Source organism: Plecotus auritus (assembly GCF_963455305.1).
Source record: "Plecotus auritus genome assembly, chromosome: 9".
In the NCBI taxonomy this organism is placed as follows: domain Eukaryota; kingdom Metazoa; phylum Chordata; class Mammalia; order Chiroptera; family Vespertilionidae; genus Plecotus; species Plecotus auritus.
In genome coordinates, this window is record NC_137783.1 from 8,336,358 (window position 1) to 8,574,342 (window position 237,985).

The 237,985-nt window shown below is 47.7% G+C and overlaps 3 protein-coding genes across 11 annotated transcripts; 2 read left to right on the forward strand and 1 right to left on the reverse strand.

Moving 5' to 3' along the window:
- Positions 1 to 5,951: 5,951 nt before the first annotated feature.
- SHTN1 (shootin 1) lies at positions 5,952 to 102,716 on the forward strand. 6 transcript variants are annotated; one of them, XM_080641024.1, is made up of 17 exons: positions 5,952 to 6,646; positions 22,051 to 22,103; positions 31,900 to 31,960; positions 39,011 to 39,105; positions 43,735 to 43,903; positions 46,071 to 46,168; positions 48,301 to 48,382; positions 51,783 to 51,877; positions 54,938 to 55,084; positions 57,431 to 57,584; positions 60,454 to 60,553; positions 64,796 to 64,878; positions 69,109 to 69,218; positions 73,646 to 73,699; positions 78,752 to 78,872; positions 83,127 to 83,310; positions 102,474 to 102,716. In XM_080641024.1, the coding sequence occupies exons 1-17, from the start codon at positions 6,589 to 6,591 to the stop codon at positions 102,598 to 102,600; spliced, it is 1,791 nt and encodes a 596-aa protein (XP_080497150.1). In that variant the 5' UTR covers positions 5,952 to 6,588; the 3' UTR covers positions 102,601 to 102,716. The 6 variants fall into 6 exon arrangements, with proteins under 6 accessions (XP_080497150.1, XP_080497149.1, XP_080497151.1 ...); XM_080641023.1 differs by lacking the exon at positions 102,474 to 102,716 and adding an exon at positions 94,503 to 96,259; XM_080641025.1 differs by lacking the exon at positions 102,474 to 102,716 and adding an exon at positions 94,503 to 96,259 and having other exon boundaries at positions 5,952 to 6,484.
- Positions 99,902 to 123,221, reverse strand: ENO4 (enolase 4; the record flags this gene model as incomplete). Its single annotated transcript, XM_080641029.1, has 14 exons — positions 99,902 to 100,222; positions 101,961 to 102,078; positions 102,842 to 102,909; positions 104,527 to 104,722; positions 106,030 to 106,155; positions 108,484 to 108,651; positions 110,572 to 110,628; positions 112,705 to 112,758; positions 114,193 to 114,324; positions 114,419 to 114,588; positions 116,249 to 116,406; positions 118,359 to 118,549; positions 119,572 to 119,700; positions 123,057 to 123,221. 14 exons carry the CDS (start codon positions 123,219 to 123,221, stop codon positions 100,074 to 100,076), a joined length of 1,881 nt encoding a protein of 626 aa, XP_080497155.1. The 3' UTR covers positions 99,902 to 100,073.
- HSPA12A (heat shock protein family A (Hsp70) member 12A) lies at positions 123,062 to 236,640 on the forward strand. 4 transcript variants are annotated; one of them, XM_080641019.1, is made up of 13 exons: positions 123,062 to 123,222; positions 137,826 to 137,913; positions 208,863 to 208,948; positions 209,641 to 209,768; positions 212,106 to 212,292; positions 214,333 to 214,437; positions 216,457 to 216,573; positions 223,452 to 223,623; positions 227,521 to 227,607; positions 228,196 to 228,300; positions 229,449 to 229,707; positions 231,438 to 231,541; positions 232,557 to 236,640. In XM_080641019.1, the coding sequence occupies exons 1-13, from the start codon at positions 123,220 to 123,222 to the stop codon at positions 233,192 to 233,194; spliced, it is 2,079 nt and encodes a 692-aa protein (XP_080497145.1). In that variant the 5' UTR covers positions 123,062 to 123,219; the 3' UTR covers positions 233,195 to 236,640. The 4 variants fall into 4 exon arrangements, with proteins under 4 accessions (XP_080497145.1, XP_080497146.1, XP_080497147.1 ...); XM_080641020.1 differs by lacking the exon at positions 123,062 to 123,222 and adding an exon at positions 123,346 to 123,463; XM_080641021.1 differs by lacking the exons at positions 123,062 to 123,222; positions 137,826 to 137,913 and adding an exon at positions 184,376 to 184,567.
- Positions 236,641 to 237,985: the final 1,345 nt, after the last annotated feature.

Below are 237,985 nucleotides of genomic sequence, written 5' to 3' on the forward strand. Positions count from 1 at the left end.
GAGGTCTTTTATAACTGCAGTCTTGAATTCTCTGTTATTTAAATCACATATTTCCATGTCTTTAAATTGATTTTCTGGAGATTGTTAATTTTCTTTCTGAGCTGCCTCATCGCCTTAGTTATTTGATGGACTACTTGTCTATCTAGGCATCTATGGAAATGAAATCTGCTTTTGTAAAAGAATAGCACTTGTCTATTTAGTAGGTTAAGAAGAAATCTGTCTCTCATTTTTCCAGTAGGTGGCACTGAGGCACAAGTTTTTAAGTTTTTCTTGCACTGCTCTGGCTTCTAGGAACTCTGAGGGGTGGTGGGAAATGCCCTGTATTCCCTGGGGAGGTGGGTGTGTCCTCTGAGACCAGGTCACCTCAGTCTGAGAGTACCACCTCCATAGGGGAATGAGGTGGGCAATGAAGTAAGCCCATGGAATCCCATCACTGCCCCCTGCAACCAGACACTGCCTGCAGTTTAGCTGCTATGTGTTGGGGTGGGGTGAGCTGGGAGAAGCTGGCTAGTGCCTTTGTGGCTTTGTTCTCCTCTCTCTAATAGTAACTCCCAGACCTCAGTTGCCTTACCTCTGTATCTCCCTGCTGTCACTGGGATTAGCTGCAGCATGCACTTGACACTTAGGGAAATATGCTTCTGTCTCTCTAGCCCTCAGGGCTGCAGATAATGTGCTCTGTAGCCCAACACTCACTGCTACAGCTTCTTCAGGGGCCTGCTGCTAGCTGTGGGAGGGTGAGGGAAGGCAAACTCTAGAAGGGTGAGGGGAGGCAGCCAGCCTCTGTGGCTTATTTTTCTGCTTGGCAATAGTGACCCCCAGGTAACCGTGGCCACATCTCTGCATTCCATTTCTGCCCTGGTCACCTGGTTTGGCCACAGCATGTATGTATATATCATATTTTGTTTATCTAATTACTAATTGATGGAGATTGGGTTGTTTTTACTCTTTGACGATATGAATAATGCTACTCTGAACATCCATGTAAAAGTTTTGTGTGAACATATGTTTTCAATTATCTTGGGTATATATGTATGAATGTGCAATTTCTGAGTCATATGTTTAAATTTTAAGGAGCTGCCAGATTGTTTTCCCAAATGATTATATTATTTTACATTTCCACTGCCAATGTGTGAGGGTTCCAATTTCTCTACATTCCCCCCGCATTTGTTATGTCTGTCTTATTGATGATAGCCATCTCAGTGGGTATGAAATGATATCGCATAGTGGTTTTGATTTGCATTTACCTAATGACGAATGACTAATTAGGGAAGATTGTCAAGAGCAAAGATATGTCATAGAGACCAAGGCTAAGATCATCTGTTCCCTGGCATTCCCAATGACTATGTACTGACTTTTATATTTGCCCTTTATGAGAAATGTTAATTTCTTCATATAGGTTTGAGATACTGTCTAGTGCCTTTTGATTTAAACCTAAAGGACTCCATTTAACATTTCTTGCAGGGCAGGTCTAGTGGTAACAACTTTCTTCAATTTTTGTTTGTTTGGAAATGTCTTAATATCTGTATCATCTTTAAAGGACAGTTTTGCTGGATATAGAATTCTTGGTTGACAATTTTTTAATTTTCAGGACTTTAAATATTTCATCCTACTGCCTTATGTTTTCTGCAGTTTCTGATGAGAAACTTGCTGTTAATCTTATTGAGGATCCTTGTAAGAAATAAATCACTGAATTTGAAAATTTATTTTTAACCAAATTTGAGATCTTTTTAGTCATTATTTTGTCATTTAATTTTTTAAATTTACTGTTTCTTTGTCTCTTTCTGGGTCATCAATTTCATGTGTGTTAAACTGGTTGGTATTGTATTTCAGGTCTGTGAGGGTTGCTTAATTTTTCAAAAAATATTTTTTTCTCTGTGTTTTATTTTGGATTATTTCTATGGCTGTGCTTCAAGATCACTGATTTTTCTTCTACATTTCTAATTTGCTGTAAATCCTATAGGTATGGACAGGGATTTTTTCTTTTCTCATTTCTGATACGGTATTATCTCTTTTAGTCCCATTGGAATGTTTTTTTATAATTCCTCTTTCCTCATCTTGTTTATATTAACTTTCAGATCTTTTATATATACTTTGATCATAGTTATAAGCCTTACAATGTTGCTTATAAAGTCCTAGTCTGCTAATTTCATTATTGCTTTCATTTCTTGTTTCTATTGACTGATTTATCTCCTCATTTCAGGTCATATTTTTCTGCTTCTTTGCTTATTTGAATATTATTTGTAATATTTGAATGCTGGATATTATGAATTTTACATTGTTGAATGTTGAATTGAGTTGTAATAATTTAATGATTATGTTAAATAATAAATCCGTCATAACTTTTATTGTTGTTCTTCTGTAAGTAATGCGTATTTTTCTTTGGCTGCTTTTAAGACCTGAATGTTATGTTTAGTTTTTTAACAGTTTAACTGTGATATGCCTATGCCTGGTCCTTGTATTCTTGCTGCATTACTTATAAAGAGACAAATATTAGTAACAACTCAGATATCTAAGAATTTGAGAATAGATAAGTATCCATCAATATAATGGAATGGCATTGAATAGCTATGTAGATTATGTTGGTACAAGATAAAGTGTATATGAAATAATGTTTAATAAAAGAACAAACTATTAACTACACAAACATTTGAAACATGAAAATATTTTTTATTAGAAACTTATACATTTAAGAGTTATGTAAGTAGTGTATTAAGGTAAAAGTTTTCTTTTTCTGAAAATCTGTTTTTCAACACAAGCTTTATTGAAATAGAATTAACATACCATACAATTCTCCCATGCAAAGCATACATTTAAAATGTACAATTCTAGCCCAGGCTGGGTGGCTTGGCTGGAGCATCATCCCATACACCAGAAGGTTGCAGGTTTGATTCCTGGTTAGGGCACATACCTAGGTCATGGGTTTGATCCCCAGTCAGGGCACGTATGGGAGTCAACCAGTCTCTCTCTCTCTCTCTTCCTCTCTCTCTCTCCCTTTCTCTCTCTCTCTAAAATAAATAAAAAAATATATCCTTGGTGAGGATTAAAAAAAATCTGTACAATTCTATGGCTTTGAATATATTCATAGAGTTGTGCAACCATCACTCAATCAATTTTAGAATAATCTTATCACCTCAACAAGAAACCCCATATCTATTAGCAGCCACTTCCTGTTTTCCCCAATGTCCTTAGTCCTAGAAAATCACCCACTAATTAACTTCCTTTCTTGACGGATTTGCCTATTCTGGGCATTCTATTGAAATGAAGTCACACAATATCTGGTGTTTTCTTACTTGCTTTTTTTCCCACTTAGCATAATGTTTCAAAGTTCATCCATGTTGTTATCATGTATTTGTACTTTATTTCTCCTTACTGTTAAATAATATCCCAATGTTATCATTTTATACATAATTAACATAATAATAAATAGCTCTGTATAAAGCCTTTTAGGGTAGATTCCCTAATATGAAATTAATATTATGGGATCAAAGGAAATACATATTTTTCCTGTTATATTCTGATCTTATTAATCTATTTACCTCAAAAGATTACATAAATAATGTGATTTTACTTTAAATTCCTGAAAACACAAACAAATATGAAAGAGAAAATCTTTCTGATCACTGCTTTTTCCCACTCCAGTCCTTACCCATTGGGCTCGTTCATTTACTTTCTACCCCACAGAGGCAGTCATTATCCTGAGTTTGGTACAGAGCCTTCCAATTCATTTTTTAAAAGTCTCTCCTTGCCCTCTCTCTGTCTGTATATGTATATGAGTAGATACATACATCTTTAATGGTTTTTAATTACATGTTATTGGAGGTTTATAAATTAATGTGATGCCTGCAACATAGATCCCTATGTGCATTATTAAACAGAACAAAAACTAATTCTATCACTACTACCCTTTCCATCAATATTCATATCATATAAATAAACCATAGTGTAATGGGAGATCTGAATCCCAATAATTGACTCTAATAGCCATCCTAATAATTCATTCCATGCCCCCAAGATAATGCCATATTGTATTTCAGGAGGCTATTTTAATTTCAAGGAAGGTAAACAGGATTAATTTCAAGGAGCTGCAGATTCAATGTAGGACCAAAGCACTCAGTTTGATTGTAGATTTGATGGTTAACTCATTCTTAAACTCCAAAACTGCTACCTAATTTGTTATATAATTGAAGCAGACAATTAAATCAGCCATTTAAAAATGGAACTTTGTGAACTAACCCAAATATTTAACGGATACTCTGCTCATATTTATTTCAGTATGAGAAAGTATTCTGATTTTTTAAATTTAGGTTTGGAGGATGTTTGGTCATTGCCCAACGTTCAGGGGGACTGGTCAGGTTTAACACGTTTCCCGGCTGCAGGGCAAAACCTAGGTAGACATGGATTGTTACCCCAATCTCTTAAATTTTTTCTCTGGAAAGAAATTATTTCTCTTTATACAAAATACCTGATGGTAATACATATCATTCATATTTTCCTGTAGTTGAGTCTGAATTGTCTCATGTTTCCTGGGCCTTTTTTATTTTTTTTAAATATATTTTTATTGATTTCAGAGAGAAAGGGAGAGGGAGAGATAGAAACATCAATGATGAGAGAGAATCATGGATGGGTTGCCTCCTGCACACCCCCTACTGGGGATCAACACCGAAACCTGGGCATGTGCCCTGGATGGGAATCAACCTAGGACCCTTCAGTCTGCAGGCTGACGCTCTATCCACTGAGCCAAACCAGCTGGGGCTCCTGGGCCCTTTTTAAACTTTGAGGATTAAAAAGTAATTTCAAGGCAAAGCCCATTTGGTCACCTGGGGATCTTATGAAAAACTAGGGAAAGACTTGAATAATTAAGACCCTATACTAAATTTATATTTAAAGTTTCAAAATGTTAGTTCACTCTAAAAATACTGTGCAGCCCTTTTAGATCACTCTACCCCTGAATCACCTATGCTAAACTATTATACCACCATTTTAGGCGAACGAAGTGCTACTGCTTTTTCAAGCTTGTTTGAGTTACAATTTAGTAGGAGTATCAGACAGATAGTTACAGCATTTACCTGTATTTCAGCCCCCTCCCACCCCCTCTATCATGGAGGGACCCCCTCAGCAAATGAAGTTGGTCGTTTGCATAAAATAGCAAGTGAGAAATGAGCAGACACGCTTTGCTGGTGTAGTACCCACACTAAGAGTTTTGGGTCTGAGAAAAATCAAGATGTTCAGTAAATCTAACTTAATTGGATGCTTAATGATCAGTGTAGAAGGACTGTGCCTGTTTTAGCTCATAATTAGCATCTACAACCCCCTTTTCGCAGACCCATAACCTTAAAAAACACACCCACCTATTGTATGTCAAATTCTGGATTTGATGTTTTGTATATCTTCCTCTCCCTGTTCAACCCTTACAACTCTCTGTGGGGAGTAGGTATTAGTATTATTCCCATTCTTTAAAGTTCCAAGAGGTCAGTAGACTGACCAGAGACTAACCACCACCAATTGGGGGTTGGGAGAGCCATTTTGCAGTGGCAGGCCTGCCTCCCCTCTTCAGCTCAGGGTCTAAGCCAGAGCTGGGTTTTCAGTGCCGAGGGCAGTGAAGGGGGACATATGCTGGGCTTCCCGCCGCCAGGCGATGCTGCCAGGCCGCTGTGTGACGTTGGGCATTTGGACCGCAGTGGCAGCCTCGCTAAAGAGGAGGTTCTCCCATTAGGACCAGGGGACCCGCGAGGACCTGCGCCCCACGTGCTGCAGGGCCCACGTTCTGACCGCCGCCCAACCCCAAGGAGGTTGGAGAAAGCCAGCCCTGGCCCTGGGAACTGTTCACTGACGACCACGCCCTCCCGGCTCACTGTGTCTACTTAATGGACCGGATTGGTTCAGTCCCTGACTGCTTTTCCAGGTGCAGACCGTGCACCCCTGCGCCTGCCCCTGCCGCCCCGCCCCGCCCCGGAGTCCACCGTGAGAGAACTGGGAAGGCGCCCGTTATGTCCCGCTCTACAGGGGAGGCTCGCGGAGACCCGCCCTTGCGCAGTGTTTAGAGTGGGGTTCCCCGTCTAGATCCAGGGCCGGTTTTGTTCAGAATCCACCTCTTGGGGTCCCGGAAGGGCGGGTAGGCGGAGAAAGGTGTGCAAAAGCGAGCCAGGGCGAACCCCAACGCTGGCCCGCTGGCCCGCAGGCCCGCAGGCCCGCACGCCCTCCCGCCAGCGCAACCTGCGGCGCCGGCCTCCGCGGAGAAAGCCGAGCCGCAGCTGTGATCGCGGGCCGAGGTGGGGGCTGCAGTCCCGGCCACCGCGGGGCCCTCTCCGCCCCACCCCCTGCGCTCGCCTGCGGGGCTTCCCGCCCCCGCCCCCGCTCCCGCCCCGCCCCGCCCCGCCCGCCGGCAGGTGAAGCGGCTCGGGCGGCCCACTAGGTGCGCGGGGATGATCTCACCCGTGCGCTCCGCGCCAGGAGGAGGAGGAGCGGGAACCAATCCAACTTCCGGGTAGGGGAGCCGCACGCTGCCGGCGTCTTGCTTTTCCTTCCCCCTCCCCCGCCGTATCCCTCGCCTCTCCCTCCTGTCCTCTTCTCCCGACCCCACCTGTCAAAATGAACAGCTCGGACGAGGAGAAGCAGTTGCAGCTCATCACCAACCTAAAGGAGCAAGGTAGGCGGGCGCGCGGCCGCCAGGTGCGGGCAGCGCGGCCCATGGGCGGGGCGGCTCCCGGGCGTGGGGTTTAGGCTCGTGGGAGCTGGGCGGTCGGTGGCGCGGCCGCGTGGGCACCCGCGGAGCTCCGTTACCCGTGCAGGAGCATCCTTCGCGCCCCGCGCGCCTCGGAGAGCCCAGGGCCGAGGGTAGCGCGCGGGTGCGGGGAGTGTCGGCGCGGCAGTGCGGGAAATGCTTGCCGCCGGCTGCTTTAGCTGGCGATCTGGGGTGTGGGGGGAAGGGACGAGGATTCGGCTCCACGGTACCACCTTCCACGCGGGGTTAGCGCGTGGGGCTGGATATCTTGGGGGGGGGGCGGTGGTGCGGGCAGCTCAGCTGGCCCTGCTCCCCAGCGTGGCCCCACCCTTGCCCTTTGGCGCTGGGAGGCCTGCAGCTTGCGCTCCAGCCTTCCCAGCTTTTCAGCCTGGTTGGCTCTAGTTCCTCTTTCTTTACCCAGCTAGGATTTTCAGGCCACGATACGTTTGATCACTTCTCGTTTTTAGCCATTTATTAGTCAGGGAGATAATACCTTGCCTGTGTGCGGCTTCCTGAATTAACACTAGGCTCTCCTCCACTGGAAAGTCAGGCATGCCCATGCCATTCCACGCTGCCTGAAGGGAGATGGCCCCTTCATGAAGAATTGGTTGAATCAATCCTTTTCATCTCTTACCACACTTCTGAACAAAAACAAATGAATGTGAACCCAACACTTTTAAAATGTGAAAGTATTATTACCCTGACCAAAGGTGGCCTGAGGGTAGGGGTCAAGAAAGAGAGGAACCACACAAATGTAGGAAGTAGGAACATCTAGGGAAATGCGCTTTTTTGACCAACTTGCTGACATGGCCACTCTGTAGAAGAGCCCCATGGGGCCCCTTCTCTGAGGCTGATCCTTGGTGGTTAGTCCCAGCTGTTTCACTTCTCTTTGCCCAACTCACCAACTCCATGAACTTGGAGGAGGCGGTTTTTTCTTTTCCAGGCGCCTTAGGGTTAATTCTTACCTGACCAAAGGCGAGAGCTAAAGCAGGTGATTTCATGAGGTTCTGCCCAGTGCTGTGACTTTGCGGGGATATGTAAGTCCTTCTGGAGCACACACTCCTGGAAACACGTCTGTTTACTGTGTGAGCTTGGGGATGTTCTTGAACCTGACTGAAATGGTCAGAACGCATTCCTCTGTGGTATCTAGGAAATGTTGGGAAAATGCGCGTGAATTTTGCCTTCCCAGTACCTTCAACTCCTATTGTAGGTTAGCCCAAGGTCATAAAGTCACAGGCATCAGTGAATCTGGTGGGTGGGCAAAATTCCTGAAGTGTTTTAGTGAAGGGTTGGATTCTATGAGTATTTTTATTTTTTAAATATATTTTATTGATTTTTTTTACAGAGAGGAAGGGAGAGGGATAGATAGTTAGAAACATCGATGAGCTGCCTCCTGCACACCCCCTACTGGGGATGTGCGCAACCAAGGTACATGCCCTTGACCGGAATCGAACCTGGGACCCTTCAGTCTGCAGGCTGACGCTCTATCCACTGAGCCAAACCGGTTAGGGCTCTATGCGTATTTTTAAATTTTCTAATAACAACCCCCAATAACATAAAGCCTTTTTAAAATTCAAATATAGTTGACATATAATATATTAGTTTCAGATGTACAATGTAGTGATTCAACCTTTATGTATATCTTATGATAGAATCACAGCGAAAAATCTGGTAGCCATTTGCTATTTGACAAAGTTATTATATTATTGACTATATTCTCTGTGCTATATATATACATTGTATTCCCACGACTTATTTATTTTATAAGTGGAAGTTTGAACCTCTTGTTCCCCCTTCACTTTCACCCTCCCCTAAAGACTCTTACGTCAGATTCTAGAGATTTCATTATTGGTAATATTGGCCATTGGATACCAGATCTTTTGATGGATGGTCAGTTTCAAATAAGAAGATAAAAATTCCACTTTTTTCCCCATTCTGTATATAATTTCAAGGGTAGAGTAACAGTGCAGATAACCCACAAATTGTTTATATTTGATTTTTGGATACATTCTCTGTCTGTATGTTGGATATGAGAGCTGAGAAAAAGGGTGGAGTCTTAAGTTTCTGGTTCTTTCTCATACTGGAAAACAAATACATGTCATTGGCATTTTTAGAGGATGCATTTCCTTGGTTATAGACATATCAAAGGCAATAGACCAGTGGGAGTTTGAAATTTGTGTTTCTTAAAAGGTACACTCTTATGTTTTTTAGGATATGGAGTCTGGTTACCCAGGTGTTGGAACTTTTTGCAGCCCACAGTGTGATTTTTATACATCTCAGAACCAGGGCATGTGTCTGTCATTGGATCATAGACCGTGCTTACAAGTTTGAGAGTATTTACTAGTAATTGCTGTTTGACCGATGGAACTCACTGAGAAAATAGGGGCTTGAGGTGGAAAAACAGGCACCTAGATGTTTGGGCTCTTACTAATATTATAATCAATTTTGTAAGCTGATGGTGTGTATAATTTACTTTTGAAAATAGAGAGTACTTTGTACTACCTGTTAATAACATTGTGAATAACTCCACTAACCCCTATTTAATGTGAACAAAAACTAATATCCATCAAATACTCTATTTTCCTTTTTTAATGCTGAGAAAACATGTTTTTTCTTTAACCCATACTTACGAGGTACCTACCATATATAAGGCCCATGCGCTAGGTATTGGGGGGTGGGCTGGTGAACCAGTCTTTGCTCTCACCGAGTTTATTGTCTGGTAGACAGTCATTCATAAAATAATCATATAAATACATTGGTACAATTACAAATATTTTTTCTAGGATAGATTCTTAGAAATGGACTTGTTGGATTAGAAGGTATGAACACATAAGGTTTTGCCGGACATTGCATAATGCCCCCCACAATGGCTACACCAGTTCACATCCCACTACCCCCAGCAGTACCCATGACACCACACACTGGCCAACAGCGCTCTTTATTAATTTTGACAGCCTGACAAGTTTCTTCATTTCTCCAATCTAATGAACACAAATGGTACCTTTAAAGAGATCTGTATTATCTGGTTATTAGTGAGGTTTGAAATCTTTCCACATGTTTATCCACCATTGAGGTTTCATCGTATTGTTCCTTCCTCAGTGAGTTTTAAGTCTGAAATTTGAACCCATTCCCCAGGAGGGAGCTCAGAGGGAAGGATGCTATCTACTCTGAATGGCAGAGCTGACAGCAGCCTTCCCTAATGTGAAGCCTTCAGTGGTGTGGTGAATAAGGTTGCTTTTGACAAAAGTTGTGAAATGTAATGACAGAGTCTGTCATAATATGAACAATCTCTAATTTATACTTACCATTTCCTAAGCTCATGTCTTATAAATCACACCCACTTCTGAATTACTTCAAAACATTGTATGTTCCCTTCTAGTGAATGGTATAATTAGCTATATTATGTCTTTCCAGAAAGTTATATTATGTCCTTTAAAAAAAATTAGCCAGTGTGCGATTGCTTATGTGCAAGCAGATGTTGAGGTAATGAGGTAATTCTCCTTTTGTCTTTTTGGGGGCTTTATTTTATTGGACTGATTGACATCTCTAATGTACTGAGAAATGGCAACTTGGGACACTATTTCCAATGCATATTTCCTAGCTACTAAAGTGGACATTTCCCTTACAAAACATCATACAATTTGCTCCCCTTCCAGAATTCTGTTGGGAAATGACAGCTTAGCATTTGTTTAAGGTATATGATTTTCTTTGTAATTTATTCCACTCACATGCATTGAATATTCATAGCCAGGCACTGTGCTAGGCATCAGAGATGCAGAGATGAATAAAACCTTGTCCCTCCTGGTGAGGATTTCCTACTCTAGAGATGGTGATAGGCCTGTAAATTACAGGAAGAATGTCTAATCCACATAGTTTGGGTCATGTGTTTAAGTCCTTCGGCCGGGGGGAAGTAGGGCACTTTGATTGGCAGCCCCCACAAAGACCAAGGGATTGGAGGTGTCCCAAAAAGAACGGTGTGCCACTACCAGAAGCGGGGATGCAGGCTGGGCCAACCCCAACGATGGCCGTCCACTAAACGGGTCAGCACAGTAATGTGTCATTTGGAACTTGTGGAGGACGTTGTGAAGAGAGTGGTTGTCACTTAACCATAAGGATGTTCTAACATAATACCAAAATGACAACCAGCCACCCAAAAGTCCTGGGCTAACACTATTTAAAATGGATTACGATAATTGGTTTTAAAACAGAGTAACCTCCTCTCACCTTTACTGACTATTATAGTCCTCAAGATTATTGACAGAGTGCTTAAGGTGCAGATGGAAATTTAGTCAAGCTTATTCTTAGAGCTGAGCTAGGCATGGGTTAGGACAGTGGTCGGCAAACCGCGGCCCGCCAGCCACATGCGGCTCTTTGGCCCCTTGAGTGTGGCTCTTCCACAAAATACCACGTGCGGGCGCGCACGTACAGTGCGATCGAAACTTCGTGGTCCATGCGCAGAAGTCAGTTTTCGGCCTGGGCGAGTCTATTTTGAAGAAGTGGCATTGGAACACTCAAGGGGCCAAAGAGTGGCATGTGGCTCGCGAGCCGCGGTTTGCCGACCACTGGGTTAGGATGTATACATCTATTTCCTTGCTCTGTCAGCTGAGAGCTTAGAACACTTCTAGCTCCAGAACGTGGCTTCTTACACCATTCTCCGACGAAAGGAACAAGAGTCCTGGGAGAAATGGCTGATTCCAGGACAGGGGTGGCTGGGGCAGGAAATATACAAGATGAGCCGGGAGCATCTTGTACCAGAAACCCAGGAAGTGCTCAAACAAATGAGCCCACAGTCATGGGGGTATGTCAAGAGATACAAAGAACTTCCTCATTGATAGTTCTCTCTCTCTCTCCCTCTTCCTTCAAATGGGCCAAACGTGGGACAATTTGAATATTGGATTATAACCCAAAGGATAAAATAGATAGTCCTGATCCATACTGATAAAAGTAAATGATTGAATAAACAGGGAATAACACAAGTCTTCTATACACACAATTCCAAATAATGGGTGTAGAGACTCCTGCTCAGAGAGGGTAGTATAGCGCCTTATTCCTTCAGTGTGGGCTGCCCCCCGTGAGTTCCTTCCGAAGAGCACAGATGGGAAGGGGAGGAAGAGGGATGTTACAGTGGAGACATTACCTCAGCGAGGTGACCGAGGTCCACTTCAATGGCGATTTAAGTCATGTGGATAGTATGTACCTTTTTGGGTTTTTTCCCAGGAAGTTTGATATTATTTTATTTTGTTTCCACCTCGTTGAGGATAATGTGTACTTTTGATAAAGGATGATGAAAATGGCACTTTACCTCTGGATCTTCCCCTAAAAACCCACAGTCCCAGTCTCTTCATGAGGAAAACATCGGACAAATCCCAACTGAAGCACATTTTGCCAAGTACCTGCCCAGTACTCCTCAACACTGTCGAAAGTCATCAAGAACAAGGCAGGTCTGGGAAACTACCACAGCCAAGAGGTGTCTAAGGAGACATGACATCTAAACATAATGTGGTGTCTGGGTGAGATCCTGGAGCAAAAGGATCCTAGGACTTGAAGGAAAAATTAAGGGTGTATGAGTAAAGTGTGAACTTCATTCATAATAATACGGAGGTATGGTCGGCTCTTTGTAATAAACGTACCGTCCTGATGGAGGATGGTGATGATCGTAGAAACTGGGTGTAGGGTGTCTGGGAACTCTGTACTATCTTTGCAATTTTGCTATAAATCGAAAGCTTATAAAATTCAAGTTTATTGAAACTAGTAGTGCTGCTTACATTCTTAGACACATATATCTCTAAGTGCAGCCGTAGGAAAACTTCTCCAAAGTGCAATTATCGGATCCAAAAAGTATGTGTATTTTGAACTTCGCAGTGCTGTAGGTTTTATTTTATCAAGTTGCAACACAGCCAAACTTTGCTTTGAAATGGAGAAGGAACATGGCTTTTGTTTCTCTCTGCTTACCATGCTGGCTAAGCATTTTAAACGTTAAAGCATGAGTTCTGAAATTTGTGTATGGTACAATGAGCAGGAATGTATTAGGACCCTTTTAGTTAAAATCCTCTGCAGCACGAATCAGATCAGTGTATGGTTTTGATATAGAGGTTTGTTGTAAATAAGGGTTTTGGGGAGCAGTTTTAGGCTTACAGAAGAATTGAGCAGAAAGTACAGAGAATTACTACATAGTTCCTCCCTCCCCCTCCTCCCCATGTTCCCTATTATCATCATTAGTGTGCTACATTTCTTAGAATTGATGAGCCAATATTGATACAAGATTATTAACTTCCGAAGTACATAGTTTACAATAGGGTTCATTCCTTTTTTTTTTTTTTTTTTAAATATTTTGTTGATTTCAGAGAAGAAGGAAGAGGGAGAGAGAGATAGAAACATCAATGAGGAGAGAGAATCATTGATTGGCTGCCTCCTGCACACCCCACACTGGGGACCAACGCGGGCATGTGCCCCAACCGGGCATGTGTCCACAACGCGGGCATGTGCCCCAACCGGGAATTAAACCGGGAATTGAACCGTGGCCTCCTGGTTCATAGGTCGATGCTCAACCACTGAACCAAGCTGGCTGGGAAGGGTTCATTCTTTACATTGTATTTTCTATGCTTTTGACAAATGTATAACCTGTACCTACTATGACATTATTATGCCAAAAAAAAATTTCCTCTGCTCTGCCTGTTCATCCTCCCTTCTTACGCCTGACCTCCTGGCCACCACTGATCCTTTTACCAGCTCCATCGTTTTTCCTTTTCCAGAACGTCGTACAGTTGGAATTGACAGTGTGTAGCCTTTTTAGGTGGGCTCTTTCTAGTCATATGCATTTAAGGTTCCTCCATGTCTTTTTTCCTGGCTTGATAGCTCAGTTATTTCTCTTTATCACTGGATAATACCCCATTGTGTGGATGTACCGGAGTTTGTCTACTCACCTGTTGGTGAACATAGTGGTTGCTTTCAAGTTTTGACAATCATGAGTAAAGCTGCTGCAAACATTCGTACGGTGGTAAGGGAAGTGTTGTGGTCCTATGACAAGGTCTTAGTCTTTAAGAAGCCTGGGCCCCTGAGCTGTGACTTTCACAAGGGCTTCTCAGCGTTGTTTTTTTCCTCCTTCGTGGAGACAGGAATGCTGGAGGGGGCTGGAGTGGGGTTATAACTTCCCCCAAGTCCGGAAGGCTCTGGGAGGACAATTTCTCTTGAGAGCAGGCCTGTTAAGAAGAACAGAATGCTCTAAGCATATCTGGTACTGGCTACTTCCCCCTCCCTGGCCGGGTGTTCACTGTGAAGCCCTGCTAGCAGTCTTGGAGGTAGAACTCACAGCAGTGTGGGGCCCTCCTAAGACTGATCTGTTCCCTGAGATGTTTTTTTTTTTTTTCAGTAGTTAATAATCTTGTATCAATATTGGTTCATCAATTCTATGAAAATTGATTTCAGAGAGGAAGGGAGAGGGAGAGAGAGATAGAAAGAACGATGAGAATCATCAATCGGCTACCTCCCCCACATCCCCTACTGGGGATCAAGCCCACACCCAGGTATGTGCCCTGACTAGGAAGCAAACCATGACCTCCTGGTTCATAGGTTGACACTCACCAGGCTCACCTGAGGCTTTGAAATCTCAGACTTGTTAGAGCTGAGCTCCTGGCTGTTGTCATGTTTGGGTTTCCTGTGTTGGTGCGTGAGCAGCGTCTGCACCTCGGCTTCTGCTCTAATTAAAGTTATGATCCTCTCTATCTGCTCGATTGTCTCTCCAGTTTTTGGAGTAGCGATTTGCCCTGTGACCTCAGTTCTCGGATAGATCTAAGAAGAGTTGTTGATTTTTGGGTTGTTCAGCATTTTTGTTGTTGTGAGGAAAGGAGCGTCAATTTATAAGTTTGTTACATACCAGACCAGAAAGCAGACTTACATATGTATTTTTAAGGTTATTCAGTTTCTTTCCTTTCTGTTGGTTACTTTTTAAAAATTTATCTTTTTTGTTGAGAGCTTTACAGATGTTCCCCCCCATTACTTTTTCCCTATTGACCCCCCTCCTTCCCACTCCCACCCCCTCCTCAGGCCTTCACCAAACCATTGTCTGTGTTCATAGGTTATGCATATCCTAATATATAAAAACCCAGGGTCCGTAACATCCAAAACGACTGAAGGCTTGACCAACTGGAAGTCAGTCCTGGGTTGCTGTGGTGACCCAGCACTGACTGCCATCACTGCGGGCGCCCCAACCCAGCACTGACTGCCGAGGGGGCTACGGATCAGGCCCCAAGAGAGGCCTGGAGAGAGAAGCAGGATCTGATTCATAGCCTTTGTGGCAGCTGTTGATAAGCACTTGCCTCTCTTTCACTCCAGGCCTGGCCAGCAGCCCCGCCTCTCTGATCAGGCCCGTTGATAGGCCCGGAGATGCTGACTGGCATAGAAACCGACCAATCAGAACCAAATCTGGATGAAGTGCAAGGAGCCAATGGCTGCCTAGGAGGCGCAGCTTTTGACGCTGACTGGCATAGAAACCCACCAGTCAGAACCAAATCTGGGTCAAGTGCGAGGAGCCAATGGCTGCCTAGGAGGTGGAGCTTTTGACATGACTGGCATAGAAACTGACCAATCAGAACCTAATCTGGGTGAACTGCGAAGGCAGAACCTAAGGTTGGAGCTGAGAAGGGGTTTTAAGGGCAACAGCTGTTTGGTGTAAGGTGTAAGAAAGTGGTTCAATTTTTTAATGACCGGTTTGGCAGTATAGTGCATATGGCTGGCTATCAGTTCAGATATAGGGATTATGTATTTTTGTCTGCCAAGAGCATCTTCTTCTGATGAAAAAGGCTCTCCCCTCCCATTTAAGCAATCCTATCCTATATAATCTATCTATGCCACTAAAAGGGTAATATGCTAATTAAACTGGGTTTACTGGCCATCTTCTGGATGTCTGACTTCCTTCCAGACAAAGCCATAGTGGTGGGGACCGAGGCAGAGGCCATTAGGGGTGATCAGGCCGGCAGGGGAGGGCAGTTGGGGGCGAGATCAGGCCGGCAGGGGAGGGCAGTTGGGGGTGAGATCAGGCCAACAGGGGAGGGCAGTTGGGGGGTGAGATCAGGCCGATAGGGGAGGGCAGTTAGGGGCAATCAGGCAGGCAGGCAGGCAGGCAGAGAAGTTAGGGGAGATCAGGCAGGCAGGCAGGCAGAGAAGTTAGGGGAGATCAGGCAGGCAGGCAGAGGGGTTAGGGGTAATCAGGCAGACAGGCAGAGGCAGTTAGGGGCGATTAGGCAGGCAGGCAGGTGAGCGGTTAGGAGCCAGCAGTTCCAGATTGTGAGAGGGATGTCTGACTGCCTGTGGGATCAGGCCTAAACTGGAGGTCGGACATCCCCCAAGGGGTCCCCAATTGGAGAGGGTGCAGGCTCAGCTGAGGGAACCCCCTCCACGCCCCCCGTGCACAAATTTTGTGCACCGGGCCACTAGTATGCATATAAGATCTTTGGTTAATATCTTCTGTTGATTAATTTGAAATATCATTAATTCATTAACACTGAACTGTGTGTCCTCCCAAGTAGTGAGTAAATTTCAGGCTTGGCATAATTTCTTTTCAGATGTGAAATCTGTCACCTTTGTTTTTTTTAATCAGTTTTTCCAGCAGTGGTTTCCCTGATGTTTCTAATGCTTTAATTAACAAGTGAGGTAGAAATGACTTCTCTTTCTACTCTGGCTTTAAGAGCAGGACCCATTGGGATGTGTGCAGAAGGGAGTACTGTCCTAATGGCACATTATCTGTATGACTCATGTCCTCACTCCCCATTAGTAAGAAGCGTTTCAAGGCTCCATGAGCCTGAAAGATGCAGACTCAGTGGGTGAGAATCCACATGAGAAGAGCTCATGAGGCAGTGTTTCCTGGTTATATTTGATGGCTACTTAAAGCTTCGTTTTCTTTAAGTGTCCTGTTGTAACATCTGATGTAAGAGAGCCTCTGGATATGGGAGGAGAGTGTGTGTTCCTGTGGAGACTTAAATCCATTCTTCCTTAACGTAGCACACATGTGTGAGGTGCCTCCTGCATGCCAGGCATTGTGCCAGACGTGGGCCTCCGGGTGCATGAAGACAGGCCTCCCCCTCGAGGATTCTTTTGGGCCTAGCGCTTTAGCACGTTGTTCAGAGTAACGCTCAGTAATGTTTTTCACATGAGTGACCGGGAATCCGTAGACTGGTTCTGCCTCCATCGTTTCTTACTGTGGGATTTGACTTCCCAATCTTTGAAACGGCAATGTTAATCTTTGGCTTAATTGCTCCACGTCATACATTGATATGAACCAGCCACTCATCAACATAGCCATCGACTCCATGCTTGGTCTCCTGCCGGGTGTAAGCCGTGCATCCAGTGGGAGAAAGACGAGAAAACGGACCTCTGCTCAGATAATTCATAACATTGTATGTCGATGCTCTATAGAGACATATGAACAGTGTACATTGGTAATCCATTAGAAATATAGAAATGTAAGTGCTGATTTTTGCCTGCAGTATATGGGGAGGGTTTCTTAGAAGAAATGACAGGTTGAATTGCATTGAAGATGAGGAGGTAGGGGAGAAGGGGAGGGGAAGACCTTGCAGGCAGAGGGAAAAATATTTTAAAGGCATCTGGGTACTAAAGGTCTGAGAGGGTTCAGGGAAGCTTTGGGACTTTGGGTGTCATGGACTGAGTTGTGATCTTTGACTGAACAGTGTGGGGGTAGGGAGGGAGAGTGGGGTCCTAACATCTTGGGGGCCTTTAAATAAGAGAGCAAAATGGCCAGGTTGCTTTGTTACTATCCTATCTACCCCGTAAAGAATGAACTTGGGATAGAGGGTGGCTAGAGGCTCGATAAGAAGTGTTTGCTCTTATTAAGGGTCGGAATCAGGGCAGAGGTACTGGCTGTAGAGGAAGGGTAGATTGGAGAGTCGTTTTAAGAGATCTGAGCAGTTTGATCCTTTGGAGGTGGGACAGAGTGGGGCTTCGGGGTGATCCCGAGGTGCTCACTGTATAACTCGGTGGGTGATGGCATCAGGGGAAGGAGATCCTACGCAGGAAGTAGGAGGTTTCCGTGAATGGGAATCCAACGTGCTGAATTAGAGGACCGAGATGTCCGGAATAGTATTGTCCAGTAGAACTGTCTTCTTCTGTGATAGGGATGTTCTGTGTCCACCTGCACTATGGTAGCCACTGGCCACTTGTAGCTATTGCGCACTTGAAGTGTGGCTGATGCTACTGAAGGACTGAAATTTTTCATGTTATTTAATTTTAAATAAATTAGATGTGAGTAGCCAGCCACACTTGGTCTGGCATATTTGACAGTACAGGTCTAGAAAGTAGTGGTTGGAAATACTGGCCTGGAGCCAATGCTAGAGATGGGATGATTAACCTACCTGGACGGAGCGCTCGCAGGCACACGGGGTGCTTCAGGCTGAACTGGGAAGGTCCCAGGAGAACGGATGGTTTTCACCCTCGCCAGAGGTGTTACCTTCCATAGTTATCGACTTCAATTGTGATGTTCCTGAAACAGCTAAGTACACTCCGCTGCTTCCTGGGCTGGCTAGATCATGATTTGCAGCTTGGAAATTTAGGGAGTTAGAAAATAGAAAACCAGCATGATCCTTGAAGCACTTGCTCTGCTTGATACTCTCCTCGTTTTCTCCACATCCTCCTTTTTTCCACTCTAGACTCTTAGGTGGTGATTCCCCTCCTTGGCTGCACATTGCAATCACCTGGGGTGCTCACTTCTAAAAAAAAAAAAATAGATGTCAAGGTCTAGTTAAACCAGAAGCTTGGGTTGGGGGTGGGTAGAGAGGGGGCCAGACATCTGTATGACTGAAAAGCTTCCCGGGTGATGCTGATTGAAATGTGCAGCTCGTGGCCGTGCTTCCACTTCTTTGCCCAGCTACGGTTGACCTTTAGCCCCCGTTTTCCTCTTACTTGATGGCGGATAGTAGGCCTTTGGGTTGCAGACACTTTCCTACTGTGCCATCTTTCTTTCTTTCTTTCTTTTTTTAAAATACATTTTATTGATATTTTACAGAGAGGAAGGGAGAGGGAGAGTCAGAAACATCGATGAGAGAGAAACATCCATCAGCTGCCTCCTGCACACCTCCTACTGGGGATGTGCCCGCAACCAAGGTACATGCCCTTGACCGGAATCGAACCTGGGACCTTGCAGTTCACAGGCCGATGCTCTATCCACTGAGCCAAACCGGTTAGGGTTCCTGCTGTGCCATCTTTCACACCAGGTGGGACAAAAGTACGCCCCAGACTGAGCGCGTTAGAGACCAGCCTCCTCTGTTGTCGTGCACACAAGATTTGATGTGCTTCGCTGTGTCAGTAATAATAATACCCCCGGCTTACATGTATGGAGCACTTCACATGCCCAAGCACTCTTCTATCATACGTGTTCAGTCACTCACTCTTAGTAACAGCACCGTGAGACGTGTGTAGTTATTATTCCTGTTTTCCAGATGAGGAGTAGGAGACTCAGATCAACCCATTTGCCCAAGGTCCCCGGGCTACCCTGTGCTTGGGCTGGGGTCAGGCTGCACGTGTTCATTCCTGGGCGGTGGGACCGGAGGGCACAGTGGATTGAACTGCCCCTGTGGACTGTGGACTGAGAGACGGCGTCTGCCCAAGCTGTGGGCATTTTTTCCCATGGCAGAGTTGGTCAGATCCATCTTTTCTCTGGCATCAGTTAGTGCAAGATTCGGAGGATCCCTCTCATCAAATCACTGAGCTGTGCAGCTGACTTAATTTGTCCAACTGTGAGCCCGTTCTGGAACAATAAGAAGGCTTTTTCTGTGACCCTTCACTCTTGCCAAAAAAGAAGTAACTGAATAATGTAGGTCACTTCCTGTTTGGCCAGTTTTGCTGAGGATGGTTACATATGTATTCACTATGGTGTGTGTGTGTGTGTGTGTGTGTGTGTGTGTGTGTGTAAATGTTATTTAGAACAATGAGCTTGGTTTTCGAACTTCAAAGAAATAAAAAATATTAGTAACTTTTCCTTTCTCTTCTGCCTGGTCCCTCTTCCCTCTACCAAGTGGTTGAATTCTCGTCACACCTTTCTTCTCCTTTCCCTGTACCCGACTTTAGTATCATTTTTAACTCACACATAATCACAGTAAAGCATGTTTTCTGTGATTTCCATTAAGATACAATAGGTGAAGGGTTCTTAATGAACCCTTTTCATAAAGACCCAGTCATTGGGAGTCTATAATGTTTCATCTGAATTCTATTGGCAATATAATGGAAGAATAGTATCGGTATTTTTCAAAAGCCTTCAAAGCCATTATCTGATGTTTTAAATACAAAAAACATTTTCTTCATATCACTATGAGATCATGGTTTTAGAAGCCTTTATTGTCTGTTTTGTACGTCTGTAAAGTAGGTCAATAAGAATAGAGTGGTAAATCAATTGTGATTTTTCAGTTTCATCTGCAGATACTTTTAAATGTCAAGTAAACTAATGCAAAGTCTCTCAGTAAAGTCTATATTTATTTTTTTCCAAGCAATATTACATATAGTAATAAGATCTGGAATTATGAGCATAGATTACCCAATGGCATAAGTGCATATGTTTAGCATCCCTTAATTCCTTTGGCTTGTAAAAAAAAAAAAAAGTGTGGGGGGAGGGGAGGGCTTGCAGTGATTTTTTTCAGAACCAAGAACAGTTCAGTTCGTACTCATCGGTTTGGGTTTGTGTGGTGGAGGCTGATGAGGAGCTGGTGTGGGAGAGCTGCATCCTGTGGTTAATCAAATCTTTTCTGTTGGAAATGTAGTTCTTTTTAAAATGGCCGTGTCTTTACCTGTATTCCTTCAGCTGTTTTGTGGGCTCGTTTTCCAGGATTCTTTTTGGCGTGTGGCTTTAATTCTTATTTAGATGGTCATGGGCGGCTAATAAAACTTCTGGACCTTGGTGGTATGATCCCATAAATCTCTGTTCATTTGGATTGGATTGTCAGATGTTGGTCCTACCACCGCGGCAGCTCTTCTAAACCCTAGACGATTGGAGGAAATAAAACATGCACTTTACCCTGTGAGTTGTCTGTCTCAGTGGTTAGAATCAGACACTTCCAGAATTAATGAGCAGATAGGTATCTGAGATGTTCTTGAAGCCCTGGTTTCAGATTTTTAATTTTTATCTTTAGGTGATTCATAGAAATAGAAAGTTCTGTTTGTCTTTTTTTTTTTTTTTTTTTAAGAAAAACTTTTTGTATATAAATCCAATTACATTTTCAGAAAGTGAAAGTATAAAATTCCAATCTGATGATTTCCTGGCGTGTGTTAGCCGTCAAGGTGATGGGCTGGGAGTGGGCAGCGGTTCTGTGAGCCCCCCCCCCCCTCCCCCCCCCGAGGCACTGTGCTCCGTCATCAGCCCCAAGTCCTTCTCTTTCTTCCCGTCACACGCGCTGAATGTAGCATCCTCAACTGTGAGTGTATCTAAAAATGGTGCTTTGGCCCAGCCTGTGTGGCTCAGTGGGTGAGCATGGACCCATGAACCAAGAGGTCACTGGTTCGACTCCCAGTCAGGGCACATGCCTGAGTTGTAGGCTCAGTCCCCAGTAGGTGGCGTGCAAGAGGCAGCAGGTCGATGTTTCTCTCATTCATGTTTCTATCTTAATCTCTCTCCCTCTATCTCTAAAAATCAATAAAAACATATTTTGAAAAATAAAAATGGTGCTTTGACTAAAAGATGAGTGTGGGGGATTCAGATTACTTTATTTTTCTGGTAATAGAAGGTTATAAATTGAAAACTGCTGTTTTTCTCCTCCATATAGTTGGGAATATTTCTAAGTAATCCACACGTTTTTCCAACCCAGTGAAATGACTCTGGCTGGCGTGTGGTGCCTGGTGCATGAGGATCTTGCAGTGCCTGGAAGCGGCTGTTCTTAGCTGACTGCTCAGAGCAGGGACTGTGTTGCTCTGTGGAGGCTAAAGCAGATGTGTGACAGGGCGTGGGACGCGTAAGCCGACTGTATTTCCTGGCGGCTGATTAAAAACCAAACCTGATTCCAGCACCACAAACGAATGGTGCTGGAAGGAACGTCAGGAATGCCCACCGGCCAGGACCAAGTCTGGGTATCAGGGAGAAGTGCCTTGTCATGGGCCACGTAGGGCTCGCAGGTCTCCCTGATGACTGGGGAGAACCGGAATGGGCTTGGTGGGTCTCCTCCGCTGCCGCCTCTTTTCCTTCCTTACTCGTAGAAGCAGAAGCCCTTCTGTGGCCTCTTCTGCACCCCACCTCGCAAACAGACAAGAGCGGGTAGTTAGGGGTCCCAGGTTTTCCTGCAGTAAACTTTGGGCAGGTTATATAATGTTGCTTTCCTTTTTTTTCTTTTTTCTTTTAGCAATAGGCGAATATGAAGACCTCAGAGCAGAGAACCAGAAAACAAAGGAGAAGGTTTGTACCTCACCCTTTCTTTCCTCTCTTCCATGTGTAAAAAGCCTAGATGGCATGGCGCATTGTTCTGCCACCAATTTCAGTTAAATGCGAATGAGAGTGGGCTTTTTTTTTTCTTTTTTTTTTTTTTTCTTTTCTCCTGCATGTGTGGTTCAAGCTTATATCAACTCCAGGCTCCAGATGGTGAAGAATAGCAGGCATGCCACAGTGGGCGCTGCTCTGGGAGATTAACTACACAGCTAAATGCAGCCAGGCACCAGGCCAAGCAGCTCGAGCCCCCAAGAATTGTACTTTTCCCCAGCAGTCAGATTTGGGATTCTGGCGATGGAATGGAAGGCCTCACACATGTCCTTTCGGGTTTTAGACATACTAGATTCTGGAGGAAACTGTTTGGAATGAATCCTGGGTGGTTAGCCCAAATGCCTCCATAAACTTTTCATCTGCTTAACTTCCTCTAAGTATGTAAAGAATACACCGGAAGTTGGGAAATAACCAATGTGAAGATGGGGAATCCTGGTGATGATTTTCAGGGACCCTGGAAGTTTGATTTTTAAACTGTTAAATAATTGAACTCACATTTACAAACTTCTTGCCATTTTGACTCTGAACGTGTTTATTGAAAATTTGTGAACGTGTGTGTGTGTGTGTGTGTGTGTGTGTGTGTGTGTGTATTCCCTGTAAATTCAGGGAGGGGACAAATGGAAGGGAAGGCTAATTTTAAAAAAAAGTAGAAGGACTGAATAGAAAATGGAAAGTAGGAGAGAACAGAACCGCCCATTACTGTTTGTAGGCATAAATGAAATTTACTTTTCCTTGGAGGTCTCCTCCATGGATGTTCCCGGCCCCAAGAGGGGAGAAGCCAAACCAGCTGGAGGGGTTAATTCAGGAGAACTCTTTGACTTAACCTAGAAGCTGTGAGGAGGGGAAGCAAACAAGTGTCTTCAGAGGATGGAAAAGGAAGGGCATAGAAGAAAATGAATAGCGTAAGAGGAAGAATAAACTTCTTTAATTCTTGCTTCCTTGTAGCCCTAGCATTGCCCTAAAAAATAGTCGTTCTGTAAACTCCTGTGTTGGTGGTGATGGTGGCTGCTGAACTGAGAGCCACTTTCTGCAGTGAGGGTTTAAGTGAACCAACTGTTATGAGAGTGGAATCACAGGTAAAATGCATTTGGTAAAAGAAAGGTTATAAATGATCTTAGCCCATCAACTGTTGACACGTTTCTCTACACAGAGAAGGGCCTAATACTTTTGTCACATCTGTATGCATTATTGACCTGCTTCTGTTCTAATTCTTTAAAAATAACTATTAACAGAAACGGGAAGAAGGGAAGTGAAAGCAGCGTGGAATGCTGTGTGCTTGGGTAGAACAAAATAGAGTGGTTTTAAGTTCGCCGCACACTGTTTATCTTCTGTTAAAAGACTAGCAGGCTTATTACTGAAGATTTTCCCCCCAAAAGGGGGGCTGTATTACAAAGGAGGGCAACATATAATAAAAGCCTTTTCTGCAGAACAGAATGAGTAAAAGCAGCTGTAGTTCTGGACGTGGTAAACGGAGAACACCATTTTCTCTGGCCACGCACTTGCTTGTGCCTGGCTGGGTGATCTTTGTCTCCGCATCAGCAGGTAGACGTGGCCATTCTGGCCTCATGGCCCCACCCAGAGTTCCGTGAAATCAATCAAGGACGGGAATCTAAAGTAAGACTCCACTTGCTTAATAGTTAATTTGAGGTGGGGAAATTTTGCACAAGTGGAAGGGACCCAAAAAATAAATGGCAAGTTATTTCTCCCTTCCACATGTCCACGTTAAGTCTGCCTATCTTTGTTGCCAGATCATTAGCCTTATCCGTGGGAAGAGACAGTGGGTGTGATTCTTTTGGGTGATATATAGATATAGATATAGATATATAGATATGTGTATATATATTTTAAAGAGAGTGAAAGGGAGGGGAAGAAACAGAGAGAGAAACATTGATGTGAGAGAGACACATCAATTGGTTGCCTCCCGCATGAGCCCCGACCAGGGTCAGGTATCAACCCTGCAATCGAGGTATGTGCCTCTGACTGGAATTGAACCCGGGACTCTTCAGTCCACAGGCCAGTGCTCTATCCACTGAGCCAAACTGGCTAGGGCGGGTAAGATCTTTTTAGGCCTTGTTTGGAATCTCCTCTGTCCGGAGGAGTGGTAGGACATGAATCTCCTTAAAAGGCTGTGTTTATTACTAAGTCACCAAGGGTCATGTACTCTCCTCTATCTCCCTTATCTGATGCTTCAAACAGCCCTGGGCCAGCTCCACTTCAGGGAGAACAGGACCTCAGGGTCCAATAGGCTCTAGGCCAGGGGTGGGCAAATTTTTTGACTCGAGGGCCACAATGGGTTCTTAAACTGGACCGGAGGGCCAGAACAAAAGCATGGATGGAGGGTTTGTGTGAACTAATATAAATTCAAAGTAAAGGAGCGGAGGGGAGAGCAAGAGAACCCTCCGCTCTTTCAGCTCCGCGGGCCGGATAGAACAGCCGAACGGGCCGGATCCAGACCGTGGGCTGTAGTTTGCCCACGGCTGCTCTAGGCTCAAACATGGGTCTTCAAACCACCACTGTTCTCTTTGAAGCAGGTGAAGTGACGGGAGCTAATTAACTTTCCCACAAAGGGCGCGGTCTTATTCACAATTCCTTATTGTTAGCTCGTGAACTTTGCACACATGATCAGACTCAGTGCTTTCCTGGATCCTTTGTCTATACGTTTGTATTTAGAAACTGAAAGTTGAGTATCTGATCACTCTATGTCAGTAAAATCCACGTGTGTGGGTGTGTGCATACATACTGCATTCCTGACATTCCTGCGTTCCAAGGATAAGAGTTGGAGATTTTGGGAGGGTGGGCCACAGTTTTCATGATCTTTTCCTTTGCAGTTTTCCCTTTTTAAGAAGAATGCAATGATGCTCATTTTGTGGTTTTTATCAATGTCTTTGAAGGTGGGATCAGAATCTTTTTGAGTTGATAAGGAAAGCTTTGTCAAGGGAAAACTTTTTGTTGAATGGCTTCTGAGTACTGGGGTAACAAAATGCCCATGAAAGTCCCAGTCTTGCGTAAAAACCACTCTACTGAGGGGCACAGGCCAGTTGACAAATAACTGTAAGAAACTGCGATGATACAGTGAATACCTGGGGTTTGAGGGTGGATGGGAAAAGGACAAAAACATGGGTTCCTACTCAGTGCCATGTGACATACTCTTCGTAGCTCATAATGCTTGGCTTAAATGCCACTTACTGTTTTTAAAGTCTTCTCTAATTCTCTTAGGAGCAGAATTAATTGTTTGCTTCTTTGTAATAAAACATCTGAGTATTTCTTATGCACTTATCACATTTGATCAACACAAGTTCATTATTATCAAAATATCTCAGGTATACGTGGTATGGGTTGGATTAAAATCTGAAAACTTCAGTTTTTTTGTTTTTTATTTCTAACATCAAAATATGTGGAGATTTTGGAAAGGGTGCTACTTCTGTTTTTTGGTGTTTTTTTTTTTGCCTAGTTTCTAAAGAACGTTATCAACAGTATGTTAAAAAGCAAGAAAGCCTATCATATTGAAGTCAGCAACCCTTCCAAAACTGTTTTTTTGGGGGTATGGGAAAATAGAGGACTAGTTATTTTGGGATCAACCAAATCAAATGTTTTACTTTGCATGTGAAGCAATCTCCATAGTCAAATGTTCGTCACGCTTCTACAATGGAAGGGCATTCTCTAATGACTCACTCAGGATCCTTGTCATAACTGTTTGGGGGTTTTCCGACATGGGGGCGGCAAAGGCTCACGAGCGATGAGTGGAATAGCTTTCAGCTTTCTGAGGCTGGAGGGGGTGTGCGTGGAGCGGGCATATAAAGAAGGAAATCTGTGTAGCAGAAGAATGCCTTCAAACAGTACGTATTGGTGTTGAATATCATGAACCGCGATGGAGTTTTGAAAGGAACACGTTTCAGTGGCTGATTGGACGTCGTTGGACTGGGCTCCTGTCACAGTGCATCGGGCCCTGCTGTCACCTCGCCAGGAACAGGCATGAAAAGGGAAGGAGGCAGACCCGGCCCAAGATCTGCGTTTGGAGCAGCAGAGAAGACGATCCTGTTGGGCCCTTTGCTTGGTTGTCGTCAAAGTTCCTTCCTGTGGTGTAAATTTCAGAGGCGAAGGTCCCAAAGGGTTTTATTTTTTTAAAAAAAAAATCAATCAAGAAGCCACTTTTCAAGAGCAAGATACGCACCCATTATGCTAACTGTTCATGCATAATACATCCACATACATGCAGTTTCTTTAGAGCCGAGTGGCAAGTGGTTGTGCCAGAGAGAAAGTAATTACTTAGCAGTTTGAAAGTGAAAATGAGTCTCTTATTAACAGCAATCTACACAGAAACAAAGAGCAGGGATCTCGGGGCGGATGACATGTGCTCCCCTCGGACACACAATACCTAGAATGTGGAGAGTGCTCCTAAGACAGCTCTCGGGGCAGCCACTACTTCATTGCCTCTGGAAATTGGAGGGAAAAACGTTGAATTGGAAGAAAGAACAGGAGCAAAAGAGAGAGAGACTGAAAGGAATTCCATCCGGGTGGGAGCGATTTAACTGATTGTGTTCTTTGAGGATAAGGGCAGTCGAGTTCTGGCCAGACTTTTCCCCAGGTGGAACAATAGAAGGGTCGGTGATTATTGAAAAGGACTTGATGGTCCTCTGAGGCCATCGCCCAAGATTCTAAATCAGGTAAATGTGCACAGTTCCGATGCTTTTAGATATTGTAACTGGACATAAAAAGAGTGGACTTCCAGAAAAATGAGTAAGAATGGGTTGGGTCGCGACCTCTTTGCACTGAGTGGGACAGCCTCTGCTGAATGTTCTCTCATGATAGGAGGTATTCTTATAAACTGCTTGTTCCATGGTTGATCTTTCTTGGTAGATGCTATGTTTTGTGGGAGCACATTGTCTATTATGTTTCCCACTGTATCCCGCCCGCCCCCCCCATGCTTACACAGGGCCTGGCACGTGTGGGTGCCACAGACGTAATTTGCTCAATGCTTGAGGAAGGAAATAGGGTGGCGTTCATGGATGATAGTCCATATGTGCTTAGAAGTCTAAGTCAGCCCACGGTAAGGTACTTACCCGCGTGGAGCGTGTCCGCCCTGTTGGTGTAGTGTGTGTGCCCTTCTAGGCTGGAACCCTCCACTGCATCTGTGCAGCACGGAGCTCAACAGGAACGTTGATGTTGGCGGAAGTGAGACACAAATCAGAACCCTGGGGTTTTTCCTGCACAGAATAGACACACAGGAAAATGTAAAGGGTCTTAATGCCTACAAAATTATCTGCATTTCTGTTGAGCCCTGGAAAGCAGGCATCTAGGATAGACAGTGAGCTGGCTGATGCGCGTGGGAGAAAGGTCAGAGCTGCTCATTTTGGTGGGAAGGGCAGTGCCCGTGCTCAGTGGACAGACTCCTCTGAAAATCAGTCGGCCAAGGTGCCAGAAAGCTGGTTTCGTTTCAGAAGCCAGGTAGCTGCCTGCGTGAGGCTGGAGGAAGAGATCTGCAATACTCTTCATATGAGAAGCTGCTGCCAGGACTTCTAATACGAAGAGCTTTCAGGACCGGCAGGGCCAACCTCTGGTCCATTCACCGCTGCAGAAAGGGCTGGAATAGGCATAACATTACCCAGTTTGCTCAAAGCCACCGGTGCTGGTGCTGCTGGTTCTCCCCCAGCCCTGGGCTACAGAGAATCACGGGACACCGTAATTAAGCGACGTGGGCCCACGAACATCTGTTGCTATTGCAAAGTCTTCATGAGCAATTCTCAGACAAAAAAAGAAGCCATTTCTACAAATAGTGCAGCTGCAGGAGCAGGGTAGGGGAAGGGGCAGGGTGGGTGAGGGGTTCTGTGGGACATAAAGATGAAACATTTGTCCCCAAAGGCCCACAACCCTTGCTGGCTTCTCTCTGTGGGGAGCATGAGAGCAAGGTTACAGGATATTTTTGTGGGTTCACCTGAAAAGACGAAATAAGCGGATGTTTGGATTTCTGCTTAGTGAATGGTTCTGTCGCTCCTGGTTTGTTCAGCCCTGGGTGAGAATAAGCTGCATTTGCAGCATATGTAGATCCCTCCCCCTCCCCCCGCCCGCCCCCGGCACACACCCCTTTCAGTAATCATAGCAGATGGTGAATTCTGTGGCTGCCAGTTCTGTCCTAATGTGGTTGTAGAAAATAGAAAGCCAGGCCACATGAAGACCCCTGAGAGAACACAGCTGGGGTTGGGGGACAGCTTCTGAATCTGCCGGGGAGGACCCTGGGGTTCGTGCACAGGCAAGGTGCCTCGCTAGACTACAGAAATGGGTCACTCACAAGTCGGAATATGACTGTGAGGTTGAGACCTGTTACTAAGCAAAGCCCGTCTCCCTGCACCTTACGAGCAGAGAGCACGGGCATAAAGCCTTCCTTGTGGGGCATCGCTATAAGCCTATCTGGAGTTGCCATGTGTTGCTAAGGACCAGTAAATGGTAGCTGCACTGGTGGTTTGTGTGTGATGTCAGTTGGTGACTTTTTTTAAAAAAATATATTTTTATTGATTTCAGAGAGGAAGGGAGGAGTGAGAGAAACATCAATGATGAGAGTGAATCATTGATTGGCTGCCTCCTGCACGCCCCCCATTGGGGATCGAGCCCACAACCTAGGTATGTGCCCTGACTGGGAATCGAACCGTGACCTCCTGGTTCATAGGTCGACACTCAACCCATGAGCTGGGCAGTGTTTAGAATTTTAAACATAAACAGACACACACACACACACACACACACACACACATAACAACAACAACAATAAATGTAGTAAATTTGTTAGGTTGGAACTAGAAACTATATTAGACCAATTTTTTTTCACAAGAAAACCTAATGAAAGGTAGTGCCCCCTTGTCTGTGGTTTCACTTTCTTAGGTCTCAGTTACCCGCGGTCAACCAAGGTCTGAGAATATTAAATGGGAAAGTTCAGAGATAAACGGTTCGTAAGTTCTAAATTGTGTGCCATTCTGAGTAGGACAATAAACTCTTCCGATGTCCCGCTCCATCCCATCTGGGATGTGAGTCATCCCTTTGTCCAGCGTATCCATGCTGGGCGTGCTACCCACACGTGAGTTGTTTAGTGGTCCTTTCATTTATCAGATCGGTTATCAGTGATTTTGAGAGATTGAGAAAGAGAGAGGGGGTAGGGGGAGATACACCACATTAATATAACTTTTACTATATATATATATATATATATATATATATATGTTTATAATTATTCTATTTTATTATTAGTTATTGTTGTTAATCTCTTACTGTGCCTAATTTATTAATTAAACATTCTCATAGGTATCTATGTATAGGAAAAAACATAGTATATATAGGGTACGCTACTATCCGCAGTTTGAGGCATCTACTGGAGGGTCTTGGTATGTGTCCCCCACGGATAAGGGGGGACCACTGTATGCCTTCTCCTTTAAGATAAGCATGTAGTAAACAGCTTTGCTAATCTAGCACTGTGTACTTGTTTCATGTACTCTAGTCAGAGTGGATTTACCCAGTGGGTTTTTTTTAAGTTTGTGTTCTTGAGAGACTAAAGAGGAAACCTGAATTGTTTGCTTCTCAACTTTATATTTATTTTAAAAATATTTTAAAAGCACCGAAAAGGGCAGAGAATAACACAACAGATATGCAAATACAAAATTAATTTTTTTTTGAAATTAAAAAATAAAGAATGCTGCAGAAACAATTTTTGAATAGCACCTCTGTTGCCCAACCAGAGTCTCCTTCCCCTCCCTATCTTTTCATAAATTTTGTCTATGTCTTCTATTTTATGTTTTTGTATTTTTATATATGCCATATGTATCATGAAATATATATGTACATATATATATACACATATATATACACACACACACAGTGTAAAAATATCAAGTGTTTGTGTGTGTTAAGATATCATTTGATATATATTCCACAATTCCTTTTACTCAACGTTATGGCTTTTGATGTTTACCTATGTTGATACACAGAGCTTTAGGTCATTCATCTTCACTGCGTGTATATGCGTATACCATGATTTATTGTTGTTATAAATGCTCGGCATGTTTGTATATATCATCTTGTACACATTACTAGAGATTCCATGAATAGAATCCTGGAGTAGAACTGCTGAGTCATACATAGGGTGTGTGCATTTTCAATTTAGTTTATTTCCAAAGTAGTTATGCCTGGTGACACTTCCACTAGCAGTATGTGAGTTTCCAACTCCTGGCATTAGACTTTTTCAGTTTTTGCCCGTCTGTTAGATGAGAATATCTCACGATTTTCATTTGGGTTTTTTACATTATCAGTGGCATCATTATTTTTTTGCCATAGAAATTTGAAATATCCAAAGGCATGAAATCCCAATATACACTGTGTGGCCAGATTATTATGATCTCTGAACGCATAATCATCTGGCCACTCAGAGTGTGTGTGTGTGTGTGTGTGTGTGTGTGTGTGTGTGTGTGTTTGTGTGTGTATATATATATATATATATATATATATATATATATATATATATGGGGCCCGGTGCATGAATTTGTGCATGGGTGGGATCTGGCCAGCTTGGCCAGGGGGAGGGGACATGGGCGGTTGGCCAGTATGCATGCTGGTCTAACTCCTGGTCGAAGGGACAATTTGCATATTAGCCTTTTATTATATAGGATATACACTGAGTGGCCAGATTATTATGCATTCAGAGATCATCATCATCTGGCCACTCAGTGTATTTATCTGGCATAGTAGGATTAAAATATAATATAAAGTTGTGTTTATTCAAAGGGTCCTCTTATTAAAGTATTCCACAAAATTAAAATGTTAATGGTCACTCTAATAGCTAAACTCACGTTTTAAAGTTGTAGACATTTTGGATAAAAATCTTCCTAAAAGCATTATACTTGCCCGTTTTGTGAAATTCAGGGTAAAGTGAATTTAGTCCTCATAATGAATATTAGGCTTTTAAAAAAATTCATTAATACCTTCAGGGCCTGTTAAAGTACTAACTACTTGTTTCTGTACCAGGTATCCTGAGAGGTCCTCATGCTTTAGTAGTTTTTGGGGTGTGTTGTTGTTGTTGTTTTTTTCCCTTTTATGGTCTTACCTCCCAAAGATTTTTCGATGAGTCCTCCCACCTTTTAAAAAGAAAAATTTGTTTATGTAAATGACACATGCTTATTGTGGAATATTTTACCTTCTTTCCTTTTACATGCTACCTTCTATTTAGAACTCTAAGGACACAAGGATGGTTTTTCTCTTGAACGAGAGAGTGCACAGGGCAGCGGTGTATCTTCATGTGCTGGTCACTTCACGTAGTGGTCACTTCCCGTTGTGTGCCGCTGTTCTGGATATTTGAAACCATCCAGTTTCAGGGAATCTGACCTGCGGGTGAGTGGGGTGTCCCCGGATTTGCAAAATACCTACTTAAGAGGCACAACTATTCTCTTAGAGAATGAATGTATTTCCCCTTGAGGATGTTAAATTGGTCTGCTACTCAGGTGATCAGGAGCAGTAAGGTGAGTCATTATCTTAGAAGGTCCGAGCAAGTAGGCCAGATACCAGGTACAAACATCAGGCTGCTTGAGCAGTTCAAATACTGTGAGACCATTCATGCTTTTTAAAAGGTTTTTAATTTTTGTTTTCTTTTCCCAAAGTTGCTATTGTTTATAAGTTTGCTCTTTCTTGTCTTTCCAGACTTATGATCCAAATTCACTCTTACCATCTTTTCTCATTTCAGTGTGACAAAATCAGGCAAGAACGAGATGAAGCTGTTAGGAAACTGGAGGAATTTGAGAAAAGTACGTAAGCATTTCATTGGAGTTGTTACAACACATTGAACTGTGTTTGGGGGTTACGTGGGTAGACATGTCCCCTATGTTTAGTTACTGATGCCTTGGGCATCCAAGAAAGCAAGAATTGTCTTCCCATTTGCCCCCTTGATGCCCTGGCATTACTGTGATTCTTAAAGAAATGCAATGAATATTAATATTTTATGAGTGTGTTATCATAAAAGACAGTTTGTGCTTATTATAAAAAATTTTACTGCGTGCGCGGAACAGTTAAAGGAGAACAAAAATTCCTTGTCATCTAGACTTTTTGAGAAAAGCCAATGTTAGTATTTCGAAGCCTCTCTTTCCTGGCCTCTTATCTGTGTAATATGTGTCTCTACCAGGAATATAGTCATACTTTGCCTTTAGCTTTGCAGCTTGCTTGCTTCGGTCAACAATATATTAGGGTCATCTCTGCACATCAGTGGAAATGTATTATTAGTTTTAATTGTTGCCCGTAGTGTTCTGTTGTATGATAGTACCATAATTTATTTAAATGTTTCTTCCGTGGTAGATGGATTATATCTGGTTTTTAGCTGTTATAAATAATGCAGTATTCTTACACATACATCTTTACATGATTAGTTCCTTAGGGTATACAGAAGCAATCCTAGACTCACAGAACGTGCACATTTTTAAGAGTTTGAATGTTAGAAATAGGCCTCTCCCCAAGGAAGGTTCTATTCCCATGGAGGTTGTAATACTTATTTCTAAGTGTTTGCTATGTTAATTTTTATGGGATCTAAATGTGTTATAGTACTTTATCCCCTAAGACAGTGGTGGGCAAACCGCAGCTCGCGAGCCACATGCGGCTCTTTGGCCCCTTGAGTGTGGCTCTTCCACAAAATACCACGGCCTGGGCTATTTTGAAGAATTGGCGTTAGAAGAAGTTTAAATTTAAAAAATTGGGCTCTCCAAAGAAATTTCAATCGTACTGTTGATATTTGGCTCTGTTGACTAATGAGTTTGCCGACCACTGCCCTAAGATAAAACATGTGAGGACGCTCAGAAGGATCAGAAGGGAATGTGTTATGGGAACAGGGTCAGACCTTAGCAGGGAACGTGACCCCATGTCACCCCCGGAAGCAGGGCCTTTCTCCACTGTTCTGCAGATGCTGCATCCGTCGGGCCCTTCGATTATATCACCTCGTTCACTCGGTAACTTATGTAAGAAAACACTGCATTCTCGTTGAAGGTAACACGGCTAGGAAAGTTCAGCCAGTTACATTGTGATAGCCCGTTTATTTCAAGTGTCTGCTGGAACGAAGAAAACCCACGGGGCGTGGTGATGTTACCTGTCTGTGGAGGCCAGTGTGCTGTGACAGAAATAACGCCTGTGTGTGAATGTATGAATTCCAATTGCGTGGCATTTTCTCTCCCCTCCCCCCATGCAGGAGAAACGAGATGTCCTTACACTTGTGCTGATACCCAGTCACATCCGGACTATGCCATTGACCTTGTGGCCAGTTAAGGCGCTGCATTAATTATGGACCGTAGATGGGCGCATTGTGTGCAATGGGAAGTTCTAGTGGGACTTTTTAGGGGGACCAAGAAAGCTTTTAATATTTTTTAGAAAATGGAGTCTGAAGTTCATTACTTAAAAAAAAAAAAAGACTTTTTAAAAAAATTTTATTGAGTTTTACAGAGAGAGGAAGGGAGAGGGGAAACATTGATCAGCTGTCTCCTATGTGCCCCCACCAGGGATTGAGCCTGCAACCCAGGCATGTGCCCTGACCAGGAATCAAACAGGCAACCTCTTGGTGCATGTGTCAATGCTCAACCACTGAGCAACACTGGCCGGGCTGAATTTTTTTTTTTTTTTAAATTGTGTCTATGGTTCATGACTTTTGAACACGGGGTAGAATTTTATTTTATTTATTATTTATTTATTTATTTAAAATATATTTTATTGGTTTATTACAGAGAGGAAGGGAGAGGGATAGAGAGTTAGAAACATCAATGAGAGAGAAACATCGATCAGCCACCTCCTGCACACCCCCTACTGGGGATGTGCCCGCAACCAAGGTACATGCCCTGGACTGGAATCGAACCCGGGACCCTTCAGTTCACAGGCCGATGCTCTATCCACTGAGCCAAACCGGTCAGGGCCGGGGTAGAATTTTCTATTTGGAGGGCCGTGAGGCAGTTATCACCAGTGAAAAGCTCCATTCGCTGTGAATCGTGTAGCCCTGAGCAGTAGCTGCCTTAGTACAGGTGAGGTAAGTGACCCTGTTTCCTAGGCTGTTCAGGACGAAATGCGATAATCCATGTGCTGAGCGCGTTGCCTGGCTCTCTGGTCAGGGCTCCACACGTGTCAGTTGCTGCTACCCCCGTCTCACTGTCTGCGCCACCCAGTGCTTGGCTGCCCTTCAGAACTGAGCTCACGTCAGTCATTTGCCCTCCGTGAGTTAGTTTCCGGACACGTCAGGTCTCCCCATCTGCACAGCTCTCGGGGAAAGGGTCTTCTGGGGCTGAGTGGAAATTGGCCTCCCTGTGATGTTTACCTACCAGGCCTAGATCTTCAAGTAGAGGAAGAGCAGCAGACTGAGGCTCAGAAAAAGCTTTGTTAGGCCGGGGAGCGGGAGGGGGATGGGGGGCTCTACTCTCCCCGGCTTAGCCTGCTTTTCCCAGCTGGTTTGGGCCATACAGGGGTAGGCAAAAGTAGCTTTACAGTTGTTCGTATGGAGAATGACATGCAGGTCATGATCATTACAATAGCTTTATTAACTCAAAAGAATGTTCTTCGCAACTATAATCCTACTTTTGCCCACCCCGCCTTTCCATGCCATTCTGGGCTCTCCACCAGCTCTTCCCGTACATTTTCCCTGTATTTCTGCACAACAATACCACTGCATAGCAAAGCCGTGTTTCCTAGAAAGACAGGCTCCTGAGAAAGTAGAAGTAAAGACAGCCCGTTCATGAACTCAGGCCACAACCATAGACCCTTTGCCCAGGTGTAGGGCACACCAGTGTTTCCATACCGGGCGGTTTCCATGGCTGTTGTCTTACTACAACGAAAACCTTCCCATGTAATCCGATGTTGCAGACGGACTTCCGGTACGTTCACCACGCGCACCTCACAGACATCCTGGCGTCTAAATATTGCTGAGAGGTGGCTGGATAGAGACAGGTTTAGCTCAGGAAGCAACCTCCTTGGTGGTGTCACCTTTAAATATGACAAATTAGAAGGGAACATAGAAAATCGGAGTCACCTGGAAATAGGTTTGGTTGGGTTTTAGCAGTTGGACCTCTGTCATTTGCGATTTGTTACTTCACTTCTCTGGGCCTCAGTGCTCTCAGATATAAAATTGCTGTGAAAATGCCTACCTCCCAGGGTGGTCATGAGGATTTATGGGAGAATCCATGTAAAGGGTTAGCACAAGGCTGGATACAGAGTTGGTTCAATACATGGTGATGGTGGTTGTTTCCCAAGCAATTCTCCATGGCAGAGAACATTTCTGTAAAAGGGTGTTCACAGGTGAACTTAGGCCTGACATATTTTCCCAATCCTAGAAACACGCACAAACATGATAACTGCCTTGAATATAGCAGCGCGCTAAGTGCAAGAGAATCAGACAGGAGCGAAACAGAAATCTCTGCTCTAATGCTCACGGTTAGTAAAAGACAAACACAAGTTTTTAAAAGACCCAGTTCCCCTACACTGTGATGTATTCTGTAATGCCAAGAGTGCAGGCGTGTTTTGGGGTCATGGAAGAGGAGAGACAAACTTTGATAATTCAACTCAACTTGATAGAAGCAATAAATGATGTATTTTTTAGGTCACACTTCTGAGTTCTCAGAGTTATTAAAAAACTTTTATTTTGGAAAATTTCAAGCTTATACAAAAGTGAGAAAATAGTATAATGAACCACCATGTACCCAACATGTTACCAATTCATGGCCAATCTTCTTTCTTCTGTACATTCACTCACCCACGCTCATTGACCTCCGATTATTTTGAAACTAAGTCCAGTCACCATATCATTTTATCTGTAAACATTTCAGTAAGCATTTCCAAAATACTAGGATTTTTGAAACATAGCTGCAGTAATAGGGTCATTTTATTTTAAAGCTCATTCTTTTTGTTTTGTTAAACCTTCATGTCATTCAAATTATAGGTGGTTTAGGTGCAGTGGTCATGGATTGTGGATATTGTGAGACAAGCCTGAATTTAGGATCATAGGCAAATCATTAAATGAATAATTAAAGGCTTTTAAAATGTTTATCTTCCAAAAGGTGCAAATACATTTGTATATTAAAAAATGTTTTTGTGTCCTGTGACGTGACTTGTGGTTTTGGAAATAGCGTCATACTTCTTAAAGGTATAAATGCTCTTTGAAATATTTTCCTCCCTTTTGAATCTAGGAAATTGCTAAGAAGGGTTCTCTGATACCAGTTTAGCACTGGGATAATTTTTTAGACTAAAAATTAAAGCACAATTTTTTTATTTGTGTTGTTCCCTCTTAAAGGAAGAAGTGAAAACCCTACATGATGGAGTATTTTATAGCAGAATAGGAGAAAATGTGGGCTAGTGCTACCTCGCTAAGTTTATCAAGTTAAATTACAGGGAAGCTTTTTACAAAATGTTTAGAAAATACGTGTTATTTATTTTTTTATTTATTTATTTATTTTTGCGAGGCCTAAACCTTATGACTGTGGAATAATTTTTTCTTACTCTTCCCAGGAGCAAGAATGTTATTGAATAAAAAGCCAAATTCCTATGAAACATGCAGAGTGTTTATGTTTTTGTTATGATAGTGGAAATACCAGATTGTGGCAAAAGATGTCAAGTAGTTAAGGCTAAAAATTCAAAGTAATATTTGATGTTGTAAAAAAAAAATTGTATAGGTTTCTTTTCTCTTTCCTCTACATTTTTTGAAGAACCTACCTTGTAAATATAGTGATAAAGTGCCAGGAATATTAGGGTTTTAAGGAAATAATAGAGCCCATTATTTAAACTACAATATAAAAGGCAATTATATTGATGAAGAGCTACATGGGTTTTGTGTGTGTGAATAAACTTGGTCTGTGTTCAGCTTCTATTTGTTCTTCTGGCATAAACACATATTGTGTGTGATTCCAGTTTAATGGGGACCCGTTTGTATGCCAAGCAGCTGCATTTTAGGACCTATTGCGTGATTTCATAGCTCTCTGAAAATTGGTTCTATTCAGAACAAGAGATAGAAGAGGAGGAGGGGGTGGTGTAGAGGGGGGAGTGTGGCGGGGGGAGCTTCAACACACAATCATTTCTTTTCAATTGGAGCCAGAAAGGTTGATGACAACATGACCATTGTGTTATAATGATAAGACCACTAAGGCATCTGTACCTCTCATCAAGGCTTTCACACAACAGCAGATACAATTTAATTCACTGCTCTGTCAGCAGTGCTGATACCATTATGCCGTCTGTCTCCACAGTTATAATCACTGTCGCCGGAGAAATGCAGTTGAAATGATCTTGAGCAGTCAAAGAAACTCTCAATTAAGGCTGCCACTTCCAATGTGTCAGATTGTGTCTTATGCACTCGGTACAATTTTCACTTCCAATCCTGTTTATTTACAATGTCTACCAGTAATTACGCTTAACGTGTCATTTAGTGAGGGGGGCCCCTGCCATGCCGATTGTTGGGTGCTGCTGTACCATGGAGTGGGAGTTTCTCGAAGTCAATGCCATCAGCAGCTTTTAGGCCCTGATGGGATGCAGTAGTAATGTTGATAATGCAAGTATCGTGCTCATCAAGTCATAATTAGATGCCACTCAAATGTGCCACTTGTAATAACAGTGTTGATTCATGTTTTTCTCGCTGACTGCAACTACTAATTAGTTAAGTGGTTTTTGGTTGGCCTGCATTTGCCGCAGATTATTATTACCCCGGAAAAAAATGTCAAGGTTAGAGATGTTTCTGGCCATTTAGTGCTGCTTTATGAATTTGAATATTAACATAATAAGAACTTTGGACAGACTTAGGGAGTAATACATTTTTTTTTAATTCGGAGAGAAATTTTTTCCCCCCTGAGTTTAATCATAATTACAGGTTAATGAAGCTTAAATGAAGCAAAAGTAATCTCTCTTTGTGTTACGTGAGCCCAGTGCTTTACGCCTAACTTTGTTGGGTTTCACGTTTGGGTATCCTTCATTTTCTTTTGTTAAGCCAAACAAATGTGACTAAGTTTACATGTCTGTGTGGTTAAGTAAGTTTGAGATTCTGAGCATTTTCTTTTAACTAGAAATATGGGTGAAAGGAACGGGCATTATTCTTACTTGTTCTTCAAAGTATAATTCAAGTTCTAGGTTACTTTGTACCTTTAAATCTCAAAGTAAACAAACCAGCTACCAAAAAATACCTGAAAAGGACTATTTTTCAAGCAGTGGTAAAATAACAAGTGAAATTTATTTTTCCTAATTTTTCTGACAGTCTGGGATGCAACTCATTAGCATCTGTTTTCATCATTAGATAGTACAAAAATCTTGTTGCTATATACTTCTCTGCCCTGGAGTTTATGAAACAATAGTGAATCCCACTGGGTCACTAATAAAGACTATAGCAAAACTCACGTTAGCTAAACTGCCACATTATTATTACAGGTATGGGATCAACTCAAGATGTAAGTTTTAAAATTTTCTCTTTTAGCTAATTTTCCTATAGGTCCAACTGTATATCCTGCTAAGAAAAAGAAATCATGTTTGTCACTATTTATGTGTGAAAGGACCTTTTGCTTAAATTAGCGGTTACATATACAGCTACAGAGAAAATAGACACTTAAAAAATTATCCCAACTAGTTTTCTTAAAATGTGTCTGTAGCAATAAAAGTTCTTTGTTGTGTTCTTTTTTCTTTCTGCATTCAAATACCAGCTCCGATTTAACCAGGGCAGCATCTTAAACACTTTTCCTCACCAACCCTAAAGGTCTGGCCAGTGAAAGAATTGAAGTATTCTTAATCATGGGGCAAGATGCGTGGGCTTCTGGAATAGCTGACTAATCTCTGAATGCTGAGACTTTTTTTCCCCTCATTCCTAGTTTCTCACATGGTTATAGAGGAAGTTAATTTTATGCAGAACCATCTTGAAATAGAGAAGACTTGTCGAGAAAGCGCTGAAGCCTTGGCAACAAAGGTGAGACCTCTAATGAAAGAAATACGACCTGAGCCTTTACATTTCTGCTTGCTTTTCTACACAGCGGGTTCTGTTTTTTTGGTGTTTTTTATTATTTTTTTAGTTTTTAGTTTTTCAGTCTGTCATCTCCACTGTTGATGAGGAAAGTGTTGTAAGGTCTCAGAATCCTGGAATATGATTATGTAAATATCTGTCTTCATTACCTTCTCCCCCCCCCCCCCCCCCGCTTCCCCCATCACCTTCTTCTAAAGTATTTCTTTTCATGTGACTGAAATTCTACAAACCTATGTATCTATCTAATTTGTATGCATTAAATAGTATGCTTGCTAGAGGTATTTGCTGAGGTTCTTTTTATTGTAAAAGGGGCGCGTGCGTGTGTGTGTGTGTGTGTGTGTGTGTGTGTGTGTGTGTGTGTATTTCAGCATTTGTACTTTTTTGCTTATGAAAAGTAGTCCCGGAGTAATCTGTTGAACTGGACTTTCCGAATATCTATGCATTTGGTTAAAATGCTCACCAAATTTCAAACTAAGCCGGTGTGACATAAAAGAGCAGTGAGTGTTTCGTGTTGGAACCAGATGAAAAAGTCAGCCTCCAGCCTGGCATTCCAGGTGATTATTTGTGAAAGCAAAGCGAGGGCATGGGGAAGGTGACCCCCAGTGCTCTGCTGATTGCTTCTAGCTGATGAATTTACCAAGTGTGTAATTTTCTATATTCTGCCTCATCAGAAGTACATTATTATTAAAGAATGTTTTCATCTCCGTCTTATGTGTTTTGGGTTGCGTAAAAGGCATCTGAACCATTTCATCAGAAAATGGACTACAGCAATTTTCACCCAAATTTCATTAGTAATGCCGGCTGCGATTCTTCCCTTTTCCCCCCGTCACCTTCCTCTAAAGTATGTCTTTTCATGTGACTGAAATTGTACAGATCTATGTATCTATGTATCTATGTAACGTGTATGCATTAACAGTATGCTTGCTAGAGGTATTTGCTTAATTGTTTGCATAATGACACTACATTAGAATTCATAAGATATGCAATCAGAACCTAACTAAGAATAGAAATATGTGTATGTAGCTTCTCTTCTGCTATTTGTCTGAAGAACACACCGCATTATAGGCCATCACTTTAAAAACAGAGATAACATGGGTGCTCTCAACGTCTTCTCCACTCTCCTGCCCATCACTGGGGTGCACTGGTCCATAATACTGAGTGGACTCTCTCTTCATTTTCTGTATTTGTTCTTTGAATACAACTTGAAAGCATACTAAATGCTCTAAGGATGGTCTCTGTATTTTCTCTTGTTATTAACAAGTGTCCCTGTCGCAGTAGATCACCCAAAGGGAGAACAGTGACTACCTCTCAGGACTGGCGGAGTTTATGGAAATCAGTATTTTGGGAGGCGGTAGACATAGGTGTTATTCCTGGTTATGTCATTTTAGGCATATGTGACTCTGGGCCAGTTAATTGTGTTTCCCATACTGCTGTCTCGTCTTAAATGACAGGATGGACTAGAGTTAGTATTGGAATGAGAATGGGGTAGACTATTCTTTTTTTCACTATGCACTTGATCCATATAATAATTTTAAAAATTATTTTATCTCTTCCCCCCGCCTTTTTAAGTTGACAGGTGACTTTGAACAAGAGAATTCACCTCCCTGAGCTACAGTTACCTTGTCCTAAGTGTCAGGATAGAACAGGGTGGATTTCTTTAAGAGTCCCCAGAAACACTGACTCTAGGGATGTGGCACAGGCATGGTGGTTTTGGGTGCCTGGTTTGATAGAGGTATTAACCCTTTTTTCACTTTTTAAAATGTTTTTATTGATTTTTAGAGAGGAAGGGAGAGGAATAGAGAGCTAGAAACATCGATGAGAGAGAAACATCAATGATTGGCTGCCTCCTGCATGCTCCCTACTGGGGATTGAACCCACAGCCTGGGCATGTGCCCTGACCAGGAACTGAACTGGTGACCTCTTGGTTCATGGGTCAAGGCTCAACCACTGAACCACTCTGGCTGGGCCATTAAACTCTTTTAAGGGCAGAACGTTTATCAGGCTATTAAATAGTATTGTGATGGTGGCCTGGGAAGTAATGTATTGAGACCAATTGGCAAAACTTAGTATTTTCTTTTATTTATTTTTTTCATGACAATCCTGGAGGAAGAAAAAAAATGTATAGATAAATACCTTGGTTGAAGAAAACTAGCTGATAAAAGGTTTCCAAAGGAAAATTAGCACAAGCTAAACCTCTCTTATTACTAGTAGCTAACACTTGCTGAATTTGTACTATGTCAGCCGCTGCATTAAATACTTTATATGTAACATCTCACATTTAATCTTCATATTATGAGATAGAGACTGTTTTTATCCTTCGTTTGCTGATGAGAAAACTGACACTGAACTATTAGGTTATTCTGGAAGCAGAGGCGATTTGATTGTAGAGCTGGCTCTTCCCTCTGCTGTGCTGATTTATAGAAATGCATGGTAAAGCATTGCATTGCTCTGCATCCATGATTCTCCGTATTGATGTGCATGGAGCCACCTGGGAAGCTCTGTGCTGGGCCACACCAGAGAGTTTGGTCTGGCGAGGGCCTGTGCATTGGGACTTTTAAAAAGCTCTGTAGAGATTCTGGTGTGCAGAGTTTGGGACCATTTGTTTAAATGTTAGGATGCAGAATTACAAATTAAGTTTTGAGAGTTTTTCCCCCCACTTTTTCCTTCAATTGTTTTTTGAGGGTTTTTTTTCCCCTAACATTCAGAAAAAAAAAATGCCTTGCTAGAGAATTGACCTTTGAGCCTCTAGAGTTAGGTATGCTGTAGCGTTCATGGTTCAAAGACCACCCCCACCCCAAACAGTGTCAAGTTGAATTTTCCATTTTAAGGAAGAGGGGTTGGGAAATTATGAGCCTCCTGATCCTCTGATGTAATCTGGGGAGCCAGAAGCCCGAGCTGTGGGCTGGGGATGGGGAATAAAGGCTGCGTCTGATTCCCTGAATAGAGCTCTCCAGGCTTCCCAGGAAGAATCCATGGAAGCTTTCAAAGCCATTTCTAGGAGATTCTCCCTGATTCCCCAGAGAGGAAGCACCTCGTGTGCTCCAGAGCAGCGACTTGAGATATATTCAGATTTAATATTATTGCGGAGGAATTAGATCTCCCAGATTGGAATGCGCTGGGCTTTCCTGGGAGGTTCCCTGAGGGATTCAAATTATGATCATAAATGAAGGGCCAAAGCTAGCCAAGTACCGGACTAAACATCTTATTCTGGTGTAAGGTACATAGTAGGGAAGGGCGGTATGCTTTCCAACGAATGGTGTTTCTGTTTGTATATCTTTTCAGTGTCAGTTATTCAGAACACGTCTTGATGATTAATAGCTCTTACTAAAGGAAATATGTTTGCATTTCTGTCTTACATTTTAACTAGAAAAATCAGTCTTGTCGATACTTTCATGTACTCAAGTAAGAGAAGACTTTTTAGTCTTAAGAAGAGAAAACATCAGCAACACCATGTTGTCCTCCTGTGGACTTTGGACCACGGCTACTCTTTGTGTGTGCCTTGTACTAACATTTTATATGCACATAAACACATGAGCTAAAAAAGGTAATGATAGTTGCGTAAGTAACACTAAAAAACAACTCATTTCTACATTGACGAATAACATATCTCAGTGAATTAGGATTCCTTTTCTCTGCTATGAATTCGAACTCTCTATAGAGATAATGGAAATCTATCTTGAACTTCCTTATATTGTGTATCGTTAGAACTCTGTACAGATAGAAACACATCTTGAACTGGCTTAAATAAGCAAGAGAAGAAAAAATGCAGGGATTTGTTACAGAGGGATTGGAAAATCCCATCCATTCTGTGTGCTGGATGTAGTTCAGGAATGGGCTGCAGCCATGTGGGAAACCCTATCTCCATTGCTTTTCTCTGCCTCTCTCTACACATCAGCTCCGTTTTTGGCTTTGCTACATTCAGACCGCCTTCCTCTCTTCCTCGAGCCAGTAGTGGGATGTGGTCACGAATAGCTTCTGTACATCCAGACCTGTGGAAAGAAGCTCATCTCTCTGACCCAGCCTCCAGCTTTCTAGAGAAGGGGTCCAGCTGGCCAAGCTTGGGTCCTGAGCCTAATCCCTGGTCTAAGTAGCTGTGGCCAAAGAGATAGGATGTGTTTTGGGGACTGAGGCTGTTCCCATAGGAATCACGTGGAACAGTGAAGAGTAGTGGCAGAAAAGGGGAATGCTGGGCAACCAGACCTTTAAAAAGTGTTCATAGCACAGCAACAAAGAAAACATTTGCTTGAAATTAAGTGCCTTAAGACAATCAAACTGATATTGGGCTTAATCTGTGCTGGTGTTTGATCTTAATTCCTCTTACATTTCTTGTCAATGATAACTAGCATTCTCACATGCTGCTGGCTGTAACCCAGGCATCAGGTCTTACTTAAAGTAATAACTTTATTATTAAAAGTGTAAATAAAAGCCTTATTTCATGAGTCTTCTAGTTGTTATTTCCTGCTGTGAATGTTGATGAGTATGTAAGACAGAAGTGCCCTTCACTTGTCTGTTGTTTAGAAACCCAAGATACTCATTTGACTGCTGTTAAAATAACTGTTTTTAATTTTGCCTTAGCTAAATAAAGAAAACAAGACATTGAAAAGAATCAGCATGTTATACATGGCCAAGCTGGGACCAGATGTAATAACTGAAGAGATCAACATTGATGATGAAGAACCAACTACGGATCCAGAGGCTACTGCTGAGCCGTGTGTCTCAGTGCAGTGCCAGAAGCAAATCAAAGGTGGGACCCGTGGCTTAATTATTGAGGTTGTTTTTGATAATGTTTCTCACCCCTGGTTGCACATTGGAATCACATGAGAACTTTAAGAATTACCGATGTCTGGGATTTACCTTGAGAAAATTCTGATTAAAGTGTGCTAAAGTGGAGCGTGGGTGAAAGTCAAGGTAGGCTATCACCTTTGTGTTTCATGAGTTGCTTTCTTGTTTGGGACTCGGCACTTTTAAAAACACTGTCTTGACAAGCAGCCCAGTTAGTCTATAAACTTCTTAAGAGTAGGGACTATATGTTAAGATATTTTTAGTGAAATTATAATGAAGTTAAAGAGTGAATAAAAATATCTTTAGTCAACAGCTCCTGGTTGTGGTTCTCTGTTGGACTCTTCGGGGAAGATTCCTGCCCAATTGCTTAGTCTCTGCCCTCAAAAAACGTGTCATTGGATTCAGGCAATGAGCTGTACGCAATATGCAGTAGGAAAAAACTGTGTTGATTAGCAAGAAGGACTGTTAGGCAAGGTCACATGATACATCTATTAGATACACATTTATTTTGTTCATATATACATTGTGTATGTGAAAGACGTCGAAAAACAGATTTTGGTTCCATAACTAGTGGGGTACTTGAAGTTAGTGCACACCTCAGAAGCAATACTTGTTAGCTTGGTAGGCAACACTTCAGTTGGAAGTTTAAGGAGAAAGTACAGTCAGCTCTCCATATCAGTGGGTTCTTGCATCCGTGGATTTAACCAATGGCAGATAGAAAATATTTAGGGGGGGGGGACGTTATGTTGTTGCTGACAGGTACAGTGTAGTTCGACCTAAGATGGTTGCATTTGTACTGACTATGTACAGAGCTTTTTTCTTAAACAATACAGCATAAGAACTATTTACATAGCATTTACATTGTATGAGATATTATATCTAGAGATTATTTAAAGTGTACAGGAGGATGTGCTTAGGGTGTGTGCAAATACGATGCCATTTTATACAAAGGAGTTGAGCGTTTGCAGATTTTGCTATCTGAAGGGGTCCTGGAGCCAGTTTTTGTGGATACCCAGGGATGGCTGTCTAGAGAAAGTCATCTTTAACTGACTCTCCACTCCCTTAACCGGGGACAAAATAATGTTTACGTTGGTGAGGAGAGAGAGAGGAAGGTTAAAGGATTTTCTTTTGTCCACAATCCTCCCTTCTGTTGGGTTTTGAACAGTGTGATCTCTTGTTCTTCCTTCAGGAGTGGCCAGCCAGTAGAGAGAGTGATTTTGAAATAAGTCTCTGAGAACTCCTTCAAGCTGGGTTCGTGCAAAAAGTTTGATTTAACTTATAAATAACCACATGGCGGGTTTCTTACTGTCCTGGCAGGAGGGTAAGAAATTAAGAGCAGTTCAGAACTCAGTGGCAAAACCAGAAGCCTGGGTATAAATTTGAGGACCCTGTGCTAATCCGTGTATATGCTTTTTTAACATTTGAGTGGCGGAAGTAACTTTAATCTCCCACCAGAAGCTTTTGCACTTACAGTCACTAATATTTTCATTCCAGTAACACAGTTTTCATTAAATCCCAGTACTAGCAAATATGAAATAAATTAAGAAACAAAACACCCACAACTCTGGAGAGAAAATTACTAGAATTAACCCTTTTTCAAATAGGTTATATTTTGAGTCAGTTCAAATAATGTTTAAGGGCTATAAATTGGCAGAAAATCAGGATTTTTCTTCAAATCAAAATCTCCAAATTATTAACTGCCCAGTTGTTTATATTGTATTGTGACAAGAGCTCATGGCCGTTATAAAATAAAAAAGGAATTACTGCAATGCCTTAATTTATTTTGTTGAAAGCTTAAACAATTTTGCTTCTGAAATGCCAGATCATTTTCTTGAATGTGGGTTTGCCGGAATGCAAAGAAAACATGATCTGGTACGTTTAACACAGTGAGTTTGCCTGATATAAAGTTATTAATAACCATGGCTGTGTTGGGGTGGGGGGGGGCTTGAAAGTGAGATTTCCATCATCCTTTGCTTCTTCATTTTCCTTTTAATTGTTAAATGTCCTTGATCATGCACTGCCCGTGCGCTGGCATTTTCAATTCTTCGGACAAGATTGATTTCCTCTTTTAAAAATACGTTTATTTGTTTACTTGTCCCCTCATTTTTTTTTTCTCTTTAAAAATGCAGAACTTCGGGATCAAATTGTAACCGTTCAGGAGGAAAAGAAGGTATTAGCCATCGAACTAGAAAATCTCAAGAGCAAACTTGCGGAAGTAATTGAAGAAGTATGTATCTTGGGCCTGAAAGGCCAGACCTTTGGTGTTTTCGAGGTGTTTGGGGACTAGCCATGTTAAAAATTGCCATTGGAAGCCGATGTCTGACACGTGAACCAAGTACCAGTTCTGATCTGCTCCCCACATACCAAAAGGTGTAGAAAGTAAGATCATGAGCATTCATATGCCCACTACCTAGCTCCATAAATAAAACACGAAAGTAGCATTAAGGGTTCTCTATTGCCCCTCAGACTTCACTACAGGAGGCAGATTTCTGAGAGTGGTGTCTTGAGTTTAAGTCAGACACTTGATCACCGCGGGTGAAGAAGTGTGCCGCTTCTCCAGAGAATGGCTGGCTCCGTTGGGAAAGGCTGTCCCCATGTACCTCCAACACAGGCCCATATGCTAGCTGGTAGAATGGTTCAAGTAGGTATTTGGAGAAACTTCTTTTTCCTTGTCACTTGTCTTTAAGAGGAGTACACAATTGCCTTCCTTTGCATGAGGCTTCAAGGATCTGCCTTTGCAATCTCTACTTGACGTCTGTCAATGGTTCTCAGGTCCTGTAGCCCAGAGCTTCCCAATCGATGTGCTGTAGCTCCTGGATATCCTTCCGAGGGCTGGTGTTGATCCCCTTCAGCGAGCAGCCCCCTCCAGTTACCTCAGTTCCCAGACACGTACTATCACTTTCTTAAGGGCCATCATGGGAAAGAGGCTGGGAAGCAGTGCCCACCCACCGGTTGCTTTCATGGACTGTGGCAACACATCCGAATAAATGGGGAGAAGGACGATGGCATTTTGGAAATAGCATTCCCAGTGGCCCTGTTACACCAGTTACTAATTGAAACCAAAATAAAAAACATAGCTTACGCTCAAAGAACTCGGTTCAGAGACGCTCTGAAGTACTGCTGGGCTCGGAGGCCCCTTCAGGACCATGGTCTTGGTTTGTTTCGTGAGCGTGACCGTGGGAGAGAGACAGGAAACGCATTCTGATGCACACCATTCCTCAGTTACGATTATCGGGGATTCTCTCCCTGCCACCGAGAGGTGGGGTTGGAAGCCATTTCAGACACTTGAAAAATATTAAAAACGAAATAATGAACATCTATGTGCCTGCAACCTAGCTCAGTGGTCGGCAAACTGCGGCTCGCGAGCCACATGCAGCTCTTTGGCCCTTTGAGTGTGGCTCTTCCACAAAATACCACAGCCTGAGCGAGTCTGTTTTGAAGAAGTGGCGTTAGAAGAAGTTTAAGTTTAAAAAATTTGGCTCTCAAAAGAAATTTCAATCGTTGTACTGTTGATATTTGGCTCTGTTGACTAACGAGTTTGCCGACCACTGACCTAGCTTAATACATAAAACATGAAAGTAGTGTTGAAACCGTGGTGTCTCTCTCTCTCCTCAGTTGCATTTCCCCAAACAGCCACTCTTCTGAACTCTGGTTGTATGTTGGCAATGCATGCACTGACATTTGTACTACAACCCGTAGCACTTCGAGTGTTTTAAAACTATATTCACACCCCTGCATTTTTAATTCCACAAAATGGAATTTGAGATTTATCCGCTTTGATACATGTAGCTTTACTTTTTTTTTTTTTTAAACTGTCTATGATATTCTCTTCTCTATTGATTGATGCCAACAGTTATTTCAGAAGTTTTGGGGGACTATTATCATATGTATTCTATTTAAGCCAATAGTCATCCAAGTTGAAAATATTTTTTATTTCAAAAATTCATGGGTGTTTTACTTAAGCCAAATAGCATCAGCATTTAAAGTAAATACCAACATTGAGTATTGGCTCTCTAAATGACTCATGTATTTTCCAAGTGCTCTCTAGTTGGATTTTTGCATTAAAACTATGAACCATTCACACTGGCCACTTAGAACACTACCATGTCTGGGGCCCAATGCCAAGGCCATTTGAAATATGCGAATACAGCCTCTGCAGTTGTCCACCCTAACTGAAGCAGCTACCTCCGAGGCTCTGCGAAGAGCTGCAATAAAAGCCTACGCAGTGAGGCCAATCACTGCTTTACAGTGTTAGTTTCTAGTTGAAAGTCCAACAGCAACTTGAGTATCACACACATCGCCCTATGTCCTGCCTTACAGCTGTGGGTGCTTTCTCCCCTCACAACCTCACGTTTCTAGGTAAATAAAGTGAAGCAAGAAAAAGATGCTCTAAATTCCGAAGTCCTGGAGCAGAGAAAAGTCTTAGAAAAATGCAATAGAGGTATGTGTTTCCACGCTGTGTTTCTCAAGTGCATGTGTAATTTATTTTGTAAACATAGATTTCGGGTTGTTTTATCACTGTGCCTAAAGGTTCTTGCAGCAAGAATCTTCTCCTGTTCTCCTGCACTGTGTTCTCCTAACTTAGAGCAAGGAGTCTCTCTCATTTCGATTTTACCACCCCCCGCCCCCGCCCTTTTGAGTCTTGGGACATTTACAAGTGCTTTTACTTAAGAAGCACAAGGCCCGCTCATTTTGAAACTCAAAACCCAAGAGAGTGGGCTTACTCTGGTTTTGTCCTCTTTTTTCCCTTCTTTCTGAGTTCAGAAGCTGCAACACTAAAAGCAAATCTTTCAGACCCAGGGTCGCCCCCCTGTTGTTCATGCGAGTTCTCCATCTTTGCATTATTCATGACTTGAGATTTTTGAATAAAGAACCTTGTAGTTAAGTGTGGGGGGGGGATGCACGCCATTGTGACATTGCCTCAGCTCTTTCTACCTTTCAGAAGTCTGGATGCACCGTGCTAGAAAGAGGGTTCCACCATGGTTAGCATGTGGATCTTGCCTTCAGAGAGAGCCCCCCACCCCCACCTTCCAGGGAGAGACAGAGAGATTATATAATAAATACATGACTAGAACCAAACTCATTGCTTTCAGCACCCAGGGAAGAAGGAGCAGGTGAACTTCACTTCTTATTATAGTGTTCTGGACGCCGAAAAGCGAGTCAATTATCCTGTCCCGGGCTTCAGATAGTTGTAGTAGAATCTTCTTTGTTCTCCTCATGAAATTTCTCTTTTAAATCGGTTTGAAAATAACCCAGGGGCCTGTAATTCACATCCCAAACCACCTCTTTTATTGCTTTCCTCGAGTAAGACTATTCGTCTTTCCCCTGAGTAGGTAGTAGATTCACCGAGTACAGAGTCTGAAATTCTATGTCATTACACAGCAAACCGGTCCTTAGTCAGTTAGGACTGAGTGCCCCGGCGGAACGTTGTTTGAAAGCAGCCATTAGGGGAGCCTTTGAAAAGATTGTGTGGATCGGACTGGGCTCAGGATCAAAAGAGCTTCACCACAAGCAGGTGGGGAGACCGGAGCGATATCTGTCTACGTCGTGCAGTGGCTTCGTCCCTCCCCCGTCTTGTCTCTATCATCGTTTCACAAGATAGAGCACAGAAGATCATAAAGTGTCATCGCTTTGCTCGTCTTTCACACGATCTTCCCTTGGGAGATGTCTGTCCTATCGTAACTTTAATGCCAGGCTCTGCCTCCGGGCCCGGATGGACCCCAGGCATTCTCTCTCTCTTCTTTGTGAACATGGAGAACACTTGATCATAACTTATGTCTATTTTTCTTTTTATTTAGCTTGTGTACTTTTCTTTTGGTGGAAAGTTATAGATTCAGACAGAAAAAGGGGAAAGGAAAAAAAAAACCACAACTCTCAATCTTTCCAGTGCAGAGAAAAACACTGTTAACATCTTAGTGTATATTCTTCCCATCTTCAAAAGCCTGGCTACCCATTAAATTGTTAAATATGTTTACAACATCTGTGGAAGACAAAATACCAGCAAAAGGAGTTTCTGTTTACCCATTAGTACCTTACGAGCCCCCGAACAGCCTTCTCTACTCAGTCTCCTCCCTTGGGTTTTTAGCATTTCTTTTACTTACAGTTTTGCCAAATAGGTATGTGTCCCCAGACAGCATATTGTTTAATCTTGCGTGTTTTGAACTTTATAAAGTGGCATATTGTTGCCCATGTACCTCTTCAACTTTGTGTTTGTGGGGTTCGTCCATGGTTAGGGGCTCTGCCCTGGTGTTTATTTTCACGGGTGTATCATATTTCATTCAAATTCTGCACCAGGATTCATTTATCCAATATCCTACTGGTAGATATTTGAGGGTTGTTTTTTTCTTTTTTTAAAGTATTTTACTATTCCAAGTCATGCTGTTATGACAATTCTTATACATGTCCCCTGGTGAGTTTTAGCAAGATATATGACAAATGTAAAATTTTATCTTTATTTCACCACCTAAGGCCAAATTACTTTTTAAGTAGATCTATAGGTTTACACCCCTGCTAGCCATGTATTTGTTCCCTATCATCTCCAGACTCCATGTGTACTTTTAATTTTTGCCAGTTGCCTCTTTGGTGAGTCTAAAAAGGTATCTGTGTTTTTACTTCATGTTTCCCTGGTTACTAATAAATATGAGTATTTTCCACATGTTTATGGGCTTTTATATGTGTCCTCTTCTGTGAAATGCCTTGTGGATGTGTTTAGAATGTGGCTTTTAAAAACCAAAAATGAACTCTTTAAAATGTCATGAATGTCTTTCTCTATCCAATAAACATGCTTCTGCAATACTAGAGGCCCGGTGCACGAAGTTCGTGTGGGGGCGGGGGTTTCCCTCAGCCCAGCCTGCACCCTCTCCAATCTGGGACATCCCTCTCACAATTCAGGACTGCTGGCTCCCAACCGCTCGCCTGCCTGCCTGCCTGCCTGCCTGCCTGATTGCCCCTAACTGCTTCTGCCTGCCAGCCTGATCACCCCCTAACCACTCCCCTGCCAGCCTGATCAACGCTTAACTGCTCCCCTGCTCGATTGCCCCTAACTGCCCTCCCCTGCCGGCCTGGTCACCCCTAACTGCTCTCCCCTGCTGGCCTGGTTGTCCCAACTGCCTTCCCCTGCAGGCCTGGTCCCCCGCAACTGCCCTCCCCTGCAGGCCTGGTCCCTCCCAACTGCCCTCCCCTGCTGGCCTGATCACCCACAACTGCCCTCCCCTGCAGGCCTGGTTGCCCCCAACTGCCTTCCCCTGCAGGCCTGGTCCCCCGCAACTGCCCTCCCCTGCAGGCCTGGTCCCTCCCAACTGCCCTCCCCTGCTGGCCTGATTACCCACAACTGCCCTCCCCTGCCAGCCATCTTGTGGTGGCCATCTTGTGTCCACATGGGGGTGGCCATCTTTGACCACATGGGGGCAGCCATCTTGTGTGTTGGAGTGATGGTCAATTTGCATATTACTTGTTTATTATATAGGATAATTTTGATGGCAGAATAATATTTCTTGTACATATCAGACTTCACTGATCCTTCCATTCTAGGCCATCTAGATTATTTTACTTTTTTCAGCAACAATGCAGAGAGCAGCCCTGCCACTAAATCTCCGTATATGTTCATGAGTTATTCTCTTAGGAGAATAAATACATTCCTAAAAGTGGAATTGTTGAGTCAAAGGGTATGAATAATTTTAGATTTCAATTCACATTGTCCCCCAAAAGGCTTTATCATGTTATATTCCAACCAGCAATGGTTGAGAGTGCTGTAGAAAGAATCTTTTAAACACTATTTTTCACCCATATTCCTGATGATCTGGGTGGTATATTGTCTGTTTTCCTTTCCTTGTCTTCTTAAGTGTCCATGCTAGCAGTAGAAGAGTATGAGGAAATGCAGGTGAACTTGGAACTGGAGAAGGACCTTCGGAAGAAAGCAGAGTCGTTTGCACAAGAGGTAAGTATCTTGTAGAGTCCTCATTTTTAAATGTTTATTTCCTTAAGAACTTTGTAGATGACACATCAGAATAATTTTTTTTAGGTTGAGTAAGAACTTACAGCTTTGAATGAAGGATCAGCTGATTTAGGGAGGCAGCTACGGAATCGTCTCAAGTTCACTGAACTTGGTATCTGAAGATCTGGGTTCAGATTTTGGCATGTTAGACAGTTACCAGTTTACATGACCTTAAAGCAACCCTTTAGCCTCTTGGGGCTTCACTTTCACCACAGATAACCAAGTGGATTATCTGATGATACCCAGATAACCAAGTGGATTTTTGGCATGTTTTTTCAAAGGTATTTTGTAAACTCTAAAATGCTACATAGAGGGCTCTGGCTGGTTTGGCTTAGTGGATAGAGCCTGTGGACCAAAGGGTCTCAGGTTCGATTCCAGTCAAGGGTACTTACCTCGGTTGCAGGTTCTTCCCCAGCCCAGGCCCTGGTGAGGGCTCCTGCAGGAGGCAACCAATCGATGTGTTTCTCTCACATTGATGTTTCTCTCTCTTTTCCACTCTCCCCAAAAATCAATGGAAAAATATCCTCGGGTGAGGATTAAGCAAAAAAATAAAATAAAATGCTACATAGAGGAAAGAAATTATATTTAGGGACACTTGTAACGTGTGATGGAAGGTCCAGCTTGAGGACTTCTGTACGTTTCAAATAGCCATACGCATCTAGGTTACCTCTCCGTATACCATCTCAGGTAGCAGTACCATGGCTGCTCTCCAGCGCTCTCATTGTGTGAGTTGATGCCTCTACTTGCTGTGGAACGTTGCCATGTTGTACATCCATTGTCTCAGCCTTTCACCAGAGCAATGATGTTCCTCTCGTGGTAGAGATAAGCTTCGAGCTTCTCGTGTTCCGCTTACCTTGGTTACCAGGTAGCCCTTTGGTATCCTGTGGCTCTGGGACTGGTTTCCAGGGAAATGATGAGGTACCAGTTGGCTGAACCCTAACAACTCAGGATGGAGAGCTGATCTGCATGAGAGGTCCATCCTGGAGAAACCTTTCTGAATCGGTGTACGTACTGTAGGTTGAAGGAAAGTAGCCACGGAAATGTAAAACACTCTTAGGTGTAAGTGCCTGTAGCGGAGAAAGAAGACAGAGCATGGGGTTATGCGGATGACATTTGAAAATCGGATTATGGTTTTGTGCGGGAGTCGTGCTGTGCTTGAATGTAGCTGGGCTAGCAATGAACTCTAGCAAGAAGATTAGCCCAAGAAGATTTGATTTGAAATATTATGATTCATTTTATTCAGAGAGTTTAATGAAAGGTGAGTAAATAATGTTCTCTCGTTACTTGGAAGAAAGGGAAAGGAATTGGAGTGTGTCAGAGCCCTTTGGAAAAAGCTGCAGCCATAGAAATAATGGAACTAAATAAACAGTCGAGGGGGAGGGAGTGTAGAGATCACAGGAAGATGCCTCCATTGTGACACTGAAAATGTTGGCTGATTTTGACCTGAATTCCAGGGTCTTACTTTGAGAGACATTTTCAGTTTTCCATCTGTTGTTCGTAGAGTGATGTTCAAAGAAAACATGAAGGCCATGCAGTAGCAGAGAGTATAGATGAGAGAAGCAAGATTTCACCAAGGATATGAAAACCAATGGTGTTCTGCCATCCCAGAGTGAGGAGACGCACGTTCGAGGAGGGATATGAAGAGCCGTGGCACTTACGTCACCCTAGCATAAGCACTTGCAGTGGTGCTCAGTGATTTCCCAGCATCTAGTTTGATCTGCACAATAGTGAGAAGAGCACTGTTTTTTAAGATAAAGCTAGATTAGAACCAGTATATCTTCCCTTTTAATGGTGTACAAATTCTCAGGTTTTTTTTTAACAGATAACTGCTGCTGAAAGGTTACGTGACTTAGTTTAATGCGGTGGTCGGCAAACCGCGGCTCGCGAGCCACATGCGGCTCTTTGGCCCCTTGAGTGTGGCTCTTCCACAAAATACCACGGCCTGGGCGAGTCTATTTTGAAGAAGTGGCGTTAGAAGAAGTTTAAGTTTAAAAAATTGGGCTCTCAAAAGAAATTTCAATCGTTGTACTGTTGATATTTGGCTCTGTTGACTAATGAGTTTGCCGACCACTGGTTTAACGAGACATACTGCTGTCTTGCATTTTGTGCTTCGCGCAGTCAGCAAACATTTTTTTAAACCAGACACTGCCGATCGTGGGAATATAATGGTGAAGAAGGCAAATAGGCTCTCTGCCCTTGGGAGCCTACTGTCTAGAGACTTAGAAATGAAATTTTAAAGTTCATTTACTTTATATATTTAATTACAAAAGGAATAGATACATATATGCCTTGTAAAAAATACAAACAATTCTCAAATGCGAAAAGTGAAAAATGAAAGTTTCTTCCCCATTCCTACTCCTACTTGTCTATTTAAAAAAAAAACAAAAACGTGCCCTAGCTGGTTTGGCTCAGTGGATAGAGCGTCGGCCTGCGGACTGAAGGGTCCTAGGTTCAGTTCTGGTCAAGGGCACAAGCCTGGGTTGCAGACTCCATCCCCAGTAGGGGGCGTGCAGGAGGCAGCCGATCAATGATTCTCTCTCATTATTGAAGTTTCTATCTCTCCCTCCCTCCCTGAATTCAATAAAAATATATTTTAAAATGATGATAAATAAAAAACAAAAATGTGACCATCCATTTGGATATAACAATTCCATGTCAAGATGGTAACACATCAGGGATTCGAGCCTCCCTAGTCTAGAAGAATCAGCTAACAGCCTCTGTTCCAGTAATACTAATACTACTGCTAGTATTAATGGATTTTAAAGCCATAATACAATATTCAAAATGGCTCAGTTATTGTACTTTGTTGGGGCAAGGGTAAAGGTTCTGAAGATTGTATAAACGTTATGAATGAAATCATGGCAACCATTACCTCTAAAACCATTATAATGTGTAGCATTCAGAAAATTTCGATAAAAACTCCATAACTTTCCTTTTGCTCAAGTTTCTATTGAAATATGTGAGATTGACTGGTATATACATGTTTGTAATTAACTTCTGCAGATGTTCATTGAACAAAACAAGCTAAAGAGACAAAGCCACCTGCTGCTACAGAGCTCTGCTCCTGACCAACAGCTTTTGAAAGCATTAGATGAAAATGCAAAACTCACCCAGCTCCTTGAGGAAGAGAGGATTCAGCATCAACAAAAGGTAACAGATTTTCTTCTGGAGTCTCTACACGCGCGCGCACACACATACACTCTCACTTAAAATGAGAAGAGTTGGTCTGGTCACTTCGAGTTCCACATTTTGCCTTACTAAGTTACCAAGTCTGTCCTTTTTATCTTTTAGAAAAACAACAACCACCAAAGGAACTTAATTTAGTGGCCAATAAAAGTGTATAGTGCATTGTTGTAGACTTTAAACTGTCCCAAAGAACAGAAGAAGGGAGGAAAAGAGATACAACTTGAGAAGAGCTTGGATTACGCAGCCAACGCACCCCTTTGTTTGATTGCATTTTGGAGAGACCGTGTGCACCTGGAGAGTATTAGTCTCCGAGAGCCTGTGGGAGGGCAAATAGGTTTTACTCAAAGAGGGAGGAAAAGTCCTTGTTGGTAGTAATCGCTTGCTTGGAGAAAATTTCTGATTTTGTAAACTTGCACAAATGTGTCTGTTTAAAGACTTCCTAAGTGGTTGTTTTCGTGGAGCCGTTCCAGCTAGTACTGCCTACCTGTGTACTGGGCAGAAAGGTTAGTCAGCGTGGCAGGTGAGGGGGGTGGAGGAGGGGGAGAGGCCAAGAGCTGGAACAATGGCTTTTAAGTGAAAGAAACCACTTCAGAAAAATTACGTCAATATTTGGACTGCTTACAGTGTACCTAGTTTGTGAAGGAAAGGCTGTTAGCTGCTATTCATAATCATTTGTCAAAGTGTCTTTAAGGAACAATACTGACATTTATCCTTGAAAATTTCTGAAAATATTAAAAGGTTGGACATGAGGTAGAGTTTATTCTCCCTGCCCTCCCCCCCCCCCCCCCCCCCCCGCAATAAGAGATGCTGGGCCCTAGCTGGTTTGGCTCAGTGGCTCTGCAGACTAAAGGCTCCCATGTTCCATTCCGGCCAAGGGCACATGCCCGGACTGTGGGCTTGATCCCCACTAGGGGGCATGCAGGAGGCAGCGATCAATGATTCTCTCTTCTCATTGATGTTTCTCTCTCTCTCTCTCTCTCTCCCCCCCCTTCCTCTCTGAAATCAATAAAAATGAATATATTAAAAAAATAAGAGATGCTGGTATATGCATAGAGAATGGGAGGGAAATAATATTTTTTGTCTCCATATGCAGGATTACCATTTTAAATAAAGAGAGAATAAAAGAATGCTATTTTTATTTAGCTCATCCTAGAATTTTTTTTTGTTCTGAAAAAGTCCTGCTACTTGCAGTTAAATCATTCAGTAAATGATGCATACCTAGAATCAATTGAATTGAACTGAGGTGTGGGACTAAATTGTTATATATGTACCTTGTTGGGGTAAAGGGGGAGGTGCTGAAGATCAGATAAAAGTTATGAATGAAATGATAGCAGTCATTACTTCTAAAACTTAATACTACACCATACAGATATTCTGGATAATATTTCATATATATGGTTTATAAAGTATATCTTACCTGTCTGTTAGTCCACTTGGAGATCCAGCAATTTTTAAACCCAGCTGTATTGTTTTTACAATTATAAAGATAACATGTTCCTTCAAATAAACAAATTTTTAAAATACAGAAAAAGTTAAAGAAAATTAAGATTACCAAAGAATCTCATATTTTGGTGCTTATCTATACTTTATGTAAATATATACTTTTATGAATACCGTTTAAATGGAATCATACCATGCATACTGTCCTGTAACCTTACTTTTAAAATTATTAATATGTCTTCCCATGTCAGTGTATAGTGAGCTATGTGATTTTAAATGGTTGCATAGTATTTCATTTAATGAACACTCCAGAATTTACTAAATCAATAATATTGGCAGACATTTAGGTTATTTCCAATTATTTCCTGTTATAAAGAATACTTTAGAGAATACATTCGGACACTTGTCTTATTATTTTTTAAAAAACAAATTCTAAAAGTAGCATTACTGAATCAGAGAGCCCTTCTGCCTCCTCCTCTTCCCCATCCTCCTCCTCCTCCTTCACCTTCTCCTTCTTCTTTTAAGGATTTTGATGCTTGTTACCAAATTGTGCCTCTAGGGCTCTTTGAAATGGGTATGAATGTATTCATCTGTTTTAAATAAAATTTTTAGGTATGGTTTTACTTTTTTGACTCAAACGTTAAAAATTAAATTCTCTGGGATATAGGTGTCCAGTAAACTCATATTAAATCAAATAGTCGATAATGATTTTAAGTATTACCTGTGTCCCAGAATTTTTATAGTTTTTAAAATGGATTGGAATCTCTTTGCTATGAATTTGCAAAGTAAATGGGAAACATTTTTTTCCTCTATTTTCCTGGACACAGGAGAAACTTTATCCCTCCATAAAAGTCTGTTTATAACTTATAGGTCAAAGAATTAGAAGAACAACTAGAAAATGAAGCACTCCACAAAGAGATACACAACCTCAAACAGCAACTGGAGCTGCTAGAAGAAGATAAAAAAGAACTGGAACTGAAGTATCAGAATTCGGAGGAGAAAGCCAGAAATTTAAAGCATTCCGGTAAAAGTGTGCAGTAGGCTACTATGTCTTATTGTTAATCTGTGAATCTCTCAGGCCCGGTACAAAACCTGTCATATAGTTAGTCCACAATGTTTACTGAATGCTATGAAAACACTAAGACTCACTTTTATTTTATTTATTTATTTTTTAAATATATTTTATTGATATTTTACAGAGAGGAAGGGAGAGGGATAGAGAGCTAGAAACATCGGTGAGAGAGAAACATCGATCAGCTGCCTCCTGCACACCTCCCACTGGGGATGTGCCCGCAACCAAGGTACATGCCCTTGACCGGAATCGAACCCGGGACCCTTCAGTCCGCAGGCCGACGCTCTATCCACTGAGCCAAACCGGTTTTGGCTCTAAGACTCACTTTTAAATTCCTTTCTTTCTAAGTATTGCTATTCAGCAGTAGAATGGCCTTTGTAATTAAATGATTCACAAATATTTAGACTTCTTTTTGGACTCAGAGCTGTTGTGAGCATCACACAGAATTAAGAACAAAGATACCATTAATATGGAAGGCCCAAATTCCAGCATTTCTCGGCTTCAGCTACGAGTGTTCATTAAGTACTTATTTTGTTCACTTTATGAATACATTTTCAGGGTACATTTTTAAAAAGAATTAAACTTTTAGATTCATACCACCTTCATCTTTGGTGTCTAATTATACCCTTGAAATAATACTTACAATATCACACCTAACAATAAAATGGGCAACAATATATGTATTAAGTGGAAAACTTTTAAAACACCAGGGGATACTGAAATCAAAAGGATTTATTCATTCAGTTCTCGAAAGCTGAACAGGAATGTGTGAGTTGAATTACCGCACAGGGATAAGTAGTAAGTTTGGATCGGAAGGTCGGTAATTTAAGGAGGCAGGTCGTTCCCTTTATAACAGCTTCAATATTCACTTCAGGTATTTTGGGTTAATTTTATACTAGAATTTTGCAATCTGTCCAGAAGAACTAAGTTGACTTTCTTCCTTTAAAACAATATTCAGTGCTTTGTAATCCATGATGAAAATGACAGTTTATTTATTTACTTTTTATATTTCTTTATTGATTTCAGAGAGGAAGGGAGGAGAGAGAGAGAGAAACATCAATGATGAGAGAGAATCATGGAGCGGCTGCCTCCTGCACACCCCCTATTGGGGATCGAGCCCCCAACCCAGGCATGTGCCCTTGGCCAGAATTGAACCTGGGACCCTTCAGTCCGCAGGCTGACACTCTGTCCACTGAGCCAAGCTGGGTAGGGCTGCAGTTTATTTTTTAAAATTGATCTAACATTAAGAACTATTCCATTCTTTTTGGTGAATATCAGAGCAGCCAGTAGTAGAAAGCCATCTGTCTTTATTATAAGAAGAGGGGCAGACAGAGAGATTTGACATTCAGTTTTGAACATGTTCTAGTTTCTACTGTGTGTACCCAGGCATACCCTAGGGCAGGGGTCCTCAAACTTTTTAAACGGGGGGCCAGTTCACTGTCCCTCAGACCGTTGGAGGGCCAGACTATAGTTTAAAAAGAAAACTATGAACAAATTCCTATGCACACTGCGGGCCCGGGACGAGTCGGCTGCTAAGCAGGACAGGCAGCGGCACCTGGTGGGCCGGATAAATGTCCTCCGTGGGCCGCATGCGGCCCGCGGGCCGTAGTTTGAGGACCCCTGCCTAGGGCACTGTTAGAAATATAGAAGAGCCTGGCTGGTGGCTCAGTGGTTGAGCGTGGACCTATGAACCAGGAGGTCACAGTTCCATTCCCGGTCAGGGCACATGCCCGGGTTGTGGGCTCAATCCCTAGTGGGGGGCGTGCAGGAGGCAACCGATCCACGATTCCCTCTCATCATTGATGTTTCTATCTCTGTTTCCCTCTCCCTTCCTCTCTGAATCACTAAAAATATATTTTAAAAAAGAAAGAAATCTAGAAGAGAAGAAACCATGCCCTTTCCTGAGGAACTCAGACTCCCTTTGGAGAGACAGTCACACGAATATGGAACAGGGAGAGGAGTCGTGGTGTGGGACAGCTTGGCCCACGCTGCTTCCTTAAGCGTTGCGAGTAAAAAGAGGTGGACACACCATCGGGGGTCCCGTCAGTGCGGCAGGTGCAATGGCTGTGGACACAGCTCTTCCTGAGAGCGCACAGTACTCGGCACCTGGAGCCCTTAGAGCCCCCGTTAGAGGTGTTGGCATCCGGGATGGAACTGTCAGTTCTCTCCTTGAAGTCAGGAAGCGTGTCTGGAGCAACACCAGTAGGCCCTTCCACATGGCTGATGCTTAGTAAACGCCTCTTTCGCTAATGACTTGCGTGAACTGAATGAACACGTGATATTCCCAGAATGCTCTTCAGAAGAGCAGCCAGTTTCTGAGCCACAGACACTGGAGAGTGTGAGTCTGGTTAACACCAAGAACACAAAGACTTGCACTTCTTGAAGGAAACTGAGTGGAGGAGGAAAGCATGCTATTAAAATTCAGTACTAAATGTCACCTTTAAAATTAACCCGGGGCCTATGCATTTTAAAAGTCAAGTATTAACAGTTTCCCAGTGTTGGAGTGGCGTGTTTCGTCATTAACAAATACTTGTCAGCCTACTCAGTCCTTCCCGCCCGCCCAGCCGCTGCCTTGAACTTTGTCTTTTCCCTGGTTGTGTGAGCAGCAAATAGAAGGTAACGCTTTCTTGCACCCCATGGAAGGCCTTTGGATTAGTGAGAGCAGGCTGGGTGGTGAAAAGTTGTAAAAGATTCTGCAGTTTCATGTTGAACGTTCTCACTTGGCTTCATGAGAAAGAACTCGATTTTGAGAGCGGTTTTGCTTGTTTTGGTGCTAAGTTGCTTATTTCTGCACTTTTCTGACCGTGTGCTCTCTGTGCAGTGGATGAGCTCCAGAAGCGGGTGAACCAGTCTGAGAATTCAGTGCCCCCACCGCCTCCGCCTCCACCGCCGCTCCCCCCTCCTCCGCCCAACCCCATCCGGTGAGTGCATGGGGAAGACTGCTCTGCGTCAAATGTCATTCCTTGTCAGAGAACCTGAAGTTTCTGTTAATGGGTTTTTAAAAAATACTGGCTCAGGTTGCATCATTAGAGGGATGGTGAGAAATATGAGTGAGCCCTAGCCGCTTTGGCTCGGTGGACAGAGCGTGCGCCTGTGGACTGAAGGGTCCCGGGTTCGATTCCGGTAGAGGGCACATGCCCAGGTTGTGGGCTCGATCCCCAGTCCAGGGCGTGCAGGAGGCAGCTGATTAATGATTCACTCTCATCATTGATGTTTCTTTCTCCCTCTCTTTCTGAAATCAATCAAAATATATTTTTAAAAAAGAAGTTTTAATGATGTCAGCTGGTGTGAATCCCAGAGAATTCTCTAAAGACCCATGTATTATTCCTTTCTTGTAATATATGCAGAAAGGGCCTTACAAATACCAGAAACATTCTTGAGGCCAACAGTGTTCTGTTGTAGATGCTCAGATCCCCCGTGGATGTTCCAAACCGCCAGCATTTAGACATTTATACCAATTGTTTTGACACTTCGGTTTTATAATGTCGGCCCATGACGTTCGGATTTCCTTTAAACTGCAAGACTGAGCATTTTTCAGTTTCTCCAGAGCGTTTTCATCTTTTCTCTCTCGCTAATTTGAATTTGGAGAGTGCTGGTCTGTTCAATTATTTTAAAAAGTACTAAATGAAAACTTAACAGGACTAAACTAATAAACTAAAAGTACTAATTTGTTTTTATTCCTCACCTCATTTTTAAAGCTTTAATAACGCTGAGAAAGGAACCTTCCAATAATAGAAGAAATTATGTTTAAATTCTTGTGACAGGAAACCATGTATGCAGACAAGAATTCACTTTTCCTGAAGCCCAAGGTGACTTAATGGTATTGAGTGCCTGAACTCAGCACATTCACCCTAGGAGGGCTAGGGTCAGATTTTTGCCTTTATGGGTCTTCCTTTCACTATGTAGAATGACATAAGACAATCTACCTGCTCCTCATGTCATGATGTGAGCTGCTCCTGTATAATTTATTCTTGAACAAACAGAATTTAAAAATTTGCTAGACTTTTAGCTTTCATTAACTCATGTGATTTGTTTAATCCTTTCACACAGAGAAGCCATTTATTCCAACTTGGTACCTTTGCCGATCCCTCTGAATAGAATGTGTAGCATGTTCCTCCCACACGGCTCTAAAAATGGGACTTGGCATTTTAATAAAAATTCTCATTAGTTTTCCTTACTGAGTGGGGTATGACAATTTACTTTAAGCCATTGAAGTCGTTAAAGCAAAATAATTTTTACACGTGATCGATCCAGGAGTCAATTGAAAGAATTTCAGGTATTTTAAATTCTTCCTCTCCTGGGTTGCTAAGTCTGTAGGAGATGGAGATATTCTGAATTTGACATTTAAAACAGGAAATTCATCACTTTGATCTTTCTCTAAGGTCTGGAGTTTTGAGCTGATAAGAAGGTCACTTTTGACTATGAGGAGGGAGAACTATTAAAAAGCGATTATAGTCTTGCTGTTGGCCTTTAATTTTGAGTCTCAGAAATCATGAGAGCCCTTCAGATTCAAAGTAAAGTATAACCTAAATAGGATATTTTTCCCAAAGAGTACTCTACAGCTAAATTGAGAAATGCATGTAGGATTCAGACCATGTGCTCTAAAGCATGAATTCTTCGATAAGGCCCTTTAGAGAACATTCATTGAATAACATGAATAATTTTTATTTTAAGATGAATTTAAATAGTATAAGACATAGTTTCTCAGTAGAAAGAGATTTTTTTTGGTAAGGATAACCTTCTTGTCAGAGAAATATATTTGCATTCAGATCGAGTTTCAGTGGACTTTGAATCCGCTAGTCAAGGTTTTCCAACTTTGTTCCTGAGCCATTTGCTTTATCCTGATGATGAAGGTCCTGGGTAGCAATGAAAATGGGGGGGAAAGACCAGGGCCTGTGACTACTTTAAGTACCTTTCTTGCTTTTCCCTCATCTTCCTGCTCATTTAACTGAGGGGACAGGTGGCAGAGAGGGAAGAGAGGAAGAAGGCATACATACTTCGGTCATTTTAGACAGGTCCTGGGAAGGTGTGGCTCATGGGAAAGGGGTAGGTTGTCTTAGTGTATTCGTCAGAGTTCTCCAGAGAAACAGAACCAATAGGGTGTGTGTGCCTGTGTATACATATATACATATAGAAATGTACATAAAAAGAGATTTATTCTAAAGAATTGGCTCACATTATTATGGGCATGGACCCAGGATCTGTAGGGTGAGGCAGCAAGCTGGTGACCAAGGAGAGCCTACGGTCTAGTTTCAGTCTGCAGGTCAGCAGGCTCAAGACTCAGGAAGAGGCAGTGCTTTCAGTTTGAGCCTAAAAGCAGGAGAAAACATGTTTTACTTCCAAGGCAGTCAGGAAGGAGGGATTCTCTCTTACTTGGGGGAGGGTCACCCTTTGGTTCTCTTCAGGCCTTCAACTGATGGGGTGAGGACCACCCATATGAGAGAGGGCAATCTGCTTTACAGAGACTACCAATTTAAACGTGAATCTCATTCAGAATCCTCACAGAAACACCCAGAATAATGTTTGACCATATATCCGAGTGCCCTCTGGTCCAGTCAAGTTGACTCATAAAATTACACTTCACAATGGGCATGAGGAACCCTTCTTAAAGAATTTCAAGGTAGCCCTAGCCGGTTTGGCTCAGTGGATAGAACGTTGGCCTGCAGACTGAAGGGTCCTGGGTTCGATTCTGATCAAGGGCACGTGCCCGGGTTGCGGGCTCGATCCCTGGTAGGAAGTGTGCAGAAGGCAGCTGATCAATGATTGCCTCTCATCATTGATGTTTCCATCTCTCTCTCCCTCTCCTTTCTTCTCTGAAATCAATAAAAAATACATAAAAAAAAAAAGAATTTCAAGGTGAATATGTTCCATTGAACTGTTCCATCTTTGGAGGGCACTTGGCTTGAAGCTTTTATCCATTCATTTGAAATGGGGAGATTTTAGACAGTGGTTTGGATTATTTGTCTCAGGGGTCTTGTCCTGGTCTTCTCACATGTCCTGTGAGACCCACCCAACCTATTTTCTGTGTGGTCTAAGCCAACCTTGACAGATGGTTCTTTTCTGATATTACATGCGATTTTCCTCTGGGTACCATACCAGTCTCCAACTTATGCTTCAGTGCAGAGCACTTATAGCTAGTACTTTCTCCACTTAGGTGGTTTACAGTGATGACCATATATTCTTACTTCCTTTGTGTAAATATATACAAATAGTCTGAGCATTGCAAAGACTTCCTGCTTTGTACAGTAATACTCTCCAAAGTGCCTCTCGGAACCAGAGGTGTGATCATTGTAGGGCGTCGTGAGAGGCTAAGGGGCGGCCAGTGATTAGTCAGAGCCTTCCTCCTGCTATTGTCAGATTTAAAGCTTCTGACCTACTTGATGAATGTGTCGCAATATGTCAGTGAGGGTTTCATTTGTATTTTCTAAAAACTCATGAAGTCAAGTACCTTTTTGGTACGTGTATTGGAAATTTGGACATTGTCCTTTATTGAGTTTCAAGAGTTTTGTCCGTTTTTCTGGTGTGTTATCTGTCCCCCAACCCCCCATTGATTTATAGAATTTTTTTTTATTCTTTATGGTGTCTTCTAATACATGGAGGTTTTAAAATTTTAACGTGGTCAAATTTATCATGATTTGCATTTTAGGCAGATTTTTTAAAATGTAGACCAAAGGAACAATGCTCTAAATATATTTTATCCTTAAGTATCTGGTCCATGTCACACAGATTCAGGTTATTTTATGCCTCTATTTCCCAAATGGATATTTACTGAAAACAACCCCTAATTCTTTCATCCTTTCCTCTCCCTCACATGCGTGACATAGAGAGTATTTTGGAATTTTAGATAAGAATATCAAATTTTTTTTTCTGTATCTGTTTTACTTAGTAAATGTGCATGCATCGTATTGGTAATTATAGCAGTCCCCATCTTTCAGTAATTGATTTCACACAGAAAGGGATGAGACACCTTTCTCTTCCCCGAAGTGATGAAAAGTTTGCTAATTTATTAAAAGTGGAAAGTAAGCTGCTTAAATTCTCCTGGTACATTCATATACCTAAGAGAAGAGTTGGATATTTACTGATTCTTTAGAATCTATACATGTCATCTCTTGGATCATAAGGCATCCAGTAATCTCCTGTCAATCTTTTTCTTTCTCCGAAAGATCCCTCATGTCCATGATCCGGAAGCGATCCCACCCCAGCGGCAGCGGTGCTAAGAAAGAAAAGGCAGCGCAACCGGAAACAAGTAATTCTCCCCCTCCCCCCACCCTTTGCTTTACTTCCAGTGGTGGTTTTTAACAATACACACACATGTTGTATTTCATGTGTGCGAATCGACTTTCTGCACCTGATTCCCACAGCCCTTTGTAGTCTGTTCCTCTGCACAGTAATGCAGCTGGAAGGCAAATTCTGCGTGGCACAGGGCGTGGCAGGATCCAGAGAAAGCCCTGCCTTTGGCCATCTGCAGGACAGCCCTGCTCCTGGGTTCCTGGCTCTGCACCTTCTCTGACACCGGAATTACCATTTTGTTTGTTTCCATCTTGTTTTGGGACAGTTGATCAGTCTGGGAGGGTCAGGAGGGCACTCAGAACAAAATGATTTCCTTTCCTCAGTAAATGACATGGTTAGCTTTTTAACCTGCTCAGCACCCTTACATTGAAAGTATTCTAGAGCTTATTAGCCCCCAATGTTAGAAACCACACTTTTCCTTATGAAAATGATGTTCCAGTTACAATTCATGAGACGTGTTGGTATTCCCTCCCTTATCCTTGAGCTATTGCATTGTACTCTGGGAATCTAAGTAGAGCTACTGGCACAGAAGTTGCTCATGAGATTTTACATGGAAACCTCCCTAAAATCATCCTGCCTTAAACGATATGTGCCATAGCCACACGTGGCTGGAGCCTCTCTCTGTCAGGCACGGCAGCTATTTAGCGTGTCTTGTGAATAGTTCATACTCAAAAATGGTTGTTGAATGAATAATCACATCATCAGTGATTAAGTGCATGATGAATGAATGTAGAGCATCAAACACTGGGCTCCTCTGTGACGCTTTGGAATTTACACGTGAAATGGAGGGGCCCGCCTGGCTGTGATGGCACTTTTTAATGTGAGCATCTCATGGTGGCTTTTACTGTTCAGTTGGCTTGCCTCTCAGAGCTGATGAACGGAGAAACGTTTGTTGGTAGGTTATGGCTCTTAACGGTAGGGAAGGTTTGTGGAATGTTATACTGGTTTTAAGGTTTAAATGTAAGAAATCATTACAGACTTTGAAGTTAGTAACTTGCTTTGATAAGAATGCAGTTATTGGACACATTCTGAGATTTCATATATTTAGGTCATTAATTTGTTGATATTTTCTGGCCTCAGTTTACTAATCCATAGAGTGGGGAGAATAGTGGTTCCTATTTCATAGAGTTGTGAGAATTAATGAGTAACATGTAAAGCATTTAGAATAGTATTTAGCATATAGAAAATACCCAAAAATGTCAGCTAAAAGGAAACAAACAAAAACTGGTACAACGTCCTAACCACCCTTTTGCGGGGCAGGAGTCCTGATTCGGCAGGCTCTTGTGATCATGGTAGTTAAGGAAATTGCCTTAACTTTATAACCTTGGGTCAAATTCAGACTCGTTCAACCATGATGTGTGCTATAGAAATTTTGTGCGTCATGGTGGCATTGATTTTTTTTTTAATGCCTTTTAAAAAAATGTTTCTGAAAGAGAAAAGTAATCCTTTGGCATTAAACATTCATTTTAGTTTCTTCAAGGTAATAATAAAAGATTTTATTGAGCAATAAGGTGATGGTTTTGTCTGTGGGTCTTTTTCTTCCTTTCTTTTTCCTTTTTTTTTTTTTTAAGGAATTAACTTATTTTTCAAGTGGGTCTTAAGATTTAAGCCTCTATTAATTACACGTAGCTTTCTGATCCAAGACTGACCTTGAAGCACTAACTCAAAGAACATTTGATTTTATTTCCCTGTGGCAGTTCAATAACATTAGACCTGTTGTCTTCATTTGTCCCCTTTCTGTAATCTCCAGTACCCTGCATATTTCTATTGTCCCCCTGATTACATGCTTTTGTGAGACAATTACCAACTGCATGATTGCAGAGAGAATTACAAAACAGACCGCGAGCTCTCCGTGGGCGATTCTTGCAGATTTATTAGAACAGCTTCACAGTTTAGAAGTTCGTATAGATTGCTTTTTGCTGGTTCAAAAACAGGGTCGGGGAGGAAGAAAGCTTGTGTAGCTAACCCAGCGTTGCCCTCGTGTTGTGCCCGAGCAGGGACTCTGATAAGAGTGATTTCTTTTTCCTTAAGACCAATTAAGCCTTTACATTTTGAAAAAGACAGAGAAATCAAAGCCTGGTTTGGAATCAGTACACAGTCCAGATAGTGGCACTTCTCTCAATTATCACTATGATCCTGGCAAGCAGAAATAAGAAACTACTTTAAATTCCTGCTATGTTAGATGCCGCAGCAGATTTGAATGGTGTTGACCATAATTCTCCATCTGTCTGCCTTAAGTAGTGTTGTGTGGTGCATTTAATTGGATTTCAGCCTTTCCTTACAGAGCGCTAATCTGTTTGTAGGCACTGTTCCTGTTGCCATGAGCTCTTCCCAAGTCTCACTCCAAATGGCAGTCTTTTTGAACATCAAATGTGTCTTTTGATTTTTTTTTTTTTAATTCCCAGGAAGAAATTCCATATCCATACTACGTGCTTGAACGACAGATCTGGATTTTATCGCCTTTGGTTTTGAACAGGGTCAGCAAAAGCACTGCGTAGTGCATTATTTTAGGTATTCAGGTTTGAATGGGTGAGTGAGTGAGTGAATGAATGAATGAATTTCTGTCCATAATAATTTTCTTGTCTGTCCCCTTGTTGGTGTTTGTGAGCCATCAGCAGAAGCTGCCCAGGAAAGTGCTGCTTAAGGGGCTCATAGTGGATCAACCCAGAGTTTTGTCCTTTTCATTTTCTGGTGGATGAGTTCTGACTTTGGTGCCATTTTTCCCACTTTATTTTTTTATTTCTGCATATGAAAGATGCTGTTTGGATATGTTAATTCCCAGCATTCCAGTGGCTTGTGAGGATGACTGTACTATTGGAAATAAGGACTGTGTCAGGAAACCTAGGTTATGCAATGATCCCATCACTACCGCGCTCACAGAGTGAGGAGAATGGAACCTTCTGGACTCTGAAAAAACCCAACTTTGTAACGAAGCCCAAATAATCGTGTATGGAACCTTCTGCTAGTGAATTTCGGTCGGATAGCAGAAAAAGAAGCCATGGTTTAGGCCTTCTTAGGGCAAAGCCTGCCCCTACTGCCAGTTAGCTTGGGGATCGTCTCCATTTAGAAACCATCCTTTTGGGGCGTAGCTTTTCCTGTTCAAATAACAAAAATATTAATAGCCATTTACAGCCCAAACTTTACAAAGTCAGTCAGTACGTAGATTCTTGTTGAATGCCCGCTAGATGCCCCACCCTGTGGAGTCAATTTAAAGATACTAATTGGAAGGTCTTTATGAGATATTTAAACTTAACTATATTGGCTGCAGTGCCTTCGATGGAGGTAAACAGGAGATCTAGAACCGCATTAATAGTGATAAATATTCCAAAAATGATTTTTGGTCAAGCTATTCTGCGAAAGAGACACATTTCTGTATTCTGATCAACAGGTTGAAGCTCCCCACAGTTGCATTCATCTAATTGACACATATTTCAACAGCTTTATTGTTTTTGCAGCAAAACGGTGCAAAGGTTGGACAATAGACCATTGAAATTTTGAAATCAAACTTAATTACTCAATTACAGTCATTTCTAGGTGTGTGTGTTCTTTTAACAGTGACCATTTTAAAAGACTTGAAAAAGGTTTGCTTACATGTTTCCTTCCCATGTGACTCCTACACAAAAGATGGCAATTGAAAAAAGAGATTTTTATCTCTTTGCCGCTCATCTTTTGACTTAATTTCTTTCGAGAAGTAAAAGAATCATTTTGGTCATTTATTTTCAAATGGGCTTTTTGATAGCTATTTCTCCTTCGGGCTGATTTCTTTGACATAGGATGTACTATGACTTACAAAAATATCTTTGAGGCAAAGACAAATAATTATTTTGCGTTAGTTACAAAGTTGGGTTTTTAAAGACCTGTAGAAATTCAGGTCTCACGTTTTGCTGACAAAAGGAACAAAATCCACTTTAATTGCCTAACACAGATGAGGCGCTATTGATTTCCAGGTTGCAAATTAGACCTCACAATTTGTAACTCTTATTTTTCAAAGCAGGTCTTTTCTTAAAAGACTTTTATGAAAAATATGTTGCTATCCGGTAACTCTTAACCTGAAATTGTTGGTGTTTTGTGACTTTGTCTGAAAAATGACTGCGGTTCATTACACAGTACAATCTAAGCCACCACAAATAGGACGTGGCGGTTTTCCTGTAATCTAAGATGATTTCTGTGTGTGTTCTCTGAATAGCTGAAGAAGTCACGGATCTGAAGAGGCAAGCCGTTGAAGAGATGATGGACAGGATTAAAAAGGGAGTTCATCTTAGACCCGTTAACCAGACAGCGAGGCCGAAGGCACAGGTATAGAATGACTAAATGCTTTCTCTCCCCCGGATGTTTCTTTCTTTGAATGTGAAATTTCGAAATGTGATGCAAGCTGTATCAGGACTGACTGTCTCATCGTAGGATAAGGCTAATGTGTCATAAAAGCCTTCATTTCCATAAGCATGTTTCAGGAGGACTCTGTTTGACCCAGGGTAGCCCTATATCTCCATGGAAACCAAGTCCTCTTCTTGTAGGATGCTGCCATCAACTTGAGAGAGACACTGAGAGGAACTGTTATATCAGATAACAGTTATGACACTACTGTTTCTTTTCTTTAATTCCTGGTTGTTTAGTGTAATTTAACAAGTATTTATCGAGGATCTGATGTATGCCAGGTACCGCTTTAGGCACAGAGGATAAAGCAATAAACAGGAGGGACAAAAATGCTTGCCTTCCTGAGGCTTCTACCTGTGTCTGTGTCGGGGTGTGGCGGGGGACAGGAGCTATGGGTAGGGGTCACATACTGATGCCAGAACAGACCTAGGACAGCTTTTGAGAAACAGTGAGATTTATAGGATTGTTTTCACTGATTTCACAGACCAATTCCCGGTCACTTCAAGGAGAAATTTTGTGTGTCTATGTCATCAGCTTCTACCCTTGCAGACCACATGGAGTGCCGGGATCTAACGAAGCCCTAAGAGTCTCTAGTTCAGTGCTTCCCCTTGTACACCTGTCCCATTTCCGTAGGCCCAATAATGGGGTTTTTGACATTTTTTCTTTCTTTTTTTAAAAAAAATCCTTACCCGAGGACATGTTTTTATTGATTTTAGCGAGAGGGGGAGGGGGAGAGAGAAACATCGATGTGAAACAGCCATCAGTTGCCTCCTGTATGCACCCCAACCAGGGATCGAATCCACAACTTAGATATGTGCCCTGACCGGGGAACGAACCTGCAACCTTTTGGCGTAGGTGACGATGCTCCAGCTAGCTGAGCCACCCGGCCAGGGCTTGACCTTTTTTTTCTTGGGGGGGGGGGAAACTATTTTTTCACTTGAGTAAGATATCAGTGGGTTGGTTCTCTTTCTTCTCCTTTCAAAACAAACCGTAAGGTTCTTTCTTACTCCAGAGATGCCTTTCTTCAGCTGCTTCGATGTCCCCAAGTAGCGAAACTGTTCCACACAAATTCTGCTGGGCCGTGACAGCTGCCACTTGGCCACAGGCAGGCAAGGTGGCCAGGCCAGGCCAGAATGGCCACGGTGTGGCCTGTCCGCGGAAAGGGGGTTGGAAAGACGACGCAACTCCAAGAGTAGACACGTGCAGTGACGTGGAAGCTCCCCGACCACGGGGAGTGAGTCCGTCTTGTGCTGCTGCTCTGAAGAAAGCCAGTTTCAAAGTCAGGGGCAGGATGTAGAGCAGGAGGAGCCACCGAGCACAGCTGTTTCAGCGCTGGTGCCTGGCAACCAACCGAGGACAGAGCGCTGTTGTGGGAGGTGGGGCCTCACACACCCCTGCCCCCAGGCCTGGTCCTCCCAGAGGGAGAACAGCGCCTGCCCTACCCGACTCCCGGGGTTGTGTCCCGATCAAATGGAATCAGGGGTCCTCAAACTACGGCCCGCAGGCCCCATGCGGCCCGCCGAGGACATTTATCCGGCCCGCCGGGTGCCGCTGCCTGTCCTGCTTAGCAGCCGACTCGTCCCGGGTCCGCAATGCACATAGGAATTTGTTCATAGTTTTTTTTTTAAACTACAGTCCAGCCCTCCAACGGTCTGAGGGACAGGGAACTGGGCCCCTGTTTAAAAAGTTTGAGGACCCCTGGAATAAAGTGTGAAAACACTCCAAAACGCAGGGTCCAAGCGGAACTTTGGAAAGAATACATTCTTAGGACTTACATGGCACAGCTATTTTGGCAAGAACAAGCAAAACCAAGCTATTGCTATAGGAAAAAAAATCTGTGTTATAAAGAAGCCAGATTACTGTAGAAAGAAACAACATTGAAGGCTTCTTAAATGATAAGTAATCCATGTTCTGTGTGTACTCTTCCAACAGTTACACAATATTCAATGTCAATTCCAAATCTGGAAGACAGCTGACCAAGGATCAGTGGACAAGTGGGTTTTTCGCTGGTAATCGTGACACTATGTAGCTGTAGTGCTGAATGGCCTGGTCAGTCCCCTTTAAAACAGGTGGTCACTGCCCACCTGGGCACGCCCCAAGTGTGAGAGCATGCGGCCCAGGCTCCGAGGCTTACGCAGCCGGCGTTGGAGTGTGCCTTTAGCCAGGGCATTCGTTCGGAAGTCACAGCTTGTCACCTGCAGAACTCAAGCCTGCCCTGAGAAGACTAAATTCTCTGCATATTTCCCAAATTCCTGGATGGCGTTGGCGGTGCCGGTGTGGTGGAAATGATGTTTGAGAGCTTTCGCCTGACACGGATGGCTGGCATGATGGCATGCATGTTTCACAGAAGTCTTAGGCTAGGGAAGGAGAATGCCTTCGTCTAATGTGCACAAGCGCAGCAAACCTCTCTCCTTCCTTCTCCCTCTCTCCCTTTTCTGTGACTGTCCATTTTTAAACATTGGCATAGGGCAGCCGTGGGCAAACTACGGCCCGCGGGCCGGATCCGGCTATTCTATCCGGTTCTCTTGCTCTCCCCTCCGCTCCTTTACTTTGAATTTATATTAGTTCACACAAACACTCCATCCATGCTTTTGTTCCGGCCCTCCGGTCCAGTTTAAGAACCCATTGTGGCCCTCGAGTCAAAAAGTTTGCCCACCCCTGGCATAGGGTCTTCTTCTTACTGTGTCCTGAGAGAAGAGGATTATAGGTTGCTAAGAATCACCTCCCATTTCCTGATGAGAGGAGTGAGCCTTCGCATCTTTCCAGGACTGGGAGGCTGAGGGGTCCTTGCACTGTCTGGCGGGCGGGCTTTCTCTGCATCTCTCGCCTTTGGGAAGGGGGAGGTCAGAGGTCTTCTTTGATCTTCTCCCTGAGGTCCTCATGCTAAATTTTCCCTCCAGTAAATGAGGTGAGGGATCCACAGAGACTGGTAGGTATGATGGGGCCGGTACATATAATACCCAGAACTTGCTCAAATTGTTTTGTTCATGCTATAGCCAGGAGAGACCTGGGTTTGTAATGGAGACACTGATTCAAATACAACCTTCCTCAAGGTGCAACTTCCCTCATAAGTAAGACGAAGTGGTTGGACTACACACTCTCTGAGGTCTTTTATTGATTTTTTTAAAATTTTTTTAAAATTCTAATTGTCATTTTATTTTCATTTCAAGGGTATATTTCACACTGCAGGCCAAGTCTCTACAATAAGTCCAACTAGAGTTTAGGAAACTAGATATATGATAGAGAATTCTTTTTTTTTTTTTAAATTAAGGTATTATATGTGTACATATCTTACCATTGCCCCCCCACCCCACTCCCATACATGCCCTCACCCCCCAATGTTTTGCATCCGTTGGTTACTCTTATATGCATGCATATGAGTCCTTCAGTTGATCTCTTATTTCCCCCACCTCTCCCTAAACTTCCCGCTGTACTTTGACAGTCTGTTTGATGCTTTACTGCCTCTGTATCTATCTTTTTGTTCATCAGTTTATAATGTTTTTTATTATCCACAAATGAGTGGTATTTTTCTTCCATTGACTGGCTTATTTCACTTAGCATAATGTTCTCTAATTCCATCCAGGTTGCTACAAATGGTAAGAATTCCTTTTTTTTTTTTTTTTTTATTGATTTCAAAGAGGAAGGGAGAGGGAGAGAGAGCATCATCCTTCAGTTGCCTCCTGCAAGCCCCCTACTGGGATCGAGCCTGAACCCCTGGCCTGTGCCCTGACCGGGAATCGAACCGTGACCTCCTGGTTCATAGGTTGACACTCAAATATGGAGCCACGCCAGCCGGGCTCTTTTCCTGTTTCATGGCCAGGGCTGCTCACGCTCTCCTGGAAGCCGGCTCTTTGCTGGTCCCTGCTCCCGACTCAGTCCCGTTACGAAATTCACGGAACAACGCGTGCGGGTCTCTGTCCCTGGCTTCTGCCCGGGGCCCCTGGAGCTGAGAGCTTCCCTGCCCTGTCGCTTGCTTTCCGCTCTGCAGCCTCCCTGGGCCTCACTTGCTGGTGGAGAAGCTGCTGTAAAACGTGCGGAATAATGTGAAATTAAGTCTTGGAAGGCTGGTGTTTACCAAGTTTTTTCCTCTGTCTGATGACAAGTAACACAATGATGTTTAGAACAAGGTGGCTCGAGTTTTTTTGCTTTGAATATTCTCATTTTCTACTCAACTGCCATCTGGGAGCACTAACCTGTCTAATGTTTTTTCCTAACAGTAAGACATGGACCTCATTTTAAAAAACAGTGACTATAAGCTGCCAACACTTTGTCATGAAAACTGTTTTGTTTAGTATTTTTTAAATGAATTACTCAGTAACTTTTCTTTTTCTTTTTTTTTTTCATTGTAGCCAGAATCTTCCAAAGGCTCTGAAAGTGCAGTGAATGAATTAAAAGGAATACTGGTAAGAACAGATCTCGGCGTATTACTCAGCTAATGGGAAAATGAAAGGAAAATGTTTTTGAAATCGATTTTCATGAATAATTGGTTTGATATGTTTCATTTCCATCGGCAGTAGCCTCATTTCTTTTGATGGTTTACTTGATTGTGTTATGGGCTCCTCCATTGGGTGGCTTATTAATGTATCAATACTCAGCTGTTTGTATTCTGAAAGAGCGGTCCCACGTTCGCCGAAAGTCATTGTTTCTTGCCCTCCAATCCTTGCATCACAGCTCGAAGATGAAATGTCTGGCCAGATGTGAGCATGGGTACTTGCTTATTAATAACAGAAGCATAGCAGAGTCTCTTAACTTTGGGGCATGAAAGTGGAATTATTGGTATCTCACTGTAAATCTGAGCTTCTACCCAAATATGTTGGTATCAGGGTCACGGTCTGCTTTTTTCACAGTTTAAAAAAAAAATTATTTGATGGTAAGCTGGAGACTAAAAGTCCCTTTTCTTTATGTTACTAATTTTATTTTCTAAAAGTCATTCATAGCCTTTGGAGAACACACTCGAGCCAGTCTCTAGCTACATTTCTCCTTTCCAGAGCATGAGCTTTTGCCAGCAGAATAAATGAGGATGGCCTTCTCCAGCGGTTGCTCTCAGAGACAAATGCCTCACTTAGGGAATGTTTCAGATGCTAAGAGCTCTGTTCTCAGATCCTGTTACAGGCTCAATACCAGTCATTATGCACAGTAAGTCAACAAACATGGGGGCGGAGGTACGAATTAATATTCCCATGTTTGTTGTTACTGTGCTAATTATGCATTGCATGTAGACATCCCCTAATTGTGGTAAACAAAATTATTTTCATCAAGCACGAAACAAAGACTTAACTCAGAGTGGCTTAATTAGTTAGCTTTAGTTTTAGGTGAGTGGGATTGGCACTAGAGAGAGGTGTAGTGGTGGCTAACATGCTGGTCTGCCTACAGAGTGAAGTATTTAAAACCATTGATAAAGTATGTGGCTGTGAGCTAAGGGATTCTTTGATGAGAAAATCTTGTGATCCAGTGTTCTGTTAAGGAGAACTATGACAGTCCCTGTTTAAAAAAAAAAAAAAAATGTTTTTATTGATTGTAGAGAGAGGGGGAGGGAGAGGGAGAGAGAGAAACAGAGAGAGAAACATCGGCTGCCTCCTGCACACCCCTCACTGGGGATCAAGCCCTGCCACCCAGGCACGTGCCCTGACCGGGAATCGAACCGGTGACCCCTCAGTGCACAGGATGATGGTCAACCAACTGAGCCACACAGGCCAGGGCAATGACAGTCTCTCTTTTTTTTTTTTGTCTCGACATTGTAATGCTAATTCCTGTTCAAGAAAATGTCCCTCAAGCACGGTGAGATTCTAGAGTATGGTTTTGACCATCAGTGAAAGAACCATACTGAGTGTGACTTCTAAAAGATTAGGTTTATTTGGAAAATCAGACATCCACTTGGGATCCATATGACATTTGAGTGCCCAGGGTGTGCCGCTCCCTGATCATGCCGGAGGGTAGCAGGTTTGCTGATTGCAGCATTGCCCTTTAAGACCACGTGCGCTATACAATCCCGCTCACTGTAATTTCGTGCCACTTCAAGGAGAGAAATTCCTGAAATAAATTTTCGTGAAATAACTTACAAGTTATAAAAATTGTCAAAACATCTTTTTTCCCCCCTCTGCAAACTGCCCCTCTCCTCCTCGTCCGGGATTTAGCATTAGGTTTCTCCCTCTCATCTGGCACTGACGTATCATCATAGCTGTTATTCTGACAATATTACTTCTTTGCAGTAAATTGTTTTGGTTTATTTAAAAGTGAAACTCACAGTGTCCTCCCCTGCTCTTCGTTGCCCACTGGCAACTCTCCGCGACCCCCATAGAAGTCCCTTTGAGGGGTGATGGATCACTTGCCACGCCCAGCCACCTGGTGCCAAGAAACTGTACAGCTTCCTGTAAGAGAGAGAAAAAAGAAGCCCCTATTTGAGGGGCTATATTCGTGCTTTTTGCTGGAGTTCAGACTATTCGGAGGATCACATTCAGTACCCCGCAAAGCACATGACATCAGCCTCACAGTGTGACATGTGCTAAACAGGAAAAGAATAGGAAAAGCCTACAGATTGTACCCTGAGGTGGGCAGTGACTGAGAGATGCCAGGAAACCGGGAAGCAGCCTGCTTGGTACTGTGGTGGGACAGAGCCCAGGAGTAAAATCAGTGGTGTGTGTGCTGCAGGGAAGGAGACGGGACCTGAGTGGTAAGAGACACCCATGACTTAGAGGTGTGGCCTATTGCTCCACGTTAGCACCTGCAGAGGAAAGAAATCTCGGGTTTGGGAAACCTCACTCTGTTTTGGGTTGTCCAGTTTTCAAGCTAATTTGTAAAGTCTCCGTGTGGACGGGACTCATATTTCCAAGCCTATTTATACTTCATTTTTAAAAATGGTGTACATCGCACAGATTAAACAAAGATACGTTCGTTTCTTATAGTCACACAGGGTTATCTTGAGTCTCCCCAGTCATTTCAAAGTCAAAGTGGAAATGGCAGTTTCTGAAGTTTAAATCCAGACAAATGAATCTGAACGTCTCTCTTCCAAAGCAGTTGCCTCCGAATCAAAGAAACAGAAACAGCATTTGAAAAAATTCTCTTACACGTCTTTCTCGAACATCTTCAGTTTTTCAAAATACGCAGAAATTGTTGAATAGTTAATTTTTCCACCTGACAACTAGATTCCTTGGTATTAGGAACATTTCACCAACGTGGGGGACTAAGATTGGTCCATGATCAAAGTGGTTCAGAGTAGGGATAGAAAAGTGATTTGGGAATTAGAAGACCCCGCCCTGTCACTGCCTTGTCTTGGGATTGGGCCCAAACCCCGAGGCTCTCTCCTCTGTAAGGTGAAGGGATTGTATGTACCGCATGGCTCCCAAGTTAATTTCTGTTCTCACAATCTATGATTATAGTGTAAATGGATAATTAAGATAATCTTTGTACTTTATTAGCTGAGCTCCTTTATCATTTCAGTTGAGAGTCATGCAGAAACCTTTCTTTCTCCCATAATTGCCTCCGTATCTAAAATGTACTTATGTATTAGCTGAACCAACCCTATCAGTCAGTGAATGCAGGAAAAGTGTGGGATTCTAGGATTCAAACTTGAAAATGGGTTCCTTCAGTATCAGGTGAAGAGAGGGTCATTCATCATAGTCAGGAATTTGGGGAAATAATGCTGTCATCTAAATGAAACATAAAGAATATTGTGAAAGATAAATTCTTCAATAAAAGGTAGCCATTAACTCCAGCCATTAGGAAAATCACACAGGATGTCCTTGACATTCAAACAGTGTGGTTTTATGAGTTGTCTTAATAATAATGGCCATTCCGTTAAGTAATATCTGCTTACATACAATACAGCTGGTACGTTTTTTAAAATTATAAACACAAGTGAGTTGGAAATGGTTTTTCTAGTACACGTTTAAAAATCTATCAAAATTGGCTTCAGTTCTGTTTTCCTCACCTTCTCAGTGTTTCCCCTACCTTACGATAAGTAGATACAGACCTGTTTGTTAACTGTTAAGTAAACCAAATGATTTTTAAATTATAAACTGAGCTGTTACCGTGTTACATGTAATGTGGTGTTCCTTTGAAAGTGTTTTATGAATATTCGCAATAAACGAAAAGCAGAAAGATGTAGTTTTGGGTGGGGTGGGGGGAAGAGTGCGATTTATGCTTGGCTAACATGTGAGCCTTATCTCAGGACTCTACACATCAGTCTGGTGAGGCATCTGACTGCAGGAGCATGTAATCTCCTGATCTTGTTAGCCAAGGTCCTCCCTGACCACACGCTGCTTTCCTGTAACTGTATGCTGTTCGGGAGGAAAAAAACCTTCCTACGGAAAACAGCGTAATAGCCTGTGTCAGATGAGATTTGTCATTACCTGGTTTTACAGATTCTTTTTGTTTTATAGCCTAAAGGGTTATCATTTTTAACGAGCAGAATTCTTAGGATCCTCAGGAAGTTATTAGCAGGGGACAAAGAGCAAGCCCACGGTGAGCTCAGAAATGACAAGGGCCGGCCTGGTGGTCAGCCTCGGTGGACAAAAGCTGCCTTCTGACTCGGGCACGAAGGCAGGCGAGTTGTCCCAAACTTGAGGTTCTGATTTGCTCTGATCAAACCATCAGTTAGGGTTCTGTTCCAACACTTGACTGGTAATGGAGATGGGAAGCCATAGCTCTCCCTCCATAACACACACTTCCCAGAGCAGCCAGGGCAGGGGACCACTGCCTGGGGTGTTCTCTGTCGTCTTAAAGGTCACTACCGATTTCAGCCGGAGCATAGCTCGATGGCATCTCTTGTTTCCTCCAGTATCTCTGGGCCGGAAGGACACCCAGCCCCTGCCTCCTCTGTTAGGATTATGGGGTCACGATGCCAGTGCCGGGCCCTTCCTGGCCTCCCTGCGGGAGTCTAACCCTTCTTCTTTCACAGTGAAGCCACGGTGCATCCCGTCTTTGGGTCAGGCCACTGGAGAGCATTGCGTACCTCCTTTGGCAGCTGAGGCACCATTGTGTAGTCCAGGTCATTCTCTGAAGAACCAGCCACACGTTTTTTAGGGCCACCAGGGTTTTGATTCTGTAGCGTGTGGCTACCATAGCAAGATACGCTTCTCAGGTGAGTTCATTATGTCCATCCTCTTCTCCACGCAACGGATCAACACACACCAGCATCTTAATCATCGTTGTGCAGGTACCTTCCCGCCACTGAATTTCGTGTAGTTAGCACATCAAGGGGTGTTCTGTCCTGTTCTTTTGGTATGAGAGCTAACATCTTACATCCTCAGGAGCGTCTTCTTAAATGATCCAACACTGTGTGTTGTTGAAGATACGCCCATGAAAAAAAAAAGATATATGTAAAGTTCATTTTATTTTCTAATTCCATTCAAATTCTGGTAATGTTTTGGTGGTTTTATTTTTATATTCTTTTGTATGTTGTATTAAGCCTTTATTAACCTTTTTGTTTTTGTTTTTGTTTGTTTTTTTCACTTTAGGGGACACTTAACAAATCCACTAGTTCCAGAAGCTTAAAATCCCTTGACACTGAGAGCAGTGAGAGTGAGTTAGAGAGGATTCTGCGTCGCAGGAAGGTGACGGCAGAAGCAGAGAGCAGTAGTAAGCTGGTTTCATTTCTCCACAGCGCTCTTCCTCTCTGCAGCGTCTTCCTCTAAGTTCCCTTCTAACGCGAAATTATCTTCTTAAAATTATTATTAAATATTTTTAATGTGAGTGAGAAGTATTGGCTGGTGAAAGGTACTTACGGATCCCTCATAAGAATGCTTATGTTATTTTTATTTATTGGCATGTTACTTATGTAGTTGTAGGTGTTAGGTCTGATCAAATAATTGAATTGATACCCCCTTCCCTAAGAACTGACCTTTAGACCACTTCACAACCAACATTCCCTTCAGCGTGACCACAATGTACAGTAGTTGCCCCAAAGTCCACACACCATTCCGGGTTTCGGCACTAAATGTTAGGGTCACTGAAGGAGGAATGCATGAGGCCAAAAGGGGTGAAGCATTATAAACGTATTGTTACATCTGCTAGCAGCAGGGCTGAGACCAGGATGGCATCAGCTCTGAGGAATGGGAGTCAGAGATTTTAAAGGACTCTAGGTGGGTTTTTTTCTGGGCGGGGAATTCTCTGGGCGGGTCCTGATCCTGGGAAGGTCCTGAGGGGAAGGATACTGGTCTTAGCATGTGGAATGTGGTCTAAGCGAAAGGGAATGTTGGTTGTAAAGTGGTCTAAAGGTCAGTTCCTAGGGGAGGGGGTATTGTATTGATTAAATTATTTGATCAGACCTAACAGTAGGCAATCAGGCTTTTATAGATCTGGTTTACTTAATGCATGATGACCTTGTGCAGAGACATTCAGGATGGGCTTTGGCAACAATGTAGCATTGAGTACAGGCTCTGGAACCAGACAGTGTGAGTTCAAATCCTAGCTCTGCCATTTACTAGCTGCTTGCTCGTACCCAAATGACCCAACCTCCCTGTGCCTCAGTCTCTTCATCTATAAAGGAAGATGAATAAAAGCACTGTCTCACAGGATTATTCTAAGGATCAAGTCAGTCAGTATATGAAAAGTGCCTGGCAGAGTCAGCTCACGATAATTTTACGCATCAGTTACAATTGTGGAGAAATCGTCTTTGTTCTTCACATCCATTTAGTTTAGTGTCTCTGCCTGTGAGCCAAGTGATGAGAAATTCCAGCTCTGTCACCAGCTATGACCATCTGAGCCGGTCTTGAGCTCACAATTTGCATTTGTGTCATGATACCCATGTATTGGACATCAAAATCTATTCCCTAACTAACTTGGTGTGTCTTTATTTTTATTTTTTTTTTGTCAACTGATCATGGGAATTAGCAGAAACCTTTATGAGTTTTTTTTTTTTCTTGAAGCCAGGAGGCTGGCTTTGAAAAACTAAAGTAAAATTAACCAACTCGAGCTAATAGTCTGAGTCATTTAGACTTAGTCCTGTGAACTCCCATTAGCTTAGCCCGTTGTAACAGTTTAATTTGCATTTCCGTCAAGTTTATGTCCAGTTTAAGTTGCTGGAGTATTAAGGATTTGGGTTTTCGATAAGCAGGCTCTGGTTCTCACATAGGGACTTACTCAAACAATTGAGTAAATTGGTTTCTTAAACTGGAAGCAGCATACCACCAGCCAAACCCTTACCATAAAAAGATGAAGCCTTTGTTTCCTTCTTAAAAAAAAAAAAATCAGTTTTTTGTTTGGTCTGGAAATTTTGCTGTTACTGTCCCATAAGAACCCCCTCTATCCCGCCCCCAAACAGCCACCTCTCAGAAAAGTTAAAGGCTGCCATAAGAGTGGGGTATTTCCCCCCCCCCCCTCCTTAAGATTGGTTTACAAGCATTTAGCAGCCTCCATATGAATCATTCATTTTCTGGCTTAATCCGTGCTGTGACTTTTCCAGCATTTCATCCTTAGAGCACTCAGGTAGCCACCGTTGATTGGTGGGACTTGGCGGTTGACATTTTCGTGCTCTGCCATTTACGTTTTGTATTTTGCCACTGACCTTTTTGGTCCTCCAGAAACATTCTTAACCTCGCTCATGAACTTGGTCAAACATGAAGCACTCACTATTTCAGAGTTAGTTTTCAGTGGGAGGCGCCAGGAAATATTTTTATTTTAGTCACTTCGGAAATTTGAATATTTGAAAATGTGGAGGAAGGTAGGAACATGTTTTATAGGCATGGCGAGACTCTTATTTAATGGGTTATTTCCACCCATATACAAATATTCAGTGTATAATTTGAGGGAAGGTAGAATAAGATATGTACACCTACTGAGGGGAGTGACTTGTAATTGAGCAGAAATCTTCTTTTGAACTCCCTAGTAGCCAAAGGAGCGGGGGAGGGGAAAGAAACAGCCTGCGAACTCTATAATCTAGTAAAAGAAATACCTTTTCTAAAAAGATGGTACAGATGTTGTCCTAGCATCAAGCTGGCAGAAGTATTTACCCTGTAAATCTTTTCATGAAGATCATGAAACGACAAGGAAATATTCCAGGACTGAGAGGGGTGGGTTAGGTAGCTACGTCAGCCCAGCTGCATGCTGGGAGCAAGTTACAGAGGGTGAGTTTGATAGGTCTGTGCCTCAGGTACCCTTAATCTCTGGGATTTTTTCCTCTCTACACAAAAGCTAAAGGAAAGCTAAATGTGAGGCCACAACGTGGAGAAAGGCATCCTAAGCGAAGCAGAGGTAGCCTGAGGTTTGCAGAACTCAGATCCCCAGGGCCAGTGAAGCAGCTTTTTCTTTAGAATTTTTCTTTGAAAAAAAAAAAAAAAAGGTTTTTGTTTTGTTTATTTGATTTCAGAGAGAGGAAGTGAGAGGAAGAGAGAGATAGAAACATCGAGTAGAGAGAAACATTGACCATCTGCCTCCTGCACACCCCCTACTGGGGATGGAGCCCACAACCCCGGGCATGTGCCTGGACCGGGAATCAAACTGTGACCCCCTGGTTCATAGGTCGATGCTCAACCACCTAGCCATGCTGGCTGGGCCTAGGATTTTTCTTTTGACCCTGATATTCCCTTGTCTTACCTAGACTTATGACCCAACAAACGGACGTTTCAAAGAGCAGTGAGTGCCTCTTGGGAAACATTGGGCAGCTTAAACACAATGCAGTAATAATAATAATAATAATAATAATAATAATAATAATAATCTTACACATTAAGCATTTGTCTTTATTCCTTTTTGTAGGAAAAATAAGAGCTCTGGCTCAGCTCACCCACTCTCCCTCCTTTTTAATTGGCTTCAGCCGCAGAACAAGCCGCAGGCGTTGGTGCATTCAGAAACAGATCTTGCTTTCTGACAAGGACAGATTGTTTAAAGCTATCAGTGCTGCAGCAATTATCCAAGGGCAGAATAGAGCTGCTCGGAAGCGATTCTCGAATTCAGCTTCACATTTATATTTTCAAGAACTTTCTGGATCTTTCTGCCCTTCCCTCTTTGCTCCCACATCCCCATGCAACATGGGGCTTAACACAGGTGGGAGGGAAAGGCCTTTTCAACCAGAATATTCAGTATCTCGAATCTCTTTGTTTACAAAGGATTCCTTTTGCAGTTTCAAGGAAAAAAAAAAAATTACTAGAATCTCGCTTTGAAAAGAAACTGCCTAGGACAGTATCTTTCAAACTAAAGACAGGAAATAAGTCACGATGGAGCGTAGCTTCGGTGCCCAGAATTCTTAGGTTGATATGCCAAAAATTTCCGTAACAAGCCCTGTGAGAGTGTTTTTCATCCTGTCCCAAAGAGCAGAAAAGCCTAAAAGCTAACCAGCCAAACTCTTTGCCACTTAACTTTTATAATCCCGTGTCTGTATAGGGACAGGAAATAAGTCCACTTACTTCTCAATCACATTAAAATGAAAATGTTCATAAAAGCTGTTGGATGCTCGAGAAGCCTTCCATGGGCCTTTGAGAAAGATCCTTTGACATCAGTCCACTTTGTGTTTAAGCAGAGCTGAGTCTGGGGAGGCATTAACTCTGGAGAGGCCACATGGTTCAAGGAGGATCTGCCAGAAAGCCATACTCTGAGAAGAAAAGAGTTTTCCCAGGCCCAGTATTTTTAAGGACTCCGGTCAGTGAGGGAACCATGGCCTGGGGTTCTGTGGTTTCTTAAAGGCCTGTGCACAGTTGCTCAGCGTGGTTGGGGCGTTGAGAAATGCCACCAAAGCAGAGCAGATTTCTCATAGAACCATTTTGGCCTGCTCTGGAAATCTTAACAAAACTTGGCCTTTTCACTTCCTGGGGGCTTTGCAGCTGATCTGTTTAAACGTACCATATTCATCAACATCGCACAGAATGATTAAACTGGAGGTATGTGTTTGGTTTTAAGGTCCAACCGGGATATTAGCCACCTCAGAGTCCAAATCCATGCCGGTGTTGGGTTCTGTATCCAGTGTAGCAAAAACAGCCTTGAACAAGAAAACTCTGGAGGCAGAATTCAACAGCCCAACACCTGAGCCAGGTGAAGGGCCGTGTAAATTGGAAGGAAGCGCAAGTCCCAAGGTTACATTTCAGTAAGTAACGCTGCTCTTTACTACCTAGCGTGCAGAACAGTCTGTGATAACTAACCCGTGTGTTGCTTTGCTTTCTTTCTCTTTAGAGAGCCAGTACCCGCTCTTCTTCCGCTTTTTATGAGCCAAAAGGCTCCTAGTTTAGAGGTCTTATTCTTATCCAAAGCAGACACGTGTGAAGAGAATTCCTGCCCCTAACCTGGTTTGCTAATCAGGTTCCTCACTGAGAGGTGAGCTGGGTGGTCATTATTCAGCGTCCAAAGACCCTGAGTCATTCTTTCAAGGTTGAATGCCTCCATCATCCCTCTTCATGGTTCACGAGGAGCTGAAGAAGATGCTAGATCTTTCCAAAGAACTCGGTCTTCCAACGTCCTTTGAAGGGTACCTTTTCACAGCCTCATTTTCTGGTCCCCACGTAAAGATGTGCCTTAATATTTCTCTACCCCGAGAATGAAAACATACCCTGTAAACAGTTATCTACATAGAGTGGCTTGACAGTGACACTCCCTCGCTGAGTTAAACCTGCCATCGACTGTATTTCCGGCAGATCTGGTGGAGCATCCGTTTGTTTTGTAACAGTGGCAGGCTCCTTTTGAAATTAGTCTAGTTTTGCTTTCCTTCTCCTGCCAGGATGTCAGGGGGTTTGTCACTTGAAGAAAAGGAAGAGGTGAGACAAATCAGATCAGCCGATTGTAATTATAATCACGGTTCATTAAACCTCCGATTTCCTGCTCTATCAGGAGAGAAAAGAGCCCTTTTTGTGCCTCTACCTGTCTTAGTTTAAAAGGTGAAGCCTGGACAAATGAACTTGAAATTCAATTTAGGTCTCTTTTTGCCAATTGGTATTTTCTTCCATTCTTGCATTTCTCATTGGTACTATTAACCTCCCCCCGCCACCAACCCCCACAGCCTCTCTTTTGGAATGAATGGCCTTCTTTGCTGAGTTACAGTTTTATCTAATTTCATTGTGTTTCGGAGCACATTTTCTCCTGCAGTCATGCGTTGCCTTTCTTTTGACTGCAGTCATTTGAACGGCTCTAAGAAAGATGATCTATATGCATTCTTCATCTTTCCTGTTAAATTCGTTTAACACCTAATTTGACATCAGCACTCCGGCTACATTTGAACCAGTATCCAGAGACAAAAGCAGTTTGGCTGAGACAAGTTCGTTTCTGAGAAATGCTTCAGTGTGTGTGTGTGTATAGATTGTTTTTTTTTTCCCTTTACCATTTTACACAGATAATCTTAATCAGAAAATACTGCAACTCCTTCTTCCTTTTGTCTGCCTTTTATTCTCCAAAAGTAAGTGGAAATTACATTCCCAAGAAAGGAAATGAAATAATTGCAGGCCCAAGGTCTGCAAAACGTGTCGAATTGACAGTGAAAAGGATCCGCGTGTTGACAGACACAGTTGTTAGATGCCATAAAGGCCTATGTGACGCTCAATTTATTTCTCATCTTGCTTGTTCAATGACTGCTCAAGAGACACATTTCAATTTAATTTATCTACTTAAAGCGCTAATACAAACACTCTGAGCTGCTGTATTAACTTTTAAACTTCGCACCCGAACGCTTGACTATTCAGTTCTTGACGTTCTTTAGCTGAAATAACTAATGCCATGTATTTCTATAGAAGAAAGTCATTTAGCATAGAAGAGCGCCTTTCTGAAAAATCGGTTTCAGTACAATTAGACTCTCCAAAGGAATCCAAGTATTTTGTGTATGCACTTGGTAATCATTCACTTCCCAGACGGGCATGCTTCATTCATGTTTAAACCCAGCTCTGTAATGAGGACAAGAACTTGGACTTAATGTAGTTACATATCAGCTTTACAAGTGAAAATTCCTGTGATTTGTCAGGATTCCTGGAAACTAGTCTCACTGCCAGGAAGGAGAAGGGTTATTTTCAGGACTCTTCCTGGCTTCCTGTGACTTGGTAACTTCACTCTGATATGCAAACCATAAGGCAGAGGCATACCGCGCTGTCTTACCTCATACCATAGACCTGAATTGTCACAGCACTTTGAGGTCGGATCAGCAGTCAAAAGTGAGAAGTTTCCCTTGCTTTTCAAGACCATCTTGGCACTCCAGTAATTGCATCTTTTTGTTGGTCTGTGGAGAGGCCGCCGCAGTGTTTCAGGTGAGTGGCACTGTCGGCTCTTGACAGGGAATCAAGGTCAAGGGAGGAGATGGATGACAGTAGCCTGGAGCACTCACACACACACCAGTCCCTTCCACTCGCTCCCTCCCCGCCTCCCTCCACTTTGGCCTCTCTGGCCAGGTATCCGTCCTCCCTTGCCCTTTGCTTTTGCTGTCCCCTCTGCCCAGAGCACCCTTTCCCCAGCAGCTGCGTGACCTACTACCTCATCTCCATCATTTCTTTACTCAGGGTCACCTTTTAAATGAGGCCTACCCTGACCAGCCTATTTAAAATTATAACTCATCTTCCTCTAAACTTTGATTCCTCCTTAACCTGCTCCATTTTCCCCACAATAGTTATCTTCTAATCCACTATGTGCTTTATATATGATATTTAATGCTTATTTTCTCTCTTCCCCTGCTCGAACGTAAGCTCCATGAGGGTAGGAAATGTTTTGTCTGTTTTGTTCTCAGGTGTATCTCAAACACCTGGAAAAATTCCTGCCTTGTGGTAGGCTGTCAGGAAATTCTGTTAGTATCAACAAAATAGTAGAGTTTTGATTAAAGTACTCAGTTAACCAGCAGTCCCCCATTATTCAACACTGACACATATTCATAAGCAAATATTAGAGATTTTTGTTGTTTAGTTGGCTTATCTGGTCTTTTAAACATATTTTAAGTGCCCAGGAGTCATTTACCTCCAGCTCAATCTTGCATACCTTCTGCATCTTTGCACTTACACAAGATAAAGTTATCAGTGACCGTCAGTTGTAGAAGATTCAGGTATGCTCACTTGATTAGCCTCGGGTAGACAAGAAAGTTTTCTAATCTAAGAAAGGTTGTAAAGTAAGAGTAGAACCAAAGATATTTTCTGCATAAGATCTTCACTTAACCAGAAAATTGAATAACATCACCTATTCCTGGAAAACGTTTTTATTTTACTAAATTCTTAAAATCAACCAATGTTGTGTATTCCAAATAATTGAGTAACTCCTGCCTGGTAAATTGTAGAGCTAGAGATACATGCAGTATATGGATCTGTTTCCTAGGGACTTGTGAGAAGGCAAGACATACTGTTAGTACTTAATTGCAAGGATTAAAATGAACGTTTTTGTCACCAGCCTAAGCAAGGTGTTTTATTGTTGTGTCCACTTTATGCTGTACCTTTTTGAGATAGCTCCATCTTTATATATATTGATTTCAGAGAGGAAGGGGAAAGGGAGAGAGAGAGAGAAAGATCAGTGATGAGAGAGAATCACCGATTGGCTGCCTCCTGCACATCCCCTCCTGGGGAATGAGCCCGCAACCCTGGCATATGCCCTTGACTGGAATTGAACCCAGGACCCTTAAGTCCATAAGCCAACGCTCTATCCACTGAACCAAACCAGCTAGGGCAAGATAGCTCCATCTTTGATCCAGTTTGTTTGTTTGTTTGTTTGTGTGTTTTTTTTTTGAGCTCAGTGTCCATGGGTCATCATGTTTTGGGACATCTCTGTTATAACAGAAGTAGGACAAGAGGCCTTCAGGGTGGAGAAAGAGAAGAGCAGATCTTAACAGAGCTTTGCCTCACAATCAGGCAGAGGTCCAAGAGTATCTTGTATTCTTGCCACCTTGCTTTTTCATCTCAACACCTAGATGTGGCCCTACTCGTCCATACTGAGCTTCATTCATCCATGTTCTCTTTCTCTACTGATGACTTTCAGGAAGGTGAATATCCTCCTGATAGTTACAACTAAATAAGCAGTCAACCTCAAAGATGGTTTTTTCATTTCATCTAGTTACAGTACCTCCATAAAAGTTTGCTCCAAAGGCGAGAGTCTGTTTGAAAGTGAACTCGGGTTGCACTGTACTTGGTATGATTTGAGTGATTCCATAACTGTGTCCTCATCGCTGGGTCATTCTCAAAGATGCTTTTAAGCCACAATTGCCAGAGACTCTTCTAGTTAACACTTCTCTAGTTCATCATGCTGCTCTTCAATCCCAGATCTCCCCAAAACTCCAAGCTTTATCAAGCTCTTTTAAATTTCCTTTTTAACCACCAGATAGGCAGCCACCTTGCCTTTTTTGTTTGGGAAGTCAAAGCAGGTCGCATTGTGCCCTGGAAGAATTTAAGAAACAAAAACCCATGTAGCAATTACAGGAGTTCAGTAAAAAAAAAAATTTTATTTCCAATGAAACCATTTTAATTGGCATCTAATTTCTAGCTCTGGTATCTCTAAATACATGTGACTTTTGGCCCCACACAGGTTTGTTTTTGTAAGAGTTCATCTTGTTTGAGCCATTAACTGAATACTAAGGGTCGCTGATAAAAGATAAATTTTAGATGTCTCTTGGTTAGTGTGATAGTCAAACATTTCTGTGAAGGAAAAAACGGAATTGCCTTTCAAAGGGTTTTGAATTAAAAGTAAGATTGGTTTGATCGTTGTTGAACCTCTAACTGATCTCTTCAGTTTTGTTTCATTATCTCCAGGGGGAAGTAATGTAGAAAAATGAAATAGAGAAGCCCTGCTCTTTTGGATTGGAGCTAGAGAATCCTAGCCTTTGAAATATGTCACCAAAGAGCAATTGAGACTCTTAACTTGCTTTTACGGAAACTTGGCTTAAAGTCTTCTCTCAAATAGTGATCTCAGCTAGGAATTAATTCGGTTGGCCACGTAACTGTTCCTTAAGAGAAGTTTGGTTCAGTAAATGGAAACTAGAAGGGCTCTTTTAGCCCCTGAGGTGGAAAGGTCACGTTTTCTTCCCTTATTCCCACCTCCACCGGTTCCTCATCTCCGCCCTTCTTCTTCTCTTCCCCGCTTTTGTGCACGTGGGTGCAGGTGGGTGTGCTGAGCACGGTGTCGGGGGAGAATGGAGGGCCCCTTCCCTGTGCTTAGTAGACATTTGTTTTCTGAGAAGAGACTAGGAGCTGGCAGAATGGACAGCATGGAAGTTACTGCTTAATCTGATGCTCTTACACAATTAAAGGATTTTGTCTGCTCTCAACTGTAATCTTAGTACCGCCGAATTGTGGCCAGACGCTGCAGGAAACGGCTCTGCGCGGCAACCCTCAGCCACAAAGCTGCTCCCTGTGCGCCTGCCCACGGGCCATTAAGTTTTAACAACAAAATTAGCAGACAACTGGATGTTCTGGAAGTCGAGATCCCCTCACTTACTCTTTTTTTCCTGCCCGCCCGTCCCCCCGCCCCACACACACACACACACACACACCCAGGCGTTACCCTGTGGATGGGCCGGAAGATCCGCTGCGCAGTTTTTGTCTCACACATGTTCTGAGCTGCTATACAGACAGCAGCTTCTTCCAGGTTAACTGTGGAGACTCTGTTACCCTCATGTGCAAATTCTGCTGAGTAAATCTCACAGTGACTGTTAACAGTGCTGCTGAGTAGTTCTCAATTCTCTCAAAGAATTAATTGCCGTCCAGTTCCTGCAACTACCTGTGATGTTAAGGGACTTAGCATAAAATACATCACTTCTGCATAGAGAACCAGATTTCTTTGGGTGCTTTGTACATTTTTTAAAAAACATCTTTCAGTAGTCTGTAGTGTTTGCGTTTCCTTTCATTTGTGAATAGTTGGGTATTTAATTTCTTCAAATAGAAGCAGCTGACTAAAACGTAAATGCAATTTCATATGTAAGGACCAATTGGCCTAACTTCTCAAACCTGCCAGGCACATTTCAGCTCTGAATTCTGCTTTGTCATACGACTATATGAAAAGAAGCACACAGAATTCTCTGTGACTTCCCATCTTAAAGGAGAACTTAAAGCATATGATACAGTAAATTTAAAGGGGAATCTTTACAGATTTAAAAATATTGTTCTGAAAATCTAGAATTTAAATGGCTGGTGCTTAGGTGCATGGCCCCTCTCTTGAGGGGCCAGTATTATATATGGTAATTTTGTGGGAGACGTTAAGTCTCTTAAAATATTGCTTAAATAACATTCCCTTTTAATAGTCGGGATCTTTCACGGTCACTTCAAATGCTGAAAAATTACAAAAAGCTTTGAAGGTAGCCCCCCAAAAGTGTGAGACATTTCAGAATGTTGGACCTAAAATTAATCTTAGTTCCTGCTTTATCAGTGTTGATTTTGTTGGCGAGAACGATCCAGTTTCCTGAGTCTCCGTGGGCCAGTGTATCTGGGGATGTGTAAGTGTCCACAGTCCGCCTTCCACTAGAGGCGTCAAGAACTGGGGCCAGGCTTCGTGGCGTGCACCGGCCTGCGAGGCCGCCCTGCTAGACACGCCTGCACCCAAGAGCAAAATCAAAGCCAGGAGGCAATACACGAATCCCACCCTATGAAGCCTGATGCCCAAGCACAAGTCGGGTGCCCTTTTAGAAAGCAGCCACATTTTCTCAGCTGCAGGGGGCGTGGGTGGGGTGCTCGGAGGGGGGTGAGGGGACACTTGCTGATAAAAGGGAAGACCTGACTCCAAACCGCACCTGTACCAGAAGAATCAGAACAATCGCGAAGGGTCCTGCCAGGGCTGAACTTCACGAAGGACTCGACTCTCAGAAGCGAGGAAAACGCAGCATTCTAATTTTTCAAAAGCACATCATTGTTTGCATTCAATGAAATTCCTTTCAGAATCAACTTTCCACGTTCCAATTATGTTCAACAAATTCTAGCTAACATTTCGGCTGCAATTCCAATTAACTAATGCCCCAAAGAGCCCTAATCGGCACGGTTCGGAGCTCAATTGAGTGCAATCAAAGCTCATGAAATGAAGGGGGAAATGCTTATTTCATGCAAATTCTACATATCACTCAGGCTTAATTTTACTGATAATATAAAGGTGGGACATTTTGAACATTACAGTGAATGAAACTTTTAAAGCGGCGAGAGTTATTTTATAAAATGCTCCCCCTGAAAAGCTGATTGCCAAACAGTCTAAAAATGGTTTGTGGCATAAATGCCAAGTTCATTTCTATTTCACTTCTGAGGTAACTATCTTTCAAATCGCAACAGCTGGACTATTTAACACAATCTGGTGAATCAAAGTCTAGTTCTTCCCTGGTCTCCCAGTGGGACGTCTGCATTAGTCGGTGGCAGCCATCCAACAAATGACGCACAGCCGGACGGTCTGAACTCTGTTTCATTTACAAGAAAAACGGATAAAGCCGCAATCATATTTACCACCTTCAAGGACAGAAAAACGGCAAGATTTAAATCTGTCTTTATAAAGTAGTTTCCTGGAGAAACTCCAGAGAGGACGTCAGTTTCCTAAGTCCCCCTTGTGTAAAAATAAGAAGTCCGACTTCTCCCCCCCACCCCAAACCCTCCCACGTTAGAGCGGCGGCGAAGGGCTGTGGCATTGCTCTCGTTCCTTCCAGGCACCTGCTTTTCTGGAGATTTTAATACATTTGTCCACAATTTCCCCAAATAGGCTTTTTAAAAAAAATATATTTCATTGATTTCTTACAGAGAGGAAGGGAGAGAGAGAGTTAGAAACATCGATGAGAGAGAAACATCGATCAGCTGCCTCCTGCACACTGCCTACTGGGGATGTGCCCACAACCAAGGTACATGCCCTTGACCGGAATCAAACCTGGGACCCTTGAGTCTGCAGGCCGACGCTCTATCAGATAAAGTCTATCCACTGAGCCAAACCGGTTAGGGCTCCCCAAATAGACTTTTAAACATAAAATGACACTTCCTATATTACTACCAATTCTAATACCTTTAACTGTCACTCAGGTGGAACAGAGCCCGTTTCTTTCAGCTTGGTGTACTTTTTAAAACCCCATTTCAGCTCAAAGGACAAATTAGTTTGTCCATTCGGGTCAGCTTCCGTGTGAGGGAAAAAGAGCTGCAACTTTAAATGATGAAAAGTAAGTGTCAGACGAGAGAACGCTGCCACGCTTCAAAGTCCGACATCAGCTCTGGACGTGCAGCTGCCGCCCCGCTGAACAGGAAGTCCTCGCAGGTGACAGTGGCCACCACAGGCTGTGTCCACACAGCGGTATTTGCCGTTGTGCCTGGCATCCGGCTTTGTAGGGTGGCATAGATTGGTATATTGTCTCCTCGCTTTAGTTTTGCTTTTGGTCTTGAAATAGCCCTTGAGCAAATGATCTAAAATAACTCGTGAAAATATCTATTGGAGTGGATTGATCATAAATGACTTACTGGCATGTTGTGGTGAGAGAAAAAAAAACACCCCGGCTCTTCCCCTCTGCAAATGTCATTTTCCTCATCTGTCAAAGGGCACATGGGACTAGATGACTCCCATAGTCCGTGCTGGTCTCAGCGTTGGGATTCCAGGCAGTGCCCGTTAACCTGGAGAAACTTGTTCCTCTGACTCTCGGTGCATAGATTCAGCGAAATCGCCCACTATGCCTAGCCCAGTGCTAATCAACAAAGGAGTCCTCAAACGGCAGCCTTCAGTGGTTGAATAATAGATTACTCTGCAGCTGAGAAGCCTCCTTCAAGGGAGAGGACCGATTCTGTGGACTGAGACAATTTCAGGACACTTCAGCCTGACAAGACAGGTTTCCGAGTTTTCGGTTCCATCAACATCCGTTTGTTGCTGCTGTTAAGCCCTGGGAGCACTTCCTGGAAGTGTTCGGCCTCCAACCGATGAAGAAGGCTCGTTTAGGACGTGTTCACCGCCCCTTCACCCGCAGGCACACCTGGGCACGGGACCCTCCATACTCGTTCTGCACCAATGGTAAAGGTCAGTATGGGTTGATGCTCACCTGGAATGAGATGGGCACTCCTGTGCATGCCTAGAAGCCAGCTGGCTGGCTTACCTGCAGTGAGCTCAAACCCAGGACGGTGGCGCCAGCCTGGTGATGTGAGCTGCAGGCTTTGTGGCTTTGTAGCAACCTAGCTAGGCTGGAACTTCATTTCCTAGAATGGCCTTGCCCTTTTGCTTCTAGGTCAGGGAGGCCACAAGAGAAACGTGCATGAGATCGTGAAGGCCAAAGTGACATGGGAGTCTTGCTTTTAACGCTCTGACGGTCCACGCTGTTCCAGTTCACGCATGTTGTCACCTTGCTGGCATGTGGCAGCGGCTGGGCCAGGTGCATGTGCGTTTCCCTGAGGAAGGGCCCGGCTTATCCTGCAGGTGGTCTGCATCCTGAGGACTAGAGATTGGGAGAGCCACAGGCAGTGCTGTCTTCGGTCTCTTGCACTTTTCATCCATCTTTCTTTCCAGTGGCCAGAACTGCTGACTTCCTGCCCAGCGTCTGAAGCAGAGGCCGCAAACTGAAAGAGACCACTGCTGGAGGTCTGTCCCCTGCAATAAATCCCTCATATCATCATTGTGGCTGTGATTCTCTGGCCATCTCCCAATAGATACAGTCTTGCAGGTGTCAGCCGGGCTCAGAGAACGTCCACATCTTGGAAAGTGGATCCTGGGCCCAGGTCGATGAGCAGTGTCTTGGTGTTTCTAATGGCAAGGGCGTTGCCAAATGGAGGCAGAAACAAAGGAACTGGTCCTCGTGATAGCCTAGCTTTTCTCTCCTGACCCTCTTTGCTTTGGCCACCTCCGAGGAAGACAGAGTTCCACACGAATCACTTACTCATGATGAGCGTGTCACGCAGTATAACCGGATAGCCAGATGGAGTGGTTTTTCAAGATCTGGATAAATCTCATAGCACTGGTAAGACAGTGATAAAACCGTGGTCATTGGGTTGAGGATTCTTGGACCCGTGGCTGGACCCTGCAGACTCTTTTCTCTCAATAACCGATCATTTGTTCTGTTGTTTTGGTGTGTGACAGAGACCTGCAGACCTACTCACACCGAAGCCTTGGTGTCTGCCCATTCATCATGAGCCTTTCCCACACAGGTAATGGGCATTGGCTCATTCGCTTACCCCACAGATGGGTCTGGGCCAGGTGCTAGCTAGGGTACACCTGTGAACAAAGCCGAAGAGTTCCTGTTTCGGGGGTGCTTACATGGTATTTGAAGAGACAGACATTGAACAACAAATTGCATGGTATTTGATTATAACTGCAGTAAAGTCCACGGGAGGCAGTATTGAGTAGTAATAGAGTAACTGGCAGATCTGACCTGGTTCAGGAGTCGGAAATAGTAGAAATCAACTCCAGGTAAGGGGCTGGTAGAAGAGTGGGCAGAGCCTGGCCAATAGGTAGGGCAGCCATGTCCTGCTCTCCAGAGGTGGGCAGGCATGTGCTGGCTCATGGTTAGCATCCTGGCGTTTGCCAAGAAGACCAGATGAGTCGGAATAGCCCCTGCCCGGCCGACTACACGTCCCTCAACCTTCAGGCACCAGGTCAGCTGCCCAGGACCTTCAAGCAGTGGCTTCTGACCATGACTTCTCAGAGAAGGAGGTGCCGACTCCCTCATTGCCTGACACGTGGCAAGAGCGTTTCAGGACATCCCTTTCCACGGGGAAGTGTCACCCATCAGCTTGAGAAGCCTCGTTTCTTGTGTCAGAAGAGAAGAGGAACGCCTCTGGAAGAGAAACTAACAGCATGTGCCATCAAGAAGAGATTTCTCAAGAAACATGGTTCTCCTTTTTCGAAAAGGTTATGGTAACAGCATTTTAGCGTACTCCCCGGTTCTCGCACCTGCCCGAGTCCCTCCCCTTGCCCCCATTTCTGAGCAGAGCTCTCCCGGTGTCACAGCTGCCTCTCAGTGATGGGGAGATGTACTTCCCTCCTCCACGCCGTCTCCCCAGAGCTAGCTGCAGCCAGATGTGCCAGGGATACAGGCAGGCGGGTAACTGGCTCATTGAAGGCGGGGCAGGTGTCTGGCTCAGGCCGTGGGGGGTCTGCACACGCCCCAGAGCTTGGCACTTCCTGAGGAGAGCGTGTAATTAAGCAGGTAGGTGCGTTTGGCTTTTTAACACCTCCGCCGTTAATTGCTCTGACTTTTTCCCGCCTTCTTTCTTCTGGCTTTGTGCTCCTAAATCCGTAACCTGGCTTCATTTTTGTAAATGGCTGGCACCTCCAAGACCACTTTGCGCATGTTGCTTCACCTTAGAACGTCTTGGGGTTTTGTTGTTCGTCTGAATCCAGGAGTAGGAGAGACAGATATTTTTCTCTCTGCTTTTAATTTTGTTGTTGTTTTAACTCTTCATCCCCTAGGCCTCCCAGTGACCCTGGACGGAGGAGACAATACCTTGGCAGTGAAGACCAAGCCGAACCAGTTGTAGTTTTAGATCCTGTTTCCACACATGAACCCCAAACCAAAGACCAGGGTGCCGAACAAGATCCAACTCCACGCGAGGATGATGACGGCGAAATTAAACCAGAATACAAAGAAGACAGCGCGGAAAAAATGAGAGACACTGACAGCTCCAGCTGCTGATCCTTGAGCCAGAAGGTGACATGCGTAGAAGTCCGTTTCGACGAGCACATGTTTAGTTCTAGAGACATTCTGTTCTTGTCCCTGGATTCAGAACAGAACAGGTTCTTCTCTGATGTCACTTTTGTAAGTAGTTCGCCTATCAATATACTAGTAAGTAAGCTGTTTAGCAAAATGCACATTCTATGTAGTTTTTTATATTCATAGGGATAAGGTTGTTTTTTCCTAATTACTGTATGAAATGTGACTTCTTTTAGAAAGTTACAGAAAATACAGATGTTTCTCTCCTTTTCGTTAACGTACATACCACTATTCAAAGGTAATGCTGAAAGTTTGTAGGGCTGTGGATAATTGGATAAACAATTTAAGGTGATTTAAAAAGCCCTCAAATGAGCTGCTTTTTCGGATCCAATCCTCTTTGATGGAGAAACGGCAGTAGCATGGGAATTGTTAGGCACTGTGGCAGACAAGTTACTTGCTAGGATGTACTGAGATAAACTTAAAATTCAGGAGCTGGTGTCCAACCAGTGGCCCCATAATCAGTGTTAATTATGCACAGTGTTACCTATGGGATGAAAATACATGCTGATAATTGAGTCCAAAACCTCCCAAGGTCTTTGGTGGGAATGCGCTGGTGGCCCGAATGCAGAATGGGGTGCAGCCCAATCCTTGAATGTAACAGAGTCTTATCTTGGTAAGCCCTCTGCTCTGTGCTGTGAGTTCACTGTGTTTCCTCACGTACTCACGGGGCACAAGTACCATATTCCATCACAGTTCTTACGTACAGGGAAGAGGAGCGACAAGCAGACAATTTCCTTTACTGCTGTTCTACATTACACAGGTTTGCTGTTTTTTTGTTGTTGTTGTTTTTGTAAGAAATTAAGTGGTAGTTAGTCTCTACAAATACAATGTTTCGGTCTACCACAGTGAATAAATAGAAATGTAATCAGGGATTAAAACACACACACACACACACGTATGCAGCTTTTCAAAGGTGATTGTTTCAAAATTGGTGTTTATTTAAAATAAGTGGTCATGTACTTGAATGCATATTTTTACGACAGTGATTCAGTAATGGTAATTTTGCTATTAAAGGAAGTGAAAGGTTTCGTTTTGTTAGCAGAGCTCAGCATGTAGCTGTCAGGTGTCGCTCACCTAAGGGCAAGAGAAAATGATAGTAATAGTTGCAGTAGTTGTATTGTAGTTGATTTTTGCACGTGTGCTAAGCATAGGCTTGACGAGGTGGGCAGGCAGGTACGCGTCCTTCCTCGACTTGGGCACAATGATCTTCCTGTAGGTTCGTTATGCTTGACTGTTTCCGTGTTCTTCCAGGGACGACTTTTACAGTTCCTTAGCAGTTTACTCCTGGGAAATGAGAGCGTGATGTTTTCCACTGTAACGCTCTCTCGCTGGATCTGCTGCTGTGTGATATACTCACTGCTAACTGCATTCATTCACCTAACCGAGTTCTGTTCTGCTGTGATTTGAGCTCTCCTCACCCCCACTTATTAAAAAGCACCCACGGGTTCCCACTAAAGGTCATTTGTGGTTATTGACATGTTTGGTTCGGTTCCCCAAATCGGACATTCTTTAAAAGGGAAATTACAGAAGCGCTGATAACGCCCGTAATTTTTAGTAACCCACAAAGTGGTGTATTCCAAGGGCTTCCTTCCCTGTTGCTTCGTGCTGTCCTCCCTCCTGTGTCTGTCATCGGCCCACTGGGGTGCGTCATCCACATTTAGGACCAGGAGGATGTGCGCTCCGTTCCCTGGTTCATCACACACGTGACAGGACGGCACAGTTAGAGCAGCAGCCTCGCTCCCAGGGCCGGAAGTGACTATGTGGTGGGATGCATTAGGCCAGGCAGCTGCCAGTCACTGGTATTTTGACTCTTCTTGCCTTTTTTTTTTTTTCCTATCCTCACCCAAGGACATTTTTCTATTGATTTCCAGAGGGAGTGGAAGAGAGAGGGAAACACATAGATTGCTTGCCTCCTGCACGCGCCCCGACCAGGGCCCAGGCTAGCGAGGAGCCTGCACCTGAAGTATGTGCCCTTGGCTGGAATCGAACCCGGGACCCTTTGGTCCACAAACCAGCTAGGCCAGGAGTGTTCTTGCCTTTTGTAAGCCGCTTACTTTCTTCCACCGTGATCACCATCATTTAAAGTTAGTTTGATAGAAAGATATTTGATGTAGGGTTTTATTCACCTTTCTCTGCCTACAGTTTTTCCCTTTTCACGTCAGATTTTAGGGAGGGTTTGCCCCTGCTGGGGTGCCGTTGTCAGCGAGCAGTTAGGTGGGGCTGGGAGACCTGGGAAGGCTGGTGTCTTCAAGGTACGCTCGTAGCTCTTTGCATATAAAAAGTATAGCTACCCTACATAGGCTATTGTATAATTGGAAGGGGCTGCCGTCTTTGTATTTTTGGTTTTTTTTTTTCTAAAGAATTATTCTTCCTTCTGTTTTAGAAATGAGAATTGTTTCTCATCTGCTACAGGGTTTTGTAACTCATGTTGATGCCCTTTTACTTTTAAAAATATTTATTGATTTTAGAGAGGAAGGGGGAGGGAGAGAGAGATAGAAACATCAAGGATGAGAATCATTGATGGAGCTGCCTCCTGCACGCCCCCTGATGGGCATCGAGCCCGCTACCCAGGCATGTGCCCCTGACTTGATGCACTTTTATAGCCAGAGTGAGGCAAGGGGATATTTGTGTTCTTGCTATTAAAGAAAAAGAAAATGTCTCCCTTCTTCTGAAATAATAAGAATTTATTTAAATTCCTAGCACTTCTTTATGTTTTTAGAGAGAGGAGGGGAAAGAGAAATAGAAACATTGATTGGCTCTCTCACACACACCCCAACCGCGAGTCAAACCCGCAACTTGGGTATCTTTCCTGACCAGGAATTGAACTGGCAACCTTTTGGTGCACTAGGCAATGCTCAGCCAACTGAGCCACACCAGCCGGGGCTATTATAGCACGTTTGTATCTGAGCTGGTCTCACACCATCCCACACAGAGCTTCAGCAGTTGGTTGTCCTGTGGAAATTCTGATTGTCAGGGGTCCCCAGGGCTCTAACCAGCCCCATTGTTTGGTCTGGGTAAAAAGGACGATGTTTTGGTTCCCATGTTTCATGCATGTTTCACGCCAGTAATTCCTCCTTCCTTCCCTTTGTTAACAGATGTTAGAAATGTAGTACAGGCAAAAATCATTGTTTATCTTTCCAGACAATGTTAAGGTTGTCTGTCAGGTCAGTGATAGTCCATATCACAGAATCTTACAAAACAAAGTCTGGATGATATTCCTAAATGCACACTATATGTGTGTAATCACTTCAATCATGGGACAACTTTAGCTTCTATGGAACTAAGTTGAGGAGGGTGGATGGCCGTCCATCATCATCACTGACCTTGGGAGGGTCACCAAGCAGTCCCCACTTAAGGGCTGGATGGAAGTTTCTTCCGTGCACTGACCTTTCCCAATCCCTCTGTCATTTCTTAAAATGGGATTTGACTAGTTTCTTTCATCTCTTTTATAGTTGATATCTTACAGACGATATATTTGCTTTATATCTATTACCTATTACATAATAAATGTAGACACAGAGAGAAAGTGGAAACGGTGCTTATCACATTAAATTTTTAAGTTAAAATGCTACCTACCCACTGGTGGCCCCAGTCCTCAAGTGCGGTCAAGGTGAATGGGCTGTGCTCTGTGTTGAAATTAAAGTGCTGATCGGGTTGAGGTCATCAATCACCTCATTGGTTAATTTTATTTAACTGTTTACTTAGTTGTACATTTTTTCCCCTGGTTTCAGTCATCCAATTATAATTTGTATCATAGTTCCAGGGCATGCTCTTATATGATCTCCCATGTTTCATGCATGTGTGTATGCACACCCATGTACATGTGCAAAGGCTATGTGAACCCAGTCTGTTCCTCCTGCCTTTAAGATGGACTTTCCCTCCAGTTTCTCACACCCCCGTTTGCTGTAAGCGGCAGGAGAGGCGGTAGCAACCACAGCCTGGACGCTCTTCTCCCGGCATGGAGTGAGACCCCACTCCTCCTGCCCGGGCTCTGGGAGACTCGGCCCCGGAGCCGACCTTGAGTCACTGCTTCGAGGGAAAGGCCTGGGCATCAGACCGTGACTTTTCCCTGTTAGTCCTCTTCAAGAGGAGAGGTCCTCAGTGCGTTTAGCGAAAACATATAGCATATACCAGAAATCTACATTTAGCCAACTCTCCCACAGGTCAGTATATAGCAATTTATATATAATTTTTGGGTAAAGCAAACGATAACTTTTAACAGAGAATCTAAACCATACAAAGCAGGTGGTATCTGTAGGTACGTGATTGAGTGAGTTCATTTCTGTTCCTTCTCTGCTGGCTCACAGCGGGGTAGGGCAGTCACCCTGCCAGTGCACTGTCTTCAGTCACCTGTCAGGTGCTGTCATGTAAATAAGTGAGCATTTAATTCCCTTAAGAATAGTTATCCATCCATGCATGTGTTTATTCACTACACTCATTCCTGTCCCGAGAAGGACTGAAGGAGTCTCCCAAGGATATACATAATATAAGAAAAACTAACATCTAGCAGGGGTCCTCAAACTTTTTAAACAGGGGGCCAGTTCACTGTCCCTCAGACCGTTGGAGGGCCGGACTATAGTTTAAAAAAAACAAAAAACTATGAACAAATTCCTATGCGCACTGCGGGCCTGGAACGAGTCGGCTGCTAAGCAGGACAGGCAGCGGCACCCAGCGGGCCGGATAAATGTCCTCGGCGGGCTGCATGTGGCCCGCGGGCCGTAGTTTGAGGACCCCTGGTCTAGAGAGAGGAGGGAATCGGGGCAAAGGCAACTGCTTGGCTGTTACACAGGAAGGTGAAACGCTCATACGTCTGCGTGAGGTTGGCTACAAAACCGTGTCTGTGCTTCCTAGCACAGGCGTGTAAGGTAAACACAGATGCACACATGTTCCTGGCACAGAGAGCTCCTGGTGTAAGAGATTTGCTTTTCAGAGATGTTTTCCTTTGTAAAGGGTGAGGTGTTTGCACTGAGTGTGGAGCTGGCAACAAAAGTCCCAGATCCTTTTACTAGGTCACCCCCTTCCCTCCCCAATGGACAGAGCAGGTACGTAAACAAACCCCCCCGGAAATGTGATGGCTGTGAGACACAGACCACAGACAGGCAGAAACGCTACATGTGTATTTCACCAAATGGTAAAGGAGAAGCAGCACACAACTCAGTGAGGTTTTGGAGCAAAACCAGAATGAAGGAGACATACTGCAGAGCTGCCGGCCTGCTAACATGGATGTGGCTGTGAGTGGTGTGGACAGCCCGGTCCAGAGGTGCTCGTGCTCAGGTTGATTCCTCTACGACTTCTGTGGGGAAGATGGGCTCCGGGCGCCAGGGCGGCTCACCAGCCGGGGCAGCCGCGGCCTCCCGCTCCTCGGCAGCCTTTTCGTCTTCCTCGTTCAACTGAACAAAGGTGAGTTCTTCTTTGAAACCTGTTAGAAAGCAAGGGCAAAAATGTTGACTGTCTCATCCAATGGTGCCAATTCTGACGTCGTTTGATTTAAAGATCATCCTCAGACATGCCCAGAGGTGTCACTCCACCATCAGAGAGGGTTCTAGAACCATTCAAATGGGCCTGTTTTGGTTATACGTGAACTGCAATACACTTGTTCCTCTCGGTGTGCGTTGCACACTTTCACAACCTTCTGGGACATTCTACACGCAGCAGACTTGGGCAGTGGCTTAGCAGGAAAGGCTACGAGGAAGAAGATGAATTAGAGGGAAGGCCAGTCCTGTACATGAGCATAAGCCTTTGCTGACTGACTACTCCATGGTAAGCGAGTGCAGACTTAGACTGTGCTGGTCTGGTCCCCGCGGGCAGGGACCGTGTTTTCTTAGCTGTTTTCCCAGCGCTTGGTTTGTTAATGTTTATGGAGCACTGCCAGTGTCCGAGCATTCTCATTCATCTGTGCATCCATTCCGGGAAGCCCAGGGGCCTGCGCTGCCACCAGGGAGGGCTGGTCCCCGGTCAGGAGGGTCCTTCTTGATGCCTCGAAGTGGCTGTTTCCCTCATGGTAGGTCTGGCTGGAGAGGTGATAAGTCATGTAAGGAGCCTAAGGCTTCCACGAGTCAGTATGACATAAAAAATAACCGGGTGATGTGCAGGAAGAATATAATGTCACCTGTTTGAAACAACAAGCCTGTGTCACACACCAAACAACACCAAGTAATTTTTGACTACCTTTACGTGACTCAGAAGTGGTCTCTCAATCATATCTTTCTTTTCTGTGAATCTTGGGGTGTGTTTCAAGATCATGACACATGTTAAACAAGACAAATTTATAATCACAAGTTCTGTTGGTTTCTATGTATTTTTTCTCTTTAATGTATGTGTTGAGTCATAAAGTAGGACTGCCTCCTTGCTTCCATTGGTGTGCTCCACAATACATTCTATAATGCGTCTACCTCCTTTCATAGATTTCATTTATAGCTTCCAAGAAAATGTCATGTTTTAATTGTCGGCACTATTTAAATAACATATACTGTCTTCAGTATACCAATTCATCTATTCTATCTTAAAAGACAAAGTAGCTTTAGAACTCCACAATAACTACTGGTTTCTTTTAATGTCCCTGTGTGCTACAAATGTGCTTTTGGCCATCACCATCAATGATATAAAAGGTAAAATTGCGTATTTGGAGTGTTTCTCTCCAGTTCAGCCAGTATACAAGGTGATCTGACCCATGCAAACTTACAAAGGTTTCATCTCCTAAGTGGTTGGTTCATTTCTCTTGAGACCACAGCCTTCCCAAAGTACAGCATTAAAATGAACACGCTGCCTACTCGTCTTCAGTGAAATGAGTGGTTTCCAAAAGCCACGAGGAAAACCTGCCTTTCATTTTCCTGTGCTGTGCAGAGAAACCTCCGCTCTGATTTGTACCGCAACAAAAGGTAGGCTTGGCGATTCCAATCAATCAATCCTATTGAACAGCATCACGCAGCCTATTTATCAAGACGAACCGCCGGCCAGAGTTTTAAACATTCAGGTAAATAGATAATCCATTAAGGAAACAATACACATTGTGGCAAATGCCATCCTGGTTTGTCAGCTCTTATTTCTAGTCTTTGGAGTCCCCTGCCCTCCTGCTGGGGGACTTCTATTCCCTCTCTTCCCATCTTTGTTCTCTTATTCACGGGCAAGTGAAAACAAAGCAAGAAGGCAGCACATACCCAGTGTTCCGTTCTGGGCAAGCTCTTCCTCTATAGTGAAAATGCGGTTGTACTTGGTCACCCGTTCTCCGCGAGAAAGACCTCCCAACTTGATAAACTGGACACCCAGTCCTACGGCCTTAAGCAGGGGGAAAACAACTTATTTTAATTTATTTATTTATTTATTTATTTATTTATTATTTATATTTATTTATTTAATTTATTTTTTCATTTCAGAGAGGAAGGGAGAGGGAGAGAGAGATAGAAACATCAATGATGAGAGAGAACCATTGATCAACTGCCTCCTGCATGCCCCCTACTGGGGGTCGAGCCCGCAACCTAGGCACGTGCCCTGGACAGGAATCGAACCTGGGACCCTTTAGTCCGCAGGCGGACGCTCTATCTACGGAGCCAAACTAGCTAGGGCAAAAAACAACTTTTTTGAAATGGAGAAGTCACGTTTTGCTAAAAGGACACTGTCCCTGTGTGCTACTTGGGTGTTTCTCTTATCACTTCATTTTTTTTGTCTTACAGAGGCAAGGGGGCCCGCTTAAAGCTGAGGGTGTCGCACAGAGAGTGTGACTGCATCGCACACCTCACTGGCCGTGTAGGCACGCTGACGGCACCTAAGAACATGCTGGCCTTTCTCACTTCATTTTAGGAGGTGAGACGGCAGGCGCACAGCCCAGCCATTTAAGCATGCTCATCATTTTCCCCAGGACTTCCATTTTTCTTCTTTTTAAAAGGTCCAAGTTTAGCTCTTCGCAAAAGGGAGGAGGCAAGCCTATTTTGTGAAAGGTTACAGGCCTTTCTCCGCCAAAGCCTGTATTTCTCTGAAATACCAGTTCCCGATAAAAGCAGTGTTTTGGCAATTCTGCAGCTGACCAGCCTACAGCACTTACCAGGTCCACGAGGCTGTCATCAGAAGACTCCCCTTCCGTGCTTCCAAAGACGGCCACGTGCTTCTTACCTACAGGCAGAGGAGTTCGTTTCAGCTTCCCACGGCACAGAAACAATTTGCATGTGCATGAGCCTCTGAGAGCAATATGTAAAAATGTCCAGAGATTTCAGAGTTTCCCGTGACAATTCGATTGTTTGACCACCTAAGGATTCTAACCCAAATATTTGCTTTCTCCCCCCCAACCCCGGTTTTATCTGTTCACCCCTTTCCAGTAGCTTGGATGCTAAATACTAAACGAATGCTACATTTTGTCAAATTTAAGGTATGACAAATTCTAAGATTCACCATTATTACCACTAAAGGGGGGAAATGCTCAAATTAGACCGATAGCATTTCTAAGATGTACCACAGATGTACGCCAGGATTCAATTTCGTGCTTGTTCAATGAAGAAAAGTGCATCTTTGAGTCAGGACACTCTAAGTGCAAGGGGAATCGCATGGGGAGTTGATGTACCTAATGAATTTTACAACTCACCGTGTAGAATTTTATTCAAAGGAGCCTGTCATTCTGAGTGTTGACTTATCAGAAGAGCAGCATTGAGAGCATTTAATCATTTCAGGATCTCTAAACCCCTCGGAATTTACAAAAGTCTACAAGGAGTGTGAGCCAAAGTTCTTCCTACAGGGACAGTGTTGGTGTGTTTGGAGGCGGGAGCTATAGCAGCAATCTGAAGTGAGTGATGGTCTGACTGCCGAGTGGTGGGCCCTGGACCAGGGCAGCCTCTGGCCTGGGGTCTACAGGCCTTTCATCCCTTTCTCCGGCACCCGCCCAGGCCCCTCGATGCTGGTCCCACTTTGAGTCCTGCTCCAGGTCTGAGACTAGCCTTCTGCCTACTTCCTGATATTTATGTTTCAGGGACTGTGCATCCGTGAACAAGACTCCCATGAACTCATGGAAGTTTCCAGCCAAGTGGTGGATACTCGGCATTAAATAATTGTACGAGTAATTGTGGCCAGTACTACGAAGGGGAAATATAAGCTGCTAGGAGAAAGGTTTACTGCAAGGGGTGGAGGGAGTCAGGGAAGGCAGACCCGGCGTGGGACAAAAGGAGGTTTCCAGTTATTTGTGCGGCCAATAACAATAATAAATAATAATACAGGAATCAACTCTGTTTCATGTACTCACACTGTAAACCTCCTCCTGCCCCACCCTGTGTATGCCAAGAAGAGGTTTCCCTTAAGGCAAGAAGACCTGAAGGGTCAGGAGTAGCGGGCCACGTAACAGGACCGGGCAGAGCATTCTAGGCTGAGGGAGCAGCATGTTGAAAGACCTCAAGGTGGTCAAAGTTTGAAACTTTTGAGGAATTAAAAAAAAAAAAAAAAAGAGCCAGGGTGGGCAAGTGGGATCCCTGTCCTGTGAGGTGCAGCTGAGAGGGCGGTGGCCCACACCTTTGTGGTGGCCCTCTCTGAAGGAGATGCCCTCCGGGGCTGGGGCTGGCAGGGGGCGCTGTGGAGTGACGAAGCTGCTTTTATTTTCCAGCACCAGCTCTCTCATAGGCGGTGGGGTTTGTTTTTTCCTTCCCAGGTTCACCCCATGCTCTTTCTTAGCCCCCGTACAGCCTGTTTTTGGCTTCCTGTATAACCGAGTTCGTGCTGAGTCTTTGCGACCTCTGCTTTTTTACTCACTGTCGATGAGGTTGCTTATTTCCACCAAGTCGGACATCGTGGTTTGATTGGTGTGTTTTATGATCCGCCCACTGGATTTGGGGGTGCTGATGTTGCCTTCCTCTAGAAGTTTGGAAATGCTTTTGGAGGCACTTCCTGCAATTATGTAACACCTGGAACCAAGAGCATTATAGAGGCTGTCCCACTGTTCAGAGTCCTGGGTGAATATTTAAGAGTTGATCGTTACAAGGTATTGAACACAACCACAGAACAACAGGAATCATATAGCACATGCAGTTGTACGCCTTTCTGAGATAACACACAATGGCTTTCTTTCGCACCTGCAGCTGAAGGGTGCCTACACCACAGCCACACAGGTTAACGAGCTTCTCGGAACAGAAACTTAACATGATTACATTTGAGCGTAAAGATCTAGTGAATAAAATGTTTATACACATTAGTTGCTATTCTCCACGTTGATTCCGAAGCTCTACAAACCCAGGCTTTCCCCACCCACTGTATTATCCATAATGTTGCTAAAGATTGGCTGGTTAGAAGATGCCACTGTTATTTCTGGTAAGCAGACACGATGAAAGCGCTGAGCTCAGCTGTGTCCCCTGCAAGCGCCGGGGCGGAGCTGAGGCTGTGAAAGGGAAGACGGGACTGAGACCCTGGGGCTCCCAGGCAGACCCGGCACTCTTCCTGCCCCCCAAATGTGAAACCGTGTGTTATCCCAGAGAGGGTGTCTGTTCAGTTTATCTAATGGTTCTCACACTCATAAATCAAGAATTTCGGTTTTTCTCTTGAAGGGAGAGAGATGGTCTTCTGTGGCACATAAACAACCCTTGTTAGAGGCATTAGCTTGAACAGATTAAAATAAATCAAACTTCTTAAAAAACATATGGCTTTGTTACTCTTCTGCATATGTAGTAACCGGATGTAGGTTAAAAACAGTTGGCCTAGTGCAGTGGTCGGCAAACCGCGGCCCGCGAGCCACATGCGGCTCTTTGGCCCCTTGAGTGTTCTAATGCCACTTCTTCAAAATAGACTCGCCCAGGCCAAAAACCGACTTCTGCACATGGGCCACGAAGTTTCAATCGCACTGTACGTGCGTGCCCGCATGTGGTATTTTGTGGAAGAGCCACACTCAAGGGGCCAAAGAGCCGCGTGTGGCTCACGAGCCGCGGTTTGCCGACCACTGGCCTAGTGGAAGTCCTGTTTCCATGAGCACTTGAAAATGATCTATGATTAACCTACTGAAGCTCCGGCTAGCACAGCGGGCTCAGTGGCCATCAGTTAAGTTGCTTGTAAAAGTACGGATACTTCCGAAGTGCCTGGGGATAGCTTGCTTCATTCTGTGGACAGGCACACTCCTAGTCATTGTGTTTCATTTGCTTAGTAAGTGCCTTTTCCCATCAATGCCGGAAGCAAGCAACTCATTCCCAGCCCAGATTACAACACATTTCAAAGGACAGATCCAAAAGAATGAGATTTTATTATAAAATTCAAAGCGAATCCTTTTACCTCTTTCCTGAAAGGATCAATTAAGGCGATAATTGAAGGGAACTTGCTGATCAGATCCACATACAGGTCAACCATCTCAGTGGTGTTTTTGTATGTTCCCATCATCACTTCATACTTTCCCTTACTCTGGTGAGTATAATGAAGATATTAGAGGGTAAACACTGAATTCCTCAAATGTTAAAAATGGGGTTCAAATACATGTTTATTCATTTCACATAAAAGACTGCAAGCAGATTCTTTTCAGGCCATATCCACATATGTACTTTTAACATCTGTTACATATTAACCTGGGGAAAGCGAGTCACCATCCCCTTTGATGCCCCAGTGACTTTGGATGAAGCCTTCTGCACACAAAAAGAAGAGGAGAGTAGGAGGGGAATGATTTCTTCCTTAGGTTTATGATGTGGTGCTTAGGTAAATGGGCAACAACGTTAAGTTCATAAAACAAACCACAGCGCCACGCAAACCTGCCCACTCGCCGGAACCCACCATCTTCCAACCCACACTGAACAAGCCGATTTCTTCTACGGGGAATATTCTAAAATTTGAAAAGGGGGCCAGGCTTTTGAAAGATAAAGTGATTTATGTGAAGGCACTCCTTTCTCAGCACGCAGGTTCTAGTAGTACCAGTACTGTCTTGAAAGTGTAATTCCAGTGCAACCCCATTCCTTTGAAGTCTGGTGAGCCCCCAAGTCATTAGGTACAGAGGTTAGCAGCGCTACGGGATCTGTGTGGGTTCTCTGTAAAACAGCACCTTTCCTCCAAGGCTGTGTTCAGGGATGGCACCTGGGACCCTGAGGGAGCTGGAAGGGAACGGAATGGCTGTTTGGTTTGCTAGTGACTTCCTGCTGCTGACGCTAATGGACTGGACTCCACTGGGATTAAGCAGGTTCTTGAGAAATCCATAATGCAAAGGATTTCATCACTTTTTTCACATTGAATAGCATCAAGGACTTTTAGTTTCTTTGTTGTTGTTGTTGTTAATTCTCACCTGAGGATATTTTTCCATTGATTTTTAGAGAGAGGGGGAGGGAGGGGAACGGACACACCCCCACCAGGGCCTGGGATGGAGCCTGCAGCCAAGGAAGGTGCCCTTGACTGGAATTGAACCTGGGACCCTTCAGTTCTCAGGCTGACACACTCTCCACTGAGCCAAACCCGCGAAGGGCAAGAACTTTTAGTTTCTATACTTGAAGGTTTTAAACTCTTATCTTGTCAGTAAGGAAATGCTAGACTTTGAACTAACATTATTGTAAGAATTATCTGATGTCAAGCTAATACATTTTACTCAATCTGAGCAATAAATGCCCATTCAAGTTAGCACTAGGAGTCAGTATATTCACAGTTCTTGGTATACGTTGCTGATGAAAACATGTAATTATTTTTCTTAATGGTATGCCTAGGAACCAGTCATTATGTGAAGAACAGGAAAGTACATTAAACATTCCGTTATGTGCTTAGTTTCTTTAGAAAAGTAAAAGAACTTGTAGAAATCAGCTGAAACTTAGGGTTCCTATATACCATTCAGCTTTTCCTTTGAAGTTGAAAGTTAGAATGCTAAATCAAAGCGAAATTCTACTTGGTCATATCCCCTGAATTTGACATTAATTACCAAGTCACCATAAGTGCATATGAACGTGCTGGGCATTTTCTAAAACCTGGACTCAGCATTTATGTATTTGGAAATGGGAAGTATGTGTATGTGTGTAAAACAGACAACCTGTAATAGCTTTCCTGGCATAACTGTTTCCCACATTTAAAGGCTAATTGTTGATAAAGTCCCCCAAGGAAGTGAGGGTTACAACATTCTTAAATAAAACTGTTTTCCATTCTCTTGCTTTTTAAAATAACTTCATGTGGTGTGGTCCCTAGGTGAAGTTTCATCACGAACGCTCTGCCCTACCCCAGACTGTGGATAACACTGTGATGGGTTTAATTAGGTATATTCTCTAAATATACCAATAAACTTCAATAACTTGGAAATAGTTTTATATTTAAAAAGTGAGTCACAGCACAAACTTCGAGAGCCATGTGTCTAGAAGGATTTATCAAGTCACATTTACAACGGATCTACTTTTCATGCTTGAAAAATTCAGTATTTACCAAGTGATTGTACTCAGCAAAACATCCCAGTCCGTGAAATTATGTCTCAGTAGCTCTCATGATTGCAATGTGAGCAACCCATTCTAGTCACTTTTATTACAGAATGTCTATATATACTTAAGGTGTTTTCTGTTCATTTTAAAAATCATGTATATGGTCATATTATTCTCTGGTCAGTAGCTAACTTGGCTTTCTCAACTCCATTTATATTTGGGAGCCCCCACCCCCTGAAATGAACAACAACAAAAAAGGATCTGTTTGAAAAATACACAGATCAGCTCTTCCTTTGAGTTTTAACTTAAAAATAATGTGACATCAACATAAAGCAAATGTTCTGGAGAAGAAACTTACATAGTCCACCAGCTCATGCGCAGCACAGTTGATGGCCAGGTACAGATTTGTCCCCAGTTCTAGCCCCAGGTTCGCACAGATTCCTTGTATGAGGAGCAGGGGCTGCTCTATGGTGTCGTAATTGACGGTCAAGCAGCCCAGATGGGACATCTTGCCAGTGATCGGCTGCTGCAAGGTCAAAGGAAAATGACGAGTGTAAGCACAGCACGTCACGTTCTGGGAGTCTCCCGAGTTGGGCACATTTTAGAAACAACTCGGGGGGGGGGGGGGCGGGGGGGGGGGGGCGCTCCTCTGATTCTGGATTAATCCTCTGTCTCGGTCCCACTCGCCTCCGGGTGACCTCCGGGCATAGGTTTGCCCCGTGGTGTCTGGGAGTAATTTTCTTATTTTACTTGCTGAGGTTTTGAGCAGGGTCTGGAGAACACACTTTCCTGTCTTCTGGGTGCCCATGTTACCGCTGTACTGGCTCTGCCCTGGCTCACCTGAGCTGCACCACCAGGTTGGTGAATCTCCAGGCTGTCTGTCCCTGCAAACGTCTGTCCTGACTGTCCCTCACTCTGCCCTCTTCCCCCAGACCTGCTCTTTCCCGTGTTCCCTTTTCCTTTAGTAGAATATAACTGCTAACACTTGGCACTGCGGCCCTCCTTCAGGAGAGGTTTCATTTTAAAAAGGATTGAAGACTTCAGCTCAGAGGATGCAGCTGAGGATGGATTTCAGTGGAAGAAGATCTGAGGAGTCAAAGGACCCCAGGGCAAGGCAGCCACGTGCTTCTCCTGGGAGGTCAGCCTTGATGTGCCTGTGTCATGAACCGCCACTGTGCAATTATAACACAAGTTGAAGCAATATCAGTAGTTCTGAGGGCTTAAGGGTGTGTGTGTGTGTGTGTGTGTGTGTGTGTGTGTGAACCACACTCAAGAGCAAATGTGAACTTAGATATAAATATCCCCTTTTTACTGGCAATAGCCCTAGTTAATTCTAAGAACCATCCAACATTTTTATTGTTGTCGTAATATTCACTGGAGGATATTTTTCCCATTGATTTTTAGAGAGAGTGGGAGGGAGGGTAAGGACAGAGATAGCATCGATGTGAGAGGGACACATAGATTGATTGCCGCCTGCACGTGCCCCAAGAGGGCCAGGGATCGAGCCTGCAACCAAGGTACGTGCCCTTGACTGGAATCAAACCCGGGACCCTTCAGTACATCCAACATTTCTAATGTTAGTGAGAGGAACCTTCTACTCGACAAAGGAAGAATTGGGGAAATTCTTGTGTTCAGAGCACCCACAATACCAGCCGTGGGCAAACTACAGCCTGCGGGCCGGATCCGGCCCGTTCGGCTGTTCTATCCGGCCCGCGGAGCCGAAAGAGCGGAGGGTTCTCTTGCTCTCCCCTCCGCTCCTTTACTTTGAATTTATATTAGTTCACACAAACACTCCATCCATGCTTTTGTTCCGGCCCTCCGGTCCAGTTTAAGAACCCATTGTAGCCCTCGAGTCAAAAAGTTTGCCCACCCCTGCACAATACCAAAGGACCAACTGATAAAGTTCAACTTGTCTCCCAAGGCTCTTGCAGCCAGCATGGCACATTTTCCCAAGAACAGTGTGCCTAACTCTCCTGGCAAAATCTGAGATCTGGCAATGTGTCATCGGAAATGGTGCCTCAGTGCCTTCAGGACCAGACGTAATGAGTGGCTATCTTTCTGTGCCTTTCTCTCCTTGGTAGTCGTCTGATTAAAATTGAAAGCACCTGATATGTCTTTCATCTCGTTAGCAGAGAGATTCAACTTCCCCAACACTTTGCCTCAGGTTTCAAATGTAACCCTGTTACTCAGAATGCTTCTCTGAGACGTCGGGTGGCCAGACGCCTGCCGGCAGAGAAGGCCGGGGCCCAGCCTGCTGGCAGAAAGGCGAGGCGGAGTGGTATTCCAGCTCTCGCTTGCCTGGTTCAGTGCTCCTGGTTTAGTGCAGACTCCCCCTTGCATTAGCCCTGGTCCTGGAGCAAAGTGACTGTGGGAGAGCCCACGGGGCAGGGAATACACGGATGAACTGCATCACATACAAGGGTGGTAACCAAAGGCATATACTGACCTGACCTCTTTTGCCTCCGTTATGCCCTTTCTTCGTCTCTGCTTTTGGAGGAGGGGGCTGTGGGACAGAAGATAGTGGGGTATCACTTATCTGTGGGCAGCAAGCAAAGCTCAGGTCCTCTGGCCTCTGGCCAGTCACACTATGAATCACACACACACACACACACACACTCAAAAGCCAACCCCCCCGCCCCTTATAGGAGCCAGCCACTCCCTACTTTTAGAAACCCTAAAATATTTCTCAAAATCAGGCACATGTTCCCACTAGTTAAGCCTTACCTCCTGCCTCCAATCATGTCTATGGGGCATATAGATGCTTGTTCATGCATTTCTACTCATATAAATAAAGTATTACTCATACCAAGTCCCCTCCATGCCCGTAAGGAATAAGACCACCGTGGGATTTGCTTTCACAGGCCCAACATGTTGTTTCAAATATTATCAGGGTGCGAACAACTTTCTCCTACAAGGGGGAGGAGGGTTGGCTTTTGAAAACAGCCAAGGGTCATTAAATCGGGTGACTCTGATGTGTGTTAAAGTCAGTTGAGATGAACAGCAAAGATATTTCCCAAAGAAACGTTCCCACAACTTGGGGGAGTGATAAGGCTGCACTTTCTTGTCGAGCATTTACTGGTTATAAACGGGGTCAGGTTTGTCAAAAATCAGCATGGTTCACACTCAAGTACGTGCAAATACAACTATCCTGCTCTTTGCGCCATGGAGTCAGGTGAACGTTCTCTCCCCTGGTAGAAATAACAGAGGAGTGGGTCCACGTGCCAGGCAGGAGAGACACAGTGGTGAACAAGGCAGACATGGGCACGGTGGGGAGCTGGTGGCAGGGGTGACCGGCTCTACCAGTATTTGAATTTTCAAGCACGGTCATGAGCTACTTGTATAATCAAAAGGCAGTAAGATGTCTGAAAGTCGGGCTGAATGCAGAAAGCTCAGATAACCTGAATTTCCTCATCCTCCAGGCCGGATTTCCTCCACCTGCTCTGATAACCACCACCAGTATGTATTGCTCACTGTTATGCCAGCTCCTACTCTGAGCACATTGCTTGTATTGAACTCATTCACTCCTCACAGTCTCCCCATGAGATGGGCAGTCATTGTCACACAGCTAATGAGGGGCAAGGCAGAGTGCAAGGTCAGGGTTAACTTGTCCAAATCTGCAGGTGGGTCACCCATAAAGAGGATTGCATTCTGAATAGTGTCACAGAACCTGGCTCCAAGCTGGTGCTTAAAGCAATTCTGGTCAACTGTATGGCTTGCTCCCCAACCCCATCACTACACGGGAGGGAGGTGCCCCCACCTGCATGGACTCTGTGCCGTCAAGACAGCATTGGAGCCAAAGTTCCTTCAAGTCCCCATGCTATCATGTCTCAGGCCCCATCCTAAGGGGCTGAAGGGCTAGGGCTTGCAAAGCCTCATGCTAAATGGATGGGAGATCCCGGATTGGATCCTGGAACGGGAAAGGGACATTAGTGGAAAAAACAGTGAAATTTGAATGAAGTCTGGAGTTTAGTTCATAGCAATGGGCCATTTTGGTTTCTTAGTTTTGACAAACATGCCATGGTATTATGTCCTGTTCCGTTATGTCCTGTAACACTGGGGGAAACCGGGTGGAGGGGTATTTGGGAACTCTGTACCACGTCTGCAGATTTATAGACAAGGATCGGATCCCTCTCCTGGCCTCAGCCCTGCCTGTCAACGATGGCACAGCTGGCAACTCACAGCTGCCTGCCATCCTGCCTCTGTGACCTTCCCCCTCAAGGGCTGCTTGGCCAAGGGCACTTGTTTGCCCAACACTGGAACTCTAAGCAGACACAAGAGCCTGTGCCTTCACTGTTATTCCAAACTGCCTCTCACGTCCTAGGGGCCAAATCCTTTCTTTCCCTATGAATCCTAAGGATGATCTTAGCATAGAGCCAGCTGCCTCAGAAATCAAAATGAGACTAAGTACCATTATAAGCTGGATCCACAGCTTATAAGCTTGGCTCATATGGGAAACCCAAAGCAAATGAACACATTTTCCATATAACACCATTGACTTAATTCCACAGCCAACTATAATTTGGGCACTAGAAGTTATATAAGCGTCAGTAACCAGAGGCCATCGATTCTCTTTACTTACCGTTTCAATTGTCTTGCTTATTTGTTTCTGAATTTCCATAAGCATCTCCACACTCTGTAAGTAGAATAAACATGATCTTCCACAACTGCAGTCCAGAAGTTTTAAATATAAAAATTTTCACTACACACAGCTGTTTCTAACTCAGAATATTTGTAGGGTCCCTGACAAGATCTACGAAATCAAAAGATTAGATGCTAATCGTCAGCCCTCAGTTTCCATCCATCAAACATGAATGAGAGGCTCTTCCTCCTCAGTATCCTCTCTTCATTGTCAGAACTGGCTGGTTCCGATGGTTGGATCAAGTTCACTTCACTCTACTTCGCTGTCTCCTGACGGGACCTTCTTGCACTACCCGTCACAGGTCACGAAGGGATTCTGCATGATCGTGTTTGAGTTCCTATAAACCCATGGACGGTCATTTAGAAAGTGGAAAAGCGTATTCTGATGACAGTGGGATCTGCATAGGAAGCAGATAAAGAACGGTGGGCCAGTGCTCTGGTACCCACACAGCACACCGAGTCTTCACTACAGGAAAGATCCCGGCGCCAGGATCTGAACTTGACCTGACAGATGGTGAGCCAGAGATAAATCCTAGTCTTCGGCAACTGACAAATTGGGAGGCAATGGTTATTCTTTTTTAAAAAGAATTCTTTACCACAGACCATCTTGGGGTTTAAAAAACAATGATTTTTCACTGTATCACTCTGTATTAGCAGAGAGGATGGAGCTTCCTGTACTTTTTCCCTAAACATCCCCTTTAGAACATAAACACTGAGTTCTCCCCAATACCTACTTAGTAGAATACTTCAAAGAAGGATATTGCCCTAGCTTGTTTGGCTCAGTGGATAGAGCGTCAGCCCGGGTTCGATTCTGGGTTCAAAGGGTCCCGGGTTCGATTCCGGTCAAGGGCACATACCTCAATCCTTGGGTATTAACCAAAAAAAAAAAAAAAGGATATTGACTCACTCAGCCAAGACATGAACAATATAGACAATAGCACACCGCTAAGTAGTAAAAATGCAACTTAGCGTTCCTTCATTCCATATTCCATAAACATGCACTAACCCTCTCTTCTGTGCCTGGCAATCTGCCATCTGTCATCTTCGGGCCCTGGAGTTTCTAACTTGGCAGAATGGGCTGCTAGGAAAGTGCCAGCTCCCTCTTGTTGCTGCTGGAGTCATGGACCAGATATCTCAGCTCTCCCAAAAGAAGGCTGTGAAGTTACACTAAGCAAGTGGCTCCCCTGTGAGTCACTAGCATGAGTCAGCGGTGTAATGAAGCAGAGATCCTAGGTGGTCTAATTGTGTTCCTGTTTGTTGGAGGTTTTGCTTTCTTCCCATTTCCCTGATTTGTTAAAATATTTTTTTCTCATTTTACATTTAATTCCCTCTCCCTTGGAATCATAAGTCTGGGGACCTGCACTTAAAAACTCATTGACGATAGAGTATATCTTTTTTAGAAAAAGTAGCCTGAGATAATGTAAGGTACTTGTTTAGCCATTAATCCAGGATGGGGTATACAAATCACTTCTTTCATTAAGTTCAGCTTCCCAGGCGATGACTTCCCACAGCTGACCAGAGATACCATTAGCAACGGAATAGTTAGCTTTGCTGGCTGTTCCTAAAATAGGAGAAAGGCAAGAGGAAATGAGAAACATGGTCCATTCAGACCGAGATGCCCAAGCTCCTCGTGATGGAATGTAATGGAGACCAACCTGAGGGTGCTTCAGGGATGCGATACTGAAGTACAGAGGGTTACCGTCCAGCGCGGCACTGGTTTTGGCGACGGCTAGTGACACAGCCCCTATGGCCATGCTGCCACCGAGCACAGGTTCAACAGGTTCCGGAGGTGGAATAGGTTTCTCTGTGATAGAAGTCTTCCGACCTGGAGGGAGAAACATCGATAACAGTTCCTTTTAGGAAGTTTGACTCTAAGCAAACTATTTTTTTAAGGCTTTACTTTACAGATACAAAAGCTCAGCATAAAGAAAGGTTGAAAACTGAGGCTGAGAATAACATATTCTCCACCTCAAACCCCAACAAGTTATCTGTTTGATTTCACTTACCACTCCCCAATGCTCAATCCTTAGGCATGGATTTCACCTCTCTAAGAAATCTGCAGAACATCCAATATGGGCAGATATTGTTATCCCACATTCCCATCTAACAGAACTAGGGCTTAGAGATGTCAAAAGATTTGCCCAATATTTATCAGAAAGTGAAAAAAGAGAGGATTCCAAAGCCTTTGTTTTTCTCTATACCACCACAGCTCTTGTGTACCCAGCTTGATGTTGAACATCTCTTCATGCATAAAACTATATATCTTTCTCACCAGCCCCCAGCCAATGCCTTTTTCTTTTAGAAATGCCTTCAGATCCAATCATCCAGCCAGAATCCTTCATCTTTCACTCTCGTATGTTCTCGGCCACCCAGGCTGAGCAGGTACCACGGAATCCATCATCAGTCTTGTGTCCCTCCTGTCCTTCTTTTCCCCACCGCTACTTGGGTCAAGCAGGTAAGATAAGTGGAGTAAGATGTAAGCACCTAGCGCATGGTAAATGTTTAGCAAGTTACTGGCCCCTCTGAATTCTATACTCTGCTAAACAGTCAGCCATGACAGCAAAGTGCTGTATGTTCTCTTGTGTTCCACGTTGTATCAGTCAAAAGCAACCGCCAAATGAATATCCATTGATGGTCTCTACATGTAACTCCGTAGTGGCTGTCCTCACCCTCCGAGGAGATTGGTCTAACATAATTTTTTTTTGTTATTCTCCAAGGCAATTCTCCTCCCCATCCCAGGCCTCAGCATCTGAATCTGTGAAATAAGAGACTTTGTCTCCTCAGTCTCTTTGGTCCCTTTCTGGTTCTGGTTTTTTATTCAATGGAACCCACATTAAGTGGGTATTTAGTTTGCACTTGGCATCATGCTAGGCACTGGCAGTGCTAAACTGAACAAAGCATGGTTCATGCCCTGAAGGAGCGTGTTCTGTTACAATACAAGCAGCAGCTCCAGAATTAACTTACTAGAGGAACTTGTGGAAGGCATGGAGCAAAGGGCATGAGGACCTCGATTATTTGCTTTACGATAGCAAAGTGTCTCAAATACATTGTTTATTAGCATGTTACATAGGACTGAGAAAATGTTGGTTATCTTTAAATTATGGAGTGGCTTCTTGATGAACTAACGGAAATTTTGAGGGGCAGTTTAAGGTCCCCCCTGCCACCCTCCCCCTCCCTGTCTCCGGCATTGCCACACCATTCAGGGCGCTTTGCGTATTTAGTAAATGCTCACCTCTGGGTAAGAAATATGTTCATCTTACAAAAATAAATTAACAAATAAACGGAGGGTGAGATGGGGTAAAACCCTGACAGCCCAACGCAGACGCTTCAAGCAAGAAAGTGGCGTGGAGGAGGGATGGTGCCTGCCAGTAGCCCAACCTCGGTCTATAGCTAAAGGACTCTAACTCAACAAAGCAGTCTGAGCCTCAGCCTTTTCCTCTCACATGTTTGTTACTAAAGGTTCTGCAAGATGATGAGCCGCTGACCTTGCTTTTGTCCCTTTTTTTTTGCCGGAGGAGGAGGAGGAGGAGTTGGTGGTGGTGGTGGCATCAGAGATGAAGGTATGTGTACTGCTGAGTCTTCCAGGCTCTTTTCCAGTTCTTTTCTCTCCTTATCTTCTTGCACTTTATTTTCAAAGAATGTCCTTAATGGCAAGAAAATAGGGCTGTAGAGTGGCATAGTTAGGAATATCCCTGGTAATTTTGGTCATGTTTTAGTGCTGACCCCAATATGTTCTAATAATTAACTCTGCTGTTTAGCTACTTAAGAACAATCAGCTTCCGTTTCCAAGGCCAAAATATAATGGCGCTATTACGAAACTGTGTTCAAGAGCTGAAATTAATTTTGGCCTGGAAATAAATGTTTAAAGATGTCAGCCTTGTTTTTAAATTATCTGAGATTTGATTCTCTTTGTAACGTAAATTTGAAGATGTGATTTGATTAAGGGCTATTAAATTTTCTTTTTCAATAAAGGACCGTCAGAAGAAAGAACGAGTCAAGAATAGACAAAGAAATATATAGCACTATGAGCGGGACTTCTTTTTTTGGAGGGTGGGGCTTAAAAAAAAACTTTGGGGAAATCTCACTTAGGCACATCTATATGAAATTTCAGTCACACAGAATGAAAAGAGTCTAAAAGTTCCCGTCGACAAACAACAACAAAAAGCATCAATAAGTCAACAAAGACATGGGAATCTGATTTGCATTAGACTAATTAATAATCCAGACGCCAGTGGGGCAGTGACGTTAAAGTGCTGAGAGAAATTGATTTGAAACAAGAATTCTATACTCAGCTAAACTGTCAACCATGAGAGCCAAGTGCTGACATTTTCACACATGTAAGAACTCAAAAACTTTACATCCTTTTCTCATTCTTACTTTTAAAGGATGTAATCCAGCAAGCTAAGAAAGAGGAGGACCTGGGATCTGGCAATAGGAGAACAAGAAAGGGATGTCTTACGGCATCTCTGTAGTGGGTTTAGAGAGGAACCAGTCCAGATGGGAGGTTTGGGGAAGGAAAGCTCTAGAAAAGAAGTAATGTGTAGAATAGAAGGTATGACTGAGGATATAATAATAACAGACAACACACACACATGCACACACACAGAATAAGTGTAATAGCATTCAGAAACCAAAAGCTAATTTTACAAAAAGGTTTTTACAAGGGTCATGATCCAACTCTGAAGCAAACGCAGATATAATGTTATGTACAATTAAGCAAATGATGAAGCTCAGAGAAACAGAATCCAGTTGACCTTCGTTTGGCCAAGAGATTGTGGCACTGGACCTGCCCAAAAGGAAAAGTAAGGCTAGCCTCTACTTCCCTGGGCACTGGACAATACTCACCAAGCCCCACTAAACAGTCCCTTGGTTTTCACATTTCAGAGTCAACCTGTGGGCAAGGTATGGAAGACCTGGTTGTCCGGAGGACAGAAAGTGAGCATCACTCATTCATTGTGACTAAATGGAAGGCGATGGGATGCTCAATGAGGGCAGATGAGGAGGTGGGGAGAGGGAGGGAGGGGACATCCTCTCCAATCTTAATTCTAGTCCTGAGAATCTTTTCACTGAATCCGAAGGAAGCTCAATGCATGAAAAGAGGTTGGAAGTCCTTATGTAGCCTTACACAGTAAAATCTTAATAATGGTTTTCAGAAGAAAAGCAACATTTTATGCTAAAGTTTGCTGCTTTAGCATAGGCTTTTTAACTGACTAACTGCTGTGTCCTGTGGATATGAAAGACGTGTTTATTGACAGGTGAATGGAAAGGAAACATATATATTTATACTGCACACTTACATTTCTTTTTCTTTTTTTTAATCTTCACCCGAGGATATTTTTCCATTGATTTTTTTTTAAGAGACAGTGGAAGAGAGAGGGAAAAAGAGAGAGAAATATCGATGTGAGAGAAACACATTGATTGGTTGCCTCCTGCACATGCCCCCACCAGGGCTCAAGCCTGGGAGGAACCTGCAACCCAGGTACGTGCCCTGTGCGGGGATCGAACCCAGGACGCTTCGGTCTGTAGGCTGACGCTCTATCCACTGAGCCAAACCGGCTAGGACTGCACACTTACATTTCCAAGTGGAAGATTTACCTGAGCACGTGGTCCACCTCAGCCTGGCTGGAGGGCTCTAGGCCCTGAAGCTCCTGGGTGATGGTCTCGTTGACCCACTGCACAGCGATGCTGACGGTATCCAACCTCTCAGCCTCCATCGCTTCAGCTAGCTCGGGCACGGCGTCCTCGTGGACTTCGAAGTGAGTCGCCATCACCACAGAACAAATGCACTGAAAAGAATACAATGTGTTCTACTTTTTCTCCACCTCCTGCGGAAAATGGGAAACGCATCTGACTTTTCATGTGCATGTTTTATCACTACTTTCAAAGGGAAAATAGGATATATAATTTTCCTTGAGGTATTTTTGTAGCTATTGAAATACCATGGAACACAACTTCAGGGGACATTTGAAATTATTGCCTTGTTAAAATCCCCTTGGGCCCTGGCCAGTGTGATCAGTGGTTAGAATGTGGAACCATGCACAGAAGGGTCGTGGGTTTGATTCCTGGTCAAGGGCACATACCTGGTTGCAGGTTCGATCCCCAGCCCTAGTTGGGCCAGCCAATCGATGTGTCTTTTGTTCTCTCTCTCCTCCCCCTTCCCTCCTTCCCTTCCACTCTCTCTAAAAACCAATGGGAAAATATCTTTGGTTAAGGAGTAACAGCAGCAACAACTACAAAACTCCCCTTAGAAAAGCCTTATATTTAAGTTCATTTTTATCACTAGCTCTCCAATAAATAGCGAAAAGTATACCAACAGATTTAATCATAATTATTTTCCTTCCAGAAACTGTAGCAAAATTGTTTTTAATAATACATAGGAATTACTAAAATGTAGCCATTAAAATGAATTATTAAAATTATGAAAATGCATTTTCTTTATGTAGTTCACTCTACACATCTTTAAATCTATATAGAATCTAGATATAAATATATAAATCTATAAACCTATCTGTAGATTTATGGAACTCATCACAGTAATAATGTCAGGTTTTAAAAGGATTTTTACTTTTTTTCCTTTCCTTTCTCCACCTTGGATCGTCTTCAAGTTAGCATGTCATGTCTGTACCATATTACACTGAAACATAATAAAGCCATCACGGTTGACCGTATGGTTCATGCTTTATGTACATGCCTGCCGGAAAATGTATGTGGGTGTGGGTGTGTTTCACAAACACTGTATTTCACAACATTCATTTCCCACAAAATAGACAATAAATGTAGCAAAGAACCCATTTAAGCTGCCTCGTACCTTGGAAAAATTCTGAATGGTGCAGAATATTTCCACTTGGAGGGTGGGAAGCCCCAGTCCATCCAGCACATGCTTCCCCACCACTCTGCAGATGGTGGGTGGCTTCGCAAGTTTAGAAAAGCAGTTTGCCTTCGAAACAGAAAGATAAAAATCAGGATACCACAACTAATTTACCTTTAAAGGTCATTCACAGTTACTCTAGTTTCTAACAAACTCCCCCCGCCACCCTCACCCCGAGTGTCCTCATGCCAGGATGAGTCTAGCTCAGGGGTGGGCAAACTTTTTGACTCGAGGGCCACAATGGGTTCTTAAACTGGACCGGAGGGCTGGAACAAAAGCATGGATGGAGTGTTTGTGTGAACTAATATAAATTCAAAGTAAAGGAGCGGAGGAGAGAGCAAGAGAACCGGATAGAACAGCCGGATCCGGCCCGCGGGCCGTAGTTTGCCCAAGGCTGGAGCTGCTCTGTGGGAACTGTCCTGCCCTCACTCACGGAGATTTGGATGTCGCCTGATGCTGAGTCTCTGGTACATGGGGTGATGTGTTGTCTTTTCGACTCTCAGCAGAAACTCACATGCATTTCTTAAAGGCCCTGTGTCATTCTTTAGCTGGTCCTCACCTATCCCTCCATGATACCAGAGTCAGTTGGTCCCTAGAACACGGATGCATGAAAACTCAAGAAACCTTAAGGGGGCCAGTTTTTATTCCTCCCGGCAAGGCCTCTGATAATTTCATAGTGAAGCGTTATGCACAGGCTGTGTTGCACTGGCCGTCAGTTCACGCACAGGATTACGTGGTCCAAGAGGATTGTTGGAACCTCGGTCATAGCGGTTTCGTTGATGTGGAAGAAGAGCAGGAGCCATGGGGGAGCGATCCAAGAAAGAGAGGGAGGAAGAGAATGAAGCCGAGGTGGAGAGCCCACTCAAGGAGCCTGAGTAAAAGGATTCGAGGTGGTGTTTCTACGCAGGAGCTAAGACAGAAGGTATCGGGCTCTCTAATAAGCACACCAGGCTCCTGACTCAGCATTCCGGACCGGTCTCAAACGGCCAGGGCCTCTCTCTCCACGACCTCTCTCCCTGCAGCAGGGTAATGAAATGTCTTTGTGCGCAGCAGCATGATGGCTAGATTCTAAGAGGGAGTGTTCCAAGACCGCAAGGCTTGTGTGGCAGCACGTACCAAGCCTCTTCATCATGCCTGTCCATGTGCCGCTGATAAGAGCAAGTCACTGAGGCCAAGTTCTGAGTCCATGTGGAAGGGACTCACACAAGTCCATTCACTCTGGTGGTATGGCTCACTGGGGACCACCAAGATGACAGTCTAGTACAGGGCTAAGCATCTGCCTGATTCCCAGCCCCACACTCTTTCACCTGTGAATTTTGTGAGGAAGGAATAAAGAGTATGGCTATTGCCCACAAGGGTCTGAATCCTCTAATCTGTAAGAGAAGCATGCGAGAAATGGCATTTGAGCTCAACACTGGAGGAGGCGCAGTATTTCAACAGGTAGACGATGGGAGTCCAGTGTAGATACTTCTGGTAGATGGACTGGGATAAGCAAAGGGGAGGGAAGTGGGAAACTTCAGGCCTTAGGGAAAAGTGGGCCATATGGAGGAGCCAGGGAGGGAGGGAGTGTTACCGGAGGCAGAGGTGAGCACTATGAATCACACACCAAAAGCTGTTTGATCTTACTCGGCAGGCAAAGGGTAGCCACAGGAGTTTCTAAGCAAAAGACTGATGTTCAGATTTAAGATCCGGAACATTGCTCTGGCAGCACTATGCAGGATGGACTCAAGAGAAGGAGAGACTAGGTGAGAATAAGGCAGGCTCAGACTAGGGCAGTGATAAGGAAAAGGTGGTTGCTTTTTGGCCACCCAAATTCCTTAACAACCTTCAAAGTCCAAGCCAACACTTTCCCTAGACACTACAGCTTACAGGGATCTCCCCCAACCCTGAATCCTTGAATAAGCTTAAGTGATCTGTCCCTCAACCTAGCACACTACTGTGTATCACCTTATCTAGTATCCATTTTAAAAAATATATGGCTTTGTCTCTAACCAAAGTATAAACTCTCAGAGAGCTATGCAAACTGAAGTCCTGGCTGCCTGATAGACTGGGAAGAGCATTACACTAGGGAACCAGAGTCCAAGTTTCCAGTCTTAGCTTTTGCTCAAAGTAGCTATGAAACAAGAGCTCGGTGTCTTTGTGAAAGGAGGAGCTTAGACAAGTTAACTTTCAAGATTCCCTCTAGCAAGAAATAGTGGAGTTCAGAGTTGCATGCATTCATTCACCCTATAAATAGTTTGGGAGTGTCCACCATGTATCAGGGACAAAGACCTGGTTTGATTTCTCCCTCCTGTTCATTGTGCCCCTGGGGAAAATTTAAGGTCATTGGGCCAGTTTCTTTCTTTGTAAAACAGGAACATAATTTTTACCTCACAGGGGTCCCAAGGATTAAGTGAAATAACATATAAAGCACTTAACACAAGGAACTCAATACACACTTCGCTCTCATTCCACCCCCAGCTTTGATGTAATAGGCCATGAGAGAAAAACAAACACTCCTTAAGTATTCTCTGAATCCACTGTCTCCATAAAATGTGCCTTTGTAAACACATCCGGCTTCTTCACAGCATTTACATGCTCTGCTCCTGTCGTACCTCACCACAGTGCAAATTCCTGCTAGTCCCAACCACGCTGCCTTCCAGGAGGCAGGTGTTGGTTAATACTTATGCGTCTGGAAGTGAGAAAACGCTTGCCTTTGTTTCAACTGCTCACTGCTTAGGGCTAAGGTTTGTGCCAGAAATCGCACTGGGCACAGCAACCAGCAAGGTGACAGGAAAAGACACCTGCTCTCCACGGAGCTCACTGTGCATCCAAAAAATGCTACAGGGACTGGGACCGCTGAAGGACACTTAGTCCAGGGCGCAGCAGCCAAGCCTTTGATCTGAAATGGAAGTTTACGTAGGTGGGATCAGGTGGGGACAGGCATCCAGGCAGGAGCCTGGCTTGATGTGAATGAAACTTGGAAGCAATCGGAGCGGGCTGGGTCTGAGGTCTCCGGGTTGGCCAAGGCCAAACCGTAGCGAACGCCGACGCGTTCATCCCGTGATCAAGAGGCCGCTGGAGGTTGGTAAACAGAGCTGCGCGGTGTTAAGGTCTGTGTTTACAAGAACAACTGGCAGCCGGGGCCGGCCGTTCCCGAGGAAGCCTGGCAGGCCTCGAGCTGTCGCCGTAGCAACCAACCCGCCTGGAGCCCACTATCCTCTGCTTCCTGTCCACCACTTTCTTTCTGGAATCTCCTCCGCCCCAGGTTATCCGCTCTGCTTCTGCCCTTCAGGATCGCCTTCCCGCACAACCCCGGTCGCCAACCCCGCGGCAGCGACGCGCATGCGCGAGTTCGCGGCGCAGGCGCTCAGCGTTGCCGCAGCGCGGGGCGGCGGGGGCGGGGGGAGGGTTGGAGGGAAAAGGGTGCTGTCCCAGGTCCCTACCAGGTGCCCGTAGACGTCGGCAGGCTGGAGGTAGAAGGTGGAGTTGAGCAGCTCTTCCAGCCTGCGCGGGACGTCGTTCTCCCGGTAGTACTCCAGAGCCTGCTGCTTCAGCCTCTGCAGCTCCCTAGTGGTCCCACAGCTGCGGCCGCCGCCTTCGTCCCCCATGGTAGGAGATTTCAGGCGACAGCGGGGGTTAGCCTGGGGGCCCGCGAGCGTCTTCCCCGTCGCTAAGCAACGCAACGCCGAGTCCGACCCCAAATCTCGCGAGGCTTCCAGTCCCCTGGCGGGAGCTGGAAAAGACCCCTCAGCCCTCCTCCCTCACGCTTCCCGACTAGCGCTACCCCGGCGTTGTTTGTCACCACTTCCCCCCGACGTTTTCCAGATGGGAAAATAGTTAGCGATCTCAGGTAGCGCCTTTTGTGGGAGTGTGGGAGGCGAGCCCCAGCTGCCAGTGGGGGACTCGAGCTTGGGGCGGCGCGGGGTCCCGTGGCCCTGGAACTCGGGCCCACGGCCTTCGCCACCCACCCCTTCGTACCTCTGATGACGGGTGGCGAGGGCGGCCCGTGCGGCCTACACTCCTGGGGAGGTTTGTAAGAACTCAGGGTATGCTCCCTAAGCTGTGCAGGTCCCCGAAATTAATGACTTCATTCATTCACTCACTCACTGCCCTGAGCCGAACCGTGTACTGGCGGGGCGTTCTGTCGCGGTCTCCCGGGGAGGTTAGTCGGATTAAATCAGTGGATTGGAAAAAAGATTTGGGGTGAAATTTAAGGATGGTTATGGTTCAGAAGGCTGGGGGGAGGGTATAGAAGACTCTCTGGATCGTGTTCCCTCTCCAAAACCTTCGCAGGCCGCCTGCATCCTGCCCTTTTACATCCAAGCTGCCTGCTTGGCTTCGGTGCCCCGGCCAGGTGTCCTGCAGGATCCTGGGACTTTCCATGCGCGCCCCCGCTCCGTGCTTCTGCTGCGGGAACGGGCCGAGGTGCACAGCGTTGTTCATGTGCTACTCTTGCCTGTTTGTGTTTCTGACTGAAGCAGGTCACTTACACGGTCTGTGCTGCCCTTGGATCATCTGGAAAACACATCTTACTTACCTACTCCGCCCGGTTCACTGGTCACTCAGGAGAAAATGAGTGAGAAAACATGTGAAACCGGATAGCTATTTTCAGTAGGTGCACGTACATCTGTAAAAACATTTGCTTCTATAAATACTACAATAGGGGCCAGACATGCACTTCCTTCTGAACTTCCTCCGTGTTTTCTCCGAATCGCTAATGGAATGTCTCACTTTCCAGGGCGCTGTCAGTCATCACAGACCTACCTCATCCTCCTGGCTAGATGGCCATCCCTGCATGTAGGAGCCAAGCCTGAGTCATACTCACATCAACCGCAGAGCCTGGGGCCCCGCAGGGACGGAGCATGGGCTCTGCTAAATGGTGTTGAGTAAACCTTTGTACAGAATCAGCCCCTGCCATTGCTGCTGCTGTTTCTGGTCCACCTTGGTGCCTTTCCTCACATCCCCCTGGATGGAGGGCACCCCCTTTTCTAGTAGCCCATCCTTTAAGGCCCGGTTGTGTCCCACTTCAGAGAAGCCTTTTCTCACACTCCAGCTCTCCTCACTCAGCCCTTCCTTTCTTCTGAATCCTTCCCCTGGGCCACAAAGTTCAGCCCTCAGGGATTTCTTGACCCATTTGACATTTTAATGGGACATTGGAAGTACCCTGAGCTGGGACCACCATGTCTCAGAGTCTCCTCTCTGAACGCATTCGCCTCTAAGTTCCATGAGGACAGGGACTTGGTGTGTCTTGTTCACCTTTGCATCCCCAGCAACGGTACATTACCTGATAGAATAGATGCTCAGTAAATATCTGCCGAGTGAATGAAGGGATTTTACACATAATAAATACTTCATAAATACCTAACTCACAATCAGATGTTTTGTAGTTGGGTGAGTACTGAGTACATCAGGCTGGCTGGAGCAAAAGGTTTGTTTTTTGTTGTTTTTTTTTTTAATCTATTTTATTGATATTTCACAGAGAGGAAAGGAGAGGGATAGAGAGTTAGAAACATCGATGAGAGAGAAACATCGATCAGCTGCCTCCTGCACACCTCCCACTGGGGATGTGCCCGCAACCAAGGTACATGCCCTTGACCGGAATCGAACCCGGGACCCTTCAGTCCGCAGGCCGACGCTCTATCCACTGAGCCAAACCGGTTTCGGCGCAAAAGGTTTGTTTTTAAGAATAATGAGAAATAAGGATGGAAAAGTAGTCTGAGGTGAGGTTGTGAAGGAGCTGCAGTACCATTCTGTAAGAGTGGGAAGCCATCTCAAATTTCTGAATATAGGATAGGCAAGAAGCAAGTGGTATTTTAGGAAGTTACCGGCAGCAGTGGGTAACTTTGATAGGTGTTCTGTTATACAACAAGCAGGAGACCCAGGCAGAAAATAACATAGATGTAAGGCCCTAAACAGTAATAGTAGCAATGAGAAGAGAAGGGTGAGAGAGACAATAGGAAGCAAGGCTGAAAATCACCTTGAGGTCGGGGAACCAAAGATGACTGTTGAGGATAGCCTGCAGAATTGTGTTGCAGTTGACAGAAATGGGGGGAAAGAGTGACCTGGTTTTGTTGGAACAGGATGCATTTGGTTTTAGACATGTAGGCCACTGGTATCCCAGAGGAAAGGGAAGACTGAAGATACAAGAAGATACAAGATACCCACAACAAATTTAAAGTTGAATAAGAACAGATGAATCTTCTGGAAGGAAAAGGGGAAAACATCCTCTTGAACTCAGGATCTACATGTTGGGGAAGGAATATATTTAGGATATAGGAAGAGAGGAAGGAGCTATTGTAGGAGACAAAAAAAAGGGGCTTATGGAAAAAAGAAAAAACTTCAAATCATAGAATCTAGGACAGAAAGTTGTGGAACTATGTCAGGGTGTGTGTGTGTGTGTGCGCGCGCGCGCGCGCGCTGAGCACACAGGATAAAGTCTGAAAGGATATAAGCATGTTAATTGTGTCATCCTTGGGTTATGGGGATATAGGGAACTTTTATTTTCTTCTTTTTATCTATTGGCAGTTTCTGATTTTCCTAAAATGAATGTATTACTTGTATAATTTTGAAGAATTACATTAAAACTATTTGAGGAAAGGATGTTAAGTCAAATATTACGAGGAGAATTGAAGATGGAAAAGAATATTAGGGACTCAGTTCTTCCCTTGTAGATCATTCTATCTCCTCAAATAAAAATAAAACTACTTGTAGGCTAAATGATGAATAAATAAACCTATCGTTCCCATTTGCTGTTGATTCAGTCAATCAACAAACATTAATTGAATGAATGCCTACCATGTGCCAGGCGCTGTTTTAGCTATTGGAGGAGGAGCGGGGAGGCTGTGAATAAAATAGATAGCATTTCTTCTTGTCATGGAACTTAAGTTCTAACTGTGCTCCAGTAATGCATTTCAGTGACCAATTGGGACAATAAACTGAAATAAAAGACGTGAAAGCATTTTGAAAAGTTGGTAGGCTAGGGGTTTAAGAGCCTGTTAGTGTTGACAGGGTCAGAGAAAATAAAATAATTATTCACGAATATACCAATTTTCTTATTTTCCATAGATTTAGAAGTTCTGGGGTTTTAGCTATAAAATACATTCATGCATATGCCTATTTTATACAGACATAACACATTCCTTATTTGGTACCTTCATATTAAGACTAAATGTCCAAGGGCACTTAGAGAACATCGGAGCTTGAAAGGGGTGGAATGCTGCCAACCCTAAAGGCATAAACTGGAGAGTTGAGCAGGGGAAGGAAAGGAAGAGAAAGAAAAAGACAGATTCAGGATATATAGAAAATTCTGGCACAGATCCAGTGACAGTGGGTAGGACTATACCCTCCTCTTTTAGAAAGAGAAGAGATATTAGAAAGAGGACATGACCATGGCTGTTAACTTCCCATTGGAAGGGATGTATGGTGTGGGACAAAGACCATTTGGGAATTAGAATACCTAGATTATAGGAATCCCACATGTCCCAATGTCTTCTAGGATCTATTCAGTGAAATTAGGGGGTTGTATTAGATCAGTGTTTCCTAACCTTTTTGATGAAGACTCCTTTTGAGCAACAAAAAATTGAGGACTGCCCTTCCCGTGTAATAGTGGTTATATAGAGTGATTATAAATTCAGTAGTATGTCTAGAGGCATTTGTATTTCATGTATTTCTATGAAGAAACGTACATACAACAAAGAGATAATATTTATGGGCAAGCCATTCTTCAGTGTTGGGAGTGTGTTCGGTGTACATTCGAAGTTGTGGGACCCTTGCCCACAGCCCACGGGCTTCTTGGGGATCTTGATTGAGAACCACTGAATGGGGTCTCTCCATCTTCGATCTCTTCTACTTTGTAGCTCTGATTTAAGATAAAATATCAGGACATATGAGGGCATTCCTATCTGCTAATGGAAGGCCCTTCTTAGAGGAAATTAACCATTCTTCGGTCTGCATTTCAGATAGAATTTCTGAGTTATGTCAGACATTTCCTAAATGAATGAGGATAAAGAAAAATGTATTTGTTCATTTTCCCTCAATCCTTTCTGACATCTTTATATAAATTGGAACTTGTTTGTCATGACTTTAATGTTCAGAAGTGATTATTTAGATGTTATTTTGGGGTTGCTATCAAGTGCTTGTTAATTCTTCTTTCCTGCATTTGCCATCTGTGTTGAGTATCATTTTTCATAGGGGACTAATGAACATGATTGCAGGTGTCTAATCACAGAATCATAGAAACTAGAGACAGCATAGATGGATATGTTGTCTTTTCCTCTTGTGGCGAACGGGAGTAATAATGTTGCCCTTACGCAGTTGTCATGAATGAGAAATATGATTGCCAAGCTAATTTGCAATAGAAATAGCTGCAAATTAAATGCTAAGTAATAAAAGTAGGAATTATTTGACTAATAAAAAAGGTTTTTCTGTAATTTGATTTTTTCACTCCTAATGCCTCCTGGCAGTAGTCATTACCACTGTAGTAATAACAACAAAAACCACAGAAGCAACTACCATTGATGGAGCAGTGTTATATGCCTGGGGCTTTCCTCACATCATGCCATCGAATCTATAGAACGTCCACAAAAGGCAAGTGGCTGGCCCAAGGTTACACAGTTCATAACTAGTAGAGCTGGAATTTGAACTCAGGTCCGGCTGACTCCATTGTCCATGCATTTTCCATGGTGCTCCGCTGCTTCTCAGATCTGGAACTCTCTAAGTAAAATTCTACCATCTCGTGTCAGCTATTGCTAGACTCTTTCCCATTCTCTGCCAGTTGAGTTGCTTACATTGAGGGCTTGGAGCAAGGAGCCTGGATAAGTGGTAATATTAATGTGATCACTGGTTCTCACTCTGGGCTGCACATTAGAATCATCTGGGGATTCTACTAGAATCTAAGCACCATTAGAATGTAAGCATCGCAAAGAGAAGGATTATCTATTTTATTCACTGGTAGAGTACTGAAAATTACTGATGCCTGGGCCCTACCCCAGACCTATTAAATCGGAATCTCTAGGGTAGGGCCCAAGCATAAGTATTTTTTAATATGTGATATCAATGGGCAGCCAAGTTGACACCACTGTTCTACAAGCTTTATTCATGGATCCTGTCAAAAAGAGAATGGCTAAGGCTTCACCCAGGAATGGTTTGATAATGGAAGCATCCAAGATGGCCTAGAAGCATGGGATCTTGAAATCAGACCCCATGGGTTCAAGTTCTAATTCTTTCAGTTCCCAGCTGTGTGACCTTGTACAAGTTTCTAAAACTCTCTGAGCCCATTTCCCCATTGCTAATATTTTCAATTTCATAGGATTGCTATGAGATTCAATTTAAAAATCCATGTGAACTTTTCCCCACTGTGCCCAGCATACAGTAAATGGTATCATTATTACTACAGAAATTGAGGGAAAGGAAAATGTAGCATTTTTAGCAGTTTTGCAATATTTAAAATCTTTTATTTAGCTTTGTACAGAAATTTGGATGGAATTGAATTAAATGATAAGGGGAACTTCCCCCTCCCTTTCAAAACAATATTAGTGACCTTCTGGTAATCTTTCACTTTTATTTTAACCATTTGTGCAAATTATAAAGTTGATGGGTTGTTTCTCTCTTGCTTCCCAAGTAAAGCAGTAAGCTGGAGCCTTAGTCCTAAAGTGAGTGCTCAAAGCTGGCATTCTTGTCAAAGGCTGTTTTAGATTTAGCCTTCCGGTCATTTGTTCAAAGGGCTTTGACACTGAAGACCAAAAGATACTGTTGGAGATGCTACTGCTGGCAGTTTAATTGGTATTTTTCAAGGTATAGATACACAGTTTCTCTACAGGCAGAGTGAAACTGGAAATAGGGCAATTATCCAGTGAGTTCAGACAGTAAAGAAAAAAGGAAAAAATCAGGCAAAAGAAATCCTTTAAGCAAGCTATTTTACCTTTTTATTTATTTTTTTTCCACTTTAAAATAGATATTTTTTAACTTTTTAGAAGTAGATACAATTTAAGAGTATTTTTATGACAAAATTAGGGGATTAGTAAAGCAAATACATATACAAGATCCTACAAAGGCAGGTTTTCTAATTTGTACTTATTTGTTTTTTTTTGTGTGTGTGTGTGTGTGTGTACTTTTCTTAATATAAAAGTAGTAAAATAAAAACAATCATTGAATTTACTGTGGATGAAGAAAACGTTAACCCTATTTTTTACATAGGGGGCAGCAAAGAAGAAAGAGGGGAAGAATCCTAGTTAAGTGGACCGGTTAGATGTTTTATCAAGTTATGGCTAACAGTGTTTACGGCCAATCCTGATTTGGTTGTCTTCGGGCCCCTCAGAGTTTTGTGTGCCCACTATTTTGTTATTGCACTTAAATGAGAGCTAATAAATGGTTTGACTTTTATAATTAAACTTAAGACCCTGATTGAAGGGGATTTTAGCTTCCTTGAAAATGTACTTTAAGTTAATCTGCTTAAGAGGAATTATCTGTTTCTTATTAGCAAAATGAAAAGACTGTCTCTGTCTGGCCATGAATCTTATGGTATTGTTAGCCTTCGAAATGGTAAAAAATTAAAGGTTGTCACATTTAGGTCTTGACTCTTTGCATTTGTTATTGGCAAAGGGTGGGGTTATCTTTTGTTGTTATTCTCTTTTTCTTCCTTGATTTGCCTTTTTTGTTGTTGTTGTTGCCCTGTTTAAGAAGTTGGAGAATTTCATTACTTGAATTTTTTTTTAAATGCTAGTCACAGATGCAGATGAGGATTATTTCCTGAAGAACTGTGATTTTGGGGGGAGTCAATTTCCAGGAATTTTTAACAAATAAAGTAATTTTAGACCAATTTCTCAATATTGATTTGGTTTTACTGCATCTCTTTTATATGTGACAATTATTTAAAATTATCACTGGATCCCCAAGTACTTCCAAAATTATTTAAGGTGACACTTGTGGATGAATCTCTATTGCCAGTCTAATGTTAAATTAAATTTCTGTACAATTAAAAAAATACACAGAATTGTATTGTATGTTAGCAAGGGATAATGGATCCTGTTTTTAATTAAATAATGCAGTTATAATATTTTGTGATTGTGCATTCAACACCTTAGGTGGATATGTAGAAATAAAAGGAGTACTGATCAGAATCAGTTTCCCAGAAAGAATAATGTTTCCACTAATACTTGAGAGACTTAGTAAGGATGAAAGACTAAAATGTTATTTCTAAAGTGGAAATAATTTTTAATGTGTTTTCAGTGATGCCTGTCTTCGGCTTAGGCTATAGGAGCAAACTGTTTTCAGTGCCTCAGTCTGGGCATAAGAAGGAAAAGAAAGTGCAGGACAATATAACAGTCATACTCAGACAGAAAGAGTTGATGCAATCCAAGACCATACTAGCTGTGTGGGTTTGTTTCTTTGGTGTATTTGAAAGTTATTCTTATTGTGTTCATGGTGTTGGGTGGTGGTAGTCATTTGCTTTATATCAAATTTTCTTTCTAAAAAAATTAAAAATACATTGGTACTTTCATAAATTAGAACTTCTTAAGAATTTTCTATCACAAACTTTTGTTTATAGATGATCTAATCACCAATAATCAAATGGTAGCACTATATCTTAAACAGCTTATTGGGATACTTAAAAAAAGTTTTCTGTACCTAATAAAATCTTAAACTTGATTATCTCAATTTTAACAAAAGTAGAAAAAAAAAGAGCTGATGTACAGGGGTGGGCAACAGTAGGATTTCAGTTGTGAGTATGCAAAACAGTTTATTCTTGTGTTATCATTTATTATTTTATTATTTTCCATACGAACAACTGTAGACCTATTGTTGCCCACCCCTGTATATTAGGATGACTTTGTGTGATGGCACTTTCACTTGAAATAAATCATTGAGGCCAAAGTGAGGTTTGGATGAGAAGTGTCTGGGTGCTTGCCTTGATCTCCGATTCTTTTTGTGTGCACGGAGATAGGGCCAAAGGAGGCGACGTGAGAATTCAGGGCCCCCCCTCTCCCGCTGCCCTTGGCGGAACTTGCAAAACTCCCCGTAGGAGCTCCTCTTGTTCAACAGCCGCTGTTAGACTGTTGTAAAAGTCTGAATTGATTTATGAACAACCGAGTGATTTGAAATATCCCTGAGCTACTCCAGGTAACCATCTTTCCCAAAGTTCACGGTCAAATATTTGCACTCTCTTCGTATCATCTGTATGGGGATTTGGAAAATAGAGAAGACTGTGAACCACATTCATGAAACAGGGCATTTTACAGAGCAGAGATGTCTCAGTTAACCTAACATAGCTGTGCTTTCTAAAGAACGTTTCTGCTCCTAAAATGTTAAATGTGGACTTTCTGTTTGAGTGATCTAGTACCAGATTTCCTTTTGATGTAAAATCATCCCATGCCAACACTCGTTGGAATTTTTATGAACTTGTGGACCTGACCTAAACTTTGGTGCCGAATCATAGATGCTTTCTTTTCTTTACAGCCAGGCTGACAGCACATAAGGGAATACACAGCCCCTGCGCTGATGTTGAGAATACAAAATCCAAGACTGTCTTTTGTAGGGTAAGGATCAACGACTGCGTTTTGTAGAGTAAGAACAAAAACATAACTTTTTTTTTAAGTATGGTATTTGAAATAAGTAAAATGTATGTTTATCAATTTATAGGCTTCAAAGGAATATTGTCCTACATACCACTTATTACTTTACTGAAAATACAGCCATTTTGAATGCTTAACTGAGACCATTGCAAGAAAAATATTACCTGTTCAGTTAATAATTATTTTCTGTATATTTCGCATAAACCCATTGTTAGAAAATTAGTTGTCTTTTTTGAGATAATTATAAATCTGCAAAAGCAGGCAATACAAGCAAAATGAAGAATTCAAAATGATAAGATCTCTTTGAATGTATTTTTGCAATAGACTTTATCTTCAAGTATTATTTGTTATATGAGAACAAAAGGAATCACCATGTGAGGTTTTGTGCTTTTTAAAACTAAAAGTAAGCATTTTTACTTTTATCTGTGTGTGTTTCCTGGGTTTGACTCTAACTCACTAGGGGCATTCCTTGAACTTTTCACACTCTTTTTTCAAGCTTTAATGCCAAGAAAAAAGTATGATCCTCCTTGGCATAAAACTAGACCCCGGCTGGTGGATCAGATAGAGAATTACACACACACACACACACACACACAGGCACACACACACAGGCACACACGCCTGTACTCCCGGGGTTAAGGCTCGGTCGGCTGTCACATCAGTGTCAGCCCATACCGTTACTGTGTTTATGAGCGATTCACCTTACTCTCCAAATTCAGGCTTTAGGACTCTACACCTGATGCCATCCCATCTCATCTATTTTTGACAACATGTGTAGGTAAAGCTTTAGGTTGTTTTTGGTAGGCATCCAAAACCAGTCCTTTGGATCGGTCATACGGGTGATATTACTAAAGGGCACCGCTTTCAGGTGCACTTTAAAATAAGCTGTAACTCTGGAAGGACCTGGTTGGAAGAAAGGAGGTGTGATCTCGTATGAAACTGGAGAAACACGGTGTGGGAACCCTCCTCCAGCTGTTTTGTGCTTTCTGACTTTTGGAAGAAACGAAACTTTGCAGCACGTAATTCTAAGAAGCTTGCAAGGAACAAAAAAAGTAGAACCAGGCAGGCTCTTCATGGGGGAGGGGAGTGAGGTCTGACTTAGTCACACGAACTGCTGCTGAACCGTTCATTTACAATGACCCCATGCATTCTATGAAGGCATAAAATAGCCCTTTTTCTTCCCATAGCCAGCAGTTCTATATTAATTCAGGAGCTATAAAGCCAAGTTCAAATTCACATGATTTTCTAGCTGGAAAGTAAGGATACCTTATAGATGAAATACAGGCTTTTCAGCAGGTACTGTTACCCCGCAGGCTGATGTGAACTTTTTATTTAAGTGTGAGGAATCTCAACCTTTCTGTGTGTTAACTTTTGGTGGCTGAGATACATGTTGGTAACAAGTGTAAATGCAAGTAAATAAGAGCTCAGGTTGAAATGTCTGTGGCTCTCCCTCCATAAGTAAATTTACAGATCCCGTTATGGGGAGTGTTAGCTCTTCCCCTTCAGACAATCGCATTGGAGCCCAGGGTGTAATTCTCACCGCTGTGCGCACATTTCATCCACAAGGTGTGCGTGGACATAGGAATGATGTAGCATTTCGAAACACGTTCTTTTATTTTTCAACGCACGTCCAACATCCTGACAAACCCTATTTAGTACGAAGTTGGAACAAGCTTAATTCAAGGTGAATTTCTACCTCATGAAGTCAGGTGGTTTCATACGGGCCACAAAGATCCATGAGGAATAGGACTGCGATGCTCCATTTGGTTGTCTCTGAACTTGGGAGTTCCACGCAGACCTCTTGCATCGTGTGCAAACAAACGAAAGAAGATGCAAAAGTGAAACCAGTCTTGTGGCTGCTGGCAGGTCGACATTCCTTCCACTGACGATGCGCTTGTGTTTCCTCTTTGAATGTTCTTTCCCCTCCAGAAGTGTTAACACCATCCATTCGCCCTCTCACTCTGGGAGTTCATGCGGAGGACAAGCGGCGGGCCCCAGCAGCGGTCTGGCCACCCACCCGCGCTCCGGCTACCCCCACCCCCTTTCCTGCGCATTCCTGCTCCCGAGGCTCTTTACAGACGTTGTGATTCTGGTCTTGGTGGTTAGGCTTTCTGTCTTGGCTGCAGGGGCTTACCTCAGGCCGCCTTTACTTCGTCTCGGCTGCCTATCTAAGGGGCAAACTGCTAGAAATAACTGGCCCTATGTACCCCTCATCCGTCGGTCATTACAGAATCACTTCTATAGACAAGGAAATCATACAGCCAGGCAGAACTTTTGGGGTCATTTAATTCCACACCCTCCTTTTACAGACAAAAAATAAGGCCTTTCCATATAGACTGTGGAAGCACAGACGTCACCTCCCCTACCCATAAAAACAAAACAAAACTCCTGTTGTGTGTGAAAGGCTGCCAACATAATTCTTCATACTCAGGAGTCAATTTAGTGAGTGGGTTTAAATTTAAGGAATTGAAAAATTATATTCACCATGTGGGTAGGTGAAGGAAAAATACTTTTTATTATATACAGCACATTTTGGTGTAATATATGTAATCACCTCAACGGAACAGCTATAGATTCTGACAATATTACAAGATTTAAAAATATAAAATCCAAAATTTCTAAATTCCAAGGGAAAAACAACAGCAACCCTGCTGCATCTACTAACAAGTTCTGCAACTTGAACCCTGGCCTTTCAGAAGGCCGACATGAAAAACGTCGTACAGCCGCCTTCAGATTTACCATCGAAAAGGCCTTCTGTGGCCGGATGCTCTGTACTCTCTCTTGTCTGTCAGGTAGGCAGGCAGATGTTTTCGCCCTTTTTAAAATACAGTATTAAGCATGCCTGCTGCTTGCTTCATCAGCTACAAAAAATATGCATGGCTCATTCTGTGGACGGTGACTCACCTGCAGCTTTGTTCCCAAATTAGCAACATTAGGAACCTGGCAGCATCTCACTAAGCAAGTGGTGCTTCCCACCAATTAGATGGAAAAAGTCTGCTTATTCCCATACAAACTTAGGCTGTCACCTGTCAGAGGAAGATGAAACCATCGCCAGCAGCTGTTTATTTTGCTGGCAGGTTGATGCCGACAACAAAGTGCTTTTCCCCAGGTGAATTACACCCTCCATCGGCCTGGCAATGACTAATAAAGTATTCATGGAGACTACTTAAGCGTGTCATGCCGTTCCTACAGTGTGTCGCTGCCGCCGCCAAGTGACAGGTCTGAAGAATCAGCAAATCTCACCCAATTAGAGTATCATTCCTCTCCTAAACCGAGGCCCCTGCTACCCCCTGCACAAAGACATTGTCTCCTGTGTGAGGAAACGAAGATGCTTTCCTAAATCACACTTGACCCACGTGGCCATCCCTCCGAATTCAGGGCTTCCCAGAAAAGAATGGCCTGGGTGATTAAGAAAATAATGTCGCCCCAGCCGGTTTGGCTCAGTGGGTAGAGCATCAGCCTGCAGACTGAAGGGTCCCGGGTTCGATCCCAGTCAAGGACATGTACCTAGGTTGCAGGCTTCTGCCTGGCCCGGGCCCTGGTCGGGCATGTGAGGAGGCAACCAATTGATGTGTTTCTCTCATATCGATGTTTCTCTCTGTCTTTTCCTCTCTCTTCCACTCTCTCTAAAAATCCATGGAAAAATATCTTTGGGTGAGGATTAAAAAAAAAAAAGAAAGAAAGAAAAAACAATGTCTTTCCATGAACTGTCTAATTTTAGGGTTGAGGGAGTTTCAAGTTCAGTTTGGTTCGTCTTCCACAACCTCACACGAAATCAGACTATGCTACAGGAAGGGACATTCTCTGCCTTAAAAATCCACCAGTCCCACCCCAAGCGTGCAGCTCTGAACGCGCCAGTCCTTGAGGACATATGCAAGGACCGTCCTCTTGAGCAACCTCGTTCTTGAACTGGGCTGAGAGCTTTTCAATTGCTGTGACATTTTCAGCCAGGGAAGTAGTCGTCGTGGTCGCAGGGCAATGTTTTACAGGCAATTTCTTTAGATGATCAATGGAGCAATTCCCCTTCCAGAAAGGAACCAAAGCGATCAAGTTAAATCATTAAAGAGAGAAAGAGGGAGCCGGAGAAAGGGTTCGTCTCATTAGCAGGTGCCTGTGCTGCTGGCTTCACAGGAGGGGAGGTTCCCAATGTCCCTGGCCCTTTAAGACAATAGCTGCGCCCCCTCCACCCCGCCACCCCCTCCCCCGTAGCTGTTGACAGGTCTAAACCTCCCTGGCAGCCCATTGTGGCCGCAGTAGGAGGCACCTGCAGAAAATGTGCCAAAACCAGGCAGGGAGCAAGAGCTTTTCAATAAGCGCCGCAGCTGGAGAGGAGAGGCAACACTAAACAAGCAGGCAGGCCAGGCATGTGATGGGAAAAGGGGTCAAAGCCAGGCACCTCCTATCGGCTTTCTGAGCCCCGTTCGCTTCAATTTGCTGACATCTTCTAGCTGGCTTTTCTCTATTTGCTTAATATGCTGAGGTATTTAGCTTAAAAGCACTAAATGCTTCATCGCAATGAGCTGCTCTCTCTCTCTCTCCCTCTTCCCCATTTACTGTTATTAAGGACGTTTTCCCATACTTTCTCTCCCTTTCTGCCCCAAATGAAGATTGTTTTCTTTTCCTTCCCTCTGATGACTAGGTTACACGCATCCTCTACCACAAACTGCCCGCTTGATCTTACTCATCTTTAATTCAGAGACAAGTAAAACTCTCCAAATCCAGTATGTGAGCCCTTCCCAAAGCACACATCCTGACCGCCCTGAGCCCGGGGCTGCAGGCCGCATTGCTTTCCCACTCAGTAAACATTTACTGCGCATCTACCGTGCGCCCACCACAGTTCTCGGGGCTTCTAGAAATCCGGAGAGGGACCAGACACACTTCCGCCCTTGCTGTGTGGGACCCCGCAGAGAGGCTAAGTGACTCATGGAATCGTGGGTTTAGGAACTTGTTTGGCACTCCTGCACTTTCCTTTGTCGTATTCTCAGTCCTTTGAGAATAAGCAGGAGTCGGGCCTGCACAGAGGGCCTGGATGTGCCTGTGGTGTGGTGGCTTTGTCAAGTGGGCCTTGGGAAGCAAGAGGACAGATTCTCAATTTTGGCCCGTCTTAGTGGTCCACACTCTTTTACCTTTGCTCGCTTTCTAGTTATCATGATACTCCCGTTTATTTTTTTTCTGACTTTAAGGAGTAAGGCATTATCTTTAATATATATATGTTTTTATTGATTTCAGAGAGGAAGGGAGAGGGAGAGGTAGAAACATCAGTGATGAGAGAGAATCACTGATTGATGATGCTCGCTACTGGGGATTGAGCCTGCAACCCGGGCATGTGCCCTTGACCAGAATCGAACCTGGGACCCTTCAGTCCACAGGCCGATGCTCTATCCACTGAGCCAAACCAGCTAGGACAGTAAGGCATTATCTTATGAAAACATCAGAGACTCAGGGCCAACCGCCCGTCTAGGGCCACACAGCAAGCAGGTAGGTGGTACGTGCAAAGGCCTGCCAGGAACTGGCCCCTCGGCCGCCCACCTACACCTTTCTACCTTCTACCCCCAGCATGGGCACAGGATTTGAGAGCAGCTTGGAAACAGACAGACAAAGTGACATTTTCACAATGACTCTCTCCCCCCCGCCCCCCCACAGATGGAGAGTGTTGGCGTGTATGGATTCTGTGGGTGTACGTCGAAGAACAAAATGAAGTGCGACTCAAGGTGGGAGGTAACCGCTACAGGTAGGAAATGAGCTAATTTCTGTAAGTATCTAACCATCTGAAATGGTTATCCCTAGACCGTCACTCCTTTACAGAGGGACCAGGTACCTTTAAAATGGGTACACGGAGACTTAAGCACCCATGAGATGTGGTCTAAACGGCTGCGAAACATCAGCTTGTTCAGAACGCCAACAAGTAGGTGGAGGTGTGAGCACAAGGGTGTTTCAGAGGCGCTGGGGTCAGGAAAAGAAGTCCTTTCCCATTGCCCCAAAGCCTGGAATGGCTGCTGTCTGGGGCTGGTGGAGGGGACCTGTCGTGAGTCTGGCCTGCTGAGCACACCCTGGTCCCCCGCTCGGCTCTGTTTGGGCCCAGGCTGAGGCAGGCAGAGGTGGCCTCTCCACTCCTCTGCGCTTGTTTGTGCTTTGACATGTCTCTCCTCTCCGAGGACCGGTCCTCTTCTTCCTTCTCCCCCAGCGCCTCCCTCCAATTCTGGAGAAAACAAGTGGACTATTCATGGAAAAAGAGAAAGAGTGAGCAGGGAGGGGGGAGATGCCACCGACAAACTCCATTGAAAGCCACTGGCTGTTCATTTACATTCACACTTTTAAAAAATGTTAACTAATGATGTTAAATGGTTTGCCAAAGGTCCTGGCAGGTCAGTTGTAGAAGTGTCATTTCTGCCTAATTAGGGCTCTTGTGGCTGCCCGGGGCCTCCCAGTGCAACTGGTGACAAGCCGAGAGCTGACAGCTTCAATTGGTGCCAATAGGAAGGTTGGACCGGTCATGTTTTCCAACTCAGCCAGGTGTTTGCTGAATGGGGGAGGGGACTGGGGAGATCTGAGCGCCTCTATGATCCTTTTTCTTTCCCGGCTCCCTCCCAAGTCCTTCCCCTTTGCCTGTCTTGCCTTGTGTCAAGGTCAAGAATGGGCTTTGCTAAATCAGCAATTTGGGTTGTCTCTGGGAGGTCATTAGCAATCCCCAGCCCAGACATTTCGAGTAGTCTCAGACCTAGATGCTAGATTTTTTTTCTCCCTAAAAATCAGAGAGTAGGAGAAGAAAAATTTAGGTGAAAAAACAATAGTAGAAACAAAACAAAACAATAAAGACCCAGAAAACTCTGCATAGCCACCAAAGTGTTAAGCTTTTGAAGACATTCGTAATAATAAAATCGTTGGAAGAGAAAACAGCTAACACGTCCTGATCAAGGCCTTAAATATTTTAAAGAAGAAAAGATAATAATGAAAACAAATCCTATAACATTCAATTGGCATTACAGTACCTGTCACATACTAGGTGCTCAATAAACAACTTATTGTTGGTTTGATTTTTCAGGAGGAAAATTACTGTCTGAGAAACAAAGAGTGATTGAGAGAAATCCTGCCACTTTGCTTTAAGTGTTTCTACAACGCTCTTTGAATTTCTCAGCTGCCTATAAAACACATGCTAAGTTGAGTACCAACTGATGCGTTGACATGATTAGCTTATTTCCCTCCCCGCCTACTTTTCTTGGTTTTTGTTTTATAACAACTTAAAACAAGCAAAATACCACTGGTGCTCAGCAGCCCCAGGCTGCAGCAGCTACAGCGCAAAGGGGCACTCCCATGGAGGGGATGGGACATCCGTGTGAGAATTCGGATTTGGCCTATGTCCTGGCAGATCCTGCAGGGCTGACGGCACTCCGTCTTTGTGCCTGAATCCAACACACCAGCACTTGAGTGCGCGCACGCACACACACACACACGCAAACACACATGTGCGTACTGAGGGTGTTGGTGGGACTGTTAGACAAGAAGGACAAGGATTAATACATGGGCATTTGGGGAAATGTGTTAAAAGGAAAAAATGATCTAAAAAAAAAAGCAATGTTTGTTTTGTGAGGACTCTGAGAGGCAAAGATTACAGCTCTGGGAAGGAGGAGCGAGATTGAAGTGATGGTGTCTGAAACTACCAGGAAACTTGTAGTTGGAATACAGGAGGCAGACCAACACCAAGCATTTAGTGCTTTTAAGCTAAATAAAGTTTTTAGCTTTATTTTCCTCACCCAATGATCTTTTCCCACCCGCTGCCTCTGTTTTCTCTAATATGGGACAGTGAAAATTGGGCCAGAGAAATAGACTGTGCGTGTCTGCTGATTTGATTAAAGGAGTGTCGTGGAGGTCCAGCGTATATAAGCACACCTGGGACAATTCCTGGCACATTCAGGTGCCCGGGAGCGGCAAGCCCTTCCTGCTCCCGAGTCCTCCGTGGTGGGAGAGCACATGTGGTTCTGTGGTGTCCAGTTAGTTTCTCAGCACCCAGGACGTTTATGTACGAAGCGAAGGAACGGAAGGCTAATAGGTAACCTCATGAATGGTACGTGAACAGATGAAGCTGTATGTATTCAAACAGTTTAGTTGACTGTCTCAGACTTCTTCCCTCCAGGGACCTCCTTTGTCATTAAATTCCATCAAAAGATACTCTTTGCAATCTCATCCCTCCCTTTCACACCACAGCACCTGCTCTTTTTCTTCTTCTTCAGTGACTTTTTAAATTTTATTTATTGTTTTATTCGTGCTGCTGTTATCCTGGGACGTGTTTCATTCACGTCCAGTTCCAGTACTAACCCCTAAGTTGGCTCCGCCTCCCGCAGCCGCCTCCATCTGCCAGTCCTGACCCAAGCTGCCTACTGTCTGTGTACCCTGAGGGGAAATGATTGTGTCCGGCTCTCACGGATGCTAAGTAGTGGCCACCTACGACTCTCCTTGTGGTTAGGAAGATGAGCATTTAAAACCCATCTGGAAGATGCCACTGGTAAAGGAGGTCTTTTGCAGCAACTAAACCAGCTTAGAAAAATATGCCAATTCATCATTAACACTCAAACAAACAAAGACTTTTGAAGGCGTGTGAACAGAGGAAAGAACTGTGAATTACAATAAGTCCCGTATTTTGTGGCATTATATATACTCCAGTGGTTTTTGTGATAACTGATCATCATAACGGTGACCCTGGAAGGGAAAATTATGTTCAGTTGGACATTACCTAAATTTTCCTGAAAGACAAACCTGATTTTTGTCTTCCTGTTGTTCAAGGCTTTTGGGTGTTTTTTTTTTGGGGGGGGGGGATCTGGCTCTGGCTTCTCTTTGACCTTGAACCCTTACTCTAGTTGTGCTGACCTACTGGCAGCTCTCTTGCCAAGATGTTTCATACCTCAGGGCCTTTGAACAAACTCTTTTAGAATGCTCTTTCTCCCCACGATTCTCCTGACAAGCGCTTATTCATTATGCCACCTCCTCCCCAGAGTTCTTCACATCCCCAGGTTAGATTGACCTTCCTCTCTTTTGTGTCCCCTACAGAACCCCACATTCTTCTCCATTACAATAATAATTGCAATAATAAATGTCCCCTCCTACTGAGTGCCTTCAGTGTGCCGGTAGCTGTGAGTGCTTTTGCTTGTTATATCACTTAATCCTTGCCACCCTGTGAAGAAGGCACTGCTGTAGATATCGCTTTACCATGAGGACTCTGAGGCTCAAGTTGCATATTTAAGGTCAAACAGCTTGAGAGTTGAGGGCAAGCTGAATGCAGCCGGCCTGGCTCCAATGTGCATGTTAGCCACCACCCAACTCTGCTGCCTTTCAGATGTAATAAAATAAAACCACAAGAATGATGCTTGTGAAAACAGGACTGAAAGGCAAATGGGGCACAGTCAAGGACCAGGTGGGCTCACAAGTGCATCGCGTGAGGTTCTGTGAATTTTAAAAGACGAGCCACAGAGGTGGTGCTCAGCCTCTGAGTAGCAGAGGAAAGACACATGGTCACCTGCAAGCCCGCAGGAGGCGAGGGCTGTGGGAGGCAGGGCCCAGCGCGGCCTCACTCTCCCTGTGGGAGTTGGAGAAGTCTTGAGAAAGTGAGTTGGGCTTTCCAGGGATCTGTTTGCATGAGGGACCAGGTCACTTCCCAGGAAATCCTCATAGAGTCCAGAACGAAGCTTTATTCTGAGAGAGGGTCATATTGAGTTCTTCATGATGTCCTGCCACTCAGTCTGTCCCTCATCTCCTGACTCCCACATTGGCCTCCCCACTCTGAGAGCCCGAAGGGCAGCTCGCCAAGGTGTTGACTTGGACAGCAAGTAGCTCCAGTGATGTGACAGCCACACCAGCAGAGGTGGTGGGCCTGGCACTGGCGGTGTGAGTGGCACTTACTTGATGGCAGTGTCTGTACCAGTGGGAGGTGGCTCCACACCTTGGAAGTGGACACAGAAGCATCTCGGCAGCTGCAAGGGCCCGTCAGCTTTAGTGAGCTGGGGAGGCAGGTGGCTGGAAGTGACGGGAGTGGGCTCTGCCTGCAGCGGTATAGGCCCTGGGCTGGCCTGGACCGCAGGAGGCTGTGGATAGGCTCACCCAAGGAGATATTTAGTCACCCCTTGGAGAAGATTTTCCCAATAGCTGGTGTGAGTTGGAGCCAAGGAAGTGCTCTTTATGTTGTTAAAACGATCCAGTTTTTTGCATGGGCATAGAGTGACCTGTGAAGAGATGAGTGACATAAGGTTTAGAGCATCCTATATAATAAAAGGCTAATATGCAAATCGACTGAACTGTGGAATGACCAGTCGCTCTGATGCGCACTGACCACCAGGGAGCAGACACTCAACACAGGAGCTGCCCCTTGGTGGTCAGTGCGCTCCCATAGGGGGAACGCCGCTCAGCCAGAAGACGGGCTCACGGCTGGTGAGCGCAGGGGAGGTGGTGGGAGCCTCTCCCACCTCCGCAGCAGCGCTAAGGGGAGTGGGCCTAAGCCATCCATCGGACATCCCCCGAGGGCTCCTGGACTGCAAGAGGGTGCAGGCTGGGCTGAGGGACATCCCCCAACCCGAGTGCACGAATTTCATGCACTGGGCCTCTAGTTTGTAGAGTAGAACCACCCAGCCAGTTAAGAGAAGCTCAGTTTTTCTAGTGCAGGCAGTTGAGCACATATTCACTCACTTACTCACTCATTCATTCATTAAACGAACATCAGTGAAACCTTTGCATGAGTCTGGCCTTGCCATTTGCTAGTCTATGATCTTGAGAAAATTACGTGATTTCTCTCACCCCCAGTTTCCTGGTCTGTAATATGAAATGTGAATGATGTTAAGTTTCCACCTCATTGGGTTTTAGGAGAATCCAATAAATGTGAGCTATGATTAAACATTACAAAGATGTACAAAGATTCATGTCATCCCACACTAATTAAAGTAGTATTTGTCCATATAATGAAATGCGATGTAGCCAATGTCCACGAGGATATACTGTGTGAACTGTCACACTTGGTGGAGAGATTGTGAATGACTTCATTTACTGACTTTTCTTACTGGCCTTTTAGGATTTGTGCAGGGTACATGAACTATTGATGAGATTTTAAAACAGGAGGGAAGGAAATCCCATCTGACCATCTCTGCAGTGCTTTTACCTGCGCCGCGACGCCCCACATGCTCACACAGTTCCAGTGAAGGGAGGTGCAGGACACTTGGGGCAGCGCATCGCATCTGTTGGCAGTTCTGATTCTGAGAAAGCTCTTGCTTAGCCTGACAGCTTGCAGTTTACCACAGTTATGGTGCATTCATCTATTCATGCAGCTGATACCTACTAAGTGCATCCTAGATGCCAGGCACAGGACAAGTTCTGGGGAGACAGTGGTGAGTGGAAGCCAACCGAGTCCCTTCATGTGTACTTGGAGGGTGAATGATTGCTGTCTGGCTCTTGGGAATGCTAAGAAGTGGCCACCTGCAAATGATCTTGAATAACTCCCATTTTGGAGGCAGAGGTTTTTTTTTGGGGGGAAAGAGGGAATGAGCCTAAACTATTCCAACTATTCGATCCTCCTCTTCTCTGCATTCTGCCAGCAGCCTGACAAACCTGGAGTGGTGGAGCACAGTGAAATCTTAAACAGAATCCTTCCGTGTAGCTATGAGGGCGCTGCACCCCTGCTGGGTTCCTGTGTCACAGCCAGGGAGGGAGTGAATAGCAGACCAACCTGTCCCTGAACTTGCAGCATCAGGAGTGGCTCTGCTGAGATGACTGCAGACTGACTGCAGACTCTGTGTCAGGGGTTAGCGCTCAGCACCTTCTTCCCTATTGTCTCTGTAACTCCATTGTTTTAAGCAAGCCATCCGACTTTGTAACCAGGGTTCATTCACTACAGACAAAGCCTCTGTGAGAAAAAATGAGATCTCAGAAGCTTCTAGAGAGCTGGGAAAATCACAAGCCACCAGCAGTGCAAGTTCCAATTCCAGATTCCTAGGCAAAAAAAAAATAAAAGGTAATTCAATGTGAAATAAACAAACCTGGATGGGGAAGAGAGAATGGCCTCCTGTAACGAAGTATTCCTGCCTGACTCTGGAACGCAGGTCAGTGTTATCAGTTCCGATGATTCTGGCAAACTGTAGATTTGATTTTCCACATCCAGCAGCACAGTTGGTGTACACAAGGGAGAAGACATATTAAAAGCGGATGTCATGACTTGAATTGCTCAAGCAGTATTTCAATTCTGCTTTCTTTAGATCCTCCCCCAACCTCTCCCCGCCCCCGCCCCTGTTGACCAGTTTTGGAATTGTTTTAAACCAGTCATCCAAGGATTGTGTTTCACATCAGAAAAATAAGCTCATGCCTGGCCGGTACGGCTCAGTGGTAGAACATCAACCTATGAACCAGGATGTCAACGGTTCGATTCCTGGTCAGGGTACATGCCTGGGTTGTGGGCTCCATTCCCAGTGTGGGGAATATAGGAGGCAGCCGCTCTCTGAAAAACAAATTTGAAAAAAATATATATATACACACACTAGTGGCCCAAATCCGTGCAAGAATGGGCCTTTGTTCCCCTGGCTGCTGGCACCACCTTAGCTCTGGCCGGAGCAGCCTTTACGCTCCAGCCCGGAGCTGCCTTTCTGCCTTCCCTAGCTGCCCAGAGGCCCAGAGAGGCTGGGGTGGTGCAGAACGCCTGTGTCCCACCCCATCCCCAGCCACTCAGCACCTGCGTATGCAAATTAACTCACCATCTTTGTTGGGTTAATTTGCATACTCACTCCTGATTGGCTGGTGAGCGTCGCAAAGGTACGGTCAATTAGCATGTTACTCTTTTATTAGGTAGATATATATTTAAAGTTCAGTTGCAATAAAATAGCTGAGCAAATGGATAGTTGGAAGCAATTTGTAACCTTTTGCATCAAAAGGAGTCTTTGAATCCATGTACCCAAAACTCGAGGATTCGAGAACCTTAAACTCGGTGTTTCTCATTAGAAAGGCTTATATCACTCTGAAGAGAGGGAAACCCCCATTTGCTGTGAACGGCAGTCTCCTGGAGCCCATGGCCACACAGGCCATTTGAGCTAGGCTTCTGAGCTGTGAGCAAGATGCACCTTTTATGCTGGCTGCTTCAGTGCAATGGTGTGGGCGCTGTGAAGTTGGGGGTTGGTGCTATTGAAAACTCCGGGGCCTCTGAGAACAGGTTGAGAGAGCATGGAGCATCAGGTGGTCTGGCACGTGGCCAGCATCCTCCGCTCTGTGTGTGGGGCTGTCCGAGCCCGGGCCAGGCGTCCCTGCCTCTGGAGGTGCCGGCTGAGCAGGGAGAACAATGGTTTGGGGGGCTTACATAGCCAGTTGTTCCTATCAACGGCCAGATGATACAAATGTTTCAGAAAGAATAGATGGTGGGAGCTGGGAGGGGCTTCAGGGAGCATTCAGGCAGAGTGAACCAATGGTGTTAAGCATGCGGCCACGCAGTCAAGTTTTGGGCATGCCACTCGCTAATCAGAGGAAAACAAAACAAATGAAGATGTCCCCTCATTTCTGACACGAGGACAGCTCACGACTGCAGATTCGCCTTCGACGTGCTCTGAGTGCACATTTTCCTCCCGGGTGGTCTTGGTTGCTTTCCACTTCTCCACACCAACCCACCCGTGTCCCTGCCCAGGGGCCCTCTGCAGTGAGGCGAAGGTCCCTGCCACGATGGCTTCCAGGTGGCTGCCCCTTGTCTCTGGAGGCCTCCCTTTGCCAGTTTCCCCCAGTTCTGTTTATGCCCAAGAGGAAGCATCAGGCAGGGCGAGTACCTTTATGCCTCTCCTCACTCATCCCCTTTCTGCAGGAGAGGGACCTCCAGAGCAGAGGCAGGAGCAGGGCCAGGCCTGGAGAGGCGCTAGAGAGCCTTTACCTTCCAAGGCTCCAGCCAGCAAATCTGTGACCCATGACCCCTCCAAAGCCCAGAACCGATGCGTTTCTTCTGAAGCAGTTCCCTGTACTGCTGACGTGTGCGCTAAAAACATGATCGTGACCATGACTGTCATGATCGTGTCATCAGCATGTCTAACATTGGTGGAGCAGATCTGCACTCTGTCCCCACAGAGAGAGACACTGTCTTATTGCCTTGAGACCCACAGGGCCTGGGGTCTGGGAAACTGCTTTAGGAAGGTCTGTCCTCAGCCAGCGGAACAGGAAGGACCAGCAGGAAGTGCCACTTACCCACCCATTCCGGCTGATTGTGGGGCCTCCTGGGGAACTGTGTTGGGAGAGGTCGCAGGACAAAGCCCAGCCTCCGTTTGAAAGCGTATCATGACTGACTAGTGACGTCTGCCTTGGCAGTGACAAGGAGGCTTGGGCAGCCTGGGGACCACGGACCTGCGCCCTGGCCGACAGCTCAGGACAGAGCTGGAAGTGGGGGTGAGGGCTGCGCTGGGATCCTCGCTCCGCTCCACATTTCCAGCACCACAGCCGTAAATTCAGCTCACCACCGCGAGCCTCGCTTCCCTCGGGGCAAAGTGGCAAAGTCACACCCACCACCCCTGCCTGTGTCACAGAGAAGTGGTGACGACCCAGTGGCCTCCTAGGAGTAATGAGGCCGTGGAAGAGCCACTGCTTCAGCGAACCATGATCCTCCGCGTCTTGGCAGCTTTCACGCGGCGTGCTCAGCTTGATTTACTCGAGGATGTTTGATAAACAGGCACTGTTTCCAACGGTGTGACAGGGCTTCAGGCAGGACCAAGGCTAGGCCAGCGGGCTGACACAGCCCTATCCTGCATGGGCCAGGGGAGCGAGCCCGCACTGGGGCCCCGGAGCAGAGTCCCTTGGGCGGGGGGAGGGCGGGAACTGCCCGGAGAGGAGCGGTGACCATAAGGCTGAGGGGCACAGCCACACAGGACCCCAGGAGGGGAGCCAGAGATTTCACCTCTCCTCTCTCCTCTCCCTCCACTTCCTGCACTGAGCCCAGCCAGAGGCCAAAGTTGCCCATCGCCTGTCGGGTGGGTCAGTCTCTGTCTTAGCTGGGGCTGTATAACAAGGTGCCGTAAACTGAGTGGCTTACCAGTAAGAGAAACCTGTTCCCACAGTCCAGCTGGAAGCCAGAGATCAGCCTGATCAAGTTCTGCTGAGAACCCTCTTCCGGCTGCAAACTGCCTGCTTCTCACTGTCCTCACGTGGCAGAAAGAGAGCTCTGGTCTCTTCGTCCCCTTGCGATGCCACCCATCCCCTCATGACTCCTCCCAAGGCCCCACCTTCAGGGACCATGACAGTGGGGACTGGGGTTTCAACATGTGGATTTCCGGGGACACAAACTCAGTCCCTAACAGTCTCCCTGGGCAGGGAGCAGAGCAGGCACGTGGCCTCTGCATTTTGCCAGTTGCATTCGTTTTCTGTGGCTGCTGTAACAAATGACCATGTACCTGTGGCTTAACGCAGCAGAAACTTACTGTCCCCCAGTTCTGGTGGCCAGACGTTCAAAATCAAGGTGTGGGCAGGGCCACAGTGCCCCTGGGGCTCCAGGAAGAATCCTTCGTGGGCTCTCCCTGTGGCTTCCTGTGGCTCCTGGCAGGCCTTGGCTTGTGTCTGCATCACTCCAATCTCTACCTCCATCCTTACATCACCTTCTCTGTGTCTCTCCTAAAGACGCTTGTCATGGAATTTAGGATCCACCTGGATAATCCAGGATGATCTCCTCATCTCAAGATCCTTAACTTTATTACATCTGCAAAGACTCCTTTTCCAGATATGATAACACTCATAGATCCCAGGGATTTGGTGTGAATATATTTTTGGGGGAAGGGGGTGGCTCACCATTCAACTCACTACACCAGCCTTTTGTTCCTGAGGTGATCTGCTGGGTCAGAACCATCTTTCCTGAAGGCTGCCCTTAGCTCTGTGAGCTAGCACCCCTTTGCATATCTGCTTTAACTGGATGGTGATCCTTAAGTTGGGGGTGGTAGATGCTCTGTTTGACAAAATGATGAACACGTGGCCTTTGGCAAACCATGTGTCTTCTGTGAGCCCCTGTTTTACATCGCCACAATGAAGCGGTGAGATTAGGTGACCCCATCATGAATCCCATCATGCTGTCTCAAATGCCAAGGCCAGGTGGAGATCTCTCTGGTAGCCATTTGCCCACCACTTCTGGCCCATGACACGTGTGCTGGCAACTGGAGGTCAAGCTCAGAGTCACAGACATCTTCAAGCTCTCTAGGCCGCCCTGGACTGTCATCCTCTGCCTTCGGTCAAGCCCCAAGTAGGGGCCCCAGGATAAAGGTCTGCGTCTCTCATGCAGGACCCGAGGCCCGAAGCCTGGGCGCCCTCCCTGGTGGTCTGAGGTGGCATTTAAGGTCAGGTGTCTTGGGTGAGCTCAGGTTTCCGCCAAGCGATCCTTGAATGTTTTCCTGCGGCAGAATGTAACAGTGACACCATGACACCTTTTCTAACTGTGCTTTAATTGGAAAGAAAGATTTGATTATAGAAGCCTGTGCCCTAGTGGAAGGGCTTGTTAAAACATGCATTAAATCCGAAAGACTGCAATGTTTCGCTGTGTAATTATGTAAACAGTCACATACACGGAGCCGTTTGCAGCCAGCAGGAATGCTTTTACAGGCGCACGGCAGCAAACTGGCATCGTTGATCAGTGACAGGTGAATGTATGTTTCAAGGACAAGCGCAGGTTGGTAGCTCTCCCCCCGCCCACCCCACCCCCCATCAAACCGGCCAGCGTTTTCATTCTCTCCCCTTGTGTACATTGTCCTTGAAATCTGTTGTGATTTTAAACAATGTTCCTGTGTCCTCAGGTGTGCATGAATTTCCAATCCTGATTCAGGAAAATAAAATGGGCTGCGTCTCTGCAATGTTTCAATATCTCAGCAGCAAAACCGATCCAGGCATTAAAGAACTCCTCAACTACAGTTTTAAAACAGCTACCTTAAAATTCCCTGCGCTTTAATGAGAGTGTCCATGAAATTGACTGAGGATGAAGGAGTCATTTCCCTCTAAAAACGTGCTCCCAGCCTTCCCGGAGGACCTACGATGCTCACCTATCTCTTTTTCGAACTTCAAAATAAATGAAACATTGACCAGAGCTGCCACTACAACATAACTTCTTCTTGTCCATCCCTTGCTCAGCCCTGGCCTCTTCCAAGGAAGCAGGCCCCTCAATCACCATTTCCTCCAGACCCCTAGAAAATAGAAGCACAAATGGGCCGGGAATTATGTGCTTCTGGTGGTTTTGAAAGGAAGCATTTACTGAGGGAGAAAATTGTTTTAATCTTATAACAACCAAGGAGGAGAGTTTGTAAAACACGGAACACCTACACATGCACTTGATTTTGTTGCGTAGGAACACACGGGAACATTTCTGCCCACAAACACGCCCGATGCCTCCGCTGAGGGATCTCCCTGTGGCCTGGGCAGGGGCGGGTGGGCCTGAGGATGCAGGGAGGGGGAGAGCGAGGGTCAGCGGAGAGTGGGTGGAGGTGATGGTTTTGAGGCCAGGGTGAAGTCAGCTGAGAATCCCACAGGGAGGGGACCAGCGATCAGTGATGGAGGCAGGCACTCGGGCTCAGCCACCACCTTCTCGTGGCGTGGTGGCCTCCCCTGGATTCCTGAGTCACATTTTTGCCCTCTTCCAATGCCTTTTGCCTTGCCCCATTTTCTTCCACGTCCATTGTTCTAATTCTAAAAGCAACACGTTTTCACTGTAATGTATTTTTTTAATATGTTTTTATTGGTTTCACAGAGGAAGGAATTCAGAGAGGAAGGGAAAGGGAGAGAGCAACATCAGTGATGAGGGGGAATCATTGATCGGCTGCCTCTTGAACGCTCCCCCACTGGGGATCAAGCCCGCAACCCGGCATGTGCCCTGACCGGGAATCAAACCGTGACCTCCTGGTTCACAAGTTCACACTCAACCACTGAGCCACGCCAGCCGGGCTATTCTTGTGGTTATTGTGTCCTTCCGGGTTACTCTACTGAGTTACTATGATGGTGGGAATGTTTGGATTTACATTCAGTCCAAGGCAGGCCGTCTGGTCCCCACTGTGAGGCAACCAGATGCTGAGCACCCAGGACGCCTCCCGACCCCGGCGGCCATCAGGGTTCTGCTGCTTATGAAAACGAAAGCCCCAACGTGGGGGTTCGTTTGTGCTGTGATCATTCAGGCCTGAGCACCTAGGAGTCCGCATGAAAACGAGGGGCAATTAATCTTTGAGAAGTAAAACACGCCGTCTCACTTTATTTTCAAAAGGATGGAAATTAATGTGCCTCCTCTATATTTATACCAAGTCGGTCCTCTTAGAATCAAGCCATATGAGTATGTTCGCTCTTGATGCAAGGAGCCCAGCATTAGACCAGAAATAGGATGGGTTGAAATCAATTTGGCGTCAACCACATCAAACCTTTTCTAAAATTGTAGGCTTTGTAGGACTTTAAAACATACTTGTTTATTTGTTGGAATTTAACTGTGATCCACCTTTCTCTGAAACAAAAGGACCAAGAGGCAGAGCAAATAAATTGCAGGTGGCATTAGAGCCCTCCCTCCTCCCCTCCTCCCTCCTCTTCCCCCAACCCCTGCTCATACTCCTGCCCTCTTACTCCTCACCGCTGCCACTCTGGTGCATAGGGGGGTGAAATGAGAATTTTTCACGGCTGCATATTTTGATGGCACCCCTGCGCTGTGCATTCAGGCAGGATCTTCGCGGGGGCTCCGTTTGAATGGAGAGAGCCATGCTGCAGATGCGAGGCCTGTGTGGGTGAGGGACATCACCCAGCCAAGGTGGCCTGGAGGTGGGCGAAGTGCTGTGTGCCGTGTAGATTACCCATCTTGCCCAGCTAAGAAATCAGCTCTGCAGGTGGATGCAGTGCTCCCTGGGGGGAATGAAGATTGGCCAAGGCTCAGAGACACACTGTGGCCTGGGGCTGAGGGTCAGGGCGAACCCATTCAAGTCCATGGCCAGGAGTGGCAGATGCTGGACAGTGAAGCATCCTAGACACACTGGCGGGGGTTGGGGGAGCTGGCAGAAGACAGAGCTTGGGTGAGAGGTGAGGACTCTTGGCCAGGCGTGGGAAGGGGCATGAGGCTCAGTGAGTGGGCATCCCTCCTGCTGGCCGTGTTCCCTGCCCCTGCCCATGGCCCGGGCCGGAGAGAGTGGCTAGAGCCAGCTGTCCGCTCTGGTCCTCTGGGAAGCATTCCCTAGCATCCAGTCCTGAGGGGGAGCTGACGGGTTTGCCCTCAGCACCTCTGCTGTGTGGCGTGTGTGTCCTGTCACACTTACCATCGTGTAAACCACAAGTGATTCGGTCATGGCACTCAGCTGACGCCTGGCCCGTGGGTCCTTCCACCACCCCAGGTCAGACTGGGAGTCCCTTGGGATCAAGGCCTGTGACCACAATCCACGAGGCCCAGATGAAGAAGCAGCCTCGGCGAGGTGCTGTCAGCCCTGTGCACCTGCCAAGAAGTAGATGGGATTTACACAGACATGGCCCGTGTGTTTATCCGTGTCTGATGGTCCACTCTGCTTATCAAATGACAAGGAACACCAGGCTCTGCGTTCTGGGACTCCAAAGAGAGAGCTGGAGCGCCCCCTGGTGGCTCCAGAAAGCCAGTGCTGTCAGCCAACTCCAATGGGACTTGCTTGCTGCCCTGCCGGGTTTCACTCCTGTGGGGTTTCCTCCCAGGACCTCAAGAACAGGTCCCAAGTGGTAGGAACAATGGTTTAGGGCAGTGGTCGGCAAACTCATTAGTCAACAGAGCCAAATATCAACAGTACAACGATTGAAATTTCTTTTGAGAGCCGAAAACCGACTTCTGTGCATGGGCCACAAAGTTTCAATCGCACTGGACATGCGCACCCACACGTGGTATTTTGTAGAAGAGCCACACTCAAGGGGCCAAAGAGCCGCATGTGGCTCGCAAGCCGCAGTTTGCCGACCACTGGTTTAGGGTAAATAAAATCACTGCAGTGGAGAAGCCTCCGAGTAACTCTGCTAATCATCTTTACAGTTAGTTTGAAAATGACAGATTGGAAGCTTTCTTGGTTTGAAAAGCCCTCAACCACCCAAAGACCTCACTTTTGTCAAATCATAGAGGCCAGCTACCCTCGGCTCTAAGACCATGTTCTCCACCCCCAGCAGAGGGTGGGCTGGGCTGAAGGTGTTCTCTCTGGGCGATGCCCTGGCATTGGGGTGTCTACTCTCCCCCCCATTTCTCTGTCCTGTGCCTCAGCCAGGATGCTACAAAGGTCACATCTGGAGTCGTCTCTTTCAGTGTTGAAGGCTTTCGCCCTTTTAAAAATATTTTTTTATTTATGTCAGAGAGGAAGGGAGACGGGGAGAGAGATAGAAACATCAATGATGAGAGAGAATCATTGATCGGCTGCCTCCTGCATGCCCTCCACTGGGGATCGAGCCTGCAACCCGGGCATGTGCCCTGACCAGAAACTGAACGGTGACCTGCTGGTTCAGAGGGCGATGCTCAACCACTGAGCCATGCTGGCCGGGCCTTCATCCTTTTACATGAGCATTTGGAGAAGGGGACATTCTGAGCCCCGTCAGCCCTACGCTGGCTCCGTGGTTTGAATGCCAGTGTCTAGGGCCCACTGGGTATTGATGGGGATGCAGATGGAGGATGCAGAGCCTGGGGCAGGGCCAGCGTGGGCCCAAGTCCCCAACGACAAACCCTACGGGGGAGAGAGGGTGTGGATGGGGCCGGGCCCTGCAAAGGCCTGCCTCCTCTGCTTGACCTCTGCCCTGCACCGCGGTCATTGGTGTAAAGATAAAGAACACCTTTACTTCCATCCACACAATCCGAGGGTGTCAGAACACTGATTGGCACGGTAGTGTTGTGTGGTCTGAATTCCATTTGGTTTTCTTTAGCTCCACAGACGTTATCACGGTTGAGCTATACAGTTAATGTTTGCTTCAAGTTCTGTGCATTTCATTCCTTCTTACATCTGAGATTGTCAAACTGGAATTACTCTCCTTCTGTCTGAAATTCATCCTTTAAAGGTTTGTTTACTGAGTTTTGCTGGTGGCAAATTCTCTTAGATTTTTGGGGGTTGGCGGGATGTTTGAAAATATTTATATTTTCCCTTGTTCTTAAAATATATTTTCCGTGAGCATGGAATTCTGGTTGACAGTTATTTTTCTCTCAGCACATTGAAGGTATCATTCTTTTAACTTCCATTCTTGCTGATAAGTCAGTGGTTAGTCTGTTGTTCTGTTGAAAAGCTGTCTTTTCTTTCTGACTGCATTTTAAACCTTCCCTTTGTCTTTGGTATTCAGCAGTTTCACCATGATATTTCAGGGCATGGATTTCTTTAATTTTTCTTGCTTTGCATTTATTGGGCTTTTGCCTCCAGAGGTTGGTAGTTGTTATCAATTCCAGAAGGTTCTCAGCCCTTCTCTCTTCTTATGTTGCCTCTACCCCATTCACTCTCTTTTCCTTCTATAACTTCTTACTCTTTTGGGTTCTTCACCTCCCTTCATATTTTCCAGTTCTTGTCTCTTGATGGGTAATTTCTTAGGATCTGTATTCTGCATGGGTAACTTCTTCAGACTGATGTCTAATGACTAATTCTCTTAGCCCGGAGGTTTTAGCTTTAACGATTACGCTTTGTGGTTCTGGACATTCTATTAGGTTCTTTTTCAAATCTGTTCAGTCTCTCTTTATAGTCTCTTGTTTCCTGCACACATTCTCAGGCTTGTCTTTTAGTAAACACAGTTGAGTTTTAGTCTATGACTGTTAACTCCAGAGAAAGAGGGACCACTCCCAAGCTCATTTCATCAGAGCTTGTGTAGGCATGATGAGGAGAACCACGGTCACCCACCTCAGGCACCTCGCCGTGCTGCTCCGCCCCCAGGCGCGGCCCTGAACATCCTGTCATTTCCTAGGGCAGCAAGTCCAGGTTGGGGCTGGGATGCTGGCTCGGTTTGCATTTTGCATATTCTCGCCCATGTCTCTATGACAAGGAGCTAGGCAGAGCGGGGTTTCAATCCCAGATTTGGAGAGGGGTGCTCTGGAGGCTTTCTGGGTTCCTGGGAGCCCCCTGACATAGGACAGTGAGCAGGCAAGGGCAGCTCTCTACAACCCATGTGATGGAAGAGAAACCTGAGAGAGGCAGCAACTTCCCACGGCTCCCCAGGCCTTGCGGCTGCAGAACCAGAGCTGGGTCAGGGCTGGTTCCTTCCTTTGTTTAGATGACCTATGCGCACGCACACATAGAGCTTCGTATGGATTCAAACCTTGCGTGTAACATTCATTAGCACAGTGCCTGGAACATAAAAAGCTCCCAAGAGTCCTTGCAGCCTTCCTCATTATTATCGTTTCTATTATTACATTCCTCGGAAATCCTGATCTGTTGAGTTAACATGTTCAAGGTGCCAAGTTGTGGTTCTTTCCAAAAGAACAAGGTCTTCAGAGCGGGAAGAATTTGCATCTTTTGCTCAACTGAGAAGCTGAGAACTGTGGGACGTGGGAGATGCTGAGGGACACGGGGTCAGAGTGCAGTCCATTTGCCCAGACGACAGGGGGATCTCAGGCAGGAAGCTGCACGCCCAGGCAGAGGAGAGGTGACCCGGGGGACGCTGGTGGGGGGTGGGAGTGGGAGGTAATGAATAGGAGGTGCCAACCTTCTCTCCACAATTTTGTTTCATTTTGGGGGGAACGGGGGCTGAGGAGGGCCCTATGATGACAGCCTGAATTGGGTAAAATGTAAGGATAAGGAATTACTAATTAGTAATAAGGTGGAGTACTTAAGTGTAGGAATAAATAATATGTAGTGAAAAAATAATGATATAGCATTAGGCATTTGAGACGTGTGGACTCCAAGCAATTAACCTCTATTCTTCTTCTGCCTCGCAGTTGTGCTAATTGGTTCCTTTCCTCTGACGGGGCCACATTAACCTTTCTCTTTTATTCTGAAGGAGCAGGTATGTGGGGTGGATGTGCCGCTCTGGTTCGGAGGAAAAGTATTTTTCCCGAATAATAACCCATTTGCAGTTTTCCTCCCAAACTATTGCATTAGGAGTGCCATGTCAGATTTTCCTGAGATGAAAAAGGTGGACACAGCTGGCCTCAGCCAGGAGCAGTGGAGAGGACGGCACATGGAGGCTGTCAGCCTTCGGCCGGCCCTGTGGTACCAGCTCCCCGTCCATCCAGCCACACGTCCTTGCTGAAGGCACATGTGCAGGGTACTGGACAGAGCAAAAGCCAGGCAGCGTCTGCTCTCACAGAGCGTGTGACTTAGAAGGGGAGGGACAGCGAAGGAACGTGAATCTAGTCCAGTCTCAGCGTGAGGGAGAGACAGGCGACTGGTAAGAGGACAGTGTCTGGGAAGGGAGAGGCGCCTTTCAAGGCAAGGTGTCCCGTGGCTTCTCTGGGGGGCAGCATTTGAGCTGAGACATAAAGGAAGCGTGTAGCTACTGAGAAGATTGGTATTCTAGGCAGAGGGAATCGCAAGGGCAAAGGCCCCCGGCTGGTGTGTGCTTGGCGTGCCAGGAGCAGCAAGCTGGCCAGTGTGGCTCATTCTGAGTGAGGGCAGGAAGAGGAGGGAGGCATGAGGTTGAAAGGTCACGAGGGCCATCCAGACAGAGCCTCGGGGGCCTTGGTGAGGACCTGGGGTTGATTTCCAGTGTGGAGTGGAGTCGCTGGTGGGGTGTGAGCAGGGTCTGGTAGGAAAGGCTCACCCTGGCTCTGGGGAAACTAGACTGGGGAGAAAGGATGGCCAGAGGCATAGAGGTGCTACATAAATGGAATCAAGGCATAAAGAGGGACATCTGGGCATGAACGATCCAGTGAATTCGACCCACATTCTGGTGAAATAGAGCCTCCAGAGGTACAAAGTGTGGACAGAGGCCATGCCCTCCCCACCTAGAGACAGACACTAGCTACTTCAAAACCCAACTGGGCAGGAATGGCCATGTCAAATTCCCTCTGCCATGTGTTGATAGTCAAGGTCATGGATAGTGCACAGTTAAAAATGGACCCAGCAATGCCACACCCAGGAATTTACCCAGAGAGATAATCAGACAAGTGCACAATAACTAGTTCAAGTGCAGGGGGTTTCCAGTAGGAAAGTTTTTAGCAACCTAAACGTTCATCAGTAGGGATTCATTAACTGAGTCATGGTACATTCAGGCCTCGGAATAATATCCTCAAGGTGATACCATTTTAAAAATCACACAGCATGGAAGAGAAAAAGTAAAGCTCCACTTACGCTTCATCTTCCCCATCACCTTTCCTGAGAGAGTTTCTCAAGTATCTTTTAAGCAACACTTTCTTGCCTCTTCAGATACAGCCATATGTATGTCCTAAAATAGGGTGCTTCTATAAATGCTAGAGGCCCAGTGCACGGAATTCATGAGGGGTCGGGGGGAGGTTCTCCTTCAGCCCGGCCTGCACCCTCTCCAGACTGGGACCTCTCAGGGGATGTCCGACTGCCAGTTTAGGGGCATTAACTCCAGCCATTAGGAAAATCACCCAGAATGTCCTTGACATACAAACAGTGTGGGTTTATGAGTTGTTTTAATAATAATGGCCATTCCTTTAAATAATATCTGCTTACATACAATACAGCTGGTACTATGTGAATTCGGAATGTTAATGTCACAAAATCATAGAAGGTTGTAGTGGAAATAACCTTGAATTGTCTAGTCCAAACTTTTGTTTAGTCCAAAATAAATATTGGAATTCCCTTTTCAATGATTTTGAATGCTTTTTGTCCTAAGAAGCTTAACAAACTTTTGAGGCAACCCGTTTTCTGTGAAAGGACTGGGTGACTCCGGCGGCAGGCAAGTAGACTCCCGCCACCCCCCAGGACTGGGGGACTCTGGCAGGGCTGAGGGGACTGGGCGTTGCCATCTTGTGGCTATGGGCACCGCCATCTTTGTGACGGTGTGATGGTCAATTTGCATATTACCTATTTATTAGATAGGATTATTTTACAATGTAAGTTATTTCATTATATGTATATCATTGCCATATAGCCACATAGGTCTTGTGCAGTCGATTGTCAGCTGCACAGTATTCCACTGACTGGATATTCCATAATGGACGCAGTCAGTCCACTACTAATGGATATTTTCATGTATCTTTTCCATTTGTGTTACTTTGAGGGTGTATTTTCACAAGCATAACTTTTACAATTTAAAATAATAAAAATGATGATGTAGTGCATATTTACTGTGCAGATGTCCACAATGTGTTATGGAGAGAAAAAAATCAGGCAAAATAGTGCATGAGTATGTTCTGTTGATAAAAGTTGGGATATATCTGTGTGTATATGTTTCTAGGGAGTTTGGAGGGATTCTCACTAAAATGCTACCAGGTTATTGCAGGTTTGCTTTTCTGTAGTACTTTTCAGTATTATTATGATTATTATTTAGAATTTGAATATATCTTTTGGGGGGAAAGCTATTTTATATTTGGAGAAGAGTTCATTGGGAGACGGTTCATACATTACACTTTAAATATGAATTTTATGTTTGGATCTAACGAGTACTTCTTTTGAATTTCTTATTGAATACTTCAGAATTAAATTATACTTTTTCCTTCTCTCGTTCCAAACACTTAAGCAGCACGACTGTGGACCTGGGCGCAGTTCACAGGCCGCACCACAAGAGGGCGGTGTTTGCAGGACATTGTACTCAACCTTCTCCCGGAGCTCAGCTCTCCAGGGTCTATAATTTTACAGGATGTCCGGGAGGCCAGAGAAGAGATGAGGTGTGGCCTCCAGTTTGTGCTGTGACACATATTTTTCCTTTCATGGGGTTGAGAGGAGGTGGCATGCGAGAGGAATCTTCCTGCAGTGCCACCCTCCACCCCCCTCCAAGCCGCCCCACAGCCCTCCTACCCCCTCAGGTTAGGTCACTACATCCATCCTGGGTCCAGCCAATTTCTGCCTCCAGGGCCGACCTGGGCCTCCGTGGGTGTGGGGTGGTGGGGTGGTGGGAGTGGGGTGGGGATTTAGAGTGCCCAGCCACACCCTCTCTAGACACTGAAGTTGATATGGTCCCTCCCACCCACATTCTGACCCGGGCTGTCCAAGTCTTACTCCCTGGGGCCAAGTAGCTGCCTGGTCTTCTCTTCCCTTCTCCCTTTCACCTACCTAATTTTGGGGGAAAAGCAATAACATATTCAGGAGAATAACTCAAACAATACAGAAAGGGAAGTTAATGGAAACGAAGGCTCCCGTCCTCCCAGGCTCGTTTCCCGGTTTTCTCCCCCAAGGCAATGACTGGGGAGAGGTCTCAGCACCATACATCCCTGAAGAGACTCGGGGTGCTCCGCAAATAGATGTGCTGGTCCATGTTCAAACACCCAGCCTCCACATGGCTCAGGTTGGCATGTTCTGGAGATGGTGGAAACCCTTCCCCGTCAGGTCACAGAGCGCCCGGGGGCTTGTCCCTGGCTACAGGGCACTGCCATGTGGACGCACCAGCTCCGTGTAACCATCCCCACTGGGGGCGTTCGGGCTCTTCCCAGTCTGTGCGCTCAGCGGCAGAGGACAGTGATGATTTTGTATGTACCGCTTTAAGCACAGGTGCAACATGGGTGTAGCCTTGATTCTTAGACTTGAAATGGCCGGTCCGGGGTGCAGACACCTTTAGCTTTCACATTCATTGCCCCGTTCTCTCCAGGCCTCTGAACCAGTTGACTCGCCCACCCAAGGCTGAGGTCCGATCCCAGAGGAGTGCCCTTTGCCAGTTTGGCAGGTCACTGCTTCTCGATCCTGACTGAGGTCAGAATTACCTGCAGAGCTTTCTCAAAAGCCAGCACCTGCGCCCTATCTCACATCCCACATCCCAGACCAGGGGTCCTCAAACTTTTTAAACAGGGGGCCAGTTCACTGTCCCTCAGACCGTTGGAGGGCTGGACTATAGTTAAAAAAAAAAACTATGAACAAATTCCTATCCGCACTGTGGGCCCGGGACGAGTCGGCTGCTAAGCAGGACAGGCAGCGGCACCCGGCGGGCCGGATAATTGTCCTCGGCGGGCCGCATGTGGCCCGTGGGCCCTTGTTTGAGGACGCGTGTCCCAGACCCATCCCATCGGAATCAGACTTTTATTGGGGGTGGAGGGCGCCTGGGCATGGGCACTTAGAAAGCATTTCCCCAGGAGATTCTAATGGGCAGGCAGGTACACACACCACTCTGACAGGTGAAAAATACCTCACTGATTTAAATGTACATTTCTTTAATTATGAATGAGGATGGACATTTTTCTTTGAGAAGAGTGATTTAATCGGTTCTTAGATCACAGACTCCTTTGAGATTCTGACAAATGTACTGGATTGTCTATCCAAAAACGTGTGTGCACACTTTGGCCTCAATTTAATTGGTCGCCCACCCCCTGGAATGCCTCCTCTGGCCCCTGGGGATCCTAAGCTCAGGTTAAGGACGAGGCCCAGATTGTTCTGGAAGCCCTTCCCAACTTCCCCTCAGAGAGCTCACAGTTGGTGGTGCCCTGGGATGGACTCTGCGGGGATGAGGGTGACACAGCGCAGAGGGGTACAGTTCACTCAGGTGGGGACACAGACCAAGGGGCGAGTGGCAGGGATGAGCAGGGTTGGGGAGCTGGTCACCCGCTGAGGAGGTAAAAGCCAGAAGGATGGACCAAGGAGCATGACCCCTAATTAGGGGCCTGAGGCTCAGGAGGGAAGTCGGGGAGAAGAGAGATGGGGAAAGGCCCGGGACTGGGCAAATGGATCCCAGTAGGGGGCGGTGTGCTGTTAGCCCAGCTGCTCTGGAGGGTCTGGGCCGGGAGATGGGTGGATGGGTAGAGGTGGTGGGAGGGGAGGGAAGGGAAAGGCTGGGGTATTAGGGCCCCGGGGCACCCTTGACCGCAATGTATTTATCCACGCTCCAAGGACATCGGCTTCTTGCTGGCTGTGGCTGTTCCGAGCAGTGCTGCCTAGGGCTTTCCAGGTGAGGAGCCTGGCGCACAGGTGCTGGCGAGGGGAGCCCATGTCTCCAACTTTTCCCAGGTCGCCAAGTTTCCCCAAGCGGCCGTCCCGCCTCCCCTCTCACCAGTTATGCATAGAGGCTCCTCGAGCTCACTCACATCACCACCCCTTGCGGCGGCCACATGTCTGAGCGCTTGCCAGTCCAGTGGGCACAACATTGCATCCTCCCGTGGCCTCGCTCTGCATGCTCCTGGTCCCGCCTGAGCGTCCCTGCAAATACCTCTTCACACCGCGTGTGGCCTCATCTGAGAAGCGCCCGGTCACTGCTATTCTGCGTTTTTAAAGATGCATTGTCCCTTTAACATTGATTTGTAGGCACTTCCACTCATTCCAGATGCCAGTCCTTTGTCAGTTACAGGTGTAGCGAGCAGCATCTTCCATTCTGACGCTTTACTTCTTCATCTTTTGATGCATCTCATGTTCTGAATTTTAACGCAGTAGAATATTAAAATTCTTTCATGGTGTGCACGTTGTGAGGCTTGTGTTAAGAAATCCTTTCTGTGTTGACTTGGATCTGATGGCTGGACCCAGGGCCCATGAGCGGGACTAGCACAGACAGCTGAGGGGTCCCTGGAGGGGCAGAGCCCGTGCAGCCCCGGGGCTCTCGGCGTGGCTGACAGCTGGGAGATTGATTAGAAACTGGATGAGGCAAGAGAGAGAGAGAGGAGCGAGGCTGAGTGCTTTGAATTTGATCCTTTTAGCAACAATTAAGCCACTGCCAAGGACAGGCAGAGGAAGGGGCTTCCGGAGAACAAGACGCAGGCTGCAGGAGAGGTGCCCTTGGCCTCACCTTGGTCCCCCAGCCACGTGGTTCCTGCTGCCGCCCCGTCAGCGTGATGGAGACATTTCCTAGCAACGAGCATCTGCTCCCCGGGAAGGGCACACTGGAGAGGCAGGAGAGCATCTGAGCATGTGCGTGTGAAACCACTCAGGGCCGAGTGAGAGCCGTCATCAGCATGATGACTGATGGGGACACTGAGGCGCTGACTGGATGGTGACAGTGAGCCCCAGGGCAGCCCAGGGCAGGAGCGCCTAATGGGGCTCGGAGGAGGGGTCAGGACCTCGGATCGGGGAAAACTGCCGTCCTTATTACTGCGGACCCCTAATTGAGGTCTCACATCTCCTTCAGTGCTGAATGGAGTCTTAGCCATGCCTGAGGCGTGTCACTCCTAACATCACACTTTCCACTTCACATGGCTTCTGTGATATTTTGAAATATCTGCTTTACAATTACGGTAGTTACCAGTGTCTGCTTGATCTTTTGGTATTGAATGTGTTCATGAAGAAGCCCATACATATATTACTATATTACAGTTTTTACAAGTATTTTGTTGATCATGCTAACACAGATAGGGCTTCTTTGTAATGCTACATGATTTATGGTTGCATTTAAACACGTTGTTCTGAGGAGGGATCCAGAGGTTTCCCTGGATGACCAACGGTCCATGAAACAGGTGGGTTGAGGAAGGGACTCAGGTGAAGACCCGTCACCTGGGGGAAGCTGCTAGATAAACCTTGTGCGCTCAGACAAGCTGTGCGGGCGGGGAGGCTGGGCGAGGGGCAGGTGAGGGCGTTCTGCAGATCTGCAGGGAGCGCCTGGCCTGCCCGTGGCCCTGCTGCGCAGGCGCTGTGCTTCTTGGATGCTGTGGGCGTAAATCAAATTAAAAGCAAGCCTGAACCGAGTCCAGGTTGTCCATCTCCCATTCTTGAAGCCAGTGCAGGTTCCCATTGCAGTCATCAAGCAATTTATAAGATGCATTGCATCCCGAGGTTGTTATAGGTGTCACAGTTTTAAAGATACCTGCTCAAAAACACACCTGTATTCCTAAATGTTGTTTATCCCTCTGACTAATAAGGTTACATTAAGTCCATGGGGTACCAGATGGTGGAATTTCCAGCGTCAGATGTGGAGATAACTCTGAGAAAGGAAATGGATGTCACTTAAACTGCCCTTCAATCCTGATGCTCCGGGGCACCCATTGGATCACGTCTAAGTGCTTGGGATGGGAGGGTTTCTGCTGGATAAGAAATTCACTGCTCAGCTTTGACAGTCAAATTAGACTTTTTGTTGTGTCTCTTCAGCAAAGCAATAGTCCTGGGGCTTTGTTAAGAGATAAAAGCCGTTTCTTCATTCCAAAGCTGCCCTCTAGGTCGGAAGCGGGGGACCTCTGACTTGGATGAGAGAGTTTTACTGTAAGCCATAAAAGAAAGAGTTCAGGGGGCTTTTGATGAAGCCAAGTTCCAGGAGGCAGGGAGGTGAAGGGAGGTTTGGTGAGCAGACCAGCGTGAGGATGTGGCCAAGGGCCCCGGGTGGGGGCTGGGGAGCCAGACCACAGAAGCTCAGAGAAACCGGGGGCTGAGGGCTTCCCAGCTGATGATCCCGGGGCTGCGCTCAGGTGTGCGCACCTGAGACCAGGTGTCCCCACAGAAGGCCCCGGGTTGGCGGTGTCTCCCAAGGGACAGCGATGCTGACAGGACAGATGCCTGAGAACCAGGAGCAACGGCAGAGTCCAAGGCTGGCCACTGGGGATGCTGGGGGCACCCCCAGGCCAGAGGCTCCTGAGACACTCCCCTCAGCAGGGCAGCCAGTGGAATGGGCTCCTCACTGGAGGCCGGAGAGGACCCAGAGGACAGCAGGTGCACCCAAAGCCCCTCCCCTGCACCCCAAGGCCACAGTCGCTTCTTTGATGGCGCTCAGCTGCCCCCAGTGTAGTCTTGGTGTGGGGCAGGCCTGGCTCTGTTCTGGGCCTTGCGAGGGGACCGCAGGAGGAGGCACAGCCACGCACCCCGGGAGCCCCCATGCAGGGGGAGGGCTCCGCTATTCGGAGACGGGAACTGGCAGGAGCTTCAGGGCCAGGCAGGTGGAGAAGAATGGAAATCTCGGTCTGAACTGTGAGGTGAGGACTGTCCACACCTGCAGAGAATTTTTATGAGTTTATTTGAGCCAAACTGATGACAGTTGCCAGGAAGGAAAGCTCAAGGGGCTGAGAGAAGGCTCTGGAGAATGGCGGTCTTGAGCTTCTTTTACATTTGAATGGGAGGAAAAGATGGAAAGAGGTGCCCTGGAATCCACTGGTGAAGTCGATGGGAGAGGTGGGGGGGGGGGGGGGTGAGGAGGGGGACGGGAAGCAGAGTAGGGAAGTCTCTGGGACCAGATAAAAGGGACCGGGAGAGACATGAGTGGGTGCGGGTCATTAACGTTTGCAGCGCACACAGGTGGTATTTGGGCAACAAGGTGACCACGCGGGGCTTGGTCTGCTGCTCTGGTGCCGGGGTTGTGCCCTGAGCGGTCTGGAAAGGAGATGGGTTTTGATCTCTGCGTGTGTAAGGCCGCCATGCAGGCCTCTCCTGAGCTTGCCAGGTTTAGTGTGTGGCCCTTCTTATTCGCAGACCCCTGAGGTCCCCAAGTGGTCAGGGAGCTGTTATCCTTCTGGGCTCGGGCCCTCCCTTAACCATCACATGGAATGGCCCAGCACCATTGCCAGCACAGCACGCAGGGAGCACAGCAGCCCTGGTCCCTGGCCAGCCGGCCGTGGTGGGAGGGAGGGAAGGGCCTCCTTTTCCTGCCACGCCTCATCTGAAAGTCTGGGCCACAGGCTGTTGGGCTATTGGGTGGCTGCGTCCCCGCCTCCCTTCCTTCCGGGGAGCCCCTGTCAAAGGCGCTGGCAGGCTGGGTCCCCATGATGGGATGTCGCAATCGCAGTCCCATCCCCTTGGATTTACTCATTCTGGAAACGTCCTCTGGTCCGCTGTCCAGGCCCTGCAAATCATTCAGAGCCCGTTCGGGCCCCGGCCCTGCGCAGCTTGAAATCCTTCTCCCTCGTCAGTTCCCATTTCAGCTGCAGGAGGTTGCACCCACCAGGCCCGATACAGACCTCACTGCAGGGCCCACGGGTTCTGGTTCTGGTTCTGGCCTCTGTCCCAAGTGGCCATCAGCGCTTCCGTCCACCCACCCCCTGCTTGGCCTCCATGGGAGCTGAGAGCAGGCTGTCCGAGTGCGCTCCTGGCTCTATTCCTATGAATGTGACTCTTGACAGTAAATCTGTGGGGTGGCTCACTCAGGTCCTCAGGGGGGCATATTGCTGACCCAGACTGTAGGGATGGGGCATCTCTGGGGTGTCCTCCGCCTGGATCAGCCTCTGCATTTACATAGCCCTGACCCCCTTCCAGCGGCCTGAGGCTTCCTGAACACACTTGAGAGGCCCCACCTGCTTTCTGCTGCCCCTCTCCCAGCACACACGCACACAGCCGGAGGCAACGAGGGTGGCCCTTCCCTTTAAAAATAAAATCTCGCCCCAGAGAGATTCCCGAGCATCCTTAGGAAAAGCTTCTGGGGAAAAGGCTTTATATTTTAAGTAAATTCAGGAAAGGTTGTTAGGGGAGAGAAGGCTGAGCCCTGAGAAGGGCTCACTGTTCTCAAGAACAGGAGGGTTATGGAGGGGGCAGCGAGGAGCGATTCTGGTGACAGCCAGGCAGCCAGGGTCCTCTGAGAAAACGGGACCCTTCTGCCAGCTGCTTCCTCTTCCCTGGCCTCAGTCACCCTCTCACTGCCTCACTCCCTCCCATCTCTCCCCTCCCCCCCTCCCTCCCCTCCCCACCTTGCCTTGTGGGGACTGCTTCCTGCAGCCCCCCACCCCCTCGTGCCCTGTGGCTTTGAGCCATGCTGACTCTCACAAACGCACAAACCCAAGGACGGCATCTGATTGGCCCAGCCAGGCCCTGGCCACCAGGGTGGCTTCTGGATGGGCCTCCCCGAGGCTGCACCTCCTGCCTGTGGTGACAGTTCTGCAGGAACCTGTCCTCGGAGCACTAGCTTTGCGCTTCACCAGGAGGGCTCACAGGGGTCACCGGGGTCACATCAGCCCAACTCTTGGTCATGAATCACCTGAGAACCGAGGTTCCTCCTCTGGCAACTGCGTGACCAAGGACAAGTCACCCACCTCTCTGAGCCTCAGTTTCCTCATTCACAAAACGGGGGTCACACCACACCTCTTCCATCGGGTCTTTGGAGGATGACTGAGATCCAGGCCGGTCCCGTCTCTCTGCATGAGACTGGGAGGAGGGCAGAGCTCAGCTCCTCGGGGGCCAGGTAATGGCCTGACTGACCTCAGGGCTCTGTGGCCACTGCCACCTGTGTGGCCACCACCGCCTGTGCGGCCCCCCACTCTGTAGCTTTCTCCCGGGTGCTGGCACTGTCGGAGCGTCCTTGGGTTGGAGCGGGTTTTAAGCAGGAGGAGCAGAGGCCTGCACCTGTTAAGATGTCTTCCCTGAACTGGCATTTTCTTTAAAAAAAAAAAATTGCTCTGAAAACACAACCTTGGGGGAGTCAGTGGGCTTCTGAGGTGCTTTCTTTTATTTTCTCCCTGTCACCTTTGGAGCGCTGCTTTGAGCGTCTCCACAGACGTTGATAACTGAATCAATAGCTGTTTTGCTCTAATTTATTGGCTCGATTGCCTGAACCTAATTAGCATGTTTCAGAGCCATGAATGGCTTCTGCATCCTGGGTGTAGAGAGCTGATTGATCGCCCAGCAGCTCTGAGCCAAGCAGGTTGGGGGTTGGAGGGAAAGGCTGTACAAATCTCCTTGACAGCTTCATTCCCAGTGAAAGTCACAGCCGGACAGGCAGACATGACTCCCAGGGCATGTTCCTGGCGCTTTGACCCCCCTAAGCCCTAGTCCTCAAAATGGGGACCCTTCACCCCAACCCCAGTCCCCAAAATGGGAGGCCACAAGGTCTGTGTTGGAGACCCCACCCACACTCTTGGTAGCTGGGTGACTTGCCTCTCTCTGAGCCACCATCTCCTTAACTGGGGAAGGGCTGAGGGTAACACCAGAGCAGGGAGGGAAGGAGAGGGTTATAAGATGGGATGCTGGGGCCACACAGGCATCTTGGAATGTGAAGAGGAGGCTCAGAGGTCCAGCGTGGAGAGTTTGCCCTGTAGGAGGTTGGCGGCTGGAGAAAGGGGAAGGCCAGGCGATGGTTGGTCGGAGAGGAGACCCTGTGGGGGCTGGGCCGGGAAACATCCAGGAACAGGGCTGCTGATGGTCAGACCTACTAGTATGTCTTGGTGTGCTATGCTGGATGGGCCCCATCATTCACTCCAAATCTGTCCCCTAAGTCTGCTCCCCGAAATGCAGGGGTATTTGGGGCGGGAAAGGATCTGCAAGCCCCCATAGGACAGGCCAGTGCGGATGAGAGAGGGCAGCACGGGGTCCTTAAAGATGATCTAGAACAGTGGTTCTCAACCTTTCTAATGCCGCGACCCTTTAATACAGCTCCTCATGTTGTGGTGACCCCCAACCATAACATTATTTTCGTTGCTACTTCATAACTGTAATTTTGCTACTGTTATGAATTGTAATGTAAATATCTTTGTTTTCCGATGGTCTTAGGCGAACCGCTGCTGTAGAGCCTAAGACCATCGGAAAAGACAGATATTTACATTACGATTCATTAACAGTAGCAAAATTACAGTTATGAAGTAGCAACGAAAATAATTTTATGGTTGGGGTCACCACAACATGAGGAACTGTATTAAAGGGTCGTGGCATTAGAAAGGTTGAGAACCACTGATCTAGAAGAAGAAGCTTGCCTGGACCGGCAGCCATACTGGGGTCATAGTCACGGTGACCCCAGCGGACTGCTTCACATAAATGTAAACATCATGAACTAACGTAAATCCGCCAGCTTGAAGCGTACACTTCAGTGGGGTTTGGGATGCTCGCTCCCTTGTGCAGCCATCCCCACCATCAAATTTCAGGACGTTTCCATATCCATCAGCAGCCGCCCTTCTCCCTCTCCGAGCCCTGGCAACCGCTAGTCTGCTTTCTGTCTCTGGATTCGCTTCCTCTGTATGTTTCCTCTCAATGGAATCGTGCCGTTGGCCCTTTGGTGTCCGGTTCTTTCATTAGCATGGTGTTTTCTGGGTTCACCCATGTAGTAGCATGTGTCAGAACGCTGCTCCTTCTTATCGCTGAATAGCACCCCTTAGTGGGGATAAATACATCCTAGCGATCCATTCGTCAGCTGATGGACTTTGGGGCTGTCTCCACCTTTTGGCTACTGGGCATCGTGCTGCTCAGAACAGCTGTGTGCAGTTGTGTGAAGACAGCTTTTCTGTTTTCTCACTGTGTACCTAGGAGTGGGATTGCCGGGTCATCGAGAGTTCTGTTTCACTTTTTGAGGAACTGCCAAAATGTTCAAGAAAGTTAAAGAGGTAGCTGCTCCGTTTTGAAAGCGGGCGCAGTTAGGGAATATACAATCGGGAGAGGCTGCCCCAGAGCGGGAGAGCCCAGAGCTGGCCAAGAGCTCCTTTGTGAACAGCCTGGAGCCCCGGCGGAGACGGAGATGAGCTGTGGGTGGCGAAGGGTGACCGGAGGGGCAGCACCAGCTCCTGTCTGCCTTGCCTTGGGGACAGAGCTCTGCCAATCAGCGACCGGGGAGGGGGGGGTACAAGGTGGGGGACTTGGTCTGGGACCAGGAAAAGGATCAGCGCATCAGCCTTCTCCCAGGCGGCCCGTGCCTTCTCCCAGGCGGCCCTGTGCCAGGGTGGCCTGCCCAGTCCAGGCCCCTGTCCTCTGCTTGCTTCTTCGCTGCCTCCTTCCAGGGCCTGTGTCTCCCAGGCCAGTTTTCCCTCCAGGTTGGTCAGGAGAGGAGACACTCTGGAGCAGACTCCTCAGGATTCTCTAGAACCAGCTGGGGTGCCCTGTCTCCAGCCCCAGAGGCCTCAGTCCTCCACTCCCCACCCAGCCATCGCAGGGTCAGAGCTGGGGACAGACCACAGCTGTGTCCCGCCCTCAGCCCCAGTGCCTGCAGCTCTCCACCTCCCCACCAGGTCGGGGTCGGCTGTCATCCTGATGGGTCTTCCTGGGAATGACTTGTGGCTGCAAACCCAGCATTTCCCTGGGGACCCCAATGTGCCAGAGTGAGCTCTTTCCTTTTTAAGTCTCTGGCACATTATTTAAAGGAAGTCTCTGAACAAAATTGTTAGTACGTCCAGTGACGAGGTGAGAACAGGTGAGACATAATTTGAACCTGAGATCTGTGAGTGGCATCCCTTGCTCCTAGCAAGAGTGGTTCTGAAGAGAAACGTGATTAAGAGAAGAGGATCCCCCTGAGCCGGGCCAGGCTGATGGAGTCGTGGGGAGGAAGCGGCGATCTGGGTTAATGTGTGATGCCATTTCCGGGCATTCGGAACCTCTGGGGCTTTGACTGTCTTGTGCAGAGGGATCAGGCAGCCATGCTGAGGGGCCGAGGGTGGGGGCAGCCTTGTCTGAAGATGCAGCCGGGCAGGAAGTGCCCCTTTCTCGGGCCCTCTGATGCTGGGGTCTGGGCAGCGGCGTCTGGATGGGGTGCTTCTCACCCTGAGCACATTTGGGCTCTTTACAGCCCAGCAGCCAATTTGCTCCCAGTTGGAGTGACCAACCCGCATTCCCCCCCTCCCCCCCGCCACCCGGTTTGCCCAGGACAGAGGGCGCTCTTGGCTTGCAAGCCTTTCAGTTCTGAAACCAGGACAGACCCAGGCAAGGGGGACCAGTTGGTTTCTGTAACCAGGGAGAAGCTGACTGCAGAGAGCTGAGAGGTGTTACCCTGAGAGCCCTCCCCAGCGAGCGCTTCACCTTATTGGGGACAACTGGCTACTGGGGCTCTCTCGACCCACTTCCCAGCGTCTTACTGGGATAGCCTTCCCTGAGCTCATGTTTCTCTTTCGCTTCAACTTTTAAAAATGGGATATTTTATTTCACCCCTAGTTTTACTGAGATATAATTGGCATATAATAGTGGGTAAGTTAAGGTGTACAATGTGATGATTTAATATATGAACATATTGCAAAATGATCGGCACAATTAGGTTAGTTAACATATCCATCACCAGACATTAATATTTTTGTAGTGATCCCTTCATGTTTTAATCTTGAAAATTCTTAACCTTACAGATAAACTGTAAGAATAATACAGCCAACACCAGTAAATACCTTTAAAGTCTTTCTTTCCTCTTTTCTTTATAAATAAAATTTTATTAACTTCAGAGAGCAAGGGAGAGGGAGTGAGAGATAGAAACATCAACGATGAGAGAGAATCATTGATCAGCTGCTTCTTGCACACCCCACACCAGGGATCAAGCCGGCAACCGGGGCATGTGCCCTGACCGGGAATCAAACCATGACCTCCTGGTTCATAGGTCAATGCTCAGCCACTGAGCCACACCAGCTGGGCCCCTCCTTTTCTTTTTCTATAAACATCTTTTATATATTTTTTTAAATATTATTATGGCCCCAGCCAGTTTTCTCAGTGGTTAGAGCATCGGCCCGTGGACCGAGGGGACGCAGGTTGGATTCCTGGTCAAGGGCAGGAACCTTGGTTGCAGGCTCGATCCCTAGGCATGCACTCCAACCAGGAACCGAACCATAACCTCCTGGTTCATGGGTTGACACCCAACCACTGAGCCACAAGTATGCATCGACATACCTAATTCAAATATAATAACCTAAGTTTTTCTTCACCTTCCCCAATTGATATGTATATCTTCCCTCTTTACAGTCAAAACCCTGGTCCCCAACCACATCAGATATTTGTTCATTTGTCCTATACTTCAATACTCACACACAAAAAATAGAATTATGCCACCAATACTTCTACCCACAACAAACCTACTACATTAAGTTTAAGGTAGTCCTTTTATCATTAGAAAATGTCATATTAAAAATATACAACCTATATGATACTGTTAACCAGTGTCATCCCAATATAATAATTTTTTTAAAAGATACACAGTTATAATACTATGTTCAAATTTACTTGAATTAATGATTTTCCCTATGTGATTATGTCATACCTACCACTCAGGATACACAATAAGGTTGATTTGCTTCTATTTATGTGAAATGTAGGGTTTGCTCTTAAAAATCCCTTGGATTTAATTTATTTTTGGATATATAAAGCACCCCAAATCAAAACTCTGTAGAAAGGTCAATCCATAGATGTCTCACTGCCATCCTCTTCACCTTGTCCCACACTTTTATTAGCTTCTGGTTTGTTGCCCTTGTATTTCTTTTTGCAAAACTAAGCATACATTTATATGAATATTTCCCCTTTCTTACACAAAATGTAGAATACATCGTATAGGCTCTTGTATTTGGCTTATTGTACTTAATAACATAGATCCTGGAAATCGTTCCAGGTAAATTCATAGGGATTTTCTTCATTCCATGGCTACATAGAATTTCCTTGAATAGATGTGCCATAGTTTACACTCAAGCAGTCCATGAGTGATTATTTGTGTTCTTTCTAGAATTTTGCAATTACAAATAATCCCACCTTTTTGCATTGTTATTTCGTATTTGTAGGTAGATTCCTAGATGTAGGATTGTGGTCTCAGTATAAATCCATCTGTAGTTATGGCTTCCATAGGGTAGTGCCATCGGATAATCTTTCCTGAAAGTGGGTTATAAAGGAATTCACCAGTTCCTTGGCAGCCTTGACAGACGACCTCTGGGGCGTCCTGTGAGCCACAACCCTGACACTGGGCAAATCCTAACATCAACTCATCTGTGTCCTCTGTCACAGATTACTGACCAGGAATGCCCCATAGAGGATTCAGGGAAGTGAGAGAGGCGCATCGCTGGCCCTTCCCAAAATTCAATGGTCCTTTCAGAGTCTTTTCAACAGCCTTATCAGCATCTAGATGTCACCCACGCTTTTTCTTTCTCCACAAAAGCCTGCTGTTTCCCTGAGCTTCCACCCAATGGCTTTCATAATTCATGATTATTTTGGACAAAAATAAAGCTTCAGTGTAGGCTCTTTAAATCTGACTTTCTTGGGAAACCTCAGATGATCTTTTCCAGTTGAGTTGAATCTCATAACCCAGAAAAACTCCCAGTCCGGAGCACACTGTGTCCGCGAGGGAAAGAAAAATGACCCCTTTGTGTCTGCCTAGGGATGGCCCCAAGTTGGGACAGGAGCCAGCTATGGCTTTGCCCAGGGCCAAAGCCCTGGGTGGAGGGTCCCCGGCTCCGCCCTGCTGGGGGCAGTTCCTTCCCCCCAGATTCTGGGAAGCCAGGCCCTGTGGACTTCGAGAGACTGAAGGCTATCACGCTATACAGACATAACATATGCATAAGAGTTCTGCGAGACCACCGTCAGAATGTCACCTCTGGGTGGGGTGTTCCAGAAGACTTTAATTTTCTTTTCTACGTTTATTGGTGTGTGGTTTGAAAACCATCATGTTTTATTGGTGTTATTTGAAAGTATTTCATTTTAAAATATTAGCTAAAAGGTCATTGACTTCCTGGTTCACATGCGCCACGCGATAGAAAAAAATAAATCCATTCAAAAGCCCCAAGTTTCCACCATGCATAGGTTCAAGTTGAATTACTACGTTGGTAATGCCACCCCTCCCAACGGCAGGATGCAGCTTTTGGTCCCCTGTCCTCCCTGTCACCATCACCCTTATGCCTGGAGCTGTGCTAGAGGTGACTCTGACGCACTGCTGTCCCTGAGGTGGCGGCAGTGGAGGTGCATGGCACTCGTACGCAGAGCGAGCGAAGAGACAAACCTCCTAGAGAGGAGAGGACGGGCTTTGTCCGAGCTGGGGGCAAGGCGAACCATTCGCAGGGAAGGCTCCCCGAGATGCCGAGTGACTTGCCCAAGATCACACCAGCTAGGCAGAGGGGTGCTGGGAATCCAGTCTGTCAGATTCTCTAGATCCCAGGTTCTAAACTCCAGGCTCTGACACCATGAAGATATTTCAACTATGAGGGGAAGAGCTTGCTGACATCACTCAGAAATGGGGGAATGTGCTACCCGAGCTCTCAGGTCCCGTCCAGGGGGGCGTTTTAACAAGCTGGCTGTCTGGGCTGCAGTAGAAGGGATCTCTGCCAGGAGCAGAAGCTTTAACAAAGTCCCTCCAAAGTGCCTTCTGCCCTGAACTCCCAGGATTCTGTGCTGAGGAGCAAGGATCTAGAGTCAGCCTGGGCCTTCATCCTGAACACAAGATCAGACTCTTCTCTTTTCTACTCATCTGAGTCCATCCCCTTAATTTTTTGACTTTAAATTCAGTTTCTCTGATTCTTTGAAAAACTCAAGCAAGCTCCATATGTTGCTATCTATTCTCAGAGTCTGAAAAATATTTTATATATTCTCTCTCTCTCTTCCTCTCTCTCCCCCTCTCTTCCACACACACATGCACACATGTCCACACAAGCACACTTACACACAGTTGACACCGAAATTTTGCACAAGAAGGGTTATAACCAGGAAATAGAAACTCCCTCTCATGGCCCCACCCACATCCCAGTCACCCTGACTTCCACTGCGCAGCCTGGAGCTGTCTAGTAAGAAGAGCCCTGGCCAAGTCATCCTCTCTCTCTGGACCAGGTATAAGAGCTCGCCCACTAACGTGGCCATGTCAGGACCTGGCGTGCAGTGGGCGGGTCATAACCGGCCACTGAAGTTGTCAGGCATTGATTGCCTCTAGAAGGCCTGGACACGTGCAGCGAAAAGGACCAAGTGCGGGGTGAGAAGGGGCAGAATTAGCAACGTTCTCAGAAGATGGGACATGGGCATTGATCTGAAGGATGATTTGGATGGAGGTTTCCAAAGAGACCGAAATCCACAAATCCAGGTCCCCCCTCCCTTGCGTGGTGTTAGACCCCAGCATCGAAACCTGCCTTTCTCATCCCATCCTCTGTTTCTAAGCCACCTAGCTCACTTTTGTTGATTTTAAAGATTTCTCTATTGATTTTATCTACACTAATAAAAGAGAAACATGCAAATTACCATCACTCTGCTACTCTACCAGCCAATCAGAGTGAGTATGCAAATTAACCTGAAAACATGGCAACAGCCTCCCCTTCCCCCTACCCTGCCGCTCTGGGCCTGTGGGGGTTGGAGAAGTCTGGTGCCAGCACCTGAGGCTGGCTGCAGCCAAGAGACCAAGAAGCCGCCTGCCCCATGATTCCAGGCCGCAGCCAGCCAGAGAAGTCGCCCACACTGCATCCCAGGGAAGATGGAGAAGCTGCCCGCCTGCAGTCCAGGTGCCAGCACCTGCTGCTGGCTACAGCCTGGTAGACGGAAAAGCCACCTACCCTGCAGTCCTGAGCACCAGCACTTGCAGCTGCAGCCCAGGCGAAGCCACCTGCCCACCATCCCCTGTGGCTGCAGCTGGCCTGGGCGCCTATGGCTGTCCAGAGGGAGGGAAGCCCGGATCCCGGGTGCCTGTGGTCTGCTGGAGGAGGGAATTCTGGGTCCCAGATGCGGGGCCGAGGCAGAGGTGGTTAGGGGCAATCAAGCCAACAGGGGAGCAGTCAGGGACAATCAGGTTGGCCGGCAGAAGAAGTTAGGGGCAATCAGGCAGGCAGGCGAGCGGTTAGGGGCCAGCAGTTCTGGATTGTGAGAGGGATGTCCAACTGCCGGTTATCCCCTGAGGGGTCCCAGATTGGAGAGGGTGCAGGCCAGGCTGAGGGACACCCTCCCCGCCCCCCCCCCCCCCCCCCCCGTGCACGAATTTCATGCACCGGGCCACTAGTTCTGATTATAAAAGAAAAACATTGGGTGGGGCAAGAGTAAGTTTAGTTGTGAGTATTCAAAACACACAGTTTATTCTTGTATTATTATTTTTAATTAATGATTGTGTTATTTTCCATGTGTAAACCGACTTTTGCCCCACCCTGTATTTGTTTAAAAAGGGGGGAAGAGAAGTAATAAAAAAATCACTCATGATCTTACTATGCAGAGATCACCACTATTAATATGTTTGTGTCTTCCCTTCCAGTTTTTCAATGCATGTTGTAGATAATACATGTATCTGATTTGCATTTACCTGGATATGTGACTATATTCATACAATCACTCAGTCTATAATCAATAGTATCTGACATTTATTGGCACCTATGTTTTCCACTCATGCATTAACTCATTTGACCTTTATAACATTCCTGTAAAGAAGGTACAGTTATTATCCCCATTTCATAGATGTAGAAACTGAGGTACCAAGAAATGCCAGTCACACAGCAGGATATCGAACCTGGGCCTGGACACTGACTGGACCTCTACCCACTGCCTTTCTTTCTTCCTGGTTTTAGCCTAAAAGACAGCCTGTCTCTTAATGGACTTTGTCTGTGTGCAACCTCATCCAGTGTGTGTGCACATGCTGAGTCTAACTCCGGAAGTCTCCCTGTCCCCCTTTGCTGTTGAAAGGAAGGGGTGTTTGCAGGGAGGGTGGGTGGCCCGGGGGGGAGGAGCCGGGCTGTCCACACAGGTGCACTCAGTGTGGTCCTAAGGGAGCAGTTCCCCATCTGGGGCCCCATCCTCTCCCCTGTCACTAGGAACCTAGAGGGTCAGCCATGGGAGGGCTGCTTCTCCCTGCGAGGCTCCCGCTATGAACCCAGCGCAGGGTCACAGGCCTCCTCCACACCACGGCGCCTGTCTGCGTGGAGAGCCCCCTTCTGTCTGGGGTGAGCCACGCTGATGGAGGCGGCTTGGTCACCAGCCTGAGTGCGGGTGGGATCCCAGGTCTCTGACGTCTTTGCTGACTAGCCAGCCTTGAAAAAGTCACAGTGTCGAATTTTTTCTTTCCCTCAGTTTCCTCATCTGTAACAAGATAGTACTATTTCCTTCCTCCAAGGATGTTGGGAGATTAAGTGAATTAAACACAACTCACAGTGATCCATAATGAGTTACACGCTCCAAGGAGAGGGCCTAGAAATGTCCTTGGCATCTAGTAAGTGCTCAGCAAATATCAGCTCTTGGTATTGGCACTTTGTACCTGGACCAGCCCAACCACAAGTCACTGGAAGTTGTATTTTCTTGTTTTCTGTCCACCCCCAGAGACGGATCTTCAGGGCGGGGACCATGTTTTCCCACCATTGTTTATCCTCCTGGCCTGGTACAATATTATGCCCTCAGCACATGCTTATTTTAGCATATAAATAAGCGAATGAATGAAGGAAGGAAGGAAGGAACTCCCACCACCTAGATCGATGAACTCTTCAAAATGGTTTGCAAATTCTGAGCACTTATTCGATTCCCAAAGGGGCATGTGACCCAGAAGAGACTGAGGGGTGGCCACAGGCCTTGTGCTGGGGGTAGAGTGAGCTTTACCACAGCAAGTAGGTGGAGGGCGGCGGTTCTAAGCTCACGGCCGGCTCCTCAAAGGGCCTTCTGTGGGGCTTGACATTTCGTGTCCGAATGTGCAGTTCCTTAGCCCCAGCACATAGTGGAATGTGTTTGCTCTTGAGGTATTTGCTGGAGCTTGTTGGCCTTATGATCTCACGCACACCGCCACTTTGTTTTGAGAGCTGCAGTTTGGAGAAACAGGACTTGGGAACCAAATCAAATGGCGAGAGTCAGTGGAAGTAGTGGTGGAGGCAGGAGGCAGGAGGGGCCATCTCCTGGCAGAGTTTAGAGAAAGAGGGAGATAGAAAAAATGGATACAGCCCTAAAGGGAACAGGAAAGGACTAAAGCCTCCCTCGCTTTCCCTTCACTTAGCCCCGTGGTCGGCAAACAGCGGCTCGCGAGCCACATGTGGCTCTTTGGCCCCTTGAGTGTGGCTCTTCCACAAAATACCACGGCCTGGGCGAGTCTATGTTGAAGAAGTGGCGTTAGAAGAAGTTTAAGTTTAAAAAATTTGGCTCTCCAAAGAAATTTCAATCGTTGTACTGTTGATATTTGGCTCTGTTGACTAATGAGTTTGCCGACCACTGACTTAGCCCAACTTGATTTTTCCGCTTTCCAATACCTGTCCATGTGCGACTCCATTTAGTGGCCCTGCTCACGATGTGCACGTACTTTTTCAGCCTCTCTTCACTGCATGTCATATTGGGACATTTTCTTATTTGTAATTTTACTCAGTTGTACTCCTTGCATGAAATAACATTTAATAATACACGGATAATGAGAGTCTTTCCCTTTGGCGTGGAATAATTTCTAAGAGAAGGATTCATTGATCGAAGTGTTTTTAATATTCCCATATGATTTCCCAGAGTGTGAAACGACTTAGTTAATGACGGCGTTATCTGCGGAGGTGTGAAAGTACAGCTTTAAACACAATCGTGTCATCATTAGATGGTGTTGTTGCCTTGTTTCCTAATTTACCCGTTTAACAGGTGTTTAACTGCATGCATACATGTATGCGGTACTGACAAGGTTCATGATTTTTCATGCCCTTGTTTAACTGTTTAGATTTTTCTTGGTGATATTTCTCTGTGACTTCTGTGTATTTAGCTCTGGTCTTTGAGAAACACACACACATTCTTATGCTTGTTGGATCACCTTATGCCACCGATTTCTTCATCCACAGTCCTTCTTATCCTCAACTTGCTTTGATTCTAAAACAACAGAAACTTAACTTTTTAAGCTTCACATTGTGATTTTTAAAAAATGTCTCCTCTTGCTTCAACCTTAGGACCTCATGAAGACACTGGAGAAAATAGTAAAGGAAGAAAATGGCAAACTTTTTGGGGGGTAAGGTAAATAACACCCTCTGACCTTTACCCAGACCTCAGCACGTCCCAGCCTCATGGGGAGCCGGGCTTCGGGGACTGTGCTGCTCCCCATTTCACAGGTGCAGACTGTCCAGGTGCAGGCTCATTATGGAGGAGCCCGCTTCCTCTTCCTTCTCCTCCTGCCACCTCCCTGCCAGCGTGGGGAGGCTTTGGGGACAGTTTGGGGCCATCACCTGGCTGTGTAGCCATTGTGACTAAACTGCAAGTAGCAGACCCCCGTCAGGTGGGGCCTGGCTCATGGACCCACCGAGCCGTCCAGAGGGGCTGCTCCCGTCCTGTGCATGAGGCCTGCTGTCTTGGGAAGGCGAAATGAAGTACCCCAAGTCCAGCTGGGCTTACTGATCAGCATAACGTAAGCAGACACAGAAAGGAACTGATGGTGGTGGTGATGATGATGATGGTGAGGGTGATGATGAAGAATCTCAGTGTTGCCCTAACCGGTTTGGCTCAGTGGATAGAGCGTCGGCCTGCGGACTCAAGGGTCCCGGGTTCGATTCCAGTCAAGGGCATGTACCTTGGTTGCGGGCACATCCCCAGTGGGGAGTGTGCAGGAGGCAGCTGATCGATGTTTCTCTCTCATCGATGTTTCTAACTCTCTATCCCTCTCCCTTCCTCTCTGTAAAAAATCAATAAAATGTATTTTAAAAAAAAAAATCAAAAAAAAAAAAATCTCAGTGTTACAGTCCTCCTTCCCCTCGGGGCATCCATTCTCTATCACTGAGCCCTTATGTGCCGGCCCTGGGCCAGGCATTCTGCACGCATTGTCTCATTTCATCTTCATGGCAGCACTGGGAGGTGGGTGCAAAATTATTCCCATCACAGATGAGGAAAGTAAGGCTCAGAGCAATTAAGACCACAGATTGAGAAGGGCAAAGCTGGGATTCCGCTCCAGATCTGTGACAGGCAGAGGGAATAAACAGGATATTTATCTGCATCATACAAATGGGGTGACTGGGCATCGGAGAGGCTGTGTGACCTATCCAAGGGCGCACAGCAGTATGTGGCAGAGCCTGACCCAGGGTTCCCGAGACCAGTCTGGTGCTTGTCCCACTGCTGACATAGTGGTAACCACGGTAACCAAGTGCCCGCGTGTCAGGTGTCCTTCCTGGTCCTTAACAGCCTAGGAGGAGGCCCCGGGAGCGGCTAGCCAGGACCAGGGGTGCCTGAGTCTGAAGCTTCCACTCTGGCCACCCCAACCTCGCTGCCCGTGGGTTTGCTGCAGGATCATGGAACGGGTGCCAACGTGCCAGCACGGGGCTGGGGAACAACAGGGTGTCTTTGTCCTCACTCCGCTGACCACCAGCCTGTTCTTCTCACACGCCGCTGACACCCCTTGGCCAGCTAAGTAGGGAAGGCTGCGAAGTTTTATCTTTTATTTTATTTATTTTCCAAATTTACGGACTTTCCAAGGAGAGGTTAGTTAAGAGAAACATCCTCCTGGGAACGTTGGAAAACTCTTGCAAAGCTTCGGCCTCACTCGGGCTGGGCTTCGTTACTGGAGCTGGTGATGAGTAAGAGCCGGTGGCAGCGGCCAGCCGGTGGCAAGCTTCCCTGATGGAAGAAACCGGTTTAAGCATTGACTAATGTAATGCTCCAAGGCAGTGGTTCTCAGCCTTCCTAATGCCGCGACCCTTTAATAGAGTTCCTCATGTTGTGGTGACCCCCAACCATAACATTATTTTTGTTGCTACTTCATAACTGTAATTTTGCTACTGTTATGAATTGTAATGTAAATATCTGTGTTTTCTGATGTCTTAGGCGACCCTGCTAGCGGTTCTCAATCTGTGGGTCGTGACTGTAGAGCCTAAGAGAACCGCTGCTGTAGAGCCTAAGACCATCGGAAAACACAGATATTTACATTACGATTCATAACAGTAGCAAAATTACAGTTATGAAGTAGCAACGAAAATAATTTTATGGTTGGGGGTCACCACAACATGAGGACCTGTATTAAAGGGTGGCGGCATTAGAAAGGTTGAGAACCATCGCTCCAAGGGCTCTACTGTGTGGGTTTTATCAACCCACTTTTATTAGTGAACCAGATTGGATAGGTGACTCACCCGAGACCGCACAGCTAGGAAGGGGTGGAGCTGGGATTCAAACCCAAGCTTGATCCAGTTCCCAAACCCACACCCCTGAGCCCCTCTGCTCCCTGCCCCTAACCTCCAGGGCCTTGCTCTTTGCTGCTGATGGAGGAGACAGAGGTAGGTGAGGCCCAGCGCATTCTTCTAATAGGTTTCGCACGCCTGGGTGTGGGTCAAGGTCTGCCTGGCATTATGGTTATCCCTGTCTGTTTCTCTCCTTTCCACTGAGGCTGGGGGATCCTTGAGGGCTGGGTCCACGTCTGGCTAGACTTCGTGGCCCAGCACAGTGAGAGAGAGGCCTGCACCTGTCTGTGAGAGAGAGAATGAGAACGGAGGAGGGGGAGGATGAATGGAGGACCCTGGTCCTCCCTAACCTGGAGTGGGAAGCTTCTGGAAACAGTACAACTTTAACGCAGAGCTCAGGTGTAAAAGAAAGAGGGCGTGGACCCGTTTCCTTGACTTGTTTTAGAGGCTGTACTTCACTCCAGTACTGGGGGAATAAACATGGTTTTTATCTGCTTTGTACAAATGGGGGGACTGGAGGTGAAGTTCATGCTTCAGAAACTGGCCAGTCTGGGCAACTCCTGGCTCTGCCCCTTCTAACTTCCAGCAAGTGACTGGACCTCACCCTCCTTAACGTCCCCACCTGAATATTAGTTTGTATTTCTTGGAGGGAGGGATGTAAAAATTAAATGAGCATGTAATTTCCACATTAAATGAGAGCTCCTGTGATTTCTTCCTAGGAGAGTCAATTTCACAGTAAATTTGATTTTTAAAAATGAAGTAACTTGGGTGATGGGTGCCTGAGGATTCATTATATCTCTCCTTACTGTTGTGGATGCTTCAATTTTTTCATAAGACATTTTAAAAACAAGTAATAGAAATGTAAAGTGTTAGTTTTGTTTAGGAAAAAACCTACAGATATATGAGTGGCATCAAAGAACTGGGTACAGTGGATGCCAACTGTACACGCAGTTTTAAAATAAAACACAAGCTTTGAAAGAACGGAATGGCTTAAAGCAGCCTCTTAGCGTTCCGACCTCAGGCCCAGGTGGGGGCATCTCACCAGCCTTCAATGCCCTCATCCTGAAAAAGTCGGAACCAGGGAGGCTTTCCCCCGAGTGCTTTATGAGCCAGGTGCGAGCAGAGACGTGCGGTGCTCTGTCAGCTGTAGTTCCAACTAGGTGATTTTCTCATGCCTGCAGCGTGTTTGTGCGGCCCGCTCTGTGCCAGGTGCTGGTCTGGGCCCTGGGTGGCATTGCTGCCCAGCTCTCCGTGGGGGCAGGGCAGACCTGGGCGCTCTGCTGAGATGGGACCGTCCAGGTGCAGATTCTGACTCCGCCACTGACTTCTTTGGTAAATAAACACGGCGGGCCTCAGTTTCCTTCTGTCTCTGCCGCATCATTCTCTTGGGGAATGTGTTCCAGGCCCTGAGGTGGGACCAGATCTGGCGCGTTCAGACGGATGACCTGAGTGTGCTTGGGCTTGAAGGAGGGAGCATGCAAGCGTGAGCCTCAAGGGGCACCAGGAGGCCGACTCAAGTGGGAACGGATAGTAGAGAAGCCACGTGATCTCACTCTGGCTGCTGTTGGGGAAGGGACTGTAGGCCTCCAGGGTGGGAGCCCTTCCCTCATGATGAGTGACAGGAGAAGGGCCTGGCCTTGAGTCCCAGCCCTGCTGCTGATGCCCGAGGAAGCCCGGGCGGCGCCTCAGCCTTCTGTGCTTCCCTGGATACCCGCTCCTGTGAAATGAGAGGACCTCCGTGAGAATTAGGTGAGACCTGGCCAAGCGTGTGCTCACCAGGGCGATTCTTTTTTTCTTTTTTTAAAAAATATATTTTATTGATTTTTTACAGAGAGGAAGGGAGAGGGATAGAGAGTTAGAAACATCGATGAGAGAGAAACATCGATCAGCTGCCTCCTGCACACCCCTTACTGGGTATGTGCCCGCAACCAAGGTACATGCCCTTGACCGGAACCGAACCTGGGACCCTTCAGTCAGCAGGCCGACACTCTAGCCCAGGGGTGGGCAAACTTTTTGACTCGAGGGCCACAATGGGTTCTTAAACTGGACCGGAGGGCCAGAACAAAAGCATGGATGAAGTGTTTGTGTGAACTAATATAAATTCAAAGTAAAGGAGCGGAGGAGAGAGCAAGAGAACCGGATAGAACAGCTGGATCTGGCCCGCGGGCCGTAGTTTGCCCAAGGCTGCCCTAGCCACTGAGCCAAACTGGTTAGGGCACCAGGGCGATTCTTAATCATCGCGATGGTTATTATTGAAGCCATGAGGGCGAACCCATTGCCTTTCATGTTCCCTAAAAATAAAAACTGTGTGCTCTCTGTCCACAGCACAGGGCTGAATGTCACTGCCCATCCTGCTCAGTGTCACTGTGCTGGCCGGGACGGGCAGGTATGGAGAAGGCAGGTGGCACTCCAGACCCTTTGGCTGCAGCGGCAGGAGCGCGGGGCTGCAGGCTCCCTGCTGGTTCTGACAGGCCTCCAAGGCCAATGTCTTGACGCCAGGGGTCAAGACCTGATGGGGAGAGACAGGGTGCCATGAGGACCCTGAAGAGAGGCACCCAGGCCAGCATGGGCTGCAGGGAAGGCTTCTGGGAGTGGGGTGGTCCACGCGAGTTCTCCAGGTTGCTGGTGGTGGCAGGACCCGGAAAGGAGTGGTCCAAACATCAAACACGTTTTAAGGTATTTGAAATCCCAGCACTGAGGCAGGGGTGGATGGGAAGGACTGAAAGCGGCCATGGGGGAGAGATGGAGCCAGAGAGGTGGGCAGGGCAGACCTGATTCACAAAGAATGCATGAGGTGAGGGGTCAGGGGTAGGACAGGAGCCAGGAGATTGGTGAGGGGGCCCTGCAGACGAGTAGGCAGTGAGAGATGATGGGGTCTGGACAGGATGGCGGTCGTGAGGATGCAGAGATTTCCAAGGTCAACGGGCAACACTTGACTTGGAGATTGACCGAACTTGGATGGACATAGAGGGAGGAGTGAAAGCTGATTCCCAGGCACGTGGCTTGGCAACTGGTGGGTGGTATTCCCTTTACCGAGATCCTGTCACCAGCAGGGAGGGCAGGAGAGGATGAGCTGGGCTTTGGGTGAGTGGAAGGGCCTGCGAGGCCCCCTAGGGAGACTCTCTGGAGGTCTGGAGCCTGGAGGAAGGTCCAGCCCTGGGATGGAGATGGGCGTCCCTGCAGAGAGACAGGAGCCTCCCGGTGCCACACTGCCTGGGTAACAGGTAGTGGGAGGGGAAAAGTGAAGAGAGGCGTGTGGGTGTGCGGAATACCATGGAAACCTTGGCGTGGGGCAGTCCCAGGTTCCCCGGAGCTGGCAGCCCTGACGGATGCCTGGATGTGGACAGGTGGCCAGGGTGGTGAAGGAGATGCCAGACGTGGAGACAGAGGCAGCTTGTAACTGTGGCCGAGGGAGGCTGGGGGAGGGAGGGCTTCTGGGGAGAGAGACTGGACAGGCAGGTTGGGGCTCACTATTGTCAAAGGTGTTGAGAGTCGCACTGAAGAGTGAGGGCTCTTTCCCCTAGAGGAGGGAAACCTGGTGTGGTTTTGAGCATAAGAGGGACTCGATCAAAACTGTGTTGATTAGAAAGCGCGTTACTGGCCTCACTGCCCAGGTGTGTGTCCATGTGACACTGTGCTCAAAGGACAGACTGCCGGTGGCTGCCCTGCCCTGCCCTGCCCCCTCTCGTGTTCCAACCCATGCAGCCTCGGCCTGGCCAGCCTTACTCAGCGGGGATAGATGAGCAGAACTGGGCAGGCAGGTAGAGGGGTGATGCAGGGCCTGCTCCGCCAGGCTGTCACCTGGGCAACTGCCTTAACCCTTCTCCCGCCAGGCCATCTCTTGGGTCTGCCTCTGGGATGGTGGGGTGTTGCCTCAGCAAGCAAGCAGCCTTAGTAGGGAGAGGGCACTCGGTGGAAAATACTGTTCTCCACTTTGGGAATGTCCCACACCATTCGTCCCCACTGTCCGGCACAACTGGCCACTGTGCACCATTAACTGGCCACTGTGCACCATTAACTGGCCACTGTGCACCATTAACTGGCCACTGTGCACTGTTAAAAAGGTGTCTGTGACCTCATCAGGTCTAATACTTTTTGGACTGACTACTGTGTGCCAGACCCCAAGCAAAGCATGTTTCATATGTATCCTTTCATCTAATCCTCTTCAGTATTATGATGCCGGTCCTACTGTTGCACCCATTCCACAGATGAGGATGCTAAGGCTCAAAGAGTTACTTGCCCACAGACTGTACATTTGGGATATAAAAAAATCCTCACCCGAGGATATGTTGGTTTTTAAAAATTGATTTAGAGAGAGAGAGAAACATCGATCTGTTGCCTCCTGTACGCACCCCAACTGGGGTTCTAACCCACAACCTTTGGTGTGTGGGATGACGCTCCAAGCAGCTGAGCCACCTGGCAGGGCTGCATTTGGGCTTTGTAATGCAGGCAGGTAGAAGACAAGTTTGTCCTTTAACTCATCACTTTGCAATCACTTCCTGAGAAGAGACTGGTCTCTGGCCTTTCCCTGCAGCCTCTGCCCAGCCCCTCCTCTGTATCCAGCGGCAATGAAGCGTCCCCTAGGTGCCCTCTGGGAGCTGTGGCCCCTCTCAGGGCGTGAGGGTGGTTATGGCTTGGGTGGGGATCCCAGCTTGGCCACTCACATGCTGTGTGTGTTCTGGGGATCATCACTTATCTCCCTCAAACCTCAGCTTCCTTATCTGCAAAATGGGGACCGTTAGTCCCCACCTCTTAGTTATGCAGAGAGAGAGAAGGCTCTTAGGCACTTAGCGTGGTGCCAGGCACACCGGAAGGGCCGAGTAACGAAGCTTATTAGGTTCTCACCACTGCACTGATTGCCTCTTCAGTTGCGCAGCTGACACTGGTGCTGGTGGCGCGTGTGTGGCGGAGCCATAGGACAGGGAGGATGGATCATTGATCGCCGAAGCACTGCATTATTCATGTCGTTATTCTCAGACTTTTGACGAGGGCCCGGGTGGGAGCCCATATATGGAAGGCTGGAGGCAACCGCTGCTGCTAGCGCCTCAGGGCTCCCGAGTTGCCATGGAGTCCCGGAGCAGGCTGGGAGGCGCACACCCTCTGGGCGTCCCGCGCGGCCTGACAGCTGGCCGCACCGTGTCCCCCCCGCCCCCACCCCCCCGTGTTCCGCTTATGCGCGGGCCCTTGACCGTTCCTTTGGGACCCTTGTGTGGGATGGAGTGGGGGTGTGTGTGTGTGTCGGGGGGGGGGGGGATAAACTGGTAGCGCCTGGAGCAGGCTTCCAGGAGAGTGGGGTGTGCGTGCGGTGCCTGCTGCAGGGCTTCAGTCCCCTGCGATTCCATAGAGCGGATGCGTGGCGGGGGCGAGGGGGGCAGAAATCGAGCCCCGCTCTTCCCGGAGCCGAGCGCCCTGCATGCGCCAGCATCCGGCTCGCGAGCCAGGGAGCCCCGGCCACGCCACCAGCCCCGCCACGGCCGCTCCGCGGTGAGCCCGGGAGAGGAGGGGCCGGGCTTCGGTGGGACAGGTTAGGGCGGCCCAGCGGACTCGGGGCCAGGCCCAGCGATGCGCCTCACCCCGCGCCTTCCTTTCCCAGCCTTTCCGAGCCCGCGGGCGTGGGGGGCGGGGCGCGGGGCGGGCCCGGGCGGGGCGCGGGGCGGAGCCGGGCTGCTGCGGCGGCCGCGTCAGAGCGGCGCTCCTGCAGCCGGAGGCTCAGACCCGGCCGGAGCGCTGCCCAGGACGCGGCCAGGGACCCCAATCCGCACGGCGCTGCTCCGAAGGCTCCCCTCGGGGCCGGGCTGCGCGAGCATGGCGGACAAGGAGGCTGTGGGAAGCGACGCAGGGCCCCGAGGTGAGTGCGGGTCCTGCGGCGGTGGCGGGGCACGCCGCGAGGGATGAGGCACGCTCAGCCCGGGGCCCTGCGGCTCCCTCGCTGGCCCCGGGAAAGTGGGAGCCCCCGCCCCATCCTGCGCAATTGGTGGGGCCGGGGTCAGCGCCACGGCGGGGCTGGGGGTGCAGGGGCCGGAGGTGGCCCATTGGTCACGTGCTCTGCTCCCGGCCGGGGTGCGGACACTGCGGCGGGGACCACAGCCCCCGCCCGGACGCCCTGGCGGTCCTCGCCGAGGGGTGGCGCCTACTGCGGGGCCCGGTGCAAGTCGGGGTGAGAACCGCCCACCTTGTTCATCCCCAGCGCGCTGTGCGGGACGGCTCCCTCACTTATCCGGCAAAGGGCTGGCCGCGGGCTGGTCTCGCATCCCCAGCGACTCAGCGAGGGTGGGGGGAGCCAGTGGGAAGTCACAGGTTTGGACCTGTCCCCTCCCTCACCATGCCTAGATCGGTCCGGCGAGCCCGGGGTGGGACTGCAGCTCCGATCCAAACTGCATCCCACGCTCCTCCACGCCCAAACCCAGATATTCACTGGGTTGAAGAGGGGTGCAGCTGCGGGGCTCCCCAGCTCCCTCTTCGCCCCGGCGGGGGTGGGGAGGAAGGCAGTTCCCGGGGCACAGGACAGACACTCGGATTTTGCAGTTGTTCCAGGACCGCTTTCTTTGGGGAGCGTGGTGAAGGCTCAGATGGGGTGGGGGAAGGGTGAGGAGCGAGAGAGGACCTGGGAGCCGGGGAAGCGGAGGAGCAGCTCTTGGAGCGGGGCTGTAAATCATGGCTTCGCCAGCCGAGTGGACGGGCTGGCCAGGACTGTGGGTCTCCAGTGGGGAAAGTTGGGCGCATGGAGGCACCGTGCGTCCCCGACCTGCCGGACCGACCGTGGCAGGAGCAGCAGCTGGAGCGGAGAGTGACCCGGAGGCTTCCCCAGGAGCAACAGTACCAGCAGCTCATCGAGAAGGACAGTAAAATGCCCGGAGGAAAGAGAAATTCATCCAGGAAAGGTGCGCCTGGCTCTGCAGGGACCCCAGAGCTGGGGAAACTGAGTCAGGTGCAGCACAGCTACCGTGGGCCGCCACCGCTGTCTTGCTGTCTGTGGTCTAGGTCCCCGCCCTTGGCTGGCTCCAAAGGCACCGGCCCCCTCCCCAGCCCATTGTTCTTGAGGATCTGGGTGGTGCCTGCCCACACGCACTGCAGTGGTGGGGGAGGGTGCGAGGGAGGGGTGGGGAGATCCTGACTTGGCTCCCTCATGGGAGGAACCTTGGGGAGCCCAGGCCAAGAGGCCAAGCAGTGCTTTAACACACATCCCCAATCTGACACCCCCCCACCCCACCCTGCCCTAGCTAGCAAACGCGGGCAGTGGGCTGGAGGCTGTCTTTGTCTGAACATCAGCAACTGAATTGATTAATCCCCCCCCCTTTACTTTGGAAAAAAAAAATTAGAATGATAGGGAGAGGAGTCGGAATTGCCGAAAATTGCCAAAGCTTGAGTTAGTGAAGCAGTTTCTTGCCTCTCACGCTGGGATAAATAGTGAGTGGCTGTATCAAATGCAAGGTTGGCCACAGGACTTGTCAGGTCAGAAGAGTGAGCAGGGATGTGCACCCTCAGACACCCTTCTGTTTTGTAAAATGGAATTCAGCACCCCTGCTCCACACACACACACACACACACACACACTGGGGCACTCGCCATCCAAGATGAGGATGCATGCTGGGTGTGCTGGGCCACCCGCCACCACTTGCCTGTGTCTGTTCTAGAACATTTCTTCACTCCCAGGGATCTGCAGTTCAAGGCGGCCTGTGAGAATTCCTGGTACAGGGACTTGGGACACAGAACAAGCTCTCCCTGGCAACTCACTGCTTCTCTTTGGGCTCCCATCCCTCCATCTATGAAGTGGGAGGTAGTAATCGTATCCCATAGGAGCAGAGCCTGCTCCCCCACTCCCTAACACATCTGCTTCTAAGGTTTCCTCATTGCATGTTCTGTGCTGGACAAATGAACATGCAATCTTTTATTTTTTAAAGCCTCACAAAAATCCTGTTACCAGCATTCTCCTTTTACTGGATAGGAAATCTAAACGTGGGTTGAATGACCTATCGAAGGTCATGTGTCTAGGAAGTATTGATTCAGAACCAGGCCTCCTGAATCCAGGGCTCTGGCCCTTCATCTCCACCCTGTATAACCCCATGACTGTGGCCAGGATTGCCATGCTATTAGGGACTTAAAAATGGCTGTTCTAGCTGGTTTGGCTCAGTGGATAGAGCGTCAGCCTGTGGATTCAAGGGTCCTGGGTTTGATTCCGGTCAAGGGCACATGCCCGGGTTTCGTGCTCTGTCCCCAGTGGGAGGGCGGTGTGTGCGGGAGATAGCCGATCAGTGATTCTCTCTCATCATTGATGTTTCTCTCTCCCTCTCCCTTCCTCTCTGAAGTCAATGAAAAAAAAAATATATTTTTAAAAGGCTGTTCTTCCCAGATTATTTCAAGGATGCTCTTGGTGCAAAAGGATGAGGGCCACAGGTGTCAAACTGACTTGGGACCTGTGAGCAGTGGGAGCCCCGAGTGCTGGGTTGTGGCAGAAAGATGGGCCATAAAATTCCCCCCAACAAATCAAGTGTTTGGGGCGGGGTGTGGGGGGGAGATGCCACCAAACAAGAACAGCAGGATATTGGTAGTTGTTGAAGCTGGGTGACCTTCATAAAGCAGTTCATCACTGTTGCATTTGTTTTGTATATGCTTGTAAATTTCCTTAATAGAAGGTTTAGTTAATTAACAAAATCCAAAGGGCCACCTTTTCATCTCTGGAGCTTTGAACAGCAAAGGCTGAGATGACCTTCAGCCCTGACCGCACCAGGGCCTGGGTTGGTTGACACATAGAGCCCTAGAAGGATGAGATGAACTGGGGTGGGGATGGAGAGCAAGGGGTGGGTCAGGTTGGGCTAGCTCCTAAGGTGATGTGGTCAGGGTACCGCTGGGCAGTGGAAACCTAGTAATTTGCTCCAGGTGGGAAAGGTGAGGAACAGCAGGCAGGGGTTTTTGCCTGGGTTGGAGGTGCCTCTGCAAGCATTACTTTGGGCCTGGAAGCTGGGATTCTTACCATCGGGCAGTTAATCATAATAAAAATAAGCATTTTGAACACTGATGTTGATTGAGGACTTAATTTATGCTAAAATATGTAAGTTTTGAATGACTCATTTATCCCTAGCCACATTTGTTAACGAATGAACGACTCTATGAGGGAGGCCCTGTTACCCCACTTCACCAAGAGGAAAGCTGCCAAACCAGGGTGGCAACCTGGAGCTGGGCCGAATGAGGGTGAGGAGGTGGCCCAGCCTCTCCTGGCACAGGCCTGGCAAGTCATAGGCCCCCAGAGAATTCTATTGAATGTCTGAATGAATGAGTACTTGACTAACAGAGAGAATGTGGCTGCCCGACTTCCCTGAGGTCACCAAACTACACGCGGAAGTGGATGGGTGCTGGACGTGGCTCCCAAGCTGGCCAAGAAGAAGTCAAAATGATGCTCATCCCTGGTTAGGGCTCTGGCCATGGGACCCACTTCCATGTCCACCTGCCTCTGCAGCTGTGACCCCTGCCACTGTGGTGCCCTTTGGTCCTCATGCAGTTCCCCCTGCCAGGAACATCCTCCCTTTCTCTAGCAAACTCCTACCCACCCTTCAAAACTCGGTTCAGGTATCACTTCTCAGGAAGCCTTCTTGGACCCATCCATCTGAGTGAGAGCCTGCGTGTGTGGTTCCAAAGCCTCTGCTACTGACTGACTATCGTTGGTAACCTCAACTCGTGTCCATTGAGTGTACGATGTTTCCGTTTTATGTGCATAAATCCCATTGACTCCTCCAACAAATCTATGAGGTTGGTGCCATCACCCCATTTTGCTGATGAGGTAGTTGAGGCCTTTGAGAAATTTGGAAACGTGCCAAGCCAAAGAATCAAATCACCCAGCGAATGGATGCTTGAGTTAGCATGTGAATTAATCTTGGAGCCTAAAAACTTTTGCTCTTTCTCTCAATGCCTTTTCTCCCAACAAGGTCAGGAACTGTGTCTTTATGGCCATACTCTTAGTAACGGCACATAGTAGGTGCTCAGTATTGACTGTGTGTTGACGGAATATCATTCAGCAAGCCATGAGGGAGCACAGCAGTGGGGAATGGCATCCACATCCTGCGTGGATGCTCAGAAGTGGGAGGAAGCAGGTGGGGGGTGTGGGTGGGGCTCAGTCAATGCCAGAAGAGATTCGGCTTTGATTCCAACAAGGCTTTGAGTGATGACTCAATCTTGTGGGGGCGAAATCTCTCTCATAGCATAAGTAGGCCTCTTTGGTAAGGGAGAAAGCTTCTTTATTATCTCTGTGCATAATTTGAATGGCAGGGAGGAACCAGGGTCTTAATGAATGAACAACATGTGGCAGGGAGCTAGTGCCTCCCACCTGCAGGCGCGTGGGGTCTGGGCATTGCCAGGAGAGCAGGGTGAGCCACAGAGCCAACCAAGAACTGCTAGACTTATCATCATGGGACTCTGGGCAAGTTGCTTAGGCCCCCCCCACACCTCAGTTTCCTCCTCTGTAAGGTGGGGATAATCAGAGTGGATTTGATTTACTACCATACCCCTGCTAAGTGCGGAGTATGCTTTCCGGCTCATTTGCTGTTATCTGCTCTCATTATGTACCTTTACGAATTCCGTGGACGTAGGTAGGGCAGTTATCAGCAGCTGCGTTCGTCCAGGGGAGAAGGGCTGGCCCGAGATCCCACAGCTAAGAAGGACTAGAGCTCAATCTGAGCCTCAGGCCACATGGTTTCTTGTCCTGCGGGCCCAGAACTTCGGAGGAGAGCTGGGTGTCTCAGGTTGTTGGCCCCATTTGACTCCCAGTTGGTCCTTTGCCAAGGGTCTGAGCTCCCACTGGGTTTCCTGACTGGGCACCAGTGGGGTTCAAGGTCTCTTTGCATCCCTGGACTCTATCCAGGGCCTTTGGCCTGTTGCCCTCAGATGACTCCCAGTCCACCATCGACAGGCTCCGCCCGCTGTGCTGAGACCCCAGATCTGGAGCTTTGCAGGTGCTGCTCTGACCTCTGCCAGGACCACCCTTCCTCTTCCAGCCTTGACCATGACCTGGCAGCTGTGAGGGCAGGTGGGGCTGATGGCTGCTCCACAGCCATCCTTCTGGGGAGCCCTGAATGCCGATGTGTTTAACCTCTGGGTATAACATTGCGGTGCCTCCGTTTCCTCTGCTGTAAACAAGGATGGTTAGTAGTCCTGCCCTGTTGGGGGCAGGTGAGAATTAAGTGTGAGAATATCTGTCAAGAGCTAAGCATGAGCCTACATAGAGGGTGCTCGGTTAGTGGCTGTAGTTACTGTTGGTTTGATTTGGGAGCTGTAGGGTTAGACGTGGGACCTGGAGGCAGACTCCCTGGGCTCCACTCTGGGCTGTGGCGTTTACTTGCTCTGTGGCCCTGGCAAGTTACCTCTTAAAGGCTCAGTTTTCTCATCTGTTGCATATGGATTTTAATAATCTTCTTCGTATGTTTTTTGTGAGGATTAAATGAGTTTAGACAAGAAATTCACTTAGAACAGGGTGGGCCACAAAGTAGATACTGAATCGATGTTAGCTGTTGTTGTTGTTGAAGTTACATTCTTGCAGGCCCAGAACTTTGGGCCAGTGTATGAGTTTCTTATTGCCATCATAAACATTACCGCAAACTCAGTGGCATAAAACAACACAAACTTATTATCCTATAGTCTGGAGGTTGGAAGTAAGACCATAATGGATCTAACTGAGCTAAATTCAAGGTGTTGGCAGAGTTGTGTTTCTTCTGGAAGCTCACATTTTCCAGCTTCCAGAGGTCACCTCTTGGCCTTAACTTCCATCTTCAAAGCACATCACTCCAACCGCTGCTTCCGTTGTCACTTCTCTCTGACTCTGCCCCTCTGACCTCCCTCTTGTAAGGGCTCTTGTGTAAAGACCTCTTCCAAAGCCCTTCTCAATAATCAGAATTATTTCCCCATCTCGAGATCCTTAATTTAATCATACCTGCAAAATCCCTTTTGTCACGTAAGATAACATACGGATAGGTGCCAGGGATTCGGGCATGTGCATATTTGGGGGACCATTTTCATCTTATCACAGCCAGAAGACTGGGGGTCTTGCCTAGATTTAGGAGTGTTAGTTAGAGAGCCTTTGGTCTTCCCCAAGAACAGTGTGAATCTGCAAACTGTTCCTCCTCCATGTTTTGTGTATATCAGTTGGGTTCCTCTTGACACCATCCCTGGGACATTTGGGTTGTTGGTCGGCCCTTGACTTTTATTCGATCTTTGTAGTGTCCTTAGAGACACTGCCACTTCCAGGGTGACTTAGCCCCTTCTCAGAGACCTATGGAATCATGGAAGCCTGAGCAAAAGGGTTATTGGCTCCCAAGTGGGGATTACGGTGACATTTGTAAAGAATTAGTGAAATGTCTGCACAATGTCACATTACATTTGCTATGGAACCAGCCATCCCAAAATGTAATGGCTTAAAGAGTAGCGATTGTGTCTGCTCGTGATTCTGTGAGCAGGTGTCTGCTGGGTCGTTCTTCTGCTGGTCTTGCCTCAGGTCACTCATGTGACCACAGCCTCTGATGGCGGGGCTGGACTGCAGAGTCCAGACAGCCTTCCTCGGGGCTCTGGGTTTTGGTGCTGGCTGTGGACTGGGTTTCTCTCTCCAGGCGGGCCTTCATCCTCCAGGAGGCTAGCTCAGGCTTCTGCTTGCCCTGGTCTCAGAGCAGCAAGAGGAGGAGAGGGGAGGCCGAGAGGCCTCTTGAGACCTTCCTGAGAGTCCGTATAATATGGTGTCCACTGCATTCTTGTGGATACAGGGCAGTTATGTTGGGCCACTGGCAAGTTTTCCCAGGTGTTTCTGCTGTGATAGGTCAGGACACGCTTTCTCAAGACGAAAGAACAATAGGTGAGGAACTGAGAAAAAAGCAGAAGAGCTCTAGGTGCACCTTCCCCTTTAAGCTGTTTGGGGGAGCGAGAGGGCAGGAGCTGAAGGCATTGCTCTTGTGACGGAACAGCAGGTGCAGGTGACAGCCTGGGCGGGGCTTGTCATTCTGGTCAGAATGGTCTCTGAAAGAAGTGAGGGCCCCTGGGGCCTTCATCTCAGAAGAGGAACATCAGCCAATGGTGTACTCACTGTGGCTTTGGGTCCAGGCCCGGGCAGGCTCTCTGCACCGGGATATTACTAGAGCCACTGCTGTTTTTGGACATGCCCACGTGACAAGATTCATAGCTGTTGAGTGATACGCACCAACACTATTTCCCCCGTGAACACTAGTGATTTTGCAGAATATGAAGAGTTTTAGGAAAATAGACCTCGTTATAGCAGAAATGCTTGTGTTTCTATTTGCTGTAAGATACGTGCCCATTTAAAAATATTTGTGCTGCTGCCCTGGCCACGTGGCTCAGTTGCTTGAGCACCGTCCCATGCATCAAGAGGTCACCGGTTCCATTCCCGTCAGGACACATGCCCTGGTTGCAGCTCCATCTCCAGTAGGAGGCTTGCAAGAGGCGGCCAGTTGATGTTTCTCTTGGTCATTGATGTTTCATCTCTCTCCCTCCCCCTTCCTCTCCCTCTAAAAAAAATCAGTAAAAACATATTTTTAAAAAGTGTTTGTGCTTTTGGGGGCCTTGGTCACTTACCGTCACCTCATTGTCTGAGCACATTAACTGAACTATTGAGGCTGTTTTACTTCCCAGATGCTGAGCATGTTTTTGGGGTAGTTTTGCCCACTACCTCCCCATCTTGCTGTCAGAAGCAGATGCTCCAGGAAGGTAGTGAGTTCTGTAGGAGGGAGCCCCTGTTCCGTTGGCTCCCCACGCCCTCCAAATCTCACAGGGAAGTGGGTTTTGCTAGTGTCCTTCGTTTCCCATAAACTGGCCAAAGAAGTGATCTCCTTTGCTGCCTTCTGTTTTTCTAAGTCAGACCTGTGGGCTGGTGGTTTCCCTGTGACTGGGAGCAGTGGTTTCTGGACCCAGACTCCTGGCTCCTGTTTGGGACCCAGACGTTGGGGCTCAAGCCTGCTGACTCACAGGCCTCAGGCTGGCCTCTCGCTGTCCCCCACATTTCCATGGGCTAAAGGCTAAATTCCTCTGGCCACTTCCTTCCTTTCTCGTCCTTTCCTCGTTGTCCTTGAGGGGCTTTTTCTGCCGGTTGGGATAGGAAACTGTTTACAGCACAAACACCAGGAGTCCTGTTCCCAGGGCAGAGATGAAAGCAGAGCTGGTAGGTCGCACCTACAGCCAAGCGGGACCCGTGTTGTCAAAGGCCTGGGCTGGGCCTACCTCTCATTTTACAGATGGGCAAACTGCGGTCAGGGAAGGAAAGCGATTGCCCCTGAAAGCTTGGCAAAGCCAGGATAAGAATCTAGGTCAGGAGACTCCCTCTCCTGCTTCCCAGCTGAACCTGGAGATGGCCTCTCCGCACTGCAAACCCTGACCCTGACCCTGACCCTGACCCTGACCCACTCAAGCCCCTTTGAATCAGTCCGAGGTGGCACATGGATCTAAACGCTTTGCCATTAATAAATTCGTGACTTGTCCCTCCCTGCAGGAGTCACATTTGAAAAGAGTGTTTGAAGAGTAATGCTGCACCAGAGGAGTGAGGAGCCGGAGCCAATGGCTGTGAACAAGACCCTTCCTGGGAGGGCCCAGGCACAGCCTCTGCTCCGCGCTCGCATATTCCTTCCGTTGACATTGGCGGTGGCCCGTCTCTGTGGCCTGGCTCCTGCCAGGTGCTTGTTTGAAAAGACTGTGAAGTGGCTTTTTTGGTTGTAGGTAACTGAACCTTTTCTAGCTAAAGAAAGCCAAAAGGAGATTTTAGGGTGAGGGTCCTGGGGGGGCCTCTGGAACTTGGGCCTGGGAGCCTGGAGTTCTCTCTGCACCCCTCCCCACCCCCATCTCTTATTCCTGCCGGCGAGGCCACTTAAAAAGAGGGGGACTGGAGCTCCCCAGCCAGCAGCTCAGGTGAGCATCAGACAAGTGAGAGAGGCTGTCTTGGACCATCCAGCCCCAGTCGAGCCTTCACATGACTGTAGCGGCGCGCGTTGACCCTAGGTGAGAAAAGCCCCAATTGCGGAGTGCTGTGCAAACAGCTGGTTGTTATGTTAAGCCACTAAATCTTGGAGTGAAATTTTTTCCCCTTCATAGCTGTAGATAACTGATACAGTCCTATTTTCCTTTCTTGAATGAATTGAATATAATAGGTGATAGACTTAATTAAAATGTTTTCATGTCTGGCAAAATCAAAACGTGACCACACTGTCAGGCCCACAGCCTGCGGGGGATTTCACTGCTTGGTGAATTGAGGCACCGAGGAACCACAAACTAGTAGAGATGTGAGGGGAACTGCTGTGCAGATTTGGGACTTTATCAGCCCTGAGCACTTAGTGCGACTTCTTCTGACTTCGGTGATCAGAGTGAGAAATGGGGGGAGCTGGGGCGGGAAGGTGGAGGCCTTTGGTGTTCTGTGAGCCAATCTGATGAAGAAACAGAATCCTAGAAAGTGGCAGTGGCCTTAGGAGCACACGGTGGCTCCGTGGCAGCATAGGGTCCTGGTCTCCCAGAGCAAGCTAAGGCCCTGCTGGTCTGCTTGGGATACTGGATGGGGGAGGCTGAGAACAGGCACATTGGGGTGCAGCACCCAACCTGGGCCTGGTGATTTCAGGGCACCCCTGGAGGGCACTTGGGAAGCAGGAGTTGTCTGCCCCTGGACGCCAAGGTTCTGGGGGACAGTGGTGAGCAGAGGTGCCAAAGACCCAGCGAAGACCTGATTCTGCTGGGGTTTGCCGGGTCCTGCCAGACCTGTCTTGGAAGAGACTTCTGGGTGTGCACGCGCGCACACTCGTGCACAGATAAGTATGCTTGTGCATGCACATGTGTGGCAAGAGGGAGCGGAAGTAACAGAGATGGAAGAGAGGGAGGGAGACAGGGAGAGACTGAGAGATGTTAAAACTTCTGGTAGGTCTTTTCTGGGGGTTCAAGCATGAACCCACAGGACTGGGCTGGTTAATAACACTGGAGTCTGCCCCCGAGTTGTGCTCCTTGGCCCCTCCCTGAACATTCGCCAGTGAGACCCACAGTGCCGCGTGCTGGGGGCCAGGCCTGAGCTGCTCAGGAAGGAAGACGGCAGCAGGATGGGATTTATCAAGGCGCCATAGGAATGTCAGAATGCACTTTGCCCTAGTTATTTTTTGTATCTCAACCTTGTGTGTTGAATGAAAAACAGACTTTCTCAGCAGGTTGTATTACGAAACGGCATGTATTCCTGTGCAGAGGTCAGACAGAACACAGATGTGCAGCTGGGGGCCTGGGAAGACTGCCCCTCAAAAATCTTAGTGGGTGGTGAGGTGGCAGAGGGCGCGGCCACTTCTTAATGAAATATTAGCCATGAGGCCAAAATAAGCTGCAAACCACAAACACAGAAGCCAAAACTACAGTGAGCGTGGCAGAGGGGTGGCCCAGCTCATCCTGTGACTCATGAGGACTAGTCGGGGATTCCCGTGTCCCCAGACAGCAGCCCCTCACCTCCTCACGCCAGCAAAGCCCCCCACCCCCCGCCCCCACCTCTCCCCGCCCGGCTCACAGCTGGGTTCTCCCGCAGAGAGAACGTAAATTGGTTTCCATCTGTGACTATGCTTAAAACTCAAGGTGACCCTCCCTGCCCACCTCCCCCCGAACCATTCGGGCCAGAGCCCATCGGGGGCCATATGGTCAGCACACTGCCGGCTCCAGGCATGTTCCCAAATTAGGCAACTGAACACCAGGACTCTAAGCACCGTCAGTGACTAAAGGGGTCATCCCAGACTGTGGAAAGGCTGGAGCCCAGCGATGCAGCCAGGTCCTGGGATCCCGGGGTGGCCTGGGGCCCCCGCAGAGCCGTCCCTGTCCCCGTCCCCGCCCCGTCCCCGCCTGCAGGGAGCCAGGGTTTCTGCTTCAGCACCGCAGGTAGCCCACCGCACACGGGACATTTGGGAACATTTGGGGGGTTGAGTATTGAAGCCAGAAGCAACACCCAAAAAGCATAGCTCCTCTCTTGGGCCTGCAGGAGGCGGGGCCAAGGCATTTTGGGAGCCCCTTCCGGGCGGGTCCCTGAGCTGCGCTCTGTCTGGAGGCAGCGTGATGTGGTGGGACGAGCTCGAGTCCTGGAGTCGCAGCTCCATCGTGTACTGCGAGGCCTCGGGCAGCCCTGGAAACTCCCTGAGCTTCTACTAAAGCCCTCGGGGTCACTGGGGAGGCTTAAGGGGCAGAGAAGTGCCCGCATGGTGTGGAAGCCACGTGGTCACCGGGGGCTGATGGAGGCTGGGGTCCTGGTGCAGGAATCAGGAGCAGGCAGCGGCCTCGGGCGGGCGGGACCAGCACTGTGGCCAGGCAGCAGGGCACCCCGTGAGGCCGCAGGAGGTGACGGGCGAGAGCCATGCTCCCACTGCTCACCCCGCCCAGCCCAGCCCTCTCCTCGGTCCTCACGCTGTCTGGGCAGATGCTGGGCAAAAACAATGATAACTTGGGTTCTCATGACCGAAGCATTCCACGTTCTTCATGGAAAATAGAATCTGAAGGAAGAAAGGAGGAAACAGCCAGGACCCCCCACCCAGAGGCAGCGCCTGGCAACCTCAGGGCGCAGCCTTCCAGACTTGCCCGGCGTAAGGAGACAAAGTCAATACCCACGGGGCCGGGGGACCAACTTCCTTCAGAGACGAGGACACAGAGGCTCGAGAAGTTATGGTTTACGGGGAAAGAGTGGGTGTTGGACATGGTGGTTTCTGGGCCTGAGTGTTTCTTCAGAGCCCCTGTCCTGGGTCATTTCTGTAACACTTCCTCCGTACTTGCCCAGCCATAGAAAGCCACACCAAGACCCCTTGATTCCCGGACACCAAACAGCCAGGGAGCAGGCTGGCAGGGCTCCGGATGCAGGGATCTGGCAAGCGGGGCTGGGGCTGGTTGGAGGGCAGCCATGAGGGTCAGCTCGTCCCATGGGAAGGACAGAGGGCCTCTTGTCCCTGCAGACGGGTGCACGAGACAGGCTTAGGGGATGGCAGATGGCCTTCCAGATGGCAGAGAACAGCCCAGCTGGTACAGCCGGTTGTTTGGGGGCAGTAATGATGTGGGGTGCAGTGGTGAGGGGCTAATGGAGGTGTCTGACTGGTTGAAGATACGATATGAAGGGCAGTAGAGAATCACAGTAGGCGCTTGTGGCTGGAAGGAACCTGATGAAAGTGCTGGTTGTGATGTGATCCAGGGGGGCTGCCTGGAGGCGGAGTGTAAGGCCCTCTGGGGAGCTCTCCATACTGCCCTGCCTTGGCTCATGCTGTTCCTCTGCCTGCTCTTCCCTCCAATCTTGTTTGCTCAGCAGACTGACTTGCCCTTCAAGATGCCAGTCAAGCACCCCTGCCCTGGGGGGCCTCCCCCACCCTACCCTCCCTGTGGCACTTACCATGGGTCTCATAGAGGGTGCAGAATAGGATTTTAGTGTTCTTAATTACAGTACTTAAACTGGCACCGCATGCTCTGTTTTGGCCTGAGAACTCATGGTTGGATTCTCATGAATTAAATGCACATGTGTGTTCACTAGACAAGACTAACGGCAGCCCGATGGGGAAGGGCCAAGGAGGGCACGGCCAGACCCACGGGGGTTGGGGAGTGGGGGCTGTTTCCCATGGCCTGGTCCTTCCAGCTGAAGAGCTTGCTGGGTGATGCCGAAGTATTGCCCTGCTTCCCTCTGCATGCTTAGCTTCCTAGGGGCCTTCTAACCCAGAATGTCCCCAGAGTTGTGGGTGTGCTTTCAGGACCCTCCTAGGTCTGGGGGGAGAGAGAAGGTGGGGCGGGGGGGGGGGAGGGGAGAACAGGCCCGTGCAGGCTCCCTGCCACCAGCTCCCTCCTCCCAGCCAGGCATTCCTGTGGACACCTCCCAGAGGTCCCCTCCGGAGGGGAGGTGGCCACCCTGCACTCTTGACATTCCAGGCTCCGGAGGGGGGTGCCTGCGGGAGTCAGCGGCTCACCCTGTGGCTGGAGCGCTCTGCTCTGCAGAGGGGTGGCCACTGATTAACGGAGCTCCAGCTGCAGCTCTTAAAGAGGACAGTGACGCCAGAGAAACGGCCCTGCATGGCCGGCTTCAGGAAGCAGGCGGGCCTGCACCCTGGCGGGGGGGGGGGGGGGGGTTGGGCAGCGGTGGGGAAGAGCCACGGGCAGACCACCTGGGCTCTCGGATGCCCCAGACACCTTTCCTAAGTCCAAGCTCGGGCAGTCGGCCATCTACGGGTGGCGAGGGTGCAGTGTCGCATGCCCCGGACCTCGGTTCTTACCTACCCTGGCCCTGCGGGGGCTGGAGCAGGGGTCCTGGAGCCAAGTGCACCGAAGCCCACTCGTGGGCACTACCCACGCAAGCACCTGTGTGTGTGGCACCCATGATGAGTCTGAATATGCTGGGGCCATCTGTGTGGCCTCCCCATGATCCCTACACATAGAATGTGTATTATTCCCTGGAATTCATACAGTGTATTAAGTGGGAGGCCCCGCTGGCCTCATCACGCTGCTTGGCCTTAGATGGGTCAGGGGACACCCTGGGGACCTTGTGGGTCCCCCAGCTTGGCGTTTCCGCCCCTGCTCTTTGGAGTAGCCTGAGGAAGTAAATCGCATTTCCCAGAAAGTCCATTTCTATTTCTTGGGAAAAGACTTTGAGCAGATTTGGTCCTCAGGGGAATCGCTCACTGGTTTTCTTTCTCTGTTTTTCTCTCTTTACCGTTCTGGAAGTAGATACTCTATTTTAGCTCCTTTTAAGGGTGGTTACTCTTTAAATTTTGCCAGACATGCTTAGCAAAGTCTAAAGTTAATATTTTAACCCAGCTTACTACTGCTTTCTTGGTAAGAATGTCAGTCCACCATTGAAGGTTTTGTATAAAAAAGGAAAGAATGTGGGATTTTAAACTTAGGAAATCTTCAAGACTCCCGGAAAGGGCTTTCCATATGCCCATCAGGTGAGGGATGTTCTGCGTACAGGTGCCAGGGCCACCTGTGCTGCGGGCATTTGGTTCCCAGGGGTGACCAGCACCCTGGGCAGCCCTCCTCCAGGCTGCAGTGGGTGGTCCATGCTTGGCCTCCCCTTTTGAGTGTCTTGTAGCATTTGCCTTCTCTTTTCTTTCATCTGGAAGCAGCCATTTCTCAGGCAGGTTCCTGCCGCGGGCCCCTGGCTCAGCTGCAGCTCACAGGCCAAGAGTTACACAGAAGAATGTTTTCATGCTGGTGTGGCTTGCCCTCCTGACAGAATGAGGCCGTGACGGCACCGACGGCAGGTTATGGAGCAGGTCATTGGGCATCTCCTCGCATTTATTCTGGTTATTGGGCAGCTGCTTATCTGTGGGGGAAGCACCGACAAGTCCTCTGTCCGCAGCTCTCCGTCGGGATGGGGCTTGGCATCCAGCTCCGGCCAGCTGGCAGCCTCAGAGCATCTAGGGGAAAAGCGAAAACACAGCCGGTGGCTGGGCGCCGTCCCTGCTCTTGTGTTGAGAATGTGCCTGCGTTCTTGTGTTGTCAGAGAGCAGGGTGTCTGGGGAGAGGCCAGTGCCAGCGGTTGCCACTGGCGCGGTCAGACTCTGGGGTTGACAGGGCCTGGAAACCTGCTGCAAAGTCTGCCGGGAGGAGAGGTTAGCCCTGCCAGAGGGAGGCCCACGGGAGGGTGGGGGAGCGAAGTCCATGGGTGGGAGTGTCCTGGGCGGGGGGAGGGAACGGTTTTCCTTACAAGGTGGTTTTCTGCAGCCCTTCGATATTTTTTAATCAAGATATAATTCACATATAAAACTCACCACTTTAAAGTATACAATTCAGTGGTTCTTTTATGTCCACAGGGTTGTGCAACCATCACCACTGTCCAATTCCAGAACATTTCATCACCCTGAGCAGAAACCCTTGCCCACTAGCACTGGCTCCCAATCCCCACTCCCCCAGACTCCGCTCCACTGCCCGGGGCTACAGGTTGACAGTGGCACCCATGCGGGCCAGGGACTGGTCCTGGGACCGGGGCTGGAATGCGGGAGAGGAAGGACCTTGGCACTGGAGACGGGCGCTTCAGTGTGACTTCAGGAAGGTGCTTACCGTAACCCTCTCCGCCTTGGTGGAGCGGTTAAATCGAGGACATGGTCATTTTCTCAGCCGCAGTTGGACCGATTTGATGACGATGATGGTGGTGGTGGTGGTGGTGGTGATGATGATAAATAACATCTATAATTTATGGAGGGCTCATCATGCACCAGGTTTTATGGATATTATTTCTTTGATTTTTGTGCTATTTTCTAGCAATCTTAGGAAGTCTGTCACCCTCCACCCATTTTCCAGGTGGAGCAAACGGAGGCTCCGAGAGGCTGAGGAGCTCACCCAGGTCATGGATCTGGGAAGGGGCCGTGCTGGGATGGGAGCCCAGGCCTTCCTGACTCTGAACCTCCGTGTTGTCAGTAGCTCCTCCCTCACCCTGATCCTGGATTGGAAGAACTTGGGCTTTTGAAATGTTCGGTTTCAGCGAGCCACACAATCTCCTAAGCCCAGAGGGAGCCCTGTGGCTGTGACCTCCTGACTGCCTTCAGGCTGTGTGCTCATCTGGGACGGGGAGGTGTGGACATCTCTCAGTGGCTCATCTTTCAAGAGAAACGCACCTGTGGAGACCTGGCGCTGGGTAGGGAACAGGAGTGCAAGCCTGGGGAGGGAGAGGTAGGGAACAGGAGTGCAAGCCTGGGGAGGGAGAGCTCCACCCCAGACGGACCTCTTTCGTAACCTCAGCTTTACTTTCTCCTCCACAGAAGGGAATAATCACCGCCTCCCAGCCCCCTAACAGCAGGGTCTCATGAGCTACGCCCTTAAGGCTCCTAGTTTGGTGTGAAATTCACATTCAGTGAGTGCTGGCCACCTTAGCTTTCCTGGTAGGTTTCTGGGCTTTGTACATTTCTGATAATTTCAAATTAATAATATGAGTTTGAATAAACTTGCAAAAGAGCCTAAAGTAAAAAGTGTACAAGAACGTGACCCTGTGAAGGAATTCAGCAAGTGGTGGGTGGGGCTGTTATTTATGCAGAGGGTTTCTTCTGCATTTTGCCTCCGTGGTTCACTGAGACACAGTGATAGAGGCCCTGGGGATTGGAATTCCCGCTTCCCAGGGTGAAGACCAGGCCAGAGAGGTGAGGCAGCTTCTCAGGGCTCCTGAGGGTCCATACCTGTGGCATTCTCTACGCGCCACGCCCTAATCTGCATTGTCACCAGGAGCCATTTTCTTTTCCTTACCTTCCTCTAAGAACTTGGGTTTTGCTTCTGTTCTGGTTCTGAGGAGACATAACCTTGACCCTGTGGCCCAACCTGGCTGCCCTGCCTGAGCATGGAGGTCACTGTGCCTATACCCTGGGCCTCCACAGGGCCCACCTTCCCCCCACCCTTCCCCTCCCAGACTTAGAGCTTGTTCTTCTAGACCAGGGGTGGGCAAACTTTTTGACTCGAGGGCCACAATGGGTTTTTAAACTGGACGGAGGGCCGGAACAAAAGCATGGATGGAGTGTTTGTGTGAACTAATATAAATTCAAAGTAAAGGAGTGGAGGGGAGAGCAAGAGAACCGGATAGAACAGCCGGATCCGGCCCTTGGGCCGTAGTTTGCCCAAGGCTGTTCTAGAGGAAGGGTCCCAGGGTGACATCTGACATTGCTATTTCATCCCCTGGAGAGAAGATGCCAAGACCTTCTTCACTGAGGCTTCTTGCCCCTCCCATATGGCCTTGGGAGCCCTTTGAGTCTGAACAAAGCAAAATGGGTGTGTCCTGCTCCTTAAAGAGACCCTGCTTCTCTGCAGGGCCAGGCTCTGATTTCTCAGAACAGGGAGGGGCCCGGCAGCGATGGAGGGTAGGGTGGGGGGGAAGCAGGGGGGACAATCACTGGCCTCTTCTGTGGCCCTGGGTTCGCAGAGGGGTTTCAAAGTCTAGGAGGGCCCTGAGGCTGGGCTGGAGCCCTCTGAGTGGGAGCCAGTTGGTGGCTGGATGCCTCCTTTGCTGTCTGCAAGGGTAACTGTAGAGCAAGCAAAATTCAGACTCCTTCAGGGCTGTTTAGATTCATCCCAACAGCCTCAGCCCCAGAAAAGCCAGCTGGACATGTACCCCTCATCCACTCCAAGACCCAGGTCCGAAACATTCCCAAGGTTTCAAAGTGCAAACTGTGTAGGTCTAATGCATGCATATTCTCTTGAGTTTGGTCATTCATTTGATAAAATGTCTGGGGGGCCTACCTGTACGCTGTATAAGAGAAATATTGTCTTGCCCTCCTGAAGCCAGGAACACAGACACGTAACTGGTACATTAAAACAGCCACTCTTTTATTATGGAGAACTTAAAACATACAGAAGTAGGGTAAATAATGTATTGAGCATCCATGAATATCAGGCATCATATTGTTTCATCTGTAAACATTTCAGAATGTATCTCTAAAGTATAATGACTCTTAAACATTACATAACTACACCATTAACAGTAATTTATTAATATTATCAATATCTAGTCAGTGTTTATAATTCAGACCATTTCCAATTGTCTCATAAGTGATGTAAATTTTTCTGTTCATTTGAATCATGATCCATGAAAGGCTCATGCATTGCAATGACTACAGTTCTCTGCTTTAAGCTAGGGCAATCTGTCTCAGGCAGGTCAGGGTGGGCGGGGAGCTCATTACCAATGCAAATTTTCTGCTGTCCTGGACCAATTGGAGTAGAAACTCTGGGGGTGGGGCCAGCAATCTGTTTTAACCAGGGCTCTGGGTGATGCTGATGCACATTAAAGTTTGAGAACCTCTCATCCATAGTTTCCCCTCCTCTGTTCCTATATATTTTCCTTGTAATTTGTGTTTTTTTTTTTTGGAGAAACCTGGCTGTTGTCCTTAGCGTTGCCTCCAGTCTAGGTTTTGCCAATTGACCTGGGATTATAGGTGCCGATGACCAAATTCCTCTCTGTTCCTCCTTCCAACAGAGGTGGGTGCCCTGGAGGATGAGGCAGAAGTGGGGCTCCCAATGTGCTGAATATAATTCATGAAAATTAGCAGGAAGACCTGTAGAAACCATTTCCTCACCTCCCCCAGCCTTGGCCTGGACACACGTGTGCATGTATGTGAACCTGTGGTTGACAGAGATGGCGAACTGCCCCACTCACCGTCTGGGACTATAGGGGCTCGGGATTCACTGTCTCTGGGGAATGCCAGCTGCCCCAGTTTTCTCTCACTGGGGCAGCTCGTCTCCTAAACCATCTGGGGTGGGGGTGGGGGGTCACTGGAAGATGCTGCCCAGGGTCAGGATGGGCCAAGCACAACCTCTCACTCCGAGCCGGTGCCAGGTGCTGTGGGTTCTGCCACTGCAAATGCTCATTTCCATAATTATTGTTTAGCATTTGGAGAGCGACTGTTTCACACTTGGTATTCTTTGCAGCCAGGAGGGTCTCCCAGTTCATGCAATAAAATTTCCATTTACTCTGGACATCAGCTGAGATGATTAAAAAAAAAATCCATAAATTATTTACTGAAATGGCTGTTCAGCTTACGGTAATAATGCATTAGTTCAGCTAGCCATGAAGCCTGTTATAGGGTAATAAATTTCTTTTATTTTCCTTTTTAAAAGGTATCTGCCAGTAACCTACACTTGACCTTGCACTGATCAGTTTTCAAAAATGATGCTGCAAGGGAGGGCATGTGAGGAGAGAGAAGTGGAGAGCTTTTTTCAGGTAGCCTGACTTTAGGCAGTTGTCCCCAGCTACCTGTCATCTCAGCGCCAGGAGGAGGAAAGAATGAAAACATCCATTGCATGTTTAAAGCATAACGACCTTAAAAATCCTCCTTTTCCTTTTTTTTTTTTTTTTTTTTTTTTTTTTAGAGAGAGAGAGAGAGTGAGAAAGGGAGAGGTAGAGAGAGAAACCTCCATGTGAGAGTGAAATAGCAAACACCCATCGCCTGCCTCCTGCACGCCCCCTACCAGGGAGCCAGGGAGTCACCATTGTTGAAACCACCAGTCATTTCACATGAGCCTGGAGCCTTGTAGAATAAAGGCAGGCCCGTGGTTCTGTCTTCATCCTTTAAAATGTTGTGTTTATGGAGCAGGATCGATTTACTGTATCTCGGAAAGTCTACAGTTCTGCTCACAGCCATTTGCTGACTAATGTCTCCAGCAGGGGAGAGCAACAAGCACGTTTCTGAGTTATGGCTGTCTTTGACATACCTCTATCCAACCCATTTTTATTTTCAGAACCTCTGCTTTGATTAAAACCATTAGAGCCCGGAGCAAATACAGTGTGTCTGAGTTTTATGTCTCGCATTTTATAGCAGGAGCCCCGTTGAAACCTGATTTAATTTTTATACCACGAAGGCAAGTGCAATGAGCATTAACCTAACAAGTTAAACTAGTTCCTCCTCGACTAGCTGGTTTGGGGCTCTAAAAAAATCCCGAGTCATACTTTTACTTATTTATATCCTCTAATTTGCTGCAAAAATATTTTTACCGCAAAAATTATTTTAAAGGTGATGTGTTGGGGGTTGGGTCCCAGGTTAAGAGTGAACCTGGAAACCGCCAAATCAGCTTATCTTTCCATACACTAAACTAAAAAGGATCGCACAGTAAATCTACAAGACAGAAGTGCTGTTAAATGAGCTAAGATTAGTAACAAAGGAGACGGGACAATAATTCTCTGTTGGTTGACCAGAAAGCTGCAGTGTCCCTTCCTTCTCCATGAAACCGTGGTTGTGCGGCTCAGAGTTTACATTCCTGAAGTGGTGTTTTTCTGATTTTTTGATGTGAAATCATCAAATCCCTTTGTGTTACTGCATTTCAGGGTAACTTAGTGCTGGAAGGGTGAGATGCTTTGAGTGTCTGCTTAATCTACTTGGAACAGTGTGGTAGGTTTTTCTTCAAACTCCCAGAGAGACTACACTCCCTGGCAAAGCGTTTTCCTTTCATCTCTCCTCCTCTCCCGACCTTCACAGGTGGGTCTGTTTCTTTTCATCAGCTTCCTCTCTCCTCCAAGCCTGCACGCTGAAAATCTCCATTCTTGTTGGGATTTTACCTTTGCTTTCCCTCCCCTTCCCAATGTGCCCATGTCACCCTGTGTGTACTGACCTGGAATATCACATAGGTGGGAGCAGTCACGGGCAGATGTTACTGTACTGGCTTTGCGGAGAAGCATAAACGGGGCCGCAGCTAATGACAGAATGTCTTACAGGGGATCATGGCCCCTGTGTATTGAGAGCCAGGTCATACGACATGTACTTTGTATATATAGACACCTCATGCATCAACTCTATCGTTGTCTGTTAGCATAGATCTGTCAAGTACTCTTAGATCAGTAGATAATATTCTACTGACCCCCTTGTCTTTATTCCTAACCACTTATTTATGGAATGGAAGCTCTCAAGCTTTGTTGGGGCTATTAGCACGCCAGAAACTTTCCATAGCCCTCAGGGATAAAGGAGGCTTTTCCATGCTCTTTTCCCCAATAATTAAAAAATTTTTTTGTTGTTGTTGTTTTGTTAATCTTCACCCGAGGATATTTTTCCATTGATTTTGAGAATGGAAGGGATGGGGAGAGACAGAGAGAGAGAGAGAGAGAGAGAGAGAAAGAGAGAGAGAGAGAGAGAGAGAAGAGAGAGAGAGAGAGTTATTGATGGGAGAGAGACACATCAATTGGTTGCCTCCCACACAAGCCCCGACCAGGGCCAGGGATTGAGCCTGCAACTGAGGTACGAGCCCTTGACTGGAATTGAACCCGGGACCCTTCATTTCAAGGGCTGACAACCTATCCACTAAGCCAAACTGGCTAGGGCTCCCCAAGAATTTTTGAGCACCACTTTGACATCCTAAATAAAGAAACATTAGCTAGAGAACAAAGTTGTCACTGTAGGCTTTGTATATTCCTGCGCTGGACTGATGCACATTAGGCGGTGGCTTACCTTTGATTTGGGATGTAGAGAGCTGTAGATGTGGGTGTGAATGATATTCACATATCTATAAAAATGTTGCGGCATGCCTTTTTTTTTTTTTTTTGCAGATCAGTTTTAAATCATTACACAGTGTAACTGCATTTTAATTTTGGATGGAAGAAGTTTAATTGCCTCTACAAGGCCTGGTTGAGTGATCAGCAAGTCAAATGATTTATTTCCTACTGAACAGAGACAGAGGGGGAGGGATTCACAGGGAGGACCCAGCAGGTCCTTGGTTCTTGCCCTGAATACCCCGGAGTCCTCTGGGGCCCGAGGCATGTGTGGCCCAACACATGCAATTGTGCTAGTCAGCGGGCCATGCTCTGAGGAGGGCTGAGTGATGGGATAATTAGAGCCCAGCCGTCAGAGGGTGGATGGTGTGTCTGCAGATAATAGCTTGTTTGCTAATTGCCAACACCAGGTTTTCTGGGTAATTAGACATTTGGTTTCTTCCAAGACCTTCTGTGCAAATGTGGACACATGGCCGTAGGCCTTCCCAGTAGCAGGTGGAGAGAGGGTGGCTCCAGTGCAGGGTGGCATCTCTCTGCTGGCTGCCCCAAGGGCCATGGGCAGGGCAGACGTCCCGCCAACAGGTGCAAAGGACCATCTGGCTGGGCCCCCTAGTGGAGAGGCCAAATCCCCCAGCTTTTATAGCAGTGGATGCCCCTGTGCTAGGAGGTCAGCAAAGAAGGCAGAGGCTAGCAGGCTGGTCCAGGAGCCTGGCTTCATCTCCATTCTCCTTCCAAGAGCACTGAGCTTTGGGTGCTGATAGGAATCAGAAATTGCTTCCCCTCTCCGATGTGCAAGTTGATTTTTTTAAAATAAAAAATATTAGTTGTGGTAAAAGAAAAAAATATATAATAAATATAAAATGTAAGATTTGCCATTTTAACCATTTTCAAGTGTACAAACCTTTGGAAATAATTAGTATTGTGTAACCATCACCACTGTTTCCAAAACCTTGTCCTTACCAATACAGAAACGGTACACACACTGTTCCTGCCTCCTGCCAGCCCCGGGTAACCTCGAATCTACCTCCTATCTCCACGAATTTGCCTATTCTAGACATTTCATATAAGTGGAATCATACTATATTTCACCTTTTGTGCCTAGCTTATTTCACTTAACATAATGTGTTCTAGATTCATCTATGTTGACATGCATGAAAATTTTATTCCTTTTCACAGGTGAATAATATTCCATTATATGGATATACCATGTTTTGTTTATCTGTTCATCCACTGGTGGATACCAGGTTCTTTCTACATTGTGCTTACTGTGACTGCACTGACATTCACATACAAGTATCCGTTTGAGTCCTTGTTTTCAGTTCTTTGGGGGAGATACCTAGGAGTGGAATTGCCAGGTCATACGGTAATTCTATATTTGACTTTTTGCGGAACCACCAAACTCTTCCCCAGTGGCTGTGCCATCTCGCATTCCCACCCGATATATATAAGGGTTCCGATTTGTCCACATCCTTGCCAACATTTGTCATTTCTGTTCCTTTTTTATTATAGCCATCCTAGTGGGTGTGAAACAGTACCTCATGGTGGTTTTGATTTGCATTTCTCTAATGATTACTAATGTTAAACACCTTTTCACGTGCTTATTTGCCATTTGCATGTATTCTTTGGAGAAACGTGTAAGGCCTTTGCCCCGCCAGTTGATTTTTTGCCTCTGCACCTTTCTCCCCGAGGTTGAATTGAGCCTCATCAGGAGAGGACCACACGCCTGCAGAGGGGGGTGGCTGTGCCGAGTGGAAGCCTCACGCTCACTCTTTCATGATTCATGCCATTCCCTCAGCCCGTTGGGCACCCACGGCCATGATGCTGTTTGAGTTCTCACCAAGCAGGGAAGAAGAATCGGCAAGTGCGTGGGGTTACCCAGTGATTGACAGCGCAGGCCGGGGGAGCCGCTCCTGGTCTCCTCTCGAAGCAGACAGGCCCTTCTCAGACACCCCACACCCTCTGGGTTTCCTTGACCACAAGTTTTATTTCAGCAAATTACCATTTTCCCTCCCAGGTGCTAGGCTATGTGCTGAGTGGAGCCGTATTTGTAGAGCGCCCCGGATGGCGCCTGGCATTTGTAGGTGCCCAGGGACTGTCATCGTCTCTGCAGCGAGAGCCCACAGTTCTTCCTGCGGCCCTGCCGGGCCTGGGCAGCGGGCAGGGACAGCCGTGCGGAGCCTCCAGCACTGACCGGGCACAGGGTGACTTCTCCTTGGTGCTCACTCCTGGGCGAGAGCCCCTGGGCTGGAGGAGAAGGTGCAGGACAGATATCTGCGCCTGAACAATGGCAGGAGCAGCAGGGCAGGCGGCAGAACGATGTTCATGCGGCTTCGCTGGTGGCCCTTCTCCGGTTTGGCCTTGAATCTGTTGTGTGGCCCGTCTTCGGGGTCCAGGAATGCTAGCCTACCTGTCTTCCCGTTGTGGATTTTCTTACTGAATGTCCAAACCTTCCATGTCACCGAAGAGAGATGAGGTCCCCATAGGCTGGTGGGGCCTCAAGCCAGAGGGAGGCAGGAGATGATGCCTCCACCAGGCAAAGCAGTGCTTTCGGGAAGGTGTGCTATGCCCACGTGAGCGGTGGTTCATGTGGGGTGGGGTCCCCCAGCCCACTGGGAACCTGAGGGCTGCGGATACGCTTCCTGGAAAGTGCACATGAAAATCGCACGTCATTTCGGGTGCAGGTCCTCCCGTCCACATGGAGGCTGGGTTAGGGGCTGGCTCTGTGGGGGCAGGAGCCCGGACAGGGGCGATCTGGGGCCTGGCAGATGCCCTGCTAAGTGGGAGTTGGATGGCACCTACTGAGAGGACTGCGGGTCCCTGGGAGAAAAGGAATGTCTTATTTGGTCAAGTTTTATTTTATTATTATTTTTTGTTGTTAATCTTCACCCGAGGATATTTTTCCATTGATTTTTAGAGAGAGTGGAAGGGAGAGGGAGAGACAGAGAGAAACACCGATGTGAGAGAGACACATCAATTGGTTGCCTCCCGCACGCACCCCAACCAGAGCCAGGGAATCTGTAACCAAGGTATGTGCCCTTGACAGGAATTGAACCCGGGACCTTTCAGTCTGCGGGCTGATGCTCTATCCACTGAGCCAAACTGGCTCGGGCTCATTTGGTTGTTTTAAATACTAAGTGTAAGGGGGTGCTGACATCTGAACTTTGTGGCTGGGGTCACCTCGCTCCTGCTCCCCGGGCCGGCCCCTACCACCTCTAAGGAGCGTGCTTTGTCTTTCTCTTTCCAGAAACGGCCCCCACGTCTGCATATTCATCTCCTGCCCGGAGTCTCGGGGACACAGGGATCACGCCTCTGTCCCCATCCCATATCGTGGTAAGACATGTGTACATGTGTGTGGGAGTGTGTGTTCATTACCTTGGCTTTCTGGGTCTGTTCGTATGAGGCGGCTGAGCAGCCCATCACGTTCCTGGGTGGAGATTGAGTGGTCCTGGGACCGGCCATGTGGGCCCTCCTGAGTCCTTGTCCCTCTCTGGTGGCTGGTGCCGTTGGAGCCAGTGGCCTGGGTGGCAGCATGGGCAGGCAGGTGGGGGCAGCCCCGAGGGGACAGGACTCACCAGGGTCATGCGTGGTTATGGCAGCACCCGGCAGGGCCTCTGCCATGTGGAGCCCTGCTCCCAGGCCTGACACACGGAGCAGGTGGAGTGGTCACCTGGGAGGTGCACGGGCACAGCTGGTAAAGCCCTTGGGGCAGTGGCTGTGGGTTTGCACGGGGACTTGGGGGGAACAGTGGGAGGCAGGCTGTCACTCAGAGCCAGTGGGCTCCGGCCCTGGTGGTGGTGTCTGCAACAGCCGCACGTGCACAGTTGATACAGGGAGTGGTGGCAAGCTGTGGGCTTGGCCCTTCACTTAGGGGCGCCGCCCTGAGCTGAGCTGGCTTACTCTCTCCCCAGGGCTTGAGCCAGACAGTGACTGTCCTGGGCAGTGGGTATACAGCGGGGCGGCATCTTCCTGAAAGCCGGGCGTGGCGACCCCCCTCCCCAATACCTTACTTGGTGTATCTGCAGAACGATGCCGACTCGAGTGTCTCGGAGCAGCAGACGTTTCTCGTGGTGGTGGCCGTCGACTTTGGGACCACGTCTAGCGGCTATGCCTACAGCTTCACCAAGGAGCCGGAGTGCATTCACGTGATGAGGCGAGTGCTTGGGTGGGCAGGGGCAGGCGCCGGGTCCTGGACTCTGGCCCAGCTCGGCCCAGACTCACTGTGCCACTTTGGGCAGCCACTCTGGTCTCTGGGCTGCAGGGTCTTGGTCCGAGACAGTGTTGGTTTAATTCTGACTTAGTTGGTCTGGGGAAGGGCATGGTGCTGGGTTTGGAACCTGTCCCGGTGACTTCGGCGTGCAGCCTTGGGGGAGAGGTGCCCACTTATAGGTGTCTGTGGCGGACACCTCCTGTGTGAGCTTAGGCCATTGCTAAACCTTCTGAACCTCAGTTCCCTCATCTGTGAAACGGGGATCCTGACAATACCTGCCTCGCAGGGTGTGCTTCCTGTCAAGTGCCAGCATGGAGTCAGTGTACGCGGGGAGGTGCAACTCTTCCAAGTGAGGAAGTGTCACGGGTGATGTGACCAGAGCAGAAAGCACCACGCCTGAGAGGAAGCAGAGCGGGGAATTGCCGCCACGTGAACGGTCACCTGAAGTTGCCCTGGGTCTCCTGGGGCACGCTCCCAGGACACTCCCTGTGTCCACCCCCCACACACACAGCAGCCGGCACACTCTGGTGCCCACCGTGCCCACACGTGACCGGCTGTCTCTGAAGATTCTGGTCTGGCCAGCACCAATGCCTGCTCCCCCGGGCTGGTCCTGGCCTTCCCGCCGTTTTCAGCCCCCGAAGCTTTGAGAGCCAGGGTTGATCACCCCAATTTTCCAAACCCAATATGGCTCTGAAGATACATTGTGATTGGCAATTCCCTTCACCAGTAGTTGTAGAATTTAGCTACTGCTCCTGGGGTAAGATTTTAGGCATTTTTTTTTTTAAATGTGCGGTTGAAAAGACAAGTTGTAATAAAAGTAACCCCCACCCGGTTTGGGGTAGGCCCCGAGTGGAAAGAGCACGTGTTAAAAGCTGGAGTCAGTGCTTGTCAGTGTCTCCGCAGTTGTCTGAAGAAATGCTGCTGAGGTTTGCAGGAAGGGCCAGGAGGCAGTCATGCAATGGAAACGGGGGAAGAGCAGACATAGCTGAACTTGCTGGGGAGCAAACCTCCTAAAACAACGGCCGCGTCCAGGCCTCAGAGCTGTCATCTTAGTTGCAGGACTTGGAAGGAAGTTCCTCCTGAATTTTGCTTCAGTCGGAACATAGGAACATAACCCCGGGCCGGCCGGCCGGAGCTGTGAGTGAGAAGGCTGACTTACGTGTTTCAGTAGGAACGAAGGAATACACATGGAAGGGAACGATCGGGCGGTCGTTTCTGACACGAGTGTCGTGTTGACAGTGATGGAGAGCCCATTTGTGAAAGGTGGTGTATGGGTGCTCCCCTGGCCTGGGTGCCCAGTGCCCCGTGTCTGCCCAGGATGGTGATCAGCCCTGTGCCCCGGGGGTCACACGGGGACTTAGCTCCCTGGGTGGGGCCTGCTCCCCGCTGGAGCTTGACAGGGACACCCGCCAGGCAGGATCCCAGACCCCTCTGGGCAGCAAATGCAGGTGGAGGCTGGCTGTCCCTCTGGACGGTGATGGCCCCCCGAAGCTTAGCGATGCAGTGTCGGGGAGCAGGTGTGAGCTCGGCCAGGAGCGCGGCCACCTCCCCAGGTGGCCAGGGAGCGAGGTGCTTCCCCTCCTTTACCCTGACTCCACATTCAACTGGAGCTCCCCGCTCCCTGCAGCCGCCCTGTCCAGGCTCCCAGTTTCTGTAAAGGGCACCTCCTCCTCCAGCGTCCACGCCTGCAACCTCGCCTCGGGGATGCCTCGGCTCCCGCTCACCACGGTGTCCATTCAGCTCGGCATCCCCCTCCTTCCCTGCTCTCCCTTCCGTGGCTTTCTGCCCTTGTTCGGGCGCGCTCACCTCCGCTCCCAGGTGCGGCCTGAGCTGCCTCCTCAGCCTCCTGGCTTCCAGCCTCCTGGCTTTCATCTGGCTGGCTCGGGCCAGCAGCAGTGCTGACCTGGCAGGCCCCTGCTCTAACACCTTCCGTGGCTCCCGTCACTCACTGTTGAATCCCTGTCCCCTCAGTTCTCTTCAGCCTGGGTCCCACCTCCTTCCCAAAGTCGTTTCTGACACTTCCCATTGACACAGTCACTCTTCTCACTGCACACCTGTTCTCCGGCCCACACACGCACGCCCATGCTGGCCACCTCTGAGCAGCCTGCGCGGCCTCTCCTCCTTCGAGGTCCACTTGTCTGTCGCCCCTCCGAGTTTCTCCTGAGCCCACAGCCTCCCCCCGCGGCCCCCTCCAGCAGGCCCCTCTGCCTTCTCTGACTCTGGGCCTTTCCCGGGGCCTCGGAAGAAGGTGCCACAACCTCTGCCTTCCCTTGGCGGCAGGCGGTGGGAAGGAGGTGACCCCGGGGTGTCCAACCAGAAGACTCCCACCACCATCTTGCTGACCCCCGAGAGGAAGTTCCACAGCTTCGGGTACGCTGCCAGGGACTTCTACCACGACCTGGACCCCAACGAGGCCAAGCAGTGGCTGTACCTGGAGAAGTTCAAGATGAAGCTGCACACGACTGGGGTAAGCGGGCCTCGCCCCAGCCCCAGGTCCTCTGCCTCGGAGAGCCAGGGTCCCTGCGGTCTTGTGGGGGTGGGGACTTTCCAAGCCAGGGACCCTGCGCTTCCTCCCAGGCAGAATTCACATCCGTTGACCTTGATTCTAGAAATTACCTGAGGACTCAGTGCGTTAGTGGCACACACAGCACTTTGTGATGGACACGTGGGCAGGGAGATGTTAGAATATTTCGCGACTTGTTTGCCTGGGAAACTGACCAATCAGCGTGGATGCGGGCAGGAGCGTAAGCCTGGGGGGCTGGGGACCCAATTAGGCGGCCCCCTTCCGTTGCTGGATTATTGGGAGATTAGGGGATCCTGAAGGAGGGACATGGGGACGGGGGCCTTCGGGGGGATGAGGGCAGTGGTGTGAACTAGCCAGTCCAGGAGTAACGAGTGGCCATTAACCCCCTGCGTGGGGGAGGGGGAAGCTCAGGAAATCAAGTGCCCGGCAGTTCCCGGGGCAGAGCTGCTCCCGACACACTGTCCAGGTCAGTGACGGCCTCCCCTCAAGCTGCATGGGAAAGGCTGGGCCAGAGGCTAGAGCTGTTTCCGTAGAGATTATTCCATAGAGACCCAGGATGGCGATGGTGTGTAAGGCTCAGACAACCTGGGTTTAAGTCCTGCCCCTTCCAGATGCTTACTCCCAGTCCCTGGCCTCTCGGTGCCTTGCTTTACCTTACCGTGCAATGGACACATGACAGTGCCTTCGTCGTGGGGGTTGTGAGGAGAAAAGGAATCCGAACACACCGCTCCAGAGCCGTGTGGCACTTCGTAAGCCTTGGCGAGCTCCCCTGATTGCTTTCATTTGTCGCTGTTACGTGTGTGCAGACGACAAAACAAGTACTAATGGGCAACCCAGCCACCAGCACCCGCTTTCCAGGGCCCCGCGCTCATGGGGTGATGGTCTCTCTACGAAGCGGACAGGCTCCTGCTAGAAACGCACCCTCCCCTTTCGCCTGAGGGGGTGCAGTGCTGCTCTTCAGCTTGCACAGGTGGACACACAGGACGTTTTAAAATGCCGAGCCTGTGGCTTCCAGGCGCTCGGCCAGGTTTCTGAGACGGGGAGCCGCCGCCCAAAAGCTGGGGTGTCTTTCTGAGCATCCGGGGAGGGAAGTGGCTGGCCGGGAGGAGGGGCTTGTGCAGGTGGGTCAGGATGACTGACAGGCTTCACCAGGCTGGTATAGCAGCTCACTGCCCCTTCACACTCCAGAGGCAGCGCCTAATTGCCCAGCGGGGTCACTCCGGAGGCCCCACCGATACCCCCAGCAGTAATGAGCCTGGTGGTTCCGGATGCTCAGCGGCTTTCTCTGCCCATCCGCACCCTGGGGGCTGTTTCTCCTCCGTTTTGAATGACCCCAGTCCATACAGCACCCCGCAGAGCAACCTCCACCCAAGGACTGCACTCACACCTGCTTCGTTCCTGGCGAGGGAGCGAGGCGCGATGCTGGGCTCCCCGTGGATCAGGCCGCAGAGCCTTAAAATAGGAGCTCTTCTATTCTGGGGACTTGGTTGGCAGCTCCCTGGGGAGCGAACGCTTCATGTCTGTTCAGCGTCAGGCATGTCAGTGAGTTGGCATGATCATGTAGGCCTCCGTGGGGGCTCTGAGGGTGACCATGTGTGTCCCGAGTGCAACTAATATGTAAATTGCACCGGTGCTGCCTGCTGCCTTTCTCTCTTCCTGGGCTCTGTGGCTGCCCTGAAACCTCGCTCCCAGAGGATGGGGGGCGGGGGGAGGGGAGGGAGAAGCAGAGGTGGGGCTGAGGGGAGCAGCCAGGGCCTCCTGCACAGTGTGAGGACATTGCCTCCAGGCCTGTTTTGGGGGGACTCCCATCCTGGGCTGCCTCTCACACATTGGGAAACACAAATATGGCCATCAGCCACGCCTCCCCCGCCTCTCCCCCCCCCCCCCCCCCCCCCCCCGGCAGCTGCAGGCAGCTGTCCCCGAAGCTGGAAGCGGGAAGGCCTCTCTCCTTGTCTTCCTACTGTCTCCTTCCTCTCCCTCCAGGACCTCACCTTGGATACAGAACTGACAGCGGCCAACGGCAAGAAGATCAAAGCCCTAGAAATCTTTGCGTACGCCCTGCAGTACTTCAAGGAGCAGGCGCTGAAGGTAGGACATGTGACGGCGCCTGTGCGGTGGGGGTGGTGTAACTGCCACCTAGGCTGTGCCTGGAGGGAGAGAGCAGGGCGCACCCTCCTAACTGCAGGGGGGATGGAAAATGGTACAGCCGCTGGGAAACAGTGTGGCCCCTTGAACCAGGAAGTCGAGGTTCAATTCCTGGTCTGGCACATGCCTGGCACAGGCTCGATCCCCCATAGGAGACATCATTGATGTTTCTGTCTCTCCCTCTCCCTTCTTCTCTCTGAAATCAACAAAAATATATTTTAAAAGAGAAACTCCATGAAGAAAGCTGTTCAAGGAGATTTACAGGAGCGAGGCCTTCACAAGGGGTGGCCTGGTGTTTGAAGGGCGGGTGATTCAGAGGGGACCAGGAAGTAGAAGGTCTCAGAGGTCCCGTGCATGGTGGTCTCGTTCATGAAGGAAAGCGAGCGGAAGTGCGGGACAAGGGAGACCCTCGGTCGATGTCCGGCTCCTTCCCCTCCGAGCCGTCCTCCAGCGGCTGGTGGGCGGCAGATCTAAGCAACCTCCCCTGCAGCCAGCGAAGCCATCATTCCGGTCCAGCTCTTCCTGCTGAGAGTCTCAAATCGTCTGGGTGGTGGCAGGTGTGCTCAGAACCCTTCCCAACACTCACACGCTCACCTGCTTTAAAGCCCAGAGCAGACCCGCAAGGAAATAACACATGATTAAAAACAACAAAAACAAAACAGGAACAAAACCCCCAAAGCGGGGGAAAAAAAAATGTTTGCTGAATACACGTAACACTACCAAACTGTACACTTAAAAATAATAAATTTTGTCGTATGTATTTTGTCACCATTAAAAATGAAAAAAAAAAGAAGCTTACTGATCATAGAGGAAGTTAGTTCAGTGAGAGGGTGGGTCAGTCCCAAGATAACCATTTGAAACAATAGGGAGAGTAGGACATCCATCGGGGAAAAAATCACCAGCCGATTCGACTGATCCACATCCACGACGCTGACTCTGGTGCAGAAGTGCACTAGTGTGCGTTTCGCTTTGATTTCAGGTCTGTCTGGTGACCGTGGCAACAGGAGGGGAGGTGGGGAGGGACGTAGCAGTTAACAGAGGTCTTTTCCGTGCCAGACGTTCCGCGTGTGTGCTCATTTAATTTTGCCGCGCATGCCGTGGGTTAGTTTTATTCTCCCCATTTTACAGATGGAAATACTGAGTCAGCACTGCTAGTATGCTAGAGACATAAACCTCTGAGGCTTCTGCCCATCCCCTTTACCCACATGGTGTAACCTTGACCCAGAGTGAAGGGCAGCCTGGTTCTCGCTTAGGCCGTTCACATCCTTCCTGTCCCACCAGGAAAACTCCCCTCACGTGCTGGGCTGGAGGGGAGGAAGATGGCAGCGATGACTCTGACAGTTGCCACCAGACACTGTTCTAGATACGAGACCACGTGTCACAATGTAGTTAAGACATTGGCCTTGAGAGTCAAGGTAGACCTGGGGCTGAGTCCAGATTTTGGCTCGCCCCGCTTCTGGCTGTGTAATCATCAGAAAGACAGCATAACGAGCCTCGGTTTGCCATCTGCAGGAAAGGGGCACAGTTACACTCTTCCTGACAGTGTTCTTGCATGGATTACTGGAGCTGAGGCCTAACAGTGTTGATGCAGGGTAAACTCTCAGTAAATGCAGCTTAGAAAATTATCAATGCCTCCAACAACCATGTGAGCTAGGAATTACTGTCTGATTGTCCAGATAAGGGAACTGAGGCCTGAGAGTTGTCACTTGCCCTTGTCACGTGGCCAGGAAGTGGCCAGAGGCCTGTGACCTGCCTGCCTCTCGCCTGCGCTCGCCTTCAGCGAGTGAAGGAGCCGGAGCTCCCGCCTGCTGAGCAGTCAGACACCAGGCCCTGGCTCCCTGGCGCTGGGAAGTGCTGGAGGCTGTGGAAGCTGAGGTCGGAGGCAGGAAGCCTGGATGCTCAGCGCAGCCTCAGGAGGACCTGCCACGTCCGCCTGACCTGCTGCCCTTTCCTTGGCCGTAGGAGCTGAGCGACCAGGCGGGTTCGGAGTTCGAGAACGCTGACGTCAGATGGGTCATCACGGTGCCTGCCATCTGGAAACAGCCCGCCAAGCAGTTCATGAGGCAAGCTGCCTACCAGGTGAGCGCGGGGCAGGGGCAGACGGCGCCCAGGTGCCCACGGTGGTGACCGTCACCCCCCTCGGGTGTCCAGCATGCGTAGGCCTCCTGGGGAGGCAGCTGGGTCTCCCGCAGGCAGAGGGACCAGGAGCCTTCGTGCTCCTCAGCTTCCTCCCGGGGGGGGGGGGGGGGGAGAACGGGCTCAGACCGGCAGGGGAGGGGCTTTGTGCATTTCCAGGTCACGTGGCCACGGCGGGGTCCCTGGGCTAAGATTTCAAACGGGGGCTCAGAGGCGCTTCACTTACCTGAGACTTTCAAGTAAAAGGCTTGGAAAGCAAGGAGATTTGGGTGAGAAAGGAGTCAAGGCAAGGCCCAGGCACCCGCTTGGTGCCGGGACAGAAAGCTGTGCAGGTGCAGCCGGGAAATACACGTCTGGTCCCCTCTGCCCGCCTCACCTGTGAACTCACAGGAGCACGCCTGGTCGCCCCAGACGGGTGAGGGCTGTCGCACCTGCCCGGTGGCAGACACCTGGGTGAGGGCGGGGCACGGCTAAGGAGCATGCCCGTCAACACAGCGCCATGGAGATGGCATTCCAGAGCTGATGGCCAGCCCATCCCTCGTGGGTGCCCGCCCCTCTCCACACACCCCACCCTCACCTTCCTCTGGTGCCTCAAACCCTCCCAGCCTCCAGCCCTCACGTGATTGCAGACCACTGCCAGGACAGGGCTTCCCTGACAGCCGGACGTCCTGGCAAGAAAGGCCGGTCCTGCCAATCTGTGTTCTCATCTGGGGCAGAGCTGGCTCCTGCGTGTTTGCTGCGGCCCCTGGGCCATGAAAGCCACCCTGGGGCTCGGCCAGCTCTGTGCCCTGAACGTCCGTCTCCACAGCCGTGCGCCTGAGCCGGGCTGGGCGATGTCGCCAGGGTTACAGGTGTCCTCTTGCCCTCCCCAGGGGACACTGAGTTTGTGGCCACAGGGACGAGCCTGTCCTGTCAGACACCCACCGCATCCACCCTGAGTGCAGCCGGGTAGTAAGGTCCCCGCCCCCCCCCCCCCCCCCCACACACACACATACACACCCCAGCGTCATGGACTGTACTCCACCCCCTGGGACTTTACTCCAGGTGGCAGGTAGAGTCAGGGCAGTGCCCTTCCCCTCCCCCCCGCCCCCCCCCTCGCCCTGCCGCAGACTGTCTCTCCCCTTCCTCTGCTCAGCTCAGCGTGAGAATCTGGCTCAGCCATGTATCTGCCAGAAATAGACTTGTTTTCATAGGGATGAAGGAAGAGGGTGGAATTTCCAAAAAGAGGCGATCCTTTAAAAAGAAGGAAGCCCAGACGCACCTCAGCCGCCACAGAAGCCCGGGCAGCCTGGGCTGCTCAGTGGCCGTGGACGTGGCCGTGGCCTTTGGGCCGTGTCCAAAGACAGGACCCCGGGAACGGCTGTCTAAGGCGACACGGCCCCGTGTCTGGTCTGACTGTTTCCCAGGACGGACACTCAGCTTCGTGGTTTTGACCCTCATTTCCAGCCCACAGGAAGCCTCCAGCAACAAATGTGTGACCCAGAAAAGGGTCAGCATCTATTTTTAGCCTGAAAACGAAAGAGGTGCAGTGACCAGCAGATGTGTCAGGGCTGTTAGAGCTGGGGGTGGGGTGGGGGGGGGCGGGGGGGAACCTCCTCCAAGGACAGCATCTCTGAAAGCATGGGGTGGGGCTGGAGGCAGCACGGGGGAGGGGAGAGGCCCTGGGGCAGCTGAGGAGGAAGGAAGTGGGGGGTGGGGTGGGGGTGGCATCCCCTGGGGTTTGGCACAATCAAAATGGCACCTCAGAGAGTAGAAGGTCACCCGTCCCGAGCAGTGCAGATGCGAGCGGCATCCATGGACGCAGGGAATTCGCTTTCTGAAGCCCGAGACCCTCTGCAAACAGGCCCGTCTCCTCAGCACTGGGGAGCTTTTGTTTGGTGCCACGATTGCGCAGTGTTTTTTCAGTCCTCACCGAAGGATATGCTTTGTTTTGTTTTTTAAATTGATTTTTAGACGAGAGGAAGGAAGAGAGAGAGAGAGAGAGAGAGAGAACAACAGCAACACACCCATCAGTTGCCTCCCATACACCACCCAACAGGGGTTTGAACCCACAACCTAGGTATGTGCCCTGAATGGAAGTGGAACCTGCAACCTTTGGGTGTTTGGGATGATGCTGTAACCAGCTGAGCCACCTGGCCAGGGCTGTGCAGCTTCATTTTGGACCCTTTGAAATTCTGATTTGGTACTGTGTTCAGTGTACAGTCACTGAATGGATTTTAAGATGGCAGGGCCATTCAATCCCTGCTCACACAGTCACTTATTCATTCAACAAACCTGGGCCGGGAGTGTTCTGCGTGCCATGGCGGGGCGAGGCCCTGGATTCATACCTGTGCCCTGTGCATCGGAGCCCGGCCCTGCTCTCAGGTAGCTTGCGGCCCAGGGGTGCACTGAAGCCTCACACTTCTGGGGGGCAGAGGCCGTGCGGGGGCGCAGCTGCCTCTCTGACTTCTCTGCGGTCTCTCCAGCCTGAGTCCCAGTGACAAAGTGGAAATGAGGCTTGCTAACTTGTGGCCAAAATTAGCATCTCTCCAACTCTGCCTCCTCACTGCCCCTCATTCATTCTCTAGAATAAGAAAGATGTGTACTTTGATGGTTAATTTTCTGTGTAAACTTGACTGAGCCAAGGGGCATCCAGATATTTGTTTAAAAATCATTCTGAGTGTTACTATGAGGGTGTTTTGGGACGAGATTAACATTTAAATCAATAGCCTGGATAAAGCAGATTGCCCCCCTAAGTGGGTGGGCCTCACCCAATCAGTGGAAGGCGTGAGTGGAACCTAGAATAAGAGGGAATGCCTCCTGCCTGCCGGCCTTCAAACTGGGACATTGCGTTTGGGGTTTGGGGTTTTTTGTTTGTTTTTTGCCTTTGGACTTGAACTGAAACATCTCTTCCTGGGTTTTGAACCTGCCAGCAAGGGAACTAGACCATTATGGTCCTCCAGCTTGCTGCCTGCAGACCTCAGGACTTGTCAGTCTCCATAATCATGTGATCCAGCTCATTATCTTAAATCGCTTTCTACACATCCATACATTGGTTTCTCTGGAGAACTCCAATACAGAACCTGAGCAAAAATCACTTCTTGGCCCAGCCAGCTTCTGAGATCCAAGAGTGCCCATCAACCCTCCCACCCAAAGTGCTGCCCATTGGCCCGTCAACCTGCTTGCAGGTAAAACCGGAGCCCCTCCTCCCAGGCCTATCGAGGGTCCCTGAGCCCAAGTTCATGGCACAGTCCCTTGGGGCCTGAGCGTCTCCTCCCACCGGCCCGGAGGATGCAGAGGCCTGGCTGCAGAGCAGGAGACGAGGCCCCGGGCAGCATCTCCCACGGGAGAGGCAGGCCTGGAGCGGATGGTCCTGGGTCTGGGGCTCACAGCCAGTGAGGCTGTGGAGCAAGCACTGTATTTCATCCGTGAAACTCCAAAATATCTGCTCCTAGTAGTGTCAAGCCCTTGTTGAAAAAGCAGGTTAACCTCTATCTCTTATAAAGGCTGGGGCACCTTTAGACCCTTGAAGAGCATTCCATGAAAGGATGGTTCTGCCCTGACCCGGGTGCTCAGCTGGGTGGGTGTCATCCCTACACCAAACATTGCGGGTTTGACTCCTGGTCAGGGCACATACCTAGGTTGTGGGTTCGATCCCCAGTTGGGGCATCTTTGGGAGGCAGCTGATTGATGTTTCTCTCTCTCTCCCTTTCTCCTTCTCTAAAATCAATTAAAAAAATATGTCTTCAGGGGAGGATTAAAAAAAAAATTAAAAAGAACAGCTGGTCCCTCCTCGGAGGCCCAGGAGACCTAGAATGGGAGGTAGTTCCCTGCGTCCTGAGAGCGGCGCGGACAGGAAACAGTCAGTCTCTCTCCAGAGGCATTTTGCCTAAAATGTGTCACTCTAGGAGGTTCCAGAACCTGTTAAGTAAATGTTTTCCTACGGATGATTTCATCATCTAGCGCAGAGCTGCCGCTTACATCTGCCTCCCTTTCGAACAAACTGCCGTGACAAACAGCCACATCAGAGAAACACACAAAAGGAACCACCCCATGACGCCCAGGACCGTGCAGCTGGGCCGTGCAACTGGACGCCCGGCCAGCGGAGCGCTCGCCGGCCGTCTGGCCATTTTTCGCAGCTGTAAACACAGTCCCTGGCAGATTTTTCCAGCTGACTACAGGGCGGGGGAGCGTGGGCGCCCACGCCCCTGGCCTCGCTGGAGTCACCACCTGCTGCTCCTCCCCCGGGAGCGGGGGACCATGAAGCAGCACTCCAAGGAGCCCCTCCTGCCACCCCAGATTCGTGGAGGAGACAAATGGGGTCGCGTGCTCTTAGTTGAAACACTCTGTGTGTAGAGTCCTTGGTCACGTAGGCAGAATGCTTGTCTCATTGGGGTTTGCAGCGATGAGCGCCAGGAAATTGTAGAACTTGATTCTGGCCGGAGGGATGCTCAGTTCATTCATTTAGCAGCTACCCTCTGAGCCCTTCCTGTGTGCTGTGGGGCAAGGAGACTTGGCTGCTGCCCTTGGAGAACATACCCTCTTGCAGGAGAGGCCGGACAGGCACAGCGGCCATGAGATCCCAGCTCCGGGGGCAGCATTAGCAAAGGCAGAGTGAGCACTCTTCTGCTTCGGGGGACCCTGGCCTGGTCCCAGGCAAATAGACCCCCAGGTCTCCTGACAGGGTCTCCTGACAGCGGCCGGGCTGGGGGGCCTCTACTGAGAAGACTGCACGTGCCCTAGCCGGCTTGGCTCAGTGGATAGAGCATCGGCCTGCGGACTGAAGGGTCCCAGGTTTGATTCTGGCCAAGGGCACATGCCTGGGTTGCAGGCTCGATCCCCAGTAGGGGGCGTGCAGGAGGCAACTAATCAATGATTCTCTCTCATCATTGGTGTTTCTATCTCTCTCTCCTTCTCCCTTCCTCTCTGAAATCAATAAAGAATTTAAAAAAAAAAAAAGAAGACTGCACGTGTTTAGGCAGAAACAAAGCTCGCACTTCCTGGCACCTGACCCTCCCGCCCAGAGAGAGACGGCTGGGCTTCTGAGCCCGGCGGATCCCCTTGTGTTTCCTCCTTTTCCTGGAGTCCACAGGCAGCCCTGGGACCCCTCCTGGGGGCGTGGAGTCTGCCCTCACCGGCTGCTTCCTCTTGTCTGTCCCTCAGCTTTTCACTGGCCACTGTGGGAGCAGCCGGTGGGGGCACAGCCCCTTGTTGTCACTGGGAGCACGAGGTGGAGCGTGAAGGCTGGTTGGAACGAAGGAGTGTGTCACTCCGTTCAAGGCCCTCTCTCACCTGGGGTTTCCCGCTGCTGGGAGGCCTTGGGGATTGGCAAAGTGGAGATGTCCCGGCACCTGCCGTTGGTGGTAGCTCAAGAAGACAAAATTAATTGGTTGCTTTGGGTATGGTATAGGCAAGTACCGTATAGGCAGTGTGTCATTGGGTGCTGTCCTGGGGTACATGGGTAGAGGCTGTATCTTTAAGCCAGTTGAGGGGAGCATTAGAGGCACCAGGGAGTTTGGTCCAAGTCCTCCCGAAGTCCTGGGCCCCACCCCAGCAGCTGGAGTCACTCAGACCAGGAGAGCAGAGAACCCAGGAGAGAGCTGGTCTGCAAGGCGCGAGATCGGGGCCTGGGCCGCTCGGCCGCTTACGGGTCCGGTACCTTGGAGCTTAAGAGACAGAGGCCCATGTCCCAGGAACCCGGGAGGTCACCCTGCTTCCCCGAGCCCTGGTTTCTTTCCACAGAGTGAAGGAGTGGGATGGCATCCTGAAGGCCCCTTCCGTTTGTGCCCACATAACCTGGCCTCCCAACCCGCCCAGTTATTGCACCTGCTAAACCCCTCCCACCGGCGACTGTAGGCAGCTCCTCCTGGTGCGAGGTCATTGTGCACGTGTGACATCAGGCAGACCTTCCCCCGGCCTCCAGGGTGAGGCCACGAAGCTCATGAGCTGGGTGTGGAACTGGGGCCTTTTACTAAGTGGGTGCGGCATCTGAGGTTCCCTAGGAAACCGGACCAAAGACAACAAACATTGATAGGCAGGAAACCATGGGCCTGAAAAGCTTCAACAAGCAAGCGAGATCTGGTGCTCAAGTTCAAGGCCACGAGAGGTGGGCCGGGACCTGTAAGGGGCCACGCCGGGCTCCTTTCCCTGTGCACCCTCAGAAGGGTGGTCCCAGAGCCTCCCGGAGGCACGTGACTGGAACAAGCCAGGCGTCACACAGCAGAGCATTTCTGCTGTGAAAGGGATAGCGGCTTTGAATGAGGGAGCGGCAGCCGCCTCCCCACTCACCCTCCAGAAGGGGGCGCTGTGCGGGATTCCAGGAGGGGCTTTCTCCTGGAGCCCTGGAGCCCTGGAGCCCTCCTGTCTGACTCCCATCCAGCAAAATCCCATCTTGCCTAGCGAGGTCCGGCGATGGGCCATTTGTTTCCTGGGCTACAGATATCGGGGCTTGCTCTGACTTGATCAGACTGTTTGGCCTGCTACAGCCAAAACCAGACCACCTGCCGCCCCCTCTGTAACAGTTTTTAAAGTTCTGGGGACTTTCCCCCCTCAGTTCTGGGCTACTTAAGCCCCAGATGCAAGAGGCTCCGTGGTCCAGAGGGTCTGAAGTTTCCCACGGATGCTTGTACATTTCCTTAGGCCACTCTGTGGTGTTTGGAGACCCCGCTTAGGGCCCAGCACCCAATCACCCCCAATTTTAAGCCCTCAGGGGCCTATGAAGGGAATTCCTCAAACCAGCAGGGCACGAGTGTCCCTTCCTGGGGGTGCCAGCACCAGGTGGGGGTGTCCTGGGAGCCGTCCCCCAGGGAGCCCAGGTCCCAGCCTCTGCTCCTGTCTTCCAGGCGGGCCTGGCCTCCCCCGAGAACGCGGAGCAGCTCATCATCGCCCTGGAGCCCGAGGCCGCCTCCATCTACTGCCGGAAGCTGCGGCTGCACCAGATGATCGAGCTGAGCAGCAAGGCCGCGGTCAATGGGTACAGCTCCAGAGACACAGTAGGAGCTGGGTTTGCACAGGGTACCTCTGCTCTCTCTCTCCCCCTCCCTGCTCCTCCCTCCCACCCTGCATGTCTCGGGGCCGCTGTCATTTACATGCACTCAGTGCTGTAATGAAGAATCAAGATGCCACCAGAGAGGTTGGCGTTAAGCACCCCGTGCTCAGCCCCCTCCCTGGCCCCTTCTAGGGGCCTCGGTACACCTGGCAGTGGGTACCCCGGTTCATCACCTGCCTTCGGAGGGGGGAGGGTCCTGCTCTCCACAAACTCGAGGGGGTCCTGAGAGCAGTCCTTGGCCTTGCATTTTACTAAGCTCTTAATCTTTCTTGTCTGTTAACTGATTCTCAATTAATCCCATTGGCCTGTTATTAATTCCTCCATTAAGACTGTTGACTTATTGCTGACTCACTCATTGGAGCTGCTCGGGTGTGATGAGCTCATTGTGTGTCTTGGCCATAAACCTGGCGAGAGTTTAAACTGCCGACGAGAAGGACCGACGCTTCCTGACCCGCTGATGTTCACTTAGCTGTGGGAAGGTCACCTGCCGAGGGACACTTGGGAACTCAAGGGGGACCCTAAGGAGCTTTTCCTCCTTCCTGTTTACCTGGGTGCACGTCGGTCACTCTCTTGGTCCCCAGCGCTGTTTTCCCGGGTGTGCAGTGCTCTGTGGGTCTGTTCAGGGCCACAGAGTCCGCAGACACCTTAGGTCAGGGTCAAAGCCACCTCTGTGAGTGAGTTTGGAAGCGAATCAGAGTGCTGGGGGGCACAGCTCTGAGCTCTGTCCCCGGGGGAGGGCCCTGAGGGCAAAGACCCACCCATCACCCCCTGGAAGGCCAGGCCCGGAGGAGAGGGGTGGCATCAGCCAGGGCTGTCGCAGGCTGTTCCCCCGACAGCCTTCTTCCCAAGTGTCCCGTGGTCCCCACCCCCAAGGCCCAGCTGAGGCCCTGGACCCGGCCATCTCCTCGGGCCTCTCCTGTTCCTTGTCACGGGGTAACTGCCCAGGGCCCCTGCCTGCACTTTCACCCAGGACGGGGCAATCTGTGAGCCTCAGCCACAAGACGGTGGCACCAAGTTCACTTGTCCCCGAGCTGCTGCCCCTGCCCGCCAGGCCCCGGTGTTGGCACCTCGGGTCTGAGCCACCCGGAATGTGGGGAGCAGGCTTCCCATTAAATCCGGGGCTTGACCTGCCCTTGCCTAGGCCGAGGGCAGCCTTGCTGAGGACCAGATCAGCTGCACTGTTTAAAACACATGCAATGACAAACTTACGTAAATCTCCACCTTCATGTTTTAAAGGAAAAGACCAGGAATTACTGGGCTTCTCGTCTCACTCACTGGTTCTCCCTTCGTTGCTCAGAAAAAGTAATCCAGGAGAATTAGCTAATTCTAGTGCCACTCTTCCCTCCATTACCCCTAATCTGAGGGCAAAGCTGTTTGGAATGCTTCTCCCCCGAGAGCTCAGCCTGGCTTCCTTTCCTCCCGCCGGCCCGTCTCGCCCTGCCCCGTCCCGCGTCCTGTGCCTGTGGACTTGGCTGCGGCCCCATGTGCTCAGAGCGTCTTTAGGGTTTTTTAAATCCCCACGTGGTTGGCCAGCGCCCCTCAGAGGGGCAGGAGGCAGGGCTCTGTCTCAGCCTTGGGCTGCAGTTGGGATCTCTCTCCCAGGAGGGTGGGTGCTGTCGGCCAGGCAGAGCACTTAGCAGGAGTACACGGAGGGCAGGGTGCCCGAGACACCTCCCCTGGCCGCCCCTGCCTGGGGGCTCCTTCAGGTGGAGCCAGAGGACCCTGTGGGGGAGAACGGAACCCCACTCTGCCCGCCCCCTCCCGCCCCGCCCCGCACTGCAGGGTTTGCCGTGGGTATTTTATTTTACACCAGGAGGATTTAATGAGCGCCGTAAAGGGCACATTTTTCACAAAATGGGCTTAATTTGCCTGGAAAATAGGATACATTTTTTGAGAGCTCAGAACATGTCTTGTTAGCTTCGCTTGGCTGTTTTTTATGAATGCCATTTCGTTAGGCATCCAGGTTGTTTTAGGAAACCAAATGCCCACTGCAAGATCTGCAATAGAAATTCACCTGGAGCCGGTGCCGGCAAAGGAGAGAAGCCTGAGTGTGGGGGTCCCTCCGAGGCCTACAGGAACTCTTTTTTTTTAATTAATAAATATTTTTATTGCCCTACCGGTTTGGCTCCGTGGATAGAGTGTCAGCCCCAGGACTGAAGGGTCTAGGGTTCGATTCCAGTCATTTACCTCGGTGGCAGGTTCGATCCCTGGCCCTAGTCGGGGCCGTGCGGGAGGCAACCAATCAATGTGTCTCTCTCACATTGATGTTTCTCTCCCTGACTCTCCCTCTTCCTTCCACTCTCTGAAAATCAATAGAAAAATGTCCTCGGGTAAGAATTTTTAAAAAGATTTTTTTATTGCTTTTTGGAGAGATAGGGAGAGGAGAAACATCCATTGGCTGCCTCCAGCATGCCCCCTAGCGGGGGTTGAGTTCTCAACCGAGGCACGTGCTCTGACCAGGAATTGCACCAGGAATGGAACCTGCAACCTTTCCGTGCACCTGATGACGCCCAACCAGCTGAGCCACACCAGCCTGCAGGAACTCTTTCACCGGGACAGCCTCTCCACCATAAAGCAGGGCCGGAGGAACTCAGAGCTGGCCCAGTGCTTGCCATCCCAACCCCTAGAGATGTTGTTTTGCAAACACTGCTCCTTGCTGAGAGGCTCTTAGAGGGTCAAGGGTCCTTTGTTGGATAAACAGCTGCAGACAGATACCAAGTCTGCAGCACCCGCCCAGGGACTAAAGAAGGCGCAGCAGCAGAGCTGTGGGCAGAGCCTTGATCTGTAAAATAGGTGATCGCTCTCCATGGCACCGGGTCTTAGACTTGGTGCTCACCTTCATTGTCACCCACTGTGAGCAGGTGTCACACTGGCTGCTTAGGACCAATCAGAGAGCCAGTCCCTGCTCTGCCTGTGAGGAACTTAGGCCACATATTATTATACCCATTTTATGGATGAGGAAACTGAGGCCCGGGTGGGGGGTTGAGTTGCCCAAATTCCCACCGTGGCTGTGCCCGGCTGCCTCCCAGGTACCCTTTCCTGGTCCTTCACATTTGTGTTCTGCTTTTTCAGACTTCACTGTAAACTGTTAAATCTCAAAGGCATGAGGGGCCCTGGATGGAGGGTTAATTTGGGGCTGCAAGACAGTGTGGGAACTGGTCTCCTAACCCCTGACCTGGTTTCCTCCTCCTAAGGTAGGGCCATGAGTTATGCCCTGTCCACCTCACAGCGCTGTGGGGCGGCCAGTGGGAGGTGAAATCCCAAGCACGGTGTCACCGCTGGGTTGTCCTGTACGGCTAGGAAACTGGTGCCTGGCTTTGCCAGTTTCAGATGCGCCACCTTGTGGCCAAAGAGCATATTGGCTTCAACAAGATCAGGAAATGGCTCCTATACAATTTATCCAGGATCCAGATTAGGGCTCCCGTCCAGTTTATCCAGGATCCTGATCAGCACCCCACTCTCCTTGTATCAGAATTCCTTGGTGTGAAATTGTTTAACCAAGTACACTGAAGGCTGCTTGGCACACAGCTTCCTCCGTGGGGCAGCAAAGCCAGGAAATCGGTCGATTTTATGAACCCATCCCCCGAAAGTCGCTGGAGGATGGGGCTGGCCTCCAGGCGAGCTTTTCAGCAGGGCCCAGGCTAAGTCTGTCACGCAAGGAAGCAGTGAAGGCGGGGCGATAGCTGCTGTCCGGGGAGAACTGTTTTGTAATTCCCGGCGTTGCATTCCTGTAATTGTTGGGTCGCGGTTCACTGAGTGTTCTGTCCCTAACCTGCTCACGCTGCTGCCTCCACTGACTGCAGGTGACGGCCGCTCTGTCATGCTTTCTCACCCACCATCATTTTCTTTCTGTCGGCCACTAGCTAAGGAACACGTACGGCGCAATCGGCAGAGCCGGACCTTTTTGGTGGAGAATGTCATAGGCGAGATCTGGTCCGAGCTGGAGGAAGGTAGCGTCCTTGAATGTCCTTGCCTTTGCTGGATTGTGTGTGTGTGTGTGTGTGTGTGTGTGTGTGTGTGTTGCTGCTGGCAAAACTGCATTCCTACTTGTCCCTTTTGCCCTTTTGGAGAATGTTCCAAACCAGTCGCTTTTAAAGACTACTCCCCCAGGGACCAGGGAGAGCTCTTTGTGGAGCTGTGATTTCGCATGTGTGAAAGCCATCTAGACTGTTCAGAGGGAAGATAGGGACTGGGCCTCACGGTTCCAGGACAAGCCTGCAGGTAAACAGCTGCCACTCGCTGGTGCTCTCCGCTGGGCAGGAGGTTGTCCCCTGGGTCGTCCCCGGTGTGCAGCATGCGTGGCACGAATGCTGTCGTTTTAAAGATCCACGCGTCTGGGCTCTTGATCGTCCATGCTAACCGTCGCTCCTAGCAGACATCATGGCCTTCTCTTCAGTCATGAATAACCCGCTGTACCACTAATGAGCAAACCCACTGCGCTCATGAGAAGGGTTGGGGACCCCGTCAGCGCCCACCGGCCCGCTCAGGACGGGTTGACCAGCAGTCTGTGTGAAGGATGGCTGGTGTCTTTTTGCCAGGTGACAAGTATGTGGTCGTGGACAGTGGCGGTGGCACCGTAGACCTGACCGTCCATCAGATACGGTTACCAGAGGGACACCTTAAGGAACTCTATAAAGCCACAGGTGAGCGCTGCACGCGGATGTTCTCCGACTCGAGCCGGGCCACTCCGTCCCGACTCCTCTCAGCTTGTCACGGTCCCTCTGCCGCCAGCGCGTGGGACAGTCGGCAGGAGAAGGCATAGGCTTCTTTTTTTTTTTTTTTTAAGATAAGTTTTCATAATTTCTTTTTTTATATATATATTTTTTATTGATTTTAGAGAGAAAGGAGAGGGAGAGAAACACCAATGATGAGAGAGAATCACTGATCAGCTGCCTCCCGCACGCCCCACACTGGGGATCAAGCCTGCAACCTGGGCATGTGCCCTGACTGGGACTCGAACCGTAACCTCCTGGTTCATAGGTCGATGCTCAGTCGAGCCGCGCCGGCCGGGCGGCACTGAGGCTCATTGAACATTGGAAGGCAAAGCGCAGTTCCATGTCCTTTAAAACACAGACCTCCATCCCTGGGGTTTTGGCATCCAGGGAGCCTGTCTCAGATCCTGGCCAAGAAAGTGGCTCCTGGAAGCTATGGAAGGATGTGATTCGGGCTGTGGCTCAGCCTTCTGGGAGGCCCCAGGACCCCTGATCTTGGGTCCCCAAACCGAAGAACAGGCTCTTTCCTGGTGGGGAGGTGATGAGGAGTGAGTAGCCCCAGGGGCTGAGCGAGGCCTGCCTGCTTTCCAGGTCCTGTCCTCGGTGTCTTCGGGGGAGGGGGAACCATGATGCTCCTAGTTACTGAAATGTATGGCCTTTGTTTACAATGTGACCGACTTTAAACAGGTGATTGCCCGGTGATTCTAGAGGAAAGCTTCTCCACGAGGAGTGAGAGAGCCTAGGTCAGTGGTCGGCAAACTCATTCGTCAACAGAGCCAAATATCAACAGGACAACGATTGAAATCTCTTTTGAGAGCCAAATTTTTTAAACTTAAACTTCTTCTAACGCCACTTCTTCAACATAGACTCACCCAGGCCGTGGTATTTTGTGGAAGAGCCACACTCAAGGGGCCAAAGAGCCGCATGTGGCTCGCGAGCCGCGGTTTGCCGACCACGGAGCTAGGTGAAATCCTAGCTGTGCTCCGTTGTGTGTTTGAGAGAAGAGCCGGGTGGCCTCAGAGCCTGGGTCCCTTTCTCACCGTTTCTAACTCGGCGACTCCATTTCGTTCTCGGCGCAGGTGGACCCTATGGATCCTTAGGAGTCGATTATGAATTTGAAAAACTCCTGTGTAAGATATTCGGAGAGGATTTTATCGAGCAATTCAAAATCAAGCGTCCCGCCGCCTGGGTTGACTTGATGATTGCGTTCGAGTCTCGCAAAAGGGCGGCCGCCCCGGACCGCACCAACCCGCTCAACATCACCCTGCCCTTCTCCTTCATCGATTACTACAAGAAGTTCCGCGGGCACAGCGTGGAGCACGCCTTGCGGAAGAGCAAGTGAGTTGGACTTGCCTTGGGCCCGGGGCACCCGGCAGTGGAGCGGAGAGAAACTCCTCGGTGGCTCGGTTGCCCTCACGCATAGTTCAGGAGGAAGACAGGACTACGCTGGGTTCTCTCTTCCCATTTGTACAATCTCTGTTTAAAGAATTACGGATTTCATAGCATCCTCCAAATGATGGTTTTCCTTTGGCGGGGCGCAAGGGGGAGTCCCACTAGGAACACACGGACTTACGCACATCTGATGCATGTTTAACATGGCGGTGATATCCTCAGTGACGCTCAAACTGTCCAATTTTGGCTGGTGGGAGCCCCTTCAGGTTGGCTCCTGAGTCCCACTGCCTTGGCCTTAGTGGTTTGTTTATTTATTTATTTATTTGTTTGTTTGTTTGTTTATTTATGTTTTTATTGATTTCAGAGAAGAAGGGAAAGGGAGAGAGAGATAGAAACAACATTGATGAGAGAGAATCATTGATCGGCTGCCTCCTGCACGCCTCACACTGGGGATCCAGCCCACAACCTGGGCATGTGCCCTGTCCAGGAATCGAACCGTGACCTCCTGGTTCATAGGTCGACGCTCAACCATGGAGCCACGCTGGCCAGGCCCTTTGTGGTCTCTAATAGTCTCCGCCTGAGTCAGTGAGGGTGCCCCCGCCTCACCTTGTGCGTTCCCCACCACGCCTGCAATCGTCTGCTTCTCCAATAGCCCTGGCTCCTCTCGGGAAACAAAGTGGATTTGACTCCAGGTCGCTGCGCCCCGGGAGCAGGGTCCTCGCCGGACCCTCCCAGGCTGGCGTTCTCTCTGCCCGGGTCCCCTGCAGAAGGCACCTGCGTCTAGTTGACCCCTCCGTCCTGCCTGCACAGTTCCGGGCCTCCCTCGCTGGGGAGGCTGGCCGCAGCCAGCCAGTGGGTCACCCCACACCGTACACACTGTCCTCTGGCCCAGGCCCTGGGAAGGATTCCTGGTCCGTGAGACAGGGCGGCATCTAGAATGTGCTGCTGGGAGGAGCTGGAGGTGCTTTGCTGCAGGGACGGAGCCACCATTAGCTCGGCCGCTTTGACCTTGAGAGCAGGCGGGTGCACACTGCACTCCGCAGTCCCTGGCGTTCCTGTAGCACTAGGAAGTTTCCAGAGTGTTTTCCCAGACGTCACAACAACCCCTGTGAGGGAGGTAAGGCAAGTGCTATTAGCCTTGATTTGCAGACGAAAAGCCGGGGCTCAGAGAAAATGCTTGCCCGAGGGCCCATGGCTACTGAGGGGTGGGGCCAGGCTGGAGCCCAGCAGCCTGACTCGCTGTCCAGGGCTCCTGCTGCTCCACACTGGCCCTTTGACAGGGACAGTGAGGGGCACCGGCAGGACGAGGCTTCTCCCTGTCGTGGGACAGGGGCCTGCACCGAGCACCCAGGTGGCCTTAGGTAACAGCACGGCGAGCCTCTACTGGACTCGCGTCCAACTCTTGTTGCATCCAAGTGTGGTCATCCAAAAGGGAGATGCCTTTACCTCCTTGTCCTTTGCACTAGACATTGGCTCCCACTTCCCCGGGGAAGGTTGGCCACAGGGAAGGCAAGGAGAAACAGAAGAGGCTGAGTCTTCGCTCTGAGCGTCCAGGGGTGCAGGCCTGGCAGGGGAGCGTGTTTCCACGGACCTTAACACCTGCTCTGCCAGGGCCGTGTCCGCCTGTGGGTGTAGTTTGTCCGCTCACCCGTCCCTCTCTGTGCCACACCCCACAGCGTGGATTTTGTGAAGTGGTCCTCCCAGGGCATGCTGAGGATGAGCCCAGATGCCATGAATGCCCTTTTCAAGCCAACCATCGACAGCATCATCGAGCATCTGCGTAAGTATCAGCCGGGGCTCGGCAGCCTGGGCAGAGCTACGAACGGGACTGCCTTTTCCAGCATCACCGACCAGGCATGTGGAGTCAGGCTGGCAGCCACAGGCCCTCAGGGACCGGAAGCAGCCGAGAGCCGTCCTCACCCCGCTTTCCCTTTGGCTTCCCAGACAGAGAGCTGGGGGCTGAGTAGCAGAATGACCTCTAGCCACGGGTCCTGAGCAATGTGGTCTTTGCTTTCTGTGGAAAGATTAGGCACCGCAACCCTTGCTGGGAGAAGCAACTGCGTGTGAGCCAAAGAAAGGTCCCCACGGGAGGGGTGACAGCGTCTGGCCCTGCTGCTCTCTGCTGCCTCGTGGCCTCCCCCAGGGCCACACAGGACGCTCACGGGGGACCCTTTTCAGTATCTAGGGCCCCCACCCACTCCATACCCCTCACCTACCAAATCACAACCCCTATGAAAACCAAAGAAAAATATTTATTTATTTACTTCATGTTTTTATTGCTTTTTAAATAGAAAGGGAGAGGGAGAGAGGAACATTGATGCAAGACATCAGTCCGTTGCCTCCTGCATGCCCCCTCCCGGGGATCGAGCCTACAACCCAGGCATGTGCCCTGACCAGGGGTCAAAGGAGCAACCTTTCGGTGCCTGGGACACTCCCAGCTGAACGGCACCAGCCAGGGCCCAGAGTCACATTATAGGAGCCCGCCTTGACTTCCTCAGCAGAAGCACAGGTCTGTGAGGGTGAGGAGTGTTCTGTTAGGCATAACAAATCACTCCTGTACCTGAGCGCCATCTCTCTGCTAAAATGGGTGTCTACTTAGCAGTAGCTTTGGCTGATGCTCTGAGCATATTGGTGTGCAAACGCCCTCTCTCGAAAAGACCAGTTCTCCAGAAATTCTGTTCAGTCCGAGCCTGTCCCCCAGGTGGCTGTGTCCACTCCCCACCTGCTCAGGCCACCCCGTCCCCTTGGCTGCTGGCTCTGGTGACAGGACGGTGTCCTTCCCTCCTCCCTCGCAGGGGACCTGTTTCAGAAGCCCGAGGTGTCCACTGTCAAGTTCCTCTTCCTGGTGGGCGGCTTCGCGGAGGCGCCCCTCCTGCAGCAGGCGGTCCAGGCCGCCTTCGGGGACAAGTGCCGCATCATCATCCCCCAGGACGTGGGCCTCACCATCCTCAAGGGCGCCGTGCTCTTCGGCCTGGACCCCGCCGTCATCAAGGTGCGCCGGTCCCCGCTCACCTACGGGGTGGGCGTGCTCAACCGCTACGTGGAGGGCAAGCACCCGCCCGAGAAGCTGCTGGTGAAGGACGGCACCCGCTGGTGCACCGACGTCTTCGACAAGTTCATCGCTGCCGACCAGTCCGTGGCCCTGGGCGAGCTGGTCAAGCGCAGCTACACGCCCGCCAAGCCCTCCCAGCTCGTCATCGTGATCAACGTCTACAGCTCCGAGCGCGACAACGTGAGCTTCATCACCGACCCCGGGGTACGGAAGTGCGGCACGCTCCGCCTGGATCTCACGGGCACCGGGGGCACCGCCGCGCCTGCCCGGAGGGAGATCCAGACCCTCATGCAGTTCGGGGACACCGAGATCAAGGCCATGGCCATCGATGTCGCCACCTCGAAGAGCGTCAAGGTGGGGATCGACTTCTTGAATTACTGACAGGCCCTCCTGGTCGCCTGTCGCCTCGGACTCAGCCCACCTGCATCTGCCGACCTCAACCCTGACCATCCTTTTCCTGCCCTTGACCCCTGACATGGAGCACCTGAACTGCAGCAGGGAAGATGACACCAGAGCTAGACATACCCGGGCTAGAAGCACGGAGGGATTTTGAGGGCGCACCGGCATCGGGAAATTCAGATTGAGGTTTGGGGATAAGAAACCCAAGGGAGAGCAGCTGGTTTCATCGGCCCCGGTGGTGAAACCCCACCTGGCAAGGGAGCAGGTACATCTCTGCATAGGGATGAGCTCGCTCTGAACACCTCTTCGTCGAGCAGAACTTGGGGTGCTCTGTGGCTGTCCTTCTGGGTTCGAAAGGAGAGCTCTGAGTAGAACGAGATTCTCCATCTTCCTGAGGCTTTTCCTTTCACCTTCTTTCGGTGGCAGTTGCTGTCAAGTGCCCCCCTCGCCCACCTGCAGTTCATTGCTCTTCCTGGTCATGCAATTGGAAGTGGAGATTCGGTGGGAAGTTGGGGTGTGTTTCACGGGTGGGAGAAGACGCCTGCACTGGGCACTATTTTAGGTTCTCATTTAAATTCCAATCGGTTCCGTGGAGAATCACTGGGGCCTGGGCTGATCCCCGGGATTGGTGCGAGTGGGAGAGCTGACACCTCAATATTTCAGCAGGTAGAAACCCGCTGTGATGGAAATGCACGCTAAAGAGCCCCCGGCATCCCATACGCTGTGTCACTGCTGACATCAGAAGGCCAAGTCCCCATTCCTGAATTCCTCAGTAATTCTAGGACTTCTGGGTGAGGAAATGAGGTTGCCCTTTGCCGTGTTCCCATCACCAAGCCCAGGAGTCCGGAGCAGCTGCTCACCTTGAAAACAGGCATATTTTCAATGAACTCCGTCCTCCCAGCTCACACTTATCCCCCTAAAGGGTTTAGCCATTTATTGCTACATTTTCAAAGGGATATATTGGTAGTTCATGGGCAGTGAGTCTGTTCTATGAGATGTTTGGTTAAAGTCATCAGTTTTAAAGTCCGTCCAAAAGGAATTCGCAGATCTGCACTGGATGGGTCAATCCAGGTGTTTTCCAGAGCAGATCTGTGAGTTTCCCGCATGAGGGTGCTGGTTAAAAGCAGGTTCCTGGAAATGTCCAATCGCGATATCGTACACCTGAAACTGTTAAAACTGGTATAATACTGTTGACCAACTAGACGTAAATTAAAAAGAAAAAAACCATTTCCTGGATGCTATCCCTTTTATGAACTGAAGTCCAGTCTTGGTGAGGAGACCAGGACTGCGATTTCCGTAGACGCTGCGGGGACTGCGGTTTAGCCGTTCGGGAGGGCTCCTCGCTAGGATTTTGCCGGAAGCTGCCGCGCAGACCAGAGCTGCCGCCCGCCCGGCCGGCCAGGCTCCCCTCGGAACAGGGTTTGCAGGAAGAGCAGCGGTCCCACACTTGCCCTCTGTGGGTGGGGCCGGGGTCTGCGCTCTCTCCTTCCCTCCCACCTCGCAGTCTTCTCCAGCCTTCCAGAACCAGTTGAGAAAGAACCGAGGGTCCGATCACAGCCCGCCCGATCTGTTCAGGGCTGCCTCTCCCACCTGCTGGAGCTCGCTCCGATGTTAACTCTGGAAGCATGCGTAACGAACGGAGGGAGGCTGAGCGAACCAACTTCCACGCACATGGATTCTCAAACCCATCCTCAAAGCCGATACGCAGATTTGAATGAGCATTTTCATGTCATTTTAACATGTCTCCCTTGTCACCTCGCCTGCCGCAGAATTCCCTAGTAGAACACGCAACGCCATGGACCACAGACTAGGGATGCTAGTCACGCAACCGCCACGGGCGCTCTCGTCCGGCAGGTGCCGTCCGGTGTCCCTGCTGCCTGCTCTGCTTCCACAGCTACCTGCTCTGGGTCTCTGGTGTGGCCAGCCATACTCTACACACAAGACCTTTCAACTTAGTTATAAGTAAATAATTTTATGTACAGACAGTATCAGAATATTGTACAGATTCTTTATTTCTACAATGTGCTTTTCTTGTTTAAAGAAAAAAGGAAAACGCTCTTTGCATTTTGTTGATGACATTGCTGCCTTTAATTTCCCACGGTTCCATTTCTCCCCAGCGCTCACTGCTCCTGTTTGTACCGATACTGCCCTATGGACTGTGTACACAAGACTGAGCGACAGACAGAGGTGCCTGGGTCAGAGTATGCTGAACAGATGGGCCTCCTGGGTCAGCAGCTTCAGCAGACTCTTCTACACACACATCCTTCCCAAAGGGTCACGGTTTACAGTTAAGGGAGCATCGTAATGTGTCGAGTCTCCTGCCCAGTCTCCGAGCTGAACGCTGGGTTCTGTAAGCAGTGACTCTGCAGGACTCTCCGCGGCCCTGCAGGTTGCCCACCTGTCCTTGTGGGACAGAGCAGTCCCTCTCAGGGCGAAGTGTGGGCCGCCGGGTCTGAGGTTCTCAGGACGTCAGGGTGGGGAGCAGATCCAGCTCTTCCACTGGATCCGGTGTAAGGCTGGGTGACATAGTCAGGTCCCCCTCTTTGTGGCTAATGGAAGGCCTTTCCCGCCTTGCGTTAAGGATGTCTGTCTCCTTGTCTGTTTCTCTTCATATCAGCTGGTTGAAATGGGAAGTGTTGGCAAATAGAGGGTGGAGAGGGAGTGATCATTTTACTAGACTTGCTTCTGGCCCCAAGAGTGGAACTCCTTAGGGGGCATCCCCCAAATCCATCCCTGCTCCCCTTTCCCCCACGGAAATACTCTCGAGGAAGAGGACTGGGTAGGTAAGTACACTCAGACACATTTTCTAACCTTAGAAAGTTTCTGCAAGGCCTGTTGTGCTGACACATCACTCAACCTTCCCTGGCTTGTTATCCGACGTTCACCTCTCCTGGAAGCCGAAGCGTCAAAGGAGTTCCTTTGTGCCCGGCCTCTCCGTACACAGCAGGCATTAGTCAGGGCTCCACGCAGACAGGTTACAGAGAGGAGTTAAAGGGGAAGCTGTGTGAGCGTGTGCGTAGTGGTGGCTAAGATGCGTCCAGTTCACAGAGCCTGCCCTCCCCTAGAGTGATACTTAGATCAAGTTTAGCTTTTAGCGTCCAGGTCTGGTTAACTGCCAGGGTGGCCAGGAATCGCATGCACCAATATACCCAGGAGTCAAAATGCAATATTAGTCGACGATGGAACTTGACATTGTAGAGACTAAATAGCTGTGATTACGCTGCATATGTATGCCAGAACATGGCTTCACTGGATGGCTAGTATAAAGGTTGTTGGCCATAATGTTATACCTCTCGTCTGCTTGGAATAAGGAACTAGATTCTCAAATGGGTCTTGTCCAAGCGTCACAGAACTTTGTGGCAACTCGCGACTCGACAAGGTTGTATCTGCAAACTGTCTTCACGGATGTCAATAAAACAAAACTCGGATGTCGCGTGGCCCAGACTTTTTCCCCCACCCTGAATGTGTAAATGGGGTTGTAGATGCATCATTACCGACCGCCCCCTCCCCATCTCAGGTGGAGGTAGCGTTCTCAGGCTCTTCCTTAGGTGTTGAAGCTTTATTAACTTTCCTTCTAACACGAGGGGCCCCTCTGTTCGCTGGGAAGGAAGGCTCCGTTGATGTCTCTAGCCCAGGGGTGGGCAAACTTTTTGACTCGAGGGCCACAATGGGTTCTTAAACTGGACCGGAGGGCCGGAACAAAAGCATGGATGGAGTGTTTGTGTGAACTAATATAAATTCAAAGTAAAGGAGCGGAGAGGAGAGCAAGAGAACCCTCCGGTCTTTCGGCTCTGCGGGTCGAATAGAACAGCCGAACGGGCCGGATCCGGCCCGCGGGCCGTAGTTTGCCCACGGCTGCCTAGCCCCTTTCCCTCCAAGCCAGAGAGCGTAGTTTGCCCACGGCTGCCTAGCCCCTTTCCCTCCAAGCCAGAGAGCGAGAAGGCAGATAAACCAGCGTGGCCTCAGGCAACTCCGTGGCAGGCAAATGAAAAGGCCGTTGACAAAATGGCTCAAGGTCAGGCGCTGGTGCCTGGGCCTCTGGCGTCCCAGCGGGCACACCAAACTGGCTGCCCAGGGGCCAGCAGGCTGAAGGCCACGCATCCCCTCCGAGACACCAGTGGGCCCCTCGTGTCAATCCAACGCAATGAAGGCGCAGCCCCCCCGCCCCTCCCCAGTGCCCACAGGACCAGGACGGTTAGAAGGGACTGCGGCCCCCCATTTTGGTGCATTGCCCCTACTCCCTGCTACCTGTCCAGGCTATCTGGAACCCACCTTTCCTAACAGACAAAAGGGGGGGGGGGAGCGCAAGGGAAACCCCTGTATTTGAAAGCCGCCAGGATGGGCCTCCTCTCCTCGCCCAGGCTGCTTCCCGCCCGGCTAGTCCCCCACAGGGCGCGGACTTTGGGCCCCACTGGGCACTGGGAGGGAGACCCTCTTCCTCGCACCAGGACCTCCAGCCCCAACGCAGGCCGCCCAGTGGCCGCATCACTAGCAGGCGGTTTGACCTAGATCCCTTCGCGTGCCCCTCCCCCCAATTCCAAAACCCGGAGAGCGCGGGCTGGGGGAGACCCAGAAGGAGGTCAGCTTTGGAGACCAGGCATTTGTGGGGCTCCTGAGCGGGGCGCCCCCACATTCACTCGGCTCACCCGCCTCCCTGGCATCAATGTGGGGCTGCGGGAGGGTGAGGCAGGGGGGAGGAGCAGGCTGAGGACGCCGCCCCATCACTCTCCCCCTCCCCCTCCCTAGCGGTGAGCGCACAAAGGCCTGGAGGCG

What these genes read in the sequence shown, in the direction of transcription:
- HSPA12A (XM_080641019.1), top strand. An exon ending in TGTCCCCATCCCATATCGTG is followed by an intron (nt 208,949 to 209,640) that starts GTAAGACATGTG and finishes GTGTATCTGCAG; the next exon opens with AACGATGCCGACTCGAGTGT. An exon ending in TGAGGCAAGCTGCCTACCAG is followed by an intron (nt 216,574 to 223,451) that starts GTGAGCGCGGGG and finishes CCTGTCTTCCAG; the next exon opens with GCGGGCCTGGCCTCCCCCGA.
- SHTN1 (XM_080641023.1), top strand. Translation starts at nt 6,589, where the DNA reads ATGAACAGCTCGGACGAGGAGAAGCAGTTGCAGCTCATCACCAACCTA. An exon ending in GGCAGCGCAACCGGAAACAA is followed by an intron (nt 64,879 to 69,108) that starts GTAATTCTCCCC and finishes TTCTCTGAATAG; the next exon opens with CTGAAGAAGTCACGGATCTG. An exon ending in GGCAGAAGCAGAGAGCAGTA is followed by an intron (nt 78,873 to 83,126) that starts GTAAGCTGGTTT and finishes TTTGGTTTTAAG; the next exon opens with GTCCAACCGGGATATTAGCC.